This window comes from Prinia subflava, chromosome 12, assembly GCF_021018805.1.
Source record: "Prinia subflava isolate CZ2003 ecotype Zambia chromosome 12, Cam_Psub_1.2, whole genome shotgun sequence".
Taxonomy (NCBI): domain Eukaryota; kingdom Metazoa; phylum Chordata; class Aves; order Passeriformes; family Cisticolidae; genus Prinia; species Prinia subflava.
Window position 1 is genome coordinate 9042366 of NC_086258.1, and position 277797 is coordinate 9320162.

Here is a 277797-nt window from a genome sequence, read left to right on the forward strand (position 1 = left end):
TTAAGTGGTGAAAAAGTTGGGGATAAGTCATTCTGTCTTTGCATAGTTGTACAGTTGTGGTAAATATAGTTTTACTCAAAGTGTCCTTAGGAAAAAAATGCATTTTAGAAAGAAATCATCTGGGAAAAGAAAATCAACAGTCCCCATTGAAACTGATTTGTTTGAGCACTACCCAAATGTGGTTGCTAAAAATGGTTTAATGAATATAAAGATACATGGAAAGATAGAAACATCTAATTTGCTCACTAATTAGATCATGACAACACTCAAAACCCTTTCAGCACTCACCCAGCTCATCCCTGGGGTCTCCCTGCTTGGGGATGCCCATGGAATGACGAGGCATGGTGGGATGAGACTCCTGGGAAAACCTGCTGGGCTGTAAATGCTATTGACCCGTTATCCTCCTAAACATAGTCCAGGGACTTTAAAAATAAATAATCTTATGGATAAAAATATCTCACTGGCAAAACCCCCTCCTATTATTGATGCAGGCACTTAGAACCCACCAGCAGCACTTGCAGAGCTGTAATTGCTGGAGATAACTGGAGGCCTGGGGATGGAGCATCCAGGCAGGGTGAGCTGTCACCCCTCCCTCTGCCAGCTCTTCCCCGTGGCAATAACAGAGTCATTAATTAATGTTTGCACAGCACTTTGAAGATAAGTGCAGAACACAAGTATTATTTTAAATGTGATGGGGCTCATCCCTGGCTGGGGGGAAGCCCCTCTCTGTGAGGAGCAGAGCTGCCAGTGCTCCCTGCCCGCCCCATTTCTTGGGTTTGATACACATCAAACACTCCAAGCAACGGAAAAAGAAATAAATCTGAATGACTTGTTGCACTCATCAGCATAAGAGCTGAGTTGCATATACATTACCTTTGAAATAATACAAAAGCATGAATGAAATAGAGTCCTACTACCTGCACTTCATTTGTTTTCTCTATTTACATGAAAAATGCTGCTCGTTGCCTGTGGTTCCCTGATGCACAAGGCCTTGCCACTGCATATTCCTGCCGAGCCACAGAACTGGAGATAAGGAATTGCTGACAGCGGCGCTGTGCCTGAGAAACTGTTCCCATGCTGTTGGGAATGGCACTGAAGTGATGGTTCCATTACAAAGAAAAATACCCTGCTCTCTCCTCCTTGAGGCTGGCTCCCTGGTGGACTGTCACAGGAAACTGTTTTGAACAAGAGAGGAAAAGACATTTGGAGCTGTTGGAGCAGCAGGAGCATGAGGAGGCTGCCAGCCCTCCCCATTCCCCCTGTGCAGTGGGACCCAGGCTCCAGTCAGTCAGGAGATATTTCAAGGGTCTTCTTGACCACATCTCCTTTTCCTTATGGAATTTCTGGTAGAATGCAGCTTTTCTTGTGATCTCTGTAGTGTGTGCATATGTTTAGGATACCAATTGCAATGGGCACAGAGGGGACAGACCCCTCTGAGCCCAGGCAGGGCCAGCCCTGGCCCCACGCTGTGACCTCGGGGTGTGCCCAGGCTCTAAGTCAATCCTGGCTGGGGATATTAAGTGCTCAGCACCAGGGCAAACGAGGCCCTGCAGAACTAAGCACAGGGAAGCAGCTACAGCAGGGTTCAAAATTAGTGCAGGGCTGAAAATAGAGCCCTAAGGAGAGAGCTGCAAGCAGCCAGGGCTGTGAGTGTGCATGAGCTGCTCGCTGCTCTACTGGGGCCGTCTCCAGCACTCATGGCTGCCTTAGAAATTCTGCAAGGACAAGAGATAAAAATGTTCATTCATTTGAGTGTTTTCTCTCCCTGCTCCACAGAGCACAGGCAGCAGCTGTTGGGCAAGACTGAAGGCAAAAAATCTCTTCCCAGAGAGAGCCACCTGCCTTTATTGGCTGCTGAGGACAAGCTGTGGCTGCCCATCCTTGGAAATGTTCCAGGCCAGGTTGGGTGGGGCGTGGAGAAACCTGGGATAGTGGAAGGTGTCCCTCCCACTGCAGGGCTTTAGAACAAAATGATCTTTAAGGTTCTTTCCAAACCAAACCATTCCAGGAATGGAAGCTCTTCCTCTACATACCCAGGACCTATCTTCAGCCTGAAGTCCCAGGCCACAGCACATTTATATTTTTACAAAAGATCCATTTTTTTACAGCATTAATTTAGATCTGCTGTCCTTGGGGACGTCAGATATTCTAGGAGCTGATACTCTATTCTACTCGTAGTCTCCCAATACTGATAGTTGAAACAGGGTGGAAAATACCAAAATCCCAGGCTTTTATCCAGTATGGCAGCAAACAAGCACGAGGGTCCAACTTTGCTACCTGCAGTGGGTGTCATGTGTGAATATGGTGATTTCTCAAAGGAATTGCCTGCTAGTAATTAACCTCAGAGCTCTGCTGGAAGACAAGTTGTGTCAGTTCACGTGTACACCTACTCTCAGTGCGTGAGGAATCCGGGAGACTAATAGGAAAATTATTCCATGTAGGAAAGCAATGCATTACCATTTTCTAGAAGAAAAGCCTTGGAGCGTGTTTAGTAGTGGAGCACAGAAAGAAACAAGCAGCACGCAAATTACAGATGAATTTGTTGCTGCTGAATATGGGAGAGTCCTTTATTTTCTCATGGAAAAAGCAAACACACTTAGTAATCCACTGGTGACCCTCCCACTTTAAATGCAGGTTTTTTATCTCCAGGACAAGTTTGAGGACGCTGGTGTGGGATGATGCCGAGTTCTTGACAAACCACTTCATCATCACCTGCAAAGTTTCCCAAAACATCAATTTCAGCTTCCACTTAAGGACATGCAAATGCCCTTAACAGCAGAGTTTCAGGGAATTACCACAGAGGAAGAAGTGGCAGCAGATCCCACACCAGACTGGAAGAGGTGCAGAGAGGAGAAAAAGGGGCAGAGCAAGAGGTAATTCCAAGGCCAGGAATCCTTCATGCAGCAGAGGCCTGGTAAAGGAGAGAGCTCCCCTTTATGCTTTTTCCATTTCTTTATTCCAAGAGTTTCAGGAGTCGAGGTGATACCGGCTTGGTTTCATGAGGATTTTCTGCCACCTTCTTAGAGCATGTTTTTCTTCCTGATTAGTTTAACAACTGGATCCATTCCTTACCTCAAGGAAAAATATGTCAGAGGAAGAAGTAGGTCAGTTTTTTCCCGGTTACACCTTCACCCTCAACACAGGCCACCTGCTCCAGGAGTCCAAGGGCTGTTCTGTTCCTGCCGTGGGTCTAATGCCCAATCCACCATGAAAATGAAAACATTCTTCTCAAATCTAAGGAGATTTGCATTGGGCCTTAATGCTTAATCTAAAAACAAGAGCAGCTTGTTCTGATGATAACGCCACAAATCGACAGCCTGTAACCACTGGGTTGAAAACCAAACCCTTCGAACAGAGATTATAAAACAACCAGCAAGTTGTTTGCAAAGACACTTTAATTGCACACAATCCTGCAATATGGAAGAGTGATAGAGGCTGGAATGACCTTTGGACACCAGGTCGTATTTCCTGGTGACACAAACAAAGAATGCCCTCCCCTTGCCCTCTGAGAAGACACAGGGAAATAAACATTGGATCTCGAATCTTTAATGATTCTGAAACATTCATATAATCTACCAGTCACATGCAGCAGGAAAATAATTTATGAGAATCATAACAAAATTAGGTAGAATAAGGTCAGTCTGCTATCGCTGTTGTGCAGCTAAACTTATAATCATGGTTTCAGTAGATGGATATGAAGATAATTCATCTGGCCGGCACAGACATTAAAGGCTCGAAGCTCAATCATGCAGCTTCCCTTTTCAGACGAGCCCTAAAACTCACTTGTCACTGAGCTAATCTGCAGGATCTGGTTTTGATCACAAGCCTGGTACGCAGCAGTGGCCAAAACTGCGCGGAGTTTTGGGCACCACAAGATAAGCAAGATCTAAAGGTGTTAGAGAGCATCCAAAGGAGGCTGTGCAGAGGGCTGGGGTGTCTGTGCAGGGACACGGGTTGGACTCAGTGGGTTCCTTCCAGCTCAGGATATTCTGTGATTCTATTCTAGGACCCTGTGACCCCTGCTTGCCATGAGGACAGCAGGACAGTGGCCTCTAGACAGGGCTCAGAGGCAAGAGCCTGTCTAACAGCAAAAAAAACCCCACATCTTGAACCTGTCACACGTTTCTTGCTGTTGTTACAGATCATGACATAAAGCAGGGAAAGAAATTCTCTTTTTGCCAAGAAACGTAAGATGTGTAAGTCAGGCTTTGGCCTGAAAACCACCTTTGACATCCTTTGATGGTGAGCAGGGAGTAACTCAGCAAATCTTAAAGGACATTATTTGTAATACCATGAAGAAAAGTATTGCTGGCACTTTTTGATACAAAACCCAATGTTTTACTGAGCTGTGCTGACAGCAAAGAGAAATTTCAGTCCTTCCCTTTGGTTCAGAGGAATCTATCATGCACCTAAAGGTTTGTACAGCTGCTGATTTTTGTGGAGAGAGAGTTTCTTTGGCATTTCTGTGCTTCCCTACAACCAAAGGGAAGGCTAGGTGAGGATGCCAAGGGGTTGTGACCCCGTGGGGTGAGGATGAGGTCGGGATGGAGGCTCTGATTCCACCTCGTGCCCAGGAGCTGATTCCCCAAACCCCTGCAGACCCCACACTTCCCCCGGGCTGTGGGTTAGGAGGGCTGGGACCTGCCTGACAGCTCAAGTCACACTTCTTCACCCCATTTTTAACCAAAGAGGCTCTTTCTCCATCATGATTCCCACAGGCTGGACCCCAGAGGTCCCTGGCAGCCCTGGTCACCACCTGCCCCTCAAGATGGGGTAGAGGATGCAGGCAGCAAGGCTGTGAGGGCAGGAGGGCAGTGATGGCTGTGGGTCCGTGAGGAGCTGTAGGGCAGTGAGGAGCTGTGGGTCCGTGAGGAGCTGTAGGGCAGTGAGGGGCTGTGGGTCCATGAGGGGCCGGGGGTCCGTGAGGGGCTGTGGGTCCATGAGGGGCTGTGGATCCGTGAGGGGCTGTGGGTCCATCAAGGGCTGTGGATCCGTGAGGGGCTGTGGGTCCGTGAGGGGCTGAGGGTCCGTGAGGAGCTGTGGGTCCATGAGGGGCTGCAGGGCAGTGAGGAGCTGTGGGTCCGTGAGGGGCTGTGGGTCCGTGAGGAGCTGTGGGTCCATCAAGGGCTGTGGGTCCGTGAGGGTCTGTGGGTCCATGAGGGGCCGGGGGTCCGTGACGGGCTGTGGGTCCGTGAGGGGCCGTGCGGGCGGCGGGGCCGTGAGGGGCGGGGCCGCGCGCCCCGCGCGCGCGGGCCGGGCGCGGTCGCCATGGCAACGGTTGCCTGGCGCGCGCGGGCGGCGGGAGGCCGTGCCCCCCTCTCGCGCGCGCGCGCACGCGCAGGCGCTCGCGCCTCCCGTGCCCGCTCCCTCCCGCCTCTCCCTTTTTTTCCCGCCGAGCGCGCGCGCGCGCTCCCCTGGCCGGGCGAGGCGCGAGCGGCGGGAAGGGCGGGGGGGGCGGGGGGAGGCGGTCGGAGACAGGGAGAGGCCGCGGGCGCGCGCGCGGGGTGGGAGGCGGGCGCATGCGCGCGCGCGCGCGCGGCCCCGAGCGCTGTGGCAGCCGCGGCCCCTCGGCGGCGGCGGCGGCTCCGTCCGTGCCTCCCGCACCGGCACCGGCACCGGCGCCGGGCCCGCCGAGCCTCCCCACCCCCGCCCCGCCGGGGCTCCGGGCACCGCCGTGCCCCCTTCCCGCGCCGGGGATGAGGCAGCGGTAGCGCGGCAAGGTGAGGCGGCGGGGCCTGCAGGCCGCGGCGGGCGGGGGGGAGCGGCGGCGGCGGGGGCTCGGCGGGGGCCTGCGCGGAGCCGGCGCCGGGTGGGCTGCGCCCCTCGCCTCCCCCGCCCTCGCCGCCGCCGCCTCCTCCTCCGCCCGGGTGGGGCGGGGATGCGGGGAGGGGGCGCCGCCGGCCCCCGGCGCTGCTCGGCCGGGCCATGGGCGTGCGGGCGCGGAGCCTGTGCTGCTTCTCGGGGACGAGGCGGGGGAAGGAGCCGCAGGTGCTGCCCCGGCTCTGCCCCTGCCCCGGCGCGGCCCCGCGGGCGGGGAGGGGGCGGCGGTACCTGCCCGCATTGTTCGGGAGAGCCCCATCCTTCCTTTATCCCATCGGCAGGTGACGGGGCTGCGCCTTTCTCCGCCGCCTCGGCCGGGGGCTCGCCGAGCCGGGCCCTGCCCTTGACAAAAAGGGATGCTCGCCCCGGGCTCCGATGCCTTTTGATTTCCGAGCGGGTTTGGAATCGCTACATGAACCCTCCCGATGGAGATCCCGAAGGATGCGGGGCCTGCTGTGTGCAGCCTGGCCAGCCCCTCTCCTGTGTGGCTTTGGAATCGACGGCTCGTGTAAAAGTCTCTGCCTTTTGTTTTTGTTTTAGATGGTGGATGTTGATGTTTGTGCGGGTGGAGATAGTACCAGAAGAAAAATGGATGCTCTGACAGATAGTGCAGTTGAGATTGTCCCTTTGGAGCTCTATGATTCAGCCAGAGCAAAAATAGCTGCTAATCTACAATGGATCTGTGCTAAAGCCTACGGAATAGGTAAGATCACCTCGATCATGAAGTCACTCTTGATTTTGTTCTTGCTTTTTCTGTCTCCCCTGCTGTTTCAGGAGTAATTAAATTTGGCTTTGTTTTAAATATCAATAATATGGCAGCCTGTTCTCTTGTAATAATTTATCTTTGCTGGTACCTTAAACAGGAATAACGGGACCGTATGAGATGTCCTGAATCAGCAAACCTAATGGTGAATGCTCCCAGATGGTGCTTGACAAGAATTGCCTGCCTCAAAATGTTTAAATCCTTGCTTTAGCTAAGCAGACTTTGTTCCACAGAGCTTTATGTCACTGCTTGCAGGCCCCAAGTCCCTGCAGGCTTTAGGTTCTTCCTTGTCTGGTTGTCTTGTCCAACAGATGCTGGGCCTTGATACCCTTTGTATGCTCAGTTAGGACTTCTTTTTTCTGACAGATTGTGGGTTTACATCCCAAATGTTCTAAAATATAATACGTTTACGTTCAGCAACAATTTTGTTTTATGGAAAGAAACGTTGAATGAGCAGATGTAGTAGTTAGGGCGCTGTGGCAATAAAGAGCAGGTTGTAGGGGATAGAGAAGTTCTTCCTTCCCTCACATTGTCATAAACTTTTACTGTCAAACGTGGAAAAATAAATATTCTTGGAGTATATTTGTAAAGTGTTTTCCTGGCAGCTATTGAAATCTGCTTTTTTGTTTTGAACTAGATCTGTCTGGATGCACAAGATACATCTCGAGTTTAAGTAGCTTCATTATGAAGAAATAGGATGCAAAGTATTGCGTGGGTCTGGTTTATCCAGAACAAAAGATATAATAAAAACATGTATAGAGACTTGTTTTGGAAAATGAGGTGGCCCTGTTAATCTAAGTCTAATTCTCCAAACTCATAATATGCTTAATGGATTAGCACTGGCTTACTTGGTGACAAGGCTGGAGAAAAGTGGTCCATTCCTGCCATTAAATATTAATCCTTGCTGGAATATATTTTATCAATTATTTTTCTTCTAAAACATTTCCAGCCATGTCAGTGCCACCCTCATCTTGGCAATTGTGGGCAAAAAAAGATCATAGGATTTACAGTGTTTAATGTATTTTGTTACAAGCAACAAGAGGCAAAAAACCCCCCATGGATCAGCTGACGTCTGAAAATGTGGGAATTTGGGGAGGGTGTCAGTGGAACATTGATAACTTGAAAGAACAGAACAGGCACTTCCTGATGTAAATATTTCCCAGTGACTGGAATTGTTTGTAACATTTCCTGAAACTTTTTAGCGATCCGTGATAAAGCGGCGGTCCCAGAGCCGGGGATGCGCCGTTTGTGTGGTGACTTTGTTTGGGAGGAAAGCCGATCCCAAATGGGAAGGGGCTGGCACGGATCCTGCGCTGCAGAGAGCTCGGTGGCCTGTGCTGCTGGGTGGTGTCTGCTCCAGCACTCAGCCTTGTGTCTGAACCTCCTGCACCAGTTAATTGTTTAATGGCAAGGCTGTTTATGCTCCTGACAACACGGGTTGTAAAAGTATTTGGTTTTCCTGTGACTAAAAGCTAAAAAGAAACAGCTTTTCCCATGGCAGAACTGGGATCTCAGGCTGCAGCAGCTTCTGCCAGTTATTCTCCTTGCATTTAGGCTCGTTCAGATTGCAAATAACAACATTTAAATGCCACAAACAATAGGAAAAAGCAAATTTTTTTCCCCAGTGAGTGAGGATGAGTGTCTGTGTGTTTTTGCAGGATTGTGGCCCGTGGAAATGTAGTTTGATTTTTGAAATGGCTCCTGCAAGTCGCTGTCACATGTTAGCCATTACTGCTGGAATAGCATTGCACAATCCCTGGAAATTTATAAGCCTCTTTAATTCATAGAGAGATGGGTTTAAGAAGGTTTCCTGTGTGATTATAATTTTGAATAATACTTGAATTTAACACATTACTTGTCATCTGTCAGGGTTGTGTCTTAGTTTTAAGATATTGGATGTTGTTCAGTGAGTCTTGGGCAGCTACAATCAATTGTGATTTTATTATTTAAAATCTCACTATGCAGATTAAAGGGTTTGAGGATATTTTATTATTTTAGACATTTCTGGTTAATTTGGTAAAAAAAAGCTTACCTGTTTGTAATATTAAACACCTCTGTTCTGAAGTAAATCTTACCTGATAAGGTTTCCATAACTGCCTTCAAGTGAATGAATATTTTTCTGACATGTTAGATTTGGATTTGACTTGTGAATTGACATAATTTTGTGCCTTAATCCTTCAAATTCTGGTGCATTTCATTTTCATCTGGGTAAGACTGAGCTCGTGGTGAAGAGTGAAAGGGTCAAGAGCAGGGATTTGATGCTGTTACTGAAAGTCATTCATCTCTGCAGGTTCTACCTGCACCTGCATTTTCTCTTTGCTCTTAAAGGATATTTGAATTCTCAACTTCTAAGCTGGCATTTAAATAGGAAAATTCTTCATCCTTTGGTTTTTTTTCCCTCAAGGACATATCACTGGGAGCATGCATGACAAATAATTTGAACTCCTAGTTTGGGCTTTGTTGTATTTGATGATGCAAGATGATGCAGTCCTCCTTTTTTTTCACCTTCTGGCCATGAAAAGAGAATTTTGGTAGCTGAACAAGTGAGCAGCTACACAAACACTGCAAGACAACTCCTGTTCTTGGGCAGGATGGTTTGTTCCTGGAACCTGCAGCTCCTGGCTGTGGTGGATGCCTGGCTGGCACAGATGGGCTCCAGAGGGAGGTCCTACAACTGTTTGTGTGAATTCCAGAAAGCAGAGGGGAAGGATGTCATCAAGGAAGCTCTTTCTCCATTCACTGGCATCCATCTCCCCAAATAAATCTGGGAGTACTTGGATCACTCTCACTCTGAGCACATCTGGAAACCCTCTGTACCCCTGGAAAGATTCTAAGTCCCTTCAGCTGAGACAGTGGTTGAGAAAACGGAGTTTAATTAGACCAGAATTATCTTTTTTCATCCTCAAACTTTGATGAGAACCAAACGGCCGCTTCAGGGAATTGTAATTCCTAATTTTTAAAGGGTTTAGGAGCAGAGCTGCCCCTGAGTGTGGGGAGCTTCAGCTCACAGAGGGTGAGCTGGGGAGGGCTGGGGAGGCTGGGCAAGCCCTCCACGGGGAGATCATTCTCCACCCAGATTGCCAAGCAGGAACGAGGCCACGCAGAGCTGTGGGAAGTGGACCTGGCCCTTCATCCCCACTGTCCCCTCGGGCTCTGAGCAGCAGCAGCAGAAAGGACAAACTCAGGATGGTTTTATTGGGTACCACTTGGGAAAGGAGACAATGACAGGGAGAAATCCTGATTTCCCAGCAGATTTAATGTGGCACTCATTTGTGTGTAGAAATTGTTTTCCATCATCATGGCTATAGCAGTAAAATTTAGGTGTTGAAGGATATGGAGGTGTCTCAGTGTTGCAGTTTGCTGTGAGCAGAGTGGGGTCTTTGCAACCCTTTCCATAGCAAATATTGTTGGTTCTGTAAAACAAAATTTGGATTTTTCAAAAGGGACCTGATGGGTTTTACTTATTTATCAGGGCTGGGAGCTTTACATAGTTTCCAGACTTAATGCTGACAGTAGCCTGAAACCTTTGGCAAGATGCAGGCAAGAAAGCCAAGGACTAATGGAGTGCAGGGGAGGGGAAATGCAAGTTTGGGTTTTTTTGGTCTTAGAATACTTAGAACTTACTTGCTAAATAAGGTTTTACAATGCTGTAATAGCTCTCCAAGTTGGTAGAGGCAGTGTGAGGATCTTTCCTGGGCTAAATTCCCTAAATCCCTGGATTCCCTGCATGTCTTTTGTCAGCTTTCTTCTCAGGTTGGCAGTAAAAATCCTTTTAAGAAAGCTGTTGTGTTTAGCAAATATTAACAGTTAAACCTTTGTTTCTTTAATAGCACCTGTTTCATAAACACTGAATATTATTGTGTGAAGTTTACAGAGGTGAAGGATTCCATAATTATTATTTTGTCTCTTCTGCTTTATCCAGGATTGTGGCTTTATCCTTGATCAAAAGATATGATAATAAGTGCAGTCACTCTCCCAGCAGTTTGCAAAGCCTTTAGCTCGGGGTTCTCCTGCCTGTTGTATGTAAATTTTCATGTGTCCTATTACAGATCACTTACAGGCTTTAAAATTCAGTGCTGTAATGAGAACAGACACAAAATGTTTATTTTCTGGTGGTCTTTAGTGCTGAGAAGGTGGAGTTTGTGCTCAGCTTGGACATTCACCCAGTGCTGAATAATTCTGGGAACAGATACTGATACTAACGAAATCCTACTCAGAATTTGAATAAGCTTTGTGCTGTTTACCAGGCCAGCTTGGCTCCCTTTCCATGTGAAACCAGTTCTTCGTGCTTCTGGAGGTAAAATAACATCTGGGCTGGATCCACCCCCTCAGTTCAAGGGATAAGGCAAATTTGTTCAGATTGCTGTATTTTTCTTTATCAAGTCATAATCAGGTGGTTGTCTTTGAACAGGTTTTTGTAAGTGAGATGATAAAGAAATGCTCCCTCCCCTGAAGCAAGGAGAGTCTGGCAATAATTGTCCCTTTGACAGTTATGTCAAGTTAAGTCATTTTTGTAATCCTCTCAAAGATTTGGTACTTTATGATTTATACACAGAACTGACAGGTTTTGAGATATTAGAACTCATTGATACCATGGAACAGACCAAAAGAATGGCTGAATGAAAAGATTATACTGGGGGCTTCTTTGTAAGCAAAAAATAAGGACATGATTTAATTTGGTTTCCTTTAATTTGTTAAACTGCTTGAGCAGAAATTTTTGTAGCTACAGCTTAGATGTTAATTCTCAGAAGTTAATTTTTCATGTTGATTTTTTCCAAAATCCAAGACATAAATGTATAAAACCTCAAGTTTTAATGAACAGAACCTTTCTAACTTCCAAGTTCAGTCATAGGTCATGGAAAGAAAGTGTTGGAAAAGATGCTGATAGAAACTGGGGCTTGGAAAGGCTGGGACATTTTCTTCAAAAAGAGCATTGGCACATTCTGTAGTGACACCTTTGGTTTGTCTGATCCATAAAATCTGGGGACAAAAGGTGTCCATGGTGGCAGGGGCTGCCTGTGTGTCCATGGTGTGTGATTTAATTAGCATTGGGTTAATTCTGACAGGGTGTCATTGCTCTAAAATTGACAACTTTTATTCCTGATTCCTGTATTCCTGGGATTTCTGGCAATTTTGGCAATTTTGTCATTTCAAGGGAGGCTGGAGCATGAGCAGCCCTGGCTGCTGCAGGTGTATTTTGTGTCATTGTGCTACAGGATAATTGTGCTAAGGATAATTAACAGGTGTGAAAGGTAAGATCGGTGTCTTCAGTTGCACTTTCAGATGCAGATTTCAAATATTGAGGACACCTCTCAATTAAAGCCCTTTTTTGTCTGTTCTCTGTTACCCCGTTTAAGACAACTGCATTGAGTACACAACATTAATTCTATTTGGAAGTTTCCCAAATCAGATTTATACACTTATTTAGCATCCTGTTTGCAATGCTAGCTTTCCTGCCATTTATTTTTCATTTATTTGTGCCTGCCATTATATCCAGCGTGAAATAAATTTGAATGAAATAGTAAAGTTAGTATTGTCACTCTTGAGCTTTGATGTGGTTTTTATATCTGAATTTTTGGTGGATCTTTAGTCAGGACATAAATCAGCTACAGAACTGTTCCTATGTGTGACAGACAGAAGTGTTCTATTTACTAATGTAAAAAATAAACCTGGGCAAGTGTTTACAGTGAAATAAGTTGCAATTATGGGAGGATTAATGTTGATTAATAACTTCCTATGATAGTAGGAAGTCATGTTATTAATCCTGGTACTAAAAGTTATTCCCACCCAGCCCTACCCTTAATCCTGGTCAATCCAAATCCATTCAGTCTTTAAGCAGTTATATGGAGATCAGAAACAAGAAATTAGAGGATTCTTCAGTGTAAAAGAAAAAGATTTCGAGTTTCCTGACTGGACTTTCAGATTGAATGACACAATACAAGTTGGGGATGTTTCTTGTTTTGCGTTTTGTGTTGTTTGTTTGGGTTTTTTTTTAAAACATATTGATTTCTGTGACATGGAATCTCCTCACTAAGAACTAGATCCATTTAGTGCTAGAAAAGGCTTTTAAAAATCATTGACATGGAGCTGGTTTAATCAGAAATTGATGGGGGAGCTCTGCCTGCCCCTGTCACGTGCAAGGCTCAGCACACACTCCCACGGCCTCTCCTGTGTTAATAATGTGTGTAAAGACCCCAGTCCTATAGATTCACTCCCTCCTGGGCGTGTTGGTGTTGCAGAAAAACCTTTTTCCTTGCTGTGGTTACAGTCTATAAAATAATCACAGTTTCTCTCCCTTGTGGAGGAGGGAAAATCACAAAGAAAATCCGGACTGTGGGGCAGGAGGGGTCTTGGAGGGATTTCAGGGCTCTTTGTCCACCATTCCAGGCAATCACCTCAGGTCCCCAGCTGGGAGCTGGTGGAGAGCACGTGTTGGACCTAAACCCCTCATGCAGGTGCTTCAGATTTCAGAATTTGCATTTTTTGGTGTTGTTTTTAAAAAAGCCTTTAAAATTTGGAGTGGTGCTGACGCTCTGCCAGAGATGTACGACTTCATGGATATTTTATGAGCTGGTATTATTTCCTTTCACAAATAATTTTAGTACAAAACAACGTGTCTTTGGTTGTTAAAGGTGTAGCTGCTTGTAATGAACTAAAATGCTGAATTATACAAGCTACTTTGCATTTGGATTTTTGGATCTTTCCTCAGTCTTTGGAAATGGAAGCTCTATCTGGAAATGGAAATGGCCATTAACTGGAATGAGCTTTCAACAGCCTTTCATTTTAGGTCAGGTTGACTAATGTTAAGAAGATTAAAAATATCTGAATTTATTATGTGTTTCACTAAAAATGGACAGCCATGTTAACAAATACTTCTTAGGTAGTGCCAGTGAGTTTTATTGTGTCTCTTCCAACCATCTTCAGTAGAAAGTCACATTCAATGTCACAGAACGGAAAAATAATTATCTTAATTTTTAAAAAGTTCAGAAAGTTTTTTAAACTTTCTTCCCATTTTGAAAAAGAGGGCCAGCACTGTCTGACTAACAGGAGCTGTTAGCCAGCACTGGTTTGATGCGTATTTTTATCTAAGTGAGATGTGCTTGTGGCTCAAGCAATAACACTCTGTCTCCATTCCTCTTCTTTATGAACATCAAGTGCTCTGCAGTGTACAAATATCATGTGGTTTATTTTGCAGCTCAAAGATATGTGTAGGAGTTTCTTGGAGTGGGAAAATTTAATTATTCTGGAAATGAGCTGAATGAAAAGTAAATACGCTGCCAAATTAATAATTCTTTTAAGTGTAGATGTATATATTTAAAATGAACTGTTTAAGTGACTTTGGGGAAAGATATTCAGAGTGACTGGATAGCATTAGATGGAATTTTATGTTTGAAATTTAGGAAATGTTAGGCTTCTATTAAGACAATACACTTGAGGCTAGAAAATATTTTTCTTGAAGTTGCAGATTCTCATTATTCCTGCTCGGTTGTTATAAAGATCAATAACTTCCAGGCTGAGTATCCAATATGAGGATTTATTTTGGGATGTAGAGCAAGGGATGGATTTGAGATGTTTTGGACATATTTAGAGTGATTGGGATATTCATTGTTGTTATCTCCTGCCAGCTCTGAGCTGTGCTGGAGAGCAGTAAAAATGTGTTTATGGCTGGTGGTGTGCAGGGGTGAGGCCTTCTGTGTTGCTAATTTTAACTTCTTCTAAATTACTGCACTCAGGGTCTAGATTCAGTTTGATAAAATCCCAACACAACTTCTGGAAATTGGGCCAAGGCAAAAGAAGTTCAATTTTAGACTTGGTTTAAAGTTCCTGCTTAATCCAAATGGAGTGGTTTTCATTCCTTGACTTGGATTATTTAAAGGCTGAAATCTGCAGTAGTTTGATTGAATGCTTTTGACAAAAAAAAAAATAGATAATCAGCTCACTGGTTAGTTTGTAAAATATCCAAGGTTTTGGTCAGATATTTTGGTATTTTTGTTCTGGATTGCCAAAATTCATCCAAAAAATTGGTGGCTTGGTTTTGAGACTGGCCAGACCCTCTTGGTTCCAGAGCCTTGCAGTTCTCCTGTTGCTGTGCACGGAAGCTTTGGGATTTTGCTTTAAAGGTGTCACTGAACCTTGCCCATCTGACCCCCATTTCAACCCATGATCTAATAAGTGACAATCCCCAATAAAACAGGAACCCCACAAACATTCCCTTTCGGTGATGAGCAGTTCCACACATCGCTGTTCTCTCGCTGTTGCAGACAACGTCCCGGAGGAGCTGAAGGACCCCTTCTACATCGACCAGTACGAGCAGGAGCACATCAAACCCCCCGTGATCAAACTGCTGCTCTCCAGCGAGCTCTACTGCCGCGTCTGCAGCCTCATCCTCAAGGGGGACCAGGTGGCCGCGCTGCAGGGACACCACTCCGTCATCCAGGCGCTGTCTCGGAAGGGGATTTACGTCATGGAGAGCGATGATACCCCCGTGTCTGAATCTGATCTGGCCTCCGCACCAATCAAAATGGTTAGCTTAATTAAATCCACCTAATCAGCTCCTTTTTAGTTAACGCTGTTTAAAATAGGAAATGGAGTGAAGAGTTCTTAATTTCTAGGTCGTTAACCTTAGGAGTGTTTGGTTTTAAATACAGTTAGGACGTACCGATTTTTAAAAGGGATTTTGTTTTCCGATCCTCTCCGTTTTCTCCTTCCAGAGTTCTCATATGGCAATGATTGATGCTCTTATGATGGCCTACACTGTAGAAATGATCAGCATTGAGAAGGTGGTTGCCAGTGTCAAGCGTTTCTCTACGTTCAGTGCCTCAAAAGAACTGCCCTATGATTTGGAGGATGCCATGGTTTTCTGGATTAACAAGGTAAAATTCACTTTGGGAAAAGCCTGCCTGTCCATTCTTGTCACTTTTCAGATTTGTAAAATTCTGATTCTGATGCGTGTCTTCCTTTCTTACTTGTGCATTTCTATCACCTCTCTCTACTTTTGCAACTTGTTTTTCTTATGGAAGAATAAAGCTGATAGATTTAAAAATAAAGAAGATAATCAGGAAGTAACTTACAAAAACTAGAAATTGGATTCTTTCTTTTCAGACAAGTTGCTATGAGGTGTTTTTTTGATTGGTGGGGTTTTTTAGGTGAAGCATTGTTTCATGCTAAATAAGAGCATGGACTTAGCTCTGACTAGATGGAACATTTAACAGAAATGCTGAAACTTTGGCAGGGCAGCAGTTAAGTTACACTAATTCTTTTGAGTGACAAGAGTCACATTCCAAAGAGAATGTGCCTTGCAAACCCAGGATTGTGATTTCAGCTGCTCCTAGTGGAGAGTTGGTTTAGAAAACTGCTGTACCATCTTTTTCTGTGAACTTTTAATGTTTGTAGCATGAATTGACCATTAAGTAACAGCAGCAAGAAGGACACTTGTGGAAACATATCCAGCTGTATTTTCATTCATTTTCCATGCTATGCCCCTTTAGGTGAACCTTAAAATGAGAGAGATAACAGAGAAAGAGATTAAATTAAAACAACAACTGATGGAAAGTCCAGGACATCAAAAGGTAAAACAAATTTGTCTTCAGTTATGGTATTGTTTGTTGAAGATGAATGGATTTAAATATCATTATTTTCTTTGTCAGAGAAGTGTGAGGGCTGCAATCCTCACCAGTGAGATTTTCTGCATGCAGTTTGTTTTGTCTCTGTCATCAGTGCCCTTCCTTGCCTTTGAAGCCCACTGGTATCTTCTGACTTTCCTTTAAGTTTCAGTAGGATGAAAACAACTTATTTCAACTCAAATAACCTGTATCAACTGTATGTGGGTAAATATGGCTCAGTTTTCACAGCACAAAATATATGTTATATATTTTGAAAGCTCTTGGGGCATATTCTTTTTGCATGGGTTATTTGTGTAATGTGTATTTAGGGACTTATCCAGGTTCTGTCCAGGAAGGATACTCTTGGCATTCAAATGTTATATATGTGTGTTTGTAGATTTTTTCCAGCTTTTTTCCCTTGAAAATATATCACAATGCACTAATATTGCAAAATATAGCACACTTTCATTTCTGGAGAATGTCAAATAGATCTTTCTCCAGCATAATGTCTATCTGAACTCCCAATTTGTGATTTCATAAAACCTTAAGATAAATTATAAATAACATATTCTTTCCTCAAATTGGCATTGCTGGGCAAAGGGCTCAAAGTGTGACCTATGAACAAGGCACAATTGTTTAATTTTCATGTTAGTGGCAAAGGTTTTTTATGTGCCTTTAATGGAAAATAGTACCCTTCAGCAAAAAAAGAGCTGCTTAATTTACTAGCTGATCTGTGGCCTAAAGGATCTCTTGAATTACTCGACCCTATTGGCTTTTGGGTCTCATTTTAGTATCTTTAAACCTAAATTTCTAGGCTCTGAAATATGAAAGTGTTTATTGCTGAAGTGCATTTAAGTGTTACTGCTTTTAACTTGCATTGCTGATGTTCCTTTCCTGTTCCTACGTTCCTTTCCTTGCTTCCTGAGCAGTCTCCTTCCAAATGGTATTGGAAATTAGTACCTGTAAGTGAACTACTTTTACACCAGTTGTCATCCACAAAATCATGGCTTTTGAAACTTCCTCAGAGTGTTTGCTTCCATTCCAATGCTTCCCAGCTGCTCTTTGAAAAACACCCGTGTGAGCTTTTGGGTCATCAGGCTTTGTTCTCATGGCTCTTTGCATACTGTACAGCACACAGCATACTCACTCAAAATTGCTTCCACACTGCACGAGGGAGGGAGGTGGAGTAGCAATTAAAAAAAAATAAAAAACAACTAGAAAATTACCAGTTGAAATGGTTACATTTGCTGGGTTTGGTTGTCAGTGGGAGCTGATGACAGCGCTGAGGTGAGAGAAAAGCTGGGCAGCTTAAACGGCTGCCTAATCTTGGAATCCATGGTTAAGATACTCAGATGTTTGTGCTTAAATAATGCTCTTACACTGCTCCTGCACCTGCCGTGCTGCAGATCTGGGAATCTGTCAGGGCCAGAGCTCTGCTGCTCCCTGAGCTGGGGTAGGAGATGGGCCAGGCCAGTTTTGGTTGCTGGGAGGGAGGAAACACAGTTTGCACATTGAAACAAAATACTGATTTTTCTTTGTGCTGAAGGGTGAAATTGGAATATCGATTCCACTATATATTAAGAAAAACAAGACAAAATTTTACTTCTAGAAATCCTGCTTTCTTTTGTCAGAGTTTTCTGGGTTTATTTCAACTTGCAGAGGTTTTCCTTTGTTCCTTTGCTTTCCTTAGCTTTGATGCCCTTTCTCCTGCCCTTGTTACTCATTTCTCTCGGGGAAGATGAGCTGTTATCTCAGTTGTTAATTCCAAAGGGCAGAGCACTTGGAAAAGGCAGGTGTGATCAGGCAGCCTCCCCGTGATCTCTCTGCCTTCCCACAGAGAGCTCAGTCCCACTGCAGCCTCCTAATCCTTTGTTTGAACCTAAGCTGTGGGCTGGAGTAAAAACTTTAAATATCTGAAATTAAAGGACAGAGTAAACAAAGGTTGTCTCACCTCTAGTCCACTTAGATTTGAATGGTTTACAGGTTTTGCAGTCTCTCAAAGTTGTTGTCAGATTCTGTCAATTCTGTGCTTTTTTATTTTGTGATTTTTGTTTGGTTGGGGGTTTTTTAATACAGAATTATCTCTATTTCAGTAGCACCATTTCTGCAATTATTGCATACAAATGTCATTCACTGTATGCATGGGCAGGAGGGTTACAAACCACAAAACTCAGCTTAGAAAAGAAGGAACAATTCAGAGTTTTCAGTATAAAAGACTGAAGGGTTAAGAAATTAACAGCTGAGCAATAAATACGGAATTAAATTAAGTCCATAAAAACCCTCTTTGATAAATTAGTGGGGTTTTTCACCAAAACCAAAAGAAACAAGGAATCTTTACAGATTTTAGTTCTTGGTATGGACTGTCATTGATTTAAATTCCATTTAAGCCTATTGGGAAAGAAAGATTTGTATCTACTTTAACTACAAGAGGAATTAAAGTTGAAAAAGAATTTCTGAAGCTTTTTCTTAATATACTTACTTTAAGTGGATAAATGCTGACCCTTTCAAGCTAACCAGTCTACCTTGGTGTGCACACTTATTCTACCACACTTAACAACCACATTTCTGCTGCATAATGGATGTTGCTGATGCCTTTGGTTTGTTTGTTGTTTGAATAATCACCATGCTATATCTCACTGTTTCTCTCTGTGTAAGCCTGATCTGATGCATGCCCTCTCGCACTGCATGCTGGAACCAGTGGAATATGCTCGTGTGGTACAGTATGATTCCCATTCCATTCCATCTTCGTGGAGTGCTCCAGGCTGGGGAAAAACCCAATTTGCACCTGGGGAAAGGACAGGAAAAAATAGCATTAGCATGCAGAGATAGCTTGGAGTTCCTGGGGAAACTTAGCATAGCATCTGCAAAATAAAGAGCAGAACTGGTTCTCATTGCTCCAAGTGATCTTCATTGCTCTGAACAGATTTTTTCACAGCCTGTGCCATCCTAAATTGACACCTAGGAGTGTGTGTGTGTAGAGCTTTCCCAGCTGGCTTGGGAAGTGTAGGATGCCTTTGGTAAAACCCAGCTTTCCTCTGATGATTCAATGTGTGGTTGGTTTGTCTGCACAGCAGACAAGAGGTTCTGTCCAACGCCCTGAGGTGTCCGAGGGATGTTTTCTGCCAGGGGTTTCTGCCAGGCCCTGCAGTGCATTCTGCTTTTGCTTTCCCACCTGCTTTGCTGCTCAGTTTAGACACAGCCTCCCGTAGTGTGTGGATGCTCAGGAAACAGCAACCCTGGAACTTGCAGAACTTGCAAGAAGCAATGCCAAGATCTGTTCTTCAGCTGACTGGCTTTGGCAGCTCCACATTGCCTGAGGGCTGCGGGTGCTTTGCACCAGAGCTTGATTTTGATCTGTAGTAAATCAAGGAGAGTTTTGCTGGGGATGTCAAGGCCTCCTCCTCTCTGACTATTTTGGAAAAGGCCGTGGTTTTTATTTTTGCACAGCACACAGATGTGCCATGTTCTGCTTCTCTCTGAGAGAACTTGGCTGTCTGTGGACATGACAGCAAATCCATGGATGTGGGTAAGGTATGGGAGATCACCAGCCCATCAGAATTATTTTTGCTGTGTTTCATTTTTCCCAAGCTTCAGGTGTTTTCATGTAGTTCCCCACATCTCTTTCTTTGGATCTGCTGCATTTGTGCATCTTGTGGAAGGGTTTTGAGTTAAACTGATTATAATAAGTTAAAACTAAGTATAAATAATAAGTTAAAGAGTGAAGCGAGGATTGCTGCTGGGCATGAGGAGAAGGAATGGCAGATGAGCAACCTGCCCTGGTGGAAGGTTCCCTGCCCGTGGCAGGGGGTTGGGTTAGGTGAGCTTTAAGTTCCCTTCCAACCCAAACCATTCAAATATTAAAATGGAAACACCATTTCCTTCAGAATTGGCATCCATGAGGAGAACATCACAACTTTGTTAGCTGGGTCTGACTTGGGGCAGAACGGCAGAAAGGATCCAGCAAAAAGAGTTTTCAACACAGATTCCTTTGCTTTGTTTTTTTTGGGTTTCTTTTTGTCTTTTTGCCTCTCCAGCACGATGTGAGCCCTTGTTTTGTCTCTGTAGGTGCGTTACAGAAGGGACCACCTCTCCAGCAGGCAGTTACCCTATTTCCCTGTGCTGGAAGATCTGATGAAGGATGGAAGCGATGGTGCTGCTCTTTTAGCTGTGATTCACTATTATTGTCCAGAGCAAATGAAACTGGATGGTATGTAATAAAGGTTTGGAGGGAATAAAAGGAATTTATAAAAGCCTTTCAGGCTCTGAAAGCTGAACTAGAAATACGCGAAAAATTAAAAGTGCAGCACATTTAATAGGTAGTGGACTATGGCAGGTTGGAGGCAGGTTAAATGTGGAATCTGCATTTTAAAAAGAATCTCTTGGATTTTTTTTTAATTGCTGTATTTAGAAGACTGTGTTCTTTATATTATCTGAGCTACAAAAGAATCCTTTCTTTTCCAGTTTTAGATGATGTGGCTTTCTTTGCTCAAGTAACTGAGCTCGATTTCAATGCCATAAAAACGGAGTACATGTCACCACCGTTAGCTGATAATTCTCATGTTTTTCTTGGCATAATTTGGCATTTTAAAATCTAGATTTTGAAATAGTTTCTGCAATCTGCAGAAATTGTTGCTCTTGAGCATTGCAAAATTTGAATTCTCCCGAGAAAATCTTTTAATTAATAAATCAGTGTCCTTGTTGCATTAACTTCTGCAAATCAACATTTTGCATTGGTTTTTAAATTCTCAGATATGTTGTACCTTGCAGAGCTCCTGAGTGTTTTCAGAAGGAACCAGCACTATGAATCCTAGGAGTAACCCTTTATTATATGCAAATCAAGATGTCTGGTTTTAATTGCTTTTGTATTTTGTCATTATGTGTGTTCTCTATAGCTGTTTACCTTTTCTGTGCCTGTGATAGCCAGAATCCCCCGTGGATTCACAAATGAATGCAGAACTGGTACTGTTCTCTGTGCTTTTCTTCTCCTTTTCCTGTCCCTGTGGTACTGAGCAGGTAGAGAAATGTCACAGATATCCAGTGCAGTCTGTGAAGTTCCTGTATTTAATATTTCTGTGAGCTGGGGGTGGAAGGGTGATCCCTTGGGATAGTGCCAGAACTCACTCAGCCCTCTCCCCTTCCCAGATATCTGCCTGAAGGAGGTGACATCAATTGCTGACAGCCTCTACAACATTCAGCTTTTGAGGGAGTTCTCAAATGAGTACCTAAACAAATGCTTTTACCTCACCTTGGAGGACATGTTGTATGCTCCTTTGGTTTTAAAGGTAAGAAACATAACTAAATATATATTTCTCAATAAAATGTGGGTAAATCACGAGTGTTTCCTTAATGTGAGGTATAATTTTCCTTTTTTTCTGTTTCAGCCTAATCTCATGGTGTTCATTGCAGAGCTCTTCTGGTGGTTTGAGAATGTCAAACCAGACTTTGTACAACCAAGAGATATCCAGGAAATAAAAGATGGTAAGTTTGTAACCACAGATAGCTGATAGCATGTTATTTAGAAAATATTTAAATTGCAGTAAAAATGTTGCCTGGTGGTGTTTCCTTGGAAGCTTTATTTCTACCCAAGGTTTATTCTTGCTGGGGATCTTTAAAAAGCAGTGAGGTAGAAGGAAAATTAGTCCTAAATCCACTTGAGTTTTGCATGGATAATTTTTGAACAGATAATTCCCTCCCCCACCCACTAACTAATTATTAATTTGTAGCTTCCATTAAGCTCACCAGAAGGTAGATATTTTAAATAAAGACCATTACACTGTAGACAAAGTTTCCATTCCACCCTGCGCCACCTGAGAGCTTCCTGTGCTGAGCTGTGCTGACGCTGTCGCTTTGTGCCCAGTCAAGGCAGCGATGCAGCAGAAGAGCAGCCGGCCCCCTGTGCCCATCTCCAACGCCACCAAGCGCAGCTTCCTGGCCACCCCTGCCAGCCCAAGCCCTGCAGAGCTGCAGCCCCCAGCCCAGGCAGCCCCTGAGGCCTGCAGCAGGTACTACCTGCACCCCGAGGAGCCTGACTACCTGTGAGTTTATGCCTGTTTGGGTAACCTCTGGATTTGTGCTGCTCAGTGTTGTCACTTTGTCACAAAATGAGTGACCTTGGAGTACCTGAAGGGCTTCAATTGGACAGGGACTTGTTTGGAGCAAGCTGCTCCTGTGGAAGGTGTCCCTGTCCGTGGCAGGGCCTGGAACTGGATGGTCTTTAAGAGATCCCTTCCAACCCAAACCATTCTGGGATTCTGTGAAAACAAACTTCAACGTGATCTGATGTGCAGGAGGGTTGGTGAAAAGGGTTTTCACCTTTGTGGTGACCTCTAAGCTATTTCAGCATTTACTTTGTCTTGAGTTTACTATTTACATAAGTGACATCTTAAATCCACTGTGTGTAGAAACTTCATTTAATTTACTTTTAATGATATTATATTTTAAAGAGGATGAGGGTAACTTCCCAGTCTGACTTCACAATTCAGTATTTTTTCTGATCATAGAAAAAAACTTCTTTGTAGTAATGAATTTTTCCTTTTCTGAATTAGTGGCAAAGGAGGAAGCCCTGCCTTCAGCCCTTCCCATCCACTGCTGCCTTTGAGGCAAAAGCAACAAAAATCTTTACAGGGAGAAGACAGCCCTGGTAAGTCTGCTTGAGTTTGCCTTTCAACAGACAGTGACTGTAAATGTCAATAAAAGAAATAATTAAAATATAAGTTAATTATTATAAATTATTTAGAATTGAACTAAACTGCAGTAACACAAGGGGGTGAGCATGTTGAGTTTGAGTAAATCGTAAAGATCTTCTAAGAAACTTAGTGATTTTCATTTTTATCAGGCTTTGTGTCTGACTGGTGGCAGCTGCAGCAAATCTGTTTTCTGCTGCCATCTGTTGGGGAAGGAGTTGATTCTGTTTCTATATTTGCTATTAAATGAGGTAAAAGTGCTGGTTTAAAGACCATTTCTAAACTGTTACCACTTCAAAACCATTTCAGGCCATCGGCACCGTTCGAATTCTCTGACCCGCGTTGATGGGCAGCCACGAGGGGCGGTTCTGGCGTGGCCAGAGAGGAAACCCAGGTGAGGGAGGCATTTATTTATCACAGCACTGCTTGAGGAAGTGATACTGTGACAATTTGATTGTGGTGATGTGGTATCACTGCCCTAGAACAATGACAGTCACTTAATTTTGTCCTCTCTTAATGTGCACTTTCAGAGCTGACTGATTTTAGATTTGCAAATGAAAATACGTCAGACGTGATTTTCAGAAGTGCTGTTGAAAATGGAAGAGTCTGAAGCTGCTGCTTGGTATTGCTGGTCACTTGTGATACAGGATGCCTTTTTAAAATAAACAACAATTTTAAACAATTTTAGCTATCTGTATCATGGTCTTTATTTCAACAAATTGTACCTTGTCGTGCTTGAGTGTCAGTAGATTCTTCTTATCTTTTCTAGGCCTCTGTCTCAGCCAACACCATTTGCCCTTCACCACTCTGCCAGCACTGATGTGGACCCTGGCTCTGGTGACAGCATTAGCCTGGCCAGGTCCATCAGCAAGGACAGTCTTGCTTCCAACATTGTCAATGTAACCCCCAAAAATCAGCCCCACCCTCCGTCGGTGAAAGCCAACGGGAAGAGCTTGCTGAACAACGTCGAAATGGAGGATGAGGATGAGGAGCTCATTGCAATCATCAGATCTGAGGAGAGGCCACACCGTGGTGACCCCGAGGTGCAGAATGCAGCAGCCAGGGTGCCCAGCATAGCGGCCACAGCGTGGTCTCCAAAAACAAGCGGCGACCCTTCGGACAGCAAACCCGAGAGTTTCTACCTGGAGCCTTTGATGCCTGCGGTCCTGAAACCAGCCAAGGAAAAGCAGGTCATCAATAAAGAGGATGAGTGTGGGGAGGGGAAGCAGAGGAGTTTTGTAACAAAGAGGTTAAATGAAGGACACTTGTCTTTGCTCCGCAAGAAAGCAACGAGCAGTCATGGTGAGCATGACCTCAATAGGACTTTTACTCCAATTTCTAGCTCTGATTTCACTCCAGTTGCAGATGCCAGTTCAGCAGATGCAGTGGCCCTGGGGGAAGCGGGTGTAGAAGCTTCCAGACCTGTGGCTAGTAGCAGTTTAGATCCTTCCTCTCAGGAGCTATCCGCTGCAGGATTCTTTCTTCATGCTGCTAAAGCTGACGATGAGGTAACGAGTAAAGTCAGCGTGGGTTACGGGAAAGGTCTCAACCTGCACGTCCAGGACACAACCTGGACCATGGTGAGGCAGGACTCAGAGCCAGATCTCTTGGACATGGAAGACACTGAGGATTTGGTGGCCGTGGACAACCATCCTATAGTCACTAAATACATTGGTGAGGAGGAGTCTGCCAAGCTGCAGGAGGACATGAAGGTGAAGGAGCACGAGGACAAGGACGATGCCAGCGGCCGCTCCAGCCCCTGCCTGAGCACCATTTCCCAGGTGAGCAGCGTGTCCATGGCCAGCGGCAGCGTGCGCATGACCAGCTTTGCAGAGAGGAAGCTGCAGAGGCTCAACAGCTACGAGACCAAGTCCAGCACGAGCAGCTCCCAAAAAACCACCCCAGATGGGTCAGAAAGCTGCCCAGCACCTCTGACCACGTGGAAACAAAAGAGAGAGCAGAGCCCCAACAGGCAGAACAAAGACAACGTTAATCTTTTAGCTTCGGAGCTGGTGCAGCTCCACATGCAGCTGGAAGAGAAACGCAGGGCCATAGAGGCTCAGAAGAAGAAGATGGAAGCCTTATCAGCAAGGCAGAGACTAAAATTGGGCAAGGCAGCTTTCCTGCATGTTGTTAAAAAAGGGAAATCTCCTGATGGTCCACAACCTGTTAAACCAGAACATTTTGGAAAAGAATATGCTCGGCACAATGGGGAAGATTTAGATGAAGTTTCTTTGGGTTCCAAATCTGAGGAGTTTCTTGTGAAAGAGGAGGAGAGAGAAGAAATGCTTAACGATTCTCCAGAAGTGGCAAAAGTAAAAATGCAGGAAAGCCTGGCTTTTGCTGAGCAACACAAACCAAAAGACCCTGCTGCTCTGCACGATTTGGAAAAAAGTAACATTATTTCTGTTGCTCTCCTAGAGGACAACGTGACTGAAGCAGATATCAATGAATGTGATCTTTCTATCGAGAAGCTGAATGAAACAATCAGCACCCTGCAGCAGGCCATCTTAAAGATTTCCCAGCAGCAGGAGCTGCTGATGAAATCTCCAACAGTGCCATCCCCAGGAACCAGAAGCAACTCTCAGGACCAAAAGGTGAAGCCTTCGATTCATTTTGTTGAGCCCCTGTCTCCAACTGGAATGAACAGCCTGCGGAAGCCGCCGCGCTTCGGCCAGGGAAGGACTCCCCGCCCAGGAAGGCCTTCAGAGCTGAAGGTGCCTAAGGACAGGCAGCAGAACTCAGCTCGTGTTAAAACCCCAACGCCCAGCCTAGAAAACCTCCCACACCTGAGACCTTTCCCACCCAACAGCCTGGCAAAGACGCCCACGGAGGGGGGGTTGGAAGGCAGCCCTGATCATGGAAGTGGTTCCCAAGAGAAATGTTTCTTTGATACCTATAGACTTCATGATGAGAGCAATCAAAGGGCACTTGTTCTCTCCACCTCCAAAGATGCAAATATTCTGTCTGAAATGAGCAAAGAGGTGAATAACAGCTTCAAGGAAACAGGGTTGAATTCTTCTGATGGCTCAGGAAAAGAAAATGTCCCAGTGGATGAGCCCCTGAGAAGCAAAGCTAATCTCATTGAAGTAGATTTGTCTGACTTAAAAGCTCCAGATGAAGGAGAACTTGAAAACCAGGATAGCTCCACGGATATGATTAGTGAAGGTGATCAGAAGTCTGGTGTGGGTTTTTTCTTCAAGGTAAATGTGTTCCCTTTCTCTCTTTGGCTCCTGTTACACACTCACCCAGCATTAGAAGTGGCGTTTCCCAGTCTCCTGATGGAGCACAGCCCTCGTTGGTTGCAATATTTGGATATAAAAAAGCTGCACTGGAAAACAATTACTTTTGGAAAAAGAGAGATAGCTGCTCTCAAAACATTTAATGTCTTATTTTGAGCTTAGCAATGATTCTTGTCAATACCACAAATGTGCTGACATGATGATACTTTCTCTTTTAATTTCTCTTTCAAGAAAGTCAAACTAGCCTCAGTCTCAGGAAATTTAACTTTTGGGGTCTTGGTAGTGTGATTAATTTTGACTGATTGTCATTGCACTGGGATTATTTGTGGTGTCCATCCTAGCCCACATCGTAGTTGCATTGTACTGTGCAGGTCTAGAAAGTTTTGTGATGATTAAAGATATTTAAAAACAAGTCAGAGTAGGATAAAACCCTTTTTTTCTCCTCACAAACTTAAGGGAACACTAAAACTGTCTCTTAATTTTTTCTTAAGCAATAAGAAGTTTTGATTTACACTCCTCAATTCTAAAAATGCAAAGATTCCCAAAAGTAATAGTTACTCTTCAAATTTCCCTGGAATCATCAGCAGTCTTGTGACGTCCAGCTTAACATATTATCCACTCTTCCTTAAAACTCCCCTCCCTTTGGATTTTGCAGGATGAGCAGAAGGCAGAGGACGAGCTGGCCAAGAAGCGGGCGGCGTTCCTGCTGAAGCAGCAGCGCAAGGCCGAGGAGGCGCGGCTGCGGAAGCAGCAGCTGGAGGCTGAGGTGGAGCAGAAGAGGGATGAAGCTCGGTAATGGTGCTAAATAAAGAATTTCCCTTTATTTATGAGGGAGTTGTTCCGTGCTGAATGCTCTGATCTTGTGTTCGCTCGGCAGCCGCAAAGCCGAGGAGGACCGGATACGGAAAGAGGAGGAGAAGGCTCGGCGGGAACTCATCAAGCAGGAATATCTGAGGAAGAAACAGCAGCAGATTTTGGAGGAGCAAGGGCTTGGGAAGCCCAAATCCAAGCCCAAAAAACCCAGGCCAAAGTCAGTCCATCGTGAGGAATCTTACAGTGATTCAGGCACCAAGTGTTCTTCCACACGTAAGAGCCTGGATTTGTTTGCTCTCCCTGAGTTTCAAATCTGCTGTAACCAAACGTGTTTGACATTTTCTCTCCTGTTTTGTAGCTGATAATTTGAGCAGTGCTCAGTCTGGTTCCAGCCTGTCTTTGGCCTCAGCAGCAACAACTGAGCCTGAAAGTGTTCACTCTGGTGGCACTCCCTCCCAGAGGTACAGCCGGGTTTATTGGGTTTCTCTGCTCCTGGGGATGGAACAGTTTTGGGTTTGGTGCTGTTTGCTTCTCCTCACTGGCAGAGGAGCACAATCAGCACTGCTGAATTCATCTGCTTTATGTGGCTGCAGTGCTCTGTATAAACTTGCAATTTTTTTATTTTCTCCCAGGAGGGGTCAGAGTTTTGTTTTGATTTCTAGCAAGGAGAATCTGACTGTTCTGGGGGGGATAAGGGAGAATAATCTGTTCCATTCAGGGACAGCAGCATTTCTGTGAGGTTACAGGGCCAAACCCCAAATCTTGGCGTATAATGTTTTATTTATTTCCCTCCCAGAGTTGAATCAATGGAGTCCTTACCCATTCTGAGCAGAAATCCCAGCAGAAACACAGAGAGAGACTGGGAGAATGCTTCCACAGCATCTTCTATTGCTTCAGTGGCAGAATACACAGGTGCCTGCTTTGCTTTAGTTTAGTTTGTTTTATTCATTTATTATGAATACTGGGACAGGAAAACCTGTGATGTGTTTCACGTTATTTTTGAGAAGTTGTCAGGTGTATTTTGTTCTGTTTAATATCTCTGAAAGTAAGTCATTCTAGAAAAATAATGAGGGTTTTTTTTCTTTTATTTCACTTTGAATGCAAATCTTAATGTTCATAAATGTCAGGCAGATAATTTTGACTTATTTCTCTTCCTTAGGTCCAAAATTATTTAAGGAACCCAGCAGCAAATCCAACAAACCTATTATTCACAATGCTATATCTCACTGCTGTCTTGCTGGAAAAGTGAATGAACCACATAAGAACTCAATATTAGAGGTAAACATTAAAATTATTAATGCACTCACAATCACATGGGTCTGTAATGCTGATTTCATAATCCCACTGATACATTGTGTGAATTCCATTTCCTAAAATGTGGCTGTATAGAGCATTTTTTGCTTTCCACGCAGAAAACACAATCCTGTATTTAGAGTTCTGCCTTTAGGTGTATCAAAGAACTGAAAAATTCTGTTAAGAGGAATAACAATCCAGCTGAAAGCTTGGCATGATTCCCCTGTGAACAGTCCCCTGTACCTGGTTGTTTTTGCTGCAGGAGCTGGAGAAGTGTGATGCCAACCACTACATCATCCTGTTCCGCGACGCCGGCTGCCAGTTCCGAGCACTTTACTGCTACTACCCCGACACGGAGGAGATCTACAAGCTGACAGGGACAGGGCCAAAGAGCATCACCAAGAAAATGATTGACAAACTCTATAAGTACAGCTCGGACAGAAAACAGTTCAACGTGATCCCAGCCAAAACCATGTCGGTGAGCGTGGATGCCCTCACCATCCACAACCACTTGTGGCAAGCCAAGCGACCCGCGGTGCCAAAGAAGAGCCAGACTCGGAAATGACAGCTGGGGACAAGGCTGCCTCACTGGGATTGCATTGAGACAAGACATGTTTACCATTTCCCTCCGGTTTGGGATGAAATGTGCAGAACCAGAGACAATTTTTAAGAAGCTTCGGGACGGTGGATGCAAGTTCTTGAGGATGAAGGAACGTTGCCAGTGTTTTTTATGAATGATCAATCTGCTGTTACACCCAATGCTAACTACTGTGGCTTTCAGCTGATGAGGGACTGTGCATGTAGCAAGATCTTGAACGTGTGGATTTCCTTTTACTTGAAGCTTTTCATCGGTACAAATTGGGAATAATTTAATTCTCTTTCCTCTCCACCTCATTCCCTCCTTTTTCCTGGCATTCTTAAAAGTTGGCGAGCTCCAGACTTGGGTAGAAGGATTGGACAGATCTCGGGTGAAGTGCTTTGGGTTTGGTTTGGTTTTTTAAACAGTCTTTAGGGAAATCTTCCTTTCAGACCTTTTTGAGGAACTGTTGAATACATCCAGTTGTTGTACTGTATCTACTGCCAACGTAAGCCCAGCTCTCAGATTTCTGAAAAAAGCCCCAACTTGTGCTGCTCAGAACAGAGTTTACTTGCAGGATCTGTGTAGGAAAAGCATTGCAAGGATTGCAAAAAGCCAGTCTTTTTCTAAAAAAAAAAATATATAAAAAATGGTTCACAAATGTAAAGATCTCTGGAATACAATCATGAAGAGGCATAACAGGTGCTACTAGCTGGAATGTGCCTGACTGAAACTTAAGGCAAGCTGAAATGGAGCCCAGTGATTTCTGATTTCAGTTCCAGGTAGTGTCCTAAAGATTTGTTTGCTTTAATAAAGGTGGATGCTGGTAGGTATAGAACATTTCCACTCTGAGCACGCTACTCCTGTACGATGGTGCACTTAATGATCACAGATTTTAATGTTTTTATTACATCATGAAATGTAATTCTACTTTCTTTGTCCTGTCTTTATTCTGAATGAGCAGCATGCTCTACAATGAAGAGTGTGTTATGTTTTTTTTTTATTTTGGGTGATATATTAATATATATTGATTTGTTTTTCTCATTTGAAAGCAATTTTTAAACAGAGACATTTGCATTTGTTTCAAAAGCCCAAATAAGTCGAATGGCTTGGATTTCTTTTCATGTTGAAATATTAAATCTTGAGTTATGACCTTAAAAGTCTTTGTGTTTTGGCAGATTAAATTTTTGTCTGTGGTAACAGGGTATATTTGCAGTTCCTTTTTTTTAAAAATTGTTTTTTTGACCACTCCCATGTCTCATTCATGACCCCAGCTGGTTTCCAAGTAAATTTCTGTAGCTATTCCCTAATTAATTTAATCTACTAACGAGCTCCTGCTCCGTGGGTTTGACACTTCTTACCTGCAGCTCCTGTAGGTCCTGACTTGGGTTTGCACATGTTTACTTTTTGAAGTGTTACTTGAATTTGTGTCTCTGGAGTGCGGGAGGTCCTGCCCTGTCCTCCAGGGGAACTGAGCTCTAAATCCAGTGGAATTCTTGCCCTTGGAGGTGGTGGAAGGTGCAGAGAGTTTTTGTACATAGGGGGGATGAGGGGAAGGGGTGAAGTGCTGGGTAGGTAGAGCAAAGTGAAGGGCTTCCAGTGCAGTCTCCGTGGTTTTTTTCCCCTTCCAGGGCTCCCTGACTAGGCTGCTGCAACTTTGTAAATTATGTTAGATAGTTTGCTGCTTGTAAATAATTAAAGGCTTTATGGTTTCTAAAGTGCTAAGTATTAAACACCGTCATGAGTGTAACTTTTGTTACCATGCTTTTCATGCTTGTGCTTTATTTCTCACTGTTTGATATTATAAACCATATTTATTTTATGAAACACTGAAATTTAATAAAAATCATTAACTGATTTCCTTTTTATTTCATGTGTACTTTTGTTGGTGTGACACTTCATCCCCTCCAAGAACTAATCCACTTTAAAGATGTGCTGTTCTGTAAAGCTTCAGCTGCAAGGAGCTGCAATAACTTTGTGACAAGAGCTTATTTCTCCTGACTGCAGTGGGCAAGAATGGGACCAAAAAGCTCTCAGAAAATTGGGAAATAGTTTGAGGATTTATTTCATCAGACTCTTGAATCTGTCTGCTGGGGCTCCTTTGATCTGTGGAGTCACTCAGTGACAGAATTTTGGTAATTTTCTAGTCAGTGTTGAATTTTGGGTTAAATTTATGGAATTCTGAATACAGAGAGTTTCGGACTGTGGCTTCAGTGACCTCATGTTCAACCCTTCCCTCCCAAGGACAGAAAATCCTGAGCTGTAGCACTGACAAGGTGATCTGGACCCTGATAACCGTGCTGATGTGACTCCTAAAAATGAGGTTTAAAAAATGTGGTTTTGTCCTTTCAGAGCACACTGTGAATTCTGAAATCAGGGAAATGTGAGGGAATCCCCTCAGCCCCAGGGCTGGGATCCCTGCAGGTAAATGGAATTAATTTGGCAGCCTGCAGCTTAAGCTGCTTGTTTGGGTTGGATTAGTTGGAGCCAGGGTCGTTCCCTCTTAGCTCTGTCCAAAGAAGCAGAACTTAAACTAAAATAAAAAAATAAAAACAATAAAAACTCTTCCAGCTGCTCCCAGAGGTTCTGGTTGTGTTTCCTGGGAGGCAGAGGAGAAAGTGGGAGCTGTGTCTGTGCCCTCTCTCTGTTCCTTACTAACAAATCCAAGAATGTGCATCTTTAAAGTGCTTTCAAGTGCAATTCCCTTCTCTCCAGCTCTGTCCATCACTCTGTGTGTTCCATGTGCTGTTTGCATCTGTACCTGGTGTGGTTTTGTCTCATTTTCATCCTGTTCTCAGGGGGGGAAGAGTTCAAGCCAAAAATAATCTGAATTTGGAAAATATGAACTTATTTTGGAAGCCTTCAGCTACACTGGAAGGGCTGAATGTGCCCAGAAAATAAAGCTGATTTTTTGTTGTTACTGCCCTGGGGAGTTGAGTGTAGAAATTTCTGGAGTTTCTTTTCCTACAGCCAGGGCTTTGGGGCTGTAGTTGGAAATGAGAATGACAGGAATGGGTTCTCAGGACTTGAATTTTCCATTCTTTTTGCTTTCCCCCCCACAAATGCCCAGAACTGATGACCAGAGCAGTGTCAGAGCACCCCAAACCCCCTCATTTCCTATTTTATTTAATTTACTGTTAAATATAGCAATGAGGGAGGTGTCTCCTGTTCCCTCTGAGCTGTCCTGGGAATTCGGTCACTGCTCCCACCCCTGGAATGGAGCAGTCCCTGTGGATGTGGGCTAAGCTCTTATCCATGCTCTGCTTATCCAATTAAGTGGCTTGCAGTTAATTAGGGGGTTAAATGTAATTAATTTGCAGCAGTTGAGGGAGAGGCAGGTGGCTGAGGGGGGTCAGGACGTGCCAAACCTTCTTGGGATGAGGCTGTGCCAGGGTTCTCCAAGGACGTGGCTCCAAAAAGAAGATTTTGGAGAAATTTGGTACCATTTTATTGCTGTTCATGTGCAAAACTGAAGAAATCTGGGGAGTATCTGGGGGCTGGTCTTGTGTGCTTCAGATAAATAAAACTTTATATAATAAAGTTCTTCAGGCCAGGTCAAAATTGGAATATTCATGTGGTCCACTATAATTAAGTGTTTTTCCACATTACATTGAAAATTTTACGATTAATTCCAGGTTACCACTCAGACATTGGACTTCTCTTACCATGTAGTAAGTAAAAAATAATTATAGGGTTTTTTAAAAAAAATTTTGTTATTCTAAACAGAAAATATTTCCCTGAGCTTTCTGTTGCAGGTTTGTTAAGGTTTGGTTTTAGAGGGTTTGAAGATTTCAAGCTTCCTGTGGGCCTATGAAAAAGTGCATTTTTACTCTTCTGCTCCAAGTGGTAAGTCCAGCTCTTTGAAAAAACTGAATTTTTTTAGGAAAATGCCATTCCAGAACTGGAATTTTATGCCCCTTCCTCCTCCAGCCTGTGCTGAGCACGGTCACGTTCCTGTTGTAAAAATTACAGGGTGGGTTTAATTTGCTTGTCTGTGCTAAATATAAATTCACTTTTATCTTGGTGCTGAAATCCTGTCATAGTTTTCTGACATTTTTTTTCCCATCCCTCTGAACTTGTTCAGAAATAACACATTTATTGTAATGGGGGGAAAATAAAAACCTCTGGGGAAGTGTGTGCAGCAGGGATGATGAAATATTCAATATCCAGCATTTGTTAAAATTCAAATGAGGCACTTGAAAGAATGGTTTGAAGCCTATAAACCTCCCCAAATTATTGTGGCATTACCTGGGAATCTTAGCAAAGGAAAAATCTCTTTATTTTGACTCTGACTTGCAGGGATTAACCATAAAAACTGCATTTACAGCAAAATAAAAAATCCCTCCTGGGTTTGGTTTCCTTTTTGTTTCCCAGCCACACCAACCCCATTATTTTTAATATATATTTTAATGCTCTAGATTTTTTTTCTCTGCTACAAGGAATTTGTAGTGTTGAAAGCTGATTCCCCTCAACTGGGGCAAATATTTGAATGAATTTTGGTTCATTTTGCAGAGTTATTTCCTCTTCTTTTCTGTGTCTGCTGCTGTGGAAGGTGGAACAAGAGGAAAAAGTGAAGATTCCACTGCTGGGAAGTGCTGAAATCCCCTTGTGCAGAGCCTTAAATCCTGTTCTGCAGCCTTGGATGGGTTTTCATCCAGTGAAAGCTGCTCCTGGTGGTGTTAAAATTACCTCATTTTGGGTGTAATCATTGCAATTCAGATGTCCTGGAAAATCCAGAGGATTTTGTTCTCCATGTACAGATTTGTCTGGTTTAAATCCAATAATTAAAAAGTAATTTAGCAGGGACTTCACTTCCTGCTGTCCTTTTACTTACAGCTTCCTCATGTGTACATTTAACCCAGAATTATCTTCCCTATTTAAGGGATATTGCTTGTGTGATGTTAAATAAATAGATTTTTACAATATTTGCCTAAAATGCTGAATAAAAACAATCTCTGCTTACCTGCTTTGATGTCCACGCTAAAATCTTTGTGTATGAGTGTAGAAATGCTCTAGAAATGTTGGAAATCTTGGAAAATCTTGGAAACTTTGGAGCCAGTGGCAAATTTTGAAGTGTTGGGAGATAGAAGATCATGGACTGAATAGTGGATAAACATCACTTAAAAAATATATATAAAATACCAACAAAATTAAATGCATTTACGAAATCATAGAAATTAGGATTAAATAAATTAAATAATCTTTAAAAACTCCTCTGTCATGTGCCTGAATGCACAAAGAGTTTGAAAATGAAGTTAAAATATAAAGTTAGGAAGAGCTGCCTTGAGCCTCAGTTTAACCCCACATCACCTCATGGATTTTAACACAGACTCCCAGAAAAAAGAAAGAAAAACCAGACAGCGGTGTCTCCTGTTGCTGCATGCAGCTCTTTTATTTTCATTTATCTTTACAGAAATGTGAAGCATCTTCACAAGAATTGTACAAAACCCTCTCCCCTGGGCCGGCTGCATCCCAGCAGAGCAGCTCCCGGAATTCGGCCTCCGAGAGGAAAGACGGGAGTTGCTGATAAAAATCCATGCAGGAGCTGAGCTTGGAATAAAAATGTCCTGTTCTATAGAGATTAAATAAAAAGGGGGATAACAGGAAATAAATATACTCATAACGTTGGGTTGAGTAGTTGAGTTTAATGCAGGATATATGGATTTAGTCCATGTCGAGCGTATCAAACCGTGAGTGGACACGGAACATGCGCCGGAGCCGTTGCTGGAAAACCCCAAAATGTCCCAGCTGTCCTCATTTCTGCATCCCCCAGGGCCTGCCAGGTCTCTGCATTGGAACACAACCATTTCCTCCAGAAAATGGGAATTTTCCATGGTTGGAAGCAGCAGCCATTCTCCTCTTCCCATGGAAGCTCCTTGTGCCCCTCGCCCCGCGGGCCCTTGGTCGCTGCATCAACGTTTCCAGGACCATTAGAAAAATAAACTGCTTTTGTTTTTACATTAGTATTGTAACTGAGGCTAAGGGATTAGAAAAAAAGGAACCCTTGCATTGCCCACAGGTGAGTATTTACAGGGTTTTCCCCATCCCGTGGGAAGGGCAGCTGGAAATTTACACCAGAGAGGGAACGCCGAGGGTTTGTACACGGAGCTTCCGCTTCAAACACGGGGATTTTGTACACTCAGCAAACAGAAGCATCATCAAAATACAGGAATGTCGAGGGCATTTTGATCATATCACAAACCACACAGAGGTTTCAGTCCTTTTGGCATGTGCTTTCCTCCTGGGATCGTTTTCTCCTCGGATTAAGGGGCAGGAGGGAGCTGTGTGTGCCCGCTGAGGAAGGAGGGACCCAACACTGTGGAGCCTCTGGAACACAGATCTGGCCCCATGGCTGACCTGGCTGCTCAGGGCTGGGGAGTGAAACTTTAAGGAAATTAAGGGGTTTTAAAAGAAATTTAATTTTCTTGCCATGGGAGGGCGGAGCTGAGGAGCTGCGCTCGCTTCCCTGCGCGCTCACACACAGCTCACAGCCAAACAAACAAAAAACCATTAAAATTGTACGTTCTCAGTAAATATATACAAATAATCACCCATTTTGTTTTATTTTGGGTCTGAGCTTTTGTTTGTTTGCTGTTTTAAGGGGGTTTTTTTGACCTGTAATACTGCTTTGTTCCACTCTCCCTTGAAAGCAAAGTGGGGTTAGGAAAATGATCCATATTAAATGCAGACACTTAAATACACAAACACTCCATGATCTGAGCATCCTGAGGCTTCAAGTTAACCCAGAGCCCACGAGTCCCTTTGTACTTCAACCACACCCACTTTTTGACCTACAACTTCTTTTTGCCATTTGAAATGACAGATCTGGCATGTGAAGCTTCAAACAGAATTAAATAAAACATGTGCCTGCCTTAACCAAACAGATGCAAAACTAATCATTAAAAATCCATCAAAACAACCCCAAAAAGCTTTAAAGATGGTTCTGTTTGTGCCCACAGCTCAGTGGGGTTGGAGGGGTGCACTCCTTGCTTTTACCTGTGGTACCTCACCGAGCCTGGGATGTGCCACCACTCAGGGGATCCTGCTGGCACTTTAGGAAAATAATAATAATCATAATAATCATAATAATAATAATAAGATAAAAAATGGACCCCAAACCTCATCCAGGCACAGCAGGTCTCTCTCAACACCCTCTTGAGGTGATACCAGCCTTGGCACTGGTCCTACTCTGGGCATCTCTGCTCTCCCTCAGGGCCACGGGCAGGATGGGCAGCACATCCCCATGGGCTGGGGCATCCCCAGCTGTTTAAAACTCATTTTAAACAGGTTTTGGCTTGTTTTCTTTTTTGTTTTCTTTGTAAACATTGATTGGGGGTGTCTTGGGGAGCAAATGGTGAACGTTAATGGCAATAAACCATTCAGCTGGCATTCAGAGTGCGGGAAGCTGATGGGATTTCATGGCCATGTTGTGCTTTACAAAGCTCCTTGCTAAAAAAGAAAAAATCACATTGGAATTGGAAGATATGAACAGAAATGTATATAAAGTTAACAACTCAGTTATTCACATGGCAGTCAACTGAACCCTTTCCACATCAGAATGTGCAAAAGCAGGTGAAGAGCACATCTGGGGTCTGTGGCGGTGCCAGCTCCCTGCGGGTCGGGGGGACGTTCATGCACCTCTGCTGTGGGGAGGCCACGGGGACGGGGGGCACAGGGTGGAGCTGCCAGGGGGCCGTGGTGGATGGGGGGACAGGCAGAACCCGCTGCCTGAAGGGTGTGAGCGAGCTGTGACCGCGGGGAGGGGAGGACAGCAGGCCACAGCCAGGACAGAGCGGGGCTGGACCCCAGACTGCCCTGCCCGGAGGGGAAAGGGCCCAGTGGAGACACCAAACCACCACGTCCTGGCCAGCCCAGCCCATCCAGCACAGGACAAGCAGCCCCGAATCCCCCAGGCAGCCCAGCCCCAGCAGCAGCACAGGGGACACAAACCGGGCACTGCCGCAGAGCTGGCCCGGCTCTCGGTGCCCTGGGCTGGGCGTGTTTTGGTTTGTGAGATGCCACAAGGGGCTGGGGGCACAGCAGCCCCTACCAGGGCACCGTGGGGGCTGCACCACCCTGTCCCCTCCATCCCACCTGTCCCACGGCCACCAGAGTCCTTCCCCAGCGTGGCCACCCGGAACAGAAACCCAGCGGAGGATGAAGAACATGAGTTGGGTGAAAGAGCAGAAGTTTGGGGGACACCTGGCGAAGGAGGAAGAGGAGCAGGGTTTCTCTGCAGTCTTACCCTCATCTTTACCAGCCCCATAAATGCAACCAACCTGCACCATCCGGGGCGACACCAACCACAGCCCTGCTCCCCCAGGGTCACCGGCTCAGCCACGTCCCACCAGCACCAGCGAAGACTTTCTCACTAGTTGCGGTATCGGTATAAAAAGTTAAAATCCCCGGGGCACACGGCCACCGGCTGTGGATGTGTCCGGCTGCGCCGCCCCTCCCGGGGCTCCGGGCGTCCCTCCCGCGGCGCAGAGCCAGGCTGGGCATCGCCTTCCTCCGGGGCACGGCGGGCAGCAGCCGCCTGCCCCCGGGGCTGGGCCGTGCTCTCGGGCCGCGGCGCTCGGGGGCTGCTCACAGCTGGGTCTCGTCGCGCGTTTCGGGGTTCCCCGAGCCCGGCTTGTGGCTGCAGCTGCTCTTGCGGCTGTGGCCGTCGTTGGACACGTGGGCCAGAGGGTCTGAGCGGATCAGGTACCTGCGGGGCACAGCCTGGTTACACCACTGGAAACACCCCAATTCCCCCTGGAATTATGGCCAAGGAACAGCCTGGTTACACCGCTGGAAACACCCCAATTCCCCCTGGAATTATGGCCAGGCACAGCCTGGTTACACCGCTGGAAACACTCAAATTCCCCCTGGAATTATGGCCAGGCACAGCCTGGTTATGCTGCTGGAACCCCCCCAATTCCCCCTGGAATTATGGCCAGGGCACAGCCTGGTTACACCGCTGGAAACACTCAAATTCCCCCTGGAATTATGGCCAGGCACAGCCTGGTTACACTGCTGGAACCCCCCCAATTCCCCCTGGAATTATGGCCAGGCACAGCCTGGTTACACCGCTGGAACCCTCCAGAACTGGGGCCAGGCACAGCCTGGTTACACTGCTGGAAACACTCAAATTCCCCCTGGAATTATGGCCAGGGCACAGCCTGGTTACACTGCTGGAACGCCCCAATTCCCCCTCAAATTATGGGCAGGGCACAGCATGGTTACTCTACTGGAACCCCCCAGAATTGTGGCCAGGGTAGAGCCTGTTTACTCTACTGGAACCACCCCAATTCCACCTGGAATTATGGCCAAGGCACAGCCTGGTTATGCTTCTGGAACCCCCTGGAACTGAGGGTAGACACAGCCTGGTTACACTGCTGGAACCCCCCCAGTTCCCTCTCAAATTATGGCCAAGGCACAGCCTGGTTACTCTGCTGGAAACTCCCCAATTCCCCCTGAAATTATGGCCAGGGCACAGCCTGGTTACTCTGCTGGAACCCCCCAGAATTGTGGCCAGGGCACACAGGGATGCCCCACGGAGCTGTGCTGCATGCAGAGCACGGCAGTTGTTTGAATCAGGGGTGTGAAATAATAAGAGCTGTTCATGTAAATGCCATAAAATAATATAATAAATATTCAGGAGTTACACTGGTGAAAGCCAATGCAAAATTCCCCGCTGCCAACGGGAGCTAAGATGGGGCTGGGGTGGTTTGGGCACTGCTCAGGAGCACAGGGAGGGAAAATGGCCCGGGAAAGAGGCAAAAGCCGTGGGAATTAATGAGAAATCATGGGAAACAGTGGGCTGGGGGCACTGGGGACACTGGGGGGAGCCTGGGGTGAGGTAACACCTACACGATGTCGTTGAGCTCCAGCCGCGTGTCCGGGGGAGGGTTGATCAGGACGTAGGACAAGGTGTTCTGGTGGTCGTTCATCTCATCTGCAAGAGGAGGGACAGGCCTGGTGAGGGAGGGACACCCCCACAGACACCCCAAAAGGCAAAGAGACGGGGCCCATCGTGGCTCTCACTCCCACAGGCACACGGGTCCCTTCACCAGGAGAAGCCGTGGGCAATGTCACTGTCACCGGGAGGGCACCAAGAACGTCACTGCCACCTCCCTCCTCACCTCCCCAGGCTCTCCCCCACCACAGCACGGCCCGGGGGGCTGGCAGAGGAACTCTTCTAAGCCCCCACTCCCCCCCAGAATAAAGTGAGTTGTCTTACCTTGGTTCAGTGCAAAAGAGGGAACAGGTTAGTCCTGCTGTGTCAGGTACAGCACAAGTCCAACCAGTGGCTCAGGGCAGCTGAACCCCCCCGGGGCCGCCCCAACGCTCTGCCCACCTCTCCCCTTCAGTAATTTCTCAATTTAGCATCATCCAGGCACTGGATTAATCCACAGATTGCTTCCTTCCCCTGCCCAGGGGAAACGGCCTCCGTGGAGTTTCAGAGCCATCAGTGCCATTTTGGGGATGGCTCTAAACCACGGTGACCTCCCGGGGGGGCTCAGGGCCACCACGAGCAGCACCCACGGGGGCAGACAGGGGGTCTGGGTGACGGGGGGGCCCCTGTGCTTCCCGAAATAGCCAAGAACAAGATCATGGTGAAATGGATGGGGGTGCGAGGCTGCGGGCGCCGGGGAGGGGTGGAAGCTGCCACAGGGGACACCAGTTCCAGACGGGCTGATGGGGTGTGGATGGACAGGGTGGAGAGGGGACGGACAGACGGACGCCGGGGCAGCATGAGGAGCACGGCGGGACACCAGCTCGCTGCAAGGCTTGTCACTGGGACAGCTCTCCAGGCTTTTGGGAAGGCCCCTCTGAGCTGCTTTGGGGGCAGCAGGACCAGGGCCCGGCCACTGGGATGGGCATTAAGTCCAGGCTGGGGGCTGCTCCCTGTGGCCTGTCCTGCTGCCCCCACCACCCCGTCCCTGCTGTCCCCATGCCTGGATCCCCCACCAGAGGCTGCCCTGCCCCGTGGTGGGCACAGCCAGGGGTTCCTGCCACGGCAATGACAGCGGGGGCCAGATCACCCCAGCAGGGTGAAACTGCTTTTCTCCAGCCCTCGGATGCAGCTCCAGCCTCCCAGCACAGGAGTGCAGCTTCCTCCAGAGGTGCCTTTGCCAGGGCACACCCAGCTCAGTCCCTGGACCTTTGTTTTGCTGCTCACACACGTCCCTGGCACGTCTGAGACCACAGAAGGTGCTGCAGCCAGGGGGACCTGGGACCACCCTTGGGGAGATGCTGCCCAGGACCCCCAGGCTGTGCCGGGGTGCCCTGTCCTGGAGCCACCGGAGAGTTTTGGCCATCCCAGTGCCCAGAGCCTTCCAGGGAGACAGGGGTGGGGGTGGCGAGGGTGGCACACAGACCCTGGGACCCGACGGGACACACGGGGTTGGACATGACAGCGGGGCGGGGACGGGCTCTGGCTCTGGGCAGGTTTCCCTGCCCCATGGAAGGTTCCTGACCCCCAGCCCAGCCCGGCCCTGCTGAGCACACCGAGTATATTGCTGCCCCTCCTCTGCCCCGGGCAATATACTCTGCTGGCCTGGCGCTTCCATGAGCCCCAGCCGGGGCTGCCTGTCTGATGGAGGACACACTTTGTAGGGAAATGCCAACGTTTCACCTTAAGCCTGGGCTAGTGAAGCCAAAAATGAAGCTGGCATGGGCTGTTGCTAATCGTGGGGCTGCTGCAGTAAAAAGGAGCCTTTCAGGGCATGTTCCACCCTGGTGTAAAGGTGAAATAAAGATGGGGAAACCTGGCAGCTCCCACAGAGCCCCACAAAGCGCCCGGGGTGGCTGCAGCACCAGTGGCCCCTGTGGCTGCTGTTGCTGCCTCGGGCTGAGCCCAGCACCCCTGGTCAGAAAATGGGGTCTTCTAATGCTGGGGAGGGGTCCAGGAAGGCAAACCGAGGGGTGCAAAGGGATTTTTAAAGTGCTGCCTTGCCCTGGACTGTGGCTGACCCAGCAGCAGCTCCAGCATCTCGTCACAACATGCACAGGCAGCTCTGGTGCACTTGTCCCCATCCCTGTCCCCTCCTCTAGCTGCCACTGGCTGTACAGCCCAAAGCCACCTCGCGGAGCCATGGAGGGAGGGGTTTGTTAATGAGAGCCAAGGGCTGGGGTTTCCCTGCAGGAATTCAGCTAAAAAAGGGTCCCTGAGGTTTCTCTCTCCCTGATTAGGCAGAGCCCTGCATTTACACCACCACCACAGGACACCGATTGGTTTTTTGACACCACCCAACAAATTAGTGCTGAAAGCTGGTGGATCTAAGGTGAAAACTGGCAAGGGTGAGGTTTGGGCTTAGCTGGCATGATCTTGTTGTACGCTGCACGCCATGAGTCACGCGGGACTCCCAGGGAAAGGGAATTACCTTGCAAATATCCCAGGTTTACCCGATTCATCACATCACTGGCTGTTAAATTTGCTACATCCTCTACAGAACATACAGGGAAAGGCACAGACATAAACAGAGAGAGAGAGAGAGGTCAGCAAGCCATGGTTCGGCAAATATCAGAGACGAGCTCCTGCGCTGCAGCCATAACGTGAGCAAAAGAAAAAGGAAAGGGGCAGAAGGCAGAGCGACGTTTGTTCCATGGGTGTCCAGACACTGACGGTGACACACGGTGACAACACACAGTCCCAGCGCCACTGGGTGCCCAAGGAGCTGCTGGTCCCCACACGGTGCCCAGGGTCCCTGTCCTGTGCCCCCCCCGTCCCCTCTCCTGCCAGAGCTCCCCCAGTTTGCTTCAACCAAAATTTGCCAGGCGGGCCAGGACAAGGATGCCAGCCCTGGCCATACCCCAGGCTGTGTCCCAAGCCTTACTGGGGCCAGACAACCCCTCTGGAACTACAACAGAAACCTCTGGGGCCGGGAATATAGGGAAAAAAGGAAATGGGAGATGCACCACTGCAAGCCTGGCAGTCCCTGTCCTCGCTCCATCCCACCACAAGCCAGCTCTCCTGCCTCTCCCCCTGGGGATGCTGGCAGTGCCCACAGCCACCCCCAGGCCCCCACTGCAACCCGCTCCAAACCCCCCTGCACTGCACTTCTGGACATTTTCTCCTCCTCTTTCCTGTGCCTAAAGCCGAGATGGGAAAGGAGGAATCCACCCCCAAGACCAGCTCCCGTCCCAGCTGGGGCTCACTGCCAGCCTGAGTGTGGGCAGGGGCCAGCACGGGGTGGACGGACACTCTTGGAGGATGGAGCAGACAAGCAGCAGCACAGGATGGCTTCAAAGAAAGAAAGAAAATAATAATAATAAAAAAAGAAAAAAACCAAAACCAAACCAACCAAACAAAGGGAGCTGTGGGCTACAGACTTTGTCATAACCAAGGGGTGGGGGCTGTCCAGGGGGACACAGATGCCAGCACCGACGGGCAGCTCAGAAGCTTCACGAGAGATGCGGCTGCACAGAGGGGCCCTGAGCGCTGTGGCTGCCACAGCCGCACACGGGTGCCACACGCAAAGGAGCCGCTCAGCCCTGCAGCTACCGAAAGGTTCTCCACGGGTTAAAGTCTCTAACAGAAGGGGGCTGCGCCAGCTGATGGGGTTTGGCCTCTCCCTGCCACGCTACGGGGGCTTTGGACACGGGGCTCGGGCTGTCCTGAACCACCATCCCCGCATGGCTGGGGGACACACGGGGCTGTGTGGGGACACCGGGTCCTGCTGCAGGCACAGGGGCCGGAGTCACTGTGCCACTGCCAACTCCTGCCTGGAGCCATCCCAGAGCCCGGAGGAGCGGGGGCTGCCTGCGGCCGGCCGGGGGTGGCAGGGGAGGGGGCGCAGGGGAGGGACCCCAGCCGGGAGCCGCCGGTCCGCACAAGCACAAGCAAGCCGGGGAACGAGGCACCGCCCGCGGGACGGGCTCGGCAGCGCCGCTAAGCTCGGCATGGGGTTAGGCTCGGCACGGGGTTAGGCTGGCTCGGGGCCGGGGTTAGGTTAGGCTCGGCCGGGGGTTACCTGAGGAGCGGGCGGGCGGGGAGGCACCAGCGCGGCGCAGCCCGGGCGGACGGCACTTACCGTAGCCGGTGGTGGGCAAGCCCAGGTGCTTCATACGGTTTTTGACGAGCTCGGACAGCTCCTGGCGCTCGGAGCGCCGGTACAGGCTGAGGCGCTGCTGGCTGATCCACTCGGCCGTCTTGCTGGAGTGCTTGTTGCCCTTCCTGCTGAGGCGCCGTGCCCACTGCATGCTCTTGCGCCGCAGCAGAGGGTGCTCGGACTGGTCGCTGGAGCACGAGTTGCGGTGGTGGCTCGTCTTGATGCCCCAGTGCTCCTTGACGTCCTTCGTGTCCTCGCAGTCCTCAACATTGATTGAGATCTGTGACTGGAAGCCCAGCGGGTCATGCGGGATGGGGGTGGCCGGGGGGGGTCTGGCCTGGGCCGGGCAGGGTGGGATCTCTCCCACGGGGTAGGGGCTTTCCTCTGACCCAGATGGGCTCTCCCAGCACTGTAAGAACCACCTGGCCGGCAGGTTTCACAGAATTCCAGAAGGGTTTGGACTGGGAGAAGCGTTAAGCTCATTTCATTCTGCTCCTTGCCATGGGCAGGGACACTTTCCACCAAACCAGGTTGCTCCAAGTCCTGTCCAGCCTGGCCTTGAATTTCCAGGGATGGGGCAGCCACAGCTTCCCCTCGGATAAGCAGTGCCGAGGGCAGTCTCACCTGGACCCTCACGCAGGATCACCTCTGGGGTATCTGCCCGAGGAGCAGCCATGCCCTCGTCTCCCTCTCTTCCCTCTTACGGCATCTGTGCTGCCACACGTCTGACCCAGCAATCCCCACTGGTGAGCAGGAATTTATTAATAAAGCCTTTTAAAGCACCTCAAGGAGCTGGGTCGCGTTTAATTAAATGTCAGCTTTCAGCTCCCTGTTGTCCCTTCCTTCGAGGTTGAAAACTGAAAGTATTTAAACGGGATCCTGGCTGCTCCCTTGCTCCTTATCCCAGTTAATCACATCAGGGCACTGAGGACTTTTCCCAGAGCGCTGAGGCTCAGTCAGTATCTCCCTTCCATGGGGACAGGTGGGGCTGAGCTGGCACAGAGCACGGGGTGGCTCTTGGTGGCCAGAGCCAGCCCAGGATGAGCCCCAGGGCAGGGGGGGACAGGGGGACAGGGCCCGAGCACACGGGGGGACACAAGCAGCACTCACCTGCGCTCTGATGTCGTGGGGCTGCAGCAGGGGAGAAGGAAGGGAAAACCAAGAGTCAGCCCAGCAAAGGGGCGGCCCTGCCGTGCCCACCCTGCTCCCCAAGGTTCCCGGTGGAGTGGCAGAGCCGTGCCAAGGACGCCCAGCACCACCCGGAGAGACGGGCACCGACCCTGACCCGACACACCCAGCTGGGGAACCAGGACACACCACCCAGTGCAGCCACAGCAACAAACAAACACAGAAATTGCCCTCCCCTCCTTCTCCCCTCCCCACTGCTGCTGCAGCCAGGGCTGAGGTGCCCCAGGGACCAGCCCGGGCTGGCACCACCAGCAGCCCCTGTCCGGCTCCTGCCGCCCCCGTGGCCGTACCTCGGAGGTGGCGAACATGTGCGACTCCGTCCTGTAAATGCCGATGGGGATCTCGGCACTGGAGGAGCAGAGCTTCTGGAAGAGGCGGCCGTACGTCCGGATCCACAGGTCGTCCTCAGTGATCTTCATCTGGGGAGCAGAGCACAAACGTGAACCCCCCTGCGCACCTTGGGCTGCTCCTGAGCTCCACCCCAGCCCAGCCACCACAATCCCAAAAGTCAGCTGGACCCCACAAGAAAAGCAGGGGCCATTTCTGACCCCAGCCTTCAAAACAGGGAGTTTGGTCCTTGGCAGCTCTTGGGCTTTTGGTAGCACCGAGGTTCCCCAAAATGGGGGGGAACAATGACCTGGAAACACTGCTCCCCAACCAGTTCAGAAGAGAGGAGCCCCCAGCCCCGTGCACAGGGTGACAGATGCCACCAGCTCCGGGACAACCTGTCCTGATGGCCTCACCCCAAGGGGACGTGGCACGTACCGCACAGAGGTACCCCGAGCCCGGCGTGGTGTCGAGGCCCAGCAGCAGCCGCGTGATGGTGATCATGTAATCCTTCACGAACGACTGGGGAGACATTCGGGCACGAAACCAGGGCGAGGTTTGCTCAGATGCTCCCCGGGGGATGCGCAGGGGAGGCCGGGGCTGCGGGGCTGCCTCTCACCTGGTAGAGCAGCGTGTCCAGCATGCTGATGCTGAACACCCGCCCGGCCGCGAAGGGCAGCCGGAACATGAAGGCCAGGTTGGAGCCGTTCTCTCGCTCTCTCTGCAAGAAGAGAGGGAAGTCTAAGCTCAGAGTGCACGGAAACTTAGAGGACTTGTGGAAATGGGAGGGTGTAATGTTTCTGGTGGGTGTGGCAGGAGGAAACCAGGGCAGCATCTTTGCACTGTAGAAAAAGAGGATTTCTTTTATCCACGAGACGTGATTGGGTTTTCAGGACACGGGAAAAGCACAGGACTTCAAGGAGCTCAAATGCAGTCAGTCACTGTCAGTGGTGACTTCCCAGGCCAGGGAATGACCTCCTCTTACCTTTTCTAGCTTGGAAAGGGCCAGAGAGTAACTGTCCTTTGCTCTGAACTGCATGAACCTCATGTTGGAGGGGTGGGTCAGCTCCGTGATAATGCTGAGGCTGGGGAAGAGCCTGCAAAGGAAAGAGAGCTGTTGTCCTGCAGCTGTCTCAGAGGACTTAAAGCCTGAGGAAGACCACAGCCTGTCTGAGGTCAGAAAGAGCTGATTACAAGCTGCTTTCTACAGCAAACCCGGTGCCAGATGTGTCCCACTGTCCCCAGGCGCTGGCACCCTTCCTGGTCCCGTCCCCAGCAGTGGTCACCTCACCTGAACATGGTCTGGACGTTGACAATGGTCTTGGCGTCTGCCATGTAGTCCTCCTCGGCGCTCATGGTGCTCTCCTTGTCCACCACCACCAGGTTGTCAGCGTAGATGATGCCACACTGCAGCAAACTGTCCAGGCTGGGCAGTCCCCAAAGAGAAGAGCGCAGGGTCAGCCCTTGGAAAGGACACAGGGAAGCAGCACAGGGGATCCACGGCGAGCCCAGGCTGCTCCCGGCCTGCTCTTCACCTGCTCCCATCTCCCAGGGAGGGGATGACAACCCCAGAGGCCCAAGGCGGGCTCAGCTCTGTGCCACCAACCCTGGGGCTTCTCGTGGGGTGACTGAAAAGTCTGGGCTGGGGTAAAAAAAGTGTTTAAAAAAAGACTGGATGTGGCACTTGGTGCCATGGTTTAGTTGAGGTGTTAGGACATGGGTTGGACTCAGTGATCTTGAGGGTCTCTTCCAACCCAGTGATTCTGTGATTCTGTAAACGCAACAATTCGGGCACGACAGCCACACGTGGAAACACCTACTTGTCAATGGTGCCCTCCATGTAGTAAACCATGGGGAAACAGCAGATGGCCTCCAGAAAGTGGTGCTCAGGCCTGGGGGGAGAGCCACAGAGAGCAAGGAGGTTCAGCACACCCACGCAGCACAGACAGACACAAAATCCCAGGGCCAGCCAGCCAAGGTACCCAACAGCAGCACCGCCGCTCCCACCCCGCAGCACAGGATGCCCCTGGAAACCCAGGGAGGTGCTGTGAGAGGGAGGAGGCCCGTGCAGAAGTACTTGCTTGTTGTCCAGCAGCAGCACGATGGGGTTGAGCTCCTTGCGGGAGCGGTAGTAGGCCCGCAGAGGGACGATGAAGTTGTAGAGCCCGTTCCCGGCCGTCTCCGCAGAAACGATGATCAGCTTGTTCTTGAAGCCGTAGGCCTTGGCGTCCTCGAAGCTGTTGTGCTTGCAGCCCTGTGCGTGGGGCAGCGCAGGGGCTCAGTGGGTGCTTCCCGGGGGGGATCAGCCCCTGGCAGCCCCCTCAGCCCCTGCACACCTTGTCCAGCCTCAGGCAGCAGAATGGGGCTTTCTCGGGCAGGAGGTGGCACAGGGTGGGGGAGCTCCCGATGTAGGGCGAGTTTGGGGGGTAGCCCTTCACGTACCTGCGGCAGAGAGAAACCTGAGTGAGGCCACGGGGAGAGCCTTCCATTTATCCAGCGCTCAGGGGCTGGGGAAAACACTCAGCAGCAACCCTGGCAAATGCCCTGCACAACCTTCCTGCAGCGGCTGGGAATTCCCTGAATATACGTATTTAAGAGTGGGTTTTGCTATGCAAAGAGCCATGAGATTGTAAAGATGCAGGGACAGAGCACTCATGGAAAAGCCAGGAGAGGCTGAGCCTGAGCATCCCTGGCACCTCTGTCACCTGCCATGGTCCCAATGTCTCTGAAACTGGAACAAACTGGGTGCAACCACAGCACAAACGAATCAAGCTGGGTGCAGAATGAACCAGACAAAGAAGCTCTCTACCAACAGAGAGCCACTCACTCCACCACCGCCGAGCCCTCCTCGTCCGACTGCGTCATCTCGTCCTCGGACTGGTCGCTGAGGAGGTCGCAGGGCAGCAGGGACGAGGTGTCAGCCAGCTCCAGCACGGGGGCGATGCTGGGCCGGCGTGTTCCCGAGCCGTTCTCGGCCGGCAGCGCCAGCTTGCTGCTGTTGGCGGGGCGGCACTCGGTGTTCTGCAGGTCCATGGCCACTGTACCTGGACACGGCGGGGAGGGAGCACAGCAAACACGCTCTAAGGGGGGAGAAATGTCAGAGGAGCCTCCTGTCCTCGGGCCCTGCACAGGGGGGACAGCCCGGCTGGTGCTCAGGGGCACAGGGAGTGCTGTGACCTCCACCTGGGCGCTGCTGTGTGCAGCATCTCCCCAGGCTCAGCTGTCCTTGGGGTTGGTCCCTCTCTCCCTTCCCCTCACAGCTCCATGGCCAGCTGAACCCCTCGCCCGCCTGCTGCTCCCTGAGCTGCCAAACCGGGCTGTGCAGGAGTTTTTGTCATGCTGGTGTACCCCTGAGGTGACAACGCTGCAGCCTAACCCCTGCCCATGGTCACTGTGGGCTCTGGGAGACTCCAGCCAGGTGAGGAACCACACCTGCCCTGGCACTGCCCTCCTGTGGGTGTCCCTTTGCCCCAGGGAGAGGCAGGCAGGCAGCAATGCCCTCATCCTGCACCCCTCCTGATCAGCTCCAGCTCTTAGAATCTCAGAATCCTTCAGGCTGGAAAAGTCCTCTAAGATCACCGAATTCCAGCCATTCCCCCAGCATTCTGAACCTGTGGCTAAATCGCCTTCCCAAGTGCCACATCTACACTTCATTTCAATCCCTCCGGGGACGGTGACTCCACCTCTGCCCCGGGCAGCTGTGCCAAGGCTTCACAACATTCTCTGTGAAGGAATTTTTCCTAATATCCATCAAGTGACAAGAGAAATTTGTTCCTCCTGTCCTCCAGCAGCTTCCAAAAATCAAACACATTGATGGAGGGTCCCAAGAAGCAGAGCCTTGCCAGACACCACTGCCCTGGTGGCACTCACGTCATTTCTGTCCCCCTCATCACCTCTGCCCAAGGTCCCTCTGTGCCGGAGCCGTGTGACGAGGGCTGTGACAAACCCTGCTCAGCAAAGAGCTCTGCGGCTCGCAGGGGGATAATCTATGCAAATTGCTGCTCAGGAGTACAAACACATAAATTATTTGCCTGAAATATAATGTGCTCGTGTGGCTCGGCTCCTCCAAAACTTGTTCTCCCCAGATACAAGAGGGAAGTAATGACTCATGGTATTTTTCACTGGCACAAATGCACCGCTCGCTCAGAGAAAACCGAGCTCTTCCTCGGCTTGGGAATCATAAAAGTGATTTAGGATCTGCCCCACGGCGTTTCTTCTCCCAGCATTGGAAATAATTGAGGGCTAAATCCAGGCTTGGGGCATTTATGCAAATACCCTTAATGATAATGGACATTGTGAGGTTTAATGACGATATTTGAGCTTGCTGAGAGCACCCAGGGTGCAAGGAAATGTGCATTTTCCTGGGGAGATGGCGGGGAGAGAGGATGGCAAGGGGTTTTGGGGGGGTGAGCATGGCAAGCAGCGTGCAAAACACCAAATAAAACCAAATAAACAAAATAAAACACCAAATAAAACCCAGTGTGGGGGATGAAACGACCCTAAACGTGGGGCCGGTGACGGGGTGAGGTGTGCAGGCTCCCGCTGCCCCCCGACTCACCCATGCTGGCGATGATGCTGTGCACGGGCAGGCGGGAGGGGCCGTCGTAGCTGCCCGCAAAGCCCTTCTTCTTCTGCTTCTCCTCCTGCTTGAAGATGAAGGCGGAGTTCTCCTCCTTGGTGATGTTGATGTAGAAGCAGGTGTCCGACGCTGCCATGATGTGCCGCGGGCCGGGGTTCAGCAGGATGCTCTTGTTCTCCTCCCTGCGGATGCCGATCAGGCACACGCCGTACCTGCGCCGGGAGCGGGCCGTGGGCACTCCCGCCCGGGGAAAATCCCCTCCGGGGCATCGCCCCTGGCAAAGGAGCCCGCAGCGCCCTCCAGCCCCGACCCCCGGGCATGCGGACCCCCTGCCCTCACTTCTTGTGCGCGTGGAAGGCGGCGTAGGTGAAGCTCTTGCCCTCGTACTCCATGAAGAATTTGCTGTCGCCCATGCGGATGTGATAGACCTCATTGCCCGAGCAGCGCCCGTACATCCGCTGCCACTGCTCCGGAGACTCCTGGCCCTCCCTGCAACCGCGGCAGCAGCGTCAGCAGGGACCCGGCAGGGCGGGGATGGGACCCCTGGAGCCGGGATGGGACCCCAAGGGGTGGGATGGGACCCCTGGAGCTGAGCTGGGACCCCTGGAGCAGGGATGGGACCCCAAGGGGTAGAATGGGACCCCAAGGGGTAGAATGGGACCCCCTGGAGCTGGGATGGGACTCCCTGGAGCCGGGATGGGATCCCTGAAGCAGGAATGGGACCCCTGGAGCGGGGATGGGACCCCTGGAGCGGGGATGGGACCCCTGGAGCGGGGATGGGACCCCTGGAGCGGGGATGGGACCCCTGGAGCGGGGATGGGGCTCCCTGGAGCGGGGATGGGGCTCCCTGGAGCTGGGATGGGGCTCCCTGGAGCTGGGATGGGACCCCCCTGGAGCAGGGATGGGACCCCCCTGGAGCAGGGATGGGACCCCCCTGGAGCAGGGATGGGACCCCCCTGGAGCAGGGATGGGACCCCCCTGGAGCAGGGATGGGACCCCCCTGGAGCAGGGATGGGACCCTCTCATGCTGGCACTGATCCCAGAACCCCAGCCAGACCCCAGGGCAGAGCACCAATAATCTCTGGAGCTGCCCTGACAGCAGGGAGGTGACAGTGACACATGGGGGATGAGCCCGTTTTCATTTGGGGTTTTAAGTGCCTTTTTATCTAACGAGGGCTCCTGCAGAGCGCAGAGGGAGGGTTCAGAGCCCGTGTTGGCAAACAGCTCCGAGCATGGGGCGAGAGGCATCTGGCAAGGATGTTTCATAACTGTGTTGATGGCACTTTACCCAAAATTCAGACATTTCTGACTGGCCAAGGAGTGCAGGGCACACACCACTGCTCCCCCGTGCTGGCAGAGCTCCTTCCAGCCATATATTTATTAAATATCCAGCTGGATATTTACCCACCAAAAAACCCTCAGGCTCTGGGGCTGCTTGTGCTGTGAGTTCACCTTCCTGCCAGCAGGACCGTGCCAATACAAAGATATTTCAATTTCCACTCTCTGGGAAGTTAGCATTGCCCAGCCCAGCTGCACTGCTGTGGTCCCCTTACAACGTGGGCTTTTGCTCTTGACCTGGATGGGGACCTCAGATCCCACTGAGCTCCTCAGACCCACTCAGACCCCCACCCTCTCCCTCTGAGATCAGAACCTCAGTTCTGCCATCCCTCCAGGCTCTGGCAGGGGCAGGGACACGCAGGGACACGCAGGGACACGCAGGGACACGCAGGGACACGCAGGGACAGGCAGGGACAGGCAGGGACACGCAGGGACAGCACTCACTGGCCGCGGGAGGTGTGCACCAGCAGAGTGATGAGGGTGGAGGTGGCAGGGCACACGCAGTTCAGTGCCAGCATGGCATATTTGCACTCCTCTTCACACACCACGTGGTCTGAAAGGCAGAGGGGACCGTCACAGGGGAGAAGGGGACAGACGGGGTCCCTGGCTGGCAGTGCCCGGGGATGTGGTCATTTTGGGGCACTGGGTGTTTCCCCTCCTGCCAATCCAGGAGGAGCTGAACAAGAGCTGCTCCAACTCACCAGCAAACTTGACATGAAATTTATTCTCTGGCTTTAAGATCTGAACGTAGAGAGGACAGTTTGGAGCAAAGTCTTTGACAGCCCAGGCCCTTAGGATGGTCTGGTGGTCCTGGACAGGGACAAGAGCAACAAGAGCTGCTTGGTTGATGGTTTATTTTCCCCAAGGCTCCTCTACCTGGAACAAACTGCAAAGCACCCAGCCACCCTGGAGGCACAGAGCAAGGGCTCCTCCTGCCCCTGCTGCTCCCTGAAACCCAGCACTGAGGGGAAACCAGCAGAAGGAAGGTGAGCACAGAGGGGCTCAGCCACCCTGCGTGTCTCTGTGCCACCCCCAGGGCTCTCCATGGCACTCAGCCCCTTCCCAGCACCCTCCTTCACCGGGCACAGGTGAGACCAACACCACCCCAGTCCCTCCTCCCTGCACAACACCCCGTCCCCACCCTGTGGCTGGGCTCACCGCCGCTGTCCTGTCCACCTCGTTCCGGCTGCTGAGAATGAAGCAAGCTTCTCCATTGTCCATCCTGCAGAGAGAGAGAGAGAAAAAGCAGTGACCCCATGAACCGCACGGGCCCGCAGCGCTGGGCACTGCCCACCCCAGCAGAGGGGACACAGTGGGCTGGCACTCATCCCCGGGGACGTGCAGGGTGTCCCTCTGCTCACTTGGCCCTCATGAGGTCCTGGTCCTTGAGCGCGGAGCCCTGCAGGTAAATCACGCGCTGCGACCACAGCGGGATCTGCAGCACGCGCCGCACCTGGATGTCCATCTCCGTGGGGCACAGGATCACCACGTAGTAATCCTGCAAGGGAGAGCCCGCCGTGCCTGGGGGCTGTGCAGCCCCTGCAGCCCCCGACAGCACACCCAGGGTCACAGAGCCACCTGCCCAGCCTGAGACAGAGCACTCCCCAATGATGCCTTCACACAGTGGTTTGCCCTGGTGTCTCCCTCCCCAGTGGCCCTGGCCCTCTGGTTTGTCCTTTCCTCTGTCTCCACTGGTGGTAGGACCCTGGTGACTGGCCCTGTCTCCCGTGCCCTTTGTCCCACCCCCGTGTCCCCCGGCTGCTGTATCCCCGGGACACAGCACATGGGCTGCTCTTGGTTCTGGATCTCCCTTCAGCACCTGGAAATAAACACTGCTGGAACTGATCTCACACACAAGGACCCCTCTGCCTCTCCCTGCTGAGCTGGCCTGGTGCCCTGTGTGGATGTGTGAGCTTGACTGCTCTGCCTGAGTTTCCCCAAGCAGCCTTTCCACTGGAGATTCACTGGGATCTGGGCTTCAGCTCCGCTCTAAGGAACACACCGGGATCCCGGGAGGCAGCGAGGTGGGAGCCCCAGCAGGGTGGGAGCCCCAGCAGGGTGGGAGCCCCAGCAGGGTGGGAGCCCCAGCAGGGTGGGAGCCCAGCCCAGCCCTCACCTGCAGGCGAGGGTGGGCATAGAACTCGTTGAGGAAGTCCATGAGGAGGTCGATCTTGAGCGAGCTGACGCAGAGCACCACGTGCTTCTCCGTCTGGGCGCGGTGCCGGCTGTAATTCCCTCCCGACTTCTGCCGCTCCATCCACAGGTAGACGAGCTCCTCGAACTGCAGAGGGCACGGAGCTGATGTCCCCGTGGGCAGGGCTGCCCTGGGGCTGGCAGGGACCCCCTCCCCACCCTCCAGGGTCTCACCTGGAGCGGCAGCACCACCAGGGCCACGCAGATCATGATCACCACCAGGAGCTGGGAAGGCCAAATCTTTGGTGTCACATCTCCGTAGCCCACGGTGGAAAAGGTGACGATGCAGAAATAGAAGGACTTGAAGAGGGAGAGCTTCTCACCTGCTCTTTCTAAGTGCTGGATGCCGCAGGTCCTGGAAGGGAAAAGCCCCATCACAGCAGGGGCTGGCCTGTCTGGGACACGGGGCAGCAGAGCCCCACAAACCCGCAGCTCAAAGCCATCCTGCTAAACACAAGTGTCACCCAAGCCTGCCTGGGCCCAAATTGTACCCCAAATTGTACCCCAAATTAATCCAGCTGCAGGGCTGGGAGCACCACTGGGCTCTGAAATAGCATTAGTCATCTGCATCAGAACATTGTCTTTATTGCCAAAAACTCATGAGCCTAAAAGCCTCATTTCCTCTCTATTCAGCAACTTAATGGTATAATATGCCTCAAACCTAGACCAAAGGAGCTGGAGGAGAATTCAAAGCCTAATTCAGAGCTAAATAGCCAGTGATGAGCTCTGCTCCCCCTGCCCAGAGGAACACCCTTGGTGCTGGCAATGCCCAGGGTAAAGGGCCCAGTTAATTAGCAGGAGTCCTAGTGGCCAATTACACAAATGAGCTCAGGAGTTGTGACTTGTGGGGGAGGAAGAGCTCGGCTGGACCCTGGGAGTGGAGGGGGTCTGGTGAATGAGGCATCCCACACCTTTCTGGGGGAAGCTGCTGTCCCTGCCCTGACACTCACATGGCCACATCTCCCTCTGACAACGCTCTCATCCTCACTAAAATTTCCTGTTAAAACCCTGGAATAAGGGAGGATCGTTAGACTTAGAAATGGTATTCAGTGTGCAGGGGGATGAAGCAAAGCAGGGGAAGGTGGGAGCCCTGCCAGAGCCCAGCTCTGGGCACAGCTGGATTCCCGGGGTGGGCACAGCTGGATTCCCGGGGGTGGGCACAGCTGGATTCCCGGGGGTGGGCACAGCTGGATTCCCGGGGTCAGGAAGGGGGTTTAGGGAAGTGGAGAACACCACTCACCCCGTGAAAACGAGACAGAGCAGGGTGCAGATCAGGATGAGCACCTGGTTGAACATTGCTGACTGCGTCCTTTGGATGGCTCGGTGCAGATCGTTCTGGGGAGAGAGGGGAGGGCTCCCACCAGCTCACGGAGCCTCGGGGAAAGGCCCCTCCAGAAGGGGCTCCCTGCTGGCTCCAGAAATGCCCTCCCCAGTGAAGGTCAAGCCTGGATTTAGCCCTTGGGAAGGGCTAAATTCCCATCAGCAGCTCTGGGATCTGCTGTGGGGAGAGGCAGCTCCAGTGGGAGCAGGGGAATGGCTGGAACACCTCACCCGTGTCCCTGTGCTTCAGACACTGAGGGATTCCTGCTCACAGCCTGGCATTCCCTGGCACGACTGCACACACCAAGCTCCAAATCGTGCCCCAGAGCTGGGGGCAGCCAAGGGTTCCCTCCCAGCCCTGCTGCCCTCCACACCCCCGAGGAGCCAGACAGGAGGGGTCACTCACAATCATGTTCTCCAGGGCGTACTTGGCCAGCCAGCAGTTCAGAAACACAGGAATGAACAAATTCCGCAAAGGGGGCCAGAATATCTACAAAAGCAAGGGTTATTTGCAGAAAAACCCACTCTCTTTTAAAAAAAATAGAGCTATAAGCAGCCAATCCTCCCTGTGTGGAAGGATCAAAGCTGAGCAGGAGCTGCCACCAAACACGGCCCTGCCTCCCTGGCTGCAGCTGGAAAGGGAGGATGGGTTTGGGGATAACACTCCAGAGAAACTCATTATATTGTCAAATACTGAAGGAAAAATTTCCTGCCAGCCTTAAATACCACTTGGCCAGACACCCATTTTTCTTTATTTCACCACCAAAAGTACAGCACTTACTCCACTCGGAGCTGCTCTCAAATGTCACCGGGACACACTCACCGTGATGATGAACGGCACCGTGTTGATCATCTCCAGCACGAAGGAAATGCGAAAAATCTGTTCCCAGATGTTCCCCTGAGGAATGAAAACCAAAGAAGAATTAAATAAGTTTCAAAACTTGTCAGAGGACAATTAAAATGATCACACTCTGCCACAGACCCTGCTGGATGAGGGAAATGCAGTGCAGGAACCAGGAGAGGTGCAGTGGGGGTGGTTCCCACTGTGGGAGCAGGAAACATTCCCAAACCCCTCAGTCCTCTCCACGGCCACCACATCCCTCTGTCTGTCACTGCTGCCACCCAGAACTGGGGGACAACAATGCTTTTTGCAAGGATGGAGAGTGACAGTGACAGCTACAGACACCCAGAGCAGGGGTGGCACGGGGTCTGAGGCTCTGCTGCCAGCCCTCCCCTGGCCCCTGAGAAGATGCCATTTGTCAAGGTCACTTTTTCTGGCCATTTTAAGGGGTTTTGGTCCGAAGGAGTCAGGTTGTGCCTCTCCTTGTCTGGCTGGGAGCAGTGCCACTCCCTCCGGAGGCAGCAGAGCAGGATCACCCTGCCCAGCTCAGAACTGGGATGTGTCAGCCTGACACCAAAAACAGGTCTGAAACAGGTCTGAATGTCTGAGAAAGCACAAAAAGAAGAGATTCTGCTCTGCACAGAGCTCATCCAGCAGCCCGAGGAGGAGTGAGACAGGAAAACACTCAGAGCCAGCTGAGGCACCCCCAGACAAACATCCCTGCAGACAGCTCCGGGCTGGGGAAATCCATTCCTGCCCAGGGGCAGAGCCAGGCTGAGCCCCCCGGGCTGGGCTCTCACCTTGTAGCTGAGATAGATGAGCAGCATGGTCTCCAGGAAGCTGATGAGGGCGATGCTGACCTGCAGGGACACACGGGGCAGGCTCCAGGGCTCTCTCCGGGTGTTTGCAGTGGATCAGAGCTCCCCGAGGCCCCCCTACCTCAGGGAGCCCCTGGGGGGGGTTCACAGGTGGGGCAGAGCCCCAGGCCCGGCTCCTCTGGGCTCCGGCACCCCCACCAAGGGCTGCTCACCTGCACGGCCCACAGCGGGGTTTTCCTGTCCACCCAAAAGATGTGTGACCTGCCAAGGAAACCAGAGGGGTCTCAGCTCAGCTGCCAGGGCCTTTTCCCCTCCGAATGCAAACCCAAGGCCGTGGCTGGCTCAGGAGCTGCTGCTCCCTCCTGCACAGTTGGCCCAAGCAGCCCCAGCTCTGTAAATAAGCCATTCCCAAGGCTGCAGCCACCGGCACTTGCTGATGGATTTGATTCTGGGGTGCTGCTCCACATCCCTCGAGCAGCCCCACGACCAAGAAGTGGCCTTAGGCAGCTGCCAGCAGCAGCCACCTCCATCCCTCTGCTCCCACATCCCGGCAGAGCCGGCCCAAAGCCCTGGAGCAGCTCCCCACTCACCAGTTTATGTTTGTGGACTGGTTGAAGGCTGTGTAATTCTGCTTCTCGCATTCCCAGCTGGGAGAGAAAGAGCAGGGAGAAGCAGTCAGGGGGGGAACAGGGACACTGGGATTGATTCCCCAGGATCACGGGGTGCCCTCACGGCTGGGGGAGCACTGGAAAACATTTCCATGGATCCAGACACCCTCGTTCCCATAGCCAGGGCTTTGCACAGGAAAAGCCTCCTCCAGGCAGCCCTGAACATCTCCAAACTGGAGGACAAAACCCCTCAGGTGCCTCAGCCCCTCCAGGGATGCTGTGGAACTCTGGCACAGCACAGAACACAGCGCTGCAGGGAGCTGGGAGCTGGGAATTACCAGATTACAATTAGCAAAAAATTACTGAGCTGCAGCTTCTGGGACAAGGCTGGCTGGCCCCCAGGCAGCCCCGAGCCAAGCTCTCCCTGCCTCGCTGGGAGGGACGTGCTGCTGCCACACACCCTCAGGAAAATGGAATTCCCTGAGCTGCAGCTGTGCTAAACCTCCCAAGGATGAGCAGCCGTGTCCTGCTTCGCTCTGCCAGGTCTGACAGCACTTCCAGAAGGTGCAGAGGTACTTGGTAGTCTGTGGGCTTTACAAGGGGGAAATCAAATGGCAAATTCTCCAAGCTCTTGGGAAAAAAACCCTCACATTGTACCCTGAGCCAAATGAAGCAAGGACACATTGAAAATAGGCTTATACTGAAACCCAGCACAAAACTGATGTGTGGAATCATCTGTCACCTCAAGGATCCACACAGCACAACGCATTTCCCTCTCAAATGCTTAAATGGGATTTAGTGTTAACATCTTCAAGAGTGTCAGTCTCCAGAAAATATTTCTGTGGTGATGCCCTGGAGTCATCGAGCTCTGGCCTGTCTGAAGGCCACGCTGAGCCCCTGGCAGGGTCAGACAGAATTTGGAAGTGAACATCACCTGAATTTTTCTACCATCCACTGCACGGGAGCAGCAGATACCCCCACACCCACCCACGGGGTTTGAGCCTGGGGAGTTTTATTCAAGAACAAATTCAAAGAGCTGGGAGGGAGAAACCCCATCCTCCCATCTGCTGCATCCCCACTGAGGTGTGGGCTGGGGGCTCTGGGGGCTCTGGGGCACTCACCAGCCGATGCCCTCCTCGGGGTTGTCCAGCAGGACACGGACGATGTACAGGAGGCACGTGAGCAGCTTCAGGGAGAAGTTGAAGAGCCGGATCCTCAGGCCTGTGGTGGTGGAGGGGAGCAGGGATGGGGCAGCATTCCCGAGCACCCCACGCACCCCAGAGACCCCGGGCAGTCCCACGGCACAGGAGCCCTGTGAGCCCCGCGCCAGCAGCTCTGCCCACGCTCTGCCCAGGGCTCCTGCCCAGTGTCCCAGACACAGGAGAGAAATACAGGAATAAATATCCATGGCTCAGCTCCTTGCTGACCCCAGTGGATGCCAGGAGCTGCTGGAGTGTATCCACCTCGTTAGCAGGCATCCATTTAAAAGCTCCAGACCAGCACTGGCCACACCACAGCCAGCTCACAGGAGCAGGGACAGCCAGGGAAAGCTGCTGCTTTATCCACTCTGCCTCCCCAGCCAGTTCAGGGGGTTATTACTCAAATTACAAGTGAGAAATTCGTCACATTTTCATTAAAAACTTCCCCGTGGGCACCCCGTTGTGCTGCGCTCCAGCTTTTTAACGAGACAACAGGATGCAGGGAGGGAAAGAAAATGCCAATTTATAAATTAACGAGCGGGCCCCCTCCAGACAGCTAATGACATCTCAGAGGAAGAAAATAAAAACACCATTAGTCAAGTGGAGACTAATCCCGGTGGCTGCAGTGGGAGTGGGTCACTCACAGCCCGCCCTGGCTGTCCCCACAGCCTCAGGGAGGCACTGCCAGCTTCGTGACAGGGACATTCCATCCCTGACACCCACCCAGCTGGTGGCAGCTGTTTGTCACGCTGTGGCTGTCCCCAGGGAGCAGAGGTGGCGGGAGGCATCGTCTCCTCCCCACGCAAAGCATCCCCCAAGCCAAGCCGGGAAAACACCCCCGAGAGGCGGCAGCAGCGCCGGGCTGGGGACACGCGGGGACAGGGCCACCAGCAGATGGCAATGGCTCCTCATCCCGCGGGCCGAAGCGCGGCTCTGCCGGCCCGGGAGGCGCTCGGCACGGCCCGGGAGCGGGGCACTCACTCGATCGCTGGTTCTTGATGAAGAAAAGCTTCAGCCGCTCCTTGAAGGTGTTTTCATTCACGTAGAACTCCACCTGCACCCTGCGGGGAAAGTCCCCGGAGGGGCTCGTCAGGGGGGTGGCAGGGAGGGACAGGAGCCCCCCAGGAGCCCCCCTGTCCCCCCAATCCAGCTGGTGACCCGCTGACATCCCACAGCGAGCCCAGGCTGTCCCCGCAGTCCCAAAGCAGCAGCACCAGCCGGGAGCCCCGGGGACCCCCAAAGCAGCAGATGTGACCCCAGGGCCAGCCCTGCTGGGGGCCCGGGGCTCGGCTTTCCTTCCACACACCCAGCTGACAGCAGGGTCACAACTTCTCCTCTCACACTGCACAGCGTCCAAAACCTCCCAGAGGAGCAGCGGCCTCGGAGCAGCCTCCTCCCGCCTTATCCGCTCCGGCCACCCAGGGGCTGGCGAGGACAATGTCCCCAATGTCCCCAGCGTGTCCTGGCTCTCTCCATGCCCTGGCTCTGCCTGGGGAGGACAAACACTCAGCATCAAAGCTGCTAAAAAACAATTCGGCCCTAAAGGGAGAAAATTTCCCTTTGTTGCTAAGATACCACGCTTGGTCATTCCAGAAAAACCCAGGAGCTGCCAACCAGCTCCAAACATCTCCTGGCATCCGGGGACACTGCTGGTGGTGACCTGTGGCACGGGGACAGTGCCAGGGCATAGTCACCCGCCAGGGCACGGCACAGAATCCGGCAGGGGAACCTGGAAATGTCCCCTCCACGCCTCCCTTGGCTTCTCTGCCTCCCCTCCGACCCCACCCGCAGCCCCCCGCCAGCCCACGGCCGTGGGGATGGGAGGAACCTCCCCGAGGCTCCTCCACAGGGTCTGCATGAAGGACGTGCGGGAAAAAGCGGCCCCGGCTCGGCTCCTCCGCCGCCGCCCCTCGGGGCACCCCTGACCGCCCGCAGCCTTTGGGAATTCACTGCTCATCCCCCAATCCCACCGCTCCTGCCGGGCGCTGGAACTCCAGCGGCTCCTCCTGCCCCAGCTCCGGACTGAGCCGGACAAATCTGCTCCTCCCTGTCCCCTGAATTGAGTGCCGGGGATCAGCAACCGCTCCCCTGTTCGCGTTCTCAGCAAGTCCTAAGGAAGCGCTCCTGTTATTCCTCTTTTTTAACTGCTCGTGGGGTCACCGAGACCTCGTTAGTCCGGCGTGTTCCGCAGCCCGACACGGATCGGGGCGAGCCCGTTCCCGGTGACGGAATCCTCATCCCGCAGCCGCCGGCTCTGGCTCCTGATTTATTGGGAAGCAGCTGCTCCTGGCTCTGCCACGGAGGGGTAAATATTTACCGAGCACTCAGGCCCAGCTGATCAGGGAGCAGATTGGGAAAGGGTTCCAGGATACCCTCCCTGCTCAGGGCTCAGCCGGCCCGAGGGTGGGGAGGGGGCCGGAGGGTTCTGCACCACCCCTGGCTCGTGGTCACCGCGAGAAGGGAGCAGGGGAGGACAGACCCCACCGCAGGGAGGGAGCAGCAGAATTTACAAGCCCTGGTGATGCTTGAGGAGCAGAGAGCATTGATGCAGAGCCTCAAAGCCCAGCCTCTACTCGTGTTCAAATTAATCGTCTCCAGAGCCAGACTCGGCAAATCATTTTTCTGTGCCAGGGCATAAATCAGCTGTCACAACTGCTCACAACGCTGCACACGAGATAATTGCTCCTTCTCCTCATTAAGAATGCCCAGGAAGTGCTGGGAACTGGCTTTCAGCTCCAGCAGCAGCACCCCATCCGTCAGAGTCCCTGAGGATTAAGTGCCTTGAGGAGCCGGAGGCTTCAGGGAGCACGATTCCTCTCCAGACATTTGTCTCGTATCAAAGCAACAAACAGCAAAATAAATCTCTGTCACCACACAGATGGGTCACTGATCTGTGGGGCTGTGCCCAGCTCGAGACAGTGACTGCAGCTGCTGATGGATAAAAGGACTAAATTATTAGATGTGACTTTTTATGATGGAGTAGCCCACGTATTCATCCATCCTGATGGCTGCAGGGAGGGGGAACACTGGAAAAACAACAAAAAAGCAACAAAAATCCGTGTCTTGACTGGAGGGAACAGGGTGTTTAACACTGCAAAGGGATGAAGAAATAAAAGAATGTGGAAGGAGCAGGTTCCTGTGCAGACAACCAGCCAAGGTTGAGGCCCGGATTTTTGTGGGGGTCCCACTGTGCAGGTGAATCCAACACCCCAGAGCTGAGTGAGGGGTGGCTCTTCCAGGCAGCAGCACCATCCCAAAGGATCAAAGCTCCTACTCCATTTCCAGCTGAGGGAAGGAGATGACATCATGTAAAATGTACCCTTTAATTTCACTGTCAGGAAGCTAACTGGAAACAAAAATCAAGCAAAACCCTGAGTGCGTTATTACCACCCCAAAACACACCGTGACAGCTCTGCCTTCGCAGCAGCTCTGCTGGGGTGGGGTGTTCAGGGTGTCCCCTCCCTGCTGCCACGGCTGGGCACCCTTCCCACCTGGAATATCCTTCCCACCTGGAATATCCTTCCCACCTGGAATATCCTTCCCACCTGGAATATCCTTCCTACCTCGAATATCCTTCCTATCTGGAATATCCTTCCCACCTGGAATATCCTTCCCACCTGGAATATCCTTCCCACCTGGAATATCCTTCCTACTTGGAATATCCTTCCTACTTGGAATATCCTTCCCACCTGGAGCATCCCTCCCACCTGGAATATCCTTCCTACCTCGAATATCCTTCCCACCTGGAATATCCTTCCTACCTCGAATATCCTTCCTATCTGGAATATCCTTCCTATCTGGAATATCCTTCCTACTTGGAATATCCTTCTCACCTAGAATATCCTTCCCACCTGGAACATCCTTCCCACCTGGAATATCCTTCCCACCTGGAATATCCTTCCCACCTGGAGCATCCTTCCTACCTGGAATATCCTTCCCACTTGGAATATCCTTCCTACCTGGAATATCCTTTCTACCTGGAATATCCTTCCTACTTGGAATATCCTTCCTACCTGGAATATCCTTCCTACCTGGAATATCCTTCCTACCTGGAATATCCTTCCCACTTGGAATATCCTTCCTACCTGGAATATCCTTTCTACCTGGAATATCCTTCCTACTTGGAATATCCTTCCCACCTGGAATATCCTTCCCACCTGGAGCACCCTTCCCACCTGGAGCACCCTTCCCACCTGGGATATCCTGGTGCCAGCATCCTGCCCATCCCAGGCCACTCCAAGGGTCACCAGCTCCACAGGCAGCCCACAGCTCCCCCCTGATCCCCCCCAGGCCATGCAAACAATGATCCTGGTACAAGCTGAGTTACAAACCCTCTGCTTGGAAGTGTAATTACTGCTATTATGCACTTCATAATGCCTGAGCGACTTCGTTTTCTTGGCTGGGTTATTTATTGTACTTTATTAATCTAAGATTAGAGGCAATTTGTTGTAAGATGATGAGTTCCCAAAAAAAGACACAATAGTTTGTTCAGAAAAGTGCAGGATGAAAGGCCAGGACGAGCACATCACAGCCCACTGGCATTAAAATAGACACTGAGGAGCACAGCCCCTGCTCCAGACTTTCAATTTCCCAGAGAGCTGGGACAGCTCTCTTAAAAAGGAGGAAAACACATAAAAATGTGAACTTATACAGTGATGGGGAGAGGAGATATCCCCCAAATTCTGCATCCACAGGGCACTCACATGAGCAGTGGGGCACAGGCAGTTCCCTTCGACCCCCACAGGCTGTGACAGCCCCAAAATCCAGGGGAGAGAGCTGCCAGGACCTGCCCCAGGACCTGCCCAGAGCCCCCCTGCTCCTTTCTGCAGAAGGACTTGGCTTCCCAGGGTGGCTTTGCTGTGTTTTATACCAGACACTCCATGCCATGAGAAGCATGTCTTCAATAAATACAGCTCTTGATAGGGAAAAAAGCCCTCAGCCTTCCCCCACAGCTCCATTCCTTTCCCTCACGCTGCAGCTGGGTGGGAGATGCTGGTGTTGGTAGAATCCCGGGATGGGCTGGGTTGGAAGGGGCCTTAAAAGCTCATTTCATTCCAACCCCCTTCCACTCCACCAGGCTGCTCCCGTGCCCATCCATCCTGGGATAATTTCTGGTCCCAGGGAGCTTCTCAAGGAATTTCTCCCATTATGTAGCAGGATGCAAATAAGACCCTTCAGATTTTTTTTTTGGGGGGGGGGAAGGAGTGGAAATACTCAACCAACCAGCAAAACCCCAGAAATCTCTGCGATCTGGTGGGTGCCAGCACCAGCTCAAGGGAGACCCCTCTTCACCCCTCCACTGCAGCTCAGCCCGGGTGCAGCTCTGCACCCTCCAGGCGATCCCATACGGATCAAACACACAGGAACTGCGGCTGCAGCCGCGCTGGAATCACAGGAATGTGCTGCTGGCCCAGATGGGCTCCCTGGGCACCAGACACAGCTCAGAGGAAGGTGAGGAGCAGGGCTGGCAGCGCAGGGCTGCAGCGTTTCCTCCCCCAGCAGCAGAGGAGGCTGTGCAGGATGCTCCGAGGGCACCGTGCCATGGCCAGGCTGGGAGCAGCCGGTGCCAGCTGGAACCTGAGCAGAGCCAAAATCCTCCCCAAAGAAACCACAAAACCTGCCAGGCTGGGGCTCAGGTACCAGCTGCAAGAAATACCCAGGCAGCTCCAGCCCTCCTCATTCCTTTGGGATGGTTTTATCTTTTCTCACACTTTTTTCCTGATGGTTTTTGGACACTGAAGCTACAGCAGGATGGATGACACGGGGTGAGCTCTGTGTCCTGCGTTTGCCATCCTCCATCCTCCAGGGTGAGCAGGGGACGGGGACAGCTCCAGCCCTGCCCAGCCGAGCTCCCGGAGCGGGGTTTGGGAATGGGAATGGGAATGGGAATGGGAATGGGAATGGGAATGGGAATGGGAATGGGAATGGGAATGGGAATGGGGATGGGGATGGGAATGGGAATGGGGATGGGAATGGGAATGGGGATGGGGATGGAATAGCTGCACAGCTGTGTGCACACAGACAGCCTGGGCGCCTGCCAACGGCGCAGACAGAGCGAGCTGCCCCCGCGCTCAATAAGCAGTAATTGAACAATTACTCAAAGGAGGAGGGCTGTGCTTTGGGCAGGGCTGAACGGCATCAAACCGGGGCGGGGACCGGCTCCAGGGGCTGCTCCTGCCGCGCCGGGGCCCTGCTGGGCGGGTGATGCTCGGATTGGCCCCTCGGGGCAGGATTGATGCCGGCACTGCAGCCGGAGCTCCCCCGGGAATGTCTCGGCTCCTCCGGGGGAGCACCGGGAGCTCTCGCACTGCAGCAGCTGCTCCGGTAAATCTCGGGCACGTTTGTAACCCCAAAGCACAGAACAGCCGGGGGGACGGGGAGCTGGGGCTGTGTGTCCCACTCTGGGGCAGAGCCCCCCATGCCAGCACCGCTGATCCAGGAGGGAAGGGCACAGGGGGGTCTGGGGTCCTGAGGGAGGGGCAGGAGGGCACTGGGACACCACTGGCAGGGTCAGCGTGGTGGGAAAAGACCAAGTACTGCAAACAGGGCAGATCTGGCACCTTTCAGTGAATTTTCTCATCCCACAGCCCTCGAAGCTGCTCTCCCCCACCATCCCAGGTGATCCTCAGGGATCACAGCAGCACCCGGGCCCAGGGTGCTCAGCAGGTCCCACACAGCCTGTGACAGACACGGTCACATCCAGGATGGCACAGCCACCATGGCACTGTCACAGCCACCGTGGCACTGTCACAGCCACCGTGGCACTGTCAGAGTCACCGTGGCACTGTCACATCCACCATGGCACAGCCACCGTGCCACCATCACAGCCATCGTGGCACTGTCACAGTTACCATGGCACTGTCACAGCCACCGTGGCAGTGTCACAGCCACCTTGGCACTGTCACAACCCCAGGGAAAGGCAGCTGCCCCTCCTGGCTCCCGCAGCACCAGGAATGGCTTTCCCTGGCACCGCACACACCCAGGCTCATCACAGACCACGACCAGCAGAATGGGGTCCCACACCAATAAACACTGCCCAGGAGCGAGGATGCTCTCACATCCTGTCCCTCAAGCCCAGACTCATTTCTTCATGGTTTCCTGCATTTACCATGAGAATCAATCAGAAAAAAACCTCCTGTTTTATTATGGAGTGTGATTTTTTTGCCCAAAGAAAGAATTGATATTGCCAACCACTCTGCAGCATATTAAACCCAGCTGGGTGCAGGTAATGTCATCCTGGCTCCAGCAGTAATGCTGCAGTTTTATTTTGGGGGATGAAAAGCAAATTCCAAGCAGTCACTACAGGAAAAACCCTGCCCAAGAGTAGCTTTGGCCTCCAGGGTCATTTATCTCACATCATGCCCTGAACTCACCCCACAAACCCCCGTGTGGCAGTGGCACAGACTGCAGGAGGGGCTCCATGGGCCTGGAGAGATGTAGAAGAAACCTCCTGCTTGACTTTTAGCTCTTTTATATACATCTAATCTTTTATTAGGGAGGACATTGCATTGAAAATGGGATTTTTATTGATTCCTCGTTCCCTGAAGGCAGCTGCAATCCCTCCCCAACTGTGTTCAGCAGTTGCAGAGCTCATTTCCAGGCACCACACCAAGCACTGGAGGAAGCAGGGACATGCTCAGGGGTTCAAGCTGTAGAAAATAGAATACTTTGGGCTGGAAGGACTTTAAAGTTCGTCCAGTCCCACCCCCTGCCGTGGGCAGGAACACTTTCCACTATCCCAGGCTGCTCCAAGCCCTCTCCAACCTGGCCCTGGACAATTCCAGGATGGGGCAGTATCTCCCATCCAAGGTTTGGATGGTGCTGCTGGACTTGCTCCTCAATAAAATAATTATAATAAAGGTTAAACCCCAAAAGGGAAGCAGCAATGGGACAACAGGCCGTGTTTCCTTTGGCCTGTTTGTTTTGCACCATTGGAGACTGGCACTCACGAGTCTGCTCCTGTAATTGCTTGTGCTGATGAATCTGCGTTGTTTAATTAGGGCTGTGCATGGAGCTCATCGTTAATGGATAATTGCCTATTTGCTGCTATCAATTCTTCCTCCAGAAACTCGTCTGTCCCTGGGAGCAGGGACTCCTCCCCATGGTGGGAACTTTTGGAATATTTGCTGCTCCCATGCACAATTCCTTGGTGCCCAGAGCAGTAAAGGACAAATCTGCTGCTCATCAGGTCCCTTAAAAGCAGGATAACCATGGAACCACAGACTGGTTTGGGTTGGAAGGGACCTTTAGAGGTCACCTGGTTCCAGCCATGGGCAGGGACAATTCCACAAGACCAGCTTGTTCCAAACACCCTCCATTCCAGCCTGGAATTCTTCCACGGACAGCCCATCGGCTTTAACCACGGTAATTTAGAGCCAAGGCTCTCAGCAGCAGGTACTGCCCAAAAAACCCAGCTCACCCTAGCACCAGACACCCCAAATTCCGAGGGGGTTTCTTTTTTGCCCTCTGGAGAGCAGGGCTGGCTTTTCCCCAGAGCGAGCCGCGGTCCCTGCTCCCTCCCCGCGGCACCGGGAAAAGCGCAGGCGGAGAACTTGAGAACTTACTGTGAGAAGGAGGAATCCACGCTGAAATCCTCGGCGTGAGGCCTGAAGCGAGAGCAGCACAGAGGGTGAGGGAGGCACAGCCCCTGCTCCGGACCGGGGACAGGGACAGGGAACACCCGAGCTCACTCCACGCTCCCGGGCGTGCCCTGGTGGCTTTGCCAATTACAGCCCCTCTGAGGACTCAGCTCCGTGGATAAAAATTGATTTTATGCCTGTTTTATGCCTGTATTATGCCTGTTTTATGCATCCTTTTTATCCTTTTTTTGTTGTTGTTTTTGTTTTTTTTAATGAGTCTCGCAAACTGCATCGCCTCTGATCAGTGCCACACTTGGTGCGGAGAAATGAGACTTTGAAGGATTGCTGCTTTCAGGGACTCAGCACTGTGCCCCTCTCCTGGGCTGGTTTTACAGACACGAGTGATGAGCAGAGCAGGGGAAAGAAAATAGAATAAAGAATAAACCAAAAAAATCAAATAACGGAGAGGAACGATGAGGGTGATGAGGGGTTCAAGGCAAGGGGAGGGAGAACAGAGAAAAACAAGAGTGGGTGGGAGGCCTGTGCTGGTGTACTGTACATCCCACAGACAGACAGACAGACAGGGCTATCAAACACAGCAATTACAGCTGCAAAGCAAATAAACCCCCTTGGGAAAATGGTGCTGTCATCAAGACACCCCTGGGATCCCAGTCATTGACTGAGCCTGCCTGAGCCCTTCCCTGTTCCTGCACTGCCCTCTCCCCTTCTCTCATCCACTGTGAGCCAGGGACATGAGAAATATCAGCAAAGCCAAGGGGGCTGCTGCAGACCATAAAGATTTTTCTTGCATTTTGCTTTTGCTTTACGAGCCCGCAGCGCTCCAGCACAGTTCAAACTAAATAAAAGCAATAAATTCACATTTCAGCAGAAGCGCCAGCCCAAAGGAAGCCGATCCATCCCTCAGCTACGGGGAGCAGCCTCCCTGGGACAGGATTTATTTTGCTGGACTCTGGTGTGTGCAGAGGCTGGGCAGGAGCTCATTGCCCCTTCCTCTATCCCAGGGGAATATCCTTGGACATTCCCAGAGATGGGGCACCCTGGGGCACTCCCCAGCTCCCCAGGGAAGGATTCTCCCCAGTATTTAATCCAGCCCTGCTTTCTGTCAGGGTGAAGCCATTCCCCCTTGTCCTGTCACTCCAGGCCCTTATCCAAAGTCCCTCTCCAGCTCCCTTGGAGCCCTTTAGGGTTGGGAGATCTCCCCAGGATCTCCCCAGAGCTTTTCTTCTCTGGGCTCAGCTCCTGCCCTGCTCCCTCCTGCCATCTTCCCTCTCTTCCCTGCTCATTTCCAGCTTTCTCCTGGAAATGCTCTTTCTCCCAGAGCATTAAATTAATTCACCCCGGAGCAGTCTCTTGTGCCACCTCTCAGCCCCGGGGTGGCTCTCCAGCTGTGCCATGCCTGGCAGCAGCCCTGGCGTTTATTCCTGCCCAACATCCCATGGATTTTCTCCAGCTGCAGAGCAGAGCCTGGGGAAGGAGGGACGGAGCCTGCCAGCCCAGGCTCCCTCCAGCTAAATTGGATTATCCCACGTTCGCAGCAAGGGCTGCTCGGGTTCTGAGCAGAGGCCTTTTTGCCTCACAGGGATGTTTATGGGGAAAGGAGCAGCAAATGATTTGGTTTTCTCCTAATCTGGTGCCAGCTGGCAGCCGGGAAGAGCGGAGGAACAGGAGCTAATTCCAGCTGCAGAGCAGCGCTCCCCAAAGTCAAGCAGCAGAGGCACAAACCCGCAGGGATCAGTGGGGTCCTGCAGAACCTGAACGCTCTGCAGGGCTGGGATGAGCAGGGAGATTCCCGGGATTCTTCCCCCACAGCCACGGGTTCAGGAGAGGAATTAACACCTCACTCACGAACAAAAGGGATTCCAAACCATGGAGAGACATAAACCTCCCCAAGGGTGGTTTTGGCCACTCTCTGCCATGGTTAAACCACATGCTATACAATAACCCCTTTTTTCTTTCTTTTTTTTCTTTTTTTTTTTTTTTTAGTTACAGAAAGGTGCTTTTGTCTCCCAAACGAGTGACGTTTGTTGTGCTGGTCACAGAGGGAAGAAGTGATTTGAGGTATCCCACTGAAATCTCTCCCTCTTCCCACCAGGCACCCGAATTCTCACCAACACTCCAGCTGCTGAGAAAATATGGAGATTTCCCTAAGAAAACTAAAAATCACTCCAAACCTCATTTGGAAAACAGCCGTTCCCCAGATCCTAAAAACACTTTAACAGTGATTTACAACGTACAGAACTAAAGCCACTTAATGGAGTCAGAAAGGTTACGCCCGCTTTTAATGTGTTTCAGATAATCTACTTCAAATTGACCTTTTGTGTCTCATCCAGGTTTGGCTCCAAGAGAGCAGACAAACCTCGGCTCACCTCATTCCCAAGGAAAACAACCACGAGAATGGAGCTCTGCCCCCCTGCAGGACCCGGGGCTGGGAGAGCAGAGCTGTCCCCAGGCAGGGGACCCTGAGCCCCCCTGTCCTGGTGCTGCTGGCACAAATCCTGTGCCAGGCTGGCACAGGAACACCTCCCAGACAGAAAAACAGAGCAGGGAAGGAGAAAGGAGAGGAGCAGAGGGGGAAGGAACTTCTCGGCTGCCTCAGAGACAGGTCTGCCCCCACCTTTCAGCTGCAGCCCCTCACAAAAGGGGAAGGTTTTATTAGGAGGTGAGGAGACAAAGGCACGTTTATTATTAGAACAAAGCCATCATAAAGCTTGCTTATGTAAAAGAGACAGCAATCACCTGCCCACCCGTGCTGGAGGCAGCTCCTGGGCTGAGCAGCACCTTCCACCTCACCCTGCCTCCTCCAGCACCTCCCAGCAGGGGCAGCACCCCCCTGAGCTGGGCTGGGACCCCAAGAACTGGGGCAGCAGAGCCAGTTCCCTTCTCTCAGGGGGGAAAGCAGCCAGCCCCAAGCCCAGCTGTGCTCCAGCTGTGCGGGACCTGGGTGGCATTTAGCTCTTGTGCCTCGTGCAGAGAATTTGGGGCTAAATGCAGAGAATTTGGGGCTAAATGCTGATAATTTGGGGCTAAATGCTGTCCCCGTGTCCTGACTCAGAGGGAAGGAGCAGCAGAGCACAGCAGCAGCTCAGCCCGGCTCACACAGGGACCTGCTCCCTCCCAGCAAACTCCACCACTGCCTCCTGGATTTTTGGTAAATGAAGGGCATTAAAAATTCACTTCTGGTGGTGCATTTCCTATTCCATTTACAGCCATCATTTCCAAACAAACAAACAAAACCTTCATGCCTTGACTTAAAGCCTCTGGAAGTTGCAGACACGAGTAATGACCTGCCAACACCACTCTTGGCTCCAGGCTGCTTTAATAACCACTCGCAAGGCTCAGAGGCATTTCGAGACCGAGGTGGAAAGGTATTAAATCTCATGACCTTGTCTCCTGGCTCTGGGAAGGATTTAATGCCTTTTCACCCTGATCTCGAGAAGCCTTCAAGACAGGGTCAAGGCAGGGGGGTGAGGATGAGCCAGGCAAGGTAAGAGGCTCCCCAAAGCTCTGCTCATCCTCCAGGAGCTGCACCACGGCTCCTGCCATGCTGACAGTGAGAAACTCAGCCCGAAATAGCCCGATGTGAGAAGGACAGATGGGAGGAGATGAAAAAAGAAAGTAAAGAGGGGGAGAAGCAACGAGCAAGAGGAAGGGGAAGGCGAGAGGAAGAGGCACACGTCTGCTCACAGACCCGTGCGGGAGGGGAGGGAAGGGCAGCTCCCCTTCCCGGCTGTGGGGAGGAGCAGGGATGGCCCCAGGGAAGGGGTTTGAGCCTCCAGCACCGCTGGTGTGGGGGAACTCAGCCGGCTGTGCTGAGGGGCACCTGGAAAAGCCCCCAGGCACTCGCAGAGAGCTGCAGAGGTGCCACACGGAGCGGCCGCGGGGGCAGGAGGCAGCTCACCAGCTCTCCTGCCTCCCCGGAGGGCTGCTTTAATCACAGGAGTACTTTTCCTTGGCATTCCTCTGCGAAAGCCACATGGCAGCTCCAGCACAAAGTTTGGGAAGCGGCGGGCGCGGTGCCAGAGCCGCAGCAGCAGCGCCGGCTGCTCCCGGCCCGGGGTCCAGCCTGGCCTGGAGTCACCTCCCAGAAAGTTGTGCCTCTCCCAGAGTCAGCCACAGGTTCATGGAGGTTGGAAAGGAGCTCTAAGATCATCAAATCCATCATCAGACCATACCCCCAGCACTGCCAAGCCCTCCACTAAGCCGTGTCCCCAGTCACCACAACCACACATCCTTCAGATCCCTCCAGGGACGGGGACTCCACCTGTGCCAGGGCTGGACAACCCTTTTGGTAAAGAAATTTTGCCCCAAATCCAACCTAAATCTCCCCTGGCACAGCTTGAGACCATTTCCTCTTGTCCTGGTGATTGTTCCTTGGAAGAGGAGACTGATCCCACCTGGCTACAAGCTCCCTTCAGGAGATGGAGAGGGCAGAACTGCCAAGGCCGGGCAAAAAGGCCCTGCAGACGCTCAGGCTGCTCTGACACAGCTCCCTGCCTCTGCTAATGAGCTAAATGAGTCCCTGCAGTCCTGACAAGTGCCTGATCCTCGTGGGGGAAGGGCTGTGGACAAGTTTGGGGGTGGGATATGAGACCCCCATGGCCCACTCAGAGCGTGCCACTCTCACAGCAAGCAGGAAAGGCTCCCCTGGGGCAGGAACGTGCCAATCCCCGTGCCCTGATGGGACCTGATGGGAATGAGGATCCCAAAATAAACAGAGCAGAAGCCCAACTGTGAGTGCTGAGCGTGGCACCCTTGGGTGAGGATCGTGTCTGCCTGTCAGGGCTATGTAGGGCACCCTCGGGAGCCGTGGGAGGAGAGCTCAGCACCCCCAAACCTGCTCCCCTCCAGCACCCAGCTCGGGGATGGCATCGCCCCGTGCCCACAGGGCAAGCCCTTCCTGCCACAGTGGGCCTGGGGTGGGAGAGATGGGCACCGCGGACACAGGGGCAGCCACAAACCCTTCCAAAAGCTGCAGAGGGCTCGGGGCTGAGCCCTGGGTGGGACACGGTGCTGTCCCTGTGCTGGGGATGTCCCTGGCACAGCATTTCTCCCGCACAAAAGCACCTCGCCCCGAGCTGAGGCAGCAAACCAGCACATGGCATTTGCTGAGGGCAGAGAGAGGGCTCTGAAAGGTCTGTGCTGGAAAAGGCTTTTGTTAAGGAAATGTTAAAAATGTTTCCTATGGAGAGCATCACCTGGAGAGCTCCTGCAGGGACTGAGTAGCTGTAGTGGTTTCATTGGCCAGGCTGGACCTCTCCGTGGTTCATTTTTGTGCAAGTGTCAGGCAAAAAAACCCACATTTAGTACATCCTGTTTGCTAATAGCAGGCTGCCCCTGGGGGAACAAAGATCCATCGGTCAGAAATTCCATTTTCAGACACGTTTGGGTGAATTCCTCACTCTCTGGAGTGCTTTACCTCCAAAGAACCCTGCATGAATCCCGGCCTGGCAGAGTGGTGCTCCTGCCCACTGGGGAGGCTGCAGCACCTCGCTGACTGTAACAGGGCTGGAGCAGAGTCCCATTTATCCCTGCCAAAAATATCCCAAACTGAGAGACGAGGCAAGGCTGGGAGGGGTGGGGGTGAGCAGCCTGAAGGAGAAAGGAAGGGAGGGAAGGATCCAGCTGCTGCCCTGGGCAGGGAGAGGAGCAGCCAGGCCCCTCTGGGACACACAGCAAAAGGACAGGAGGGGACAGGTACAAGATACAGCAAGGGAAAAATCATTCACCCTGAGAATGATCAAACCCTGCCCCTGGCACCCAAAGAAGCTGACAAGTGTCCGGTGAGATGTTCAAAACTCAGCAGGACCGGTCCTGAGCCAGCTGGGACAGCTTTAAAGCCAGGCCAGCTTTGGAGCAGAGCCCTCCAGGTCCTCTCCAAGCCCAGCTCTCCTGCAATGCTGATCTTCCTCCCAAACCTCAGCAGCTCCCAGTTCTGTTATGGGCACCTCTGAAGGAGGTGAGGGGGGCCCACGGGGCAGGGAGGGGACACAGAGCCCTGCCAAGGTCTGGGGCAGGGTGTCCAAACCAGACACCAGAGGGGAAGGTTTGCAATCGCTCCGGAGCCCCAGCGTGCCCTGGGACAGGCAGCGACCAGAGCTTCCCCTGCCTGCAGCAGGGCTGCACAAACAGGACGTGGTTATCTTGTAAAAACCTTTGGTGGTGTTTTTAAACCCACACCTCGGGTGCTGCAGGGAGATCAGCAGCCCGTGGAACGGGATCCAAACAGAGGTTTGCATGTCCTGCGTCCTGCCAGCAGCTCCTTCCCAAGCACAGGGTGCTCCGTGGCTTCCCTCCACACCTTTCCCTTCAAACCCCCCCAGCACAAGGGACAAACCTGCCTCAGGAAAAACCTGGCATGCAGGGAAAAGACTCAGCCTCTCCCGGTTTCAGTCATTATCACCTGGTGTCAGGGGAGCTCCAGTGCTCAGGCAGCTGCCCTGCAGCTGAGCCTGCCCTCCCTGGCATGGCCAGGGGGCTCCCAGCTCCATCCCCACCTCACAGCAATCCCTGGCACACAGAAATAACCCCAAGACTCTTTGGTGGAGGATGCTTCCATATGGGCAGCCTGGGCTGGTCCCACCCCCCTGCAGGTCACCAGGCACAGGAAAATATCCCTGTCCTGGCTGCCCAGGGGCAGTCCTGAATTCCCCTTTTCACTCCCAAGCTGTGGAGTGTTTTTTCCTCAGATGAATTCAAATCCTTTCCTCCTGTTTTGACTGGGAACCCCTAAAAGCTTTGAGATGCTGCAGTGACTCAGAGGCAGAGTAAGGAGGTAAATAAAGTAGGTGAGAATAAATTTCCCTGGCTTCAATCATCAGGAGGGATCATTTGCATCCTGAGAACACCCTGTAACACACATCTCCTTCCACCACCACCTGGAAATTCACTCCCAGCTCCCGGGGACAATTGTCACTGCTAACTCGGTAACGCTGCCTGAGTCTGGCTTTGGGTGACACGAAGCACCTCAAACTCTCTGTTCATCACTTCCAAACCGATCTTCCTGCCTTGGTGCAGCAGGGGAATGAGAAGTGCAGGAATCTCAGCCTCAATCTCAGCTCGTTGTTGGGAAGCAGTGCCCAGGGAAGGAGGAGGTGCTGGCAGCTGAAATCCAGACACCGCAAGCTGCGGCGCGCAGGGCTCTGCCCGCTGCCACGGGGGTGGCAAAGGGTTCCACCAGCTGCTCTGCCTCGCAGCAGCAGCCTCTGACAACGAGATTGCAGCAAATCACTGAAAATTCCAGTGAAACCCAGGGAATTAGGTTGTTATACAGCCCTGGGGCACCTTCTCTCGAGGGTCACCAAAACACCGTGGAGATGCCATTTGTGGGATTGCTGCCCTCCAGACCCAATGGTGCCTTGCAGCTTCCCTACTTTGTGCTGTGCTCCCACAAAAGATGAGGAGGACCAGCCCTGGGATGAAGGTTTGGCCCCCTGGACTTGGGCAGGAATCCACCAAACCCCTGGGCGCCAGAGAGGAGAAGCCCCTCTGGCAGGTTTAACCACTGCTGGTCAGTGGGATGAGTTTGTAGCAGGCTCCCAGTTGTGTTTTTCTGGCTCCTACACCTCAGGTTGGACCACTGACCCTGTCCTGAGGGGACACCACCAGAGCCTGGAGGAGCACAGAGAGGAAGCAGTCTTGCCCCACAGGCTCTGCCCACGGTGGTGCTCAGGATGTGCCCTCAGAGGTTCAGGTGCCCCCAGGACAGGTCCAGCTTTGGTATCTTTTTCACAGCAATGAAAGCAAGGCACAAAACCAGCCCACAAACAGCACCAGGAGCAGACCCAGGCTGCCAAAAGGTCCTGAGACCACACCAGCTCTGGGGATTTAGTCCCACTGCACCCACACGATGCCCATTCCCAGCCCTCGCCTGGCAGAGGAGCCACCAGCTCCCGGTGTTTGCTCACCAGAGCCAGCACCGGTGCCATCTGGAGCGCTGGCACACCGTGCCAGGGACACACTCACGGCTCCCCAGTGCTCCAGGACTCTGCCTCCCACACCTGGAGACTGAAGCATGTGCCCGGCACGGCTCGGCCTCCCCAGCACACACCTCCCCCCTCGGCTTCCCCGGCGGGCACCGCAGCTGCTGGTGCTGGCTCCGTGCCACCCTGCCCCCAGAGATGCCAAGAGGCAGAAGCTGAGGCGTTAATTCATTCCAGTCTAAAGCCAAGCAGGTAAAACTCCCCCTGAGCCGCAGCTTTCCTACCCTGCTCATTTGCACCAAATCACATCCTAGAAGACGTACAGTACCCAGGCACAGGTGAGGCAGCAGGGATGGGCTGGGAGGCTGGGGAGATGGCGGGGAGGAACGAAACAGAAAATGGAACGAACAGAACGAGGGCTGAATTAGTGACATTTGCATCCTCATTGTAACCAGGGGACCTGGCTCCTCCTGAATCACTGAAATCCCAGAGCAGCGCAGAGCGCTCTCCTCCTGCTGAAAAACAGCTCCTTGCTCGCTGCACACTCAGCTGTGTGCTTGCAGGAAGGCTGCAGCATTTCCTACGGCAGCTCCTATTTTTTTTTTTTTTTAATTGCAGTCACAAATAAATTCTCGCTCAGATGGGGGACCGAGCATCTCTCCTGCCATGCAAACATGGTGCTTATGCACAGTGCGTGGCGTTAGCAGCGTAAATAAGCTGGGGGTTTATACTGCACAGGGAAGGTGCAGTGCAAGTTAACAGTGGTGTGTGGCAGCCCCACGGTCTCAGGCTGCCATTCAGACATGCTTTAGGCATAATAAATAAAATTTAAAAAAAAAATCAAGAAGCACCTATAAAAAATTTAAAGGACCTGGTTTCCCTCTGCTCCGGCTCCCTATTTCATAACACAACTTTGGAGCTGGCGTGGCTCTTTAACATAGCAACCCAGGGTTTGATCCACCACCCCTCCAGCCGTGCAGGCACTAATCCTTTCCCTCTTTAAAAGATGAAAGGTGCTGCCTCCCCCGCCCAGCCTCCCCAGCAGCACTGCAGCCCTGCAATACCTTTGTCCGACATCACTCCCCATGGATCCCATCCTCCGAGACGGTAACAAGGGGCTCACCCCGTGGACATCTTCCGTCGTGCCCGGTGGGACGGTTTTGACGCGGGAATTGCTCTCTGAAGGGGAATTCTTCAGCTTGGCTCTTGCCATCCTGCGAGCCCTGGCTGGCTCTGTGACTTCCTCCTCTTTCCCCCCTGAACTCTCTCATACATAGCAATCCTCCCCGCAATCAGTTTCGAGCTGTCGGCACGTACCATCTCCCTCCTTCTCCTGTCTCCCCAGCCACGGCTGCTCAGTGGAACAATCCTGCCCTGTACATTTATTTTGGTAGTGAGGGGAGTCAAGGCAAACTCTCTGGCCTTGCTGCTGCAACAAATTTGGTGCAAAACCTCTGGGAAAACATCCACGATGCAGAAACCTCTGAAAGGGCTTTGTTTGCTAAATAATGAAATTGCCTTGCCTGACTCTGTCAAAAGAAGGATTGCACTGCTCTTATCACCACAGGCAGGGCAGGGGCTGAAGGATTATTTTTTTCCCCCATTGCTGTTTTTCAGTAGCAACATGAGGAGGAGGAAGCTATTTTATCTCATTCCTCTGTGTACAGAGCAGCGTGCCGACTGCGTGCCAGGGAACAGACTCAGCAGGTTTGGCTCTCTCAGACACAGAGCAGCAGAGCTCCTTCCCCTCCTAAACGCACCCGCTGTGAGCTGAGCAGAGAGGAACTCACTGCTGCTCCCTCGGAGCGGCCAGCAGGGCTCAGGTGCTGCTCACCTGGCCAGGCAGGTGCACCTGAGCCAGCCCAGGGTGAGCCACGTTTCCCTCTTCAGGTGACAGCAAAAGCTGCTGCTCCTCCTGCTTCATGGTTTGGTTCAGACTCTTTAACTTATTGCTCCTCATCTCTTTACTTCAGGGTGTTGTCCTCAAACATCAAATTTAATCTGTCAGCCCTCTGGGTTGGAGCGTGCCCTGATAAATCCTCCTGGATTATCCCCACAGAACCACCGGGATGGGGCAATCAGGTGTCTCTTTTTGGATGAATTCTACATCCTGTTGTATTCTTGGCATTGATTTCTCAAGATATCCAACAGAAAAGGGAATTTATCGCTGCCAGGGGAGAGCTGAGCTGGAGATCACACCTGAGTGCACAGGTGGGATTGGAAAGGAGTGGGGGGAAAGGGTCGGGTATCCCTCCCTACTTTGGGAATGATGGCAGCCAGGGACAAAATGTGTCTTGAAGGTGCCACAGCCTGGATGGGGCACAGGGCTCAGCACCACGGACAGCGGTGTCACCATCACCCAGCTCCTGCCACGCCACCCCCAGCATGCCAGCCCCACCCCAAACCGTGCATCCCCCCCCAAACCGTGCCAACCCCTCCCAAGCTGTGCAAACCCCCCCAAACCATGCCAACCCCCCCAAACCGTGCCAGCCCCACCCCAAACCTGCCAAACCCCCCCAAACCGTGCCAGCCCCACCCCAAACCGTGCCAGCCCCACCCCAAACCGTGCCAACCCCCCCAAGCCGTGCCAACCCCTCCAAGCTGTGCCAACCCATCACACCAGTGCTGCCCCACGGCCCAGCCCCACTGTAGGGCAGGGCTGCCCCATTTCAGGCTGGAAATAAGGAATAAATTCACTAATGGTCTCCACACCATGACCTAAACCAATGCGAGTAATCAGGATCTACCACAGGATTTCTTTAAATGGTTTTTGTACAAAAAGTCAAAGTATTGACTGGCTGGTTCTTCCCAGAGCCTGGGAGCTGTGAGGAGGATGGCTGGGGGAGCAGGGCAGGAGCTGCCCTGGAATGGGAATTCTGGCATCCAAAGCACTTCCCTTTCCGAATGAAAAGCTGACAATTCCCTTTGGCACAGCTCCATGCCCTAACCACACCTCCCATCCCCCTGCCAGAACACCCAGGATCACCGTCCTGTGCCAAATTTTGGGAAGAAAAGGCCGGTCCTTCACTTCCCTCCCCTGCCAGGAGCTGTCAGGCACGCTGAGCTCTGCCCATCCCCATCAGAACCCATCCCTTACCCCATGGCACAAACGCAGTCCCCAGCTGCTCTGGGAGGAGAAGCAAAGTTCCCATTTCCTGTTAACCAAATCCTAATTTCTCTGCTCACTGCATTATTTCTTAATGGGATTTCACCACCCGACACACTTTGTTTCAGCATTTGGGAATGCAAAATGGATAAAAACCCGCAGCCCTTTTCTTAATGTGCCAGATTTCAGTGTACATTTAATTTCTTGTTTTGCCTCGAAATGATTCATTAGCTCAATACATTCATTTTCCACCCAAGTCATTCCTTTCTGCTTCACGGTTTGGTTCAGACTCTTCAGCTTATTCCTCCACATCTCTTTACTTCAGGGTGTTATTCTCAAACACCAAATTTAATCTGTCAGCCCTCTGGGTTGGAGTGTGCCCTGATAAATCCTCCTGGACCACAGAGCCACCGGGATGGGGCAATCAGGTGTCTCTTTTTGGATGAATTCTACAACCTATTGTATTCCTAATTGCAGGAGAACATTAATTTTAGGCTTGAGATTAGATGTGAAAAGGGGTTTAGGCTTAAGTTATTCATCTCAGCACTAATGCCCTCACACAGCAGCAGGAACAGAAGAGGGATTAGGGAAAGACCTGGAGAGTTTTAACAGGAAATATAAACTCTCTGTCACACTTGTGCTGTGCAGAGGGTGACGGAGAGCACATCAAAGAGCCCCTTGAGGAACTCAGTGCTGCCCACAGAAGCCTCTCCATGGAGTTTCTTTTTCTGTCAAGCACATAAACACCAACCAAGACAGGAAAACCAGAGGGAGGGGGAAGATCTGACACCAGGGCACGAGAAATCTGCAAGCAGGGCTGCGGGTCTGAGCAGCCATTCCCCTTCTGGGGGAGGAAAGAGGTCGCTCAGAGCTGAGCACATCTGCGAGCCCGGCTGCTCCCTCGCCGTGACTCAGAGCACTCAGCCCTGCCCTGAGCTGCCAGAGCAGCTCCTCTGCTGCGCTCCTGTCAGGAAAATATTCCTCTCTCAGCAGCTCAGTGTGTTCCCCACTTCACCCAAAGGCCTCTCCCAGCCCCAGACTGCTGCCGTGTCAGAAGGAGGAGAGGAGGAGGAGCGAGGCAGGAGCTCAGAGCAGATGCAGCCCAGTACATCCAGTCCACCCAGAACGCTGCCTCTGGCTGGGAAGCAGCCTGTTCCTAGAAAGAGGCTGGCTGTGTCACCTGAGCCAGCCCTGCAGGGACACGTCCCCTGCGCCTCTGCCCAGGGGACACAGCCGCCAGCTCCACACGGAGCACCTCGTCTGTACAGCACGGTGGGGAAAACCAGCAAAGCACAACCTCTGTGACATCAATGCCCAAATAAGAATTCCTCTGGTCCAGAAACACTTCCTGGGCCAGCTGAATGCCAACCATCTGACTGCCAGCCAGGAAATCGATGTTTAATTTTAGTTTGAGAGCCCGTTACAAAGTGCTGATTTCTCATTTCAGCATCCACATTATGCAGAGACCACTGCTGTGCCGGGGGCTGGAGAGATGGCTGGGAATTGCTGAGCAGCAGTTGCAGGGGTAATAATATTTCAGAAAATAAGATTAAGAAAGAAGCAGATTCCTCATTGCTCTTAATTGAATCCACAGCAACTGCATTGTTAAATATTCTCCCTTTTATCCAGGCCGCTTTCAGTCCCGACTGCCAAAACTCCCTTTACTCACATATCCAACTTATTAATAATAAAGCATCACCCTGTCCATTAGAAGTAGTTGGTGATACAGGAAGGGGCTGAGTTTTTCCCATCTTCTGGCAAACAAACCTGCCCTGTTCAGATACAGCCCAAGGGTGTTGGCTTGCAAGACCTCTTTAAGGAAACACAGGTCAATGTATTTAAAAAATCTTAAAAGGCATCAGCTCTGTGAGGATCATTCCAAACCCACAAAAAGTAACCTGGGTGGGAAAACACACTTTGGAAGAGGAGCTTGTGCTCAGAACCTCACAGGAGATGTTTTCAGAGCTGCTGCTCTGAGGAGGGGCTGTGTTCATACAAATCAAGTGTTAACTCCAGGGCCCCCGAGCTGAAAAGCCACTAATGCTCATTATTATCCCTCCAGGAACCCCTTGGCAAGCAGCTCTAGGAAAATCACCTTTCCCTGCACGGCCCCTCTGCATTTCTGTGCCTTTGCAGAGCAGCCCTGACCTCCTTTTATTCAATAACAGCACGGAAAAACAAAAGCCCACGTAATTTATTACTGCCACAAACACCTCCTGTATTTCAAGACCCCTACAAATGTCACAGCATGGCATTATCAGCTCAATAAACTTCAGAGGGCTGCTAATACTCAGATAAATGCACAAAGCTGGCTGGCACAGCCCCTTGCTGAAGTGTTTTTCACATGCACCAGCTCTGCCCCGAGCCGCCAGGGAATGCCCTACATTGTCACCAGGCACTCTGCAGAGTTGCATTTTGGAATCTGCCAGCGTTTGGAGGCTGCCAAGGCTCAGGCAGAGCCCTGCAAAAAGCACCCCCTATTCCACCCAGGGTCCTGCAGCACGAAAAACAGCAGCTGAAATATCCCTCAGCAGCAGAAGTGCCTGGAAATGTCCGTGTTTCTGAGGAAATCTAAAGAGTTGATTTCCCCCCCTCTATTTGCTAATCATTCTCTATCCCAACTGGAAGTTAAAATCACAGTAAAAGGAGCTTCTTCTTCCTCGCTAGAATGTTTTTTTTTCCTCTGGCATTTGTCTCAGTGAAAATAGTAAATCTGCCGAAAAGAAAAAAATTTTAAAAAGAAAATAAAAATGTTGGTGCTTCATCCTCTTTCTCCGTGTAGAACTTGGCCTCTCCATCCCTGTGCAGGGCCAGAGCTGCTCCCACACAGGGGGCTGTGGTGCCTGGACACCCTCAGAGCCCCCTGGGACAGCCGGGATCCCCTCACCTGCTCCCCTGACACCACACCCCGCTCAAGGGTGCTCCAAGGAAGCCTTTTCCCAACAAACCAGCTCCTTCTGCCAGGAGCTCTGACTCTGCATCAGCTCCTGGAGTTACAGTCAGAGGGAGAACTGAACCCAAAGAGCTCCAGTTCCTTTTACAGTCAAACATGCAATACCAATACATTGATTAATGCAGACTGTAGATATCAGAATATGCAGCAGATGCCCCCTGGGCAGGAAGGATGTAGGTATTTATTAATAAAAGTACTAAGGAAATACTTCTATCTATTGATCACGAGTCAATTAAAAAAAAAACTTCTCTCCATTTTCTTTCCATTAGCCTGGAGAGGAAGGTCCTGCCTGGCCCACGGCCCCTGGCAGGGGAGCAGGAGCTCAGCACTGCTGGGAGAGCCAGCAGGGCTCTGTCAAAGGTGAAATTTAAAATACACCGAGGATCCAATCCTTCCTGAGCGGCTGCAGAGAGCTCAGGGTGGAGGGTGGCTCCTACCTGCCACTCCCAGAGAGGAGCACCCAGGTGAGCCGGGGCTGTCCCGGGGCTGTCCCGGGGCTGTCCCGGGGCTGATCCCGGCGGGACAGGCGCGGATCCCGCGGGGCTGGGGCTGCTGGAGCGCCCGGGGCCAGGGGAGGCTGCACTTTGCAATTCAAAGCATTTGCAAACGAGTCCTGCCTTGAAGCTCCTGTGCCCTCTGTCCCCGCGGGTGGCGGGTCCTGCCTTCCCCGCTCCCTCAGCAGCTGAGCGCCCAAGATAACTTCTATTTTCACAGAATTACTAGGCTGGAAGAGCCCTTCAAGATCATAACGGGAGGATTTTCCAGGAATTCGGCTTCCTTTGAGGTGAATAACTCGGTAATGGGCTGTGAGCAGCAGGACAGCGCACAGAAATCCTCTCCCAGCACAGAAAGCCTCTCCCAGTGCACAGAAATCCTCTCCCAGCACACAGAAAGCCTCTCCCAGCACAGAAAGCCTCTCCCAGTGCACAGAAAGCCTCTCCCAGTGCACAGAAATCCTCTCCCAGTGCACAGAAAGCCTCTCCCAGCACAGAAATCCTCTCCCAGTGCACAGAAATCCTCTCCCAGTGCACAGAAAGCCTCTCCCAGTGCACAGAAAGCCTCTCCCAGCACAGAAAGCCTCTCCCAGCACAGAAAGCCTCTCAGTGCACAGAAAGCATCTCAGGGGCTCTCCCTCCTGCACTCACAGCCTCGGGCACGCTCTGCCCATCCCTGTCACACCAAGAGGCCCCGGTCAAAAGAAGCCTGCACCTCCCTGGGCTCAGCACAAGGACCTGTCCTGCTCCCTGCGGGCTGGAGAGGGCCAGGATGAGCCAGGGGGATGCAGAGCAGGGCAGAGAGGAGGGGGAAAAACCCCAAAACTCCGTGACTTCACAGGAAGAACTTATGGCCTCTTAGAGTCCTCCCATTAAGAAACTAATCAGTGACTGCAGTAATTATTTCAATGGAATTTCTCCATGCAGCACACGAGGAATCAGAGGACACGGGAGCTGGGAGAACATTCCCAAGCAATGGGGCTTTGGGCAGCTGGAGAGGGGAAGGGCAGAGGGAACAACACACAGCAGGGCTGGGGCAGCAGAAGCTTCCAGAAACACCCCCTGAGCAGGGCCCAGGGCAGCAGCAAAGCCTCACCGTGCCCTGCCTCACCTCCCCTTTCCCTCCCCACTCTGCCTTGGCAGGGTTAAAGCCTTTGCTCCGCAGGCTCTGAGAGTTCCCTGAGAAGCCATCAGATGGATCCACACCACTTCCAGCTCTCCTTTGTCTCTAGGACTCCTTTCTGGCATTTGTCTTTAAAAAGCAACACCATTCATATGAAAAGTTGATTAATTCCACTCGTTATAATTAGGCTGACAAATAAAAGCAGCTCTTCCCCCCTGCGAGCACGGGGGATAATGGTCCTTACCCTCCTCACGAAAGCGTTTGGGTTCCAGGGGTGAGAAGCTCTGTACCCGGCACTAAGTGTTATTATTAAGCTGTCATTAAAAGCATTTCAGGAAAAGTTCACAAACTGCAGGGGTTTCTGTCATCACAGCATCCGGCTGGGACAGCGCCGGGGCTGAGTGTGACTGCCAAAATCACAACGGGGCCCAATCCCCTCTCTCCATCCCAGAGCCCCCTTTGGAGGGAGCTCACCTCCAAGGATCTTTGTGGGATCAGCTCCCACCACGGCGGGCCTGGGGGGCTGCTCCAGCCCCACTGCACTTCTGGGGGTCCTTGGCATCCTGGCAAACCAAAAAAACCCACCAGGAGCGGGCCTGGAGCAGGGGAACACCGATATTCACCGACACCATCACACATCTGCAGGAACCTTTGGCCAAGCAGGGCCACAGCAGGAGGATTTCCATGACACAGGCAGAAATTCGCTGCCTGTGTTTTATTCCCTCCCTTTCCCTATTTAGCCTTGGCAGCTGAACCAGGCAGCACAAGCAAACAGCAGCTCCAGCGTCGCCCAGCCACTCCTCGGCAGAGTTTGGGAGAATTCTCCAACAAACTGCAGCAGTGGAGTTTTGAGGAGCACTTTGGAAAGCACGGAGGAGAGCAGATTTAGCAGCTGTAGAGAGCTGGAAACAGAAGGAAGCCTTTGAAGAGCCGGGCTGATGGAGAGAGATGGAAAAATTATGTAAAGTAAGAAAACACATCCAGAGCTTGCAGGCAGGCTGTGAGCCCGAAGGGGGACGGGCTGATGGCAGAAGAGCCTTTGATTTCTCTCCTCTTCCCAGCGCTCTCTGCATTAACATCTCAAATGTTAACAAGTGCCAAAGGTCAGGGTTTAGGAGAGAGGACCCAGGACTCCAGGAACTGCCCGGTAATAGGAGCAGTGCCCCGAAATCTCCCTCCCACCCAGAGCCAGAGCCAGCTCCCACTGCTGGGGCCTCAGCTGGCGCCAGCAGCCGTGCCCTGCTCTCTGCGATGGGCAGAGGGGATCCCCGAACAAATCCCTCTTTTGGGCTGATGAAGAGGGCAGGTCCCTTCCCCCGAGGGCTCCCCAGGAGCAGGAGCAGCCCTTATGTAACCACGGCGCAGGGGCTGGATCCCAGAGCTGTCACCGCAGCCTCGGCAGAGCCATTTTTACCTCTCTGAGAGTGGCTCATCAGCCACGAACATGAAAGCTGCAGTCCCGGTGCGGTAACTCGGGGCTGCTTAGCGGGGAGGAGAAATAGAGCACGGCCGAGCAGCTGCTGAGCAATTCTCCCTGCAAAGCCGCGGTGCTGCCACACGGTTCCCACTGCCGGGCGCGCTTGACAGGCTCACAAGCAGGGCAATGAGACCCTGCAGCTTTTCTGTGACTCCCAATCCCTTCCCGCTCCTTACCAAAGCAGACGGCAGGTTAAAATGGCCCGAGGAAAAAGGGAAGGTAAGTGTGTACCTGTCGCAGCTGCTTAAGCCAGCGAGGAAATTAAAAAACCCTCGGGTAAAATCTAAATATATATCTGCAAGGGAAGCAGGAAAAGTCTCCCGGCAGAGCACAGTAATGAGGCGCGGCCAAGTCGCTTTTCCAGGTGAGTACACAACGGGGTCGCTCTCTGCTTCCCAGGATTTGATGGGAGCGGCGCCGGGGGCTCAACCCGGGCTGGGCAGGGGAGCGGGGAGGGCGGGCGGGAGCTGAGGGGGAGCCAGGGCAGCACCCAAACCCTCCAGGAGGAGCTGAGGGGTGACAGGGCAGCACCCAAACCCTCCAGGAGGAGCTGAGGGGTGACAGGGCAGCACCCAAACCCAGCCAGGAGGAGCTGAGGGGTGACAGGGCAGCACCCAAACCCTCCAGGAGGAGCTGAGGGGTGACAGGGCAGCACCCAAACCCAGCCAGGAGGAGCTGAGGGGTGACAGGGCAGCACCCAAACCCTCCAGGGAGGAGGTGCAGAAGAAGCGCCAGGGCAGCACCCAAACCCAGACAGAAAGAAGTGGCAGGGCAGCACCCAAACCCACCAGAGAGGAGGTGAGGAGCTGGCAGGGCACCCAAACCCAGCCAGGAGGAGCTGGGGGGGCTCCGGGCTCCCCCAGGCTCAAAGCATCGCCCTCCCCTGCCAGCAGCTGCTGGTTTTGCCTCCCAGCAGGAAAGATCTTTGCACCACAAAGGTTTATGGCTTTAAGCATTTGTGCAGCGCTTTCCCCCGGGGATCTGAGGACACCCGGGCGATGCCCGCGGGAGGAGCGGGGCAGGAGAGGCCCCGTGCCCGAGCTGGGGGGCAGGAGGAGCTCTAAATCCACCTCGTGTGGCAGAGGTATCGTGCCCGGGGTGTCCCCCTTGGTGCCCTGCTCCTCCTGCGGGCTGAGCCAGCCCCTGCAGAAAGAACAGGAACGCTCTGGGCATCCTCAGCGCCCGAGGGCAGCACGGGCAGCAGCCACAGCCCCTGCGGCACCTCCCATCACAGCCAGCTCCGGGGACACCCTGCTGGATTCACCCCAGCTCCTCCCGGGGGATGCGGCAGCAGAGCTGGAGAGGCGCCCGGTGCTCCCCACGCACCTCTCACGAACCCTTCTGGGTTTGGTTTCGCGTCCAAAGCGCCTGGAGGAGCCGGCGGTGCCGGGATGGAGACGGCACCGCGGCGTGCCGGAGGCACAGGCAGCCCTGCAGACACCCCTGGGCCGCCTGGCAGAGCTCCCCGGGATGCAATTTCACAGCCACTTTCGAAATGCCGGAGTGATTCCCACTCGGCAGATTTAAAGGACTCCCAGCCTTTTTTTCTCTTTTTTTCATGATGTTCCTGCAGCAGCTTTGCTCTTTTTTTTTTAAGTATTGAAATTGTAATGTGATGCAGAGCAGTGCCTGCCTATTAAACGGTGCTAAGGGTTTCTGCTGGAAAATGTGGAGAATTTTAGCATCTAAAAACTTCCACAAAACTTCTTAAAAAAACCCCAAGAAAAGTGATTGACATTCAAAGAAGAAATTTTGGCTTTGGGGCTCTCCCTCAGCACTGCCAATTATATCTCATGGTAATAACATTTTCCTCCCTCCCCAGGGTTGCTGGATGATGCCAGGTACCATTTCCCATACATTTTTTTCATTTCTCTCAGCATTCTTTTTGCAATACATTATATAAGACAGAGAAAATGGCAAGTCCCCATAAAGAGGAATTCACAGTGTGCTGCAGAAATGAGGCATGAACTCCACAGAGTCTGTGACAGCCTCGTCAGGCTGTGTGGGAAGGACTGGAACAGGGGGTTGTACCAGACCATTGATCTCCAAGAACGTTTCTTATTTTAACCTCAGTGAGGAAAAATCTGCTTACCCATCAACATCCTGCTGTAGCTGTGGGTTCTGCTGGGAGCCAGGAGTGCCTGCAGCCAGGGGAGGTGACAGGGCCACCTGCAGCCAGGGGAGGTGACAGGGTCACCTGCAGCCAGGGGAGGTGCTCAGAGTCACCTGCAGCCAGGGGAGGTGACAGGGTCACCTGCAGCCAGGGGAGGTGTTCAGGGTCACCTGCAGCCAAGGGAGGTGACAGGGCCACCTGCAGCCAGGGGAGGTGACAGGGTCACCTGCAGCCAGGGGAGGTGTTCAGGGTCACCTGCAGCCAGGGGAGGTGACAGGGCCACCTGCAGCCAGGGGAGGTGACAGGGTCACCTGCAGCCAGGGGAGGTGTTCAGGGTCACCTGCAGCCAGAGGAGGTGACAGGGTCACCTGCAGCCAGGGGAGGTGACAGGGCCACCTGCAGCCAGGGGAGGTGACAGGGTCACCTGCAGCCAGGGGAGGTGTTCAGAGTCACCTGCAGCCAGGGGAGGTGACAGCATCACCTGCAGCCAGGATCACCTGCAGCCAGGGGAGGTGTTCAGGGTCACCTGCAGCCAGGGGAGGTGACAGCATCACCTGCAGCCAGGATCACCTGCAGCCAGGGGAGGTGACAGGGTCACCTGCAGCCAGGTGATTGCAGTGCCAGAGTCACACAGGTGCTGCCCTGGATGTGACAAAAGCTCTTTCAACATCCAGCCAAAAACTGGCAGACCCGAGGCATTAAAAGGAAAAGGCAGGGATGTGTGAAACTGTCCCTGAGGGCAGAGGCTCCAGGAGGTTTTGCACAAAAGCCCCTGGAATTCCCCCCAGAGGAGCCTCACACGTGTCAGAGCTGCCTGCTGAGCCAGGACAGGAGCCAAAGGTGAACTAAAGCCACAGAAGGATTTTAAATTATCATCCACCATTGCCCTTACCTGCTCATCAGCTTTTGGTTCAACTGCTATGACCAAATCATCTGTTGGAAAGGGAATATCTACTCCAGGAGTTGGTGTGGCAGCAAATCCTGTTTCACAGGCCTTGGCTGCCTCGAACATTTACAGTAAAAAGTACAGCAAAAAAAAAAAAAAAAAAAGTGCCTTGGCCTGTTCTCATCCCTCCCATAAAGACACAAAGAAATGAAAAAGAGAAGGCTGCAATTTTTTACACGCTGTCTCCTTAAAGACTGAGCTGCAAATATCATCCTCTCCATTTATATCCATCCTGGCCAGGCACAGGCTTTTAGGACGAAAGATGGTTTAATAAACAGACATTTATAACAAGTGCCAGATCCTGCAGCTTCATCATCTGGAAAAGAGTCGATTAAACCAAGTGAGAAACTCCCCGATCTCTGAAGGTGTCTAATGGAATTAAAACTGAATTATACCATGATTAATATCTTCAGCAGCATGTTCAGCTGTACTCCCTAAAATCTGCCTGTGGGAAACAGAGCAGAAAAAGCTTAGGGGGGGGGGAAAACCTTAAAAGTTTGGGTGATTGTTCCAGCTCTCCAAAGTTTCTCAGGAAAAGCAGCTGTGAGGCCCCAGAGGGGATCTTGGTGCTCTCCTGTGCTCACTAACCCATGCTGGGACAGCAGCACTCGCTGTGACTCCTGTGAATCATCCTCCCTTGGAAGGGAACGGGGGATTCCACCAGCGCTTCCAAACACAGCGCTGGGAAAGGGCACGGGACTCATCCAGCCTCTCATCCCAGCCTCTCATCCCAGCCTCTCATCCCAGCCTCTCATCCCAGCCTCTCATCCCAGCCTCTCATCCCAGCCTCTCATCCCAGCCTCTCATCCCAGCCTCTCATCCCAGCCTCTCACAGCTCCCTGCCCCAGAGAGGAGCTTCCCTTCTTTGCCTCCTGCTGAAATCCCGACCCTCACTCCCCTCGCTCACTCCCTGGGGTCTGAGATCCAAGCTCTGCTCTCTGCCAGACTTTTTATGTTGTTTTATTTTTAAATGCGGCCCTGGTGCACACGCAGTGAGGTCGGCCCATGTCTGCAAGCAGAAACATTTGTGCTGCTGAACCCTGCAAGGCTGAGCATTCCTGAGGCACAGAGCACAGTGTCCACCACTAAAACCATTTACAAGTTCTTAGTGCCAAAGAAATATTTCCCGTTAGAGGCCATAACAGGAGCTGCCTAGAAATTGCTTTTCCTCTCAATTTTCACACTATAGCTGCTGGCAATAAATCTCCCCATCAGCACTGGGCAGTTCTAAGTGCAGTTGCTGTGTGGGAAGAATCCAAACAAAGTGACAATGCCGAGCTTTAAAAGCATTTTGGAGGAAGATGAAAAGGAAGAAATTGTTAAACTGCAGCTCTGGAAGAGGCTGAGGAGCTGTAATGGCTTTTGTGTCACAATCTCACACTCCCAGTGACCCCACAGGGCAGGAGCTCCTGCAGCAGAGCCTCCAGCTCGTGGCAGTCCCCGAGCAGCAGCTCTGAGATGACAGCTCCAGACATCTCCACGCTGGAAAGAGACTGTAAAAATCTTTTTCCACGCTGAAAAACCTCCTGGTGCCGATTTACTGACCTGGAACTGATGGGTCTTGAGAGACTCCAGAGAAGCAGGGATGAAAGGCTGGGTAGAGAACACGAACTTCCCTTCCCTGTGTGCTGGCTCAGAGTGAGCACACTCCTGCACACGTGTGTGCGAGCACCTCAGGACAGGGATGTCCCTGTGCCAAGGGGCTGGAGCTGCTCCAGATGAGGGAAAAACCAACCCCAGCTCATCCAAAGTGGGAACTGAGGTGTCAGAAAAGGCCTTGGCTCTCAGCAGCGTGGGTGTGATTGCTTTAAACTGTAATGAAGCAAATCCATCTCTGAAATGCAGCTTCAGGAACAGTAACTGGACAGCTTTATCCAAAAAATTCCTTCCCAGAGCCCAGCCACAACTTCTTGCTGAGAAATACAGGCACAACCTAACCCTCACTTCTATCCTTGGGCAAACACCGTGACCGAGCTTCAGAAACACCAAACTAACACACGAGCCTCCACGCCAATTATTCCAATTAAACTCTCTTCTAAGAGCCAATTACCACCCATTTTATTAAATGAGAAAATTTTCAAACAATACTCCCATACGGAGCCCCGATGCAATTGTGCACTTCACGTTGGTACTGGACACTGGGCAAACGAGTTTCAGTCTCTGCAAGGCAGAGTTTGTCTGAAATGAGTTTTAGGCAATGTTTCAGCTTTGAAAAGCTGCATTGGCACCCACCTCCAGGACCTTTTTCTGTTTAAACTGCCTTGTGCTCACTTACAAGCCCACACCATGCCTCAGTGAGCAGACCACTCTCAAATGAAGCTGCTCTGGGGAGTGATGGAGACATTCAGGATTGTCCTGTGGGTAAGAGTGATGTGAGCTGGAGCAGGATGCCCTCTGCTCCGGGGAGCTCACGCTCCTCCCTGAGGCTCCGTGGTGAATAAAACGCCCACTTTTGGCAGAGCCCTGCCTTGCTCGTAAACATTTCACTGGGGGATTTTATTTTTTTTTTCTGCTTTCTGACAGGATAACACATTTCTCAGCAGTGTCACTCCTGCCCACAGCATGGCAAGGTCTCAAGTTGACATTTGCTAAACATCTCCACCACCTGCTCCCCCAAGAAATATTCCTCTCTCCTAGACAGAGGAGACCTTTTCCCTGACAGCTCCTGCCACCAGGGAGGTGGCACATACCTGCCACGGAGCCACCATGAGCTTCATGCTCCAGCTGTTCCCTGACAGCCCGGAGGAGTGCTGGAGCCACAGGGGCACTGACCCACGGCCGGGGCTCACAGGGCTGGACTTTGGAAAGTCCAGTTCCCAACCCAACCCTCCTGCGATGCTCAGGAGCCAGAAACTCCTTCCAGCAAAGCCCATGGGAAGCGATGACTTTGCCGATAGTCACCCGCAGCAGCCGGGAATGAGCCACGCACAGCGGCTCCGTGGCTGTGCCCGCAGCCGGGAAGGGAGAGCTCCCTGCCGGGAGGGAGCTGCGGGATTCGGGGAGCCGCCCTCGGCTGCTCGGGAGGCGCTGCGGAGCGTCTGATCCAAACACAGCCGGGTTCCCCCGCGGCTCCTCCCCAGCCCGGCGGTCCGGGGTGGGAACGAGCCGGGGAATTCCCGAGGGAGCCGCAGAACGGGGGGATCGCTGCTCTGAGAAATCCGCACCCAACGCAGCCCCGTGGGTCCCGCTCAGAAGGTCAGCCACAGAGGAGCTGCCTGGGGTTCACCCTAAAGTGAAGGTTTTTAAAGAATCCTGGTGTTGAGGCTGAGGGCACACACAGCACCCGCGTCCATCCCCAGCGCTGCAGGAGAGGGACAAACCCACCCTAGAGAGAGGAGCTCTGCAAACCAGCCCCGGCTCAGGGGGAACCTGCGGCTCCCCTCGCACGGGGAGGGGAGCAGGCAGCACTCGAGGAGAGGAGGATTCAGCCCGCAGAGCCACGTTTAACCCCGGGAGCTCGGGACGTGCAGGGGGGAGGATGGCAGCACCTCCCCGAGGGCTGCGGGGACCATCCCCGCCTGCAGCCCCGGCAGAGGAGACACGGACAGGAGGCACGGACAGCTCCGCTCCTGGCTCCCCTGCACCCCACAGACAGGGAAATGCCGATTTGCCTGGATTTGTGGAGGAGCCGGACGGGAGTGATGTGTGCGCCGGCCTCCAGAGGGCCCATCCCACCGAGCAGCAGCAAAAATCATCACTGGTGACAGCAGCGACACGGAATCCTGCCCGGCAAAGCAATGGCAGCAGGGCAGAGCTGTCACACAGGGGACGGAGCGGTTTGTGCCCGAGCTGGACACCCCGGGCACAGAGGAGGGGTCACTGAGCACAGGGAGCTCCTCTCCATCGCTTCCCATGACACCAGAACCCATCCAGAGACACAAACCCCTCCCTGGCTGGCAGGAGGCTCCTGAGGGAAGAGTCCCAGCCCTGCTGCTCACCCCGCAGCAGCCCCAGTGCCAGGGAGCTCCAGCTCCAGCCCACCAGAGCGTGCACACACAGAGGGACACGGTGACACGGTGGCACAGCCAGCACCTGCTCCACTGTTCCTGCACCAACACAAGCAGGCACAAACCCAACCCTCACTTATTTCTCAGCTCACATCAGGCAAGATTTCAGTTCACGCCAACAGCAGCGCCACAAGGGAAAGGCGCGGTTGGAGCTCTCAGCTTCACTGAGGGGCACTGGCAGTGTCCCCCTCACACCCCACCTCAGCCAGCCACCTCCCCCAGTTAATTCACGGCTGTTTCACTCTGAGTTACCCCGCTGCCCTCCCGAGCCGCCCACCCCCGGCAGCGTGTGCTGCTCTCCTTCCCCTCAGCCCCTCCTTCCTTCCTCCCTTCCTTCCTCCCTTCCCTCCGTCGGCGCCCACGGCCCGGCCCTGCTCTGAACCCGGCCGTGGCCACTCGTGCATCATTTTACACAACTCTGCACACCCACACAACTGCTGCGGGCAGGCAGGCAGTGAGAACAGCCGGGCTGCGGGGATGGGGACAGCGCCAGCAGGATGCGCCCCCTCCACGGCTAGAGGGACCCTGTTCCACGGGGGAAAACACCACAGGGGGAAAAACACGGGAAAAACACCAGAGAGAGGTGCAGAAAATACACCTGGCTGCATTTCATCCCTGCACTGAGGGCTGGCACCCAGCACGTCGGGACTGGCCACAGGGGTGGCCTTGGAGGTGTCCCAGCCCCGAGGCGCTGTGCCCATCCCTTCCTTCCTCTCACAGAGCACCACTTCCACGTCCTGTCTGACTGTCAGCAAACAGCTCCAGGCTGTCTCCTGGAGGAAGAGGAGCAGATGGTCTGTCTGGAGGAAGACAGAAGCAAGACCAAGCAATTGTGGCCACGGTGCAGGTCCAAGCAGGCAAAGCCAGCTCGAAGCTCCTGGAGTTCTTCCAGAGAGCCACGGAAGGCCCTCGCAGAGCGCGTCTGCCCCTGCACCACATGGCTGGTGGAGGTTTAGAACAGAAAATAACTCTTAAAAATGCTTGCAAGCATTCTTCACCCACTACTCCAGGCCTCCTGCTTTAAAGGAAAAGTTTTCTGAGTTTGGAAAATTTGGAAAATATTGACTATTGGAAAACATTCCCTTAATCTGCTGGTGGTGTGCTAATGTCTGTGACATTTCTGTCTCACCAGGGCCTTGTATTTCAACTCTATCACCACAAACTGCTTCATTATCAATTATTTATTACCTAGAATAATTAAAGGAGAAATGCTAAACTTGGCAGGGGATTTGCAACCCAAAAACCTCCTTCCAGCCCTCGGCTATGCAGGGGAGATCTTAAGACATCGCCAGTGAGGTTGTGGGGACAGGGCAGAGAGCAGAGACTGCCACCTCCCCACGGACTGTCACCACAGGGACCTGCCTGCTCCAGCAGCCTGGACTTTGATCATCTCCCTGCAGTAAAACAGCCAGCCATGGATTTGCTAAAATGCCAACAAAAAGCTTCACAAAGAGAGGAAATGAGGTCACGGAGCTGATGAAATTCAACGCTATAATTTATACAAAGTGTGATGTAGCAATGGAATCTAAACTCTGAACTCCCTGAAAGATAAATTTTTAAAAAGTGCATCAATGTAGCAAATAATTGGACTGATAAGAGAAGAAATCTCCAGATCTGGGGGCTGGGAGGCTTCACTGCCAACCCTCGGTGGGCAACCTGAGAGCGGCTGGCAGGAGCCTGGCACAGAGCCTGTGTGACCCGCTCTGAGCTGGCAGCCAGGAGCAAGATGAGGAATTTTATCTGCAAATGAGCACCTTTATCTCTGCTGTGCATCCAGACAAGTGCCAGTGGAGCAGAGGCAAATGCAGCATGGCAGGGAAATCTGCGCTCGCTGCGGGGCTTCACCGGCAACGTGTGCACGTCTCTCTGGATGAGCAGTGCTAAAAGAGCAGACAGCAAAGGATTGGTGCTGTCCATCGGTGGGGCTGCTCAGATCCAGGGGTGTTTGGATTCAGGTTCCAGCCTTTCATTCCTGTCTGAGCCCCTCTGCTGCACAGGCTGCAATAAAATGAGTGAGACACCTCGCAGGAGCGTGTACAGGAGCCCTGACTGTGCATAACTCACAGAGTTATTCAGGCTCTGCTGGTGATCTCTATTCCCACAGCCTCACAGGGGTGTGAGGGAGGGCAGTTCACACCTGGGCAGGGCTGGCTCCAGGACAGGGCTGGGTGCAGAGGGAGTGGAACCTCTGTGCCCCCCAGGCTGCCAGCGGGGCATGCCCCAGCTCCGAAGCTCCCCGCTCTCATCAGGCACTGAACAGGTTGTGCAGAGGAAAAGCAACGAGCACCACCTTCAGAACAGCAATAAATTATTTCCCTTGGGAGCAAAGATGCAACCGCGATGAGAGAAAGTGGTGGGGAAACACAGCACTAAAATTTAATGCATTCTCTGCAATTACAGCTACAGCTGCCAAGTTGTTTCTCGTGCTGTCACTACAGCAGCAGTGACAGCTTTGGTCTCAGCCCGACCTTCCAGCCTCACCTAGAGTGGCACAACGCCCCTGGGGGCTCCTGCAGGCACAGGGCTTTGCTGTGCTGACAAACACCAGCAGTGAACAGACTCACACTCGTGGTTCATCCCTGGGAGATCTCTGCTGAGGCCTGGCCTCCAGCCAGGCTTCTCCCCTGGCTCCCACCTGGGAGCTGCTCCCTGCCCTTTCCCAGCAGGTGGAAGTGGCTCCAAGGAGCCCCTGGCTGAGAGATGCACCAGGAGCAACCAGCAGTGCCCCACCAGGCTTCAGTGCCACGCCAAGGACGCCTGGAAGGAGCTTTGCCCCCGTGAACCACAGCAGGAGCCAAGATTCAGCGTTTCCCATGCCCCCTGCACTCCGTTTGCCAGGGAATTTTCTGATTAGGACTTTTAGTGTGCCCTGTATAACTGGCTGAGGGGAGTAAAACAATTCATTTTGCCTCAGTGTTTGATTTTCCATGGGTAAGATCAACCCCCAGGGGCTGCCCTGGGGACGTGCCAGCCCCACCGAGCACTGCAGACCCCTTGCCTGAGCTCTCCCCTTCACTCAGACAGGTTTCAGTGCCTTGAAATGCTGTTTTCTCCTTCAAGCCCATTCCCCCAGTAAACAGAAAAGAAACCAAAGGGAAAATAAATAAGTGGGAAAAGAAAACCACCCCAGGGAGGGATGGAAATTTGAGCCCACAGTGTTAAATTGCACTAAATAACTGAAAAATCAATGTTATTCTTCCTTTTCCTCAGGGCACAGCCGTGCATGGCAGCACTCCAGGGACACCTCTGCTCATTCCACCAGCCTGCTATGTGCACTTACTTTTATTGCAAGCAAGGGCCCACTGCTGACAGTGAAAACAATATCCCTGGAAAAAAGCAATGGCCATTTTTTAAAAATAAAATAATAGTTATAATTACAAGAGAACCGGGTTTCTTCTTTGTTCTATTACTTTCATAACTTTCCTAATACTCCTGCTAATGTCCAGGGGTACCTGCCTTAAGATGAAGGGCACACCAATAGCTGGGAGGAAACATCAATTAAAAAAGCTCCAAGCAGCACTGCAATTAAGACACAGCATTGGGAATCATCCCTGCAGCCTTTCAGAACGACTGGAAAAACAAACCTCAATTAAGGATGCTGTCATTTAAAAAAAAATCTGCAAACGCAAGAAAACCCAAATCAATTTTCTAAAGCTGCCTCAGGTTTCCAACGCTCCTCGTCCTGGTGAATCCCATCTGGAGCTGGGCTGAGGAATCCAATTTGTTGGTTTTGCCTCTGCTAAGGGTGAGGAGCTGCTGGAGAGGAGTGCCCGCAGCACGCAGGGCTGTGGAGCGTGGGTTTCATGGCTACTCCTCCGTGCCAGGGGGTAAATGGGGCTGGCAGCAGCTTTGGGAACACCGCCCCACTGCCCTGGGAGATTCCCTGCCCTGCTCTAAGCTCTGCTGCTCCGGACCTCACCACACCCCCACGGGGGTGACTGCAGGGACGGGATGCTCGTTCCCTGTGAGGCAGGACAGGGATGAGCCTCTGGAGGAGCACGGTGAGTCCAGCCCGCTGCTCCTGCTTCCCCCACGACTCTAGATGGATCTGGGGATGGAATTCAGCCTTGCCCACAGCCTTGGCTGGCACAGCAGAGCTTTGGCATCCGCTCTGGAAAGAGAAACACCGGCACGTGCCACACGCCTGCCTGGCCGTGCTGCCTGGCTCGGGAGCAGGAGCACACGGGGATCCAGAGGGAGCAGGGATGGATCCAGAGGGAGCAGGGATGGATCCAGAGGGAGCAGGGATGGATCCAGAGGGAGCAGGGATGGATCCAGAGGGAGCAGGAGCAGGGATGGCCCTAGAGGGAGCAGGGATGGTCCCAGTGGGAGCAGGGATGGCCCCAGAGGGAGCAGGGATGGATCCAGAGGGAGCAGGGATGGATCCAGAGGGAGCAGGGATGGCCCCAGAGGGAGCAGGGATGGCCCCAGAGGGAGCAGGGATGGATCCAGAGGGAGCAGGGATGGCCCCAGAGGGAGCAGGGATGGATCCAGAGGGAGCAGGGATGGCTCCAGCAGGAGCAGGGATGGATCCAGAGGGAGCAGGGATGGATCCAGTGGGAGCAGGGATGGCCCCAGAGGGAGCAGGGATGGATCCAGAGGGAGCAGGGATGGCCCCAGTGGGAGCAGGGATGGCTCCAGCGGGAGCAGGGATGGCTCCAGAGGGAGCAGGGATGGCTCCAGAGGGAGCAGGGATCCTGTTGCAGGCTGGCTGGGCTGGCAGGGGCAAACTCCTGCTTGTGCTGTCACACAGAGACTTCCTGACAAAGCTTTGACTCAGGAAAACAGCCCAATCCAATTAAGAACTGTTTGGGTTTTGCTTTGCCAGGTGGCAAAAGCAGGGGAGAAGCAATTCAATTCCTCTGGACACACAGGCACTCCCAAGCTCCTGTTTGGGACCCACCACCTGCAGAGAAATTTGTGACTCTGTTTGTTCAGGCATCACCACTGAGCTGTCCCTTGAGAAATTCTGCACCCAGGAGTGGTGGAAACGGGTCTGAACACCATCACTGAGGGAATGGATATTGTAATATCCATCCTGATTTACAAACAAGGGATCAGACTGCTGGGGATGAGGAGCTTCCCTCAGGGGAATTTCGTGGCACACAAGCACCAGAGCTAAATCTCCTAATTCCAGGTACAAACCTTCACTGGCACAGATGCTACAGCCTGAGGAGACTTCGCACCGACTTAAAATATTGGCCATTACCTCACCAGCACAGAAATAAATGTCTCTAACTTCTGGATACAAATTGGAATTTTCAAATTGGCATCTGCATCTTCCAAATAAAATGAGGAAAATTGCCCATTAAATCAAACAGCAATGAAGTGAGGATTCAGCCACAGACATATTCAAGGAAGCTGCCTCGGGAACACAAAACTACCCAGCTCCATTAATGTAATGATGCATTTTGATGAGGAAGTCACTTGGGGCATGTTAGCATGAAAACTGCAGGGAGAAGATCCTCCAAGGCTGATATTGCAGCACTTCACTTTGCTCGTGCCAAGCATAATCTGACCTAAGATTTAGAGCCACCACTCAGCGACAAATTAAAGAGACAAAGAGCAGATATCAGGTCACAGACAAAGAAGTTGTTAAGACTCTAAAAAACTGAAAGCAGAAACTTAAAAGAATTGGCCCCGGTTGTCAAAATCCCCTTTTCTTGGTTATGCAACATCCAAAATATCTTTGATTTTAAATGGGAGTAGTTAAAATTTTATAGAGAAGTTGCTGAATTCTTCTGCACAAGCAGCTTTACCAAACATTCTCATCCATCAAAATTACTTTTTGCTGATAATTAGCCTCAGAAAAATGCACTTAATCAAAGTGACATCCATTACTTCTCGCTCCTGTAAATAGGACTGTGGCTTCTGACGATGATTTTCTGGAAAGCGTTCAGACTATTTAAATTAGGCAACAAATAAGCTCCTAATGACACTTTTCTGAGATACAGTTTAATTTTATTTATGGGCTTTTTTTATACGTGCCCCAACCCAGCTGTCAGCACCGTCCAAGAAAAGAGAATGCAGGAGATCAAAAACTGCCATAGTCAGGACAGCAAACATCAAAGGGATGTCACAGCTTGGGGTGGGGAACAATATTTATTTAATATTTATTTATCCACGCAGCAGATGTGCTTTCTCAGCTGCCTTTCACCAGCACTTGCAGCATCACTCCAGGACAGGAGCCTGGCTGGGGGAGGCTGTGCCCAGCACCCCTGGCCCTGCTCCCACAGCTCCGTGGCACAGAGGATTCCCCTGCCCGTGCCAGGAATGTGAAAAGGGATCCAGGTCCCAGCAGGGTTTGTGCCCCATGCTCTTCACCTTCTCTTTGTCACACACTCAACATCCTAAACTCTGCCTTTGCTGGTGCATCCCACAGGCTCTGGCTGCTTTCATGTCCACAAAACATCAGCGAGATAAGAAACGCAGTGCTGCCATAAGCAAGCAGAACAAATCCATTTTTCTCCCAGTGCTGACACTGACAGCACCTTCCAAATGGGAAAGGAACTTCTGAACCAGGCAGGACTAATGCCAGACAGCGGAGGCGGCTGCAAGGCTCCCAAAGAGAAATCACTCCCAGCCAGATCCTTGCCCTGAGTGCAGTTTGTACCCTCTGAGAATTCAGAGCTGAGTGACACCTAATCCTGCCTCCCCAACCCAAACACCTGCCTGCTCTTTGTCAAGCCCAGAGTTTAAATGCAGCTAAGCCCAAACCCTTCCACCATCTCCCGGCAGTGAGTTCCAGAGATGAGTAAGATGATCCTGCAAGGAGCACTTGGACTTGACAACTCTAGATTTGCTTGTCATTAGGCTTTTCTCCCTCTCTTTCACAAATCCATTTTCCTCCCACATTCCCTCCCCAGTCAGCCGTTTCCTATTTGCTTCCTGGCCAATTTATTGCATCCACCACAGGAGGCTTAAAGTGTTATTTTAATTCTCCTGTCAATCACTCCACCTGCCAAAGGGCAAGCCCTGCTCGGATCAGCCGTGCTCATCATTCACATTCCAGAAACAAAAGCAAATTAGGAGCAGCCTAATTTACCCCATTCCACCTCACACTCACTGAGCAGCTCCTTCAGCTCCAGAGGTTATCTGGACCCTCTCTCTCCTCCTGCTGTACCACAGCTCTCTAATTATCCACTTGTTCCAACGAGCTCTCATCTCCTCGAGCTCCAGCATTACCTCATTCCCTTGCCTCAGCCCGGGGTTGGTGTCTCTTCAGCATCCTCTGTGATGAGGATGCACTAATTCATCTTTAACAGGAACGGTTTTAATTCTCCAGAAGCAGCAAAACCCGGGCTCCCTTTTGGCCTCCGATCCTTTTAGTCTTTGCTGACCCCAGAAACCTCCTCACCTCCAGCAGCACACTCATTCCAGGGTAATGCTCAGGAGCAGATATTCGAGGCACTAATGTTTTAAGCATTCCTTTTACAAATAAATGAGATATTCGGCGTTATGTTCTCCTTCGGTGTTACAGCTCTAAGTCCAGCGAGTTCTATTTTACCACTCCTGGCAGAGTTCACGTGGGGGAATTTTCCTCAGCACATCCCTGTCAGGGCTGTAACAGAGCCCTTCAAAGCACAGCTCTCAGCTGCTCATCACCCACAAGCACAGCAAAGCCAAAAAGTCTTTCTGCTTCTCATTTTTTCCTTCGCCAGCCTAAATCAGCTCCTGATTCAGTGAGTTTGGAGCACACTAATGAACTAGTCATAATTACCCCAGCGAGCTTGATTCAGCCACAAGGTTCCACTGTTATTAATGACTTGGACTGGAATCCAGGCCTAACATCAACATTTCCCAAAGCCCACAGCTCATCTCAGCTCCCAGCAAAGTCAAGTGGGCTGCAGCGAGCGGCAAATGTGGGCTCAGAGATCTGCATTCCCAAATGCAATGAAATTATCAGCGTTTTCCAGATGAAGGGGAAATCAAACAACTCAAGGAAACAGCACAAAGCCAGTGAAACTGAGATATCTTGAGAAACAGGGCTAATTAATTAACAAAACAACCCAGAGTATCTCCGCATTAAAATTAAAGAGATGCTGAATCAGAAAGACTCAAATCTAGAGGAAAATGAAGGTTGAGGGGTGTAACCAGAGAAATACAGAAAGAACACAGTCTGCAATTGCCATCTTCCATATTTCAGCTGCTTTCAAATACTGAAATATGAAAATTATTAAATCTTCAAACTTGACCAAATGAGCCATATCACAACTATTCTGAAACCCAGACATTTTCTGCAGCAGGAATTTCATCTTAACTTCTCACTTGGTGTCATAAAACTACATTAATGTTTAAGTGCCTGTTAAGGAAATCTGGGCTTTAAAACCTCCAGGATCACAGACTCATTTTCGAGCCAGACCAATTTTATGCAGCGATAAAAGTTGGGAACACTTATAGAGAACATTTGTAAAACCCACATTCGCAGTCTCAAAGCCAAATTCACTTTTTTTTTTTTCCATGACACTTGTACGTATAAAAAAAAAAAAAGACCTTTTAGGAGAGAGGCACAAAAGCCTCTATGCAGGTGTACCAAGCATACAGCAGCTAGTCAAGGACTAACCAGTAATTGAAAGTTTTTTTTATCAACACCTCTCTTTGTTTGCATCACGCAATTAATTGCTGGGCAGAGATAAAAATCTGACTCCCCATTGGCACTGCAGCTCCCGGGTATTTATGATGGGAACAGAGTTGAAGGGAAGGTGCTCATTCCTATCATAAATCCTGATTTAGCTGCTCTGCCCATGGAATTCTCTTGCCACTGATGGCATTCCCTCAGTGCTCGCCCAGCCTGGGGATGAATCCCAGGCAGGCAGGAGCAGCAGGCAGAGCTCAGCTCATGAAGGCCGTTCCTGTGCTCAGCACAGCGAAGGGAGAGCAGCGCCACAACCCCGGCAGCCCTTCAGAGTCACCCTGCTGCCAGCACCGCGTCCCAGCACAGCCTGGAGGGGCCGTCCCTCCTCAATCAATGCTCGTCAGCCCAGACTCCACACACGGTGCCACAGGGAGTCCCACACCTCTGCCAGACATCGCCCCCTCCTCCTGCTCGCCAGCCCCGGATGGGACCCCAGGGCGCAGCCAGCCGCCCACACGGCTCCGAGCCTCTGGCCCAGCACACCCAGCGCCCTGGAGCACCCAGGGGTGCTCCCCGAGGCTCCCGCGGCCTCCACCCGCTGCACAGCCGCACATCCCAGCGCTCCCGCACGCCACGGGGTCCTCCGGCACATCCCAGTGCCCGCGGAGAGCTCCGAGCACCCCGGGGCCCCTCACCTGAGCACCGGGGAGAGCTCCGAGCACCCCCGGGCCCCCTCACCTGAGCACCGGGGAGAGCTCCGAGCACCCCCGGGCCCCCCTCACCTGAGCACCGGGGAGAGCTCCGAGCACCCCCGGGCCCCCCTCACCTGAGCACCGGGGAGAGCTCCGAGCACCCCGGGGCCCCTCACCTGAGCACCGCAGAGAGCTCCGAGCACCCCCGGGCCCCCCTCACCCTCCTGCCCTCACACCAGCACTGTGGAGGGCTCCGAGCACCCCGGGGCCCCCCGAGCCCTCCTGCCCTCACCTCAGCACCGCGGAGAGCTCCGCGCCCGGCGGCTCCGGCTCCGCGCCCGCGGGGGCAGCACCGCGGAGAGCTCCGCGTCCCCTCCCGCCGCAGGGGGGGTCCCGGAGGGTCCCAGGCGCGTCCCTCCCCCACCCCGGGTGTTGTCCCCATCCTCGGGCAGCCTCCCAGGTCCGCTGTCCCTCCGGGCGGGTGGCTGTCCCCGCGCCTTCCGCCCCGCTGTCCCCGCCGTGCGCCCCGAACCTGTCGTCGCTCTGGAAGGACTGGTCCCCCAGCAGCAGATCGCGGAAGCGGTACCGGGGCGGCAGCGGCAGCACCTCGGACTCCAGCTCCGTCATCTTCAGGGAGGCGATGTCCAGAATGACCCCGCTCTTGCGGCTCCCGCCGCCGTCCCCGCCGCCGCAGCCGCCGGGCGACGAGAGCCTGCGGGAGGGAAGGGGACAGCGGCAATGGGGGGGCGAAGGGGGGAGCCCTGCCCTGCCCGCCCCCGCCGCCCGCCCCAGCGCCTCCTCCGGGGCCGGCCCCGCGCCACCCGCACCCCCCGGCCGCGATTACATTGCGGGGCAGGCGGCCGTGCCCCCCCGGCAGAGCGCTCCCCCCGGGGGCATGGGTGGCTCGGGGGGCTCAGGAGAGCGGCCGGTGGGCTGGGCAGGGTCCCCCGGAGCGCCCCGCGGAGCGGCGCCGGGCACAGGACATTTGCTGCTCGGCAGGAGAAGGACGGAGAGCAAGAGGAGCCAATGGAAAAGCCCGATCGCCGGGAGGAAATCAAACTGCTCGCAAGATCATCGGGAGAGCTGGCGGCCAAACCCAGATCCACCCCCAGCCTCCTCCCGCAACCAAAAGTAGGGATGGGAGGGAGGCAAGGCAGGCGATGGATCCACAACAGTGCTGGAAGCAGAAGCACAACCTCCTCTCTGGACTGCTGGCACTTAAATCATCCGAACAACCCCAGGATTAAATGAGAAACCGCGAAGGCTGATGACTCAGGCGCCTGTCCAGCTGCCAAGCGTGGTGGCCAGGAGGATACATCACCCCTCCCTCGGCACACCCGAGGCTCCCATCGGGCCTGGGGGAGAGACACAAGGTGATGGCTCAGAGGCAGCTGCCTGTGGCCACTGCACTCAGAGAGGAGACCAAACCCTACCAGCTCTCAGAGGGTGATTTTGGAGAGCTGAGGGCTTCCTTTGGTCTCTTTTCTCAGAGCACATTTCTCAGCCAGAACGTGGGCACGCCCCCGCTGTCCACGCCAGCTCCAGCCACCCGCCACAGCAGCTTGGGGTTAAACTGAGACTTCACAGAGCAGCAGAGCCTCTCACTGCAGAGAGCCCAGAGGCAGCACCCCGGGTCCTGATCCCCTCTGGTTCGGATTCATCAGTGAAGCTCACCCACACCATGACAGGAGCACCAATTTCAGACTCTCTGTGGGAAAAGGGAGGGCAGGGAGGGCTTGGAAGAGAAGTGGTGCCTCTGAGCCGATGTCCCTCACATGTAACTCTGGAGTGTGAGGCAGCAAAGAGCTGAAAGACTCCAGCTCCTGCCTCGTGTACTTCCAAGAGCCTCATCCAAAGCCTCTCCAGCTCACCCCCAGCAGCTTCCCACAGCTTCCAGCACAGCCTGCACAGGGTAAAGACAGGCAGGAGAGCTTCCAGCAGCTGGATGCTGAAGTGGCACCGAGCACACACCCCGGGATCTGCCACAGGGATGGGAACTGAGGCTCCTCAGATCATCTCCTGTCTTTAACAACTCACTGCCCTGTAAATCAGCTCCCAGCTGATTCCACAGTCCTGCTCCCGAGTTTCCAGAAGAGCAGGCGGCGTGCAGCATTTCTGCTGAACACAGCCCCAGAAGACAACGCAGCCTCAGATGGTTCTCACTGATGTTATTTGCCACTTAATTCTGTCCCCCCACAGAGCTTTTGGTTCCTTTTAGCTGCCATCTGCACAGCGCAGCCAAGGCTCTGCACTGACTAATGCGTCTGTGCAGGGCCCCGGGCACCAGGGAGGTTATTCCGTGCTACTCATTGATCCAAAACTTGGTCTTTAAGATAAATCAAGCCAAGCTCCTGTCAAAACTCAAGCACTCCCTCCGGATCAACCGATACGAGCGCTGACGTTTGCTGACCACCTCTAGCTCATGTTGCGAAGGAGGATCTGACATTAAGCACAAAAAAAAAGAAAAAAGAAAGCCACAACTAAGTCTTTCCTCTTCGAGCTTAACTGTGATAAATTAGGCCAGAGGCACGCTGTTTCTAGGCCATCAGGACAGCATTCTGGAACTCAGATTTCAGCGTGAGGAAATGCCATCTTTAAAAATCATCCACTGTCTCGTTATGACCGTGGTTTGAAGCGGGGAGCCTGGCTCCAAATGGGGGTGATGATGACTTTGTTTGAAGGGGACTGTCACACCCAGTGCTCCCCAGTGATTATGAAGAGTCTGTTCAAAGGAGCACCTGGTTTCCTCTCCTGGAGGAGAGGCCCAGGCTGCTGTGGACACACTGCCTGCCATGTGGAAAGGGCACCTCTACCCATCCTGTCCGACACTCCACGGCTCCCGTGGGTCTGGGCAGGCAGGGCCATCCTTGTCCTGCGCCCTCTGGGAGCTGTGGGTGCTCACAGCTACTCCCAGCCCTTCTCCTGGATATCAAACTCTCCTCTTTTGGGTTTTAAGTGCTGATTTTTTTTTAATTCCACATGGTTCTTTTCTAATTCAATTAATCCATCTCTCCTAGCCTCAGATTGTGTGTCAGATCATGAAACAAAGCAAATATTTACCACTGTCCTCTGTCAGCATTTAGAAATTGTAGTAAAATCCAATTTTATCAGTAGCTCTGGAAACGCAATTTGTGCTATTTGCATCTGAGTTTCTTCTCCCATTGGCAGTAGCAGCTACACTTTGAATGTATTTTCTCTTATTCCTGCATACAAAATCATTCAGAATTTTAAAATTTTGGCACATTTCTTTATTCTGGATGAAGCCTCACTACGAGAAATACTGCATTCACTTGTTTGTTAAAATGTCGTTATCACAGTGACTTTGAGATGTTGCACACCCATGTCTTAGACAAAAGTGCTCCTGATCAGATCTCCTGACACTGGCACAGAGGATTTACAACCTCTCCTCCCTACCACAGGAATCCTGAGCTATGGAAACGCCACAGCAACCTGGCTACTCCATCAAAGCTGTAGTGGTACAAAATAAAAAATTCATGAACAAGCTGATTTATTGCATAGTCTTCAAATACTACCGAAAAAAAAAAAATAATCCTGGAGTGGTTTCCAGCTAAATACAGATCTGCAGCTTTATTTTTATCATCCCTTTCCTTCCTTCCTCCAGAACCATGTACCACTAAAAAAGCCTGCTGCGATCAGCATATGGAAACCTCGACACTCTTCCACTTTCTCCTGCCTCTCCCAGGCTGGGCAGCTCCCCGCAGCCATGGGGAGGGGGCACAGCCCTGCTCATCCTCCTGGGAGCGCTGGGGCTGGGACCAGGCCAGACCCTGCTGCTCCCCTTAAAGCACAGCCAGACCCACCCGTGCCCAGCCCAGCCCAGCCTCTGCCCTGGGCTCCTTCCATCCTTTCCTGGGATGGGCTGGGCCCAGCCAGGTCCTGGTTCCACCTGGGACAGCCAGGGGAGCCCCGCTGCCGCCAGCACCACGCCCTGGGCTGGAAATGCTGCACAAAACCAGGGAGAGCCAGCAGGGCTCAGCGTGGCTCTGCAGTGCCACTGCCGTCCGGAGCTCCTCAGATCCGACAGGCAGCTCTGCCTCAGAGGAAAACCCACAGCCAGGGAGCTTCTTGTAGTGAATATTAGGATTTCCATCACTATTTTTAGCTGTGTCTGTCAAAGAAGAGGAAGGATACAACCCGGGTTCCTCCTCTGCTGCCTGGCACACTGCACACCGCAAAAACCGCAGAGCATCTTCCTGCTCCCACCACAGAGCAGTCCCAGCCCCTGTGGGTCACCACAGACCCACAGACCCACCCTGCCGTGTGCTGGAACTGCCCAGGCCTGCCAGGCACCCTCAGGAGCTCCAGAGCTCTCAGTGACCCCTCTGCTCTGCCAGCACCAAAAGTTATTGGAGGATCCCTCTGCTCTTTCTGAGGGCTGGGGTGTGCAAACAAAACAGGTGAATCCATATTTGGGGCAAGTTCTTGTATAACCTCCAGTCTAGACCTCTCCTCTCCCACTCCAAGCTGCAAAAGCAGCCAGAGGCACAAGGTCCTGCTGGCAGCCATCTGTTCTGAGTCCATCCTTCCCCCAGGAGCATGGCCAGGGAGCCTGGGTGTGCCGCCAGGAAAGCCAGCACCTCGTGTCCAACACCAGCGTCCCCTCCCCAGGCAAAGCCACTTCTCCCGACGTTTTGGGAGACCTGCAAGACCGCAGGCAGCTGCTGCTGTGACTCCTGGCACCTCTAAGGGCATGGAAAGGACAATCCCTGGCTGAAACCAGGGTCTGTTCCTGCATCCTGGCCCGTCCTCAGCAAGCCCAGCCACCACCAGGCTCCCTGAGCCTCTGCAGGGAACCAAGCCCCACAGGAAAGGCTGCCCTTTCTTTTCCTATAGCTATTTAAATATATACAATCATCTCGTGTTTGTTTCTCCTCCCACAGCTCTTCTGGTTACCAGGTTACAGTTGTTCTCCCCTCTCTTGCTGGTTTGGGTTTTTTTTTCCCCTCTGAGTGACATCCCTGCGGGGTCTCCCAATGGCCTGGGGACACAGTTTGGTCCCCAGAGCCAGGCTGGGAGGCAGCACGTCCCTCCCTCACAGCCACTGCAGCAGGGCTGGCACCGCCTTTGGCACGCAGGGGTGGCAAGGCTGGCACAGCACAGGAGGAGAGGGCAAGGACCGGGCAGGGAGGGAAGGCAGAGCTCTGCACACGTGTGTGGGTGAGCACACGTGTGTGGGTGAGCACACGTCCCACCACACGCACCAGCACAGCCTCCCCCTGCCCTGGCACTGTCCCTCCCACCCCAGCCCTGCAGGGACATCCCCATGGAAGGGTTGGGGTGCTCATTTCAGAGCTGCCAGCACCTCCTCTCTCTGTGGGCAGCAGCCAGGTCGCTGTTGATTTTCTTGGCTTGTTGAGGAGGAGCCCCTGATTCTCATCCCACTGTCCCCTGTCCCTCCCCAGAGGTCTTCCAGTGACTCAGGGTCACTCACTGAGGTACCAGCACTCCTACCATGGTTGTGGGTTTATTCTTTTCGATTCAAAGAGTTTAGGGAGCTCTGAGGGATGTGAACAGGCCCATCCCAACACCCAAGTCATTATTCCCACGTAGCCTGAGCAGCTTTGGCTCAAGTGCTGGTTGTGGTACCCCAGCTGGAGAACACGCACTCACACATCTCTGTATCCTCACACTCACAGGATACGAGGTGTTCAGTCCCTCAGATTAAATCCCTGCATCCAAATTCCCATTTCTAGGAGCAGCTGGACTGTCCACGTCAGGAGCTGCTGCTGCTCAGAGCTGCTGAGCCCTGTGACAAATCCAACCCTCGCTTCGCTTCCAACAAGCACCGGCAATTTAACACCGCAGGCTTCACGGGGAAATTAGCATTTTGTGTGTTTCACGTGGAAAATGAACAGGAAGAGTGAGTCAGTGCCAAGCTCCACGTGGAAAAAGAACAGGAAGAGTGAGTCAGTGCAAAGCTCCACAAGCCTTTCCCCTGCTGGCAAATGCTATTTTCTAGAAGATAAAAGTAGAAATTGTACCTTCCAGGTCCAGAGCCACTTTTCTTGTGAGACAGCCCTGCATCACCAGCTGAGCCCCACAGCTCCCCATCCCTTCTGGCCAGTGTTTTGTGTGGCAGGGGAGAGCTCACAGGAGGCACAGCCCCACGGAGAAGCTTTTCCCTCTCTCTTATCCCACAGCAGCGCGTGGAGTGGCAGAGGCAGCTCAGCACCCCCAGCCCCAGTGACATTTTCCATTGCTGGCCCTCCCAGGGGGGAGAGATCCAGTGGGAGTGAGGCACAGCCATCCCCTTTTTCCAGAGCATCCAGGCACAAAGGCAAACAAGCCACGCTGATGTCCCTGGTGACTGCAAAGCCCAAATAACACCGGGGAAAAGGAGGCAGGGAAAGCACACCCAGGGCTCCTGGCAGGTTGTGGGGGCAGCTCCCACTCCTCAGGCCTGGGCTGGGGTCTCCTCATCTCTGTAATATGAAAAAACCAACCTGGAACAGTGCAAGGGCTGGTGGAGCCCACCTGAGCCCCCTGGTCCTTGGGAGGATCCCCACCCGTGGCAGGGGGGTGGAACTGGGTGATTTTCCAGGTTCCTTCAGCCCAAACCCTTCTGTGATTCTGTGATTTGCAACCAGTCCGTGCTACTGTGCATATATGCAAATGAAATGCAAATGAGCCCGGCTGATGGCTGGCAGCACAAGGTACCGAGGCTGCCTCAGGACACAGCTGTGTCCCCTCCCCGTGTCCCTGGGCCCCGAGGGGTCACTGCCAGCCCCTGACCCAGCCCCTCACCCTGCAACCACCCCGGAGAGGGGCAGGACCCGAGCCACGCTCAGCCTGCAGAGCCAAGGGCACCAACCCTGCCAGAAACCCCTGACTCAGCCACCTCAGGGCTATTTCTGGACTCCTCAGGCCCCGTCCCTGCTGAGGAGGTTTCCCGCAGTGTCCAGCCTTTCCCAGCAAGGACGTCACCCCTTTTTCTGCCTGTCTCAGTGCTGGGTTTGGGGGGTGGCCTGGGAGCACACAGAAATTATTTTAAAAGCTGAATCAACCGCAGTGCTCAAGAAACGAAGCAACCAGGACTGGAGAAACAATCCCTGGGGGTGAGGCCCTGCCTGTCCCACCGGGAATTTGGAGGCTGTGCACACCAAATCCCAGGAAAATCACCCAGGCTTTAATGACAGCACACAAGATAACACCAGGCTCACGATTCACACCAACCACCACAAATCCTAAACCTAAACAGATCATTAGACCAAAAAGAGAACAATTCCTTGCCACAGCCTCCAGAGCTGTTCCTGGAGAGCCAGTGGCCAGCCCTCCACTCCTGCCTGTGTCTGTGATATCCCAAGGGACACAATCCTGGCCATGTCTCACTCCCCTGCACCCCAAGCTGTTACATCCTCTGCCACGTTTGTCACTGCCAAGAAGCTTTCAGGCTCATGTGAAAATAAAAAGGCTGCAAGATCGTGAAAGTGCTAATTCTTGCTAATAAACTGCTGGGAAAATCCTCCCTTCTGCCCAGCCCCAAGCTGCTACGAGCAGCAAGGGTTGGAGCACGGAGAAAAAAACTTCTTTATGCTCCAGACTCCTGCAGAACAGTCCCTGCTACGGCAGCAGAAGATAATAGAGGGACGTAGGAGGAGGAAGAATCTTCTCACACTGTTCAAAAATACAAAGTCTTGCCGAAATAAACCCCCAGAGGCAGGTTTGTCAACACAAAGGGATGTGATGGGATGAAGGGGAGATGTCTCCTGGGTTGGAAAGCAGGAGACAGAAGGAGAATGCTGAAGAAAACATCAGTGGGGCCCCACAGGGCTCTGCACTACTGCAGGGCTCCAGAAGGGATGGGGATGACTGCAAATTATCCAGCGCAGAAACCAAGACCAGACTGTAAACAGGAAGATCTCGTGGCACTGCCCGACCTGGTGCTAAAATGTCAGACAAAAATTAGCATCAATAAATTCCAGCTGATCCAGAGAGAGAAGGGGGCAATCATCCTGCACAGGCACGAGGGGGTTTGCAGATCAGCACTCAGAAAAGAGCCAGAGTCACAGCAGACGGTGCCACAAAGCCAGCAGCTCCCAGTGGTGGTCAAAAGCCCAGATATCAGGGAAGGAATTTATTCCAGATAAGCCCACCATGGAGTCACACACACTTCTGGCTCCCCTCCTCAGAGCTGGAACAGCACAGAGAAGGCACCAGAGATAACTGTGGGGTATAAAGGGCTTTGTGCAAGGCGAGGCCAAATAGATCAGGAGGAGTCTTTAGCCTGGAAAGAGATGCAATGAAAAGCAGATAAAATCAGAGAGGACCACCAGGGAGCAGGAACATCACAGGAGCTGCAGGAGCACAGGGAAATCACAGGGCAGCAGCTCAAAGGAGCAGCAGCATCACAGAACTCCCATCCTCCTGTGGAAGCAAAAAGTACCCAAGGATTCAGGAGGGAGCAGGGGAATCCCCAGGGAAGCATCCATCCAGGCTGGGGAAGCCCCTGGTACAAACCTCCCGCCCTGGGAAGGGCTGCTCTGTCCTGCCCTCCATCCCTGCCATGGAGACACACAACAGTTTGGGTTGGAAAGGACCCTAAATCCCACCTCACTCCCATGGGCAGGGACATTTCCCACTGTCCCAGGCTGCTCCAAGCCCTGTCCAGCCTGGTTTTGGGCACTTCCAGGGACCCAGGGGCAGCCACAGCTGCTCTGTGCACCCTGTGCCAGGGCCTGCCCACCCTCACAGGGGAGGGTTTCTCCCTAAGATCCCATCCAAACTTTCCCTCCTGCAGTTTCTGTCCCCAGGCACTTCCAAAGGGCACCTGTGCTCAGAGCTGGGCTGGCTCTGGGCCTGGCTTTATTCATGAGAAGGATGAATGAGATGTTCCACCCTCCGGCCCAGCCTGGCAGGGATGCAAGAGAAACCTTCACAGCCTCCAAAACAAATTGCGTGCAGCACTCGGGGACAGGCGTGGGGGTCAGGGAGAGGTCGCTGCAGGAGGACTGGGAGGATTCAAATAGATGCTGTAAATATTTTTGCAGAGCAGAAAGAGCCCTGAGCACAGGCAGTGACCTACTTTGCTGTTCTCCAGCCAAGGGTGATACCAGAGCCCAAGGGCAGCTCCTGAGGGGACGTTCAGCACCCTGGGGGCCTTTCATGAACAGAATAGTGGGGAAGGCTCCCAAACCTCCTCCCTCTGAGCCAGGAGTGCTGGTGGGTGCTGCCCTGCAGCAGTCCAGAGCCTCCCACTCCCCTTTCCTGACCATCTGAGGAAAACAAGAGCAGAATTCTATCTTCTCTCTGCTCCATAAACACCCTGAAAACACAGGATGTTTGGCCCTGTGGTTTTATGGCTCCCCTTTGCAGTTTCTCCAGGAACAAGGCCCGGATGCCCACGGGCAGCCAAGGCAGCAGTTGTTGCAGTCCACAAGGCTGATTTTCTGGAAGCTGATAAATGTCCAGGCTCGTGATCTTGCCTGGAGGAACCGATTACTAATCAGCTGCAGAGTCTGGTTCAGTGAGAGCTCTGCCAAAGAAGCATCTTCTCATTCATTTCCAGAAAACTGAAAACTTCAGAGACAACAACGGGCTGTCAGCTGCAGGGACCACCCTCGTGCTGAACTGAGACAGCTCCTTGGATTCATCTGAAGATCACCAGGAGAAGCCGTGGCAGAGCCATCCTGGGCTTGACTGAGTGCTCACACTTAGCAAGAATCCTGTTTAATCAATGCTTTTTTTAAATTTCTCCTGCCTTTGGACTCAGGCGGATGCTTTAACCAGAAGGTGCCAATGGGCATTTTTAACCTGGCTGCCACTGCTCCAAACCTCGCTGAGATTTCTAGTCCTGGCCTCCCAGCCAGGTGGGATTGAGCACTGCCCCTGCCAAACGCAGCCCCTGGAGCTGACATTCCACAGGAACATCCCGAGTGTGGCAGGCTGCTGCTGTCCAGCCCCCAGCCTCACCTGGGACCCACCTTCCCTCCACACCCCACTCCCAAACCTTGGCACAGCACCCAAATCCCCGCTCCCACGGGCTTCAAACAGCAGCAGCCACCCGGATCCCCCAAAAAGAGCCGTTCAGAGCCGACCTGAGAAAAGCCACGTGCGTCTAACACAGAGCCGTGACCCTCCTAAGCAGCCGCTCCAGGTATCCCTGTGCACGCCGCCTTCCTCCAGCCTTCCCTTCTCGGGCGAGCCATGGGAGCGGGAGGCAGGGATGGGAAATCCGAGCCTCCTCCCGCCCGTCCCTGCCTCTGCCGCTGGCTCGGGCAGGATATTTTTGTGTGAGTGCTTCCATCTGGCCGCTCATCCATCACCGTGCCCGCGGTGCCCTTACATGGGCAAGGCGGGGGACGAGGGAACCCTGAGCTCCCCGAAGCTGCAGCCCTGTGCAAACATTTGCCCAGATTTCCCACGAGGTAGGAGAGTGAAATTTAGGCTCTTTTGTACCCTCTGGGTGCCAGAAATGTGTATTTACTCTCCAAATAAACTCTCAAGTGCTTTTACAGTTAACCCTTTGCTTCCCACCTGGGAGGGACTTTCGAGACCGTCCCCTTATAAAGAGGGCCAGGAGGAAGCTCACATGAATTTCCTCACACATCTCCACATTCAGGAAACAGAGAAGATGGAATTTCTCTTTAACAGCCTTTAAGCCAGCTCTAGATTTGCTAAGCGAAGGGATAATTGAGTTTCCCATTTATTTCAGTGAGGTCAGCCCAGCTGAAGGTTCAGTGGATGTGTTCTACAGCTTCGCTGTTCTGCCCTGGGTCCCACGCCCCTCACACACCTCTGGTGACAGCTCTGCCATCACACCCACCCTGGAAGCACAGAGGGGGACAAGGAGGTGGCGTTGGACTGCTGAGCACAAACCCCACAGCAGCCTGGAGAGAGGGGAAACCCAGGGAGGAGAGGGGGAACTGCTCCAGGCAGAGGCCAGGAGACAGCGGTGGTTAAAGGTGGTGATCGTCCCCTGGCAGGATTTGCACCCCAGCCCAAGCTGCAGAGGAGGAAAGCAAACAGCAAATCAGCCAGGGGCCCCCTGGGACCCTCTAATGGGGCTCACTGCCTGCTCCTGCCCTTTCTCTTTAGCCTGTCTGTAACAATCCCTTTCTGCTCCCTCAGAGGATCAGTCTGGAAAAGTGCATTAGACACCGGTCTGCTCCGAGCTGGGGAATGTGCGCAGCCCCGAGGCTCCAGGCAGCTTGTTTAATATCTCCAGAAGGGCAGCAAAGGGCTGAGCACAAGGGCAGGCAAGACAAGCCAGGAAAGCAATGGCATTTCAACCTCTCCGCAGCCTGAGGGGGTTAGAAACACAGCCAGCTGCAGAACAATAATTAGGAAACAAAGTTCCTCTGTCCAGATTGAAAGAGACAGGCAGGAGGATCTTCGGGCGAGGATTTTGTACTGTGTGAGATGAGGATAAATGACCTCGGGCAGGGCTGGCAGGGACAGTAATGAGAGCAGCTCCTCATCTTCCCTCAGGGTTGGAGTTTGAAACCTCTGGGACCCCGATCCCTGATCTTCACAGACACAAGCACCTCCTCAAGGTGTCATTTCTGCACACACACCAAGCACAGCTGCAAAATGAGGCAGTCTGGGGTTTGGGGAAGGCTCTGTGCCCTGCAGCCACCCTGCCAAAGTAACCTCTGGTGTTATCCAGAGCTGGGGGTCCTGAGGCACCACGGAGCCTTGGATGCATCAGACACTGTCAGTGACAGAGAGAAGGGAATAATGAGGATCTTAACCCTAAAAAACAATATTCAGGGGTTTTATTAATCACCCACTCAGTGGCAATGTACTGAGAGTTGAAGAACAGACCGTTTCTTCTCTTTTCATTTAGGTTTTTAGGAATAAAAGGTCATTTTCCTAAATCATGGCAAGCAAATGAAGGCATAGAAAATCCCAGCTGGGCAGCCCAGGGCACAAACCTAGCTAAGGTCTGCCAAGCACGGGTTGATACACACAACCCATCTGCACACTTCAGCTGGCATTTAGTGAGTGTGGCAGTCAGCAGAGCCACACCAGTAAATTTAACCAGAACAATAATAGTACACAGCATTTTTCAGGAAAATCTGGGATACTTCAGCAAGGGCCACTTGTGAGAAACAGGTGCTGCTGCCAGGCACAAGAGGATGGTGGCACTGGGTCCTCCTCATCTCAAGCAGCTCTTCCCCTCCACACAGCAGCCCCTCCCTCGCACTGGACATTGTAACTTGGCCATAAAACCAGCCAAAAACGGAGCAGGGGCTGGGCAGCACCTACGGGAATGCAGCTTTTTCCTGGGGTGTGTTTTAGCCCCTTGGCTTTGGGGTGGCTCCCAGCTCAGCCCAGCGCTGCCTCACCCTCACAGCCCGGAGCACAGCCCCGCTCCGTGCTGGGCTCACAGAGGGGTCCCACGACCCCTCCCCATGCGGGCTGTGACTGCTCGGGGGACCCCAAGCGCCCCCTCCCCGTACACAGACAGCTCCGACTGCCATTCCCGAGCTGCTGAGCCCACGGGGGCATCCGCAGGGACCCGGCCAGACCTGGAGGCGCCGCAGAAACTTTCCTCCAGGCTCGGGGCACGGAGAGAGCGGTGGGGAGGTGGGACGGGGGTCCTACCCCGAGAGGGGAAGGGGCTCCTCCGGCTGCACCGGCAGCTCCGCGCTCCAGCAGCCCCGCGGTTCCCCGCGACGGCAGCCCCGGGGCCCCTGCCCAGCCCCGCAGCCCCGGTACCTGTGCGCGCTGCCATCGTCGTAGACGAAGGAGCTGTTGGTGTAGCACTCGGAGCACACCGGCCGCCCCTCCGCCGGCCCCGCCGGTTTGTAGATCCCCTGCAGGCTCCGCTCCTCGCCCGAGAACGGCATCGGCGCGGCGGCGCGGGGGCCCGGAGCGGCGAGGCGGGGCCGAGCATGGGCGCCCCGCGCTGCCGGGGGCGCGGGCCGGGGGCTGCCGGCCGCGGGCAGAGCCAGCGCCGCCGTCCCGCTGCCGGGGCCGCTGCCGGGGCCGCTGCCCGCCGCCCATCACGGCGCGCCCCGCGGCCGCCGCCGCGGCAGCCCGCGGGCCGCTCGGGAGCTCCGCATGGCGGGGCCGGGCGGCACCGCGGGGAGCGGGCGGCAACAGGTGCGGGATGCGCGGGATGCGCGGGATGCGCGGGGCGGCACCGGGCGGGGCCGGGCTCCGCCCAGCGCGCACCGGCGGCCGCGCTCCCTCCTCCCCGGAGCTGCCCCCGCCGGCCTCGCCCCGGCCCCCGCGGCCCCCGGGCTGGGGCAGCAGCCGGTGACCCCCCCGCGGTCCGCGCCCCTTCGCCTCTGGCCTCTGTCAGCGACACCTTTGGGTGGCTTGTTTTCTTTATTCCTTTTTCCTTTCCTTTTTTCTCTCCTTTTCCCCTATATTTCCCCTATGATTTCCCCTTTCCCTTTCCTTTCTCCTCTCTTTCCCTTTTTCCTTTCCTTTCCTTTCCTTTCCTTTCCTTTCCTTTCCTTTCCTTTCCTTTCCTTTCCTTTCCTTTCCTTTCCTTTCCTTTCCTTTCCTTTCCTTTCCTTTCCTTTCCTTTCCTTTCCTTTCCTTTCCTTTCCTTTCCTTTCCTTTCCTATTTTTTTTTCCTTTTCTTTTTTATTTCCTTTTTTTTTTTGGTTGGATTTTTTTCCCCCTACTACCCTCACAAATATTTGTGTTAAGCGCCGCTGCGCCTCGGGGTTGTGCCGAAAGCAAACAGCGCGGCCAAGCCCCGGGAATTCCTGTGCCGTGCTGCGCGGCCGGGCCGGGAGCGTTGATCTTCCCGGGGGAGCCCTGCTGCAATAACAAATCCCCGCTGGGGAATGGCCCCGAGCCCGGGGACAGCCTGGAAACGAGCCGGCTGCCTCCAGGAAAGGGTTAACGGGATGGGCTCCAAGGTGCCTTCCCTCCCCTGCAAGCTCAGCGCCAGGTGCCAGCAGGTGCCACCAGTAGTGATATGAAGTGTCCCAAAACTGTGTCCCCTCGCAGGGGGCCAGGTGTGAGCGGCTGCAAAGGGAGCGGGGCCCCACCGAGCACCCCCGTGGGGCAGCAGGGCCGGGGGTGGCTCTGCCCCGGCTCGGGCACACTCCTCTCCTTTTTGCATCTTTTCTCGTCTCTCTTTCCGAGCCCAGGCCGCTGAGTGGGCGCCGGGAGCTCGCTGTGGTGCCATTCTGTGGCACCCGGAGCTGCACGGGTGAGAGGACACCCCAACAAAAAGGAACTGCTCCCTGCCGTGGCCACGCAGCCCCTGCGCTCCCTGTCACCGACACCAGTCACACCGCGGGGAGGTGACACCATCCACGCCGGGGTCGCGCTGCGCCCACAGCTTTGGTTTCTCTGGTTTCTCTGGTTTCTCTCTCCGAGCTCCCGGTCCCGGGGTGCCCCACCCCGGCACCCCGCACCCGCCGCTCCCGTGCCATCCACCGGCGCACGGATCCACCGCGGCCCCCGCCGCGCCGCAGCCTCCGGATCCAGAGGGAAGTGCCCCCGCTCGGATGCGCCGGGCTCTGCGCTCCTCTCCAGCACGGGAGAGTTTGTTTCTCCCGCAGCATCTCTTCCTCCTCCTCTCTCTCCATATGGACTCTCCTACACCAGGAGTCACTGGAGAGAAAAGCAATTAATGCTCCCCGTGTGACGCTTCCCGACCCATCCTGCTTTTAAGTGGGGAGGTTATTCTCCATTCACTAATTGCCTGCCATTATCTGGCGCAGCTCCGGGAGGAGAGGGTGGGTGGCACAGCAGCGTGTTGACATGCTGGGTGATAACACGGGCGCGGGGGAGGAATTATTTAAAACGGTTACAGTCAGATGCTACAGAGAGAAGTGAAAAATGAAAGAGAAAGAGCCAGAAGAAGAGAACATCCCCACCCAAACGCTGCAGTTTGAACGGCAGAGTGGGACTGGTTCCACCTGCTCCTGGCACTGGTGCCACCCCAGCTGCTCAGGCCACCACAGGGACAAGCTCAGCAACCTGGTGGCATCTCACCTGAGGGAAGAGCTCTTGTCCTGGAAACTGCTCCCAGCTCCAGCACAGAGCAATTCCCTGCACCCCCAAAGCCAAGGGGGGAAGGCAGGGGAAGGCAGGGCAGTGCCCTCAGCAAAGGAATCCTTCAGAATTTTGAGGCCATGGGGCTGAGCAGAACCTTCCTGCCTCCATCTGCAGCACTCCCCAAATGCCATTGATGTTACGAGTCCTCATTTCCCAGCAGACATTGACACAAAGTACAATCAGTAAGGATTTCATGTACCTCCTACTACAGGACAGTTCTCTGGATTCCCTCAGCTGTGCTGGGGAGCCCCTTCAGCGCCCCGACATTCCTGCTGCACCCCAGAGCAGGAGAGCACCCGCTCCGAGGGGCTGCTCCATGCCCGGGCAGGGAATGAGCAGCACCCCGAGGTGCTGGTGCTGTTTGCAGGGCTGGTGCTGTGTGTGAGCAGCCCCCCAGAGCAGAGCCAGGCTGGGGGGCAGCTCGGGGGGTCCTGCACGGCCCCGGGGAAGGCAAAGCCCCAGGGATGAGTGCAGGGGAAGGCCCTGCTGTTCCACAGATCCCAAGGAGGGGCCTGGCACAGGGCACGGGGACTCAGCTCCGCTGTTTCTGCCTCTGGGAGGAGAACAATAAATAAATCTGTGGGAAGCAACAGTGGGATGAGTCAGAGGCGAGAGAAAGTCATCTTCTGCAGAGCACACCGGCGAGTCCAGCAATCCGCAGGGCTCCAGGATTGGTGTCACAGGGGTCCCTGCCCTGCTCCAGCTCCCCATAACCCAGGAGGGCAATGGGGCCAGCCCCACCGGCGGGAGCTCGGCCATGCCTGGGGGGCTGCAGCCCCTCCCCAGCCCTGGGGCACCTGCGGGAGCACAGCTGGATCCACCCAGCACCTGGAGAGGATGGGCTGGAGCTTCACTCAAGCCCCAGGAGCAGCACCCAGCTCCTGTCTCCCTCCACGACCTTGGGCAAGCTTTGCCTTTTCGGGTGCATCACGCAGGGACCCCCATCACCCCGGGGCAAGGAGGTGCCCAGGAGAAACACTCCAGCTGAAAATTCCTGCTCCAGCTGAAAATTCCTCCCAGGAGAAATGCCCAGTGCAGGGCAAAGCAGCCACAGAGCCGGGAACAGCGACTCCAGATCTGCTCCCAGCTGGAAATGTTGTCGGAGCATGGACTGAATTTAATCAAAGCAGAGCCTGAGCCGAGACTCCGACGCTGCGGATGTTGTGCGTGTCCAATGAATTTTATGTGGATCTCCATTTGCCAGGCACAAATGCAGCCTGCAGGGAATGGAAGAGCGAGGCAAAAAGCACCAAAAAAGCATTGAAAAAGCAACTCACATGGCACTATCTGAGAATTAACAACAAAAGGAAACTTCTGGCCCACTGCAAAATAAGCAACTTTTCTGTCAAATTGACATCTTGGAAGGGAGAGCACTTGGGGAACCCTCTTGGCCCTGTGGCCTCACAGCTCAGCATTTCACACAGGTTTATGCTCTTTCCACTCAGCTCATGTTTAACCCAGCGTTCCCAAGGCTGAGTGCAGAACTGCAGAACACACAGGGGGTTGAGGCTGTCGTTATCCAGGAACACAGAGGAAGGGAATTGTCAAAGCTGTCATTAATCTCAAGAAGGAATAATCAAACCTACCGTAAAAAAGGAGAGGGCTCTGCAACTCCTAGACTGATGTATGCAAACCACAAAGAAGAATGCAGGAAACTTGGCTATAAAACCATGGTTTTAGTCTCATCGAGTGAGCCATTAAATCAGAAGCAAAGACACCTTCATCTGCACGTCGGGAGCCACAGTTCGTCTGCTGTGTCAGTGCTCAGGTTTGTTGGCTTGGTTTTCAGTTTTCTACTTTTATTTAACACCCAAAGGGACATTAAATATCAAATAACAAGTGAAACACACACTGTAGGAACTCTCACAAAGCCTCTTCTTCCATCATTTCCCAAACCCCACGGAGAACGTGAGGTGAAGAACTGCCTGCAAGAGCTGAATCATGTCTTCAAGCCCAAACATTGCCATTAGGTGACTAAGACCTAAACAACCATCTCTATTTATTGCAACTGATGCTGTTATTAAAAACCAGACTCGTCCCTTCTCAGCCCCTCATGCTCTCAGGGCTGTGTGTGCTGGTGAAACAGCAAAAGGCAGGTTGGAATAAAGGGGATCCTTTGTGTAGCATCCAAAACACTTTTGAAAGCTGGGAGCGCTTCGTGTTGCCAGAGCATCCTGGCTGGGGACAGCTGGGGACAGACAGGAGTGACAAAGGGGCACCTCTGGTGAGAATCAGACAAGAGGATCCATGAGAGCACAGGGGATGCCCTGTGGAAAGGGATGCTGTGCCAGGAGGGTTCCACAGAGGGGCTCTGAGCTGTCCCAGGAGGCAGAAAATTTGCAAACCTGTCTGTGGGAACCAGCCTGGATTTGGGGAAGAGCCCGAGAGCAGGGGCACCACGGTGGGCACAGAGAGGGGTGCCCACCCTGCCCAGAAGGACAGCCAGGGCAAGCTGAGCTCAAGCTCTCACATTTGAAGGAATTCATACTGGAAAACCCAATTTTCACTGGATTTTCCCCGTCACTGCCATCCATCCTCCCTCTCCTGCTCCATCTCCTGAGCACGGTGCATCATCCAAAGCCTTCGCACTTTCACAAAGTGAAGTCAAGCAGAACCGAGGGAAGCCAGGCTCTGCTCCCCCATCCAAATGTTCCCAGCACTGGGAGGGAAGCCAGGAGACTTTTTAGGAGACATTTTAAGGAGCTGCAGGTTCGGCTGCTCTCCTGCAGCAGCTACTGCCTGCCCCGGGCTCCTCCTGCTCCACAGCATCTCCCACCACCCTCCTGGCAGCCCTGCTTTCATCTTTGGGTGTGACAAAACATGTGCTCCCCAAAAAATCAAACCCAAGCATCCTTCAGTCTGAACACTCACAGCTTTAGGACAGCTCAAGTCGCTCACAGCATTACATCCCTGTGCCTGTGGTGAGGTCAGCTCGGACATAAAATTTAATGAAAATGTGAAAACATCTCACAGAAAGTAAATTCTAGCCCTGTGGCTCAGGAAAATCTGCTCCCCTGCTTGACTGCCCAATTTACAGCCCCAGGATTGTGCAGGGTGTCAGTGCAGCTGTGGGGACAATGTTCTCACCCTCAGTGACCTGACTTCAGCCATTCCAGGGTCCTGAATTCACTCTGGCCAGGAAACTCTTGGATCTCCCTGGGAGTGAAGATTTCCCCAAAAATCTTCACTTTACTCTTCTGAAAAGTGAGGTAACGTCACACATGGGAGAGCCTGAAGCAGAAATCCACACTGGGACTTGCACACTGCCAGTGTTTTGGGGGTTTTCAGTGGGGTAAGATGCACTTCCAAGCTGTGAGCAGGTTTTGGGAATCTGGTTTCTTCTGAAATTCCTCTGTTCCCTCTATCAACACAGCTGGGAGAGCTGAGCAGCTCAGCCAGAGCTGGGGATTAACCCTGGACCCCTCAAGGCAGAAATCAAAGCTCTTCCCCATGGCCCTGGGACATTGGGCTAATCCAGGCTGCCCTAAGGATGCTGCAGGGAGCCTCGCAATGGTCCAGCCAAGACAAACCAGAGCAGCGCTGCGCTCTCCTTTCACCCAAGAAATGCACCCTGACCTCTGAGAAATCTTCTCAAAATTAAAAAGAAATCATCATCTCCCTGCTCTCCCATGGAGGCTGGAGCTCCCACCTCAATGTACCCCTCAAACAGCAGCGCTGCCATCCCCCAACCCTCCCCTGGTGCTGCTGGGGTCCCCCCAGCCCCTCTCCCCTCGGTGCTCCCCAGCCCCACTGCCAAAGCCAACTGTCCCCTGCTGACAGCTCCATCCTGTTTGTGGTGTCTTTGGCACTTCCCCCTGCAGCACTTCCAGGCCCCCGTGGCTCCCCAGCCCCCGTGGCTCCGGCACAGCCGCGGCTGAGCCAACAGCAACACGCGGGGGCTGCGGAGCAGCGCGAGGCACGGCCTGCCCGGGACACTGCCCTGAGCTGGGACACTGAGCTGGGACACTGCCCCGGGACACTGAGCTGGGACACTGCCCCGTGTGCTGGGACACTGAACTGGGACACGGCCCCGTGTGCTGGGACACTGAGCTGGGACACTGCCCCGGGACACTGAGCTGGGACACTGCCCCGTGTGCTGGGACACTGAACTGGGACACGGCCCCGTGTGCTGGGACACTGAGCTGGGACACTGAGCTGGGACATGGCCCTGAGAGCTGAGACACTGAGCTGGGACACTGCCCCGAGAGCTGGGACACTGAGCTGGGACACGGCCCGTGTGCTGGGACACAGCCCCGTGTGCTGGGACACTGAGCTGGGACACTGCCCCAAGAGCTGGGACAGTGAGCTGGGACACTGAGCTGGGACACTGCCCCGAGAGCTGGGACATGGCTCCAAGGGCTGGGACACTGAGCTGGGACACTGAGCTGGGACACGGCCCCATGAGCTGGGACACTAAGCTGGGACACTGAGCTGGGACATGGCCCCACACACTGGGACACGGCCCCATGTGCTGCAGCCAGCCTGGCCCAGCAGCACCCACAGCCTCCGGGTGCCCTCCACCACCCCTCACAAGGCAAACCCACAAGTTCACGCCCCAAAGCTGCAGCTCAGGAGATGCAGAGTGCTCACAACTGCTCCACACTGGGGAGCGACACCAGAATGGCACAGCTGTGAAAAACACAGCCCCAGGGCCAGCAGCAAACTGGCAGAGCAAGGACAGACTCAACAGCACCAGGGATGCCTTTTGACCAAATGAGCCCCAGCATTTGCTTCACTTATTTCTCAGAGTGCCAGAAATTAATGAAGGGAAAAGCTGGGGTTTTGTTTGCTTCATGCTTTATGTGGCTGCAACACGATCAGCCCCGGGGATCGTCTTTCCTCCGCCCAGGCAGGTGAGGTGGAAGCCACAGGCTGCAGGAGCTGGGCAGTAACTGGATCCTGCAGACCCACATCGAGCCACAGCCGGGAGAAGCTGCCCAGAGAGCCCCTGCTGCAGGGACAGCTCCCAGCACCATGCAGGTAAGTGCTGCAGCCTCTTACAGCTGCCACAGCATTGGGGGTGGAAGGGGCCTTAAAGATCATCTCATTCTATCCCCTTCCACTTCCTCATGTTGCTCCAGGACCCATCCAACCCAGCCTTTCCCTCTGGATTCTAACCTGACAGCTTTTATAGGGCAGTACCAAGTACCAAAAGTTCCCCTTCAAGGACATATTGAGGGGCACCTCAGGCCTACAGTAACAGGTTAAAAATAATCAAAAATTACTCATAGCACAGAAAGCAGCTTTCAATATGGTAATACCCTTCTCAGTTTGAGATCTCACCATGCCACAAGCAGATCCCTTAAGTTTCTGGGAGAATAAGAGCCTCACTAATAACACAAAGACCACGGTGCAGAAGTCGTGATTGCTTTGCATGGATATGTTGTAAAATGAGGGAAAGCTGTTGTGAGAGGGAATTCAGTGTGCACGTTCCTGTTCCCCAGCTGACGCTCTGCAGGCTCCGCACACACCAGTGGTGCTTCATCCTCTTCAACGTCCTGCTTTTCCACGTGCTGCTCTTCGGGGCAGATTTACTGGAGCAGTACTTCCTGCGCTCCCTGCCGCTCTCCTACACCGACGCCAGGGCTCTGGAGATCAGGGAGAGGGCCAGGAGGCTGGAGCTGGACCCTCTGAGGGCCAACCTCTCCTCCAGCAGCAGCAGCGTGGCAGCTTGCTCCGATGGAGAGGTGTTTCTGCTCATTGTTGTCTGCAGCAGCCCGGAGAGCAGGACACGGCGCGACGCCATCCGGCAGAGCTGGGGCAACGCGACAGGCTCCGGGGGCTACACTGTGCTCACTCTGTTTGCTGTGGGAAAGGCAGCCTCGGCAAGCACCCAGCTGCAGCTCAGTGAGGAGGCTCAAAAGCACCGGGACATCATTGAAGGTGAATTCATCGACTCCCCCCAGACGCAGACACAGAAGATGCTGATGAGCGTGGAGTGGACGGTGGCGTTCTGTCCCCATGCTAGATACATCCTCCACACGGCCCAGGATGTGTTTGTGGGGGTTCCCAGCCTGGCTGGGTACCTGCTGAGCCTGACCCAGCTGGAGGACGTCTACCTCGGGCACGTGGTTCACCACGGCGTGCCCGACAGGGACCCCCGCAGCCCCGGCTTCGTCCCCGTCCATCGCTACCCCGAGCGCTTCTACCCCGATTTCTGCCACGGCAGCGCCTTCCTCCTGTCCCAGGACGTGGCACGGAAGGTTCTGGTGGCCGCCAGGGAGGTGCCCCTGGCGGTGCCCCCTGCTGCCTTCGTGGGGATCTGTGCCCACAGAGCCGGCGTCACCGCCAGGCACAGCTCCCGCTTCGCCGGGGACAAGCGCGTCAGCTACAACCGCTGCTGCTATAAATTCATTTTCACCTCTGCCCACGTGGGAGAGGACGAGCTGCTCAGAGACTGGAAGGAAACGAGCCAGGGGGAAGATTGCTCCTTACTGGAAACCTACTACAGCCTGGTGTCCTGCAAGGTTCTGACCTACATTGATAAGTTCAAGGAGTTCAGCTTGGATAGGATAAAAAATGAGCTCCTGCATTTTGTCAATTAATGCTTAACTTCTGCAAAACGAGGCTGGATTTCTTTTCATCGGCTGTGTTATCCTGTTAATGTTCAGTATAAAGGATGCCCTCCCAAAGTTTGCTCTTTTCCCTTCAGCAGCAAATGAATTCTCACTGTTACAGAGAGAACTGGATGTGCTCTGCCTCTCCAAGTACCTGCAAGTGCATGCATGGAAGGAAAAATGAGTATTCCAACAGACTTTGTCTATATCCAGGGTTTTTCAGACTTCTGAAACTCCTTTTTTCTGTAAGTGAGGCATCACCTACTTCCAAAGAATGCTGTAACAAAGGGGAGGCTTTCCATGCACAAAAGGAGCTGCCTCTGAGCAGGCTGGCTCACGGAGACACAGTGCAGCTCCAGCAGGAACAGACACGGAGCCACCCTGGAAACTCCTCAGGAAATGCTGTTTGTTAACAGCCACCAAATGACAAGGTTTGCTCTGGTGTTTTTTGGTTCAGCACGTTACCTCTGTTCTCCAGCATTCCATTTTGTGTTTTTGCTCAATTACCTCTGCCTGTTACTTTAAGGGGGGATGACAAAACCAACACACTTCAATTTTGTCATTTATATCAGATACAGCAGCAGCATGTCATCCATATGGCACTGTACAGCATGGGCAGGGAGCTGCGTCTGAGTAATCAGGGGAAAGTGATCAATTAATCAATCAACGCTGAGCTCAAAACTCAACAAAATAAAGCATATGTGTATACATTAAAAAAATTCCCCTTGCTTGGCATCTCTGCACGTTGTAAAATATTGTCTTTGGCAAATGTACCATGCAAAGCAGATGCTAAATACTCAGCACACAGAGTAGCCTTCAGAAGCAGCAGCTGAAAACACACATGGAAGAGGCTCATGAATTGCAGAACAGGTTTATATATTGATTTCTTCCACTGACATTTCAGCATATGGCTTGTACAGAGCCACCAGCACACAAAGCCACCTAAAACAACAGAACTGCCCAGAACAAGAGCAAGCTAAGGACTTCCACACTCTTAATTTCCTTTTTGGTGCTTTGATGTGTTTGCTGGATTCATGAAGCTCCTGTGCTCTCTCCAGTCATGAGACACTGCAGCACATTTCTCACTGGCAGACGTTTATTGGGCACATTTAGGATGAAAGCAGCAGCACTGGGATGTAGGATGACAGCTCGGGGACACCTTGGGTTGTGAAAAACAAGGCACCTCACCTGCACTTAGCAAGCATGAAGGGATCTCCCCCAGCTCCTCTGAGCCCTCCTGGGCAGCGTTTTTTGGGAGCTGCACCTCCACAGCAAAAGCAGAGATCCTGCAGGGCTGAATCCTCCTGCTCCCCTGGCAGCACTGCCCAGAGCCACCCCTGGCTGACACACCACTGAAATAAGCCCCAAAGCAGTGATTTCATGTTTTATTCTGCTCCCTCTCAATAAAAGGAGTGCAATCTTTGATGTGAAGTGCCCTGTGGTCTCTGTTTATGGACAAAGACAGGTCACATGTCACTAAGTGCCCAGCCTCTCCTGATTCTCTCCAACAGTCCTGACATCTTCAAAAGAAGATTCCAGCTTCCTAAAATGCCACATTTCCTGTTCGTTCACTCCCTTCAACACAAGAGCTCCATGTTCTTACCCCTTTTAGTCTAACTCAGGTAACTAAAATAACACCTTTCTTTAAATAACACTTAAAAATTTGTATCTCTGATTAAAAAAATAGTGTAAACAATTCAAGATTTGGTTCTGAAGTAGCCTTGTAGTGCTCCAGCCACTAAACTGAGCCCCCACCCCACAGCACAGCCAACAAGGGAGACAAAGCTCCCAGGTGGGTTTGATCCCTACAGAGTGATCTGTTTTTAAAAGGGCTAAAAACTCTTTTTCTTTTTTTTTTTTACATCCTCAGCAGAAAATGTAAACAATATTTAGGATTATTTATTCCAGCAAGACTCACATCCAGCAGGTTGAAAAGAAGAGAACCCAGTCCATACTCCCTCACGTGGACAGTGCCACTGGCTTATCCAGCTACAGGATTCTGACAGAACAAAGAGTGTTCCATGCAAGTGCCAACTCTGGCAGGTAAAAAATGAATTAAAAAAGAATAGAAATTATGGCAGCATCTGAGGTTATAAACCTTGAGGTGTTTTGGTGCAGGTTTTTTTTTAACTGAACTGTAACCTACTGAGAAAACACAACAGAAACTCCAAACCCAAGAACAATTTAAACAAACACTGATAAATTCTGCCAAATAAAACACAGCCAGCAGCTGCTAAGTGCTCACCTGGGTCACCTCATGAAGCTCACAGGGAACTTCTCCCATGACATTTTAGGAGGAAATATCAAACACCCTTCAATTTGCTCTCCTGACTCATTTCAAATAGAGTCAAAATATCTTCACATTCCTTTAAAGAGAAAACCTCCACTGTGGAGAGTTTTTACCCCTTGTACCTCAACACCTGTGGCAGGAGTGTGCTCTGCAGGAAGGGAACCAAGGATGTTACTCTGCTCCTTCCACAGCTGTGGTAGACACTGCCTTCACGTAGTAGGGGCCCTCGTGCAGGTAAGCCCTGAGCCTCAGGTAGTACTGATTGCCAAAGATCTCTGCAATGGTTTTGGAGTTCACCAGGGCCTTCACCAGCTCGTATTTAGCATCCTTTGAAGCTTTGTCAGGCTCCACAGATCTGTCCACAATGTACTCCACGAACCCTGGGCTGCTCAGCATCAGCTTCTGGGCCCACGGCTGGTTTGCAATGGCCTGAGCAGGGAGACAAAAGATGGGAGAGGTGGGGGAACATTTTAAAACCCATTTTAAAACCCATTTTAAACCCCCCCAGAAAGGCAGTTACGCAGTAGGGTTCTTGGTATGTGCACGAGGAACAGGAAAAATTAAATGAGATATGAAACCACCACTCAAATCAAGCAGCAGGGTTTAACACTGGAGGACAAGCAGAGCTCAGTGCTTATCTTCAAAGTTTTGAGGGAATTATCACAGCAGTGCCTCTGGTATGGGAGCAGCACCTCAGAGCACAGCTCTTGCCTTTTTTCCCCCTCTCCAATTAATTAGAAAATTAGCATTATAGACATGATGTGTCTGCTGCATTATTTAAACAGGGAAGCCAAGTGGGGCACGAGGAAAAGGCCTTTTCCTGACCCTTTCTGGGCTTGAACAAGAACTTTGTGATATTCACTTCGAGGCAATAAATAAATCTGAGAGTGAGTGGCCACACAAGTCACTCCCTGATGTTTAAAACCAAAAGCACTCACAGTAAACACTCGCAAAGCCCCGCAGTGCAGATCAGGGAATGGCTGAGTGCTGATGCTCCTGAACAGCTCCAGGGGCTGGCTGGACAAGGACATGAACCAGGATTCAGTCATCCTTAAAAGGTCTTCTGTCTGCTGCTCTGGCTACATGAATCACAAAATATTAAAGAGTTTGGTTAGGATTATGGAAAGCTTTCAGGTTTTCAGGATGTGTTCAAATGGTTTAATCACTTATTTAGAGCTACACTGTTAACCCAGATTAGAGCAGTTTGCCCCTGTCCCTCTGAGCACAAGGACATGAGCCTGTTTACTCTCACCCCCTCAATAATGAAGTCTTGACTTTATCTTTTATTAACATTTCAGAACACCTGGCTCCTTACCAACAACCCCAAACTTTGAAGCAAACCAATCAGGGAATTTCAAAACAGTAAATCAATGATTCAGAACACTGAAAGCACCACTGCTACCCAACCCAGAGGCTGCAAAATGTCTCCTCACAATCCCTCAGGTGTGTGCTGATCTCATTCTTGGAGATTTAAAGAAAAAACAAAGACAAAGCCCCCAACTTACAGGCAAGTAGAGCAGAGATGAAATCGCATCCAAGCACCGAAGCCGTAACTCGGTGGGGGCATTCTTGGCCTGGTGCCCTATTTTGCTCAAGAGATTTTGAAATCTACTTCCTTTCAAAACAAAAACAAAGTGCTTTTAATGAATTCAGCCAGATCTCTACAGGAATACAGTTCCCCATTAGCTACATTATAAATGTTTTCATTAGGTAAGTGTAAAACCAATTCACTCTTACGTTATAATGAGGAAGTTTTATTAAAGAAAAAAAAGATACTAACTGGTTTTCTGTAAAACCTGTTTGCCTTCTACATTGGATCCCAGGATTCCCAGTGTGTCCACAGCCACCCCAATCATGGTTGGATCCTGACTTTCTGCCATTTCAAAGACTTTTTCCATAAAGACAGGGTAACGCTCACAGATCTGCTGGGGACTGTCCACAACAGCCAGATTGCCAAAAAATTTAACAAATCCTGAGAAAACAAGACCAAAAAAAGCACTGAGGGGAAGAACAGCAACTTCAGCAACAGCAAAATTAAATGTACATTAATGTGAGACTGATTTGTTCCTAAACATGTGTTATTAAGTCTGAATAGTGTTGGTAAAAAACTCAAAATAAACTCAGAACCAAGCAACAAGCCAAATATTTTGACTGTTGCTTAATTCATGATGTTTGTACTCCTAAAAAAAGGCTACAACAACACAAACTTTAAAGCTACAGCACAGCCTGGCCAGCTCTCCCCACTCTTGCTGAGGAACATTCCTCATGTGCCAGACTGTCCCCCAGCATTTTTTAAACATCCAATACTTTACATATCCGATCTAATACTCAAAATTCTCCCGGAGCTTTCAGCAGAGAGGCTCCACAGCGCTGTTAATTCAACTCACAGCAAGCAGGAAGGGGTTTGTGGTGTCACCTGGCAGGTAGAAGCTGGAGAAGGGGTCTGAGTCTGCCCCCAGGATGATGTTGGAGATCCTGTCGATGACGCCGCGCTGCGCCAGGTGCTGCCGCCCGTGCGCCGTGTGGGCCAGCGAGGTCACCATCTCTATGCACGTGGCTCTGCAACACACAGGGGGGTTCAGCTCCTTTCTGGGGGGTTTGAGGCACTCAGAGATTAAGAAAAAAAGAGAGCACGCCCATAAGAGAAAATCCGAGCAAAAAAACCCAATATCCCGACAGTCCAAGTTTCTCCGAGCTCAATCAGCTCTTCAGAGTTCTAAAAGAATTTAAAGTGTTTCTATTGCAGCCAAACTGATAATTATCACTCCAGTGGGTCCTCACATCAAGGTATAAAGCATTTGGCACTCCAGCCAGTTTAAGAAGAGGCAGATAAAGCGTTTTTCTGAGAAGGAATTAAAAGAAACACACACAAATAGGTTTATCAGAGTTTAAACAATGGGGGAAATCTCCTTGGCAAACTCACCAACATACCTGACCAGCACGTCCTCTCCAGTCAGCTCCCCAATTAACTCAGGGATTAATCCACTGTTTGCACAGTAATTCAGAGACTCCGCTGACACCGAGGAAATCTCCACAATTAACTAAATAAAAGCAAAAAGAACAGTTTATAAAAATATTATAATAATTCACAGCAATAGCCAAATACATCTTACAGTGCTCACTAACCCTACATGGATTAAATATGGAATTAATCACGTTTTTATCATTAACCCAAATGTTTGCCTGAAGGAACTTCCTAAGGAGTTACAGCATTTGATCTCTAGTCACAATCATCTCTTTCTGTGCTATCCCCATTAAGCTCTAGAATGGCTAAAATTTTTTTTATTTCTTCTTTGCCAAACACCTCCAGACTGACAGCTGGCATCTCTCCAAAACTTTTAGCAGCACTTCACATCCAAAAGTTAACAGCCTACAGTTAACTATTTAATTTTCAGAGGAACAAACACTTCCTGGTGTATTCAGTGATTCTGTGTAGCCCTTCCAATGCTTTAGGCATTGCAAGTCAGAAAATAAATTCTAGAAAAGTAATTCACACTTTTACACCAAAAAATGGGAAAGAGAAGTGATGACATCACGAGAGCCCCCACTGCTGGAACCTTCCCACGTGAAGGAAAATGTGTCAAGCAGTGAGAAACAATAATTTAAACAATAATTTAAAGAATAAACCCAGGCTGAGGGCCAGGAGCACCTCGTAGACCCGGTACCGAACGACGTCGCTGGTGGCCATGACGTCCCTCAGGTCGCCCAGCAGGCTGCTCCCAAACAGAGCCTCCAGACCCTCCTGGCTCCGGGCTATCCTCGACAGGGATCTGATGGCCTGCAAGAAAAACCAGGAGTTTGTCACTGAAAATGAGCAAAACCACGCGGAGGAGAAAATCTGAGATTATCAGGTTCAGCTGCAATGTTCTTCACTGACTTATTAACACTTAATTTTAATTATAATCCAATTTTTGCTGATGAGAGCTCGTTATCACTGTGTGCTTGCAGAGGAAAGGGACAATAAAGCCACGTTTACCTCTTTGGCCACTGCTATTTTCTCCCCACCGATGCAGTTGATGATTTGCCGTAAGAGCTCCGGGCTGTGCAGGATCTCTGTGACAGCAGCTGAGTCTTCAACAATCCTCCCAACCTGAGTTACAGAAAATAACATTAAAACTGTTATTTTTTGCACTGTAGGGATACTCAAGCACTGGAACAGCTGCACAGAAAGCCAGAATCACAAATTTTTCAGGTTTTTGGATCAAAACTCGACTCTTAGCTGAATTCCTGGAAATCCATCCCAAACCACAGCATCCCACAGCCCTGTTCTTTTACACTGGGTCAAGCTCCCACAGCCTGTTTGGTGTTTCCACAACAGTTTAAAGTGCCTGAATACCAAAATGTTGCTGCTTTTAACTCTTCCATCACCTGCTGTCAGTGCTGGCCTGGAAAGCTGAAAGCTTTAACCAGGACACGTGGCAGAATTTTATTCCCAAGTTGCTTTTGTCAGGGCACAGTTTTGGACGTTACTATTATCATAAGGCATTATATACACACTGTACAGTAATTATCCCAAACAGCACGAGTGTAGAAGACACAATTCCTGTTTTTATCACAAACTGAGGCAGGAAAGAGCAGAGGGGACTAACCCGGAGCTCACCAGAGCTCCGTCCCCTCCTCCTGGAGGAAACTCTACCTGGGCCATGGTGAGGATCTTGACAGAGTCATCGGGGTGCACAAGGCCCTTCTGCAGCTCCTCCCGGAGGTTCTGGATCACGTACAGGGGCTCCAGGGCCTGCAGGAGCCGCTCCAGGATGGAAACACACGTGGACACCTGTTCCCTGGCGGGACGGAGAGAAAACCGAGCCCTTCAGGGGAGGGACAACCTCCCGCCCGAAAGAGAGCAGGGAATGAGCCGGGGACGCGGCAGGAACCCCCCGCTCCGGGAGAACAGCAGCGGGGCCGGCCAGGCCCGCGGCACCGCGCCGGAGCTCACCGGTCATTGACGGCCAGGAGACCGAAGAGCGCCCCGAGGTGGTGCTCGCCGAGGCGGGCGCGGAGGGCGGCGGGCGGAACGGCCTGCAGGGCGACCCGCAGGGCGCGCAGCTCCTCCAGCGCCGCGTCCCGCCGCGCCACCCGCTCCAGCAGCTCCGCCGCCGCCTCCGCCATCTTCGCCGCCTCCGCCATCTCCCGGGAGTCTCGCGAGAACTCCCGTGGGCCCCAGCAACTGCCGGGTGGGATTATCGCGAGAACTGGGACTGCCTTAGCAACGGCAGCGCCGTTGCTAAGGGCGCCCTTTGGGTCTGGCTCTACGTAACCAAAATGTCCGCTGGCCACGCCCCCTTCGGGTACGTCACATCTGGCATCGCGTGGGGGGCGTGGTCTCGCTGATGGGGGCGTGGTTCCTGCAAAAGGGGCGTGGTCCCGGTAACGATGGGGCGTGGTCCCGGTAACGATGGGGCGTGGTCCCGGTAACGATGGGGCGTGGTCCCGGTAACGATGGGGCGTGGTCCCGGTAATAGGGGCGTGGTCCCGGTAATGGGGGCGTGGTGTCTCTAATGGGGCGTGGTCTCGGCCATGGAGGCGTGGTCTCAGTGATGAAGGGGCGTGGTCTCGTTGGCGTGGCGGGTCCCGATCCCCTGAGCGGCGGGCGGAGGTCAACGCGCGGCGTCGCCTTTTTTTTTGGACAAACTGGGATAAATGGCGTTTATCTGGGTTCGGGAAAGGAAAGTGCTGATCCCGGGAGAGCAGGAACAGCCCGCCCCATCCCGGTGTTCGCCCGGAGCGGCTCCCTGGGCTGCGGAGAACGTGTCACCCCCTCGTGTCTCCAAGCTGAATTTTCTCACCTTTGGCTCACAGGTTGATGCCGTCAGGCAACTTCCACAACTTTGTGCTTCCAGCTCTGCCAAAGATTACATCCCTCAAATAAACATGTAATAAATCGGCGGGTTGGGCTGCTCCGCAGGCTGGCAAGGAATGAATTCTGGCAGATTACGGGGACAGGGGGACAGTGCAAAGTTACACGGGGACAGTGAAGTGACAGCGTGAGACACAAACAGGAGCGTTTGTGTCCCTTACAGGAGATTCTGGCCACAAACACCACGCCAGGACTCCGCACCTGCCCGCTGCTTTCTATCCAAAGAGCCCAACCAGATGAAACCTGAGAAAATAACAATTTTATAGGCAGAGAAATCAAATCAAAGGTGACAAATGGAGTCAGCACGTCTCAGAGCAGCGGGACGGCCCCGGGAGCGCTCCGGGGCTGGAACCGAGGGAGAGCCCGGGAACCCCGCAGACGCTGCCGCGGGCGGTTTGGTACCGGCCCTCGGCGGCTGAGCCAATTTTTGGCTGCCAATCGCCGGGGTCTGAGCCGGCTTTGGGGTGCCAATCTCCGGTATTTGTGCCCCCGGCTCTGCAGGTCAGGTCCGCGCTGTCCGCGGTCCCCCGCCCCGCAGCGGGCGGGCACCGGCGGGGAGGAATGAGGAGGAGGAGGAGAGGAGGAGGAGGAGAGGAGGAGGAGGAGGAGAGGAGGAGGAGGAGGAGGAGTCAGTGCCGCCGTCCAGGCAGCGCTGCCCGCTCGGGCAGAGCAGGTGGAGCGGCCATGGAGGGGCTGAGCCAGCGCTGCCCGCTGCCCGCCGCCGCCCAGGGCTGCCCCCGGCCCGGCCGCGGCACCGCGCTGCTGGTGAGCGAGAGCGGGGAACGGGGCACCGGGACGAGCACCGGGATGGGCACCGGGATGGGCACCGGGATGGGCATGGGATGGACACGGGGATGGGATGGACACAATGGACACAGGGCTGGGTGGGGATGGGCACCGGGATGGGGTGGGCACAGGGATGGGATGGGATGGACATAGGGATGGGATGGACACAGGGCTGGATGGACACAGCTGGGATGGACACACGGCTGGATGGACACAGCTGGGATGGAAACACGGCTGGGATGGACACAGGGCTGGGATGGACACAGGGATGGGATGGACACAGGGCTGGGATGGACACAGCTGGGATGGACACAGCTGGGATGGAAACACGGCTGGGATGGACACAGGGCTGGGATGGACACAGGGCTGGGATGGACACAGGGATGGGATGGACACAGGGCTGGATGGGCACAGCTGGGATGGACACACGGCTGGGATGGACACACAGCTGGGATGAGGATTCAGGACAGGGGACACTCCCTGGGGAGCACAGCAGACACCAACCCACGCCCAGCAACCATGGAAATGTCTGTACCTCTGTCAGCAAACCTCTCCCCAAAAGCTCCGTGCAGCAGGGGTGGGCTCCCTGTATCTGCTGGGACAGAAGGAAATTTTCAAGGTTTTTTTACACTCAGCATCGCCACAGGTTGTGTTCAGGTTTGTTCAATTGGGGTTTTGACAGAATCTCATCCAAACTAGGGAAAAGTTTAGAATCACCTAGCGTGGGGATTCCAAACCTAAAGCTGGTTTTAGTTCGCCAAAGCAAATAGAAGCGTTGCAGAAATCTGAGTCTCTGCACTAAACTGGCATTTCACTGCTCGCTGCTTTTCAGTGAAGTTCTTAAATCCTCACAGGAGTGTTTCCAGTTTTGTTGACTTCAGTATTTTGGCAATCATGAGTTTAATTGGTTTTTCAGATGGGAATCCTGACATTTCACTCCTTTTTTGCACCATCCCTTGGCAAATACAATTATTCTGGAAAAAAAAGGGGGTGGTAAACCTTCCTTTTCATTAAAAATGGGTTTTTTCATAAAAAATAAAAAAAGAAAACTAGATAGTGTTCATGTTTATACTAATATTCAATCAGAAGTGATCCTGGGGATTTCCTCCTCACACGCATCCTACAAGATTAATGATCAGCAGGCTGAACAGGTTGGATGTTTGTTTTTTTTCCTGAGCAAGGAGCATGATTACATTTTAATCTGGAAAAATAGGTACACCAGCACATCTCTGTTTGGCTTGTAGCTCACTGAGCAGCTTCTGGGGTTTGTTGTATAATATTTGTTAAATGGCTTAGTGGGAAAAAAGAGCGCAGAAGGAGCTCTGAAAATTGTGATGAGAAGTCTTGTGGTAAGAAAGAGTATTTCCTCAAATGGATTTGGAAAGAGGAGACAAGCAATACAGCACATCAGTCATTTTCCAAATGAGAAGGAGCTCCTGGCTTTGTGGTGACAAGAGAGATTTTTAATTCAATTTAAAAAAAAAAAAAAAAGAATAAGAAATTTAAAAAGAGATTTCTACATTAGTGCTGTAATGGCAGGTTTTTCAGAGGACAAACGAGGGTGGAAATTAAGGAAGAAAAGGAATATATTGTTAGTCTTCTAAGCATTTTTTTAATCACTGTAGCTGAATCAGGGCCAGATGCTGTTTGTGTCAAAAACAAAACAAAAGACAAAGGGAAGGCGCTGAGCCCGGAGTGGCACCGTCCTTCAGCTGCTCCTCAGCACTCCAGATTACCCTCTCCACTCCCCCAGCATCCCGCTGGGATAATGAGATATTTTTGGGAGGCTGCTGGTGGCACAGCCAGCAGTGAGGGGCAGCTCCTGCACAGCAAACCCCACTTGTTGCTGCTGCCCTGGGTGTCTGTGCAGCCCTGCAGACCCGGGCTGTGCACAGAGAGATTTCTGTGCCCCCCAGGATCTTGATCCACTGTGCTTTTATAGCAGATAATTGGGATGAGATGGATTTAAAAGCTGCCTTGGAGTCGGGCTGGAGCGTGGTGTGGGTGGGCTGCACAGAGCTGCACAGAGGAGAAGAACAGGGCAGGAATCCCCCAGCTCCTGGCAGCAAATCTGTTCCTGGAAAAGTCACTGACATCCTGCCCTGCCCACATCCCCAGGGAGGCAGGGGAGTCCTGTCCCCATTTCCCAGAGGGAAGGACACCCCTCACCCCTGACCCTCTGCTAAAGGATGGACAGAGGTGTCCTGAGCAGGAGAGACCTGCTGAGTGTGGCAGCCGTGCCCTTCCTGCTCTTTTTTGCTCTAGAAACCAACACATTCCACCTCTTACCTCCTTATTCTTCTAAAGAAAGCCAGTCCTGGCTGCTGTGGTGGGGTGGGGGGTCTGTAACCCCCCCTTAGTCTGGGGTGACCTCCCACAGTCCAGGCCTGGGCACCCCTGGGCTGATACAGCTCCAAACTGCCCCTGAGCATGAGATTGGCCCTCTGGGAGGGGGAGGAACCCCCCTAGGAGCAGCTTCTCACCTTAATTTAATTTAACTGCTTCCTGCAGTGTTGAGAGGAGCCTGGGATTGTCCCCCAAGTCCCAGACAGTGGCTGGAATCTGTTAAATGCTGTTTTTAAAGCGTGGTGTCTCACCTGCCGTCACCCCTGGTGTTCTCCCCGAGGTGCTGGCGCTGCTGCTGCTCACGTTCCCACTGCTGCAGGGCCTGGCTGTGCACCTGCACTCCTTCCTCACGGGCAGCTACATCCCTGGGACACACTCCATCGCCCTCGTGGGCTGCCTCAACGAGCACATCGCCAGGGACATCGCCAGGTACGGCATCCCTCCCTGCTGGGGCAGCTCCAAAAGCTGAATATTCCCTCTCCCTTTGTGTTTCTAGGGGGGTGAGGCCCTGGCAGAGCAGCTGTGGCTGCCCCTGGATCCCTGGCAGTGCCCAAGGCGGGGTTGGACAGGGCTTGGAGTACCCAGGGACAGTGGAAGTTGTCCCTACTCGTGACAGGAGCTGGAGTGACACAAGATTTAAGGTCCCAACCACCCCAAACCATTCTGTGATGCCCAAGCAATGCTCCTTTCCACTGGCCCTGTATCACAGCCCTGGCCAAGAGCTGCTCTGTCCCAAGGAGAGCTGACACTGCCTCTGAAGCCAACGCCATAACAGCAAGCAATTCTAATTTATTTCACTGCCTCGCGTTTTCAAGGCCCATTTTCATGACCCTGCATTTCTGGGTTCTCCAGACCATCTCCAACCTGATGCTCTCTGATCTGCCACGGTCTTTACTCCTCTCTAGAGCAGCACAGACAGCAAAATGCCAGGAGGGATATTCACAGAGAGGGACAGAGCACAGTGCTCTGCCAGGAAAATAAAGGCAGTGTGAAAGGGGTGCACAACAAACACTTGTGAGGGCTTCTCCTCGATTTTTCCCTTCTTCTATTTAAATATATGAGACACTTTGCATGATATTTTGCATGCAGAGGGTTTTTTTTTCACACATCTCTCAGTCCCTGACTCAATGGATGGTCTGTTCAAAGAGCTGGACCCGTGTGGACTGGGGAAATGTTTATGATGGACCGTGACGTTTCCTGCAACACCTCCTGCGCTGTTTTCCTGCTGCCAAAACCCCTCCACCTCCAGCAAAGCGCTCCCAAACATGTTCAGGAACTGACAGGCCACTGAAAGGAGAGCTTGTGTCATCCTAAATACTGCAACTGTATTAAGGAGTTCAAATAGAATTATGTCTCCTAAAGAAAAAAAAAAGGAGCGACTGTACCTGGTGAAAAGAGCCTCAGTTCCTGAAAATGCCTCATCCTAACAGCCTTGCAAATGCCTTCCACACTTTGTTCCTCCTCTTGCAGGGAAGGGAGAAGGGATAAATCACCCCCTCTCGCTGAGATATGTGTGCTTTGGTTGTGGTTTTACTGGTGGAGCAATCATTCCTTCGTTCTGGAACTGGGAGCTCTGGTGGCAGGGGGTGACACAGGACTTGTACACTCATTTTCCCCCACTCCTTTTTCCTGTGCTGCCGTGTTTATTCCTCCTGTGCACTGCTCAGGGGAGCACTCACTCGGATCAGGCTGCAAGGACATTTTCCACTGGTTTTGGAGAAGGGGTTCAAGTTTGGGAAAGCAGAGCTGCAGGCAGAATTCAGCATCTCAGGCCCTTCTTGCCTGTCCTGGGAGGAGCTGAGCCCCTGGCCTGGGCGGTGTCACCCAACTTGCCAGCCCCCACTGCTGCCTCAGATCTGTGCTTATCATTTTCTTTGCTTTTCTGCTTATTAATATTTAATCTGTCTCACTTCAGGGCCTGTTGTGAGGCAGAGACAAAGCAACACACGACTGAGTGCCCAGCCCAAAGCTGTCATGTATTATGCAGACATTTTCCACAGATCACTTTCAGCTCCTTACAACCTTCTCTGTTCCTCTGGTGGCCTCTTGCTGCTGCTCAGCAGGGCCTCGGTTGGGATCTCAATTTATTGGGACAGAGCACCAAAACCAAGAGGTTCCTGTGCTAAAGGGAATTGCAAGTTGCAGGAGGCAAATCCAGGCTGATTTGTGCCATGTGTGACACGACAGGCGCAGCAGGGGTGGCTCTGCTCGTGCTGCTGCACTTTGTTGGTCTGAAGATTAACTCAAGATGCTCCCCGAGCGTGGAATGCCTGGAACTGCCTGCACATGGTGGGAGAAAACAACCCTGAGCCTCCCGGGGTGCTTTTCCTCCCCAGCCATGGAGTTACAGCAAGCCAGAGTTAAAGAAAACCAAAGGTGGAGCCACTGGTGCCCTGCCTGAGGGGACAGCTGCCACCTCTGTGACAAGGGCCAGTCACTGCCCCAGTCACAAAACATTTTATTTTCCCTTTTCTTCCAAAACTCCTCCCTGAGATCGCTTCAGTGCTCTGTAACCCCTGCAGCAGCCCCGAGCAGCTCTGCAATAACAAACCAGAGCCAACGGAGGCAGCCGGAGGGAAGGAATTGATTTGGGCTGCAGATTTCTAGGACATTTTGGGTTGGAAAACCTTGATGTTGTTAATTTAACCAGATGCACATTTGGGCTGCTCTGGCAGGAAGGGGCACAGCTGGACAGTGGCAGACAAACCCCTTCCTGCCCATCCCAGGCTGGGTTTGTGTTGTCCCCAAGTCCCCGGTGACCCCAGAGCCAGAGGGGCACGGGGCTGGCACTGGGCAGGGTCCTCCAGGCCAGGAGCAACACCCAAACTCCCCCCCGAGCACAGGGAGGGTCCCAGAGCCCTGCCAGGAGCACCCCCAGCCAAAGTTCACCTTTGCCTCTGTTTTCTCAGGGTAATAAGTAACCCAAAATCCCACGTCTCCAGTGTCAAAGCTGCTGCTGCCAGTGCTGGGGGTGAGCTCTGAGCTGGGCTGGCACTGACACTCCCCTCCTGTCTCCCCCAGGGCCATCATGGATAAGAAGCTGGCTGCCTGTGTGAACATCCTGCCCAAGAGCTCGGCCTTGTGAGTTGGGCTGGGAGAGGAGGCAAAGCCGGGCTCTGCAGGGAGGGAAGGAGGGGATGGACACAGGCCTGGCTTTCCAGGAAGCTGCTGGGTGTGTTTGTTGTTGCAGGAGGTGGGGATGAGCCTCACCATGCTCTGGCTGCCCCTGGGGATCATTTATTGGTTATTTGGTTACACAGACAAACAGCAATTTAGGGTTTGTGGCCCTGAGGATGTGGTGCCTGTTATCAGAGGCTCTAAAAAGCAGCCGAGGTAGGGACCAGAAAAGGCCTTTGCAAAATTAAGCTGCTTTTCCAGGCGGGAGGAGCAGTGGGTTTGACCCTGGGACAGGCCCAGCGCTGCTCTGGAGGTCTCCTCAGCTGTCCATGCACAGGGACTGCAATTGTTAGAGGGGCTCAAGAGCAAAACCCCCAAAGCCTCTCCTCTCAGAACCCCCCTGGCAGGAGGGAGGAGCAGATCCCAGCACAGCTCCCCTTGGGAGGGGATCCCCCAGTGCACCCCCACATCCCACCTGAGGGCAAAGCCCGGAACGCCCCTGTTCCCCTCATCCATCCCCTCCTGCACAGCCAGAGGAGGAGCAGGGCTGCTCCTGCAGCTCCAGATCCTGCTCCCCTCATCCATCCCCTCCTGCACAGCCAGAGGAGGAGCAGGGCTGCTCCTGCAGCTCCAGATCCTGTTCCCTTCATCCATCCCCTCCTGCACAGCCAGAGGAGGAGCAGGGCTGCTCCTGCAGCTCCAGATCCTGCTCCCCTCATCCATCCCCTCCTGCACAGCCAGAGGAGGAGCAGGGCTGCTCCTGCAGCTCCAGATCCTGCTCCTGCCCCGCTCAGGAGCCCCGCAGGCAGAGCAGAGCAGAGCAGGACGCGCTCCTGGCAGGGGAAATGTTTTGAAAGGTCATCTCTGACTCATGAGAGCTGCAGCTCCTCTCCTGCAGGGACAGAGAGGAGGAAGGCTCAGCCTGCCAGCCACAATCCCTGCAGGCACTGTCCCCCACTCTGCTCAGAGCGGGGGCCACAGGACACCCCAGCCCCAGCAAATCTGCCAGGCCACCCGGGAAAACTCCCTGGAGGAGGCTCTGGTCCATAAATCCGGGGTGCTCACTCATATGCAAGGCAGTTTTGGGGCCAGTTTTGTAAAGAAATGGCCCCATGCAAAAAGCACCGAGCAGGGGAAGCGACCCGAGGGCTGGCACTGCTGCAGCCAGAGCTGGATTTGCTGATGCTGCTTTTCTTTTACATCCAGGTACTTCTGGAAAGGGGAGCTGGAAGAATCCACTGAAATACTGCTGGTAAGTGATCGTTCCCTGCACCACAAAAATCCCTGCTGCGAAGGGCCCCAGCTGAGAGGGGCTGCAGGGAAGTGACACCGACCTGCCGGGTTTGGGAGTGTCCCCCAGGGAAGAGCCTGGCACGGCTCCTGTCACACCCCGGCCGTGCTGGGCGGGGCAGTGCACATCAGGGTCCCTCCATCCTTCACTTCTCCCTCGGGGCTTGTTTTGGTTTTTCGCTCTCCACAGCTGGTGAAAACAAGGACGTCCAAAATTGGGGAATTGTCCAGCTATGTCAGGTGAGGCTCCAGTCCGAGGTAGGCTGGCACCTTCTGCTCCGGCTTTGGGAGTTCTTGAGCCCATTCCCACCCGGGAGGGATTTAAATGCTCCTGCTGTACCTCATGAGCCACAAAAGCCATCAGCAAAAAGGAGAAAGAGGCAGAAATATCAACTGCTGGGCTTCCCCCAGCCCTGCGTGCTGCGTTCCAGGAGGATTCTCCTCCTCCTCACACAGCTCATTCATTCCCTGACAGCTCCTGGCAGGATTTCCTGCCTTTCCCGAGTGGGGAGCACACTCAGCTTCAGGCCAGGCCCCCGCAGTCTGTGGCAAACCCCAAACCGGAGCAGAATTCCCGCGTGGCAGGAGGGCTGGGGGCACGGGGCTCCCTGCGGGGCTGCGCTGACTCCGCGCCTGTTCCCGCTGCAGATCCATCCACCCCTTTGAAATCCCCGAAATCATCAGCCTGCCGATCGAGCAAGGAAACCCTCTGTACCTCAGGTGGATGGAGGAGAGCGTCCCGCGGGACTGAGGAGCGCAAAGGCAGCTTTTATCTCCTGGGCTTTGGTGTGGCACAGGGATTTGGGATTGGGAAACCTCCCTGGCCTGCCCCGGGAGCTCCGAGCAGCGCTGAGCTGGGGAAAGGCCAAAAGCTGTGGATGAGGATAGAGATGCTCCTGTCAGGACACCGGGGCTGCCTCAGGCTGTCCACAACCAATTCCAGCCGGGAGCCGCGGCCTGGCAGCCCCTGCAGTGCCCTGTGTCCCCACGGGCAGCCCTGAACCCCCCTGGCCCCCGCCCTGCCCCGCTCTGCTTGCCCAGCCCGGGGGCTGCAGGATGTGGCCAGGCGGGCCCCCGGCTCCCCTGCGCTGCTGGAGCCCCAGAGGATCCCAGCAAACAGCAAACACGTAGAGCTGGGAGGAGCTGGGATGAGCTGGGATGAGCTGGGATGCACTGGGATGCGCTGGGATGTGCTGGGATGAGCTGGGATGAGCTGGGATGAGCTGGGATGCGCTGGGATGCGCTGGGATGAGCTGGGATGCACTGGGATGCGCTGGGATGCGCTGGAATGAGCTGGGATGCACTGGGATACACTGGGATGTGCTGGGATGCACTGGGATGTGCTGGGATGTGCTGGGATGTGCTGGGATGCACTGGGATGCGCTGGGATGAGCTGGGATGCGCTGGGATGAGCTGGGATCAGCTGGGATCAGCTGGGATGTGCTGGGATGCGCTGGGATGCGCTGGGATGCGCTGGGATCAGCTGGGATCAGCTGGGATCAGCTGGGATGAGCTCGGATGCTCTGGGATGAGCTGGGCAGCACCCACGGCCAGCTCAGGGGTCCCAAGTTCCAGCAGCACCCCGACACTGTCCTGGCCCTGCGTGCCTACCCCCACCTGGGCAGTGCCTTTCTGCCAAGTGGAATTTGGAAGATGATCCTGATGTTAATGGTTTATGGGATAGAACTTAGGGAATATTTTGGAGCTCTTTACGTGGCTGGGAAGGGAATAAACAGGAACATTTCTTACTCTCATGGTCACAGCTGGGCAGGAGGAAAGGCCTGGGCTTGCACAGCTCACCTGGCACAGGGCACAGCCCAGCAGCACCAGCTGCCATGCTGGGCACTCAATGATCCTCACACTGCAAAAAAAACCAGTGACATTGGAAAAAAACCCACTTTTTAATTGTACATCAGACACATTAATTACAACTTGGGTATAACAAGAGTCGCTCACGAGCAGCAACCCGAACTCAGAATTCAGAAGGTGCACAGAGTTGTTATAATCTCTATTACAGCGAATGCAAAATATACTCTGCAACAAAAATACTTTTCAAGGCTCCACATTCAATTCTCTGCAAGAAGCCAGGAGAGGGAACAGAGAGGGAGCAGAGAGGAGCCAGGGCCGCATCCTGTGGGTGCTTCCATGGGGGTGATGTCCACTGGCACAGCCCACAGGAATAACCCAGCCCAGCCCTGGCACGGCTCTTGGCAGCCCCTCAGAAGGGCTCCAAAGGCACTAAGAAAGGGAAATATTTGAAGTGACCCTTCAAGGACAAAGCTAAGGCAAGGACAGGGAGTTCTCCAGCTGCTGGATGCCTCCCTGCCAGGGATGAAGGGGGGCTGGTAGCACATCTCCCAAAAGGACAGGGACACTCTGCTCAGGTGAGCTGCGATCCCACAGGCACAGGCAGGACAGGACCCCAGAGCCCAGCAGCCCAGAGGACATCCACCATGGCGTGGGGGAGAGATGAGGACATTAAAAATCTCTCTCTCTCTAAAGGAAAAAAAATCTAACACATCTATCTGACACTGGAATCTTTTGGAAAAAGCCAGCTGCTCTGCCCCTGCCCAAGCTGGCGGTATTGCTTTGTTGGAGAAGGAGCTGCTCCTTCCCTCCTGCAGACAAATCAAACCCAGTGCTCACAAACATCACCACTGGGAGAGAGGCACAGCCAGGAGGCCACGGGGATGGCCACGGGGATGGCCACGGGGATGGCCACGTGGACCCCTTCCCCCTGCCCCGCTGCCCTCTTCAGCTCTTTTTTGGTTTGTCTGCTGGTTTGGCACATTTGGGATGAAGATTCCTGCAGAAGCAAAGGCCTTGGGCTCCAGTCTGTGACGTGCCCACGGTGGTTTTAAGGCAAAGAAGGATTTTTTGGATGATCTCTTCCAAGGCTGTGATTGTCAGAACAGGGAAGTGAGGCTGGTGCAGCACCACGCACAGTCCAGGCCGTGGGGTGAGAGCACGGCTGCCCCACGTGTGGGCTGGTCTGGGGGCAATTTCCTCTCATACAAAACAAACCACATTCCTTTAGTGAATGGATTCAGGATGAGGTGGGAAACCCCAGGAGCTGGCCCCATGGGCACAGGGATGGGCTGTGAGAGCCCAGGGATGAGGAGAGGGTTGTGTTTTGGCAGCAGGAGCCCCTGGGGGCTGCTCGGCCAGGCTGGGACCTGTGCCAGGCCCAGGCTGAGGCCCCTCTGTGCCAGCAGGGTGTGGGGTGCCCCCCAAGCTGCTCCAGCTGTGCCAGGGGGACCCTTCTGGAAGGGCCGGACCCCCTCACTGCTCTGAGCACCGCGGGCTCCGTCAGGAGGGCACGGCTGGGCCACGCTCTGCATAAGCACAGCCAAAGAACTAAAAACTGTTAACATTTTAAAAAGAGAAAGTCAAAGGCTTCAGGTTTCACTCCTGGGCAGCACCGCCGGCCTGGGCGCTGCCTCTACCCGCCGACACTGCCGAGGGGAGGGACCAGCACCTCTCCTGTGCCCCACGGGCTTCCCCAGCAGCCCGACCTCCTCCGCTTTGGCTCCGGGAGAGGTTTCGGGGCTGGCGGGGTCAGTAGGGGGTCGTGCCTTCCCACTCCACCAGGTACTGCACCTTCCCCTCCAGCGTCACCCGCCGCGCCAGCACCTGGAACTTCTCCCCGCACACCAGGCGGCCCGCGGCCCCGAAGTAGCTGCTGATGGAGGACTTGAGGTGGGACAGCGAGGAATCGTCCTCGCTGATGCTCTCGAAGGTGTGGCTGTCGATGCCGTCCTCGGGCCGGTCGGCGCCGGCCGCTGCCTCGCTGCCCTCGGGGGTGGCCCTGGCCGGGCGCCCGCCCAGCCCTGTCCCTCTCCTCTTGGCCCCCGAGGCGTAGCCTGGCACCGCCAGCTTGCGCTTGCGGCTGCCCACGGTCCTGCGGCTGCCGGGGGGACACGGGCAGGAGTAAGGGCAGCACCCAAAATGTGCCCCCCTGGCCGCGAGCTGGCTTCTGGAGGGAGCACGCTGGGAATTTGGGGGGCTCAGCAAGGACCGACAGCTCCGATGAGCCCAGCAAGAGGCACTCTGCCACCCCCAGCCCGTTTGGGGACACAGGGAGGAAAAGGTGCCCGGGGTGGGACACGAAAAGGGGAGACGCCTCGCCCCCCTGGCCGTGCCACCCTCCAGAAGGGGGCAAGGGGCACAGGGCTCACCTGGACTCGTAGGAGACGCTGGTGGTGGCCGAGCCTGAGGTGCTGGTGGCATCTGTGGAGTCCAGGTCCGACAGGAAGGTCTGTCCTGAGCTGGCACTGCGGAGGGGACGGGTGGGATGGGACAGGCTGGGGTGCAGCACCGCCCCCAGCCCGGCACAGGCAGCACCCCTGGCCCTCCGCACCCCCGCTCCGGCTGCACGGACCTTTTCAGGCTCTGGATCTCATCCAGAGTGAAGTCGAAGATGCTGGCCAGGTGGTGGTTGGTGCTCCAGGCCGAGGTGAAGTCGCTCTGCCACAAGAACAAGCTCACTCCTCACTGCCTGGCACAGGGGCGCTGCCCGCACCCCAACACCGGCACCCGGTGCCCGGGGCCACCGCGCTGGGCATGCGACAGTCCCCAAAGAGAGGGACAGGAGCTCTCCCTGCCCGCAGGAGTGGGGAGAACTCGCGGGCAGTCCCGGCGATCGGCTGTCCCCGGGGCTGGGCTGTCCCCCGGGGATGGTCTGGGCAGTCCCTCGGGGCTGGCCTGGGATGTCTCCCGGGACTGGGCTGTCCCCCGGGGATGGTCTGGGCGGTCCCCTGGGGATGGTCTGGGCTCTCCCCCGGGGATGGGCTCTCCCCCGGGGATGGGCTCTCCCCCGGGGCTGGGCCGTCCCCCGGGGATGGCCTGGGCTGTCCCCCGGGGATGGGATGGGCTGCCCCGGGGATGGCCTGGGCTGTCCCCCGGGGCTGCCATCTCACAGCCTGGCTGCAGAGAGGAGGGGGCGCAGGACTCACGCTGGGAATGGCATCCTCCAGCAGGAACTTGGCCCTCTTGCGCCGCGCTCGCCGCTTCTGCTGCTGGAGCTGCCGCGGCAGGAGGCTGCAAACAGGGCGTGAGAGGGGCGCGGGCAGGGCGCGGCTGCTGCTGCCGGAGTGTCCGGGGCATCGCTCACCTCTCCTTGTGGGAGAATTTGCTTTTCCCCCTCTTCTTCAGCTCGCAGGAGCCGCTGTCGCCCTCTCCGGGGGCTTTCTCCGGCAGCACCTTGCTGGGGGGGTTCGGGGGGACGCGGATCCGCAGGCGGAAGATGCATTTCTTCTTTTTGATCTCCTTCCCACACAGAAACCTGGGCGGCAGAGGGGAGGGGGCAGCCCTCGGCCAGGCTGGCACCGGAGCATCCCGCATCCCACCCTGTGGCCCTCCCCGGGCCGGGGCTCACCTGCTCTTGTAGCTGTTGAGGGCGTTGAGGAGGTGGGGGCCGCGCTCGGAGATGGGGGTGCCCGTGAGCTGCGGGACAGGGGCGGGCAGGGCTCAGCGCCCGCTGTGGTTATGCAAAATCCAAACAGGCGGGGGAACCCGAACCGCGGCTTTCGGCTGCTGCCCGGGGTCGGGGAGGGAGGGAGGGAGCCGAGGCCTGGCCAGAGCCAGCCGGGTGTGGCAGTGCTGCCCTCGGGGAGCCGGGACAGCAGCCCTGCCGCTGGGAAAGGTGGCAGCTCTGACACTCCAAGGAAAATCCCAGGGCAGGGGAAGGGGATTAAGCTCCTGAGCAGCAGGAGCTGCCACGCTGGGGTCACATCTCTCAATGCACTCCAGCCCCAGCCCGGGGGGTGTTTGTACCTTCCCGAGCTGCAGAGGGTCCCAGTGGTGGTTCACAAAGGCCAGGATCTCCTCGAAGTCAAAGTACTTCTTCTTGCTCTGCACACCCAGGTTGTAGAGGGCGAGATGGACGATGTCCACCCTGCAGCAAAGAGGGGCACAGGGTCCAGCCCTGGCCGGACGGTGCCACCACCGTGCCAGTGCCACCACAGCTCCCAGGTCCTCCCAAACCCAGCGCTGGAACCTTCCCACCCCTCACAGGGGAAGCAGCCCAGCCCAGAGGTGCATCCCAGCGGATGCCGGAGCAGGACAGCATCCCCTGAGCTTTGGGAAGGGCTGGGACACTGCCTGCAGCTGGGGGAAAACCCAAACACACAATCCTAGAACACTTTGTGTTGGAAGGGGGCTAAAAAATCATCCAGTCCTGACCCCTGCCATGGGCAGGGGCACCTTCCACTAGGCCAGGTTGCTCCAAGCCCTGTCCTTGGACACTTCCAGAGCCACCTGGGCACATTCCAAAGGAGGCAGAGCCCGTTCCTCACCATCTCAAGGGCAGGCGCTTGATGTATTCTGGTCCCTGGTTGCATACGGAGCAGAAGAACACATAGAACCTGGAAAACATCGGGGGCAGTGCTGGGATTGAGGATCAGCCGTGCAGGGCCCAGGGATGGGTGGGGTGGGACAGTGACAAAGGTGACAGCAAGGCCAGGAGGAGAGGGGCTCGGGGGGACAGGGACACCTGATCCACGCCGGAGTGGGATGGATCAGGGACACACAGCTGGGATGTGCCCATGGGCCCCCCGGAGCCACCTCAGGCTCGTACCTGTCTCCGAACATCATGGGGTCGCTGAGGCACTGCGTGCAGGCTTCGTGGAACCACTGCCGGCAGCGGTAGCACTGCAGCATCTTCAGGTACCACCTGGGCAGGGACAGGCGACACTGAGGGCAGCGTGGGGCAGCCCCAGACCCCTCCCAGGCACGGAGCCCCCAGCCAGGGAGGGAAAGGCTGTCCCTGACTGGTATTTCTGGAGTCCCAGAGGGCAGAGGCAGCGCGGGGAGCAGAGCCGCCGGCCCCAGGGCGGTGCCCTGCAAACCTGGGGTGGAACATCCCCGCCCCGATCCCGCCCTCCTTTCCCCGCCAAGCCCACGGTGACACGGCCCGGCCCTTACTCTCCGGGGCCCCCGCAGTAGCAGTAGCACTGCTGCTGGTTGGTGCGGTGCGGGGAGTCCCACTCCAGCAGCTCGGGGTTGTAGGACAGCACCATCTTCACGGCTTGCAGCGTCCTGGCAATGGCTCCTTTCTTCAGGGCACCCCCTTTCTGTGGCAGGGACAGGCACGGGGTCAGCGCGGCCGCCCGGGGACCGCGTCCTGCCCCGCTGTACCGGGCAGCGCACGGAGCCGGGGACGCGGGGCGGCCTCACCCGCACGGCCAGGGCGAAAATGCAGCGGCGGCAGAACCACGGCGTCCCCAGCGGGCCCTCGCCGCCGCTCGCCACCGGGATGTGGCACTGCTGGTGGTAACCTGCGGGAGCGCCGGGAGTCAGCGCTGCGGGCCGGGGTGGGCACGGCCTGGCCCGGGGTGGGCACGGCCTGGCCCGGGATGGGCACGGCCTGGCCCGGGATGGGCACGGCCTGGCCCGGGATGGGCACGGCCTCGCCCGGCGCGGGACACCGGCACTCACCCAGCCCGCACTTCCCGCAGATGAGGATCTCGTTCCTGGGGCCAGACTTCTCCCCCAGGCAGATGCTGCACTTGGGCTCCTCCCCCGGGACGCCGGCTGCGGGACGAGGGTGACAGAGGTGACAGAGGTGACAGAGGTGACAGAGGTGGCACTGCCATGTGCCCGTGCTGCAGGGAAGGGTCCCGCAGCGCAGCAGCGGGGAAGGGAGGCCGGGCAGCACTCACCATGCTGGATGTCCTTCCAGAGGACCCAGTACTTGGAGTTGTCCTCGAACGTGACGAGGCAGCTCTGCTTGGAGCCGCTCACCTGCCAGGAGAGAGCAGCGCTGGTGGGTCAGCTCCCATCCCCAGCACCTCCCCGCTTTCCTTGGGGCATCTCCTCTCTCCCGGGGCAGCTTTGGGGCAGGATGTCAGCCCCAAACGCCCTGCTGACCACAGACACCTGGCAGCCCCGAGCCACGAGCTGAGCTGGGGAACGGCACCGGGTCCCCCCGCAGCCCCCGTTACCCTCTTGATCTTGCCGAGGTAGTAGAGCCCGTCCGTCCAGCGGCACAGCACGTACTGCCCCTCGCTCAGCCGCACCATCAGCTCCCGGCCGCCGCCGCCCCTCCGCGCCGCGCCCGCCGCCTGCTGGACACGGCCCGCGGCCGCGTACACGTCCCGGCTCCGCGGGGTCAGCTCGGTGCCCTCCATCGGCGGAGCCTGCGGGACACACGCGGCATCCCTGAGCGTTTTCCCTGGGAGGTGCTCCAGCCCCGCCAGCAGGGGCTCAGGACACTGCAGAACAGAGCTGATGAGAAAGTTCCTTTCCACGAAATCCAGGGAGCGGCCAAAATTTGTGCGACTGGCGAACGAGAGGGAGTTAACCCCCGACAGGCTCCCACAGCACCGGGACACGCCACAGGTCCGCGTGGTTCACTTTTGGGAAGGGGCACACGAGGAATAAAAGCTTTAAATTCACTGTGGTTTTTAAAATCACCATTTCCGCGCAGTTTTGCGGGCTCCCAAACCAGCGGGACTGCTGCAGGAGCAGGGATTTGCCAGCACCACCCACAGCGAGCCAGCCCAGGCGGCCAAATGTCACCGCCACGAGGTTTGGGGTGCAGGGGGCGAAGAAACCACCCCCAGCAGAGCTGCGATCCCAAAGGACACCACGGAAACGACCCGAAGGGGACTTTTCTCCCCCTGGCGCTCCCGTCACGGCCGCACGTGTGGCCTCACGGCACCACGCGTGTCCCGGCGCCGCGGGTCGCGACACGAGTCCCCTCTGCCACCCACGGGGACTCTCCGCTCCCCGAGAGCCCCGGGACGGGCAGAGCGATCCCGCTCACGGCCAAGCCCGGCGCTCACGAACCGCGGCACGTCCCGGCAGCGGCACACGCCGGGTTCCCGCGTGGGAGCGCGGCGGCAGCTCCGCCCCGCGCCCCGGGGCTCCCGCAGACCCCCGCGCTTCCCTCCGCTCCCCCGGGGCCCCCGCCGCTCCCTTCCCGGGGACTCTCGCCGCCCTCCCGCCCGGCCCCGCGGACACGTGTGGGAGCGCCCACGCCGCTCCGATGCCGGGCAGCGGCACCGCGGGCAGCGGGAGCGCCCGGCCGGGCCCCGGTGGCACCTGCCGGGGGTGGCCGCGGGCTGCCCCGAGCGGCGGCGGCGGCCCCGCCGCCATTGGCTCATTCAAAGGCGGCCGCGGCGCCGGCTGTCTGTCTGTCTGCCTGTCCGTCCCCCTCCCGCCCGTCCCGCCCGGTGCCCGTGCCCGGGGCAGGGCCGCCCTTACCGCGGTGCCCCCGGCGCGCTCAGCGGGCGCTGGGGGTGCGGGCCCGGGGGGCTGCGGGGCGCGGCGGGGGCCGGGCGCGGAGCGCCATCTTCCCGCGCTTCCCCCGCGCTCCCGCCGGCATTGACGTCCCGGTTATGCAATTAGCGGGGCCGCCCCCGCCGCCTCCCACGGGTCCGGTCCCACCGCAGCGCAGCGCATCCCCGCGGCGCCCACCGGCACCGCACGGGCCGAACCGGCACGGCACGGACCAAACCGGACCGCTGGCGTGACACGGGCCGGCAGCGACCGGGCTGGCACCGACCCACCGGCAGCGACCGACCGGCATGGACTGGCATCGATCGGAACCGAGCGGAAGCACATCCCGGCTCGGCACGTCCCGGCTCGGCCCTGCCCGGTGCTCCGGAGAGCGCAGGCGGCATCCCCGGGGCCAGGACGGGGCGCCCAGGGTGGGCCACGCACCCACCGCCGGTGGAGAGGCACCGTCACCCTGTGCCACACGCGGGACGTCCCCGCCTGTCCCCTGCGAGCCGCGGCTGCCGCCAGGAAAGGGCTTCCCCCGGCGCCCCGGGGTGGGGCGGGCAGGGCTGGGGGGCGGGCAGTGCCTGCCCAGCGCTGTCCCGGGAGGGAACGACCTGTGCTCGCCGGGATTCCTGGAAGCGGGAGCAGCCTTTCAGCCTTTCCCTGAATCTCACACAGAAAACCAGTCGCTGTAAAAATGCCTCGGTGGGTGCCAAGAAGAAATCTGTAGGATTTGCTGTTTGTTGGAAAGCGATCCTGAAAAAGCAACGTTTTCCAGGCTGCTCGGGCCGTAGGAGAGCTGGTTCCCAGTGCCGGGGCCGGGCCAAGCTCGAACCGCAGGGATTTTCCTGCCCGTGCTGGGTGAGCTCCTGCAGCGCCAGGAGCTGGGGTGCAGCAAAGCCTGAGCAGCTCCCGGGCGCAGGGGTGAGCGGCACGGCACGGGCCGAGCCTCCCTTTCCGCACCCGGCACTTGGGAATCATTTATTTAATCAAAATAAATGTCGGAGCGCTCCTTGCGATGCTGCACCTGCGGCGGGGACGGGCAGGGCGATTCCCGGAGCCGCGGGCCCGGCACGGCCGCTCTGCTGCTCCCGGGGCAGGGCTGCGTGAGCAGAGCCGTGTGTGCCGTGCCGTGCCGGGCCACATCCCCGAGCGGCCCCGGGCCCCCGTGAGTCACACCGGGAGAAGCGTGAGTCACCTCAGGACTAAAATAACCCTGCAACCCTGCCCACGGAGCTGCTCGGGGGAGCCTCGGGGCTGCGGCGTTTGCCCCAAATCCCAGGGATTGCTGCGCTCCCGGGACAGCGCTCCCGTCCCCGCCCGGCCCCGGGGAGCGGCGCCCTCCTCCCGGCCCCCGGGCCGGGGTTCCCGGTGTTCGCAGCGCGCTCCTTGCTCGCCGCAGGAATGCGGATGGTGCCACACGGAAATCAAGCGCTGGATCGAGTTCGCCGGGGGGGTACGCAGGGAGAACCTGAACGAAACCCTTCCGCAAGGAGAGGGAGAGCTGGGACAAAAGTCTCAAACAAAAACTAAAAATAACTAAAAAAAAAAAAAAAAACACCAAAAAAAACCAACAAACAAACCACAGAGTTTGAGATGTGTCCTATATTTTCTAACCAGAATGAGGCAACATAATTACAGCAACATAAACCAGATTCTGGTTTTTTTGCAGGTGCTTCTGTCACAGCATCCAGCAAGCCTGGTGTCAGATCGCACTGCAGTGGGACACGGGGTGCTGCCCCTCTCCTCCTCTTCCTCCTCACCTTCCTTTCTCCTTCTCTTTTTCCTTCTCCTCCTCCTCCTCTGCACACCCCCCTGTCCCCCTGGCTGTCCCATTTCCTTGGGTTGGTGGCCCCTGGCAGGTGCTGGAGCGGGGCTGTGACCCTGGTTTGGCATCCCGGGCTGCCCTGCCCTCCGTGCCGGAACGGGGCAGGGGTGTCCGGCCTTAAAATCAGATTATTCTGTAAGCAAAGGAAGAGAAACGAGCGAGAACCCCAAAAGCGGTGCCAGGCCGAGGGCGGGGACCCCACACCCCGCTGAGCCAGCTCCAGGGCAGAGCTCCCGGCCCCTTCCCCGCTGTGGAACTCCCAAACAAACCCAGGTTTTGCAGAAGGATTTCAATGAAACCCCGTGTAATTAACTACTCCAAACTCCCGTTTTTTTTCCTTTAGGACTTTTAATTGCCCCCACGCCCCGCAGCAGCCGGGGAGGCGCTTTGGTGCTTTCCTGCCCGCACGGGGATGGAGCAGCCCGGGAGCCTCGGCCCGGAGCGGAGCGTGCGGGGACAGCCGCTCCCAGCGCCGCCTCTCCGCTTTGAAAAGTGCCCAGAAATCGTTGCAGCCTCTTTTCACAGTGTTTTTCTTTCTTTGAAAACAGGAGTGGGAGGAGGGGTTGGATGTTGGCGTGTAGCCTTGGAGACCGAAGCCGGGGAATATTGAATGGAAAGCCAAACACGGAGCTGCCCGGGAGCTGCGGGCCTGGCGAGGACATCGCACGGCAGGAGCGGCTCCCGCTGGCCCCGGAGCGATCGGACACAGCCCCGAGAGCAGCAGCGGCTCCCAGGAGCTGCTCGTTCCCCCTCTGTGCCCTCTGCTCCGAGCTCCACTGGAGCCACCTGCCTGACCAACACAACCAGTTCGAGCCACCCTGGGCAAGGTTTGAGCTCTTGCCCTGTGCTGAGCAAGGGCTTAGAAGCCAAAAATCTGTCCGGCTTTTTTCAGCTTTATTAGTCCATTAAAAACAAATAAATAATAATAAAAAAATCCCTCTGAATCTTGTCCTTGATTACTTCAGTCCACCCTGGCTGCAGGAGCATTTTGGCTCTTAGCCAACCTGGCCATTAAACAGAGAGCAAATCCTGCTGATTTTATTCCCTAAAACTCTCCGTGGTTTTTCTGCATCCTTTGATTTGATCCAGATTAAAAAAAACAAACAAACAAAAAAATCACACAGAAATTATTTTCTGGATCAAAGATCTCTTGCTATCTCTCCGATCTCAGCTCCTTTAAATGCCAGCCTCTTCCTTATCGAGACGCTCTTGCGGCTGAAGGTCTGGGAGATGGAGATCCAGCCCGCTCCAGGAGGATCCCCCGGGCCCGGCCGAGGCTCGCAGGGGCAGCCCGAGCTCCTGGAGCCCTTCCCGGGGATGGAAACACCCTTGGAAAAGAACCTCGGCTCCGAGGGGAGGCTGCAAGCACCACCAGAGCAGAGCAGCCCGAGACTGGGCTGCTTTCTGGAAAGGAGGAGCACTGGGCACTGGGTTTTGTGTCTGTGGATTTGATCCACTTTTTTTTTTCTTTTTTTCTTTTTTTTTCTTTTTTTTTTTCTTTTTTTTTTTCTTTTTTTTTTCTTTTTTTCCTTTTTTTTCTTTTTTTTCTTTTTTTTTTGTGGTCTTTTTTTGGTTGCTTTTTTTGGTGGGTTTTTTTTGTGTGTGTGTGTGTTTGTTTGTTTTTTAACTGAGCTCTCTCTGTGGCTCTACTGCAGAGCCCCAGCCAGGCAGGTTGGAGGGAGATGGACACAGAGATGTTCTGGGTGTTTCTGCAGCTCCTGAGCACTCCAAAGGGACCTTCCTTTGCCCAGAAAGAGGGAAAGAAAAAAGCAAGAAGGGAAGAGGAGCACACCCCTGTAACCACCCCCCATCATCACATCTCCAAGGCACTCAGTTCCCTACCTGACAGCAAAAATGACACCAAGCCCTCCTTAAGTTAGTGAGCTTTATTTAGGAAATAAATAAAATCATATGAAAATATGAATGATTGTAATAAATACAGCTTGTCAAAGTGGTGCAGACAGGAAAAGCAAAATAAATTTTAAGGTAAATTATTCCAGTGTGGTGACAGGGGTTGGCACATTGTTGGAAAAATCCCTCTCTGTCCCTGAAAGAACATTTCAAAGATGGAATGGAGGAAAAGACACACAGAATATCCAGTTCCTTCCCAAACAAGCTCTGATAAATATTTGTTTATGGGGTGGGTGTTTTTGAAATGTGATGCTTTATCACAACCAATTATTTTAAAGGCTGTTGCCAAGAGAGAAGTGGGAGATTTTGCACACATCCAGACAGTCCCAAGCTTGTTTTGCTTATAATAAAAATTATCCATTCCTTTCCTCTATTAGAAAACCCCAAAAAAGAATAAAACCATTTCTAGCAGTTACTTGTATTTTAGCATGCAAAAAACCTTAAACATCAGAGCACATTAAGCAAAAAAAAATCAATATTTTTTAAGAAGTCAAGTGCCTTGAAGGTCCAGGAAGTGACTGGACACTAACCCAGACACTGAGGGGGCTTTAACCCCTCTGGCCTTCCCAGATCTCTGGATCCTCAATGGGAAATCCCAAGGGCTCCTGTGGAAATCCTGGAGGTAATTCCCCCGAGGCACAGCGTAACCTGGTCCCTGTCTGCTGAGGCAGCACAGCATCTCCTTAAACAGCACTTAAATAGAGAATAAATAGCAAGAAATAAACCCTGGGGTGAGGGGCTGCAGTGCTGGGCTCCCAGGGTAAAGCACAGAGACCCCCGACCCTGCCTCAGGGGAAGGGGCTGCCCCTGCTCCTGCTGGGGCAGCCAAAATTCCCTGCTGGGAACAGCCAAAATTCCCTTCTGGGAACAGCCAGAATTCCCTGCTGGGAGCAGCCAGAATTCCCTGCTGGGGCAGCCGAAATTCCCTGCTGGGAACAGCCGAAATTCCCTGCTGGGAGCAGCCAAAATTCCCTGCTGGGGCAGCCGAAATTCCCTGCTGGGGCAGCCAGAATTCCCTGTTGGGAACAGCCAGAATTCCCTGTTGGGAACAGCCAGAATTCCCTGCTGGGGCAGCCAGAATTCCCTGTTGGGAACAGCCAGAATTCCCTGTTGGGAACAGCCAGAATTCCCTGCTGGGAGCAGCCAGAATTCCCTGTTGGGAACAGCCAGAATTCCCTGCTGGGGCAGCCAAAATTCCCTGCTGGGGCAGCCAGAATTCCCTGTTGGGAACAGCCAGAATTCCCTGCTGGAGCAGCCAGAATTCCCTGCTGGGAGCAGCCGGGCAGTGCAGCCTGACAGGAGCTCACCCAAAGCTGCCCCTGCCGGGCACTGCCCGAGGATGGGGCAGCTCAGCCCCCCCAGCACCCACCGAGCTGGGAGGAGGAGCAGCCCCTTCTCCAGAGCAGGCTGGGGGTGACAGTGACACCAAACCGTCAGAATTGGCTGCTTTGGGGACACAACCCTGTCCCAGCCGCCCTGGGACACCCCAGGGGATGGCAGCGGGGTCAGGGAGCACAGGCTCAGCTCTGGGGACTTTGTGTGCACACAAATTAACACGAGGGCTCAAAGGGAGGGGATTCTTCTCAAAATCCATTCACATCCACGGTGACGTCCCCAGCCATAATTCAGGGTTTGCTAATTAGTTTCGATGATGCATTTCAGGAAGAGCGTGTCCTCCTTGACGTAGGCGTGCTTGGGGGACTGCAGCTTGGCCAGGGGCAGGAAGGTGGGGCAGCCACTGGCCACGTTCATGTCACCCACCGGCCTCTGGAACGAGGCAGAGCTCAGGTCTGGGCGGAAGGCATCGATCACGTGTTCCCTGTTGTTTTGGTCAAGCAACATAAATGTCACCTGAAAAACAGAACGTGGCAGCGAGGAGTTAGCAGAGTGAAAAATAAATCAGGCAGGGCAGAGGTGGGTGCTCCATTGATAATTAAATGCAAACCCTAATGAATATTTCCAACCTGCAAGGTCAGCTCATGGGAACTCCCAATTAAGTTTTTAAAGCCTTGCTGCCCATAAAACAAAATTAAATTGAATCAAGTAAAGGTTTATTCCTTGGTAAAGAACAGCACAGTCCAAAGTTTTCTCCTCTCTGTCTCTCCTGACAACTTAAGCAGGGTTTGGTTAGAGTCATTACATTTGTTCTGTATTTGTGGTTTGGAATCAGAACAGACAGCTCCGCTGCCTGTGCGCAAATATGTAAAAGACACAACCTAAATATCAGTATAGAATCTCCCCACCTCATTACCCTTTTATTAACTCACTGTTCCATAGCTTGAAATATGAAGTATCTGTAATAATCTTTTAATACAGTGAGGATTAGGAACTTTGATTTCTATTTTTTTGGCTGCTAACCAGCAGTAAAACTATTCCTAGGAAAGGCTTTTGGAATTATTACCCCACAAAGACAAGTGCCAAAGCAGAGATCAGGCCCTGCCATGGTTTCACTGCCTTTAACCATTGTTGCTTCATTATCAGACCACAATTAGAGGAAAAAAATTAGACCAGGATGACATCAGACACGTGTGGCAGCTCTGTAAATGGAACTCTCACCTCACCCTTCTGATGCCTTCAGGCAGCAAATCATAACTCCCTCCTAACAGAAAACTGAGATTATCCGTGTTTAGCAAGAGCCAGGAGAAGATGTGTGTCTGCCTTTATAGCCCAGGTGGGCTAAATTTGGAATACTGGTTGGATATTTGGAATTTGGAATATTGGTTGGAATATTTGGAATATTCCAAATAATTCCCTGCCTGGCAGAGTTTGGAATGTCAGCAGGAGCAGCTCTCCCTGCAAGGGACTCTGCTCAGGGACAAATCATTACCCAGGGCTGCAGGACAGCTCCTCACCTTTGGAAAGGGAGAAGCACTCAAACTCCACAAAACTCAGAAGAAAGAGTCCCCTGGTGCTGACTTTTGTCTGGGATCAGAGGAGGGGAGGTTTCCTCTCACCTTGTGCCTGAAGGGCCACGGGAGCAGAGCGTCGTAGTCTCCTTTCATGACAACGAAGAACAGGGACAGGTGGGTTCCCTTCCCTGTCCCATCCCCGTTCAGGTACACCCTCAGACACACCTTGTAGCCGTATTTTGCAGTGTAGAAAGCTGAAAATCAGAATTCTTCATCAGTAAAGATGGTTTTTTTTGGGGAGAAAAGGCCTAATGTGTGTTCTGGCGTGCAGGGAAGGTAACGTGTGACGTGGTTTGCTCTCACGGAAAGGAGAACAGACAGATCAGCACTGCCTGGAGATCACAGCAATGAAAACCCAGTGGCTGGAATCCTTTCAGTGCCTCAAACCTTGGTGGAAATTATCTGTTGTTAGGTACACAGGTGTGTTTTACCTGATCCAGTACCTTCCCACACGGGGAGGAGCTGCAGCCGGAGCCACGCGGTGCCAGCGGGCACCGAGGGAGGGCTGGCAGGGATGGATCCACTGCAAGCAGCTGTGGTGGGGGGCAGAGAGCAGGATGAGAGCCCAAACTCTCTGGAAAAGCACATCCCAGTGCCCTGGATTACAGATCTCTGCACAAACAGCACCCTGGCTTAAGGAGCTGTTTTAAAGAAGCAGAGTTCTGGAGAAACGGGGCAGGGGGATTCTGAAGGGTGGTGTTTGTGAACACACATCTCCATCCTGTGCCTTACCTGGGGAGTACAGACTGACTGTCCTGCCAGTCACGGAGTCCTGGAGCTTCCTGCCAACCTCTGTGATTTTCCAGAGGAAGATCCCATCGTAGGAGGCTTGCTCAGAGAACAGCAGGCTCTTGTGCAGGCTGCTCAGCCCCGCGTCCTTCTGCGTCAGGCACCGGTGCAGCTCTGCAATCTGGGGAAAAAAGCAGTCCTCAGCCACCCCCCTGCTGCAGGCTGTGCTGCAGGGGTGGCTGAACCCTTCTGGAGTCCTCGTGTTCTGGGAGTTGTGCTTTGATTCCTTTCTAAGTGACAGCGATTTGTCAAAACACACACGGAGATGTTGTTTGGGCCTCCAGGCAAAACGCTGCAACTGCACAGCTCTCCTGCCTGCTCACAGCCTGATCGTGGCAAACTCCAACACTCCAAACCCTCAGGAATATCTCACTGCCTAAATGTGGGTTGAGAGAGCAAATATTAGAGATCCACGTCTGAAAATGCATCAGACAACAGAAGGATCCTGAACTGAACCTTCACAGCTCAAGCTCCTGCCGTGGTCCCCACCCAGCTCCCCTGACCTGTGTCAGGATTTGCTGTCTGCAGAACAAGCACCCAGACAATCCTTGCTGTCGTTTTTTACCTTCAGCTCCAGGCCCCGTATTACGTTCTGGTCCAGTTCACTCTGCCTCCTGAAGGCCAGGATTTCCAGGTTAGAGCTCTCCACCTCCTTATTGAGCACGGCCACGATGTTCTCAAACACGTGCAGCTTGTTTTCCAGCTCAGAAATCACCTTCTCCCTCAGCAGCTGCCGCAGCACAGACCCGTCCCCAGCAACAGCGGAGCCAGGGAAGGAGTCCACGTCTGGATCCCTGCTGAACTCCAGCCCTGCAGGCGCCTGCAGGTCAGGGATGCTTTTTCCTGCACTCTTTGTGCAGCCCTGTGCAGCTCTGGCAGCAGAGCGCAGGGCTCCCTGCAGCTGCCGCATGTGCTGCAGCAGGAGCAGCATGTGTGCCCCCACGGAGGATTTCTCGTGCTCCTTGATCTTCTCTTTGCTCCCCTGGAAGAGACAACGCTGTCAGTGCACCCTCCACGACCTGGGACACACCCAGCAGCTCCCTAGGGGTGGAAAAACTGCAGGGTGCAGCTTTAAATGGCATCAGAAGGGCTGGCTCTGCTGTAAGGGACATTTCCCTGAGGGGAATGTCCCAGCCAGGGTGGAACATTCCTGGAGGGACCAGCTTCACTCACCCTAAATGCACAGCCAACTTCAGAAAAACAGCACCCATCCCTGTGGGCCGAGGATGCAGAGTGGCTCTGTTGAAAGGAAAAAAAAAAAAGATATGCAGAGGAAATAATCAAAATTGAAGGGAAGTCTTTTATTTCCCTGCAAACACCTAAGCCACAGACCCAGCAGATGTAAATAAGGTTCATTCGAGTCAAGGTAAGCTTCCAGTGCCCAGGCAGCTTTGAAAGGGATGGTAAATCAGTGAGGAGTGTGAAGAGTTATTAACTGAAATAAAGCTGCATTGCACTCATCTCTCACCCACCTTTTCCTCTGATGCTGTTTCTGTTTGCACAGGTTTTAAGAGCAGCCTTGCTCTTAAATAACAAGAAAAACACTGAAAAAAAATATCAAGCTGATGTAAATTTGTGCAATGTGAATTTCATTCAGGGTGTTCTGGATTTGGCCAAAGCCCTACTAAAGTTAATCACAGAATTCTTTTTGTTGGAAGGCACCTTAAAGACCATCCAGTCCCAATTAGGCAGGTTTAATCAGTCCCAATTAGGCAGGTTTAATGCACACTGAGGTGTCCCCATCCCAGAGCCCAGAATGACAGGGCACAGCTGTGACAATTCCTCAGAAGATGCTGTAAATAAACAGCACAGCAAAATAAATGAATAATAAATCTGTACAGCACACCCCTGGAAGTGTGGCTCTCACTCCAGGTATGAGAGGAGACAAATGTTTGCCATCTTACAAGGTTAATTGAGAAGATAATTTAGTGAGGGTGATTGTGGGAGCAGGGAAGAGAGGGCTTTGCTGGGATGTAAAGGGCAGCCAGATACCCCTGCTGGATCTGAAGTTGTTGGTTTAACCTTAATGAACAAGTGTTAATTTATTAACTGAAATAAAACTGATTTACACTCATCTTTCACCCACCTTTTCCTCTGATGCTGTTTCTGTTTGCACAGGTTTTTGCTCCTTGCATAAACTGCCTTCACACGAGTGCTCCTGTCATTAAAACAAGAAGGAGAAAGTTCAGTACCTTGTTTAATTATTGAATTAAATGCCACTCCTGGGATATTGGAGACTGTGTACAACATGCAGGTGTTGCCAGGTTCCAACCAAAGTTCTGTGCACACACAAAAATGTGCACTCACATACATGCAGGGACAAGCAGGGGGTTACAGAACAGGAAGCAACAATGGCCAGCAGAACAGGAAATTCAAATATATACAGATAATATATATGAACACCAACAGGTTACAGCACAGGAAACTCCAATATAAATCCAAATTCAAATATAATTCAAATATAAACTCTTCTTGCATTGACCCCAGACACTTAGCTCAATGTGCAGACCCTTCTTGCATCCTGCTCATGAACATTTTGGAGGCTGGAATCCAAATTCTCCACCACGATGTGCTGACACCAAATGCATCACCACTCACAGGAGGCTTCCTGCCCTTTCTGCTTCTAGGATGGGTGAAGTGATCCCTTTGCTATCTGTAATTAACATCTGTAATATCTGTAATAATATCTGTAATATCTGTAATATCTGTAATTAACATCTGTAATATCTGTAATATCTGTAATATTTGTAATATCTGTAATATCTGTATTTAACACTGTCAGCTTTCCCTGCACTCTCTTCAGAGGGGGTGGATTTCATCTCCACAAACTCCTTTGCATACCGGCTCTGAGGTTTCCCTTTCAGTTCTCAGAAATGCAGCCACGGGGTTTTCTCACTCTCTAGCTCATTTTTTAGCACTCTCTTTCTTGCCAATGATCTTATTCATTTCTGCTCTTTTACTCCTTCAGATCAGCAATTCCTTGAGGGGGAGGAGGCACTCTGCTTCAGAGGAGAGTTTATTTAAAAATAGAGAAACACAGAAAAATCACAAGACCTAAAACGGGATGGATAAGGTGAAGAGAGCAAGAGCAGTGCCCAGGATTTTCTGTTTTCCCCCAGAGGGTTGTGGACATGTGGAATAATCAAAATAATCAAAATTCTGAACTCAGTGAGAATTTTTTAAAGCAGATCATGTAAATAAATATTTGCAGCCCTCCTGTCCTGTGGGTCTTTAATCTCCGTGCCCAACTGCAAGGCTGGCAATGATTCTCTTGGAGTCACTTGGACGGAATAATATTCATTGTTTTGAGCAAATAACATAAAAAAACCATAAAGCGAATACGTTTGAATGGGCACTGAGGTATTTGTGGCAGATTCAGAGTGAGATCCTCCTGCTCTGTGGACACTGCTGATAATTTGGAGGTTTATGATCAGATGTAATAGAAATAATTTCTGACAGAATCCTGCCCTACACATCTGTGGGTAGTTCTAGTTTGAATAAACATCAGACACTTTCAAGATCCCTTCTGGGCTTCCCTGCTTTTCCCTTCCCTCACCCAGGGACACATTTTGGGGCAGGAGCTGAACCTGGGCTGCCCAGGGGAGCACTCGGGGGCTTTGTCACCTCTCCAGCAGATCATCACACCCATTAATCCTCCAACACTTGTGTGGAAAAACGATCAAACTCAGGGAAATTCAATATTCCAACGAAATCAGGATGGAAAAACAGCATCACAGATTATTGATAGCATCAATAAAATAATATAATTTATTTATTTGAGAGATAAATGGCCTTACCTGGTGCTGCGAGCTGGGCAGGCTGCGCTGGCACTGCTGGCACACTGTGACATTTTTGACACATCCATTTTCCAGGTGATCTGCCAGCTTCCTCCTCATCACCACCAGCCCACAGCCGGTGTGGCAGGGGATCAGAGCGTATTCACACAGGCTCTGGTGCTCCTGGGGGTACAAAATTATAACAAAATTATAAATCAACCTGTGAAGAGCTGATTCACCTTTATCCATGAACAGTTTTTGTTGTGGCAGCCCAGGGCTCTGATCTGCAATTCTTCTGAGCTTGGGTAAAGTCCCACTGCACCAAGTGACTGAGATCACTGGTGGAAAATTCACCAGCTTTACTGGGTATTTTTGGTGGTTTTTTGTTTGTTTGTTTGTGTTGTGGGGGTTTTCTATGGGTTTTTTGATTTTTTTGGGGGTTTTTTTTGGGGGGGGGGGGTTTGTTGTTGTTTTTTTTTTTGTTGTTTGTTTGTTTGTTTGTTTGTTTGGGGTTTTTTGGGGGGGGTTGGGGTGAGGGTTTTTTTGGTTTTTTGGTGTGTGGTTTGTGTTTGGGGGTGGTTTTGGTTTTTTTTTTGTTTGTTTGTTTTTTGGGGTTTTTTTTGTTAATTATTAATTTAAAAGCAAAACCAAATCCAAACAACTTTTGGTAAATTCAAACACGAGCTTTCCCTTAAACAGTCTCTCTCAAGGCTTTTTGTAAAAACCCAACACAATCCTGGTCCCAGCTCTCTCCCTTGTGTCCATTGCTCGAATTTTCATGGCAGATTGACAAAAATGTTGGTATAAATCACAATACTGACACTGATTCTAATGAATTGCATTAATTTGTGTTTGCTGATATCCTGCTTTCGTTGCCTCTCTGTCCCCATTCCACATTAATCTGAATAAACTCTCTTTAAACATACTTCAAAATCTTTCATGATGCCAGACCAGCTGCATCCAAGGGTCACACAGTGGACTCTGAGTTCAGAAATCTCTTTATTGATGGCAGCATCACCAAAAGCCTGCAAAGAAAACAAAGTAAGGAAAAAAAAAACATTGGTGAGAAAGAACTTTGGGATGCATCCTCGGAATAGGAATGTGGTGGCAAAAATCTACGCCTTGACAAATCTTTAATTTTTTAAAAAATTACTGTATTGCATAAGACCCTGTGACTTGGCTAGTTAATCTTAGTGCAGTAGAAGCCCAAATAATTATTAAATCATTTATTTCTTAGCACTCAAAAATAATCTATTTGACACGATAATAATTTACTGAAAATAAGCCCTGCCAACTTCAGCCCTTACTTTATTTTTATTTTTTTTTTTCCATGGGAGCCTGAAATATTTCACATGCAGGGAATGTGCTGACAGGACCCTGACTGTGGGGTCCCTTAATGAAGGCACTTAATTATCAGGGTCATTAACAGCTCCTAAATGTGCTGCAGAGGAGATTTGAGGGTCTGCACTGCTCAGATCTGGGCTGTTCCCATTTAGCAGACACTAAAAAAAACCCACGAACCAGATGGGAGAGAGGTTTGTGCTTTGCACGCCGTAGATTTTGGTGTTATTTAAACGTGAGGAGTTGTACCGTTGTTATGTAATTATGAAATGCTGCACACTTCAATATTTCATCTGAAATAGGTGTCCTGGCACAAGAGGAAGCCCTGCCACAGTCAAAGGCATTTTTGGAGGTCTGGAGGTGAGTCCAGTGCAGAGAAATTCAGATTTCACATGGAATAACACAGAGCAAGGCCTGGGAGGGAAAAGCTTTACAAAGAGAGTTGGGAAAGGATCTCCAAACAACGCCCACGTTCCAAAGCTCCTGAAAATCTACCCAGAGTTTGTCGGGAGGGATTTACACAGGCAGATCCTGCTCCCTCCCTGCAGCCTGCACACAGCAGGAAAAAGGAATTTCCTGCAGCCCCGAGTGGGGTCTGCTCACAACAGCCCACCCAGAAATCCCAGAGCAGAGAAACCCCAAAGCACAGCGAGCTCACAAGGGCTCAGCTGCACCCATCCGTGCAGGAAATCTGTTATTGGGAAATTATTGCAGAATTGAGGATTATTATTTATTTTCCTGGGATATTACCAAATTCAGCATCAGAAGCAGATTCATTATTTTGCTGCTTCCCAAGCTTTGGCTTTTATGCCACTGTCAGCTGCCTGTTTGTTTTCACTTCTCCCTAAAAAAATCTAGACAAATGATGTGTCTGGTGATATCCCTCTAATCAGAGAGGAGGGGGAAAGGCAGGCTGGGATTTTTGTGTGTTTGGGATACAGAACAGCAATTTGCCTGGAAAATCACACAAGAAGAGATCAGGGCCATTAAATTACAGATGGAACGTTTGCCAGGGCGCAGTTTGTATCAATTATTGTGTTCAGCTTCATGCTTGAAGGGTACAAGAAACCATGAGGTTGGAAAATCCATCTAAATACTTCCTGAGGTTAATAAGTAACAGCTAAGACGTATTATTACAAGTAGGAAAGCACCAGTTACTTTGAGACAATAAAAAGATAATCATAAGGAAGAGTTCGGGGTTTTACATTGCAGAACCTGGATTTGGAAAGTCCTGGGGCTGCCATTACACTTTTTAAAATCTGGGAAATCCAGATTAAAGCCCAAGTTAAAATGTGTAACTATCAGCTGCTATTGCATTTTATATTATTCCCTTCAGAACTCCAGTCCAATGAGGACTACAGAGAATGGTTAGTGATAAATTAATGATCTGTGAACTACAACTTACCCTTTCCTCTGCCAACAGGCTTTCCTCACCTAAAGTGTTGGGATCCTCCTCTTTACATTTCTGGCAAATTGCGTTTTTATTGTTTCTGGTAAAGAGAAAGAAGAATTCAATAACAATCCATTGGTGCACTGCAGTTTAGGAGGTCTTTGTGTAGGCACTGACACAAATATAACCAGGAAAATTGTGATTTCCACTCAGAATCCATAGTCCTTGTTCACAGAGGGCCAATTCTTGAACACACTGATGTCAAAAAAGTTTTGCTCTTCTGTTCTCCAAGACCAGGACTGTGCCCATTAATTTTATCTGTATTTCAGTAAAATAAGGGCAGCCTGAACCATAAATAGGAATAAAGATGGAAAGCTATTTATCCCATGAATGATTAAAAATTCCAAGTAGGAAAGAGAATGTGAAAACTAAAGTATTTTAAAGCACAGAAAATGCCCATTTTGCCCAGACAGATACAGACATAGATGACATTATATTTACCAAAACCCCATAACATCCCTTCTCAAAGGGCTGTGAAGTGCCATGGAAGGGTTAAGCCAGCCTCGGACCAGTTCTCCAAGGTTAAATCAGAATTATTACACCTCAGACAGAAAAACCCTGCCAGGCCCGAGGCTTCCATGGTGGAAACAAGGAGGAGGCAGGGAACATCCTGCAATCCAGCATGGAAAATCCTTGCAGGCAGGAAAATTTCAGCCACAGAGCTGTCCCTGAGCCGCTGGCAGTGCCCAGCACGTACCGAAGGATCCAGGCGAGGCAGGCAGAGCAGTACCTGTGCCCACACAGCGTCTGCAGGGCTTTCTTCAGGACGTTGTTGCAGTTGCTGCACAGGAATTTCTGGCCCGGCGCGTCCTCGCAGATGCTGGGGGGGTACCCGAAGGGAAACTCGTTCTCGTCAGGGAAGGAGCCAGGGGTGTCCCGCAGGCTCCTGGGGGTGTTCTCAGCCATCTGCAGCGAGCACTGCCCGGAGAGGATAAAATCCAGGTGTTCAAAGAGGGCACAGGGTGTGAGAGAGGCAGCAGAGCCCTCCAGCAGCCCCTGGGTTCGCCTGGGTCTGCAGTGACCAAATGTCACCGCGGGGTTTGACCTGGCACCAGCAGGAAATTACTGTGCACCTTTAAAATTTCCCTCAAACACAACACGAAAATAGGCAGTGTCCTGGAAAGGGGGAGTTGGGGTTTTCTCTCAAGGGTTTTTAGCTTGCAGAAGGATGAGCTACAGCCCCGTCAGCCCTCATCACACAGAGCTGCTTCTGCAGAGTAAATCCCCAACCACATTCAATTCTCTGCAGCCAAAATCTCTGATTTCATTTCATAGACACAGAAACTGAGCAGCTGGTGTGTTTGTGACTTTCCCAAAGTCATAAAACTGGTGGTGAAGTGACAAAGGGAATCCCAGGTCCCCAGGCCCTCCTGGAGCCACAACACATTCAGTGTGGTCTGCTCAATAAGAGCTGTGCAGTGGGATACCTTTGGAAATACATCCAAAACAGATCCTGGTGTCTCTTGGAAAGCCCAAGGAAGGTTTTCACGCAGGGAACTGGTGCGGTTTGATTATAATAATCCCTTCACAAAGACTTTTTTTTTTTTCCAGTAACAGTACTGACACAGCATAACCTGTCTCGGTATTACCAGTATTACCAGCAGTCACGCTGACTAAGAAATGTGCAAATGAATGAACGCGGGCTGCCGTGGGCAGGCCGGGCTGGCGGTGTGGATGTGGGCAGGGCACACCCCGGGCTGGAGACTCCGCTCTGGGAACCGCCAGCGTTTTCCATGGCCTGGCTTGGGCAGCTCCCATGGCAGCCCAGCAGTGACCGCAGGGGCCGCCCGGCCTCCAGAGCCCCAAATTGACCCGGTAACACAAACGGAATGGACGCGAAGGTGTCGCGGGTGGGTGCGGGGGCAGCCGAGCCTCCCCCCGGCCCGGCCCGGCCCCAGGGCACCGCCCGCGGAGCGCAGCCCCGGCCCGGAGCGCTCCCACCCCGGCTCGGGGGTCTCTCCACCCATCCCGGCTCGGGGGTCGGAGAGCGGCCAGAACCCTCCGGGGCTGCCGGGGCGCGGTTCGGGGACCGGGCCCGTGTGCCCGGGGGCGGCGGGCGGTTCTCCGCAGCGGGGCCCGCTCCCCTCCATCCCTCCGTTCCTCTCCGTCCCTCCCTCTCCCCTCCGTGCATCCCCGCCTCTCCCGTACCTGAGCGCGGGTACCGGATCCCCGCGGGTACCGGAGCTGCTGCCGCCCGCTCGCCCGGGTTTGGGCGATGCTGCCTCGCTCCGGCCGGGAGGAGCGGGGAGCCCGAGCCCGCCCCGGGGCTGGCGGCAGCGGGGCTTCCCCTGCTCGGGGCACCGGCGCCGTGCCGGGCCGCAGGCACGGGGAATCGACCGAGGAAAAGCCCCGCGCAGCAAATTCCCCCTGAAACGGAGAATCTGGCGGCCGGTTCCCGAAAGCGGAGCGCTGCTGGGCCTGCCATGCTCACCGGGGACTCAGACAGAAACTCCGGGCGGCCACAGCGCCAACACCGCCCGCACATCCCGGGGTGGGGGACAGCCCCTGCCCCGGCCCGGGAGCCTCGCCCCGCTCTGCAGCCTCCGGGAAAGCTCGGCGGGGCAGCCCGGCCCTGCCTCAGCCCGGGGAGCACCGCAGGAGCTCAGCGATGCCTGCAAAGCCTTCCTGGAGAGCAGCAAAGATTCCACAGAGCCGGGTGTCATTATGGGCACAAGGTCCTGTTCACCCCTGCCACGGCTCACGGTGCTGCCCCCCTCTCCGGTTGTGACAGGGATTCAGTGAAAAAAGGAGCTGCACATGCAAATCTGCCCGCTCTTCCTCGGGGGGAATGTCCCTGGGGCGAGGCCCTGCTCGGAATTAAAAATCCAGAGCAGAGGGGTTTCTCTGGTGCCTCAGTGGGGTGAATCTCTGCCCTGAGAGCAGCCGCGGGTACCTGAGGTAGCTGCTGAGGGATTTGTTGTGTTTTGTGCAGGGTTTGCCTCACGTCTGGCACCTTCCCGTGCTGGGTGTGCACAGACAGACAGACAGACAGACAGGACAGACACCCCGGCTCCCTTCCCTCCCCTCCGAGCTGAGCTCCTGCTCTCCCGTGGGTGCTGATCTGCCCTGGATCTGCAGTTCAGAACCCCCAGCCATGAGGAAGGTGTGACACAGCCCAGGGAGGCCTTGGCCTGAGCCATTTGCTCTCATCTGGGTCATTAAAATCCATCCTAAATTAATCCAGCCCAGGCAGCTTTTGCCAGGATGCGAGTTAAAATCTCTTCCAGAAACTAAAAGAATTATGGATGTGCTTTTTGAAAAAAACCTAAAAGAATTCTGGATGTGTTTTTTTAAATTTTGGAGTATAAAGAGGTGAAATATGTTAATTTTAGAATGACCAATGTTACAACACAGGGTCAAGTTCAGGGATGAAGTGGCAGCTCCACCTCTTCCCCGTGCCCTTAACTCACTCCTTGTCTCTTGCTTTGAGACTTGTTGAAAGTTTCTGTGATTCTGTTACACCTCTGTCTCCAAAGGTGCCAAATTACAAAAAGAAACTAAAGATAAGGTTTTGGTACTTTCCAAACTAGAGAGATTTCCTGTGGTGAATTTCCCCCATATGAGATCAGTTAACTGAAAACAGGATGTGGCTCAGAGAGAGATTAAAATTTGAAGTTTAACTTTGCTGTAGAGCCATTCCAGCAGTGCTCAGCATTGCAGGGCACTGTGTTACTATGTAAGGGGAGTGACTATTTTATATCCCAATATAAAAGGAAAAAGTGTGTAAGGGAATATATTCATATATTTAATATCACCCTTTTAAAATGAGCCAAGGTCTTGAGACTTTTAATGCTACAAATTTCATAGGACGTGGAAAATGGAATTTAGGCTCAGATGCTCTGGGTTTTAAAGACTGTAGTCAAAAGGAGAATTGCATTTCAGAGAGATGTTTAAGACAGGAATGTCTCCTTCTATGAAAACGTGATTTTCAATTAGTATAAATTAGCTGGAAATGTGCACTTGTTCTAGGAAAACCTGAAGAATGGGTAAAACACAGGAAGGAAACTTTGCTAGCAAAAGCAAATGCAGTGCCCATGAGATTCAGTACTTCCAGGAACTGGAGCTCAGAGCTTCAAGTCAGGATGAAGGAGTTCTGTAACTTCCACACTATTGCTGATTTTCTGAATGGGACAGAGAGTCTGTGAGGTTCCATCAATTCAAGATTGGAAAAAGAAGAATCATCAAATGTGATTATTGTTATCCTCAGCAAACTCAACAGCTTTGCCACAATTCAATCTCATCTCTAACAAAACCTTTTTACGTGTTTCAGTTTTATCTGTCTGTGCCTACTACCAGTTGTAGCTCTGCTTTGTTGTGATACCCAAGGGACCCAAACTCTTATTACAAGAGCAGGAAAGTTTCCCACCAAGTTTCCTAAGAGCTGGACTGTAACCCTCAGAGAGACATCAGGAATCAATTTTCTTTTCCTCACCCCTGCTCTGCCTCAGGATTTTTCCCAGATCGTGTTCTCTGTAAGGCAGTGTCATCCTAGGAATTTTTTCCTCCGAGGAATAGATATTCTGGAGCACCTCTTCAGCATTTGACAGGAGAAAAGCACCCCAAAATAGACACTTTTGAAATAAATCTATCTATCTGTCTGTCTGTCTGTGTGGTTTACTTCAGTCACTCACAGCAGTTTCCACAAGCCAAGCCATAGAACCACCCTGAAGAGCAGAGAGAAAAATGAAAGTGTTTCTATCACAGTGGCCTTGATGGTTTCCTACCAAACAAGAATATTTCAGAGCAACTCATTGAGAGATTTCTGAGGCTGCCCCCGAGTTCAGGCCACCAGGCAGATCCTCCTCACACCAGGAGCCTGCTGGTGGTCCCGTGCCTCAGGCAGTGCCCCCAGAGCAGAACAGACGTGGGCTGCAATGTGTGAGCCCAGCACGGACCAGTCCGTGCCAGTTCTCCCAGTCAGAGCTCAGCTCCCCGGCCACATGAAGGGGTTTTGCTGTGCTTGTGGTTGTGCTTCTGTTTCTCTTAACGTGAGCTAAGCTGGAAAATTCTGAGCTGCTTCTTTCCATTCTTAATGCTTTGGAGAGGACTCTGGGAACGGGAGCTGTGCCCACAGGGACGCCTGCCAAGACACTCTTCCAAAGCTCTGGATATGACATGAAAAAACAAGTTCACATTCAGTATCTTTTGACTCTAAACCAGCTGGGGAAATGTGGGTATTCTATTGATTGACTGGGGCTAATTAGTGGAAACAGAAAAAGGAAACATCAGATTTATTTAATATCTTCATTAATTCTCATAAACGACAAGAACTAAGGGGAAAGGGAAGGTTATGGCAAATCTCCTTTAACCCTTTCAGAAGTCGCTCATTTTGCTAATAACAGTGAAATAAAAAAGATGTTTAGAAGATGTTTTCCACATGTTAGAAGCAGAAAGAGGCTGACTCTGCACCAACTTGCATCTCTCTTCCACTGAGCCCATAATTCCCTTTGCTACTGCAGAGTGACTAACAGCATCAGCTTTCCAAGAGGAATTTTCAGTGTGATTCACAACCCTGAGTAATTTCCACACCACCAGTGACATGTCTATTTGTACCTGTATTTTATGGGCTACACACCCAGGGAACACAGAGACTCTAAGTCTTATCTGAGGTTTCACAAAGGGAAAACAAAATTCTTTTTATAGGTGTTGTAAAGGAAAAACAAAGCCCTCAGCAAAACACTGCTACAGTAAGAAGGAAAACTCCTGAGTGTTCACAAAGCGAGATGTTTTGAAGGAGGATTCTCAAGGAGAAAGGAAAATAAATTTTAAGCATAGGAGGAGCCTGAATTGAAAATTACAGTTGGAAGTGTGCAAAGCAGGTAAAAGAATAACAGGCCTACATTCTGAATAGGGGAAACAGGGAAGTGTTTAAAGTTCTGAATAAAAAGAGCTCAAACCTCTTGGCAGCTGTGGAAATGATGGGACTCCAAAAACCCAAAATCCCAGAGATGTTCCCAGAGATGTTCCCAGAGATGTTCCCAGAGATGTTCCCAGCAGTGCCCTTGGAATCCAGCCACGGAAACAAAACTTGCAGCTCCACGTGAATCACAAATTTGGTGTAGGAACCCCAAAGGCAGCGAGGGAGGCACTGGGAATGCTCCCACCTGCCCAGGGTCAGGACCAGTGGAAGGAGCCAAACCCAGCCTGGCTTTGGAGGGCAGCAGAGCTCGGGGTTCCTCAGGGCAAGACATGGACTGGAAGGAAACACAGAATTTCCCAAATCTGGTTCTCCAAAGTCACATCCAGCTGTTTTTCTTATCAAGAATATCTTGTTTCAAAGCCCAGGGACTCTCCTGGGAAGTGTTTCTGGGCTGGGACTAATCCCAGTTCAGGACTGGGCACAGGATCAGGGCACAGGGCAGGGGATACACAGGAGCTCGTGCAGGTTTAGATACACCCCCCAATTTCTGGTATAAATCCATGAAATCCTGCTAAATCATGCCACAGATTAATTTAATCCTTCATGGTTCCATAGGAACCTTTTGATTCCACCTTGTCTTTGAGATTCCTGACCAAAACAGAAGCTTAGGAAAAAAGCCCACCCTTTAATATTACATAGATTGGTGACTCCAAACTGCTGGAATTCACTGCTGCAGGAAATGAATGCCCATTTCTACCTCCCTGTCAGAGCCTGGGGATGAATATTCTCTAGGACCTTACAGCAGAAGGTTTTAATGGAAATTTTTATGATTTAGGCAGTGAAAATGACATTTTTATGGCACGCTGCTTTTTATAAATAATGAAGGAAACCTGGCTAATTAGACCCTGGCAGAGAGACACAACCCAGCCATGCAGTAAAGGAGTGACTTCAGCCACAGCTCTGTCACCAACACCTCAGGTCATGTCTAAATATTGCAAATCACCTTTCAGCAGGCACAAACTGGCACCAGTTTGTGCCATCTCCTCCAGTGGGGACGGGTGAGGAGTTCCTGATGTATTTCCCCTTTGAAAAGTAATTTTCCCATTGGTTCTTTTGTGCTGCAGTTGAAGAAATCTCGTTATCTGCAGATGCAGGTATGAACTGCAGGTTCTCCAAAATAATTTAATGACACTGATTTGTTTTAGTTGAGGATGGTACAAACTGCAGGGAGCACAGAACTGGAAGGAATCTGCTGCTGGGGCTCCCCTTGTAAACCAAATTAGACAATTCAGGGCTGTATCAGGGCTCCTTGGAAGCAGCCTCAGAGCACTGAACCCAGCTCAGAACCTCTGTGTGCTCTGGAGTCCTTTAAACTGGCACCAGTGGGGCTGCTGCCCTCAAGGGAAAATAGATTTTTCCACTGTAAATCCCAATTTTGGGGGTTTAATATCTCAGCCGATTTAAAGTGCGTCAAATATAACTTTTTGTTTACTTTGCTTGTAAAAGGAATCGCCCCTTTTAGCTGTCAAGTAGCAAATAAACAAAGGAACTATAGTCTGAGCCACAGCACCTCAGGAATAATCTGCATTTCGTGACTCCTAGCTCCAAATGTGGGTAAATATAACCATTTTATAAATAACCCCCTGTGTGCAACAAATATTTCCTGGGATAGAAAAGAAAGGGTTGAATGGAGCAAGCTTTACTCAGGATTTCTCTGCTATTGTTTTCTCCACTTGAATGTTCTTTTTATGAGAGTTGTGGTGCTTAATCCAGTTTAGTATTTTCCAGGAAATCAGTTGCTGCTTAAACATGTATCCAAATTCCAAGTTCATTCAGAACTCGAAAAGCAAAATTTAACACAAGGGCTGGAATTCTGTAATGATCCAGCAACTGGCAAAACCAAACTCCTGGTTCCCAGGAGAACGAAAGAGCCAAACACAAATATTTCCCCTAATAAGAGATGAAAACATTATTAAATATCCCCAAAATTGAAAGTATATGTAACTCCTCTAAGGTGGGTGTTTTACTGGAAAATGACTGACAGCCATGCTAAACTTCTGTGTGTTCTGATGTAAGAATTCAGAGGAGATTAAGAACACATTTTGCTGGGAGACACGTCTCAACATTAACATTTGCACAAACTCAAAATGGGCCTCTCTGGGCAGGGTCGAGTGAGACAACCCACCATGGATGCACACCAAATAATTTTAACCATTAAAAGAGTTCTGAACTTGAAAGGAATCTTAGAAAGGATTTTATTCAAGGGTTTTGTATTGCTCCACCTGTTTACTCAGAAGAGAGACTGTCCCCACACTGCTGTGCAAACAGGGAACAGAATTTGGGTGTGATATTCTGGCTTTGCATTGCCCTGATGCACTGAACAAACTCACTGTGATGAGGTGAACATTTCTCCCACTCCAAATCATTTCAGATGAGAGTGGAGCATGGTAACAAAATCAAAATTATGTGGTAACTTGGACTTGCACCCTCCCAGCCCATGGGAGCATTCTTCTCTTCCACCTAGAATTTAATATATGTCTTGTGGTCAGAGGGAATTATGGCAGTCACTATGGAGGAATTCAGAAAGATTTACCAGTCCTCTTCTAAATTTGTGGGGTATTCCTAATTCCACACCATTTTTGACAGAGCACTCCCCTCAGTAAAACCACCTAGGGCTTGTGGCACGTCCTGAAAGATTCTGCACACAGAATCCCTCATTCCTTGCCTGGGGAACAATGGCCAGAGAAAGGCACCCTTTGGCTCTCTCCCTGAATTAGTCACAGCTCTCTGGCACAGCCCAGCAGCTTTCAAAGTGTGAGTTCCACGTGTCACTGTGCACAACAGGCTGGAATTTGGGCTATTCAAGCCACTCACCAGCCTGGGTCACTGAGAATAATTTCTGGTTGCAATGAGAAGAGAAATTAGGTCATTTTGTGATGCTTAGCTGTCTAAAAACCAGTAAAATACAAATGGGAATGTACAGAAATAGATATTTTTAAAAGAGCTAAAGGGTAACACGGTATCAACCCTCAGATTTGTTATAATCTCTGGAATTCAACCAAACTCAACTGTGCCAAGAGCATCCAGGGAGAATCACATTTGAATGGCATCTGCTGAGTTTCCTTATTCAAAGGGAAATACAAGAAAAAGGAATAAAAATACGATGCCCAAACATATTTAATTGCCTTTAGAGGGTGCTGCACTCAGAGATTATCTGTGCAGGCAAGGTCAGTCACCCATTTTCTGGGAGAGGTGGGGACAAACGTGGAGCCCTCATCTCTGGGGCCACCTCTAGCAGAAAACCTGGGAACCCTGCAGCAGTGGGACAGAGAAATGCAAGTTTTTCTGGCAGAGCTGCAGCTGCTGGCCGGAGATTCAAAGGCTGGAACATTTGGAGCCCTGCACATCACAGACATAAACAAGCAAGGAACAGAAAAAACACTGTGTACGATTGCGAGGGAAAAGCGCCGCTCCGGTGTCCAGAATCCACAGCAAGCTTGGAAGGACAGAGTGTGCTTTGAAATAATTTCCATTTCATAACGCAGATGAGTCACCTAAGCAGAGATTATTCCAAGAATTTCCATGTTTGCTGGGATTAATCCTGTTTGGTGCCTCAGGACCCTCTGACCACGAGGCACTGAGTTCTAAATTCCCTGTTGTGTCACTCCCACCTTCTCCTGTCCTGGGGAAATCTGCCAGCAGAATTTGCAGGTGAAGACACAGATCCACCTTTCCCTTTCCACCTTTCCTTTTCCACCTTTCTGCTGTGAAAATCGAGCCCTGCCACGTGGGGAAGGTGAATCTCCCTGACACTGGTATGTGCACACACCTCCACCCTGCACGTGGTTAAATACCTGGACAAATGTTCCCGTTTAAATACACGTATTTGAAGTATTTTACTGATCTCAGTAATTAGCTGATTCTGAATAGAAACAGAGACAATAAATAAGATTGAAGATTTTTTCAGACTAGTGACTGCAATTTGGTATTTAAGAGCAGCGTTTTTAGGTTTTATTTTTAAATATCTGGTCTGCAGGAGCCTTTTTTGCAGTCTGGCTCACCAAAAATCAATGGAACTCAAATGTCATCTCCACCCTGCACGTGGTTAAATACCTGTACAAATGTTCCCGTTTAAATACACGTATTTGAAGTATTTTACTGATCTCAGTAATTAGCTAATTCTGAATAGAAACAGAGACAAAAAGATTGAAGATTTTTTTTTCAAACTAGCGACTACAATTTGATATTTAAGAGCAGCATTTTTATGTGTTATTTTTAAATATCTGGTCTGCAGGAGCCTTTTTTGCAGTCTGGCTCACCAAAAATCAATGGAACTCAAATGTCACAAGTCACCTGTTAAAACAAGACGTGTTCCTTGTCATTTAAAGAGCTAATTAGGTCTCACAACACACAGCCACCAGTTCAGAAGCAGAAATATTTAGAGGTGGCCTGTCTAGACAGCCCCACAGGGCATTTGCATGTACTTCTCCCTGCAGTTTGAATTGATATCCAGTTATTACTGGACACAGCGTGAGCTTCTTGTGCTTCTTAGAAAGTTTGGAGGATAAAAAAAGAGGTCAAGTACTCACAGAGCCAAAATTAAAAGTTGCATCATCTCTGACTATCTTCTTTCCACATCTCAAATGTTCTGGATCGAGATATTCCTAAGAGAGAGGGAAAACAGTAATTTTAAAGTTCTTGGATGTGCTGCTTTCGGGCAATTTTTCAATATAAATAAAAATGTGTGCAACTGTACTTTGTATCAAACTCTGAGTTTTACTGGGAACCAAGGTGATCTGTGCCAGGAGCTGTGAGCAGGAAAATTGGCCTTTCATCTGCCACTTTCCTGGAGGCAAGGCAAGACTTTTAACTGTCAGAATCAGGCATCAAATGCAAAGAAACATTTGTTTTAATCCAAATCCTAAGTTACAGGAGATGTTGATTCAGTTGACTGTGTCTTAAAACACAAATAATGGAAGGCACACATATGATTGAAGAATTTTCTTTTTTTCTTTTTTTTCTTTTTTTTTTTTTTAACAAGAAAGCAGAGCATAAAACCAGCATCAGTTACTGTCAGGAATGGAAATGCAGGAATTCAAAAAAAAAAAGAGTACAAAAAGAAAAGCTAAGGAATAAAGTTTCTTTCACAGCAAGCTTACAAAGTGGCTGCATGTATTTGTGTTCTGGTAAGAGTTTAATGAAAATACAGTGCTTTTCATGTTTGTTTTTACAGCCAATCCACTTCTTTGGCTTCAAATACCTTTGCACCATTCTGTGTTATTCTCTCATCCAAGCTTAAAATCAGATTTGAACACGACTCTGCTGCAATTACATTGCTATAAAACACATGCCAAGACAACTTTTCACCATAACTATTAACGAGTGTCCAGCTCAAAAGGAATTAATAAATAGGATTTTTCTTCTTTTCAATGAGATTTGATCTGGATCTTTAATTTAAAAACCGTCCAAGTGAATTAGCAGCCACTGATGAGGAGATCCTCAGCAAAGTCATCCATGGTGTTCAGAAACTCCTGGCAGGATGCACAGGCTGCATTTGAAGGCCACCACTCAATCCAAGTGCTGGAGTCCAAAGGGTACTGGAATCTAAGAAAACAACAGAAAATCATCATTTGCTGCTAAGATTTGGGAAGGAAAATGTCAAACAATAAAAAATTACAGTATTAAATTAAATTAAGTGCTTGCTCTGTGTTCACAATCCCGCTTTACGTGATAACACAGTGTGACTGTTGGTTGAGGACTTCCAAAATTAAATCAATTCTGTACCTCACAGGAATTATTTTAAACACTTTAAGATTAAATCTCAGCATGTCCTGGTGGTGAATGACTTACTTGAAACTGTAACCAATGCTTATCTTTAGGGCTTCTTTTCCCATGATCAAGTACTGCTCTCCTGGGCTCAGTTCAACATCTGTGCAGGTCTTCTTTTTAACAAAGGTTATTTCGTTGTTTTTTTGAGCAAAAGCTTGCCCTGAAGTTAAAAAAAAAAAAAGAAAATAAAGAAAACTCAAGAATTGGACAATTACACACAAAAATTTTCATATATTCATAATATATTCCATATATTCATAATATATTTCCTAATTCATATATTAGCTGAAAACACTAAGATGTTCTACAGTACTGCACAGCCAGGGGATCTCTTTGCCACTTTTCTAGAACTGGAAAATTTGATGACACAAAACACATCTCTTGTAAAAGATTTTTCAGTTAAATCTGAATGCCAAAGAAGCCTTGTGCACTTTAAATAATTTGATATTATAGTAATTTTAAGGGAATATGGGATGCCTAAACTCAAGAGGAAAAAGGAGTGATCAGCTTCAGTTCCACAGGCCCTTTGAGCAACAGGTGAGTGCCCAAGAAAGAACATTGCAGCTCCTTTTTCCCAGGAGCAGAAGCGTGGAGCAGTCTATAAAACTCACCCCTTTTATAGAGGTCCAGAAGATTTGCAGAGTACTTCACAAAAAACCCCTCCTCACTGCGGGACAGGATGCTCACTTTGTAAACTGCAAAATGACACAAAGCAAAACCTGGTCACTCCTTGCTGCTGACACACACCCTGAACTCTCAGGGGTGCTCAGAAGGAGAATTTTGTGTCCTTTTCCAACAGTGATTTCTGGGAATGCAATGGTTACAGGGGCAGAAGGGATTGGGAAGTCTGACCCACACCTGATGTGAGGGAAGCTGTGGGTAAAACTCAATTTCTCCACATTACTCTCTGCCAGTGGCAGCCACAGTGAAATTCTAACCCATTTGAACAGGACAGGCAGAGAAAAACAACATTTCAGAGCAGGGGAAGGGAAAGGGAAAGGGAAAGGGAAAGGGAAAGGGAAAGGGAAAGGGAAAGGGAAAGGGAAAGGGAAAGGGAAAGGGAAAGGGAAAGGGAAAGGGAAAGGGAAAGGGAAAGGGAAAGGGAAAGGGAAAGGGAAAGGGAAAGGGAAAAGGAAAAGGGAAAGGGAAAGGGAAAGGGAAAGGGAAAGGGAAAGGGAAAAGGGAAAGGGAAAAGGGAAAGGGAAAGGGAAAGGGAAAGGGAAAGGGAAAGGGAAAGGGAAAGGGAAAGGGAAAGGGAAAGGGAAAGGGAAAGGGAAAGGGAAAGGGAAAGGGGAAGGGGAAGGGGAAGGGGAAGGGGAAGGGGAAGGGGAAGGGGAAGGGGAAGGGGAAGGGGAAGGGAAAAGGGAAAGGGAAAGGGAAAGGGAAAGGGAAAGGGAAAGGGAAAAGGGAAAAGGGAAAGGGAAAGGGAAAGGGAAAGGGAAAGGGAAAGGGAAAGGGAAAGGGAAAGGGAAAGGGAAAGGGAAAGGGAAAGGGAAAGGGAAAGGGAAAGGGAAAGGGAAAGGGAAAGGGAAAGGGAAAGGGAAAGGGAAAGGGAAAGGGAAAGGGAAAGGGAAAGGGAAAGGGAAAGGGAAAGGGAAAGGGGCAGGCAGGCCCCATTACCATAGGCAGTGTCCCTGTGGCAGGCAGCCTCTCTCCTGCTCTCAGCGCTGACAGAACGGCCGAGCCTCTCCTGGACCTGCCCACACTCAGCTCCAAAGGGAAAGGAAAAGGAAAAGAGGGGAGAGAATGTCAGCACATGGCCCCAGGGAAAACAGGGATTTCCATCATCCTGACTGGGATAATAAACTGAGCAACACCAGGAAGTATGGGAGAACATGCTGGAACAGTGAAAATTTAAAATACAAAACAACGCCCTCAAACTCCAGGCTTAATCCAGTCAGACCTCCATGATCACAATGCAGATGTCTTTAAATTTCTTTTTTAATACAAAATTTCTTTTTTAATACAAAATTTGGAAGGGAAGCAGCTCTTATGAGGACTTTTTCCTTATGCTCAGTGTGGTTTTGTTCAAAGCACTACACTGCATTTTCCCACCAGGTAAAATGGAAAAAACATCTTCAAATAAAGCTTACCTTCCATGCATTTGCATTCATCTCCTTCACACAACCTCACGAGTTTTTCATTTCCATAGGGGTTATAAAGTATGGTGCATCTTTTATCTAGAAAGGAATAACAAATACATGTAGAAAATCAAACTCCGAGATGTCAACATTGAAACTTGTTGGTCAAAATTCACCTGAGCTTCAAATAAAACGGAGTAAAAAAATCTGTTCAAGATGGAAAAATGTAATTTTTTGGGAGGAGCACAGAGCTAAAAGGCAAATGAGGATGTGGAGAGCTGGAACACACACCTGGAGCGTGATATTCATACACAGTGAAGGTGGCAGGGTTCAGCATTCCAACCCGGAATAGCTCACTGATCCTGAAGCCAACACACAGGAACTTGTGAGCTGGCACCTGTGGGAGAAACACACGAATTAAAGAGCTCTAAAGGGGGCAAAATGATTCCAAAGAGCAAAAGCAGTGCTGACAGCCAGGGAAGGGGTAACATACAGAGTCTATCTGCAGGAGCACGTGCCCATCTTTTATCTCATAATCTGCTATCAGCTGGTCAACTCCACTGGCAAGCTGCAGGGCACAGGAAAAGAGGGAGAACTGTAAAAACCACAGCTCTGTCACACAAAATCAGTGAGAAAAAACCCATTCTGGAATACTTGCAGTGGATAAATCCTCTGGGTTGGCTTCCACTCCACTGACCAGCCCTATGTCCATCACAGCATGAGCAGACCCCGACCGCGGCTCCCTCGCACTGGGCCTGTACCTGAATGAGATTAAACCAAATATTAGTTAATTATAACTGAAATCAAAGAGATCTACTTGAATGTGATCCCAGAAAAACCTGAGGAAAATTCTGTCAGCATTTAGGCCACAGTTAAACTCGGAATGAAGCAAAATATTCCAGATGAATCAATTCAGATTTATGCCAACACGAAGAATTTTTTAATTCTGACGTTCCAGGAGAACCCAAATATGACTTGAAGACTCCTTCCCACAGAGATCACTGGCTCTGATTCTGTTTACACATGTACAGAACAGTGAAGAAACAGAAAGAAAAGATCAGGAGAGCTGAGGAATTATGAAAAGCAACCCCTCAGCTGCACTTACTTTGCACAAGCCTCGAGGCGCCCCAGGGGTTCCCCATCTCCTTTTATGCGACCTGTTCGTACCAAGCAGAGCCAAAGAACTTCAGAACCCTCCAAAATTGCAGTTTGCAGCCCAAAACTCTCACATCTGCACACTTGGAAGGTAATTCTTTGCATTGTTCTGGTGGTTATTTTGATGGGAATTCACAAGGAAGTAGCATTTACCTCTTGGGTAATTCAGGTGAAATGACAGCGTTAAGGTTGGATGTAATTTATTGTGTGTTTGTATTATTTGAACTCAGAATTTGGTTCTGCCCCCTGTTGTAACTGGACTAGAACTCTCAGGACTTTGTAGAACTCACTGTAACCCCTCCCACTCCCCATCCTTTCTTCTCAGTCCCCCACCTGTAAAAACTCTTCCATAAATGACTAAAAATCAACCTAAAATAAATATATTAAATATTAATTCTAATCACAGAAAGGCAGCCATTTCAAACAGGGCTAAAAAAGCTTTTAGCAATTTGTCTTCCAGTTTTACATTTAGAAAGTGGCAGAATTTCTTTCTTTCTTCATAAAAAACACTGATTAAAAACCCAGGATTTTTTCTCCTCCCTCCCTTGCACTGACCCGAGTAGCAACATTTAAAATTCTATTAACCCTTTACCATCATCTCTCTTTGGAACAATCTTCAGTTCAAAGTTACAGGAGTCTTCAGAAGTACCAATGGTGTTATACACTGTCCTCACCTGCACACACACAGATAAATCAAACAAAACAGAAACAGCATTAAACAACCCTCAAAACTGGCATAAAACTGTAAAAACTCACACTGGGAAGAACAGAAACAAGCCTGGTTTATTGGTAATATAAAAATACCAGCAAAGCAGAGCCAATAAATTATCAGCACGGAAAGAAATGGGGAGTTCTTGAGCAAAACCACATTATATTAAGAAAAATTCTATTTAGAAAACCTGGTTTTCTAGAACTTACTTACATTCACTGTAGCTATGCCAGTGCTGCTGCCAGTGCTTACATACAGATCATCTTGCAAAGGTGCCTAAAGAAATGGTGAGAAATGAGAAGTTACACATTAATAACAAAGATTTGCAACAATTCAGGTCAGCTGATCTGCCTGCCTTGCTCACATTTCAAATACATAACAGATTCTGCAGAAATATTGAATTTAAATGAATATTGAAATATATTAAATACAACAGACAAACAAAGTCATTAAACATTTTCCATACCAAGTTATTACTAGCTTGTTATATGAAAAAACAGCTATTTTAGTTGCTATTTCAAAGCCCAAATAATCATTTACAAAGAAGCTGAGAATTCTGGTTTCCTTTTTTAAAGCAACATTATTCACTCACTGTCACAGTTCCTCCCACAAAATTGTCTTCTGTCAGCTTAAACAGGTTTAGGGGGCCACCGTTTTTGTAGACTACTTTAACATCCATGTCCAAATTCAGCCGTTTGACAAGAAGGGAATATTCAGTCAAGGCCTCGAGGGCATTGATAGTGTCCTGTCAGAAATCAATACCACAGAATTAACTCCAGAGATCCTACTTGTAAAATTTCAGTTTATATTAATGAAGAGAAGCCAGCTTTCCCAAAAATATCATGGCAATGGAGTCATTTGATACTAATCCCATACACAGGACTCTGATGCTGGCAGTGTGGTCATTTAATTGTATTATTAAAATGTTGATATACAGAATTCATGGAATGCTTTGGGCTGGAAGGGTCCTTGAAGCCCCTCTCATCCCAGGGACACCTTCCACTGCCCCAGGCTGCTCAGCTCCATCCTCCCTGGCCTTGAATTTCCCAGGGATGGGGAAAAACATTTCAGATTTGGGTACTTGAAGAATGAAGACAAAATACATAAAAGCACACCTGAGTTGAATAAAATCCTCCCCCGTGTCTCTGTTCCTCAGAGAGCCATTTGATGATGGGCTTGGCATAGTTCTGATCCCCTCTCAGCAGAGCAGTGAGCAAGGCATAGGCTGTGGTTTCCACCATCTGTGCAGTGACAGGGCTGGGGCTTGGCTGCTCCTGTGTTTTGAAGGAATCTTTCCAAAACCTGTAGATGGGAGGGTCACCTGCAGGAGGAGAGGAGGCTTCAGCAGCAGCTCTGCACACTCAGGGCCAGGACATGGGCAGGAACCCACTCTGCCCCCAGCAGGGAGGGAAATCCATTTCTCCAGGCTGGAAATCTGCTGTTTGTAAGGTGGTGAGCACAGGTGGGACACAGAGCAGGCACTGGGGACAGGGCCGGTGTCCTGGGGTGACTTTATGATGTTTGTATCCCCAGTTGTCTGCTCTGTTTGTGTTTGTCTGCACCTTTCAGACTGGTTCTGAGAGCAAAGGGGGAGAAGGAAGCAGAGTGGGGTTTGTTTTGAGGAACTGCACAGACAGACAGCGGGACAGAGATCTCCTGTGCTTTTAGTCAGCTCAGCTAGCTGAGGCAGAGAAGTTCCCTGGACAGTTTTCCTTTTTAAACCTTTTTTTTTTAACCTATTCTGGACTGAAAAATCCAGAGGGGCACGGTGAGCTCACACCTGTGGCCCACTGGGGGGATTTTTCAGCACCAGAGGAGCTGATAAGAGACTGAGCGAGCTGAGACACACCCACAGCAAGGACCCTCTCAATTTTGCCATCTCTCTTCAGAGCAGAGATTTTGAGAGCAGGGTTTTATTGTTTCATATTACTCATTCTTTATGTCTGTGGACACTTTGTTAAATAAATAGTTTTTGCACTTTTCTCTAAGGAGATTTTTGTCCTGGACCAACTGGGGCGGTTTGGGTTTGCTTCCCAGAGGGTCCCATTTGGGGGTTTCCTCCTAAATCTGCCCCGAGCCAGGAGAGCTGGAGAGGAGCAGTGGGAGAGGAGCAGCACCTGTGACAAAGGGACAGTGCCTGTGACAAAGGGACAGTGCCTGTGACAAAGGGGGAAAGGAGCAGTGCCTGTGACAAAGGGACCGTACCTGTGACAAAGGGGGATGTGGCAGTACCTGTGACAAAGGGACAGTACCTGTGAGAAAGGGACAGTACCTGTGACAAAGGGGGAGAGGAGCAGTGCCTGTGACAAAGGGACAGTGCCTGTGACAAAGGGACAGTACCTGTGACAAAGGGGAATGTGGCAGTACCTGTGACAAAGGGACAGTGCCTGTGACAAAGGGACAGTACCTGTGACAAAGGGACAGTGCCTGTGATAAAGGGGAATGTGGCAGTACCTGTGACAAAGGGACAGTGCCTGTGACAAAGGGACAGTGCCTGTGACAAAGGGACAGTACCTGTGACAAAGGGGGAGAGGAGCAGTGCCTGTGACAAAGGGACAGTGCCTGTGACAAAGGGACAGTACCTGTGACAAAGGGACAGTGCCTGTGACAAAGGGACAGTGCCTGTGACAAAGGGGAATGTGGCAGTACCTGTGACAAAGGGACAGTACCTGTGACAAAGGGGGAAAGGAGCAGTACCTGTGACAAAGGGACAGTGCCTGTGACAAAGGCACAGTACCTGTGACAAAGGGAGAGGAGCTGTGCCTGTGACAAAGGGACAGTACCTGTGACAAAGGGGAATGTGGCAGTACCTGTGACAAAGGGACAGTACCTGTGACAAAGGCCTCTCTCTGGAGCGCAGCGAACGCCGCCCGCGCCGCGCGCTGGTCGGGGTCCAGCAGGGCCAGGGCGTAGGCGGTGATGGCCACGGTGAAGGGGCTCTGGGCCCGCTCCACGTTCTGGCCCAAATAATCCCCAGCCCTGCTCCTGGCGTCGTGGATTTTCTGAGAAATTCAGAAATTCAGCAGGATTCAGCAATCAAAACTCAAAAAGCAGAAATGTTCCCGAACGCGCGGGCAAACAGCGTCAAGCTTTGGAAAGGAGCAGGTGCAAACTCCTCTTTTGGTACCAAAATTAATCTGATCTTTACCTAAACTTTGTGTTTTCTTTGGTTAAATGAGAACATATTCTATTCCCACTAATTAAGCTTACAACCATATCACAGTAAAAGATACATCCAAAGATTCCTTTAGATGTCTCTTTACACCCAGAGCCTAAAGAAAAACACCTTTTCTGTCAAGATATACAGATATAGAATGTCTTCTACATCTTCTAATAAATCCAGAAATTCTGAGTTGTTCTTTTGCTGACTTTGAAAGACAAAGACTAACAAAGCAAATAAATCTGTGAAACTGAAAAAAAATCTTGATTTTTTTACACAAATGTTAAAGAAAAGGGGAGAAATTAGAAGCCCAGAACGTGCCTGCTGGCAGAAATAAAAATAATCTTTACCTGAGTGGGACATATTTTCATTGACTTGTGAATTCCAATAATAGAAAATGCTGTGAGATACAAAGATTTTTCTTTAGCTTCTCGAGGTAATGTACCCTACAAAAACCAAATAATAAAAATAATGAAATGGAAATTAAAGTTCATTTAAATAAATAGAACTTCTCACTGTTTAGGTGTGGAAATAAGTAGAAATTCCTGTAAAAACTATCAGTTTAGTTAAACCTGAAAATACATTGACTCTTTGGAAGGTAATGGCTCATTTGTAAAAAAGAAAACAAAATATATGAAGTTATTCACAAGGCAGGAATATTACATTGTGAAATGAACCTAAGCATTTTATTTCTGAATATTAAGAAGTGGCAAGCAGCTACTTTTTGTGGGAAAACAGAAAGGTTTGCAAGATTGTGCTGGGCCTTAAATGAATTTAAAATAAAGAGAAAAGTTGTCTTGAATGGGTGTTTTGCTAAAATACAGTCTAAAATATCTTGTATTGCTAAATCTCCTGGTGCCTTCAGGTTTTACTGCCTAGGCACAGAAAATATTTGGATTTCATACCTGCAGTTTCACTGGCTGGTAGTTTGAAAATTCATTGAATGACCCATCTGGCATCTGGCAGTTGTCAATCAGCCACAGAAGGGAATCACAAACAGACATTTGATCAAGATCAATGTATTGGCTCACTTGTCCAAGGATCCTTAAAGCAAACGCTGTCAGCCTGCCAAGGGAAGCAAACAGGTCCTGTTTGGGTTGGCAGGGGCTCCCACACTGCAGAGGGCACACGAATTTACCCTGTTTGGGATTCTGTATCCTTCACACTCCCACGGTTCAAAGGGATAATGAAGATTAATTTTGAATTTAACTCAACAAATGGGCAGTAATTACCGAATTAATTTTAAACCAGGATCAATTCCTGTGTTTCAGGGTAGGAACTCATTACATCCCATCTTCGTGTCAAGGTGTGAATTATGGACACAAAGAAAAGGCTTGGCAGGTGAGAGCAAGGAGTAAAAGATATTATTCAGAGCTGTAAGCACTGCTTCAATCTACCATCACACACTTTGGTGATGAAAATAGGAAAGCTTACTGAAAATATGAAAGCAAAGGAGTGAAATAAGGCTTTTTCCAAACCCCTTTAAACTCACCATGTGCTAGCTTGGCCGTTCTTCCACATGCTGTAGGAGCAGTCAGCATTCCTGAAGGACGAGATGCTCACGATTCCTGCGGGATAAATCAAGCACAAGGACAGTCAGGGGATCACATTCACTCCCTCGGGTGTATCACCCCTCTCACTCTCAGCAGAACTCATCTCTCAGCGTTGCTGTTCCCTGGGGTTCTCCTCGGGGTTGCTGTTCCCTGAGGCAATGAGGTTTTTGGGACTCTCCCTCTCAGGATTGCTGTTCCCTGAGGCAATGAGGTTTTTGGGACTCTCTCTCCCTCTCAGAGTTGCTGTTCTCTGGGAGTCTCCTCGGGGTTGCTGTTCTCCAAGGTAAGAAGGTTTTTGGGACTCTCCCTCCTTCTCAGGGTTGCTGTTCCCTGAGACTTTCCTCAGGATTGCTGTTCCCTGAGGTAAAAGGGTTTTTCTCTCAGGGTTGCTGCTCCCTGAGATTCTCCTCGGGGTTGGTGTTCCCTGAGGTAATCAGGTTTTCAAGCTTCTCTTGCCCAAAATGTCTCACACCAGAGCCAGAGCAGCCAGGCTGAGTCCCCAGTCCGTGTTTCCAAGGTTGTTTATTCTCCATCATCTCTCAGTTCTGTCTCAGCTCTCCCAGGTGTCCCCAGCAGAGCAGGACACGCTGTGGACTGCCCAGATCAGAGGGTCCGGACCCTTTGTACCATTCCCTGACCCAACCACCATCCAAAATGAACTTTTTATTTACAGAATCTTACCAATACTTACTATCCATGTTAACATGTCATTTCTACTCTAAACCAATCCTTGTGATCCAACTCAGCAGAAAATGGGGGATGAGAATAAGAACAAGAAGACAGGACCACTCCCCAATTCCTTCATCTTGCCTTTTCAACCCCATATACTAAAAATCCTAAATTCTACATTTACACTGGGATAAACTAACTACTGCTTATTTTGAATTCTCTCAGCTTGTGATTCTTCACACACTGTGGGCATTCACTGCCATGGCCAGGGATCAGAGGCAGTGCCCTCCTGGGCTCTGTGTGAGGCTGCCTGAGCCCCTTGGACAGACCCCAGACCCCCTGTGCGGGCTCCAAACCCTCCAGGGTGGCCACAGGGATGTTCTAGACTCTGACACATGGCAGGGATCAGAGGCAGTGCCCTCCTGGGCTCTGTGTGAGGCTCTGACCCCCTTGGACAGACCCCAGACCCCCTGTCCAGTCCCTAAACCCTCCAGGGTGGCCAGAGGGATGTCCTGGACTCTGACACATGGCAGGGATCAGAGGCAGTGTCCTCCTGGGCTCTGTGTGAGGCTCTGACCCCCCTGTACAGACCCCAGACCCCCTGTCCGCTCTCCAAACCCTCCAGGGTGGCCACAGGGATGTCCTGGACTCTGACACATGACAGGGATCAGAGGGAGTGTCCTCCTGGGCTCTGTGTGAGGCTGCCTGAGCCCCTTGGACAGACCCCAGACCCCCTGTCCGCTCTCCAAACCCTCCAGGGTGGCCACAGGGATGTCCTGGACTCTGACACTGATGCAGCTCTACAACCCCAAAGCAAAAGAAGCAGCAGATTTCCCCACCTTCCTTCATCCTCCTCCTCATCTGAGTCCTGGCCCGCAGGGTCTGGGGGCCCAGCAGGTGCCAATTCTCCGACTCCTCCAGGTAGCGGAACACGTAGAACACGGGGGCCACGCTCACCAGCTCGGCCTCTGCGCTGCCCCTGGGCAGCCTGGCCAGCACCTGCAGCCCCTGCGGGCTCAGCACCGTGCCCAGCACCTCGCCCATCAGGTGTCCTGTGCCAGGAAAAAACCCAAAATGGGTTTAAACAACAGAGCGTGGAGGCAAATCCAAGCCAAAGGCAGGATCTGACTGCTGTGAGCAACCGTTATTCACAAAATGTTTAGATTTCTGCACTAAAAGGGGCTTGCAAAGGCTTCTCTCAAAAGAAGAGGAATAAATCAGGTGAATTTAATACAAAATAGGAAGGAAAAGGGATATGCAGCGCAGTAGAAGCTCCTATTTACCTTTTACACTGACACTCCTGTCAATTTGTGTTTTAGGGACCAGATTTAGTGGGACTTTGTATCGAAATTCTTGTCGTCTCTTGATGGAACCTGAAATTGAAGATGTATATAAATATATATATATTAAAAAAAATACTGCACAATCTAAATCAACAGGCGTAATTGGCAGATTGAAGGTTACAACTGAGAATTCAGCAAGCAAAATTCGAAAAGCAGAAATGTTCCCAAATGCACAGGCAAACAGCATCAAGCCTTGGAAAGGAGCAGGTGCAAACTCTTCATCTTTCTTTTGTTACAAAAAAAAAAAAAAAATCTGATCTGGACCTAAACTTTGTGGTTTCTTTGGTTAAATGAGAACATATTCTATTCCCATTAGCTGAGGAAATCTTACAATCATATCACACTAAAAGATACATCTAAAGATTGCTTTAAAAAATTAATCCAAGTTTCCTTAAGCCAAGGCAGGAAATCCTTGGGAAAGGAGATATTTACAATATCTCAGGAAGGAGAAACTCCAAGTTTTTCACATTATGAAAAGCTTCATTATCAAGATCAGGAAAAAATAACACAAAGACACATCATCAATTCTCTTACCATAAACACCCTGTGGATCCAAAGTGAAACCTGCATGGAGCTCTTTCTTAACACCTTCTGGCTGGGATCATTATGAGGAAAGAGATAGAAAATGGAAATATTTTTGTTTAATCAACATATCAGCTAAAACAACAGGTTAAACCCACAGTATTTTTGCCTCCTTTTTCTGCAGTTGAGTTTGACTTAATGTTGCACAGATGTTCCACATCAATTTTAGTGTTCTAGCTCACACAGCTCTTGAGAAAATTTAAGAAAAGATTTAAATTAAACCTTGGGATAGGAAAATAATGTGTTTCAGTGAAAATCCAAACCAAACAACAGAATAAAGTACTCTCCTTTGCTTACAAATCCCTAATTTATTTTTTTATACATATGATCTTTGTAATCAAGGTTTAAAAATGAGTGTGCACAAACACTCAGCCATTCATTTTTCCACAGCACACACCTCAGTGAATACCAGGACATCGTGCAATAATATTAAAATAAAACAAAATTTCCACAGACTCAATTGAACCCAATTCGAAATTCAAACGTGCTTTAAAAATCCAGATTTTTTTTTTTTTTCCTTACCATGACACGTAAAGTTTTAACCACAATTTCACTGTTCCTGGGGGTGAGCAAGGTAAAATTGACAGTGTGAAGTCCCAGCTCCAGCGGGAGTATCCGGAACGTCACTGCTGAGGAAGAGCCACCACCAAGAGTCCTGAATTTACAGCTCTGCGTCCTCGAGGCAGCACTCCCAGACTCCCCAAAGGTGCAGACCCCATCTCCAGCTGCTATTTTAACACAGAACTGAAAGGTGGAGAGATTTTAGTGTTTAATTTCTGCGGCAGGCAGGACACCAGGGGAATATCAAAGCACTGATGTCTGCAGAACATCACCCTGGCTTAAGGACTGAAGAAATCACCCAAGGATCTGTTTGGATACTCACAGGGAAAAGGCTTTTTTTGGTTTATGATGTCAGTGTTTCCACATTAACGCTAATTACCTTAATTGCAGAGGCTTTGTGGTTATAAACAGATCCTTTCAGCTCGATCTGCTCCCCCCGCACCACGGAATAAGGAACATAAATGCTCAGGAAAATATCCTTCACAACCTGGATTTCCAAAGGTGCAGCCACACAAATACCTGAGAGAATTAAAAACACAAAAGCAGAGTGGCTTATCCACGCTTCGGATAAAAAAGGTTTGAAAAGGTCTTGATGTACTTTAGTGATGATTTAGGATTTTTCAGTGTGGACTTTGAAAGGTCCAAGCTTTTTAAAAGTTTCCAGGTTTTTGCTTCCTGATCCAAGCTGCTCTCACCACTCTGACACACCAGGTTCTTTGGGTAGAACCAAAGAAATTCTCTGCTTGGATTACCAAATCCCTCAGAAAATCTCAATCCCTGAGCTACAGGGAACAGGACAAGGTAAAGTTGTCCAGGGAAGGGTTACTCAACATTTTTTCTTCTTTTTACTCTCTATGAGCCACTGTCACACACAACAGGCTTTGTTTTCCCAGCCACTGACACTCACAACATGACACGAAGTGATTTACTTTCCCTAAAAGACATATTTTTATTTTCTTTTCCTGTCTATCAACCAGAAGGTGAACATTTTAAAACACGAGTATCAAACTCAACGAGAGGGCCTACAAAGCTCTCTGATTCTTTAGCTCCAAACCAGCTGGGTTGCAGTACCCACCTTTATCTGAAATGCCAACACCCTGCACCTCCCAGGTGGTCAGTGAATCAGGCAAGGTGACAGACAGAGTCTTGGACCTGTGATAAAAGTGTTTTTTACATTTACCCATTCCCAATCACCATCTGTTAACAGCACAGCAACACTCTGAGAGAGACTCAGGAAAGCTCTGAGCCTGAAAACAGGAATTCTGGATTTTCATTTGGATAAACTTGGTTTTTAGCTGTTTTCACAGAAGCTGGTATTTAGTAAGGCCTGAAGTGAAAGGAAAAGGGGCTCAACAATCTGGAGCATGGCAGGAATAGTTTGGGTAAGGCTGCATTCCAGCACAACTGAGGTTGCCCAGTTTATCTCAGTTTTACCACTTCCTTTCTATAAAGTTGATTTGAGAAAAGCAGTACCTTGAAGAGACTTGGTGAACTTCCCATAGCCAGCTCTCAGGGAAGTAGCTCCGAACTTGTGCCTCATCCAGTTCCAAGAGAGCCTCGAAATCTGAGGAACACAAATACAGCAAGTAAAAAACACCCTGGTACAAGAGAAAAAAACACCCTGGTACAAGAGAAAAAAACACCCTGGTACAAGAGAAAAAAACACCCTGGTACAAGAAAAAAAACCACCCTGGTACAAGGAAAAAAACCCACCCTGGTACAAGAAAAAAGGGTATCTGAATATCCTCAGTCAAAAATCTGTGTTAATCCCACGCCATCCATTTACACATGTGAATACCTGTCCAGTATCCTGACAGAACATCTTGTTAACAAGCAATTGTAGGGAGGTAATGGAAAACATGGATTTTGACACTCCCACAGAGCTTTCCCAAGGTGTTTCCCACTGGCTGCCTTGGGCCTGGGCAAAGGATTCAAGTTCAGCATTCCAGTTTTCTCTTAATACTCTCTGATTGCTGCTCTGCTTGTTCTAAACAGAATGGAGAGCTGAACACAACAAAGAACTGCTCTCCTACCCCTCTTCAGGGATATACAATTGGGAGATTGGTAAAATTCTGTCTGGAACAGCCCTGCCAGGCCCCAGGGAGGGGTCAGGAGATTCCATCCCCTCTCTCACACCCAGAGCTCTCATACTCACGCATTCTGGCCAGTATCAGCAGCTTGTTTGGCTCCTCCAGCCTGAGCTTGTTGGCAAATTCACAGCAGTCTGTGAAAGCAGAAATGCACGTCTGGCTCCTGCGGATCCTCTGAGCCCTCTCCCTGCAGCTCTGAGACACTGGGTAAGCCTTCACTCCAGCCATGCAGCACTGCCGCAACGCTGCGTCGCGGTACTTGGCCACTGAATTAAAAATAAAATCATTCACTTCCTTGACATGAAGTTTTTATTTCCAAATGGGTGGGATTTATTTTTTTTTTTCATAATGATATACATAAAAATGTTTTTAACACCTTCTTTGTGTATCGCTTCCTGGAAGTCAGACCGTTTGGTTCTCAACACCTCATTGCAAGGTTCACCTGCCCAAAAAAATAAAGAAGTACACACAACATGAACTTTTCTTGTAATAGCATTGCCCTCTTAAAAATAACTCCACAAAATCACATTCCAAATGTGTGTAACTTTCTGTGTTTGCTGTTTCAATTACATAGAAATATTTTAATTTTGATTACAGTAAGTGCTCCACAAGATGTCTCCCCCCTGTCAAAAATCACCAGTATATGCATCCCCTTGAGCTCCTGGATAAAAACTGAGAATGACAATGGAACATTTCAGAAGATCCACAGTCCTGTGGTACCTGTTTCCCCCGAGTCATCGGCGTTGGCGTTGGTGAGGAAGGTGAGCCCGGCCATCCTGAACACGGCGACGTTGTCCCGTCCTCCCCCAGCCCCACAGCCAAGGTCACTCTTCTCCAGCTGCAGCAGGACCTGGGGACAAACACCCGTGCTGTGCTGCCAGAATGTCTCCAGAGCACAGCCTGGAGAGGTTCTTGGTGGAACAGGAGATGGCAGTGTCCATGGCTCCTGCAGCAAGGAGCTCTCCAACACCGCAGCCCGTTTATGGCCGGGTCGGTGGAGTTCTGAGGAGAGAGCTCAGATCTGCCTTTAAAACCACAATCTGCTTCTGTGGGAATTCAAAATATTGTAAACTATTTATTTTAATGATTTTGAAGTGTAGATTTAAACAAATAACTTTGGCTCTTCTGCCCATTTTCAGTGCATGACATGAACATGAAACAAAGAGTAACTTGATTTTCTTTTATGGCTGCTGCCTCACCTTTTCCATCGCTCTCTTCCTTCTTCCTGTGACTCCATAAATTGCCTTGTCAATAGAAGACAAAGCCACAAAGGAATTGGACTGGGTTTTCATGGTGAGTGACACAACCTCTGCTGGTTTCAGTGTCTCTTTGCTGGACTGAAGCCTTACCTATCAATTGAGAACAAATATTGGTAATTTTGAGAGCACATTGTTCTGAAATCAATCCAGCCGATGGCAGACACTTACTACAATAATTAAAGTGATAAAGAACTTGTCCAAGATAAAATCTGGCCATAAAATGAATGCATGCCCACAAATTTCAGTGCTTATTTTGCTACTCACATCAAGGTTATTCCCACATTTCTGCTCCACGTTCAGCCAAACTGAGTCAGCCACCAACTCTGCAGCTCCTTCTCCCATGACTGTGTAGTAAACAATGAGACGTGCTGAGGGAACCATTTCCTGGGTTATCTGAAAAGTCAGGTGGTCATATTCCAAATCCTTCATTCTCTCCTGAGTTCCAAAGCTCACCGTCTTCCCTTTGGATGTGATCTGTAGTTTAAAAAAAAATGGTGGAGAATAAAAAAGTCAAATTTTATATTCAGTCCATTTTTCACAGGTAATAATTATTTGATTTGATATCTTCCACTCAAAAGAAGTGCTGTCTCTGCACTTCTTTTCCTTCATCTACATTTCACCTCCTGAAGTGGCTCTTGAGACCAACACTACTTGTCCTCAATCCCAGTCAATGTCAGATAGGAATTTTAAAAAAATAGACTACATAAATATAAAATTTAAACACGAGATTGTTATTTTTTTCTCCTATAAAGCTGACAGATTGTATCTGAAATGAAGTAGCTGTCTCAGCTGCACACATCCTGTGCTGAGGACAGTTCTTGATTGTTGAGGTTTTTCATCCATGACCATCCATATTAAATTCAATATTTTATGCAGAAACATCTGTTACTCACCAAATAGCTGTAGTGATGTATTTTATCAATGTAGTGACTCTGTGGATATACATTAATATTTATTACATCCCCCACTTCCAGGGTTTTGTGGTTTGAAGCCCAGTCAATATAGAGATAACTCTGACTCAGGGATGAATAAGCTTTTGCTTCGTAGGTTTTACTTGCTTGGTTTTCCTCTGAAAGGCGAGGATCTGCAGTTTTTACCTGGGAAGAAAATGAAGTGTCTGAATAGCCTGAGTACAGAATTATACCTAAGCAAACAAGCAATGACAACACTAAAATCATTCTGCAATACGTTGTTCAGAGGGATGAATAAAAGAGAAGCCAGCTCAAGGCCTTATTCTCAAAGAAATAATTACACCCTTGAAGATTTAATGGAGCAATTTAACTCACTTGAAACTCCAACATTTTGCTGTTTGATGGGATATTAACCACAAACAAAGCAGTTCCATCACTGGTGCTTGTTTCCCTTCTCCCGGATTCGGAACCCTCTGATATCAGCTGAGTCTCGTCCATTTGCTCACTGAAGGATTTTGCAGTGACAGTCACGGGGACATTTCCAACAAAGTCATCCATGGTGTCCTTCACCTGCACCTGCTCACCAGGACAAAGAAATGGTGACATTTCTCAGCAAGAACCTTCCAAGATTCTACAACAGGGAGTCAAAAATTGCACAAATCAATGGGAATTAAAGTGTGTTCAGACACAGAGCGATACAGAGAGAAAATAACAAATCTTGTGCGTTTTGGGGTTTATGCTCCATGTGCAACCACCCTGCTGCCAGGAACTGACCTTGATGAAGAAGGGGAGTCCAGGCTTCACAAAAAGAGGAGTGGCAATCAAACTCAGCTTGTAAGGAGAGACAGCAAACCTGACTCCAGTGGACTCGACCTCTCCACTGAGGCCACCTAACAAAACACAGCACCCGTGGAACAAACAGCCAAAAGTGAGTTTAACCCCTAACTTTTTACAGAGAGAATGGGCTGTTCTTCCTCACAAGTTTTTGGAAGAAGAACTGAATATTAAAAGAATCTGATATTATGAAAGTTAGCCATATAATTTTCTGTTCTAGTTCTGTTCACATTTGCAGAAGTGTTAAGAAAAATTTCAATTAAAGAGCAACTTACCCATAGACTCCAACACTGATGCCACAATATATAAATACGACCCATCCAGTGCTTCCAGACTGTCAAACCCTACAGAACTTGCAGCTTTCTTACTGTTAAAGCTGATCTCAGCAACTCCATTTTCAATCTGGAAACAAAACAGAAATCATCACTTTATAGTCAATAATTTAGAAATAATACACAGACCACATGCAGATTCAGTATGTTTCTGTTCATTGTCTATTTTCCAGAGGAAATTGAAGGTGGAGATGTGTTTTAAAAGAATTATTTTTTCCTTTAAATTATTTTAAATTAATCAATCAGTGGCACATATTGCAAAGTTTGTGTGCAGGCTCAGCAAAAGGTGGGGAGAGCACAGAGATATCTTCAGTAAAGGGGATAATTAGTGTAGAACAGACTCCCCTGAATAAATCTATATCATGGTGATTTGCTTGTCTCCATTTGATTTCAGTTATTCTGTAATAGATAGCATTAAAGCTATTTCATAGAAATTTTAATCACACAGCTTGGCCAAGAGAGTAATTGAAATGCCATTGTCTCAGATGCTGCCTCTGAATTTCATTTCCAAGTGCATTTCTCTGCCCCCGATGGCAGCGTTACCCAGGAAAAGTCCACACTGGGGAGCTGTGGATGCAAATTGTGACTTGAGGCCCATTCACACCAAGTTTAATGGAAAAACTGCACTGGGACTGGAGCAGTCCTGAATGGTGCACTTGAATTCTACACAGACCTGACCTGCTGCTTCTCACCCTCCTTACCGAGGGCATTGAGCCCAGAGTACGGAATGGAGTCACCCAGCTGGACTCTGTACTCCAGGAGCAACCGGGCTAAAAACCGGGAGACTCCATTCCGTGCTCCGGGAGAAATCCAGTCCGGGTTTTGGCTCCAACCGGGAGACTCCATTCAGTACTCCGGAAGAAATCCAGTCCGGGTTTTCACTCCAACCGGGTAGCTCCATTCCGTGCCCCGGGAGAAATCAAGTCCGGGTTTTCACTCCAACCGGGAGACTCCATTCCGTGCCCCGGGAGAAATCAAGTCCGGGTTTTCACTCCAACCGGGCGACTCCATTCCGTACTCCGGGAGAAATCCAGTCCGGGTTTTCGCTCCAACCTGGAGACTCCATTCCGTACTCCGAGAGAAATCCAGTCCGGGTTTTCGCCCCAACCGGGTGGCTCCATTCCGTGTCCCGGGAGAAATCCGGTCCGGGTTTTCGCTCCAACCGCGTGCCGCCATTACGCGCATGCTCGGGTTTTTCCCGCAATAAAGTGTCTTTTAAAAGTCTTTTCCATACAACTTTATCAATAAACAGATGCCCACTGTGTAGCAAAGGAGCAGGGAGCACAAACTACTAAAATGTTTTTGTCTTCATCAGTGAGAAGCCTCTTCAAAGAAAGTGAATGTCCGATAGAAATCAATGTACTAAATACTAAATATTCAGTGTAACCTGTGACTAAAAACGGGAGCCTCGACAGTCTTCTTTGCAGGAATACAAAGAAATTCCTTCTCTTTTTTCTTTTTTTCTTTTCTTTTTTTTTTCTTTTTTTTTTTTTTTTTTTTTAGGGAGGTGGTGGCAGGAGTTGTTGTTTTTAAGGGCAGCAACATGAATACCACTAACTGTCAAATGCTTATCATTTTAGAAAGAAGCGATGCATTTAAAATTATTATTAAGGTATTTGTTACCCACTTATACCACATGCCAAAATACATCACTGTACAACAGCCTCGGTGAGGAAGATTAAAAATGCATTTTACACATTTTACACAGACTTTCTGCCTCTTACCCTCGTTACATGCATTGCCTGAGGCATCATTCTTTTCTCACTTCCTTCAATTATCCCAAAACGAAGAAAAACGTCCGCACTGGGAAGCTTTTTGTTAGAAAAATAGCTGGGAATAAAACAAAATAAGTGCTTTTAAGATTACTTCAATGGCTGCAAGAAAGCATTTGTTGTAATTGTAATTGAGTAATTGCCTAGGCAAGAGATGGAAAACAAATGTCTATTTTAAACACTTCTGTTGAAAAATAACCACTTTGAGAGAATTTTAAGAAGGGTGACTTAGATCTCTTACACAGCAGAAATTATTTTGATGAAAGAGCTTCTGAGGACAGCAAAAAGGAAAATTCTGGACTCAGGAGAATCATTCCTCAGGTAAAAAAAAAGAAGAAATACAAAATATTCAGAATCCCAAGCCACATTTCCTCACCTAGCTTTCACGACAATCCTGAAGTTCTCGAATTTGTCAGAACTAATGAAGTTACTCTCTGGTTCGATGACGATGGAGAAGCTTGGCATTGCTGTAAATTGAGTAAAAGAAATGTCACTTTGGGGGTGTTTTATCCAGGGGCTCAGCCACTGAGGAATCATGGCCATTTCAAGGGGTTTGGGTTCTTTACAACACTAAAAATGCAGGTTCACAGCATGGCCACATCTTACCATATTCCTTAACTTCAAATTTTGCCACAGCTGAGGTCACAAAATCCTTCTTGTACTTGGCTTTAATCTTCCAAATTCCATACCTATGAAATATCAACAAACAGTTTTTAAAATGAAAATTAATGACCAAGGCAAAAATTATTATTATTGCTTAATAACATTTCATGGTAATAATCTCTTAGAGAGGAAAATCTTGCACTAAATTTTGCAGGTGTTCAATGCCTACTTTGAGCAGATTCTCTTTGATACCTCACTAATTATTTGACACTTGTTTTAAAGCATTGAAATCAAACAGAAAATAAAATCAGTTATAAGTTATAATCCAGTTTTTCAAGCCCCTGTTATCATCCTGCTGCCATCTCAGCAATGCTTCAGCACCCTCTCAAGACTAAAAGGAGAATTGAAAAGATATTTTTTTATGTTGCTGTTCCTGCAAAAATGCTGTTTATTTGTATGAAACATCTGAAATATGAAATCCCCACATCTTTGTCACTGGTTATATCTCTACAGTCGAAAGGTTTAATTGTCATTAATGTTCTTCTTTAATTGAGCATGAAAAACCTACCACTCACTGCTCTTTAAGGAGCATACTCTGTTTATATCATGATCCCACAGTCTGAGAAATATTAGAAATCTCCAAGCTGCAAGTCATGCCCACCATGCAAAAACACTCTGTGACAGCCACTATCAAAAGGCATTATGATTAATAATTCAACAACAAAAAAATCCATTAAATAAATCTACTTAGGATTAGGAGGAATCTTGAAGTCGGGAAAAGAAACTATTCCAGTAAAATCTTTTTCTTCCAAAATATCCACTTCTACTCCTTCAGGATCCTTGAAATGATAAGAGGAAAAAATGAGCAGTTACAGATTGTTCTTATCAAAAGGGGAATTTTCATCTGGGATTTCAGAGGCAGCCTGGTCATAACGTATTTTTCTTAAAAGTTTCAAAGAATAAAACCACAAACATTTGTTAAAACAACTCAGACTGAAATTCTGATAACAGATTTTACTCTGGTTCCACCAAGTATAAGCTATGCTTAAAAAAGCTAAAAAATTACTGTAATAACAAGCCTATTGTTAAAGGCTAAAAAATATGGTAGATACTGATTATTTTTATATCTTAAATGAAAAAAAAAACCCAGTATAAAACCCATATATTATTAAAGTTCTCTCAAAAATCCTTTTCTCAGATATTGAAGATAATTTTGGTTTTGATTCTGGAACGACTTCAGATCTGAAAACCTCTATCCAACTTTGCAAAGTCAATTTTAAATCTTTTAAAAGATGTCTGGCTACCTGCAAAAACCACGAGTTTTATTAAACATTGATTGCAATACTGATTTCCTATCTACCTACCTACCTTTATTTGCTATGAGAGCTACAAAATATTAACATTAAATTCAATTCCAACTCACCACAAAGGTTAGGACAGTGTCTCTCCGAGCTGGCTGCAGTTCTTCATTCAGAGAGTAAACTCTGACTTTCACTGTAAGAATTACAGCAAGAAATCTCCAAATTTAAACAACAAAAAAATTCACTGATATTTTTAACAAATTCCCAGGAATAGCTTTCACTCTTTGTGCCATAAAATTTGTCACTTAGGGTGAGGAGGGCAGGGAGAAGTGATTAAGTTTTACAGTATGATCAAATAATTCAAAGTATTACTCTGCAGATAGAAAAATTAAATATGATCTGATGGCAATGCAACACAACCAAGAGCTTAAAGAACATTTAAATCCTAATTCCTCAGCACAGTCAGCAGACTTTAAAAATTAATTAGCAGCCAAGAGAAATAAGCATTATTTACCTGACTGATCAGGAGTATAAACAGGTTTGTCTGTTTGAATAAAAAGAAACCCATTCTCATAGGAAACAGGAATTTTTTTAAATCTTGTAAAATGTGGAGAAACAGCTTCCAAATATAAATACTTGTCTGAATTATCTGTTCTTGGTAAATCTGTTGGCTGAACCTGGGGGAGATGAAATAAAGGTTTTTGAAGATTAATAAAATATTTTTGTGTAGTTTTTCCTACAGTATTTCTTGATGCAAAGAGTATCTGAAAAGAATTACCACCCTGTGGTTGAGTATCATTAAATAAATGTATCAACACTCACAAGGATTTATTCTTGCTTACATGATAGAGGAAGGTCTGGAGTATTAAGCTATAGATATTCTGAAATTCTGCATTTTATTTATGCCCAAAACTAAACCAGCAAAGTTCAAAGCCCAGTAGTGAGGTTAGAACAGCACAAATTATCAGATTTCCATTTATGCACATAATAAATCCTGGCCACAACAAAGCTGCTGCTGTGGTTGGTACTTTGATTTGATTCTCTCTATTTTTAAAGTTATGCAGGTAAGGTAATGTTTATAAAACAGTTTGATTCTGTGTTTAACCTCAGTGTTGTTCCTTCAAACTGATTTTATTCAGCATCATTTTAATTTCACACCAAAAATCGTGGCATTAGGCTTCCCTCCCTAGGGTTTAAACAACTGAAAACTCACAATAATCTTTTTTAAACACTTATCACTAAATGTGATAATAAAAAGGCTGCAAGAAAAGTCTGAATTCCTTACTGTTAAAGTTACAGCATCTTGGAATTTGTTGGCAGGAGTTAAGGAAATCCGACCAGACGAATACACAGCGAGCTTATCTGGGAAGCTTTTTAGGGCAATATTGACTGGAAATTCCTTCTCATAACCAAAAGCTTGAATTACAACTTTCTCAGAGGCCCCAGCTCGGAAGATCTTTGGTGCTGTAAGGACATACCTGTACATGGGATATAAAAAAATAACAGCACAATGGAAATTTATTTCTTTCCAATTTCTTCCTTCCCTTTGTAATCCAGTTACGTGCACAGCGTTAAAGCAAACAGGATAATCAGGTTAATGTAAGACACTAATTAAAATCCTATTTGGGCAGTGCCCTTTGTATTGGCTCTACTTAAATTCTGGATTTATTTATCCAAAAGAGAGGACAACAATCAAGCAGCGTTTCCAGAGAATTCCGTATTTGCTTTTACTTACGTTTTCTCTTGGCTAAAAGTCGTTCCAGAAAATAGCAAAACAATAAAATATATTAAAATAGCCATTGTGTCTGGGACAACAGCAAAGCATCGATGTCAATGGGGGTGGGTGAGCAGAAATGCCACCAACACATGTCACTCACAGTTAATAATTAATGGCAGATCATTCTTTACTAAAACCTTATTGCCACCTCCTGAGGAAGCCAGAAAAGCTAAACTTAGTAATTTTTTAAATTTAGGATTTCAATTTTTAATACATCCACAGCAATTCTGTGCCCATCCTCACTTTCCTTCTGACAAGTGCATGATAAAATCATTTTCAGAGGTAGGAAAAACCCCAACAAACAAACAAAAAAAGATTCAGTTTGTCCTTAGTAATATGTTTTTTTTAAATCAAAGTGACTTTAAATTTGTGTCTGAAGCAAAAAAGCATTTGAGTTATATCAAACAAAGTGTGGATGTTTTTAGACCAGCATTATTTTGTTGTTGTTTTGAAATAACTTTTCCCTTACAAATTTATTTTAGTCATTTGTATTCCAGATTATGCCAACTTTATGACCACTTCCATTACAAATAAAAAATGCAATATGGAAACACCAGGGCACAATATATCAACACGCACTATTTTAAACAGCATTTTCCAAAAAAGAAATTGAAAAAATTTGCAAAAAATTTCTCATCATTGTGACAAAACCTTTGCAGGCCTGCTATCTAGGATAGCACCTCAACAAACAGGTTTATGTAAAGTTAAACAAAGTTGTGCAAGAATGCTGAAGTTTAAACAAATATCGCGGTCAACCTTTACGGGAAAAGCGTTTACAAAACTGTTTCTGATCGATATAAAATGAAATTACAGTAAGGTCAGCTTCTCACCAAATATAATGAACTAGAAGGGAAGCAATAACAGAATAAAAGCTAAGATGCATAACATTTTTAAAGTGAGTGGCTAACATAGTTATTATTAAATACCAATAGGGGTGATATGCAAATAAAAAGGTGGAAATAGTGAAGAACACTAGGAAGTGCTTTAAAAGTCCAACAGTACTCTGAAATAGTGTTTTTAAAATCTAATTATGCTCCTTCCCTGCATTTTTCAGAGACAAAGCCTACTGGTTTTTCAACCTTGCATTTCACCCTTAGTTACACAGATGCTGAACTAACACAGTCCAAGTGTTAAAAAGAGATTTATTTACAGCCCTATATGGAAATGACAGTGATTTAGACCAGACATGCAGAGTTTATTACTGCAAATGAACCGCGTATTTCCAATAAAGCCCATTTATACGCAATTTTGCAGCGAGATACTAACGTGACACACTCATGGAGTACAGATAGGGAAAGAAAACCTATCAGCAGAGCAGGTTTTATTGTTTATATAGCCATTCTGGCTTGAAATAAACCAGTATCCCTCAAGGTTTTATTGTTTATAGAGTGATTTGGGCTTTATTTACCACAAACCCCCGGGGACTCGCCCTGAGGCGCCCCGGCGGGAAATGGCGGGGCGGGGGCGGGGCCTCGGGGGCGGGAAAAGCGGGGGGCGTGGCCTCGCTCAAGCCCCGCCCCTCAGCCTCACCCGCCGCGGCCCCCGACCGGACAAAATGGCGGCGGGGCGGCCCCTCAGGGAGCGCCCTTAAAGGAGCCGCAGCGCCCGTGGCTCGGCGGTGCGGGGGGAGATCGCTCGGGGAGGGGAAGGAGGAGGCGGAGAGGTGCGTTGAGAACCGGTGGCATCCTCCGGGAGCGCTCCGTGGCCGCCCTGCCCGCCCGTGCCGCGGCGGCGAGCGGTGAGACGGCGTTACCATGTCAACGCAGGTAATCAAAGCGGAGGCCTGAGGGATCGCCCTGCGGCGGTAACCGGGAGGGGATGGGGGGACTGGGGGCACACGGGGCCCCGATCCCCGGGCAGCCCCCCGGGTGTGTCACTGCGAAACCACTGCCTGTCCTCAGGAAACAGCGTTAAAACCGCGATCTGCGCTCCTTGAAACAGGAAGGAACGCCCCAATGTGGCTTTTCGTTAGCGCGCCAGCATCTTTCTCCCTCTCCTGCGCCTTCCAGTCTCACTGTCCTGATCTTGCATGAATTGTGTTTCCAAGTAATGGTTAGAAAACAGTGGCCCTTATTCTTGCCCCCCTTCCCTTTTCCTTATTTCCTTTCCAGTTTCGGAGAAAAAAAAAAAAGTCCATCTCAATGAAGAACCTATTCTCAAGGCACAACGTCGTCACTCACAAAGCTCCAAGTGCTTCTAACAGAAGACTTTTCTATCTTAAAGAATGCTTTAAAATGCGCTCCTGGTTCAGTGGGTGGAGGTGTTAGTAAAGCTCTGTCCCTTGGAGATGGTTGCTGCAAGGGCTTTGTCACACAGAGTGCATGACTTTTCCCACACTTATCCCTAGGGAAATATGTTCATCTCTGAGGGAAGTTTCTGTTAACATTCTCTAGAATTTCCCAGGCAGTCACAGGACAATTTGTTTGCAGAAAGGAAAACTCTGGGAATGCCAGCGCTAGGCTGATCCTGATTTTTTTTTTTTTTTTTCTTGGTTGCCTTTTTCTGCTTGCGTTTGTTCTTACTGCAGAGTGGGGTGATTTCAAGCTTTGGGGACATTTGGGATCCAATCCTCTGCTTGTGTCCCTGCCAGCTCTGTTAGCCTGAGCTGAGAGTATCTCCAGACCTGGCAGGTTTTGTGTAAACCACAGCAGGACAGGAGGAGGATGAGCTGCCAACACAAAGCTGCTCCATCAGTCCCTGGGGTTGTGCTGTAGAAGGGTGGGAGTATAAAGGTAAAATTCCTCCCAGTGCCAGGAAAACTGGAAGCTGGCACCCGTTGGAGATGTGGGTTTTGGCAGCTTCTCTAGCACCTTTGTTGTCATGCAAACCTTTTGAGATTTAGCTTTCTACACTGACTGATAATTGTTTCTGTTCTTCCAGGTATTGTCATGTGATACACCGAATTTCTGGCAATGATGAAAGGCTCTGTAAGGAAACCTGCAGTTAGAAAACCACAGGCATCGGCGTCCAAGATACCTCAGCCAATGTCACCTGTCAGTTCAGGTGCCACATCTCCATTTCTTGGCCAGCAGACACCTCCAGCTGCTCCCAAAAGCATGGAGCAGAGGCCCCAACAACTGGATATTCCAGCAGAAAATATTGGAGCTGCTTTTAAATTTCAGAAAGGTATTGTATAGTAAATAATACTGGTATCCAAGTACATACCACAAGCATTAAAAGCCTGTGTTCTGTGAATTATGTGATTAAAGATGTATGATCTGTTGGAAAGAAGCCCAAAAAATTTGCTTTAACCTTTTTTTTTTTTTAACACAAATGTGGAAATGGGAGTAATGAAAGCTGGGGAGAATAATGAGGCTTTTACTCCTTCCTGTAAAGGCTTCTAGGAGGATGATTTTTCAATGTTTTTCCAGTATTCAGTGTAAAGAACATAACAAATATAAAAATCATCAATCCTTTCTGTTTAATTTCAGGAGAAAATCGTGTTAGCCCGGGGGTTAAGTACATAACTGAATCCCTTATAAGGACTCTGTCAAAACAGCAAAACCTGGCATGTATAAGCTCACTGAATCTTTCTTCCCCAAAGGACGGGGACAAGAAATTTAAGGTAAGTTATTGGAAATAACTGGAAATTAAAACTAAGTTTAAAATAATTACAATTTATTGTTTAATACAGCCTTATTTTTAAGAGGATGTAACCAGCACAGTCTAATTCTGTTAGCCTAGTTCTGCAACCAGCTTCTGTTAAAGAAAAAAGGCAGTGGGGACTTGAACAAAAGGAAAAGAATTGATTCATTAAAATTATGTTTAAAACAGATTCGTTCATGTAGTGTTTTAGGTTTTGGATTGTGCTGGTTTTGGTCGGTTTGGGGGTGTTTTTTTGTTTGTTTTTTTAAAAATAATGTTCCTTTTTATGTAAATGAAGACTCGCCCACTGTAAATTTAAAATCCAGCTTTCCAATACTGTAGAAGACTGTACCTGAAGTGAGGTTTTGGAATACTACAATGAACTGGGATTAATAAAATACTAGAATATTTGTATTTTTAATTAATAGAAAGCTGCTTTTCTCTTTAAAGAAACCCAAACCCTATGCTAAGAGATTTTCTTTTCTTTAGTACATAGAAAATTTGGAAAAGTGCTCTAAACTAGAGGAGCTAAACCTTAGTAACAACCAAATAGAGAAGATTGAGAAGTTGGATAAACTGCTGAAGCTGCGTGAACTCAACTTGTCCCGCAACAGAATCAGGTGAGAGGAAACAGCTCAGGGTTTGGAGAGCCCTGGGTCAATAAAGCTGATTTTCCTTTCCTGTTTGAGTGAGTTCTCTCACAGGAGTGAATATGGGATGAGTTTCCCAATTGGATGTCAAGATTAACAGGCTTTGAGGTCTTTTTTAAAAGCACAAGCTCTGAGGTGTTAGGAGCATAAATAATTCTGGGAAGTGCTGTCAGTGTAATGTGGATGTGGTTTAATTTGTTTTCCTTGGAAACCAAGCTAGAAGTGCAAGTTTCCAGATACCACACAGAGTGGGCAGGAACCCAATTAAGTGCATTAAAAATTAATTGAACTTTTACTGTTTGTTATTACAGGTAATAAGTTTTTCTTTTAGGAAAGGAAGCTGAATGGGCTTGATCAGGCAAGCCATAAACTCCCTAAATTGCTTTTGAGCTCTTTTGAGAGCCTGGTGTCTTGTTTAAAGCGTTGAAGGGTAATGGTTCATGCAGTAGCAAAACTCTTAATTGCTTTCAATTTTTCTGTCAATGAATTATAATCTTTACAATTATAAAACTGCAGCAGCAAAGCTGCCATTCCAGTAGAGACATTTACAATGGGAAGTGAGTAAAACCCCAGAGTTTGTTTCTACACATTGCATTCACACAACTTCCTCTCTCAAAAGGAATTGAAAAGGGCAAAGTAGCTTTTAGCTTCCAGCTGTTTTTACATTTTGGTTATGTACAGCTAATATATATCAAAAAATAGCTCATGTATACCAAAAAATAGCAGTCACAGGAGCACATCCTGCTCTACTTTGTTGTAATACTCATGGTTTATTTAATGTTCACACATACTCATTAGAAATGCTCAAGCAAACTACAACCTAGCATGGTTCCTCAATAGTTTTAATGAAAACACTAAAAATGTAGCTCTTCGTGCTGTCAGTTTACAGTTGATCCTTCCTTTTTATGGGGAGGGGGAAAACCCCACAAAACAATTTTTATTTTGATTCATCTTCATCCCATTACGTTCTTGGGAGAGAAAGAGCAAATTTTGCCTATTAAAATGGAGCTACCACACATTAAAATAGTGTTAATATTGAAATGAAGGCATGCAAAAGTAATGAGTTTATGGCAATGACAGAAAATCATGCTGTGATTTTTGGTCTTAATTTAGTACTTGTAGGTAAGCTGGTGTCATTTAATTTGATTTGTCCATGGCAGTAAATAAATAATGGTTTTGCTGATCTCTTGGTTAATTAATTGTGACAGATTTTGTTGTAGTTTATCCATAATGCCTCAGTTTCACTTTAAATTTGCTGTGGTTCATGACAAATTCCATTTTTCTTCTCCTTTTCAGCAAAATTGAAGGCATTGAACACTTGCAGAACCTTCAGAAGCTGAACCTGGCGGGGAATGAGATTGAGCACATTCCTGTGTGGGTGGGGAAGAAACTGAGATCCCTTCGAAGCCTGAATTTGAAACACAATAAAGTGTCCTCAGTAAGTGATTGTGGTTAGGGACAGGCATTGTTCAGTCTTTTCACGAAGTGAGCTGGGGTATTTACACTGACTGACTTACTCTGAGTGTCTTTCCACAAAGTCTGCTGTGAAATGCAGCAGCTGGGAGTTTAATAAAGTTATTTATCAGAGAAACTCCTGGCGGGCAGGGATTGAAAATACAAACCTGTATTCTGATGTTTGGGAAAACATAACTTTTTGGGAGGTTATGCATGCACAGGCCTTGGTATCTTGAATTTCCAAGATAAAGCTTGATTGCATTTACACTCTTTGCGATGGCATTTTTTATAGAGGAAATAATTTGATTTTAAGAAGTGATTTTAATCATAGTACTGTGTATTTTGGTAGATTTTTAGAGCTTATTCTTCAGCATAAAGGTTAAAATAAATCCTTTGCTAGAGACCTAACACAGAATCAGAAGTTCACTCCTGGGGGTTTAATTCTTCTCAGAAGGATGTCTAATCACTGTTGTGTTTCTCTTGGATTTAGCTCCATGATATAGCTAAGCTAAAGCCTCTGCAAGATCTGACCTCTCTGTTCCTTGCTGAAAATCCAGTTGCAAGTCTGCCTCACTACTGCTTGTACACCATATTCCACCTGAGGGCACTGGAAAACCTGGATGGGCAGCCAGTGACAGACCATGACAGGCAGGAAGCTCTGGAGAGGTTTAATTTAGGTAATAATCTATTAAATCTAAAGTGAATAACACAAAATTTAAGTTTAGGAGAGAAATGATTTTTCTATCTGAATGTTTCTCTGATTTTGTTTTTCAGAAGAGGTAGAAAAATTAGAAAGAGAGTTGGAGAACACAAAAAAAGACATGGAGAACCTGAAACTTAACCAGTCCAAAGTGCTTGAGCAGCTTCAGCTTCAAGATAAGCTCAACAAGTCACTAAAGGAAAAAGCTGTGCAACAGAGACAAAGCTTTGAGGAGCTACAGAGGGACCTGGGCACCAAAAATGAGCTGGTAAGACAATCCCTGGCACTAATGACATCTTTGGACACAGAGTTGTCAGTGTGAGAGTGCAGATGACTGAAGATTTATTTTTAAAACTGAGACCTGCAACTGTTTAAAGAGTGATTAGTGACCTTCAATATTCTTTCTGTGGAAAAAGTAAGTATATGGAAGCAGCACTGAGTATCACTCCTGTGATTTGTAGTAACTTCTTTGATTCTAGTAATTATTTACATATTTCTGTTTAGAACTTTGTCAGTTGATGAAAGGTTAAGAGCTGAATTGCTGATGTTCTGGATGTGCTGCACTGGTCTGACTCTAAAGTGCTGCTGCAGTAAGGGAGAAGATTGCTGCTTTTACAAAAACAAGATGTGCACACCAGTTGTATGTCAGTAACAGCCCTTGATTATCATTTTGGGTAGTGCTCACCAGTTTAATTGTATTTTATTCACATCATCCTAAAGATTTATGTTTGAGTCTCTTTCCATAAAATGCAAGCAAAACCCTACTGACTTGAGAGTGCTGGGTTGTGAGTGACCTGATGGGAACTTAATATTCAGATTTTCTCCTGTTAGACTTGTCCTCTAAAGTCTTGTCCTTCAGACTCTCACACCTGGTACTTCTATAGCTTTTTCTCTGAACACACACACACACTAACCAGCAGTCTGCCTCTAAAATGAAGGTGTTTGGATAATGAGATTTAGCAACAAATACTTTGCAGCCTGAACCCACTCTTCTCCTTTGGATGACGAACTTGGCTCACTTCTGTCTCCCTTTAGCTGGTGTCTGGGTTTGTCACAGTCCCCTTCCTGCAGAGCCTTTGTTCCTCACTCAAGGTAGCCCCACTGTGCCCGGGGTTGCATGGTTGGTTTGATTTCTAGGATGTATTTGCACGTTCCCTCAAGTAGCAACATTATTATGAAGTGTCCCAGTGAGATTTGATATTCACTGTGGTTTGGAATACAATTTTCTTGATATTTTTTCACCTTTTCTCTGAAACAGAGTTAATTTTTGCATGACGTTTATCAGGTTTTAAAATCTTCCTTTAAGCCTTTCCTGTTCTGTTTCTTTTCCTCCATTAGTCCTGCTTTCCACTCTCTATTGGAATTGTGCTGCATGTTCTCCCTCAGGTATTCAGTGTGAAAAGTTGATTTAAAAAGAAATCACATGATGGAGCTTTACTTAAAGATAACCTCAAAACCAATCTAGCACATGGTTAAGCTAAAATAAAATACACAGACTTTGCACTCTTGACAATTGAGATATTTTGAGTTTTTCACAGACCATGAGTGTTAACAGTCCTCATGATGACTAGTAGCAATATATTTCTTATTTTGGCCTAGATTTTGCTAAAGGATCATACCCAAATTATTATCTTATCCTAAATTAGGTCTAAAAATAAACTTCTCACTTTGATGTACATTAACTTAAAAGGCCTTTCATGTGATCATTTGTATTCTGTTAATTGTGGGGCTTTCCTCTCCTCTAAATCACCACTGTAAAATTGCCCTTTGTGATGTTCTTGATCCAGAGCTGTGCTGTGAGCTTTGTTCCCTCACTGAGGCTGTGCCCTGCTCTCTGTGGAGCTGCCCTGTGTGTGACAGTGACAGTGACAGTGACAGAGTTCCAGGGAATGACACTGCCTGGCTTTTGTGCTTTCTTAGCTGAAGCAGAAGACAGTGGAGCTCACCCGGGCTTGCCAGAAGCAGTATGAGCTGGAGCAGGAGCTGGCCTTCTACAAGATCGATGCAAAATTTGAGCCCTTAAATTATTTTCCCTCAGAGGTAATAATTTTAAAATCATGGGTCTTTTTATTGCTGTTTTCTTTGATTTTTCAAAAAATCTTTTTATTGCTGTTTCCCTTGATTTTTTCAACTTGGAAAATAAAGACCTTATTACAGTATAATAGAGTATAAAACTGATAAGTTTTTATCAGCATTTCCTATAATCTAATAGATACTGCTTTATTAAAGGCCTAACCTCTGTCATACTTGCAAACAAAAATGCCAGAATGAAATCCATGAGAAAAGTAAAGATCAGTAATCCTTGACTACAATTATGTCTGAGGAAAACTTAAGTGCAGCAATGTAATGGACTAAATATAATCTAAGTAAATTCAATAAAGTAAGAGAAAATTCCTCCAGACATCTACAACAAACTGGTCACCCCCCAGGTGTGTTTGTTTGGTTTTAATTCCATTATAAAATAACAATGCTTAAGGCAAAAAATGTTAAGTGTAATCCGTTTTCTTCTTATTTCAAAATGATTTTCCTTTTTATGCTTGGTAAGAGAACTAAATGTATGTTAGGAGTTGACTGCAGCCATAGTTCTGAGATAAAGACTCTGCGTCTTACATTTCAGGAGGTTGAACTTGATAATGTGCCTGGTGAAAGTCCCTACATTGGCAAGGCCAGGTACAAAAGAAATATGTTTATAAAGGAAGGATACATCCCTGACAAAGCTCAGCAGCTGCAGCTTGGGAAAGTGCAACAGGAGGAAGATGACTCCTGTAGGAAACCCTATCTGGAATCACATCTCCAGAGTCTAGATAAAATACTGCAGGATAAGGAGGAAAAGATTCATTCAGGTAAAACCTTATTTTTTATCAAATAAAGATAAAAACATATATCAGTGTGGTTTATTCCAGTGATTATTTGCTTGACATAGGAATAGAAACAGTGTGTCAAGGGCTGGAAGTGCTGTGATTGTTAAACTTAATGCAATTTTTGTGTCAAACTGCTACAGTTTCTTACTGCTGTTATTTTAAGATAAATCAGGGTGATATCATTACACCTTATTGAAAACACAGTTCTAGGGAGGTTTCACATTTGATGTACAAATTTAATTGTGTAAATACTTGTTAAACAAGCTTTGGACATACTTTCTGAGAAACCTGAATGTGTTAGCTGTGACTATCACTGTGCTGATTAATGTGTTCATGCACTGCTGTGTATCAGTGTTACACACAATATTATAATGTATTTATACATTATGTGGGGTTTGTGTTGGGTTTCTTTTGTCTGCAGCACAAAGAAGATTAGAAGAACTGGGAAGTGAAATTGCAGATGCAGAGCAACAAGTGCTGAAAGTAACAGGGGAACTGCAACAACTGGAGGATGCTCTGGCTCAGAAAAAAGTAAGTGTACCACAAAGAGCAAGGGAAGGTGTTCAAAGCAATGTTGATGTGAGAAAATACAACTTTTTCTCCCCATTCTTATAAAGAGTCCACTGTACAGGCATAAATCCATGTGTCAGGCATCAGAAAAATCTTCCAGGTTTTAGAGAGCTTGTTCATAAATCAGCTGTCAGAGCTGTAGTGCAGTTAATGGCATCTGTTCCATGTGGTGCTGCTGATTTATTGCTGACTTTCCCCAGAACCCTTTGGAAGGACCTGCTGGGTGGGTTGAGTTGTGCAGCTGATAACCAATGTGGCTACAGAATTGGCAGCTATAATTAATTTATCAGCATTAAACTAAATCAGCATCTTCCACTTCTTCAACTCTCATCAGTTATTGCTATTTTTAATTTTTAAACTTGCCTGAAAATCAGTGACCAGGATCTTCTGTGTTTAAATGTTAAATATTCTTGATCATCTGTGTATTTCCAACCACTCAACCTCCTAATGCTGTCTGCAGCTCTCCCAGGCCAGCAAGGAAGCAATCGAACAGCAACTGAGTGAAAAGTTACAAATCCTGCAGGAGCTGCGCAAGGAAACCTTGGAACTGGAAAAACAAATAGAGAAACAGAAAAGAGAAATAGGGAAAAATCAGAAAGAGCTTGAAGACTTGCAGAGTTCTCTTGGTTCTATAAATCCTGAGGATCCAAGGCATGTAAGTAAAACCAGAATCTGGATGCTCTTAAGTAAGAAATGAAAGTATTTTATACTTCGCGCCGTTTTCAGCAGAGGCACGCAAACACTTGTTTAAAAAGCTCCTTTTGTGTTTTTAAACCGAATTTCCTCGGCTGTTGGGTGGCAGAAGGGCCGAAAGAGTTTCGGGAAGGCTCCCAGGGGATGACCGGGCCCGGGGCAGGAACGGGACCCGAGCCCGGGGCAGGAACGGGACCCGAGCCCGGGGCAGGAACGGGACCCGAGCCCGGGGCAGGAACGGGACCCGAGCCCGGGGCAGGAACGGGACCCGAGCCCGGGCCAGGAACGGGACCCGAGCCCGGGCCAGGAACGGGACCCGAGCCCGGGCCAGGAACGGGACCCGAGCCCGGGCCAGGGACGGGACCCGAGCCCGGGCCAGGGACGGGACCCGAGCCCGGGCCAGGAACGGGACCCGAGCCCGGGCCAGGAACGGGAGCGGGCCCGGGGCAGGAGCGAGCCCGGGGCAGGAACGGGAGCGGGCCCGGCCCTTCCCGCGGCCGCCCCTCGCTTCGAATCACAACACAGGAAACGCCAACAGCCAACGGCCAGGAACGGGGCAGGGAACGGGGCTGGGACCGGGAACGGGGCAGGGAACGGGGCTGGGAACGGCAGCGGAGCCAGGGCAGCGGCTCCTGCCCCCGCCCCGGACCCCACGGAGACTCCGCTCAATCCCTGCCCGCGCCGAAGCTGCCGGTGCTTTTATTCAAATGAATTCTCGCTCAGGGGTGGGGCGTTCTGCAAGTGCTGCCTCAGGAAGAAAAGACAAAGGCAAAGCTGTAAGTGGCCGGGGACTTGTGGCTTTTTGTTTCTTTTTCAAACTGCATTTTTGGTGCCGTTCGGCAGCTGCAGCAAGATGGCTCGGTGGCAGCGGCGCGGGTTTTGCTTGTTGAAATTGCGATTTGGAAAGCTGCGGGGCAGTTTGTGTTTAGCAAGGTGACAAGTTGAACTGTGCTGATAGGGATGTTTAAGTTAACTTCCGGTTTAATCCGTTAAAAATACAAAAAGCTTTGGGTTTCCCATTTGCTTTTGTTATGGAAGCAACTTTGTAAGTGTTCTTCTTTTCTGAGAACTCATATTTAAATTTTCTACTGCTAGCTCGATTTATTTTTTTGAGTAGTAAGAAAAACATGCAGTTAATCACGACAGTATAATTCACGACAGTATATATTATTTTCCCAACTTTCTGGCGTTTGGGTTGTTTCTGAGCAATTTCACACTGGTAAGAAATAACACTTTATTCTGTTGATAACCAAGTTTTTGTAAACAGCTGAAACAATCAGTTAATTCATACTAAATGCACGAAGTCCTTGCCGAAGTCTGTGTGAGCTGTGTGGTGTATCTCCCAGAAATATTTTAATAAAGTAAGATTTACTTAGGAATATTTACTTAGTAACTGTAAAGTTGGCCCCACTTGCTGTTTGCTCAGAGTATTTTCCTTCAAGTGCTGACCTGACAAGTTCTAAAGCATCATCTGCTGTGAGGGCAATGCAGGATGACAGGATTAAGGATTCCAGGAGAAATCGTGTTTGTTCTTGACTGAGAGAGGAAGTGGTAGAACAAAACGTAAAGGCAGGAAGAAAGATAGTAGCCATGAGTGCTAATTTATAAATGCAGGCTTTATTCAGCCGGGGCAGGGGGGAGCCTGCAGACAATGCTGGCACTCACAGATTGCTGCTTATCTGGGGTTCTTTGTGGGGCAGGGAAAATATCAACAAATAACAAACCCCAAAGCACCAGAGTGTGTGCTGAGCTTGTGGCTTTCCTTGCTGATAGTGAGACGCTGCAGAACTGAGACAAAATCCCAAACTGGTTTTTCGAATCTGTGTTGATGCCTTGTTTTACCTTTCTGTTACTTGACAGGCTCACATGAAAGCTCAAAAAGCAAGTAAAGAACAGCACCTTGATATAATGAACAAACACTGCCAGCAGCTGGAGACTCGGCTGGATGAGATGCTCTCCAGGATTGCAAAGGAAACTGAGGAAATCAAGGATTTGGAGCAGCAGCTCACTGATGGTAAACTTCAATTTTTGTCTTAAAAGTGTTTCTTGTACTTAGGGCAACGTGACAATTGAATTGAGGATCGTTTTGTTTATCTTTGCTCAAATGAAATACAGAATGGGTACAAAAGTCTTAATAAACCGTTCTTAACTGATGTAAAAGGAAACTATGTGACCTCACCTCACTTCTGCCTTGTTGGGAAAGGGGGGCAGGAGTGCACAGAGCTGCATTTTCTTTTAACTCTTCCAGTGGCCAGATTATCACAGTAATATTGGGAATCCTAACCTTAAAACCAATATTTTCTGACTGAGTTCTGGGTGCTTGTTTTTACTTACTCCAATGGCAAACATTTGAAATTACGAAGGAAGGCAATTTGGTTTGTTTGGTAAATAAATGTGGTCTCTTAACTACCTTGAATTAATTTTGCTTTCCTGCAGGTCAAATAGCAACAAATGAAGCACTGAAAAGGGATTTGGAAAGTATTATCATTGGCTTACAGGAATACCTGCAAGGTGTGAAGCGTCAGGCCAGACAGGCCAATGAGGAGTGCAAGAAGTTGCAGAAGGAAAAAGAATCTTTGCTGGGAAGATTGGCAGGTCTGGAGGAGGAAAAGAGCAACCTGGAAGTGGTTGTCATGGATGCAGAGAATATGAGAAAAGTAAGGCTTAATACCTCTTTTCCCAAGGTCAGATATCTAAGGATAAACTTGAAAAAATAAGCTGGTGATCAGATTGGGACTAGGGAAGCACAGTTCCTTGGACAAAATAATTCCTGATAAGGTAACGTGATGAGATGTGCCCACAAGAGGAGAATCTGGCCTTTCATAGCAGAGACATGCAGTAGATCTGTGCTTTGTGAGAGATCAGAAATGCAGGTTTCACCTTGCAGACATCACTGCCCGTGGATCTGCAGGTGTCACCGTGGGGAATGGCCTCAGTGGAGTCTCTGATGGTGACCAGGGCTGTGTGGCAGCAGCTTGGATGTGACAGTGACACAGAACTGTCTGGGCATCCTGATGAGTGTTGGATAAACCTGAACTCCTGGGACAATTCTGCTTTACTTCCAGCTCCACCTTTCTACTCTGAGTGTAGATTTTGGACAGTCAGTGGCACCACTGACCTGTCCTTGCCGGTGGAAGTGCCACAAACCTTCAAATTTTAGTGGAGTTCCTGAGTTAAGGGGAAGGGAGGCAATGTACTCTTAAATTCTGGCTCTCCCATGTACGTCCTTCTAAACTGGGTGTTAAATTCCAGGAAATTGCAATGCTGGAGAGTTCACTCCAGGAGCAGAGAGAGATAAACCAGTCCCTTCAAGGAGCTCAGGGAAAGGTCTGTGCCTGCAAGGCTGAGCTGGAAGCTCAGTTAAGAGAGAGAGATGCTGAAGCCAAGCAGCAAAAAGAAGAATTTGAAAGACTGAAACAACTTAACCAGGTAAGAACAGAACTTTAGTGCTGCCAGAGGTGTCAGCTACCCAGGACACCTCATCCCCAAGGTTAAATCACAAAGAGCTGCTGGTTTTGGTGTGTCCCACAGTGTCAGATTGCTGGGATTTAAAACTTTGCTTTGAAGCAAGGCCCAGATGGTTTGCTTGGGGTTGTTTTGTTGGATCTTTTTTAGGTGCTGTCATATTGTTGCTGTTTTAAGAAATACATCTGCCGTGTGTTTGGGTGACAGGTTGGGAGTGGGGATGTTAATGTGGAGGTTTTGTGGTTTTGTAGATGGAATTGTCAGCCCTGCAGGATGAGCTTGAAAAGGAAAGAAAACTGTTAGAGAATGCTCAGATCAAAGCACAGCTGGCAGAAGAGAAGGAACAACAAAATTACAAGCTGCTTTTACAGTTCAAGCAATTGCAGGTGAAGTATTTGTTGTATTAAAAGTTCTAGCTTTTATCACTTGTGGATTTGCTTGCTCACATTTGTGTGGATTTCTTTTTTTGTCTATTTTTAGGGAGACAATAATTTCCTAAAACAGCAGCTTAAAGATCTTCAGAATCAACTAAACCATGCTGTTGGTAACTTAATTCATCCTGAAGATGTCATGGCTTGTATAAATGAACTCAGGCAAAAGCTTCAGACAGGAGCAGGAGAGATAAAGTGAGTAAAATAAAAGTGCAAGCAGTGGGAGATTTGAGGCTGTGAAAGGGGCAGGACAAAAGGAAATGGCCCCAAGTTGTGCCAGGGAAGGTTCAGGTTGGATATCTGGGAAATTTTCCTCACTGCAAGTCTTGTCAGGCACTGGAAAAGGCTGCCCAGGACAGTGGTGGAGTCACCAGCACTGGAGGGATTTAAAAAAAATTTGGATGTGGCACTTGGGGACACCTTGGCAGTCCTGGGGGAATGGTTGGATCTGATGAACCCAGAGGGCTTTTCCAGCCCAACCTGCATGAATTATACAGCACATTGTCATCTGCACTATTTGTCATTCATGATTTCAGTATGTGGTATCACAACTTAAATCACTGTTTTCTGTCTTGGAACGTGGATTGTTTCTCTTCCAGGTGTCCAAATTCAGCTGATGTTTTAGGGAAAAACCTTGCAAGTCTGCAGAAAGAATTCAATGACATCCTTGCTGAGGCACAGAAGGAAAAAGAGAAAGCATGGGCTGGACAGAAGCAGTTGCAGGAAGAAATGGTGTCCCAGCAGGAAAAACTGGAAGAAATACAGGAGAAATACAAACAGGCACGTATCAAACCACAAAAGCAAGAGTGAGACAATTTCAGATTAGTCTGAAAAATGGAACCTGCAGCTGAAGGATCAAGTTTCACACCGTGAAGCTTTGCTGTGCTCTGTCCTTTGTGTAACAGTGGAGTCTGATTTGATTTTTCATTAATAGTCTTCCTGATTTTTACCTGATTGTTTGGTAAATTGAAATTTGTCTTAGAGGCAACAAAGACTTTAATGACCACTAGAAAAATACAGCTCTGAACATTCTTGAAAGATCATTATGCATACTTCTAATAAAAAAACTGAGGCACTCTTAAAATATTACAGTGGCACAGTAGTTACCTTTCTTTTCTGTTTGATGCAAAATATGCTGGTAACTGCATTTCCCAGAAATTTAATTAAATAATTAAAACGGGGTGGCTTTTGACTGGAAAAAGAAAATCTGGCAACTTATTCTGATGTATTTTACCTACAGGTTAAAGCCGAAAACAGGCAAAATAAGAACAAGATCCATCAGTTAGAGAATGAAATTCAACGTTTACATGGAAAAATAAAGAGCATGGAAGAGATTCAGGGCCTGGCTGATCAGCAGCTCCAGGAGGCAGATGAAGAAAAAGAGGCTATTCTTGCTCAGCTGGAGAATTTAGAGAAAAGGGTAAGAATGGGGGAGAATTTAGAGAAAAGGGTAAGAATGGGTGAGGGCAGGTCCACGCACTGTTTGATTGCTCAGGAAAAAAGAAACAAAAACTTGTGAATTTTGCTTTGTAAGATAAAACAACACACGTAAGAACACAAATGTTAAATATAACATCTTTCTTTTCCTTAAATTTTACAGCTTGTCCTGGCTTTAGATTTTTTTTCTGTGTAATACAAAATGGAGTGGGGATGAAAGGAGGTACGTTGTAAAAGTCTATTTTCCTGCTTTCAGAAAGAGGTGGAAGATGCCAGGGCACAAATGCGGGTGAGGAGCCTGGATAAGGAGCTGAAGGAGCTGCAGAGAGCAGTGGTCACCTCAGACAAGCTGGCAGCCACCGAGCTCTCCATCGCCGTCAGCCAGCTCAGGGCTCTGCAGGACACTGTGCTCAGGATTGACCAGGACAGAGCCGAGGTGAATCAGCAGGGGGAGTTAATTAATTGCTTGTTAATGGTGCTGCAATGGGAGCAGGGCTGGTGTCCTTCAGATGAGCTGAGAGCTGTCTTCTGCATTCTTCTGAGCTGCACTGGAGCTCTTGCTTTGGGCAGAGTTTTAAATTCAGTAGATGAGTGAGGAAATTTGAGTTCCTGCTGTGGGAGGGAAAGGAAGGGGAAGATCTTCAACCTCTTATTAACTGAAAGGCAAACAATAGATAATACATTGTTCTGTAAGACAGAAAAACAAGAGAAAGGACTGGAAACTCTTTTTCAAACTGGGAAGCACTTTTGGCTACATAATAACATCTCCTCTGCACCAATACTGTAAAGTTAAAGGAGAGACAGTATTTTACATATATCTAGAGTTCCAGAACACTCAGGTGCTGATGCTTCTCAAGGGTTAGCTTTTCACAATGACACATTTCAAGCCTGAGAAATGCTCCTGACAGCTACAGCTCAGATGAAAATCTCAATTTCAGAAGCTTGAGGAAGCCCAGGAGTCCTGTGCTGAGGCAGCTCGTGCTTCCCAGGCTCTTGCCAGAGCAGAAGCAGAAATAGAATTGCTACAACAACTCCTGAAGGAGAAGGAAGAGCAAGTAGGTTGTTTGCTCTGTGTTATATGATCAAATACCAGTGAGTTTCTGGAAATGCCATGTTCAGAGTTCTTGCCCTGCTCTTTTTCCCTCAAGTTTTCCCAAATCACAGCCTTCTTCCCTCCCCTGACACCTGCCCAAGAACAAACTGAAAACCTCACTGCCTGGAGCAGCTGAGTCTTAAAAATCACCTATTCACTCAAACATCTCTCATATGAGGGGATAGGAAGAATGAGTGGGAGCTTTTTGTGATTTGAGCTTCTGTTTCAAATAGGTTCTGCAGGAAATGGAGAGAGCTGGTGAGAAAACTGTTGCATCAAACACTCATAAGTTTGAAATGAATAAGTTAAGGGAAGCCGTGGAGCAGCAAAAAGCAGAGATTGAACGTTTGAAATGGTTGTTGCATAATATTGGGACAGGTAATTTCTCTTTTCTCTCCACTTCATGCAGATAAACAGGGGTGCAGAAGATTATTATTCCCTATTTCTTACTGTTTGAACTGAGAATGTGGAGAATAATGTTGAGAATATAAACCACCAAACCTCCTGTGTATGTCTGTCATTATAGATAACATTCAGTTTGTCTCCCTCAGCGATTAATTTTTTTAATATAGTTCCAATTTAACTGGATAACATTGAGGGAAAAGTTGAATGCAGTATCTATTTACCTATTTGCCTTAGATGACTCTAAAACTGTGCTTAATTTGCAGGTAACAAAGATGAAATGGAGACCTTACAGGGTGAAATTGCAGCCCTCAGAACTGTGCTCTCCCAGCAGAATGATCACAGCACAGCAGAGCCCCTGAAGAGAGGGGGGTACTGGTGCCACATGCCATCATCACAGGTCAGGAATGAAACCCTGTCATGGATTGTTCTTCCTGTGGAAAGCCCTTTGATGGGGAAAAGTGCATTATAAATTCAGTAGGTTTGGGAGAAATTTGAGCACAAATATTGGCTGGCATGTAGGAGAAATACTGAAATAAAACACACACACAGATGTTCCTGGTAAAGCCCTTTGATAGGAGTCCAGGGTACATAACTTTGGGAGAGAACTGTTCAGTGGGCAGCACTGAAAATCCATTTAGGTAAGGGTTAAAAGGGGATGTTACTGACAAACATTTCTTCCAAAAGATTATCTGTCTGAATTTAAAGCAAATACTGTTAAAATAGATTTAGTGCTCTTAAAGCAGCATCATGCTTAGAACTGAGAGACAGCAGAGTATGTGTATCCTGTTCTGAAAAATCATTAGAATGTCAACAATAACTCCTTTATTTGCCATGATCTGTCATTTCTAGATTAAAACATGCTGTGTTTTTTCTTTAGGCTTCAACTCCTGCTTCCCACAGCACCAAAGACTCTGGAGTGTGTTTGGGCTGCTCTGGCACATCCCCAGCCACGAGAGGGGATGCTCCCTGTGGGAGGGAGGACTTGCCCAGCCAAGGATGTTGGGTTTATTCACCAGTCAGAAATAGGGTGTACAAAGCAAATTCTGCCAAAGGTAAGTCAGTGTCTGTCTCAGAATGTTTAGGAGCAGACTAAAGATAGGCTTGAAAAAACAAAGAGAGTTTTTTTTGATGGGCATGAGTGAATATAAATATTTATTACTGTTTAATAACTTTGTTTTAGCAACATTTATTATATAGAATTTAAAATTTGAAGGCTATTTCTACTGAAAAATTATTAAAAATAACATGTTTGGTTTTGTCTCTTTTAAAGATAGAAGAACAAAAGAAGATGGTGAAGGAGGTGCAGGATCTCCTGTCCCTGGAGGCTCCCCATTTGTCCCAGCCCCGGGCACAGTTATTTACACAGCCCTTCCAGATGGGGCCCCTGCACCTCAGGGCGTGGGGGTTTGTGCCCCTCCTCCTGCAGCAGCCCCTGGAGCTCCAGTGACTCCTGGATCCACCATCCATGGCCCACCTCCCATGGGAGCCCAGGTGCTTTATGGCCCTCTGCCTCCAACCTTCCCAGTGCCACTGCTTCCCCTGGGAGCGCTCCACTGCAACATCCCTGAGCATCAGGAGCTGGTAAGAACCAGGGCTGCAGCTGCAACCCTTGGGAACTGCCTGATGAGTTAGGAACAGCTCCCTGCTAGGAAGGGTCTGGATCTGGGTGCAGTCTTTGCCATCTGGAGCTGCCCCTGGGTGTCAGGAGGCCTCGGCTGGGAAATAAATCCTGATCGTGTTGTTCTGTTCCCTGTGTGCAGGAGAGTGAAGTCTCAAGGCTGGAAGACACTGTGTGCTATTTAAAGTCTCAGAAATACAAAGAGAAATGCTCAGAGGCAGCTGAGCGTAAATACAGAAAGGAGGTGGAAAGATTGCATGGAAATGTTGAAGAGCTTGAGCAGGAAAGAGAAGAGCTGGAGTGTGAAGTGGCAGAGCTGCACCGAGCGGCTCAAAAACGGAGCACACGCAGGTGGGACATGTGCAAATACCCAAACCTTTTCCCAGCAAATGGCCATTTTTTGACTCATTTACAATTCCAGAAATTCAAGGGGCTCCCAGATCTTTGGCATCTTCGTGTTTTAATTCCGTGTTTTTCATCCTGACCTTTCAGGGATTTCATTGACGGCAGCACCGACAGCCTCGTTGCAGAGCTGCAGCTGCAGAAATCCCTTCAGCAGCAGGAAGATGTTGCAGAGGAGATTGAATGTGCAGAGAAGACTCTGCTGAAGCGCCGGGCTGAGCTCAGAGAGGCTGACAGGCTCCTCACAGAGGCTCAGGTGGAGCTCGAGAGCACCCGGGGCAAGGTGAGGGAAGGCAAAACCCTGAGGGCAGGATTGGAGTGCTGTTTTGTTGGTCTAGGCAGTTCATTTTCACATGGGTAACCTGGAACCTCTTAAAATGCTTCAATATGAAAATAAATTGGGAAATAAACTGTGCTAGAAGAACTCGGTTTGGTCCTTGTTGAGGAGGAGGAAGGTTTTCTGCTCTGGACAAGAGAGGAGAAAAAGTTGTTCATGGTAGACAGAGGGAGAAGGCTGAGGTGGAATATTCAAGCCAGGAGCTCTCTTTTAAACAGCAAATGCAGCATAAGGTGGAATGTATTGTCTCAATCTTCAATTTTTGCTTTAGACTAAAGAGACTCTGCAGAAGTACAATCGTGCCAAACACCGTTTGTCCTGCACTGAGCTGGAGGCAGAGGAGCTGGAGCAGAGGGCTCAGGAAACAGCCACCAAACTTGTGAAAGCAGCTCAGCAGCTCAGGTACCCTGAGTGCTCCTGGGGGTTTGTGAAACACGGGGTGAGCACAGGGGCTGGGCTCTTCCCAGTGTCAGGACACTGCTTTTGGAGAGGGAGAGAGCTGTTAAATGTTGATATGAAAAGGCACAAATGCTCTTCTAGGTTATTACAGACAGACACGAGGGGTTTGGAACAGCTGAAGAGGGAACAAGAAGGTATTTTGAAGGAAATCAACAAAATGGTGGCTGCAAAAGACTCTGAGCTGCAGTCATTAAACCAGAAGATAGAAATGCTCACTGAGAGGTGAGTACTTTTCATTTACCATGAACTGCATGAAGTTAAACATGTCCTCCTCCAGTGAGCCTAAGATATTCTCACTTCTTCTGAGCTCTGTTTTTATCCTCACTCTCAGCCTTCAGAAGCTCCAAGGAGATATTCGCCTTGCAGAAGGTAACGAGGGCCAGCATCTCCAGATCATCAGAGAAGCAGAAAACCTTGTTCAGGGCAAGAAAAACGAACTGGAAACATTGAAAGATCAGGTGAGGCTAGCCCTGGGCTATCCATTTTGCTGGAATTGATCTTTGTCTCCCAGTTACGATCCCAGTCTCTCCCATGCATTTTTTCATGTGGGTTTTTTTATGTTTAGCTATAAAACAAAAGCTTGCACTGACTCTTGTGTTCACTTCCCCACTGTAGATTTCTGCTCAGCAGCAAGAGCTCTTGTTCCTGGAGCAGCAGGTGACTCAAAGAACAGAAGAGCTCTGTGGCCTTCAGGACTGCATTTCCCAGAGGAAAGGTGACCTCAAAGAAGCTCTTCGAGAGGGAGAGACAGAAGCACATGAAAAACTTCGCCAGATAAGGGTAAGTTTTCAAATTATTATAGCAAAACAAACAATCCAGGAGGTTTCCACAAAATCAGTTTTGCTTTTTGTGCCCTCCCCAAACCCACTGAGAAAGAGAACATGGAATTTTATGGTTTTGTGTGACCAAAAGCTTAGTCCAGATGCACAAAGAAGAACTCCCCAATTCCAGTAATTCTTACAGAATTGGTCCCTTGAGAGCTAAATTACATGAAATATAAGTCTGTGAATGACTTCCTGTTGCTGAGGAGCAGCTGCTGAAGGGAATCAGTGTGATCAGTGTGTGTAAAACACAACACAGCTGCCCCACTCTGTCCCCATCCCCATTTGCACTGAGAGGATTCTGTACTTCCCTGCTGAAATCAAAACCAAGTATCAGGGCTAATTGTATTTTGTGATTTATTTTCTTCTGTGAGGTCTTCTTGTCTGGTTTTGTTTTAAGGCCTATTATTCACTTGAATGACAATGTTGTGGTAAGATTTGGAGATCAAATTCCTTGCAGAATTATTACTCTGAATTGCCAACAAACAAGACCTTAACTTAAATATTCTGTATTTTTTGTTTGTTAAACCAGAATACTGATGACAGACTGTTAAACTTCAGTTTAAAGGAAAAATTCATTTAAAATTGCAAAGAATGGTATTCCTTATAACACTGAATTATTCTCACAGGAAATGAAAGTACTTCTGGGAGAGCTTAGTGTTGAGAGGAATGAACTGGATGTCCAGATGAATGAGAGAAGATCTCAGCTTTCAGTCCTAAAGAAGGATATTAGAAAGGAGGAGGAAAATCTTCAAGGAATACTTGGTCAAATCACCAAACATAAGATGGGTAAGTCCTGGGATTTACTGGGTTTTGTGCAGATTGGGAACGAGCACACAGAGCTCGAGTTCTCCTCATCCTAATCCAATAACTGCTCCTTATTTCCCCTCACTAGAATTGAAACATGTACTGGAAATGCTGGAGCTTGAGAAGAATGAACTGGAAGGTTTGAAACTACAGCATGAACAGAAGGTCAATGAGCTGGAAAAGATCCAGGTGGCTGTTCTAGAGGTAGGAAATGCTTCTGTGGCTGAGGCAGAGACTGGGAGATCTGTGCTTCTCTTAAGCCTTGGATAACAGAATCCTGATGCTTTTAAATCAATCAGATTCTAATCTCATTTCAGCTTATCACAGGAAAGCCCTAAAGTCCACTTAGGCCCTTTAAAATAATGGGATTTTTGGTGTACGTTGGAGGGAGGGAGCACAGAAGCTCTTCTGTGGCTGTAGAATGATGGATGCTGGTTTTTAGGAGCTTCCAGAGTCTTTTTATCTGGATCCTGTTCCCTCACTTCCAAACAATGAGTCTGGAAGGGAGTTTAACTCAGCTGGGTGATCTCCAGCATTACAAAGGTCCCCAAGGTCCTTGGAACCATTCTGTTGTCACCTTCCTCCTTTAAATGCCCTCAGACTCCTCTGGCTGCAGCTCAGGCTGTCAATACCTGTTCTGCTTCTGGACCATTCCAATGCTCACCATGCCTGTTTTTCCTAGGAGAAGCTAAAACTGGAGAAAACTCAGAGATTATTTCAGTGCCAGCAAGGGGAGGTGGATTGGCAGGAGCAGCTCCTCAGGAAGGACCGTGAGCAGAACGAGCACCTGAGCTCCCAAATGAGAGCTCTGCAAAGCAGCATCGAGGCTCTGGCCAGGGAGAAGGAGAGGCTGCAGGAGGACTGCAGGAGCTTGGAGAAGAAACTGGCACAAACCAAAAGGTGGGGGAATGTCTTCTGCAGAAATCAGAAGTGTTTGAATGTCTGTTTGTTGTAGTTAAAAATACAGCTCTAGCTCTGAGGTGCCCAATAATACAGAACAGGCATTTTCTTATGTTCTGTGGAGTTTTTGCTTTAAGCCTGTCTACAGCAGATGTAAAAAATACTCAGCAATGGAGCTGATCAATCAGCAGCATTTGTTATATCCTGGCAATGCTACAAATGCCACAAATGTGAGAAATGTGAGAAATGTTACAAAAAGCAAAGTGTTGCCTCTTGGAACAGGACATTTGTCTTGCTCTGACTGCTGGTGCCCTCCCCTTGGGCTTAGAGGGTTTTGCTGCCATTTTTAAAGTCCTCACCAAGCATTTCCAACTAACCAGGATTGTGATTCACATTTTACAGAGATTTAACTGCTGCTGAAGACAGCAGCAGAGCTGCACTGTCCAACGTGGAAAAAGTGGAATTGGATATGAAGAACCTGCAGCAGGAGGTGGAGCTACTGAACAAGCAGAAGAAATCACTGAATGCAGAGATTGTTGCTGTCCAGGAGGATCTTCAAGGTAAAATTTTTGGGTTTAAGCATTTTAAGAGAAATTCTGTTAAAAGACACACTTTAACTGAACTGTATGATATTAAACATTCAGCATGCTCAGATGTCCACAGGCAGAAGGAATTTAACATGTTGAAAAGATGGAAATTTCATAAACTGTGTTTGTGTTATTCATGCTTTGCTCATGAAAAGAGAGAATTTCTGTGTATTGGTATTTCAAACAAATTGATGTCTTGTCACCAAATACTTTCCTAGGGAAAAAGGAAGAGCTGGAAACTCTGAAGGGAGAACTGAATGACTCGAGGCAGCAGCTTCACCTCGTGGAACAGGTTTGTTTTAGTGAAATTTGTCCTTATGGTCACTCTGGGAGTCTGGTGCTGCTCCCAACCCGTTTGTGAGGGCACAGCTCAACATCAGAGCCCTGCAGAGCTGAGAGCAGGGATTGCTTTATTGCCTTCTTGTTGAGTGTGGAGTGGGTTTATTGTTTCTTAGGAGGAAGATAATTTAAAAACAACCAACCAAGCAGCACCTTCTGCCTTCTTACCTGGTGGCTCCTTCGGTGTTAATTCCCTCTGTGGCTGGTTTGGGTGGAAGGGGCCCTGAGTGTGCCAGGGATCAGCTCTGTTCTCTCAAACCCAAACCTCTGGGGCTGGTTCCTCTTCCCAGCTCCTCCTGCCACTTTTGTTTTCCACTGCAGGATCTGGAAAACAACTCCAGGCAGCAGGAGGAGCTGCTCAGAGAGCAGGCAGCTCTCAAGGAGGAGATCCGAGAGTATTTAAGGAAACGGAAGGAGTGCCAGGAGAGGTGCAAGAGGAGGGAGAAGCAACTGCAGCAGCTCCAGAAGAAGATTGAAGAGAAGGAAACAGAACTGGCCCAGCAGGAAGTGGTAATGAGCCCCCTGACTTGCCTCACTTCCTCCTGACCTTAAAAATAATTCAGGCCAAAAAGTTTGAGGTGTGAGTTTACAAATAATCACAAAAGCAATACAATAATCACAATAATCACAGACTGGTTTGGCCAAATTAGCTCGGGTTGGGTGAGGAGTTTCAGCAAAGCGTTACCCAAAAGGAAAACTGAGGGAGCTGTTCTGAAAATGAGAGAGGCAAGAAAAAGTGACAAACATTTTTTGTCAGTAGGGACTGTTAGACTGCAGTTCTTTCCAATTTATGCTGGTTTTACTTCTCTGATGTCTCGTAGTGATGGTTTTTGTTCTCCCTGAGTTGGTGCTGGTTCAAGCTCAGATTGGGGGGGGTTTCTGGCAGGTTCTTCACCGCCTCAAGCAAAACTCAGAGCGTGAAGGGAAGAAACTGGAAGAATGTGCAGCTAAAGTGAAGGATCAGAAAATGCTGTTGGAAAAGGAGCTAACAGATCAACACAAGAAACTGGAGCAGGCAATAGCTAAAGTCAGGCTGGCAGAAGAGAACCTTGGGAAGCTGGAAAAGGAGGAGTCCCTGTGTGCAGCTCTTGAGGAAACCATCAGGAAAAGCAGTAAGAGTCATGGCACAAATGAACTGCCACCATCTCTGGGGGCTGAGGATAATGGCACAATAAATATTTTTGTTCATCTTGCTCGGGTTCTTGGTGTTTGGAAAATCTCTGCTGTGTAGGAAGTGGGCCAAGATAAGCTTTTGCTAATCAGGATTTTTTTTAATGTTTATTGCAGAACATCAGCTCTCAGAAAAAGAATTACAGTTACAACAAAAAGACAGAGAAATACAGTGTCTTCAGAAAGAACTGGAGGTTTCAAAGTCTGAGCTGAAGCAACTTCAAGGTCAGATGGTGTCAGAGAGGAGAGAAGCAGAAAAACAAATCTTGCGTCTGAGAGAAGCACAGAAAATGCAAAGGATAGAGCTTGACAGCAAACTGCAAGTAAGTCCTCCCTGAGGGGAGAAAGTTTGGGGGTTTGGGTTATTTTAAACAGCAGAATGAGGGAATACCCATATTTGTCACTGGAGGAACAAAGCAATGGAACAACTTCCTGACCAGGCAGCCAAACTCTGACATCCCCAGTGCTGCACAAGCCCTGAGCTGCTCCTGTTTCTGGCTTGGAGGAGTCGTGGGCTCTCTGAGCTCCTGTTCTGTGTGGATGCTGCCAGTGAAGGCCTCTCCCTGCACTCCCCTAGGAGCAGAGGCACAGGAGTGGCAGCTCGCAGGGTGCTGAGCTTGTCACCCACGGTCACAGCGCCTGGGGGGACCTGGAGTGCAGCCACCCCCAGGGTGGCACAGCTGGGTGTAAATCCTGGGGGGATGAGGGTTCATGGCCTCAGACAAACTCATTTTGTATTGGTTTTCAATCTTCCTCCTGCGGTACCATAATTGAAAATACACCCAGAGTTGTAATTTATGCAAATCACTGAATGTTAGCAATGTTCAGAGCAGGCATTTAACAACTTGCCAGTGCCAGCTTGGGCCAGCTTTTTCTTCTTTAGATACTCATTTTAAATTAAAAAATGATTCACCTTGTCTGACTCATTCTAGTCCTTCAATAAACCCTTCATAAATTGTTTTGAAGCCCTTTAAAAACAGAGAATGTTGTTGGCATTTGAGAAGGCCCTGCAAGGTCAGAGTGTGGCAGGTTTAGGTTAACAGCCCCTGGTAGCTGGGGTTGCCTGTTCCCATCTGAGGGGCTTCCCTGGCAGAGTGAACGTTGGAACCAGGGCTGCAGCAGGTCAGGGGTTTGGATTTGTGACTGCAGCACTCCTTGGAGCCCTGTTCAGTTACACTGGAGGACCCTCAGGACTGGTGTTTGTAACCGAGCTGTTCTGTGCTGCAGGTGAAAACACAACACCTGGAAGAGAGACAAAGGGAAATGGAGAGTGCAGCAACCTTGCTTAACCTGGAGGTTGAAAATGAAATCAGGACGGGGTTTAAATCTTCAAGCTCGTCTTCTCCAGACCCGTTGGAAGACTTGGAAGCATCATTTGAAGGGAAGAGGAGTCTGCAGTGTGAGTGTGATAACCCAGAGACTGCTCCCTTCACTGCTGACAGACAGCTCCTCTCCTTGGAAGAAAAGTTCAATATTTCCAGAGTCTTCTTACTGGTAAAATGCTTTGGACAAGCAGCTGCTCCTGGTGCTGTGTTGGTCCCTGTGGCTGAGTGTGCTTTTCTTTTTCCCCGAGGATGAGCAGTGGCGGGGAGAGGCGCTCCGGGAGAAGCTGCAGCAGCACGAGGACAGGCTCAAGGTGCCACATCTGTGTCCCTCACACCCCTGGGCCCCCTCAAATCATGATCCAAACAGCCTGGGGGAGTGGGGATCCTCCTCCAGCTGGGGCACATCCACTCTGTAATGAACAGAGACAGGAGCTTTGGGTGGGAACAGTAGAAGCCTGGCTGTAGCAGGATGAGTAATTTTAATTGGCAGTTAATTAGATATTGGAGTATTTCAAGATTCTCTCATTTATATCATCCTGTGGTATATCAGCAGCATGACAGAGGAGTTCAGCACCACCCACAATCACCTTAAGGTCCAGGCTCAGTTAGAACATGGCCATCAAAACACAACTTATTTCAAAATGACTCCCAAACCCACTGCCCGCTGCTTGTGGTGTGAGACTCACCCTTCCAGCCTTTAGGGCTGACGTTACAGTGTTGGCAATGCCTGGTGTGACCCACCCTGGTGTGTCCAGCCCAGTGTGCCCACTCCATGTGACCCTTCCCAGTGTGCCCAGCTCCGGTGTGGCCCTCCCTCATGTGCCCAGCCTGGTGTGCCCACTCTGTGTGACCCTCCCCGGTGTGCCCACACTGACCCTCCCCAGTGTCCCCAGCCCTAGTGTGCCCAGTCCCGATGTCCCCAGTCCCGGTCTGCCCTCCCCGGTGTCCCCAGTCCTGCTGTCCCCAGTCCCTCTGTGCCCTCCCCAGTGTCCCCAGCCCCGCTGTCCCCAGTCCCGGTGTGACGCTCCCCCGTGTGCCCCTCCCTGGTGTCCCCAGTCCCACTGTCCCCAGCCCTGCTGTGACACTCCCCGCTGTCCCCAGCCCCGCTGTGACACTCCCTGCTATCCCCAGCCCCTCTGTCCCCAGCCCCGCTGTGACACTCCCCGCTGTCCCCAGCCCTGCTGTCCCCAGCCCCGCTGTGACCCTCCCCACTGTCCCCAGCCCCGCTGTCCCCAGCCCTGCTGTGACGCTCCCCGTGCGTTGCAGGCGCAGCTGCGGCGCTGCCTGGCCAAGCAGGCGGAGGTGCTGCTGCGGGGGAAGCAGCAGACGGCCGGGAGCCTGCAGAGCCTGCAGCGCCAGCTCCAGGTGCTGGATGAGCTGGTCAGCAGCACTGCCACAGACCCGCTCCTGCCCCGCAGCCCCAGCCTGCGCTCCCTGCACCCTGCTCTGCACGTGACAAAAGCTCAGGTAAGGCTCTGCTGGGACAGGAATTCCCATCGGGGGGTTCTGATGGTTCTTCTCTCTCTGGGAGTTGTTACAGCCTCGTGCTGCCTCTCTCCGAGGCTGGGCAGGGGGTGATCACACCCTGCCCTGCTCTGGTGTCCTTGGAAAGGCTGAGCTTTCCTCACGGGGGTTTGGGGTTTTTGCAGGTCCCCAGCAGCCCGGGAAGCGCGCTGGGATCGCCAGTGCTGCGCTCCAGCGCGGAAGGAATCTCCTGGTGAAGGCAGAGGTGAGATGTGGCTTCAGGCCAGTTCCAGCCTCCCAGAGACACGAGTGGTTGGAAGGCTGAGGGAGCACGGGGCAGCTGTGGCTCCACAGCCCACAGTCCCCTCCCAGGGACAGCATTCCCGCGGCTGGTGTCCCTTCTGCTTCAGCTTCGTGTGTTGGGCACAAGTGAGAGCTCCTGGAGCTCTCCTGGGACATTTATGCTGCATAATGTATGCAGCAATTTATGCTGCATAAATTGTTGCCGTCCCTGATCTTTCAGGAACTTTCCTGGTTCAACAGTTCAGCCCCATGGTTGAGCCTCTGGGACCACTGGTTCCACCCCAGCCTGGTACAAAAGTGCTCTTTTGTAACGATTTAAGGTACAAATGTTACTTGAACAGCGGCTTCACTTTAAAGCAAAGCCCAAAGCACATCCACACTTGGACAGGGGCGCTCAGGTGCCACCTCTGAAGAGTTCTCCTACCTCACTGGGCGAGCCGTGTCTGCAAAGGCCTTTGCCACCACTCACAAACAGCTGCTGCAAGGCCTGTACTGTGAAGGTTTTGTACAATTGACAACAGCTTTTTATATACAAGTTGGTTTTTTTAAAAAAAAATATTTTAAATGTGTATTTAAACGTGTCCAAACCAACCTATTTAAGTGTGCAGCCAGTGGCCAGTTTCCACTCTAAAGAGACCTTGTTACAAGGCCTGATCTGTTGCCAAATGCACGGAGGTTTAAAATACAATTATTTTGGATACTTCCTTAAAATAAACTTTTGTGATTGATGCTTTTCTCTGGGGGTGGTTGTGGATTTTTTTCCTTAAAGCTGTTCTCCAGGACAGTGACAATGCTGAGTGCTGGGGCTCCTCCTCGGAGGGATGTGTCCAGCACTGGCATTCCTGTCCTTGTCCCTCTTCCTCTCCCAAGGCTTGGCTGCATTGTCTGAACCAGGTGGATACAGACAACGGCTTCTTAACAAAATTACAATCAACTTAGTAGAGGAAAAGCCACTTTGTAAATCCTTCAGGCAGCAGGACAAGGCAGGGGCCAGGGGATTGTCCCAGCCCTCCCCACCCTTTCCCAGGGATGGGCTCTGGCGTCAGGCTCAGTCTGGCTCTTTCTCATCCTCATTAAAGATAACATTTTTCTGTGAGTTCACTGGGAACAAACACACCCAGCCCTGCTTCCTTAGAGAGCAGCTCTGGAAAGCACTGGCAGATTCCTCTGGGAAACCCTGGCACGTTTGGACCGAGCAAGGCCCAGGGTGAAGGTTAAGCACAACTCCCAGCGCCCCAAGGAGCTCTCCCCCTCAGCACAGTAACACACAGCAGGGAGGTTTATCTAGATACAGGTACTTTATTTACAAATATTTAGATTAATAGCATTGTTACATCAAATGAGGAGTACAGCAGTCCAAACAGATCCTTTCTGTGACAGAAACAATAAGACCTACTGTAACTTACTCTGGGAGTACAGGTATTGCACCTCAACAAGCTGTAGTCATTACAACACTGACTTCACATCAGCAGCAGGTCGTGGTCCCTGGGCAAACCCTGGTGCAGCCTTGGGTTAAGCAGGATGCAGGAGCTGGAGATCTTGAACATACCCATCTACTGAGGAACAGGAGTTAAAAAAGGACTAACCAGACAAAACAAAGGGACAGCACAAGAGTTACCCAAATCCTATTGTCTGCACATTCCAGTTTTGGCTTTTATTTAACATTGACTGTACAATACTCTGGTACCACTGGTTACTTACAAGTCTGAACATTGTAGAGTTTTAGTGTCTAGAGAGGGATTTTCAGACTACTTTGTATTTGAAACGTTGCAGTAAGCCTGAAGTGGGACATTGGATCGTGGTTAAGCACTTACACCCTTCCATTTTTAAACCCTGTGACGTTTCCCAAGTGAAGCTGCACAGGGAGCCACAGTAAAACCCCAGGTTAGTGCAGCACAGCCCCACAGGCAGGGTCACCACGTGACACCCCAGGAAGGATGGACTCAAAGAAACAAAACCCTTAAAAAAACCCCTCACGCAGCTCTGTTAAAAAATACAAGAGTAGTTAAAAATCCCTAGAGCACACGTTGTTCCAACTGTCCCGTTCAGCCTCTGCCCAGTCCCAAAGTTCCAGGTACAAAAGCGGGAGGTGTGCGAGAGCCCGGCCACGGCTGAAGCCCGAGAACGCCAAAGAGAAGCAGGCAGAGAGCACTGCTGAGTGCAGAGGGAGCATTGCACAGTGCACAACGACAGCCACACCCCACTAGTGTTAACCTCTGTGTCCCCAGCACCCTGGGGACCCCGCAAGTGACACCCAGCAGCCGCAGCCCCGGCTGGGCTGTGCTGCCACGGGGGCACACAGAGCTCAGACTGTACAAACGGGGGGTTCTGACACACTGCTCTAATGCCAGGCATCGTTTTCTTCATTAAAATCATATACACAGGATGTATTTAACTGTTAGCTCAGTTCCTTCAAATTTTATACATATTTACGTTCTGTTAACAAAGGTAAAGGATAAAAGTGGCAAAAAAAATGACGTAAAGCTATTGAGCACAAGAATGAACAGGTCGCTTCCCTGCGCCACCCTGACCCCAGCACATCCTGCAGGGAATTCCTCCAACAAAAGCACATTATTACAGAGCCCCTCGCTACCATTGGAAGTCATTTCACAGCAAAAACTTATCCTTTACTACCGACAGCTCGAACAGTTAGAGGTGGGGAAGAAAGGCCAAAGAACCATAAAATAAACCATACAAGACAAAGCCCTGCGAAAGTGTAAAATCAGGAGTCCAGCATCAGTGCTCAGTTTAAATTATGTATCCGTGACACTATCACAAGGACAATCAAGGAAAAAAAAAACTTCTAGATTTACCATGCAGGAGAGGTTTTATTACTCTACTTGCCTTTGATAACCTGATTACATCTAAAGTTGTTTAGCAGTTTAGTACTGTGTTAAACTTGTCTCAGAGTTTTAATTAAACCCAGTAAGATGTACAGAAGATGGGGAAGCGGTCAAAAGCACCGCTCCCTAGAGCCAGAGGTGAGGGGTCAGGAGGAGCCTTGGAGGGTCACTAGCAGCCACAGCCTTCTCTCTGGGGCTGGGGTTCGCTCGTTAGCCGCCCGCCCTGCGGGGCTGACGGTTTGTGCTGTACGCCCGACTCGGCCGCGTTCAGGTCCAGGCTCCCGTCTTGGATGTTCTGGTAGATTTTCTTGGCGGCCTCCAGGAACGCGTCCTCCACGTTCTCTCCACTGCAAGAGAGCAGCAGCGGTTACTGGGGCTGCAGGGCTGCTGCTGCAGGGAGCAGGGCAGGCGCTGCCCCATCCTCCTCAGCCCAGCCCCAGACAGGGCAGTTCCCTCCCTGGACACTACACCCGTATCAGGAGCAGCCAGGAATACGGAATATTCCCAGTGCCAAAGCACTGAGGAGCAAAAATCAGCCAAGGCATCGAGCCACATGCACGGCACAGTTCTGACAGAGGCCTGAAGAGCAGGGAGCCACTACGGATCAAAACCTGTTTCTGTTACCAGTTCTGTTCTGACAGGTGCCACCACGTGTGCTGGTGGCCCTGGGATCTGCTCCCAGTGACACAGCCAGCCCCAAGCGTGGCACAGCAGCTCCTCAGTCACTCACTGCCCACAGACCAAACCTGCAGCTCTGAACACCCGGGGAAGGAACCCTTTACACACTGAACACATTCCGCACTCAAACGAGGCCTGAAATCCAAATCAGTTCATTTGAATTCAACCAGGCTTTGCCTGAAATGCAGCCAGAGCTCTCAGTTCCAAGGTACTTTCAAGGCACAGCAAACAGACCAATCTGGACATTACCACAGCCAGTCACTTACGTTTTTGCACTTGCTTCAAGGAACAATAAACCTGTTCAGAGACAGAGGTTTAACAGTCAGTGCACAGCACACCTCAAGGAGCCCAAAGTCAGACACATCATGACCTTCCCATTACATGCAAGACATTATTTTAGTACTGAACAAGCTTTTGTGACTATGTTAAGGCATCAACACAAGCTGATTTCTAGAACTAGGCACAGTTATCAGACTGCCTGAGGCACAGCAGGAGTTTGTACATACAATTCCATGACTCTGGAAGTGTAAGCTTGCAGCTATCAATGCTGACTATTCACTTTAACATCACTATCTTGTAGGAAATGTACCAGCTCAAGAGAAAAAAACACACCATTTTCTTCAGCAAATTGTTTGGCTTCTTCATATGTAACATCCCTCTGTGCTTCCAGGTCTGCTTTGTTTCCTATGAGGATTATCACCTGGGTCAGGAGAGACAAAGTTAGTCTGGGAAAAAGCCTTTTCACTGCCACCTTCATTATTAATGAGACTTTTTAAAAAACCAATGGGAAATATGCAGGGCAGGTTATCTACAGAAGCCAGGCTCCTTCAGCAGAACTGTGCTCTGGCATTCCCTCTCTGGGAAAGCAGGAACAGCATCTCCAGCTGTCACTTTCCAAGGCTTTAGGGTGTTCTCCTGAGATGAGCTCCTAAAAAGCAACGGTGCTGCTCTTTACTCAGGAGAGCTGTACTCCAACCACCTCTTGTCTTTGGTTAACCAGCTGCTAATCCAGACAATCTTTGGAGCTTTCTCATCAGTTTGGTGCTAAAGTGTTCCAGAGGCATTCAGGAACAGGTTGAAGAACAGCAGCTCTGTGGTATGAGCAGAGACCCAGGAGGATCCTCCTCCACCAAACCTGCTCAGCTTTTGCTGGAGATCCAATTCACATTCCAGCCTAAGGACAGCATTCACCTCGTTACTGACACAAAGCAACAAGTGACACAAGATTTCAGATTTCAGCCCAATTTTATCTCCAACCATTCAAACAAACCCTGAAGGGTGAGTGGCACAAGAGGACTTGTGGAGGAAGCCCTTCTGCTGCAGCTGCAGTAGGGAAGTGCATCCCTGCACTCTGCAAGGGGGACAGGAGCAGTGCAGAGAACACAGGCAGCTCTGGCACCGAGCACTGCAGTGCTTTGGCCTCAGCCTCCCACTGCCTGCTCAGGGAGAAGCAATCTTGCTTTTAACCTAAATGAACTCCAACTTACAGTATTTGGATTGGTGAGATTCCTTGCATCTGTCAGCCAGCTGCTTAAGTGATTATATGTACTTCTTCTGCAAAGAATCAAGAGAGGAGGACACTTTTAGCCTTTTATAAAATATTTAGGTGGCAACAGCAGAGACAGCATCCAAATACAGCAGCATCCATCATCCCTGTTGTTCTCCCCACCTCAAGACAGACAAAGCAGCAGCAGTGTGGACTCAGACCACAAATTCCAGTCACCTTTAAACCCTTGGAGCAGCTCTTGCACTGCCAGTGGAAAGGCAGAGCAATTCCCACTGCACACAGACAACGCCGGTGCTGTTTTGTACAGAGCACATGAAAAGGTTTCCTGTCAAACACTCTTACAGAACACAGTGCAGCAGAACAGCACTTCAGAAACAAACTGCACAAGGTCATGTTTTACTCCAGATTTACACAAACAGGAAATACACCTACATATGCAGGGAAAAACAAAGAGGTGCCCGAAGAATATCAACAACAGCCCCAGAGGAAGATGAGAGACGTGTGAAAGCAGAAGTATTCCATGTCACATCTGCTGCATTATTGTTTGAGCAGCATCTTTGGTTGCCACTCTAGAGGAAGGCAGGGTGGCTGCTGGGCAGAGCCCGGGGTCAGGCTGAGGCTGGGCCCTGAGGACTCCCTGCCAGGGGAGCAGCACTGCCCTGCCTCTGCAGCAGCAACACCCACCTGCTCGAGAGCAGACCCTAAGGACAACGCCAGTTCTTTAAAACAGCTTCAACAAGGCACTCACAGCCTGAAATGCCAATCCTCAGGCTCAGCAGCAGCGAGATTTGCCAAGAAAAGCCACTCACATCATTCCCTGTGTCTCACCTGCAGCTCTGTAACCCTGGGGTGTTCAGGTAAGGTGTGGCAGCATCCCACAGCAGGATGCTGCTGGTGCAGACACACACAGAGCCCGTGAGCCGAGGGCACAGACCACACTGTACCTGCAGGGCTGTGCTAACCTCACCAGGCACACCCCAGCTCTGCTGCCCTTACCTGGTGATGTCGTAGACCATGAGAGCTCCTGCTGCTCCTCTGTAGTAGCTCCGTGTGACAGCCCTGAATCTCTCTTGTCCTGCTGTATCCCATATCTGTAGTTTGATTTTTTGGCCACTAACTTCAATTATTCTCGTGCCAAATTCAACACCAATTGTGTGGGGACAGTCTGCCATAACTGTCATGAAAAATAAGAGCAAAGATCAGATCTTCCTAGGACAAGGTTTCCTTGCTGCAAAAATATGATTACAAGTTTTCAGTTATCTTTACTAGATTTGTAGTCTCTAGAAAAGCATTTTTACAGCTACAGTTCCCAAACTGCATCACTTAGCCAGAAATAAATGCTGTATGTCCTGAGCTGCTGTTAGTTTTAAAAACAGTTATAAAATTCCTTGCCTTCTCTTGCTGCTCTCTGGCCATACATATCAGAAGGTACCAAGTCAGCTGATTCCCAGTCTATCCTTGCAGAAGGTTAACTATTTTAATGCAGTAGGAAAAGATCATTTTCAGGGGATTACCAAGAAAGACACAGTTTAAGTCTGTCACATCTTCAGAAACAAATACCCAAGTTGGTTCAGACAGGGCACCAGCATGAATGTCTGAGAAATACCCGTTTCATAAGTAGCTACAAACATACCAAATCAAACCCAAAAAGGCATCTAATTATGATAAACTCGTGTTAATAAGCTTATCTTTGGGGAAGATCAAGAAAATACAGACAGGATAAGGACCTGCTGAGTTGGGGACAGTGTCACAGCAGAGGTGTTGGGCGCATTGGTTTGGTTGTACCACTTTGGCTTGGTGCTGCCAGAACATTCTCCTCATGGACAATCTGACCACGTGCAAAATGGCATTTAAACAACTGGCTGATACTGCTTTTCATTAAAAACAACAGCCAGAGGTTCCTATTTCTACTGGAAAACAAATCTTTTAACTGCAGCTTCTGCCCCCTTGTTACCACATCTCCAGTGCACAGGGTGATGCCTGCACTGAGAAATACCTCTAGATTTACTCACTGAGTGAGGTAACAGCTGCTGCTAACACACCAGCAAGAACTGAGGCTGATTCTTAATTAGTGATGATACCATACATGAGAAAACGTTTCAGCTCAGAGAGACTGCAGCAAGCCCTAACCACCATCACCCAGGGCAGGCCAAGTGTCCTGCAGGGCTGCACACAAGGACTCAAAGAAAAATCACTCTTTTTCCTTTTGAACTCCTTAACAGCACTAGAAACTCCAACTGCTGGTGATCAGGCTACACCAATATTGAAAACATGCAAAGTTCAGACAAGAAATTTCTCTCTGTCCATATTAAAATCCACAGAAAAGATGTAAAATCAGATGCAGTCCTCCCCCTCCTCACAGGCAGGATTGGCTGGAGCAGGTTTTGCCATAACTACATCAATTATTTGTTTCTGCATCTGCTGAAGTCAAACCAAAAATGTGACCCAGTCCAATCCAAACTCATTGTAAGTAAGACAGACACCAAACTGAGCTCATGCATGATGCAAACAGGCAGGGAAAAGGGATGAAAATGCCAGTTAGAACAAGTATCAAGAACTGAAATACTCACACTTCTTTTCTGTGAATTGATGAAGCAAACAGGACTTTCCTACACCCATGTCCCCTGTTACAGAGAGAATAGTTAAATCATTGTTGCTACAGGCACATTTTCTTCCTCCCACACAACAAATGGTACAGAGACATTCATTTCTCAGGTCAGATGGGCAGTGTTCTATCCCTGGCTATACCCTCCAATTTACCAACTTTGCCACTAAAGCTTTGCTTACAGGTACAGCTTGCAAGCAGGAGCAGAACACTCAAGAAGTAAGTTAATTTGTATTACTGATTTTATAACTGTATTTCACAAGGTTATAAAAAGTACTGCTGAAGAAACTGAAATGTAAAATATACTTGGTGTTTGCTCCTGTCTTTCTGTGGTAAGAACATCAAAAATACTGAAAACCATCCAGAACAGCTCAAGGAATTGCTTCATTTCCACTGATCCACTTGCACAATGCCAAATGTGAGACACAGCAAGATCTTTTCAGAACCAACTTTTCCTGAGGCTGTCACAGCAGCCTGACTTACAAACCTGCACAATAACACTGCAGATCTTTACACCTACACAAGGTCATTAACAATTAAACAATTAACAGCAAGACCAGTTCTTCCAGGACAGCAATGAATGCAATCCTTTAGAGTCCCTGACTAAGCAGCCAAGGAAGCTACAGCTAAAAGCAACATTTAAACACAAAAATACAGCCTGACAGAGGTTTATGAGCCTCATGCGATGGTTTCCAATCAGCACTTGTACCTTTGATATAAATTCTAAAACCTTTGAGATTAATGATGCAAAGTGCTCCAGCAGATGCTGAAGATGTAGAGAACTGGTGACCTGTGGGGACTGAGGAGGGACAAGCACTGAGAGCAGCGTGGCACAGCCACAGGCCTCCCGTGTACCCACACAGAACAGGCACAGGCGTGAGCCCACGGGTACTCACCAATGATGATGTACTTAAAGATGTAGGAATAGTTGTAAGGTGCAGTTGCCATCGTGGCACTAAAACGAAAAACAGAACACGTCAGAACTGATACTTGTTCCCTCAAGGGGACCCAATTTATCCAGTTTAGTTCATATTAACAAAAAACCCCTTCCTCTGTCCCCCAGCACCCTTTCATTCTCAGTTCAGATTTGTGTAGTTCCCCACAGTCCCCAAATCAGTGGCACAGCCAGGCAGCAAAGTTCCCGTGTTGTTTGCTCTGAGCCTGAATAAGGCCTCCAAGCACAAACACACTCCTGGGGAGTACTGGTAATCAATTTTATCCAGAGAGACTTAAAGCTTTTGAACAGCTCAGTCCCTCCTTGCTCTGCAGTCGCTGCCACACCAGCACTCACCCGCCAAAGAGCTGATGTATGAACCCAAAATAAATCTCACTCCAGCACAAAATCTGAAGAGATTTAACAAAACCAGCAAGTTGGAACTATTACATCACACTTCTGAGACTTGCAACAGCAACAAAGGAAGCAGTGCAGCTTGCAGCAAACAGCTGAGATTTAAAAGAATGCTGTAGCAGCTTTAACTGGGGCCTGGGGTGCTGCTTGTCCATGTTGGAAAAGCCCAGCAAGCCACAAATCAGATGTTCAGGAAGTTGGTTAACATCTCTGTGGCTTTGTCAGCATGGCAGAGTTACAGCAAGGCTGCTGAGCAGTTTCTCTTTTTTAAAAGGCACTCAAAGTACTTCTAACATTCCAGAGTTTTCCTAAATGTAGAGGGAATTGGAACTGGCTTTGGATGTTTAAATCTGTAAGGAGTAAAAGCTGACTTACTAACTAGCACATCAGTTAGCCAAGATTACATATCTGTAAGAGGCAGAAGTTGCCAGGTAACATTAAAGATGGAAACTGCCTGCTTTTGTCCCAGGCTTTAAGTTAAACTGGATCCACTGATCAGTTCAGCAAGTGGAAGATTTCCAGCAGGAACTGAGCACTTCCCTTGCTGCTCCTGCAGGGCAGAGTGCCAGCCATTACAAACACACTGCGCTCCTTACAAGGAGCACTGCTGGAGCCTAGGAAGGTTTTCATGAGGTCATGTGTCACTCACATGACAAACGACACTGGAGAGAAACACAGAGGAGAGCTTACAGGCCTGGGACTTTCTCAAAAGCCAAGTGCTGTTCCTTGAGCCACGATTAATCCCCTCAGTGAACTGCAGTCTGAACAAATCTCGTTCCCAGCACAGAGCAGCAGCCTCTGCTTGGCAGCGCTGAGATTGGAGGCAAACACGCTTATCTAGACCTTGGAGGGAACAACTCCCAGCAGTTAAGAAGGGTTCAGTGAGTGCCAGGCACCTCGTCCTCCCTCAGGAGAGGGAAACACTCAGTCCTTCCACCCCCAGCAGCACACACAGCACCTCTGCTGATTCCTAGAAACACACTCTTCTACTAAGCCAAGTTTATTCCAAGATAGGAAAGAAAGTGACAATTTTGGACACGAATTCACCAAGCAAGCCAGCAGCTTTATTGCCTGATTTCCTGGACAATTCCAGAGTTACAGTACCAGCTTCAACAGGTTATTTTCAACAGCAATAAAGATGAGTCGCTGCTCCATGTTGAGTTCCAAATGAATGTGTCACTGTGGAAACATCCAGTCCTTCAAGTTTCCTGAACACCTTCACACATTGTGTTCTTTTTCTTCTGCAGCATGTCCCAGCACAGTGACCTGGGCATACAAAGCAGGACACTCACTGCCACCCCTGTCTGGGCTCACAGCTCAGCTCCACTGACGGCACACAGGGCTGAACTGGGGCTCTAGGAGGGAACTGAAGTGGAGAAGAAAGCTTGGAAAAACTGATTTATTCATGCAAGGACTTCAGGAGGAGAGCAGAAACACCCACAGAAAACAGCTGGGTGTTACAGCCACAAGACACCAATAAGCACCAAAGATCTCCTGTGCATTCTGAGGATGGAAATATGCAGTAATTATTGGTGTTAAAAACCCCAACCAAACCAACCAGCACCACGAACTCCATACAGGGAACCAAGCCCTTGTGTGGCTCTGGAATCTGCAGGAGCTTTCGTGCCCTCCAAGACCAGCAGGCCAAGGAAGGCCAAGCACTCCCAAACACAGGGAAGTGTCACATTTCTGAGCACATGACTTCAGGATATCCCGGTGTGGTAAACAATGTTGTACTGCTCTGCTGTTGCAACCAGGAGGGAAATGCATCCTGCTGTCCACCCCTGGAAAGTGAGGAGGGCTTTTTTTAAAGCAGGGACAAACTGGGAACTCAGTGCAGGCTCTGTCACAAACTGAAACTGAAGTGAGTCTCAACTAGATCTTCATTGCTAAATACACAGCTCTGTTTATCTGTCAGACTGTTTCTGCTTGCTGAGATATGTCCATTTTCATTATGCCCTCGAAGTAGAAAAGTCCTAACTATGTTATTTCAATACAAAAAAATACTGGTGTCACATTTATTCCAAGGGTCACATTGCAGGAAAGAGTCTGAAATACTCCGAACTCTTAGTAAAGGTCAGGAATCTTTTCTGGAGAACAGACGACTCTTTAAAATAAAAAAATCAAATAAAAACCCAATCAATACTAAAACAGCCAAATAAACTTTTAAACACTCAAATTCCAATAAGGATTAGCAGGGATTCAAACTGTACTCAGATCTTGGAATAAAAGTGATATTCCACAAGGACTCTGCGCTGAAGGAGAAAACAAAAATGCAACCAACTAAACACAGAAACCCTGCTGAGAATTCAGCCTTGGAAAACTGACACCTCAGCATTTCGTGCAGAGGAAAGAAGGAAGTCCAGACAAGAGCAGGGCACAACAGGGGTCAGTAAATTCTAAACCATCAGCTACATGTCAGTGCAAGGGGGTGATGTGTTGATGCCATCATCCCTCTGTAGGAACTCCAGTTCTGCCTGCACCCTCTCTGTTCCAGACATGTGAATCTCAATCCCTCCAATACAGAGGGATGGGGCTTTCCCCTTGGGAGAGCTGCACAGAAATATCCACAGCTGAGCCCCGGCACTGCTGGCACTGTGGCATCCAAGTTAATCAGGCAGGAGTTTACTGTTAACAGAAAGCACAAGTTCAGTCTGGGAGCTTGGCCTTCCTTTCTTTCTTCCGGGAATGTCTGCCAGCTCAGTTTGGCTCCCTTCTCCCAGGTACGGCTGCCCTGGGGCCCAGAGCTTTATTGCAGGGTGGCCACTGGCCAGAGGAGCTCACTGAGCACAGATTTATGCTCATTTCAAAGCCTATACAATTCATTTCTGTGTTACATTAAGACTGGAAATTTTACAGTGAGCAGTGTCCACAAATCCATTTCCCATATATCAACTTCTTCCTTAGAGGCTTTTTTTAATATAAAGTTAAAGATGACCTTACTGAGATAGCAGTACATCTACATCTCCTCCTCTAATCAACAAACACTACACAGATATTTAGAAACCTCACTGAAGCCTTATTTCAAGTATCAGCTACATCTGTACTCCCTGAGATAAGATTGTTCTGGGCACACTGCTGTAACATTATCACAGTAACACAACTGTAAATATCAGATTCATACCAGCCTCTGTGAGACCTGTGCAGTTCCTTCCAGCTCAAGGACACAGCTTTACATTTGCATTGAGAAATTTAAATCTTTATGCTCAACAAGAAGCAGGTGTGTTAAGAAAGCAGACCAGAACCTGCACACTTTATTAGACACTGCTGTGGTTCACACCATCAGCTGATGGATGCTCCATGTGCAGGGATGAGAGCTGGGGAAAAAACACCCCCTTCAAACTCAGCACTGCCCAGTTGTTACTGGTTCCTGTAAACCACTCTAGTCAGAGAGCCACCAGTCAGTCACTCTGAAGCAAAAGGTATTTTGAAGTCCATCTGGGCAGCCAGGTGTTCTGTGCATCATTCTCCAAGGATGTGCAGCAGGAAAAGCTCTCACAGTTGAAGCTGTAGATTCATTGGCATGTTAATTAACAGACAATGCTGAGATTGATAAAGGGGGAGGAGCTGCAGAGAGGTAGAACAGTTTCATTTCATAATTGCACTTTTCCTCTGGTAAGGACTTTTGTCAGGCACACAGAACAATGTGGTTCAACTGGTACCTTACTTCAGCAGGCTGCTAGAACAGTGTGAGTGCTGCAGTTATGGTCACCTGTAAGCTCACAGCACACTGAAGGCAATAACAGTTATTATCAATTCATTTACCCAAGCACTGAATCCCCATAGGTGTGCTGTCCACAGCAAGCTATGAGGTCTGCTACAATTAAATTCCACTGTGCTTCTCTGGCTTTCACACACCAAGGGCATTCAGGTCTTCCTAAACCACATCAACATCTCAGCCCTCTTTAAGATGATGCTCTGCAGCCACCCTGCTCTGCTTATTTCTTAATTTCTGCAGGTTTGGCTTTACAAAGCCCTGCTGAGCCTGATCCCTGGGCAGTCTGAGCCTGCTGCAGCCCTCACACCTGTCTGACAATATCATTTGTTGCTGCCCAGTTCCTTACTCATCCCTCAGCTCTCCCAGTCATCCTGCCCAGCTTCCCCTCTTGGATTTCACCAAAGCACCCAGCCAGCACAAGACAGGAAATCTGGCTGAGCTCATCCCTGATTGCCCAGCAGCCTCTGGAGCTGCTCTCCAGGATCACTTTGCATTTCCTTGCTATTCCCACCTCCAGTTCATCTTTCCCTGACAGCACACGAGGCCCTGCAGAGCCCTGTCCAGGCTGCTCCTGAAGAAATGCATTTCATATATTCCCTAATCATATAAAACACCTTAACCCAGCCTGAGGCCTAGGAGCGTCTTCTAAAGGCTTCACTCCTCCTTCCTCCAGAATTTCATTTTTCTTTTCAAATCTAAGCTATGTATCCCACTACCTTCACTTTCTGACTTTCCTCACCAGCTCTCCAGTCACACCCACGTTGCCCTGGTTATCCTTCTACTGGTTTCACATCCTGCTCCATTAACTTACTCCATTTTGCTTCCTGAACTTCCTGCATTTATATGTGCACACCTCAATCCTCCCTAACCACACCCCAGCAGCAGAGCTCAGCTAATCCCTGCCTACCTGTCCTCACCAGCTCCAGCACCTTCTGCCTCCTCTTGTGTTTCCTCACTTATCCCACTCTCCTCTCGTGTCTGTTCACAGTTTGGGACACACAACCAGAGGAGTTCTCTGTCATTCCAACAAATCAGAGCACTCTGGACTCATCACCTTGGAAAACAAAGTCACAGACATTTTAGGTAAATATTAACTAAGGTCTACGTCCTGTTTCAGGAAAATACAGCAAAATGAGAACCAATCTGAAGCAGGTTTCATTAGATGCACCTGAGGGGGCAGGTGATTTTAAAATCGTATTTACATTTTACATCCCGGTACCTCCAGTAGAACAGGTTTGTTTCCAAACTGCTGTCCTTCATAAGAGCTCCTTTTTTTGTTGTTGTTGTTATTCATAGAATGGAAAAGGAAAAGAGGAACTTCTTCCTTCCACTCAGACTGATGACATTTTCAAATCCCTACAGGAAGCTAGCAAATTCCTTTCTAAACCATATTAAATTGTGACATTTAGTAATAAATTCCCCAAGGTTGGTATTTTCTTCCCATTCCCAAGAAATGCCCAAGCACAAGGGCCCCTCATCCAGACCACGACAGGAATCAGCCCCAGCCAATGCATTCCACAGGGTTTGATATGATTTAAGGTACAGCCAACCTGAGCGAATCCTGTCCACCAAAGGGCTCTGTGGGCTCTGGAAAACATCCCAAGAGCACAGATCCACCGTGTTTCACAGCAGAGGCCACACCGAGACCCCTCCAGAGCCACTGCCAGTGCAGACACCCACCTCTGCCTGGCCCTAGTGCAAGGATAATTCAGCACAACTCCAAGAGAAAGCCACCAGGAGATACTTAGTGTGCTGCAAACGGGCAATAAACAATTACGAGAAAGAAAAGAATTTCACTCTGTTTAGCTTAAATAAGCGTTGACAAACAAAACCAGCCTAGAATACTTTCGCTGCTTTCTCAAATAGGAAGTGGCTTTTCCCTCAACCCTCAAAGTCATTTTTCTGTCAAAGTTCACCACGGCGCAAGTCAATGCAGCAATTAAAAGCAGAGATAACGCTGCACATCGGCCACATATACGGTACAATATACACATACACACCCTGCGTGCGACTGCAACAGCTCGTAAGGGGGAGATATAGAAACGCATAGATGAAAATATCGCCTGTGGCCGGGTGTTTGCTGGCGGCGTTGCCGACTGTGCAGTGCAGAGGAGCAGTGGGAGGCGGCGGTGACACACAGCAAAGCGGCCTAGTCCTGCCCGCAGCCTCACCCCGCTGGGCCCGGCCGCCCCTTCCCCTTCCCTCCGACCCCGGGGCCCGCCCGCAGCGCCCTCGGGGCCGCACGGCTCCCTGCGGGCCCGCCGGGCCGCGGCTCGGGGCGGCACCGGGCCGGGGCGCCGCCGAACCGGGACCCGCCCCGCTCCGCCCGGCCCGGCGGAGCCCCGGCGCGGGGCCTGGCGCGGCAGGCCGGGCCGGGCGGGCGCCCCTGCCGGCCCCCCGTACCTGTGCTCGGGGCTCAGGGAGCTGTGCAGCGCGGCTGTGCGGGCGGTGCCCGGTGCCCCGCGGGCTCTGTGGCTCGGCTCGGTCCGGGCTCGCTCCGCTGCCTCAGACGCGGCTCCGCTGCGCCCCCATCACCCCCGCAGCCAAGATGGCGGCGCCCCTCGCACGGGGTTTCCCCTCCCACTCTCGACGGGCGCCGGGGCCGCACAAAGAGTGGGCGCGAGGGCGCCGCGTCGCAGCCAATCACGGCGGCCGCTGCCCTGCGCGGCCCCGCCCACCCCGCCGGCGCGAGGGGCGGGGCCTAGCGGGGCGTGGCTGCGGCGCGCGCGCGGCAAGGCGGGGCCGGGGCGGGGCCGGGGCGGGGCCGCGCGCGGGGCGGGGCGGGAGCGCGCGCGCCCTCAGGCGGGGGAGCGGCGGCGCCTCAGGGCGGAGCGGGGCCTCCGGCAGCGCCCAAAATCCGGATTTGCCGAAAATCCGCGCTTTTCCTCGTCTAAAAAGCGGCAGTGACCCGCACGGAAGCGCCAGCTCGGCAGGAAATGGTGCGAACAGGAACAGCCCGGCTCGGTGCTGGTACGGGGCTGTAGCACGGTGTCCGGCACCTCTGAGGGGCCCCAGGGCCCCCGTCTGTCTCCACTAACATCATCCGGTGCTTTGGCACGTCCCGTGAAATGCTCTGAGTTGTTCATTTGGGCCTTGATTATTTTCAACCGGCTTTTTAAACACTTGTGGCATGCGACCCTAAAGACCTAGAACCACAAGGTGCTGCCCGATCTCACAACTCACAGGATTCAAAAAAAATAAATGGGTGATTCAGGAGGTGTAAAACTCTATCAATAAATTTCCCCAATAAGGATTTTATTTCAGTCCCACACGTTATGGAAAGCATCAAATTCTGTTGTGTGTCAGTGTCCAAGATTCAGACTGCAGCTTCCCCACTGCCACAACATTTCCATGGAAGTATTTTTCCAGAGTGGGCATTTTCCATCCCCGTTACTGTGACATTACTAATTCCATTCCCTTAGTGCAGCAACATGCAGGGAATCCTCTGCTCTCCATGAATCAGCCACCCCCTGATTATTACTCAACTTCTCCCAGGGAGAAACTGCATGTTATCCATGTTATCCGGGCAGAATCCTCATAGAGTGAAAAGCACTGATGAAAAACAATTAGAATTTTTTTCCCTTTATCTACATACTAAATAAGTAAATCTCTGAGTGATAAAAAGCAAAGATTCAATAGAAAAATACAAAATCTGCTGGCAATGTAGTACAGGTGTAGGACTGCTGTCAGTTATTGTCAGGGTTCTAACTTCAACACAGGTAACACCGTGCAGCAGAACCTTTTCAAGTCTCACAAGACCTTATTTGGAGTGACTTTTACTAGAAAAATAGGTCAAAACAAGCCAGTGAGAATGATTTCCACGAGAGGGAGTCTTTAAACGCAAAATGACCTGACTGTTGTGACACAGTTGCAGTCTGGTTTACTGACTCGAAAAAACCACACTTCCCTGGTATTGCCCCAAATATCATTCTGTTAACACAGACACTGGAATGAGAGGTTTTAAAATTCAGAATTGTTCAAATGTCACACACGAAAATACATCGAGGAGTTTTCTATCAGTGGTGCAGTGTTGGTAGGGTCAGGCAGGTGGGGGTGAGAGTCCCTGTTTTTACAAGCTGGAATTTGTGACAGGTGATTGTTGCTGTTATCCATGGAAAGGGCGAGGGGGGCACAGCCTGCCGAGGGTGGGAGCAGCTGATTTCCTTTCCAGGGGAAATTCCAAGCAGCCCTTTCCCCGCGGCGGGCACAGGGGCTTGCTCACCCCGCTGCCCCTCCCCAGTCACACTCACAGGGTGACACTTCCCCTCCTGGGCCCATGGAGACATCTCCAGGATTGCCCAACAGCTCTGAAAATCACTTTAATCTGGAGTCTGCCTTGTGTGAAATTTGAATTGTGAACAGAATTGAGAAGCAGTTTTGGGATGGAATTGCTTTTGTTTCTTACCTGCAATAAAATTAAAAGCCATTACCTAAGTGTGAGTAAGATTCAGCTTTTGAGCTGAAATTCTCTAATATATTTTCTGTAAAACTGCCTTCCTTGCTGAGATGATGTGAAAGGCATCCTCCCAAAACTCCTGGTTTTGAATCACTTTATATTCTCTGCTCAGATATTCCTACAAAGTTTAAAGTTCACAAAAGACGTGAGCGAGAAGGGTCGAGTAACAGCATCTGCATTTCTTTGGTTCTGTATTCTTGGGAGTGCTTGAAAGCCTGCAGCAGTCGTTCAACAACAGTTATTGAGAAAAGGCTGACTTCAGCCCATTCCCTAGGAACATCTGGGCAGAACCTAACAACAGTAATTAAACCCCCTAAATTGGTAACAATACCAAACTGCCGGGGATGGAATCCTCCTCTCTGGCCCCACCCTTCCCTGTGGATTTCTGCTGGATTTCCACTCTGGAAAAGCCTTTTCATGTGTCTCTTTCTGAGGTCTCTGTCAAGAAAGAATCCAAATTTTCTGGTCACGTGAGCCTTGCTCTTGGGTTTATTTCTGTACCACAGACCCCAGGAAAAGTAAAGACTCTGAGTTAATGCTGTTGATAGAAGGTTTGGGGATTTTCTGCTGTGCAAATAAATTACATAGAGGAATTTCTAGTATCTGCTTCCTCCTGTAGAATGCATCCTTGTAAGAAAATAAATGCAAATATGATGAAATTACACATCAGCATTCATGAAGAGCACGGGATTGAATGGAATTTTTTATCTGCAGCCCTATGGACAGCAGTGAGCAGGCCAGACTGTCAGAATTTAACTGTCAGGCCACAAAAAGTCAACAAAAGGTAGCTAAAGTCAGGTTTGTCTGTCTGTCTGCTCCCCCTGAACCCAAACTTCATCATCTGGCTGTGCTCAGGTTTCTCTAGACAGAGACAGAAGGAGAAACACGGAATTTTTCAGGAACTAGTTTGAAATACACTTCTGTGGGAGTTGATCACGTAACACTGGATTGGTCACAGATGACTAACTGGTCTTCACTTGTATTTTATTTTTGAGTTGCCCAGTTCTCCTTTCATCTCTAACCATTTCAATTTTTTGGTGTCTGTAGAAATGTTCCTGTGGTCAAGGTTTTTTTTTAGTTCCTTTTTTATCTTTTTTAGTTCCTTCATCTCATGTAAAATAAGCAGTCCAAGCCCACTGGCACTTCTGCAGCCTCAAAGCTTCAAATTAAACTGGTTTATGATAGAAGAACGTTTGGGCCAATGGTAATTCTGGTGTCAGTAGATGTTGCTCAGCTGGATTCTTTCTGTCAATATTTTGTGGGAATGGCAGTATGGAATGGAAGTGAACCCCTTTCCACAGGAATTTCAACATTAATATTGAGGAATACTTCCAAATACATCCAGCAGTGAGCCCACTTGATGGGGTCAGTGCTGACCACGACTCCTTTTATCCTGATAAAGATAAATCTGAGCTTTACTGACTTTATCTGACTCATTTTGGAGATCACCTTTCAGCTCTGATGCCTTGATCGTAATCCTCAAGCACTCACCCCTCGATGTGTCCTTAGCAAGTGGCTTATATTTCAGCACAAACCCAAACTGTAGCAGCAGAAATGCCTGCAAAACAGCAGCACCTGCTTTCCTGGGACATGCCAGTGCTGTGGTTTCCTGGCTGGTGTGACACATGCCCGGTGATCCTGCAGTGGTGAAAGGCTTTGTGAGTCAATCGTCTTGCACAAGGCAAGCTCTGATCACACAGAGCTGCTTCTGGACAGAAGGGAACCTCTGGGGCTGACAGCACAAACCGTGGGGGTTTGTGCCCCACCTCAGGCTGTTCCTTGCTGAAGGACTTTGCAGGGCCCAGCACGAGGCTCCCTGAGCCCCTCCTGGCTTTCTCATCAATCGCAGCAAGTTCTGAGCTCCTCCTGACATCAGGAGACTCTGCTGGGTCTGCTCTGAGCGTGTTCCACATCTCACTCCCTGCACTGAGGGGCTGCTTCTTGAAAAGAAACTCCCTCAAGTGGTTCAGCATGCCCAGGTCACTCTTCTACCTTAACAACACAACTGGAGCTGCATTTCCAGCTGAACAGTGCAAACAGGGACCTAAAATTTCCATGGCAACATTACAATTTACTTAAAGTAATTAAACACTGTGTTTTTTAAAGGCTAAGTCATTTAGCGTTAATCATATTTGATGGACAGGTGAACTTTTTGTTTAGCTGTGTAATGATGTTACAAATGCATGATAGGATACGAACATGATGCAGAACATCAAGCAGATGAGTTATGGAAACAGAATCTGTGATTGTGCAGTGTTGGTGCCTCTTTGTAAAGGATCTTCCTGATTTAATGAAAGCTTTGCTCCTGCCCTGATGATGCACAGTTCTCCCAGACTCCAGTATCGAAATGGCAGATGGTTTTTAGCCCACCTAAAATATTCTGGTTAATAATGTTCTCATACACAAAAGCATGACAAAATACTTCTTCAGTTACAGCCGTGACAGAGGAGAAATACCCACCATGGCTTTATCAATAACCACGTCATTGTTCCACACAATTCCAGCAGTGAGGGGAGGCATTGTTGGTGGCATAGAAACCGTTTTTGTGAGAACCCATTGCAGGGTGGCCCTGTCTCGGTACAGTGCTCCTCTCAGGAACACAAGACAGTTCTCTGATTACACGACGGAGAGAGCAGAAGGAAAACAACAGCTGTCTGTGGCCGGCCTGCCTGTCTTAGATTTGCCACAACTCACTGGGAGCGTCGAGGAAAAACTCCATAAAAAATGCAAGGAGTTAGAAATTTCTATTGTTTGGAGATGTCTGAGTCGCTCTCAGATGTGTTAGTACATATGATGTTTCACAGAAAATGCTTCCTGGTGAACTGCTCTTAAAGATCATGTTCCTTTCTCAAACTTCAAACACAAATACTGCAGGAGGGGTGAGTGTGCTCATGTTGTTCCCAAGCACGTGAGCCATGAGGTCCATGACTTTGAACAACAGTCAAGTAATTTATTGTTACACCAAACTTCTTAGGAATTAAATGGATTATCAAACCAACAACTGTAACTTGTTAGCCCTGCCAGCCCAATTTGTTCCCCAGATCTCCACTCAGGCACGCCCAGGGGTGCTCACTGTTGCAAGGAAGATGTCCTGAGGTCCATTGTAGCTGCTGAGCCTCAGACCCGGGCCAAGGAGACATCCGTACACATTTATCTGTGCATCCACACGGCCTGCAGCACTGGCTGGAAATAGGGCACAGGAAGGAAGAGGTCTCTGGGCTGCAGGGCTGTGCCGCAGTGCTGCCCGTGCTGCATCCCCCGGGATCAGGGTGTGCACGGACACGGACAGCTCCCAGCCCACGGGGTGGGTTACTGGGACTGCATCCTGCAGTGACCTTTGATTAATGACCGCCCTCCAGGCCTCCTGTACGTGTGCTTTGGTGTGGACACACCAATAACTGCGTGAGAATTACAAAAACGAGCAATGAAAGTCATGTAACGAGACGTTCAGTCTGGAATTGAAGAGGTGGGAAGGCGTGGCAGGAGAGGCCTGGCCCTGCAGGGACTCGAGGGGCCGGGCGGGCATGGGCGGTACCAGCATCGTGTCTGCGGGATGCCTGTGCCAGGTGAGCTGTGCCCGGGTACCTGTGAGGGGGGACCGTGCCCAGGTGAGCTGAGCCCGGGTACCTGTGCCGGGGAACCGTGTCCAGGTGAGCTGTGCCCGGGTACCTGTGCCGGGGTCCCGGTGCCCGTGCCCCCCGGTGCCCCGGTCCCCGCGGTCCCGCAGCCGCGCCCAGGGAGGCGGGCGCGGGGCGGAGGCGGGCGAGCTCCGGATCCCGCCCCCGGGGCTGCCCGGCCCTGCCCTGCCCGGCTCTGCCCGGCCCTGTCCTGCCCGGCCCCGCAGCTGCCTGTGCCCGCGAGTGCCAGCACCAGGTAGGGCCGGGCGCGGCTGCCGGGGCTCTCCCGGCTCCTCGCCGCACGGCCGGGCGGAGGGAGCGGGGCTCGGGGGGACGGAGGGAGGGGGCCGCGGTGCCGGGTCCTGCCCCCGGTCCTGTCCCGGGGCGTTTCCTGCGGCATCTGCGGGGCTGTGCCCGGCTGTGCCCGGGAGCAGCTCCCGTCCCGCCGGGCCGGAGGAGCCCCCGCAAGCTCGGCGCCTGTGAACGCCGCTGAAAGCAGTGCGAGTGGCGATGGGAACCGCGGGGGCTTGTTTGTTCGGTTCTTTGCCTGGGGGAAGAATGTTTGAGGGCTCTGACGAGAAATTCAAACAATGTAGACACTGAAAACATATTTAAAATGTTTCCTAGGAAGAGTGTTAAAAAAAAAGTTATGGGGATGACTTGTTTCAAGGAGGCCTCATTAGTAAGTAGATCCGTCTTGGAATAAAACTGCTTTGAATGTTATTTTCTCTTGGATGTAAAAAGTCCGACTTTGCTAACAAGGATGATACTAGCATTGTTTCCCCTTAAGTCTCTTATTTTTCTTACTGATCGTTACAATTTCCATTTTCCACTACCAACTCTGCATGATGCAAGTTTATCGGCAAAAAAAAAAATTCCTTTATTTCCTTTGTGGGAGTAGAGCATGGCTGAGCTCAGAGTGTCCTGCTCTGGAGTCAGAGGGGGTGGGGGTTCCCTAAATACCTCTCCTCCTTTGGGTTTCTCAAACTGTTCTACAGAATACCTCACAACATCCATCTGGAAAAATGAGGTGAAACCTGAGTACTGAGGAATGAGTCTCTCACAGGCTATTCCAGCTGGTTCCTCTTGGCCAGGAGACAGTTTATTCCACAGTTTGTACCACAGAGAGGTGGGAGACGGGAGCTCAGCCTGTGCAGGGGCACAGAGCAGCAGAATCAGGGTTTCACATCTGGGTGCTGCTGGCATCGCCGCCGCCTCCCTGCCCACCCCAGTGCCCGGGCCTGCCGTGGTTTCAGGCTCTGGCTGGGCTCCATCCATCTCCAGAGCAGGCAGTGGGAGCTCAGGCACCAGCCCAGTGCTCACCTGCACCATCCCCAGGCTCGCTGGCAAGTCCAGCTCCGTGGCTTTCACGGGAATTCTGTGTGAAGGCAGGGTGGGAATTGTCGCTACACCTCATTAGTGAGTGTCTGAAATGTGACAGGTTTAAAGACAGGGAGAGATTTCCCAGTGGTTGTTTGAGAGTTTAGCTGAGTTTTAGTGAGAGCTGAGTACCTGCAGTGTCCCCAGAGGAATGACTCTGGCTCTTGGCAGAGTGGAGGCTTTCTCTGGCTGGATGGAATGAAATTCCAGTGCCATGGGGAAAACAGCGGGGAAATTGAACCACCATCAATCTTTGGCTGCTCCTGAATGTCAGAAGGGTGACAAAGCAGAAATGCTACTGCTGCTGCTCGTTTAACTTGGATTTTACAGGCACAAATCCAACACGTTGAGAGTTTGTTCCTTTCATCACCAAGGCAGGGGTGGGAGCACTCTGCACTCCGGGTTCATGTTCTGATGATGTTACCAGGGGGGATTGCTGCCAGCTCTGGCTAACAGGCTGCCTGATGTGTTCCAGTGCAGGGCTGTTTTTGTAATGATTTCTGTAATTTTGGGAGTGCTGCAGCCACGTCCAGCCTGGTGGTGTGGGCAGCAGTGGCACTGAGCCTCTGTGCCAGGGCAGGGGTCGGGACCTTCCTGTGGGACAAGCAGCAGCAGGTTCAGCTGCTGACCCAGACTGAGCCAGCGCTTTCCCCCGTCCCATATTCAGATAAAACAACTTCTTGTGTAGCTTGGGTGTTTTACAGAATTCTGGTGGGAACCAAACCGTTTTTAAAATAGCCCTGTGACGTATTTAGTGCTCAGGATTTATATCTACTTTCAGCTCACTTACAAATACAAGCTTTCCATTTTAATCCAGTCCCAGACATTAGTGTTGCTGCTGAGTGGCTGTATGGGAAAGAGGATTTTGGACAGAAATGTGCAGCTTCACAAAACAACTATTACTTAGTTTTGCTTTGGAACCTGGAGACCTAAAGAAACTTTTTTTTTGTTCTTTAAGCTGAGGTGACCAAGTGTTGCAGGTTGGTTGCAGTAAAGCAGAACATGGTTAAACACAGATATGAAGTAGCCTGGGTACAATAACTCCTTCCTAGAGAGAAGCAGCTGCTCTTGTTTTCTGTTCCCTTCCATGGCACTCAGGAATTATCATGTGAACAATCAAGTTCTGAGTGTGTCTCTGCCTCTGCTCGATTATTGTCAAATGTTTTTCCTGAAAAGGCAAAAGATTCTGATATGGACAATTTGCCTGTGACAAGCTGTGTATTATTTCTGTTGGTTTGTCTGGTTCTCTGGAGCAGGTATTTGATATCCCTTCGAACAATTTCAGCTGAAAAGAAAATTGTTTATATTGATATTTCATATGTTTGCTTCTAATCTCTTTTGGATCTTTCTAAACTCAAGAATCAAAGGATGTCTTGTGCAGTGGCTTTCAGAGGTCACTGAGGTTTTGCATTAGGAAGAAAACCTCAAGTTATCTTTTTTTGTGAAGCTTTTGTGCAGCTCTTTGTGCACCTCTGTCTCTTCATTTGTTCTGCTTCTCACAGCATTAGTTCAAGTGTGTCTTTTCAGTCTCCTAATCATTAATTAATCACTTCAGACACTAAGAAGCCTAAGGGAATCGGAAAGAAACGCTGTGGATGATTAATTCTTTTCCCATAAAAGCACTAAACTTGCTGAGCTCTCAGCTCTGAGCCACGCTGGAGCTATTTTTCCTGTCAGACACAAGCTCCCTAGGTGGGGACAGAGCACAGCTCTGGAGCTGGAGCAGTTTGGGGAGCGTTTTACTGCAGGAGGCTCCACAGAGCAGAGGGAGAAGGGAATGCAGGCGCAGACAGCCCCGGGGCACGGCAGAGCTGGCTCAGCACTGCTCACAGCAGATGTTTGCACAGACATGAGAAGGGAAAAGCGCTCAGGCAGTTTCCCTCAGGTCTGTCCTTGTGACTCTGGCAGTCGGGACGTGTCTTGATCGGGGATCTCTGACTTTGCTCGGATATTTCAGTGAGGAGGAGGAAGGTAAATGAGCCAGTGGTGGGGGTGTCTGAGCACCGTGTGTGCACCAGGCCTGGCTTTCAGAGATTTTGCCTCTGCCTCATCTCTGCTCCCCACGAGGCGTTGGCAGATTTTCAGTGTTTACACTGTGTCCTACACCCTGATAGCAAATTACACCAATGGCCAGATTCATCAGGGCTCTTATCAGTGTCAGACACTGCCGGGTGCCTCTGTTTGCCCTGCAGCAGGCAGTGCCTGGCCCCGGCTCCAGCCGCCCTGCTGTGTGTAGGGAACAGGGAAGCGCCGGGAATGCCTCCCCTGCCTCCATCAGTGCGCCCTGCCCAGCCAGGGGCGTTCCAGAGCTGCCTCTGAACGTGGCACTGATAAATCCCATCAGAGATGAAATCAGGTCCGACAGTGCCCATGAAATGTCAGCCCAGTGCTTCACACCTGCCCCGGGAACGAAAGTGTGCTCAGAGAAGCCAGGAGAGGCGGTAGCAGCCTGTCTCAGCAGGACGGCCGGGTGTTTATCTCTGATTATCCGCTGCTGATGCGTTTGCAAGGTTAAACAGTGCTCCGACATGAGTTAAGCAGAGCTCTGGGCGCTGTGCAGCGCTGGGCTGGAAATGCCAGCCTGGAGTGGCCGTGCTGGATCCCGGCCCCTCGGGAGCCTGCTGGTGCCGCTGGCACGGGAGGGGCTGTTCTGGTTGTTGTTCTGGGATCCCACACTGCCCTCTGGAGAACGGCCTTTGTTTTACTTCGTTCAGTTTCCCCAACTGCCTTCTCAGTCAGGATATTCCAGGTTGTCAGGGTTTTGTGATCCGAATTTGGGGTGTGATGGTGTCTGTTGGATGTGATGCATGGAAGGGTTAGATGGCATGAGCTCTGAAGATTTATGTCTTTTTTCCTTTTGCCTGTTTTAAAGTGCTCTTTTCTGGCTATAGCCTGAGGGTTTGGTCTTTTCTCTTTTTTTGTTCCTCATTTGCCTCCCACTGAGAACCTGGAGAGCTGGAACCGATCTCAGCTGAGGTCCCAGCACAACTTGGAGTGGGAGAAACAACAGTTTGTCTGTACTGGGGCAGCCAGGCGGTGGGACACTGTCCAAACCCAAAGTTTAGACATATGTTATTTACTCAGTGTTTCCACACGCAGTAAAAGTACAGCTACAATTCAAAATAGCATCTTTAAAACACTGGAGGAAATGAATCATCCCAGGATCTCTCAGGATGGACGGGGGCTGCTGCAGTGAGCGCTGACACCGTGAGGACTTTCCCTTCTCTAGGGCTCTCTGCTCTGACAATCCTTGTGGTTCCTCCACAGCAAGGCCCGAATCCTGCTTGGAATTAAATAAAATAAAGCCCTCTCCTGTTAATCCCATAGCTCCGAGGAAGAAGGGATGTGTTTGGCATGTGTGTTTCCAGCATTGCCCTCTTGTGGCTGTGCGCGGTGGGATGGGAGCTCCGGGCATTCCTGCTGCCAGTTTTTGTTAATCCTGAGTTGCTTCGTGTCTTGAGGAGGTTTTTGATGTGGAAAGCTGAATTCTGTGTGGAGCTGATGTGGGAGGCAGGAGCTGATGGAGTCCCACTGGCCCCGTGCTGATACCAGCCCGGCTGTGCCCTGTGTGGCATCAGCAAAATTCATTAATGTGCTTTGTACTCACTTATACTCACCCTGACATCTGCCTGTGCCTCTCCTGCCCCTGTCCCTCGAGTAACAAAGACTCCTGAGTCATTTCAGGCCGTTTCCTGGGCCTGATGCTTCACGAGGAGTGCAAGGCCACGCTCTTCCCTTTTTCTTCCCTTTTGGACCTGTTCTAGGCCATCTCTCCTGCTTCCCAGCCTTTCCCTGGCAATAATGTGGTGCTCTCTTTGTGTCATGGATCACAGATTGAACTTCTGTTCTGCAGAGGAATGTATCAGCTTGTTCTCTGGGGAAGAAGGGTTTGCATAAAGTTGCAGATGATTTCCCCTGAACAGGCAGGACCTGGGGACTGGAGGAAGAACATCTGTGTCATTTCCCTGCAGCTGACCACAGGCATGTCTTCACTGCCTCCCTCAATGTGTCCTGCCTGCCACCAGCAGCTCTCTCTCTGGGACATAATTTCAGGAGGTAGTCATATTTTAATGTGCTGGTTTATGTCTTATGTGTTACATAAGCACTCCTTAAATATTTTTTCAGCACTGGACAATGATTTGTGTTGGAGTGTAATTCAGAATTTACTTTTGCTCCCCAGTGAGTGGATGTGGTCGGTGATTTCCACCGATCCAGCCTTCCCTGTGTGTGTTTGAGTGCATGATTCAGCTCTCACTTATGCTCAAGGCAGGGCTCTGAACCAGCTGATTGTATCAGCAGCTTTTCTCTGGGTGTGTTTCAGATGGCAGACCTGTCTAATCTCCAAAGCTTTCTCCTGTAGAAGTAATACTCTCCCCAGTTTACATCACTGCAACTGAGAGGAAACTCAGGTTTCTGTGTTGAGGTTTTCTGCCCGGGGTGCATCAGGCTGGAAGCTCTGTGTTTGCTAAGTGGGTTGTATTCAAAAGGTGCAGAACCCAGAATAGAGCTGATGTGACTCATAGTGCAAACAAACAGCTGGAAAAAGTGAACAATGCTCAAATCTTCTGGGCCTTCTAACTTGCTCAAGTGGTTTAGTAGGAATTTTAACAAATGCAAAAACCCTACTTGCCAGTTGCACAGCTAATGCTGGACTTCGTGTCCTGGACTCTTGATCTGAGTTAAGCAACTCAGTTTGAATTTTTTTAGATTTGTGGCTTTTCTGTTAAGATGTAGCTGCAGGGAATGCCTTTAACTGCGCTGCTCCTCATACAGGGAGCTGAAATAGTTTATGGAGTCACCATGGCTGGGAAGGGGGAGGCTCTCCCATGCCAGTTTTTTTCTTAATCCCAAATAACCTTTGTTTACTGGCTTCTTCAAGGGATGGAAGGAAAGGGGTTGGGTTTAGTTCTGTGTATATATGAATTTAGGGCTGTCTGGAGACTGAAAACTGAGCTAATCCATCACTTTAGATATTTTTCAATGCCTGTCCCCTTGGTAACAAAGCTGAAGTCCTGCCAGAGTTATTTCCAATGGTTTACCGAAGAATTATTGATATTCTATACTGGTTTGGCAGGGGAGTTGAAGGAATAAACAGATATTTCCACTTTCAGGGTGTGCTGTCATCGCTGTGGATCCTGTGCTGAACTTTCTCCGTGTTCAGAGCACCACTCCAAATCCTGAGTTTTGGATGGTCAGAACCCAAGTGATCCCGTGCTGTTCACTCTCACAGGCTTTGTAAATTCATCAGAGTTTTTATGGGGCAGCAACAGACCAGAGAATAAAGAAATGGCTATGTGGGCAGTCAGACAGTGTAGGCTGTGCTCAAAGTGCACAAAGAGCTGAACCTGAAGCAAGCAAATAACTTTATTGGGGTTTTTGTTTGAGTGATCTCTTCAGTGTCGCTGTTTCAGACCTGGGGAATGCCGCCCTCGCTCTGGGCTGTGTCTGTGGCAAGCACAACCTGTAGATTTCCTCGGATTGATCATGCCAGGAGGATTATACCCCCTTGCCTCTTGCAAAACAAGGATTTAAAGTTTTCCTGTTGTTGCAGCAGAAATACAGCGGTGATTTACCTCTTCTGGCACTTGGTATAGGAATGCTGTGACATAAGGGAGGCTTTCTTTTTTGACGATGTATATTGTTGTTTATTTGGAGCAGTTCATATTCTCCAGGCAATGTTTGACAAATAAACAAAAAGCAGGAGAGGGTTAGCTGGGTGGAAATGCAAATGTTTGCACCCTGAGGTACAATAAAGATTGGTGCACAAGGGGCATTTTTGCAGCATGACTGTAGTGGATACAGACTCTACTCAGATTTACTGTTCTCCTCAATATTTAAGCAACTCAGTCTGTGTTTGCAGGTTATTTTGATGTTCTGCAAGTGTCACCCATGCAAATCAAAAATACAGCCTTTGCCATGTAGAAAGGCAGGCACTGGTCCAGCAGAGAGCAGCAGGTTGTTGGGATGCTCTGTGGTGAAATGTTGTGTTGGCTGCAGCCCTTCCTGTGTGGGTTTTGTTTACGCAGCAGATTTAGACAAATTATCTGAACCCATCAGACGCCGGAGCTGCAAATGAGCACAACCACACGGGGATGTGGGCTGCCCTTGTTTCTGTCTCATTTAATTCAGCCAGGCTCTCCTGAGCAGCCCTGTGCAGGTAACCCCTGACTGTATTTGTGGGTATATTCCGGTGTGAATTGCCACAAATTATTACAAATTAACCGGGCCTCACAAAAAATGTTGTACTCATTTTTCTCTTGTTAGCGGGCAGTTACTGAATGAAATAAAGATTTTCTTTCTTTCCCTGCTGTGAGTATTGGATGATACTATCTTTAAAAGTCACTTTAGCTCCATCATTAAGCTTTAGCTGGTAGTAGGTGTGAAGATGGGAGAGTGTATTTGATGTGGAGGAACCGCACATTAATTATTCCCTGTAATGCATTTTGCAGTGTGATGAGGCAGAGCGAGAGATTCCAGCCTCAGTGTGCACAGGTTTTTCCTGAAGGGAACAGGACTTTCCTCTCAGTGTGGTTGTGCTGGGCGGTGCAGAACTGGGCAGAAACTCAGAGGAGAGTGAGGACAAACGGCCTCAGTGCTGCTGGTGTCAACCTGTGAGGGCAGAGGGGACTGTGGCTGATGAGGGGGAGGCGAGTGAGCAGAGCAGAAATGAGGAATTTAGGGAGGGAGGCAATGAGAGCTGTTAGCTACAAGCTGCAGGGTGGAATAGGAATAGGAATAGGAATAGGAATAGGAATAGGAATAGGAATAGGAATAGGAATAGGAATAGGAATAGGAATAGGAATAGGAATAGGAATAGGAATAGGAATAGGAATAGGAATAGGAATAGGAATAGGAATAGGAATAGGAATAGGAATAGGAAAGGTGGTTTGGGTTGGAAACCGGGAGAGGCAGGAGCTGAGTCCTGGTGGGAGCTGCAGGAGCAGTCGGGGCTCACACAGCACGGCCCCGAGGATGCTCAGCAGGGCTGGGATTGCTGAGCACAGGGACTGGGGGCCTCGCTGCCTTTTCTGGCCCTTACCCTAAAACAAACAGCTCCCCCAGCCTCGGGGAGATCGTTCCACACTTCCCCGGGGCAGCAGCTCCAGGCTGCCATTGCTCTGTGGGGCAGACACAGGCTTGGATCAGCCGTGGCAGGAGCAAATCCCTGGGGTGTTCCTGCAGGCCAGACTCCATCCCAGAGCCTGGGCTGGCCTGTCCTGCTGGTCTGGCTGCACATCTGGAGACCATCATCAACTTGTTGTCTTCCAATGGTTGCTCAAATCATTGGATTAACTTTGCTAGGTTCTTGTTTTCATCACTCTGCAGCCAAGTGTCATTTAGCTGATCCATCTGCACCGAAATCCTGCAGTTTAAGCCCTTTCCTTGTTTTCCTTAAACAACTTTCCTTTGCATAAGACATTGGCTGTGCACAGCGCCCTTTCTGGGACCAAGCTGGACACTTTTACTGACAGCAGCTTGCAAAGTGCCTGTTTTCCATGTCTCCATCAGGACACCCTTTCCAGCAGGGCCCTGGCGATCTCAGCTGGCAAATGCCCTCAGAACAACATCCAGAGCAAACATTTCTGGGGCTTGTTTTAACAATGCAGCACTTGCTGCCAGCAGTAATAACCCAAACCAGCTGTTGGGGTAGATTTACACCTATTCCCTCCAGGAATGGCTCAGATTAATTAATTTTGTGAAAGAAGACTATAATACACAATTTATGCACTGTAGCACTCTTTCCATTTTTGCCTGTATTTACATATTGCAGCTCATTGGCAATGCAAGCTTGGATGTACAAAATGCCAAATTAATTAGGAGACTAAATAAATGGTTTTTCAAAACTATTGTATCTGCATATATCTGTAGATTACAATATCCTACAGTGGGATGTTAATGAAGAAGATTATCCTGGGTCTTTGTGCCTTCAGTCTGTGAGGTTTGCTCAGTTATGGCACTATGCAGGTATTTATTTTAGTAATAAAAACTCCAGAGTATTTTTCCATTTGGAAAGGACCCATCTCTTTCTAGTGTTATGCAACCAAGTCATTTTGGTTTGGGTTTTCTGGAGCTGCCAAAGCCTTTCACAGCTGCCTTCCTTGGAGTCAGGGTTCCAACATGTTTTTCACTGGGACTTAGACCTCTGACACTCTGAACTTCCTTCACAGAGATCAGAAATACCAGCAGGACTAGCACATTGTTTTTATTGTCTGGTTCAGTTTGAGACTTCCCAGAGAAATTTTCAAAGGTACCTTGCCAAGGTGACATTTCAAATTAAAATGCATCAGCCTGGACAAGACAGCAGCGGAGTGTTCTTGGGACAGAGGGAAAGAAAATATCCTCATGGAGAGTGGAGAAAGCACAAAGTGGGGTCTGCTCTTTCCTTTGTGGCAGTTTGGTTGTGGAGTTTTATGGGTGGAGGGTTTGGCCCCTTATTTAAGAATCTTTTGGGAGATTCTGAGCGTGGGAGGCTCAGCCTGTCAGGAATTCTCCCCTGGGTGTGTTGAGAAGTGCCCAGGAGCACAACCCCACATTGTGTGGCTGCTCCGTTCCTGAGGGCCACAGGGAAAGGTTCCTGCACATTTCACTCCTGCAAACACTTGGAAAATGAGATAGATGAACTTGCTGCAGTGTGAGAGGGTTGGGAGAATAATCTCTTTATCGGTGGCAGATTGCTGGGGTGCTACAATCAGCCCTGTTGTGATTCCTTTGGGCTGAGTAGGTTTGGTGCCTGTTGTGTTCCTGTCACAGGGTGTTGCTACACCCTCACAAATACTTGGTTGTGAAATTGCTGGATTACTGAATGAGCTTTTGTTCTGCCACCTACCAGACTCTGAATGCTGTGTTGTGAACCCGGGATCTGAAACCCATCAAGCCCTCCCGAGCTGTTGCTGGCAGTGGTGTGTGGAGGCTCATCCGTGCCAAGCAGGGCTGAGCTGCGCTCCTCTGACACCTCCAGGGAGCTGAGGGTGCATCCCCCATCCTCAGCTTGCTCAGCTGAGTCCTTGTCCTCCCCAAAGCCTCTTTCCCTGCCTCCCCTGCCAGCTGGAGCTGCTCCTCTGCGTCTCCCCCACCCCGCAGCTCGCTGACAAGCCCTGCCTGCCTTGCTGCTGTCTGAGTTCCCCCTGCGAGGGGCGCTTGGCCCGTGTGCTCCTGGCCGGGAATGGATCCTGCCGGGGAGAGGCTGGGGGAGCTCTGGGATTCCAGCGGGGCTGTTCCGCCCCTGTGCTGCCCGGGGGTGGGTGTGTTTGTCCCCATAAAAGATTGGCTCCTGCCCTTCGCCTTCCCCAGCAGCCGCAGGAGCTGGGACTCCCCACAGCTCTGCGGGAGAAGGGAGAAGCCCGTTCGCTCCTAGAAATGGGCAGAAGGGATTTCAGTGCTCTTTTCCTCGCCATTCTCTGCACAATGGCTCTGAGGCTGAGCTGTGTCAGCTCCGTGTCTGTGGCAGGGCTGGGCTATGTTGTGACAGCAGCTGTTGTGCTCTCAGCTGTGGTAAGTGACAAATCACAATTAAACACTGATAAACTGCCGGTTCCAGCTGCTGACAGGAGTCCCTCTCCTTTAGCTCTTTTGTCCAGTTTTTAGTGGGATTTTGGGAGGATTCAGGCTGACTGGGATTATGATGATAAAGTTCATTCTTTTCCATCTTTGATACCTAACTTGCTATTTTGCTTTCTGGTTTGTAACATTCTTTATTTCTGCCTTGAAAACTGAGCGTATTTTACTTTTGTCCATCAGCTGCTGTGAACATCTTCTTTGTCAAAGTACTGAATGATTCTAATGTAATATTGTAATGTTTTCTTCCCTGTTACCTGACAGCACTCAAAGGCATGATGTGATCAATGGACTGACTTCATTGCCAGTGCGCCAGGAATGTTTTATTTCCTTTCAAAATTATCAAAGTGAATTCTTTCATAAGAGAGGAAAGCGTTCATTATGTTTGTTAAAAAAAAGGATATTGCACAGTGTTGATATATTGCATAAGTATGGCAATAAACATATTAAACCAAAATTGCAATGTCCTTAGGACAGGATGTTGTGTAAATTAATGTAATTCCTGCAAGGGAGCATTAAAGTAACAGGTCAGAACAGAAGAGCTTTAAGAAACCTGTTAATTACCTAAATATTCAATCATATTCACAGCATTTTCCATTTGGTTTTAGAAAACCTGTAAATCGTGTTTGTGCAGGATGTGCAACATGTGGAGTTAAAAGGGGTTTCTTTCCAACAGCCTGGGATGTCAAGCTTCACCTATGTGCCATACTGAAAAGTTATAAATTATTAAGGAAAATACGGAGATTAAAATCCAGAGAGAGAGACAATAGAGTCTAGAAGAGGATAAGCCAGGAATAAACCTGGAAGTAGAGGAGATTGGAAGTGAAAATTAACAGTGATCAATGGAGAGGGATTCTTTCCACACACATCCTTATTTCCCCCCCCCCCCGTTCAAAACTCAGTGCATGAGAAAAAAGGAAACTTTCCACCTTTTGCCTGGCGCAACAAGTTAAGAGATGAGAAGCAATTTAATTTAAATATTTCTTTGTGTCCTGCACGCTGAGCAGCATCCTCTGTCTCACCCCCAGCCTGTCAGCATGGTGGAACACGCGGAGTTTCTGAAGGCCGGGAAGGAACCCGGCCTCCAGATCTGGAGGGTGGAGAAATTCGATTTGGTCCCAGTGCCAAAAAACCTGTACGGAGACTTCTTCACGGGGGATTCCTACCTGGTGCTGAACACCATCAAGCAGCGCAGCGGGAACCTCCAGTACGACCTGCACTTCTGGCTGGGTGAGTGCTGGGAGTGGCCCTGCAGGGCTGCCAGAGCCCAGAGCGACCCCTGAGCCTCTCTGCTCCAGCCGTGGCCAGGAAATGTTACCCAAGGAAGTAAAAACAGCACAGTGAGAACGCAGTTCTGGGTGTAAATAGCCCTGCTCAGGTCAAATATTTGTGTGGTCTCTGTGATAGAGAGTACAGCCACCTGTGATCCTAAACCCAGCTTTTCTGGGCAATAGGACAGGTAAGTCCCTGTTCTGCAGAGGGTCACTGGGAAGACAGGATCTCAGGTGAATTCCTGGCTGAAATCCTTTCTGCTGGAAGGAGGGAGGTCGGTGTGTTCCTCCTGATGAGGGAGGGGGATTTTCCCCTCTCCCAGCTGCCCTCTGCAGTCCGTGTCACAGAGTGCAGTGCCCAGGCTTTCCCCACAACCTGCAAACCCCAGGCTCTTTGACAATACCCCAGTCCAATCTGCCTTCTCCCCGTGTGCTTGCACAGCTGGGAGCAGAGGCAGACCCTGCACTCCCTGCCAGTGTCTCTCTCCGTGTTGCAGGTGATGAAAGCTCTCAGGATGAGCGTGGCGCTGCTGCCATCTTCACTGTGCAGATGGATGAGCACCTGCAGGGGAAGGCCGTGCAGCACCGCGAGGTGCAGGGCCACGAGTCCCCCACCTTCCTGGGCTACTTCAAATCCGGCATCAAATACAAGGTGGGTGACAGCTGGCCCGAGCCTGCAGGAAATGGCATCCTGCCCAACGCCCAGGAGAGTGAGAACTGCCCTTTTTCCAGTTGCTGAAAACCCCTTCTCAGCCAGATGTTTTCAATGAGTTGGAACTGCACAGGGTGGAGAACAGCAGATCCCAGGGGCAGAGATTTGGCTGAGTTAATAATACACAAGGAAAGCCCCAGAAAATTTTAGGAATCGAGGTTTTGTTTTTCTTCGAGAGGCAGAGGAAAGAGCAGTCCCAAGGCACCTGGAATGAATTTAAGAAGCAGCAAAGTTAATGGGAAACGCCTACCCAGGAGATTTGATTTCTCCCCACTTGCATAACAGTTTGACCTTGCAGTCTCAGTGCTGAGCCCACCCTCCCAGCATGTGCAATGTTTTGGTAAAGCAGATGAACAGTAGTGGGAGTTACTCCTCCCTGCCATCACAATAAAGTGGGATAGGAGTGAAAACACGCAGTCAAGCAGTTGTGTCTGTCAGGAATCCAAAGGCACAAGGAAAGTGATATCAGGTCACATGCTCGCAAAGTGCTCACATTTCCTCATGTCTGAGACTTTCCTGATCTTTCTGATTTGTTTATTTCCCACTCACTTGTTGTTGCTTTCATTCATTTAAACTTGGTTGTGCTTTTTTTGAGGGTTTCTGACATGAGTCCTGTTGCCTGCATTGATAAATAATTCCCAGTGTCTGTCAGCAGAGAAAGTGAATCCTTTCCCAAGTGAGCTTGGGATAATTTCTGGTGGACAGGACATGTTATACATATGGAATAGACAGTTCTGGTGTGAATCCTGGCTCCTGTGTTCCCCCCAGGCTGGTGGTGTGGCCTCTGGCTTCAGGCATGTGGTTCCCAACGAGGTCACTGTGCAGAGGCTGCTGCAGGTCAAGGGCAGGCGAACAGTGCGGGCCACGGAGGTGCCTGTGAGCTGGGACAGCTTCAACACCGGGGACTGCTTCATCCTGGACCTGGGCAGTGTGAGTATCACACAGAGGCACAGGGCAGGACACGTCTGACACTCCACTGAGGCCAGCTCAGTGCTGAGCGTGCTGAGACGCTGCCATTGCTCACTCCCAGCTGAGTCCTGGCTCATCTAGAGAGGGATTGTGCACTGACACAGCTTTTTCCTTTCCCCCAGAACATCTACCAGTGGTGTGGCTCCAAGAGCAACCGGCAGGAGCGGCTGAAGGCCACGGTGCTGGCCAAGGGCATCCGCGACAACGAGCGCAACGGGCGCGCCAAGGTCTTCGTGTCAGAGGAGGGAGCCGAGCGCGAGGAGATGCTCCAGGTGCTTCCCTCTGACCGTGCCGGGCTGGGAATGTGGTGTGTGGGAGAAAGGTGGGGTGGGAATGTGGAGAGTGTGGTGTAAACACAGCTCAGTGCAGGCCTGAGCTCTGCCCCGCTGGGACATCTGAGGGAATCTGCATGATCAATCTGGAATTCTCTTCTGCTCGTTCTCTTGAGTGGAGCAGCTGCGAAGGAAGATCCTCTTGGGCTGGCTGGTAGTGATTTTTCTCTCCCTCACAGGTCCTGGGACCAAAGCCCAGTTTGCCAGAAGGAGCTTCTGATGAGACCAAAACAGACACAGCCAACAGGAAGCTGGCTAAGCTCTACAAGGTAATGAGGAGCCCTGACACAACTCTGGGGAGAATGGGGTGATCTTTGTGAAATTAGAGGGAGGTGCAATAGCAGAGAGGAGCTGAACTGCTCTGAGTCCTGCTCCTGCCTCACTCTGCTTCCTAACAAGTTTTGTGTAAGAACCTTGGTTGCTTACACTGCATGTCCATGTACTCTCTGCTGCATTTGTCAGCACATGTGACTGTAGTGAGACAGGATAGGATTTTCGGGAATTTTTGAGAGAACAGTGGAGTGTGAAACAATGAGGGCAAAGGGGAGCTTTCCTCTGTGCTGTCAGGCATTGTGTTAGGAAGGTGAGAGGACAGAACTAGAAGCAGAGAGCCTGAGAAGCAGGACCTGCCCCTTTCTGACAACCAGATGAAGCCATGACTTGGAAGGTGCCATTTGCCATCAGCTGTGTGAGTGGAGAAGGGTGTCCAAGGCTTTTGGGAAGGAATCTTCTCTAGGCATCTTCTGGTATCCATGGGGTGAATTTCTGCTAAGATGGTTTGTTATGTGGCACTTTATACATTTGTCAGTAGAGGAACTCAGATTTTTAACCCCACGATACAGGGAGGCTGTTCCCCGTTACCCTGCAGTCCCTGTGTGCAGTTGGTTTGCTTTAGAAGATATTTCTTTTGCACTGAGGATATTTCCCATTTTGGACCAGTCTCTCTTTGGTCCCAGCAGTATCTGCTTTGCTAGAAATACTTGAAATCTTCAGAGCAAGTGTTCTGTTTTTGCCATACTGTTGCTGTGTCAGAGGTATCCTGTTTGAAAACAATAGTGCCTGCAGCAGCCAGTGCATTCAAATGCATTTCCCTTCCCCTCCCTGAGTTCTGAGCGGAGCAGGAGGGAGCAGAGGGTGCTTTTTGTGACCTCTGTGCTGGTTTGTCACAGGTCTCCAACGGGGCTGGGAACATGGCAGTGTCCCTGGTGGCAGATGAGAACCCCTTCTCCCAGGCAGCCCTGAGCACCGACGACTGCTTCATCCTGGACCATGGCACAGATGGAAAGATCTTTGTTTGGAAAGGTACCTGAGAGAGAAAAGAGTTAATATCATAAATAGCAAGGCCGTTGTTCTCTCTCAGCCACCAAAACAGGCACAAACAGTGGTCATTTGTTATTTGGTATCATTTATCTGGAAGGTTGGGCCCTTCCACTTTTGCAGAAGGTACCTGGGACAGTTTCCTCTGTGGGTAAAACCCCTGACCCCCTTTCTCTCTATTTTCATTAAAGGCAAAGGTGCCAACTCCGAGGAGAAGAAGGCAGCACTGAAAACAGCCTCAGAGTTCATTGACAAGATGGGTTATCCCAAACACACCCAGGTAAGGGCTGTGGCAGCCCCGGGCACTGGGGGCCCTTTTCTGCCACGTGTGCCAGGGGCTGCGGAGCACGGGTGGCTCCGGAGACCTGTCCCTGTTGCTCTTCTCAAGTAGCTCCTGTTGTGGGAGATCTGCTCTGTTTTGGGAGGTTCTGCAGTGCTGCTCCTGGGCTAAAGCAGCATTTACCCCAGCACAGCTGGCAGTTAAAGTTTCTTCCTCTCAGATACTCCTTTATCTTTTCCGTGACCTCTTCTAAGAGTAAAAAAGAGCAGCAGATAAACCTGCTGTTCTTAGGGAGACGGTTCTGAAGGCTCCTTCCTTTCAGATCCAAGTCCTCCCCGAGAGTGGTGAGACACCTTTGTTCAAGCAATTCTTCAAGAACTGGCGGGACAAGGACCAGACAGACGGGCTGGGGCAGCCGCACGTCTCTGGCCACGTTGCCAAGATCGAGCAGGTCCCGTTCGACGCCGCCACCCTGCACAGCTCCAAGGCCATGGCAGCCCAGCACGGCATGGAGGATGATGGCTCTGGCAAGAAACAGGTCAGTGGTGCCACAGCCCGTCCGGGAAGGTTTCCAGACTTTTCTTTGCTGCTTGGTGACGTTGCTGCAAGAGCAGCAAGAGAAACGGAGGCCGGAGAGCCATCGACACAGGTCTTGTAGCTACGGGGGGAATTTCTGACAGCAGAAATAGCAGGAAGGTCTTGAAAGCCCTGCAGAAAAGTGGGGTTGGTTCTGACTCCCGATTTCCCAGCATTGTGGACATGGCTTTATTCCTCCTCCTGGTTATTCTGTTGCCATCGCATGTGTGAATGTCTTGGAGCGCTTGGGTTCATGGCTTCGGGCATAGAAGCAAGGGCGGAGTTGGGCTTGAACGGGCTGCGGGCTGTCCAGTCCCGGCCGAGGTTTGGCTGTTTAAAAACGCTCCGAAAAGCCCCAAAGCTCCGTTGGGGACCAGCGCTGGAGCGGACGGGAATTGTCCCGGCAGAGGGCGCGGCAGCACCGCCAGCTCCGGGCTGCGGGATTGGGAATGCCGCGGGCCGGGAACGGGCGCGTCCTGCAGCGCAGAATTTATTCTGTATATTCTCCCGCCAGATCTGGAGAATTGAGGGCTCCGAGAAGGTGCCGGTGGACCCCGCCACGTACGGGCAGTTCTACGGCGGGGACAGCTACATCATCCTGTACGATTACCAGCACGACGGGAAGCGGGGACAGATCATTTACACCTGGTACGGGACTGGGGGCAAGGAAACGCTGGGGCTGCCTGGGGCTGCGGGCCACTCGATAGAAAATCGATTACTGCTGGCTCCCGATTTCAGAGGATCTTTGGGGGATAAAGTTTCACCCTGGGTAAATTTCTGTTGCAAACAAAACAATACCAGAGGTCTGGGATGTTTCATTTGAAGTGGAACAATGGAGGGAATTACTGTGTGAGCTTTTATTTTTTCCCAGTTTCCCCCCCACCCCTGGTTATTACTCCCTTCTTTGGATCAAGCTCTGCTTATCTAGGAACATGCTGCTTATCTAGGAAATGTTCTTATCTCCCCCTGTGCTTGCTGTGCTACAATAGAGGATAAGGAATTTCTCCTTTGTGTTGAATGAAGTGCTGCAGAGATTCGGTATCACAGGGTTTCCTTAGCTCCTCTTGATCTCTGTAAGGTGTATGTGTGTGGGAAAAGGCTGAGAATAAAGCTGGGATTTGGCCTTGTTCTCCAGGCAGGGCGCCGACTCCACACAGGATGAGATTGCAACCTCTGCATTCCTCACAGTGCAGCTGGATGAGGAGCTGGGAGGCAGCCCCGTGCAGGTAAAGAGAGCCAGCAGAAACCAACCCCAGCACTGGGGGAATAAAGAAAAAAAAAATATATATACTAAATACCTGGCCCAGCTGGGTGCTCTGTGAATATTCCAGCTCGACAGAGAGCTGTAAAAGCCATTTCTGGTTAGTCTTGTCTCCAAACTGACAGCAAGTTTCTTTCCCTTCAGAAACGAGTAGTGCAAGGGAAGGAGCCCCCTCACCTGATGAGCATGTTTGGAGGGAAGCCCCTGGTTGTTTACAAGGGCGGAACCTCGAGGGAAGGGGGCCAGACCTCACCTGCGGCCACGCGGCTGTTCCAGGTGCGCTCCAGCACCTCGGGAGCCACCAGAGCAGTGGAGGTACGTGCAGGGCAGGCAGCCTTGGGGTGTGTGTGCAGCCTGTGATGGGAACACGACCCACTGAGGAGTTCAGTTCCCTCCGTGGAAAAGGGAAAAACACATACACACAAAAAAAAAATACAAAATATGTTTAGGAGCTCTCTTTTGCACATCTGGTTTAGGCTGTAGTGCTTTCTATTTTTTTTTTTTCAGGACCACATGGATTTTTATGTTGTACTGTACGTTCAACATCTATTTTTATAAACAGAATTCAGGGCTTTAAAGAAACTTATTTTTAATCGTGTGGCTTTAAACTGCAATCTCTCTGGCACCATTAAAAACAGTTTGGACTTTTCTTAACTCACTCATTAGTAAACAGAGCCCCACTGCTTTGAGAGAAAACGCACACACAACAACAAAGGGGAGATATAATCCTTCTGAGGAGAGTGCAGGAGGTTTATGGCTGCAGGAACTCCCCAAGTTTCCAGCTTCAAGAGGTTTCTTGTTGACACAGAGGAGTTGTTAATGATTGATCAGTGTTGGTAGCAGGGACTGCTCTCCCATGGGCTCCCTGGTGAGCTCCTCAATCTCCTGCCATAAGCACCAGGACTGGCTCAGTGGCAGCCAGGCATTCCTGCTTTAGGGCATGTGTACCTGTAATCACACGCTGAAACAGTTATTTACTCTTCCCATGTGGAAAATCTAAATCATCACTTGGATACAGGGAGTATACAACACATCTGACAGCCTTACATGCTCACATGGAAAATCTTGTTTGCAGTTTATTCAACTGTAAGTTCTGGTTTGATTTTGAAGTGACAGGCTCTGTGTACAGGTTACATCTGACGCCTGTAGTGTTCCTTCCTTTCAGCTGGATCCTACAGCCAGTCAGCTTAACTCCAACGATGCCTTTGTCCTGAAAACTCCCTCTGCTGCCTACCTGTGGGTCGGCCAAGGAGCCAGCAACGCTGAGAAATCAGGAGCACAGGAGCTGCTGAAGATCCTGGGAGCTCGCCCAGTGCAGGTTGCTGAGGGCAAAGAGCCAGGTGAGGGGGTCACAGGGGAGTCTGGGATCATTTCTGTGTAGCTGCACATCCTCAGCAATGATTTCATGGATATTTTGTCTCCCATAACAAGAGGATGTGGACATGGGCAAGAGGGGCTTCTCTGGGGTATTTTCCCTGTTTAACAATGCTCCCATGTATGTCTGCAGGCCAGTGGGACTTTCTGACCCACAGGAATGCTTCAAGTCCTGCCCAAACCACACCCCTGGTGTGGGTTCCACACACAGGAGAAGCATCAGCCTCTCTTTCTGTTTTCCAGACAATTTCTGGGCAGCGCTGGGCGGCAGAGCTCCGTACCGCACCTCGCCCCGCCTCAAGGACAAGAAGATGGACGCGCACCCGCCGCGTCTCTTTGCCTGCTCCAACAAGAGCGGGCGCTTCACCGTGAGTGTCCGGGCTTCAGCAGCATCCTCCTGGCAGGGCTGCCACAGGCTCAGGCCCACCAGCAGCTACACCTCATCCTTCTTGGTGTGTTTGTCCTGTACAGATAAAGCGATGCTTGGAGCCTGTGCTCATCTTAACCCTCTGTTTTGCAGATTGAAGAAGTTCCTGGAGATCTGACTCAGGATGACCTGGCCACAGATGATGTGATGCTCCTGGACACGTGGGATCAGGTAGGTCACGTTTACAGGGGGACAGGGGGAGCAAAGAGCAGGCACAGATTGGCTCTGGATCAAGACCTGAACCACAGTAGCCAGGGGTGCTGGTGTATTGCAGATTCAGCACACATCAGCCACAAGGCAATCTTGTGAGAGATTCTTCAGAGATGAAGTTTTATGGAAAAATGTTCAAACATCTGCTACTTTCCCCTGATATTTTAAGCTAGTGTGGAATTTGTTCAAGGGTCTACAATTCATGTGGATAAAATGCAGGCAAAAAACTTCACATTACTGACCAATAGAAGTTTGGTCATGTTGGTCAATAACCCAGGCACACTAGCACGAGGATTTTCTGGTCACACTCTGTTCACTGAGGCTTTATCTAAATTATCCCTTCATAAAGCGAATGATTGTTGCTGAAGTAATTCATATTTTTATCTTTAGGTCTTTGTATGGATTGGGAAAGATGCCCAAGAAGAAGAAAAGACTGAGGCACTGAAGTCTGGTAATGTCACATTTTCCTCTCTGAACTATCCCTTTCTCATTTTCCCACTTTGTGATCATGACTCATGCAATTTACATTGTGACCAGCAGAGATGAAACCACAGGGTACAAACCTTCAGCGGGTAGTTTTGTTCAGATGGCCGAGGTGGAGCTGCCTCTGTGGCAGCCATCCAGGCCCAGCTGAGGGGCTGCTGCTGTGCTGGTGCTCAGCCCTGCCCTCCCTGTGTCCCCAGCCAAGCGCTACATTGACACAGACCCGTCCACGCGTGACAAGAGGACCCCGGTGACCATTGTCAAGCAGGGCTTCGAGCCCCCCACCTTCTCCGGCTGGTTCCTGGGCTGGGACGACGACTACTGGGCTGTGGATCCCCTGCAGAGAGCAATGGCTGACGTGGATGTGTGAGGAGTGTTGGAACAGAGTAAGTTCAGTGCCTTCGACGCCTTCGAGAGCTCCTTCCTCCTGCAGGATGGATGCTAACGAGGGAATGATGTTAATAGCCAATTAGCTGTGCAATAATTTCCGAAAACAATCACGACCAGTCATTGACCCCACTCCTTGCTTTGATTATATTTAATACAATAAAGCTTGTATGAAATACGGGAAGAACGGAAATGGTGGGGTTTGTTACAAAAAAGAAAACATTAAAGAGCAGCTGTGGATGCCATGTTTGAACACACCTTAGAAACCAAAACCTTCTTTGTGCCATCTTTTGCACATGGACTTTTTACTAAAAGGTTACAGAGATCATTTTGAGGAGTTTAGGACTGCTTTGCTTTCCCCTCTTCAGAATTACATGCATTTGAGACCCCGATATAGAGTATTTTACTCTTTCAGAAACTCACTCATTAGTAAACAGCATGTTTTTATTCAAGATGAGAGCAAAAGGCATCTTGTGGTGTCAACAAGAATTCACAGAGGTGGCACCTGCAGCGGGAGTTACAGTGACTCATCTTCCCCAAGGATTAACTTGGAGCTGTGCAGTTGCTCTGGTTCCCACTCCAAGTGCCTGAGCACAGCAATGCTAAGTATTCCTGCTTTGTTAACTGATTCTCCTGCTCTCAGCCAGAAGAAAAGCTCAGCTTACATGAGCTGCCACCGTGACAAACACAGAGTGTATTCCTTTGGTGATGCAGAGGAAAACCTGCCCAACAGACGGGCACAAAAGCAACAGCACTTGGGAATGTCCTGCCAGTGACAAAGGCACAGCTTGTCGAGGCACAGGTACCCAGGCCTAGAACACCTGTAAACACAGAGCTGATTGGAGCAGAAAGGGCACAGGAAACAGCACGGAGTTACACTGGCCAGTGGGAGAAGGGCACTTACATCACTCATCTTGGGGTTCCACTTCCACTGCCATGTCCCACAATTTAAAGATGTCAGACTCAGTGCTGGTGGCAGCCTGACGAGCCTTCTTCCCCACACTGCCTCCAAATCTTCTCTTATTTTTCTGTACTACAGAGGTACAAAACAAGAAGTTTAACAGCTTGGGTGATGTGAGCTGAGGCTCAGCTGCTTTGGGGATGAAGTGTAAGCCCTTATTGACACCTGAACCCCTCCAGGTCTGCACAGAGCAGCACCAGCAGGTAAAGCACCAGTGCAGCACCTTCTTTTAAACACCACTCCTCCCTTCTAGTTACAGACATGTCATTTCCTAGAGAAATAAAGTTGAGGTCTAGATAAAATGCAGCACTTCGGTTTTTAAAAATATTTTTAGGAGAAACAGATACAGGCAGAGCTTTTTCAGTGCTTTCAAGCAGTGTAACTCAGTGCAGACACAGCCCCATAACAACAGCAGCTCATCAGTGACCACAAGCACGTTGTATCCATAACTACGGCATGTTTGTGCCATTCCTGGGTGGCAGAAAGACAGAAAGTTCCACCAGCAACTGTTTCTCATCAATGGGGACTGGTTTAGAGAGCACCAGCCTGATTTTCAGGAGTCCCCAGCACATTATTCCACTTCCTTTGCAAGGCTACAGAGCCATTTAGTGGAAGGAACAATTCCAAATGCTGGATCACCTCTACCACAACTGGTTTTCTATTGTATTTTAAAAAGAGGTTTTGGATTAGAGGTGTCCCATCCAGGACAATATGGATAAAGCTTATTTAAGATCACAACCTACTTGTACTCCTGAGAGGCTTTCAAATTCAAATATTGCGATTTCCCACATTCACAAACGTTACATACAAGTTCCATAACACGCTCAGTAAAACAAAAAGGTTCCTCAGCAGACCCATTTTGCTAACACTGCCACAAGCTACACTAGACAGGGAATTCAGTGCTGCAAACATGGGCTGACCCCGAGCTCGCCCCTCCCGAGCCTCTCTACTCCTTCAGACCTAGCAGGCCCTGCAGGATGTTTATGGGCAGGGGGAAGACGATGGTGGAGTTCTTCTCGGCAGCGATGGTGGTCAGGGTCTGCAGGTAGCGCAGCTGGAGGGCAGCAGGAGACTCTGTGATCACCATGGACGCCTCCTTCAGCGCCCTGGACGCGTTCATCTCCCCCTCGGCCGCGATCACCTGCGGGGCAAGACCAGAGACCCTGAAATCATCCTGCACAGGGGGAATGGGGAACCCACAGGCTGATTCCAGCCCCAGGAGGTACCAAAGCCACTGGGGAGTGACCTGCCCTGGGCACCTGCCCTCACCAGGCACAAGCCACTCCTGTGCCTGGTGTCCTCCCCTCCAGAATGCAGCATCACAATCGCTGGCATTGAGTCTTGAGAATGCAGTGCAAGCATTTATGCTGTCTCCAAAAGCTTTTGTGCTTCTTCCAGCACTGCCTCTCCAAACCAGAGGCACTCCCCACAGATAGCTGACAATACTTTCTCCCTCAAGCTGTACTTTTTTGTATCTACAAGGGCTTGAGAGGGAATGGTGTATGTCTTACTTGGGAAAAACCAAATGCAGCCCCGGGGCTGATGCATTACCTTGGCTCTGGCCTCCCGGGCAGCCTCTGCTTCTGCAGCCATGGCCCTCTGCAGCTGGACAGGCAACTTCACATCCTTGATCTCCACACGTTCCACCTTAATGCCCCAATTGTCTGTGGCGTCATCAAGTGTGACCTGCAGGAGGCAGCACAGGTAAGGGAAGCCACACACCTGGCTCAAGCTAATGCCCAGATTTGAAGAATGATCCATAAGCCAAATGAATTCTCTTCAAATGTTCAGACTTTCAGGGCTTTAGTATTTGCAGTATGATTTGACAGCTTTAAGAACACAACTGTTTTGAACTAACAACCCCCCAGAGCTTGATTAATGTATTGAAGGAATTCTGTGGCAGTTTCCTTCAACAGTGAAGGACTGACACAAGGATCCAGGGAAGCTCTCCTCTCCTGTAACCCTGGTTCCCACTGGCCCTTAGTGCTTTAGGCTTTTTTACAGAGTGCCCTCCCAAGAGATCCTGTCAGGGCTTTGCCAACAGCTCCAAAGCACAACTTATCACTCAGAGATAAAATAACTCCACACCTTTAAGCTATCCATGCTTAACCTGCTGTTTGATGGGCTGCTCGCAGCTGCTCATACCTGCATGCTGTGTGCGATTTCCTCGCGGTCAGAGAGGATCTCAGAGAGGCTCTTGGTGCCCAGGACATTCCTCAGGGTGGTCTGTGCCAGGAGCTGGGTGGCCGAGTGGGCGTTGGTGATGTTTGCCACGACCAGGGTGGCGTTCTGCACCCTGTAATAAACCACTCCATCCACGTTAATTGTCACCGAGTCCTTGGTCAGGATCTGAAAAGTGGGGAAAGCACAGAGTGTTCCATAAATACAAAGTTAATTATTATGACAATCACGTATTTGTTTTACTACACCAAGTTCTTGTTCCCACTGTCCTGAAAACAGAAGTCCTTATACACATATGCTGCATGTGAATGTGTCACAGTGTTCACAAAGCTCTCAGTACAGCTCTGCAAAGCTGAGACTAAATATGGGATTAGAAACTTCCCAGTGAAAAGTACATTCCACTAGCTTGGCCCTTATGTTATTTTTAACCCACTTCCTCGAATTCACAGAGGGATCTGCAAGACATACCAGTGACAGGAAAAAGAGGAAAAGGCAGAAATGATTTACTCTGAAATTCACCTTCACTTGGGAAGGTTTAAGCAGTGAATCTGGCAAGGAATCACAGCCAGGCAGGTGCCCGTGGTGCCTTTCAGTGAGGTTACACCAGGGCTGTGTGGAGACTGCTGCAGAACTGGGACAGGAGGGTGCCACTGCCCAGGGGAGCTCAGAGAACCAGGGCCGTGCCCAGAGCTGCCCTTGTTCCATGGTACACAATTACCTTCAAGACTGACCTGCCCTGTCCCTTCCCAAACCGCCTCTTTTAGCAGGCTTTTCATAACACAAAAGCTAAAGAATGATCAGCATGCACAGAAATCATGTTGAACAAACAAAAATGGATTTCTGCCTCTGTGTAAGGAACATAAACAAACCTAAATCCATAAGCGTAATTCAATCAAGTCAAAAGAAAAACCGGATTACTGCTGCCCTCACTGATGGTACATCAGCAGCTGCGAGCACATTCTGCCTGCCAGTGATTAGGTTTCTCCCAATTACCCTTTAGATGCACCAGGACAGCTGCCATTTGTCTCAATCCACAACTCACCGTGAGCAACAGACCCACGAGCAGATGTGACAGGAAACAGATGCACACACAGGTTGCATGGAGCATCTCTGTCTCGCAGAATGCACGTGATACATGAGTGATATGATACCATTATAATCATCAGGACACAATTGTTCACTAACTTATTTTTGGAGGGATGGTTGGGTTTTATTCTTTTGTATCCATCGAGTTGGCAGCACTGAGTTCAGCTGGCTTAATGCTCTGGAGACATTCTGCTACAAAGTCAGGATGTCCAAGGAAATCAGACTAGTAATCAAAGTAATTTTTTTGTTCTTTAGGGTGGCAGAACCCTCATCATGTTCCTGGGCAGGGCACAGGAGCCACGTGCACACAAACCCAGCAAAGGGAGCTGACCCCTCATTCCCCCAGTTGCTATAAATAGCCTTGGATGTACACACCAATTTCATTCCCTTTATACATGTAGATAAATTGGCACAGGACAGATCCCTGCTGTGCCTGGAAATCTTCCACATTTCACAGAAGCAATTAGGGAATGTTGTATGGAGCCCAGCAGCTTCGTTCCAAACCCCTCCCATCCCAGCTCTCGGGCAATATTCAATTATCTCATTTGGTCCTCGGAGCATCATCTGTTTTCTTTCAGTGCTCTTCCCTTACTGCATGACTTTTCTAAGGGATAAATGCATTCTTCACAATACATTGCACCTGCACAGGGATCTGTATTCAAACTGCACATTACCCACTCTTGAGAGGGGAGAAGGAACTGCAAAGCACACAAAATTCTGCAAGTACTGTACTGTAGTAGATGCAAAGATGAAAGCAAACTCACCTCCTGAGGAGGGATATCAAAAGAGATGGTTCTCATATCAACTTTGATAAAGCTGTCTGTGCAAGGCAGGACAAAAAACAAACCTGTGCCAAAAACAAGAAGATGTGAAAATGGGTCATTAGAGCAGATAAAACTGTTATTTGAATAAGCTGAAATCCAACTGTTATGGCTGTGCACCTCTTTGTGAGGAGCTCAGCAGCACAACATTTGTTAGTGGCTTCCAAACCTAGGTAAGATTTGCAAAAATGCATGCTGAGAAACTTCAATTTATCTGGGTATCACTTACTTGGAGAATTTTAACATGTGGAAATAAAACAGTCCCAGAACTATTAACAGCTATTTTTAAAAATGTCCCTACATAGTTACTTGTGAGGACATCAACCTCGTGCCTTCTGTTCTGGTGGCTCACTGAGACTCTGCAGCTTTACAGCAATGTGGAACATTGCAAAGCCTGGTGAAAAGGAAGGAAGAAGCCACTGCCCCTTTCTGTCGCTTTGAGCAGCAGGAGCAACAGCTGAAAGCAACATTCTTGCAGATCTCAGAGTTTCTAATATACACAGGCAACTTGTCAAAATTATCAAACACTGCTGGCTCCTGTTACTTCTGAAGGACTTCAAGGATTTCAGACTCATTGGGTTTAACTGATACATCAACTTCTTTTTCCAAATAACCCATTTGAAAACTCCCTTTACATTTAGTGCTTTTGATTCTGCCTGCACATCATAGGTTAACAAAGGAGATCTGGGTAAAATTAAGTTTGCTGGCTTCTCAATCCAGAGTATGAATCAGAACTTGATGAGCTGGTAGAGACCCACGAGGCTCATAAAGCCCAATTTGTGTTGTAATGCCTCCTCTTACTGGAAGTAACAGAATTCTTGAGAAATCCATTTGCCACTTTCCTGTGCTGTCTCTACACCATTATTGTTTTGCTGATGACTAACTGGAACGAATTGCTGTCCAGGACATACCTGGTCCCTTTGCTCCCCCCTTCAGGATGCGTCCCAGTCTGAAGATGATGGCTCGCTCGTATTCCTTGATGATCTGGAACACATTGTTGGATATCACACACGGCTCTCCACAAGTCACATGCTGGATTCCAAATTATGCACACACCAGGCTACGACACTCCCGAGTCTCAAATTTAATACACATTTCTCTACTGGCTGCTTTTGAGAATTTTAGCCTAAACTTTATTGTCAAAAAGCAAAGAGCAAGAGGAAAAAATCAGGACAATAGTCCACAGGAAATACTCTCAACGGGATGGCACCTGGGCAGGTCCAGGCACCAGCAGCAGCCATCAGGAGTTTCCTGGCAACACCACAACAAAGTGCAGCATTTGTGACCCAGCAGGAATTTTTCCAGCTCCAATTCTGATGCCATATCAGCCAAGCCAGGAGGAAATAACTCCTTCTGCCTGGAAACTGCAAACATCAACTTCAGAGGGGTCACAGACAACCCTGTGTCTTCAGATGTGTCACACGCAGCCATGTCCATGTACATCAGTACAGATTTCTATTTACAGACCTCATATTTAGGTGTGTGATATACAGGGAGAGATCTCCTTAAATAATAAAATATCAGTTCTCTAAGAGTAGTTATGGGCTCTTGCAATTATTCTGATCATTCAAATGAGCTTATTTACTAATGACAACTGGGCAGATGTAGTAAAAACATCAATGCAGGAATTATTTTGACCAAATTTTGTAATACTACCTTCAATTTTGGTTTGAAGATGAATGCCCTGAAGTGCTGGGGTCTGCTATCTACTGTCTGCTACAGCTCAAGAAAGAAGAGTTGGATTAATTTGTGTTTAGAAAAGGTAAATCCAATTGAGAACAGTAACAGCCACTCTGCATTGCTTAAAGTTTTAACCCAACTTAGCAGTGAACGATTTTACCTTTATGCACATCCATATTGATACAGGAAATGTAAGAACAGTGAAAACAAGTGAGGTGATCACCAGGATCCATCCACATACACCGAGGCCAGTATCGGTATCATCTACAAAAGAGCAGAAATTTTCACTTTTTTAAACCCAAGAGTGCCTATTAAAGTGCCTAAATTGGATATTTATGTTGAATGTTCTTTGAAATAAGTCACTGTTAGCACTACTCCTCTGGCCAAGTGCATTAGACCAGAAATCAAATTAAAAGCCAAATTCTGCTTTGATTTCCAGCGGTCTCTAAGTTGTGCGAGATAGCTGAGGGCAGAATGCTGTCAAAGTAGCATTTATGCAGAGGCGTGCCAACATTTAAGCTTCAGTTCTCCAATGCCTTTCTCTCCCCAGCTTTTTCTAGCAGAGTAACTCAGGAAAGTGGAAATCACGTTCCTTTGTTTTGTGAAAAGTCAGAGGAATCTCGTGTAAGGAGTAAAACACAAATACCCCCCAGCCTGCCAGCTCTGGGACAGCACTGTTAGAACTTGGGTTCTGTTCCAGCTGTCGTGGGTACAGAGCTAAGGAAACCACAATTCTCAGACCTGTTGGGTCTGGGAAGCTGGATCAGGTACAAGATTAGCTGGATGTGAAATAAAACCTCCATAAAGAATTTCTTGGCCACAAACTCCTCATGCCTTATTTCTCTACCAGGAAAAGAGACCAGCTGAAGGTAACTCTGGGATCAAATAACGAGCTGGTGGTTTCAGAAGCTACCCAGCCACAGCAGTGACAAAATGTGGGCTGGGAGGCATTCACAGAGCTACAGGAAGTTTCTTATCCTGCCACCTGAGACTCCCAAGGGGCTGCCAGGAGCCCGCTGCCAAGCAGGGATGTCCCAGGGTGGCATCCAGCACTCACAAACATCACCTGCCTACCGCGGAGATTCGCAAGTTCATGTAGATGTCACACCTCAAATGATGTCAAATTTCAAGATTGAGCAAAGAGGTTGCTTTATTTAACACCAATGTGTTGTTTTTCACAATACAAGAAAAGAGAGAGATGCTGTCTTGTGGAAAACCCTATGAGACACAAGAAACATGCCTGGCATTTGTGGGATGAGCCAGTTCAGAACCATCTCATCACAGCACTGGGATAACTTCATCAAGAAGCAGCTCTTGCCTGATTTCTCTGTGAGGTTCATTGAGCTCTTGCCTGATTTCTCCGTGAGGCTCACTGACACTGCATCCTGAGAGCAGCCAGCTCACAGCACCCAACCTGGCAGAGCTGGGGCAGAGGTGATGCTGCAGCTCCTGCAGGTGATCCCAGCCCTGCCCACCCCACAGGCTGAAAACAAAGGCCTGACCTCGCACTGAGTGATGCCTGACAGAATCCCTAAACCTGCCACTGCAGTTTTCTCCTGAGCTAAAAGGCAGGCAAGCCCACACCTTGGATTTATAGCCTGCTGTGGTGGGCAAATCTAAGTGGGCAATAAAAAAATGCAAATATTCTAGAGCAACCTCTTCAAGAAATAAACCACAAGGAGAAAGACTATTAAAAAAATAAAAAATCTTAATTGAATCAGCTTTCAATGCCTTTAAGGCTCACTGGAACAGTTATTGTTACTTCAGCAAGAAATTATCACTTGGACCATCAAACTGTATTAAGAATTTATAATACACACTTAGTGCTGGAGGCTAAGATGGAAGGGAAAGTTCTTGTTACAGCTTGAGGTGTGGCACATGTTTCATTTGTGATTTATTCCCTTTTGCAAAAACTCCACAATCCAAACAAGCACACCACTGTCAAGCAGCAAAAATGTGCCCTGACTGTAAACAAAATGCCAATTTCAAAGTGAACTAGATGTCTTCACAGATGCTTCTCAGAGCATTTCACTTGGGAAATACCCCAAATTACAACATACAATAACCAAAACTACGTCTAATGCCACTTAGTCCACATTTTATTGCGATCACATGAGAGCTGCAGGAGAATCCACCTCAGCAGTGCGTTCAGGAAAGGCTTGCAGAGACAAGATTGCCACCGACGTGACCACGGTGAGGTATTAATAACTGACATAGTTACACATGAAATGGAGATCCTCTCCAAGGATACCACAACCAGCATGTGCCACTGGGCATCAGGCCCAAAGAGATCCACAGTTATTTATACAACAACTCAAATTACCCTGCCAAAGGCTTCATATACAAAGTCACCTTATAAATGCACTTCCTTCTCTGGTTGCAAACAAAAAAATCATACAATAAATCAGGGCTTTTCCATTGCCTGCTTCTGAACAATGGAGGTAACAAGAAAACATTCCAGTTTCCAGTGAGTGAAACTGTCAGTTCTGCTATCTCAATGCATCTCCAAAACATCCTGAGCCGTGTCACACACCAACACCACCTAACTAGAAGGCAAAACTCACATCAGTACTGATACCAAGAAGTAAAAATTCAGTATAAGTCATTGCCCCACCTGAGGATTTCTACCACTTCCTCCAGTCACACCTAGACAGGATTTGGCTGCAGCGAAAAGCCACAATAGTGTCAAAAGACAACCCCCAAATTCTCCTTGTTCTCATTTACTGGTGCAGCGCCCCAGGGATTGCTTCTGTTGACTCTGCTTGTCATTATTTGCGTACTTTTCCTCTTAGTGATCCGATTTACTGCACAGGAAACGAAACCACGCACCACAGAAACAGACCCGAGTTACGCCACCGGGCGATGCTCCGGCAGTTCCCGAGGGCGCTGCGAGGACCTGCCGGGAACCGCCACCCGCGGCCACGGTGCCCGGAGAGCCAGCGGGGTCAGCCCCGCCTCACCCGGGGCTGGGAGCTCAGCATCGCTCGTCACCCGCGGATGGGGGCTCAGCATCCTCCGTTACCCGGGGATGGGGGCTCAGCATCCCCCGTTAGCCGGGGCTGGCACTCAGCATCCCCCGTTAGCCGGGGCTGGCACTCAGCATCGCTCGTCACCCGCGGATGGGGGCTCAGCATCCTCCGTTAGCCGGGGCTGGAGGCTCAGCATCCTCCGTTAGCCGGTACTGAGGGCTCAGCATCCCCCGTTAGCCGGGGCTGGGGGCTCAGCATCCCCCGTTAGCCGAGGGCTCCGCATCCTCCGTTAGCCGGGGCTGGCACTCAGCATCCCCGTTAGCCGGGGCTGGAGGCTCAGCATCCCCCGTTAGCCGGGGATGGCACTCAGCATCCCCCGTTAGCCGGGGCTGGAGGCTCAGCATCCCCCGTTAGCCGGGGCTCAGCATCCCCCGTTAGCCGGGTCTCAGCATCCCCCGTTAGCCGGGGCTCAGCATCCCCCGTTAGCCGGGGCTGGGGGCTCCGCATCCCCCGTTAGCCGGGGCTCAGCATCCCCCGTTAGCCGGGGTCTCAGCATCCCCCGTTAGCCGGGGCTGGGGTCGCTCCGGTGCCGCCGGTGACCCCTCGGCAGCCGGGGCTGAGGGAAGCAGAGGCTGCCCGGGAAGCGAAGCACGACCGCTCCTCGCTCCTCCCGCGGGCTCAACTTTGGTGAAACATCTTCAAACTTTCCTCTACGGCTAAATAAAGCAATAATTAAAACCGAAACGAAAAAGCGGAGAGAGAGAGACACGAAGGCGCCCCGATGGCGCGAGGAGCGGCCGCTGCGGGGCCGTTTGGGGACAGCCCCCTGCCCGCTCCCCCTGCGGCCGTTACCTGGCGGCCGCCGGGACTTGTGCGGTAACCCCGCTTCGTGATCTGCCATGGTCGCCGCGTCCCCTCAGAGCCGCCTCAGAGCCCGTCCCGCGTCCCCTCAGAGCCGCCTCGGAGTCCGTGCCCCGTCCCGCTGCCCCTCGGAGCCGCCCGAGCGCCGTCACGGTCAGCGCCGCCCCCTCGGAGCTCCCTCAGCGCCGCCTCAGCGCCGCCCGCGCGCCCGCCCCGCGCGCTCCGGGCGTGGCCGCGCGCGCCCGCCCCCGCCGCGAGGCGGCGCCACTGCGGCAGAGCGCGCGAGGGCGCGAGGGCATGAGGGCGTGAGGGCGTGAGGGAGAGCCCTGAGGGAGCGCCCCTGAGGGAGAGCCCCTGAGGGAGAGCCCTGAGGGAGCGCCCCTGAGGGAGAGCCCTGAGGGGGAGCCCCTGCGGGAGAGCCCTGAGGGAGCGGCCCTGAGGGAGCGGCCCTGAGGGAGCGCCCCTGAGGGAGCGCCCCTGAGGGAGAGCCCTGAGGGAGCCCTGAGGGAGCGCCCCTGAGGGAGAGCCCCTGAGGGAGAGCCCCGAGGGAGCGGCCCTGAGGGAGCCCCGGCAGCGCCGCCCCGCCCGGGGAACGGCGGAGGAAAAGCGGCCCGAGGGCGGCCCAGGGCAGCAGGGAAGGCAGGAAAGACACAAGGGGAAGGCACGGAGTGAGCGACCGGCCCGGCACGCAGCCATCGCCAAACGTGAGTGAGCCCCGGGCATCCCCGCCTGAGGGGAGCAGCGAGGAAAGTTCCAGCTGCCCCGGCCTCGTGTGTGGTTTAATCGTGTGAGGATGGAACAACTGTTCCGTGAGGTTTTATTGCTTCTCTTCCCCACGCTCTCTTCCCCTCACGTGGAGAGTTGGGATCCTTCATCCCTTTGGAAGAGACCACAGTAATGATTTCTCCTGCTTTCGTACAAAGTCCATGCACAAAGTCTGTGCAGAAGCACATCATACACACATAGGCATTGCATACCAGATTGTAAAGATGGTCAAATTTGATAAGAGTTCCAAAGCTGAATTCTATATTAGTGTGCGCTAAGAGGTCCATAAATAATTCTGGCTATTCTTTAACCTTTATTTCTCTGCGGGATATTGATAATTAATGGGCACGTGCAAACACACATCTATCACGTTACACTGCGTGCAATTGCTTCTTCATAAAACGCATCATAGCCTATGAACAAAAATTGTATGAGGCTACTAAAATAGAGAGATTTCTTTCCAGTATTGATGTTATTCTGCGTTAAACTCTTCCTTGGAAGAGCCTAAATGGACAGCCTGAATCTCACTGTCCATTACTTACCAGAGGAGCAAAGATTTTGGTTTGGTAGCACAAGTGGCTGAGGTGTGAGGTAGGAGTGGAGTGAATGCCAAATGTAGTCGTGGTTCTTGATGTCTCCAAGTGACAAGAACAGCACTGGAGAGCAGCCAATGCTTTCTGCAGTGAGGGTAAGACCCCTCATGAACACTCTTCCTTACTGCTGCTGTCAACTCCTGCCACACTTGTGCCAGTTGATTTAAACTAAAGACTAAATCTGTCTCAAGATCCCCGCGTGACCTTTTAAAATTCCTTCTGTCCACTATCTTTACTCACGTTTGCTATTTATACATTTACGAGTGCTGACACCTGCTGTTCTCATATTAGTAGTTCCTCAATCTTTTTGTCCTATTGTCTACAATTCTGTGAGTTTACCTGTGCTCTGTATGTAACACATGGAGCTAATTTGTCACACAGATGAAAGGAAGGGAGAACCTGTGAGCTGTACAAATGAGAACTGATAAATAATAATTCTGTGCTCAAGTTGTCACCTGCCCGCAGCTCACAAATGCCACGAAGAAATTTACAGTGCAATGTGATATTTGACCATGGGTTGTAAATATCACGATGCTGTAATTGAATGAGAATCCGTGAGATTCCATGGGCTGGTTGACCTTAGGATCTTCTGGCAAATAGGCTGGTTTGGAGCACATCAGCATCGATAAGGAAGGAAGGATGTGCTGGAAATGGGAGGGACAGGCTCTGTGGAAAGAGTAGATAAGCTGTGAGGAACCCCTGTCATCCACAGCAAATTTGGCACTAGAAAAATCCGAGCTGGTGCCCATAATAAGATAATGGTTCTACGATTCTATAGGTGCTTTGAAAATTTATACAACTTGCTCATTAAAAGATGTACAGCGTGAGTTTACCTTGTTTCAGCAGGGAAGAGGAAGCACCTCTTCATTTCCCCTCTCTAAAGTGAAAAATAAGCAGTTAAGACCTTTCTCCTCCACAAGCTGGGAACCCTAGTTCAGCAATATCTCAGCAGCACGCTGTGTACTGATGTACAAATTTATGTTGGCTTTTGCTTAAAGAGGAGGAAGCTTCTCTCTAATTTTAGATGGGCCTGCATTCCATTAATTTTATTCTTTGGCTCTTTGCCAGGGAAGTTGGACAAGCCCCTGGATGGGGTGGGCAAGGACACCTCTGTCCTGTGGGGCATTGCTGCCATCTGCTGCCATCGGGATGATTTCTGTAGGGCATTTCTAGGACACTGACCAGCAGCAGAGCCTCCCTTCCCCTTCCCCTTCCCCTTCCCCTTCCCCTTCCCCTTCCCCTTCCCCTTCCCCTTCCCCTTCCCCTTCCCCTTCCCCTTCCCCTTCCCCTTCCCCTTCCCCTTCCCCTTCCCCTTCCCCTTCCCCTTCCCCTTCCCCTTCCCCTTCCCCTTCCCCTCTCCTTCTTTGCTAAATATTAACATCAGAATATCTTCTCTCCTAATTTTTGGTTCAATAACTAAAGGAAATGAAAAACCTGATTTCTGTCTGCCTAGAAGAAAACAGTGGACTTACAGATTGATTTATTAATCTCAAGTTCTTATGAAGAGGAACATTTCATTGGGTTTTGACTTTATTATTTTCCTAAGTCAGTATCATTTCAAATATGAGAGTTCTGGCAGCAGGAACTCCTTGGTACTGCTGTGCAGTGAAGCCTGGTTTATTTAACCTTTCCTTGGATTCCAGTGTGTCTGGTGGGCAGTTAATTAGAAGGAGGATTTGTGCAAGGTTTATTAGCAGGTACAGAAGGCAATACTCGACGCTCAGGATCTTTATTCAGCAGATGTGCTTTATCAATGGGGTTTTTCTGCAGTGAACCAAGCTGCCATTAGATGTCAGCAGGATATCGAGCACAGCCTCTGCTGACAGACCTGTTTGAAGCTTGTATTGAGTGCACGGATTTTTGTCACCTCAGTGTTTTTTTTAAACACAGTATAGTAAATTGTAGTCCCCAACGATTATGGATTAATAGCAAAAGCTATTCCTGAAACTGGTGTTGATTCTTACCTTAAAAAGTTGCTGGATGTGGAATATTCAGTTTCAGAATTGTGTTTGGAGCTGGTTTATTACACTAAATTTTCTGTGAAACCTCAGTTTTACTCGTGCTTTTCTAAACACGTGAAGTGCTGTGTGCTGTGAGGTTCCCACAGGGATTAGCCATGGCAGTAGTGAGCTGTGGTGCTGTGCCTTATTTTAGCAGTGCTTTTCCAGTTTACAGGACATTTTAGCAACCCTTACAATTGTTTTCCATTGCTGTTTGCCATTCCAGTTTTGAAGGGTGCACTTAAGTATGTCAGGACATCTACTTGGTTCTTGCTACATATGTGTTTGAATATTTTGTTGAATTTTTAATCCTTTGGAGAACTTTCTTCACTTTCCTTATACATTTGCAGTAGGTCTGTCTCTATCTATTTTGACTTTAATCTTAAAAGTGCTGCTTTGAATCAGTTTCCCCTAAAACATCTAAAAGTAATCAAACCCAGAACACAAGTTCCACAAACATTTCCCACACTACAACAGCCTGCATTTCATTTAGTGCCTATTTTTATATCATGGGACTATTTGTTTTCAGTGGAAATAGGGTATGTATATGTTGGATAATAATCCCAAAATAGGAATGTCCTAAAATCAGATTTCTTTAAACAAAGTCG

The 277797-nt window shown here is 50.1% G+C and overlaps 12 protein-coding genes across 29 annotated transcripts; 5 read left to right on the forward strand and 7 right to left on the reverse strand.

The window, feature by feature from the left end:
- Positions 1-5507: 5507 nt before the first annotated feature.
- CAMSAP1 (calmodulin regulated spectrin associated protein 1) lies at positions 5508-30650 on the forward strand. The gene is made up of 18 exons (XM_063409171.1): positions 5508-5720; positions 6361-6523; positions 14845-15107; positions 15295-15456; positions 16072-16152; positions 20251-20392; positions 21328-21467; positions 21567-21663; positions 22043-22220; positions 22731-22825; positions 23178-23262; positions 23638-26071; positions 26766-26902; positions 26988-27196; positions 27282-27384; positions 27720-27835; positions 28083-28201; positions 28479-30650. Exons 2-18 carry the CDS (start codon positions 6361-6363, stop codon positions 28779-28781), a joined length of 4827 nt encoding a protein of 1608 aa, XP_063265241.1. The 5' UTR covers positions 5508-5720; the 3' UTR covers positions 28782-30650.
- A 3515-nt stretch (positions 30651-34165) lies between these two features.
- On the reverse strand, positions 34166-114120 carry KCNT1 (potassium sodium-activated channel subfamily T member 1). 7 transcript variants are annotated; one of them, XM_063409270.1, is made up of 31 exons: positions 111927-114120; positions 99778-99957; positions 58222-58301; positions 57163-57262; positions 56024-56080; positions 55646-55694; positions 55416-55475; positions 54598-54672; positions 54181-54264; positions 53695-53789; positions 52629-52809; positions 52378-52542; positions 51623-51759; positions 51420-51483; positions 50963-51071; positions 50706-50814; positions 49263-49412; positions 48903-49135; positions 47172-47382; positions 46681-46786; positions 46426-46598; positions 46165-46236; positions 45636-45770; positions 45330-45441; positions 44964-45065; positions 44783-44866; positions 44308-44436; positions 43940-43960; positions 42812-43115; positions 38646-38730; positions 34166-37500 (listed from the first exon to the last, which is right to left on the reverse strand). In XM_063409270.1, exons 1-31 carry the CDS (start codon positions 112055-112057, stop codon positions 37380-37382), a joined length of 3714 nt encoding a protein of 1237 aa, XP_063265340.1. In that variant the 5' UTR covers positions 112058-114120; the 3' UTR covers positions 34166-37379. The 7 variants fall into 7 exon arrangements, with proteins under 7 accessions (XP_063265340.1, XP_063265338.1, XP_063265341.1 ...); XM_063409268.1 differs by having other exon boundaries at positions 42812-43109; positions 47172-47388; positions 111927-114119; XM_063409271.1 differs by having other exon boundaries at positions 42812-43091; positions 47172-47388; positions 111927-114118.
- A 4539-nt stretch (positions 114121-118659) lies between these two features.
- On the forward strand, positions 118660-122528 carry B3GALT9 (beta-1,3-galactosyltransferase 9). Its single transcript, XM_063409499.1, has one exon. The coding sequence runs from the start codon at positions 119627-119629 to the stop codon at positions 120779-120781; it is 1155 nt and encodes a 384-aa protein (XP_063265569.1). The 5' UTR covers positions 118660-119626; the 3' UTR covers positions 120782-122528.
- A 142-nt stretch (positions 122529-122670) lies between these two features.
- PSMD5 (proteasome 26S subunit, non-ATPase 5) lies at positions 122671-128233 on the reverse strand. Its single transcript, XM_063409498.1, has 10 exons — positions 128020-128233; positions 127720-127864; positions 127060-127173; positions 126733-126861; positions 126015-126124; positions 125500-125642; positions 124864-125055; positions 124589-124698; positions 124022-124162; positions 122671-123512 (listed from the first exon to the last, which is right to left on the reverse strand). Exons 1-10 carry the CDS (start codon positions 128208-128210, stop codon positions 123255-123257), a joined length of 1533 nt encoding a protein of 510 aa, XP_063265568.1. The 5' UTR covers positions 128211-128233; the 3' UTR covers positions 122671-123254.
- Positions 128234-129568: 1335 nt separating this feature from the next.
- CUTA (cutA divalent cation tolerance homolog) lies at positions 129569-138527 on the forward strand. Of its 3 annotated transcripts, none has more exons than XM_063409178.1 (6): positions 129569-129705; positions 132238-132501; positions 135094-135153; positions 136396-136441; positions 136670-136719; positions 137128-138527. In XM_063409178.1, exons 2-6 carry the CDS (start codon positions 132296-132298, stop codon positions 137228-137230), a joined length of 465 nt encoding a protein of 154 aa, XP_063265248.1. In that variant the 5' UTR covers positions 129569-129705; positions 132238-132295; the 3' UTR covers positions 137231-138527. The 3 variants fall into 3 exon arrangements, with proteins under 3 accessions (XP_063265248.1, XP_063265246.1, XP_063265247.1); XM_063409176.1 differs by having other exon boundaries at positions 132311-132501; XM_063409177.1 differs by having other exon boundaries at positions 132353-132501.
- PHF19 (PHD finger protein 19) lies at positions 138362-147362 on the reverse strand. Of its 4 annotated transcripts, none has more exons than XM_063409172.1 (15): positions 146146-147362; positions 144423-144617; positions 144141-144222; positions 143917-144012; positions 143656-143756; positions 143404-143552; positions 143057-143152; positions 142776-142844; positions 142255-142375; positions 141857-141924; positions 141593-141763; positions 141435-141519; positions 140861-140946; positions 140658-140753; positions 138362-140386 (listed from the first exon to the last, which is right to left on the reverse strand). In XM_063409172.1, the coding sequence occupies exons 1-15, from the start codon at positions 146683-146685 to the stop codon at positions 140038-140040; spliced, it is 2304 nt and encodes a 767-aa protein (XP_063265242.1). In that variant the 5' UTR covers positions 146686-147362; the 3' UTR covers positions 138362-140037. The 4 variants fall into 4 exon arrangements, with proteins under 4 accessions (XP_063265242.1, XP_063265245.1, XP_063265243.1 ...); XM_063409175.1 differs by having other exon boundaries at positions 146150-146266; XM_063409173.1 differs by having other exon boundaries at positions 145992-146242.
- A 2041-nt stretch (positions 147363-149403) lies between these two features.
- On the reverse strand, positions 149404-163297 carry TRAF1 (TNF receptor associated factor 1). The gene is made up of 11 exons (XM_063409716.1): positions 161857-163297; positions 160406-160626; positions 159664-159748; positions 157844-157942; positions 156939-157100; positions 155228-155299; positions 154315-154380; positions 153707-154123; positions 153085-153262; positions 152398-152546; positions 149404-151294 (listed from the first exon to the last, which is right to left on the reverse strand). Exons 2-11 carry the CDS (start codon positions 160612-160614, stop codon positions 151079-151081), a joined length of 1653 nt encoding a protein of 550 aa, XP_063265786.1. The 5' UTR covers positions 160615-160626; positions 161857-163297; the 3' UTR covers positions 149404-151078.
- A 6869-nt stretch (positions 163298-170166) lies between these two features.
- C5 (complement C5) lies at positions 170167-194112 on the reverse strand. The gene is made up of 41 exons (XM_063409159.1): positions 194048-194112; positions 193598-193790; positions 192827-192989; positions 192435-192505; positions 191759-191850; positions 191015-191097; positions 190785-190875; positions 190361-190466; positions 188580-188706; positions 188245-188360; positions 187846-188046; positions 187453-187656; positions 186824-187033; positions 186500-186649; positions 186021-186150; positions 185677-185742; positions 185366-185566; positions 184684-184774; positions 184286-184362; positions 183590-183729; positions 183172-183393; positions 182602-182662; positions 182008-182097; positions 181564-181776; positions 179995-180070; positions 179408-179567; positions 178853-178948; positions 178173-178344; positions 176458-176663; positions 175935-176087; positions 175556-175618; positions 175226-175307; positions 174584-174635; positions 174137-174239; positions 173972-174046; positions 173770-173875; positions 173491-173577; positions 173018-173107; positions 172009-172092; positions 171419-171557; positions 170167-171172 (listed from the first exon to the last, which is right to left on the reverse strand). Exons 1-41 carry the CDS (start codon positions 194110-194112, stop codon positions 171043-171045), a joined length of 5037 nt encoding a protein of 1678 aa, XP_063265229.1. The 3' UTR covers positions 170167-171042.
- Positions 194113-195610: 1498 nt separating this feature from the next.
- CNTRL (centriolin) lies at positions 195611-222700 on the forward strand. Of its 4 annotated transcripts, none has more exons than XM_063409356.1 (42): positions 195611-195855; positions 196970-197215; positions 197521-197654; positions 198164-198294; positions 199621-199762; positions 200270-200456; positions 200554-200747; positions 202400-202519; positions 203097-203322; positions 203762-203871; positions 204371-204565; positions 206464-206617; positions 207040-207260; positions 207856-208032; positions 208320-208454; positions 208549-208694; positions 209099-209279; positions 209740-209919; positions 210193-210372; positions 210875-210991; positions 211263-211407; positions 211698-211831; positions 212312-212486; positions 212705-213015; positions 213195-213403; positions 213545-213737; positions 214063-214193; positions 214332-214472; positions 214582-214708; positions 214866-215030; positions 215701-215860; positions 215967-216082; positions 216561-216778; positions 217181-217338; positions 217584-217657; positions 218026-218214; positions 218591-218816; positions 218992-219197; positions 220102-220368; positions 220448-220510; positions 221466-221666; positions 221849-222700. In XM_063409356.1, exons 2-42 carry the CDS (start codon positions 197002-197004, stop codon positions 221918-221920), a joined length of 6825 nt encoding a protein of 2274 aa, XP_063265426.1. In that variant the 5' UTR covers positions 195611-195855; positions 196970-197001; the 3' UTR covers positions 221921-222700. The 4 variants fall into 4 exon arrangements, with proteins under 4 accessions (XP_063265426.1, XP_063265428.1, XP_063265427.1 ...); XM_063409357.1 differs by having other exon boundaries at positions 195849-195893; XM_063409358.1 differs by lacking the exon at positions 210875-210991.
- A 545-nt stretch (positions 222701-223245) lies between these two features.
- RAB14 (RAB14, member RAS oncogene family) lies at positions 223246-237253 on the reverse strand. The gene is made up of 8 exons (XM_063408954.1): positions 237069-237253; positions 230496-230554; positions 229565-229618; positions 227991-228168; positions 226975-227041; positions 226100-226187; positions 225754-225784; positions 223246-225156 (listed from the first exon to the last, which is right to left on the reverse strand). The coding sequence occupies exons 2-8, from the start codon at positions 230545-230547 to the stop codon at positions 224979-224981; spliced, it is 648 nt and encodes a 215-aa protein (XP_063265024.1). The 5' UTR covers positions 230548-230554; positions 237069-237253; the 3' UTR covers positions 223246-224978.
- A 5616-nt stretch (positions 237254-242869) lies between these two features.
- GSN (gelsolin) lies at positions 242870-263459 on the forward strand. 3 transcript variants are annotated; one of them, XM_063410320.1, is made up of 17 exons: positions 242870-242994; positions 254702-254903; positions 255442-255596; positions 256425-256586; positions 256748-256897; positions 257137-257226; positions 258127-258259; positions 258466-258554; positions 258877-259092; positions 259645-259778; positions 260266-260356; positions 260536-260706; positions 261557-261731; positions 262009-262133; positions 262286-262363; positions 262793-262853; positions 263086-263459. In XM_063410320.1, exons 2-17 carry the CDS (start codon positions 254711-254713, stop codon positions 263253-263255), a joined length of 2193 nt encoding a protein of 730 aa, XP_063266390.1. In that variant the 5' UTR covers positions 242870-242994; positions 254702-254710; the 3' UTR covers positions 263256-263459. The 3 variants fall into 3 exon arrangements, with proteins under 3 accessions (XP_063266390.1, XP_063266389.1, XP_063266388.1); XM_063410319.1 differs by lacking the exon at positions 242870-242994 and adding an exon at positions 243379-243420; XM_063410318.1 differs by lacking the exon at positions 242870-242994 and adding an exon at positions 253389-253610.
- Positions 263396-274008, reverse strand: STOM (stomatin). Of its 2 annotated transcripts, XR_010082028.1 has the most exons (8): positions 273823-274008; positions 270162-270265; positions 269233-269305; positions 268265-268347; positions 266379-266582; positions 265785-265919; positions 264177-265374; positions 263396-264093 (listed from the first exon to the last, which is right to left on the reverse strand). XR_010082028.1 is itself a non-coding variant. In XM_063410321.1 (7 exons), the coding sequence occupies exons 1-7, from the start codon at positions 273869-273871 to the stop codon at positions 265180-265182; spliced, it is 843 nt and encodes a 280-aa protein (XP_063266391.1). In that variant the 5' UTR covers positions 273872-274008; the 3' UTR covers positions 263396-265179. The 2 variants fall into 2 exon arrangements, 1 of the variants encoding a protein (XP_063266391.1); XM_063410321.1 differs by having other exon boundaries at positions 263396-265374.
- Positions 274009-277797: the final 3789 nt, after the last annotated feature.

What these genes read in the sequence shown, in the direction of transcription:
- CUTA (XM_063409176.1), top strand. Translation starts at nt 129,625, where the DNA reads ATGGAGGGGCTGAGCCAGCGCTGCCCGCTGCCCGCCGCCGCCCAGGGC. An exon ending in AATCCACTGAAATACTGCTG is followed by an intron (nt 136,442 to 136,669) that starts GTAAGTGATCGT and finishes CGCTCTCCACAG; the next exon opens with CTGGTGAAAACAAGGACGTC. An exon ending in GAATTGTCCAGCTATGTCAG is followed by an intron (nt 136,720 to 137,127) that starts GTGAGGCTCCAG and finishes TTCCCGCTGCAG; the next exon opens with ATCCATCCACCCCTTTGAAA.
- CAMSAP1 (XM_063409171.1), top strand. Translation starts at nt 6,361, where the DNA reads ATGGTGGATGTTGATGTTTGTGCGGGTGGAGATAGTACCAGAAGAAAA. An exon ending in TATCCAGGAAATAAAAGATG is followed by an intron (nt 21,664 to 22,042) that starts GTAAGTTTGTAA and finishes CTTTGTGCCCAG; the next exon opens with TCAAGGCAGCGATGCAGCAG. An exon ending in ACAGGGAGAAGACAGCCCTG is followed by an intron (nt 22,826 to 23,177) that starts GTAAGTCTGCTT and finishes AAACCATTTCAG; the next exon opens with GCCATCGGCACCGTTCGAAT.
- STOM (XM_063410321.1), bottom strand. Translation starts at nt 273,871, where the DNA reads ATGGCAGATCACGAAGCGGGGTTACCGCACAAGTCCCGGCGGCCGCCA. An exon ending in CAAGTCCCGGCGGCCGCCAG is followed by an intron (nt 270,266 to 273,822) that starts GTAACGGCCGCA and finishes GCTCTTTTGTAG; the next exon opens with ATGATACCGATACTGGCCTC. An exon ending in CAATATGGATGTGCATAAAG is followed by an intron (nt 269,306 to 270,161) that starts GTAAAATCGTTC and finishes AATGTGTTCCAG; the next exon opens with ATCATCAAGGAATACGAGCG.
- B3GALT9 (XM_063409499.1), top strand. Translation starts at nt 119,627, where the DNA reads ATGAGGGAAAGCTGTTGTGAGAGGGAATTCAGTGTGCACGTTCCTGTT.
- TRAF1 (XM_063409716.1), bottom strand. Translation starts at nt 160,614, where the DNA reads ATGGCTGAGAACACCCCCAGGAGCCTGCGGGACACCCCTGGCTCCTTC. An exon ending in TGCCCAGCTCGCAGCACCAG is followed by an intron (nt 155,300 to 156,938) that starts GTAAGGCCATTT and finishes TTTTAATGACAG; the next exon opens with GAGCACTCGTGTGAAGGCAG. An exon ending in TACGGGGCCTGGAGCTGAAG is followed by an intron (nt 153,263 to 153,706) that starts GTAAAAAACGAC and finishes TTTTTTCCCCAG; the next exon opens with ATTGCAGAGCTGCACCGGTG.
- GSN (XM_063410318.1), top strand. Translation starts at nt 253,476, where the DNA reads ATGGGCAGAAGGGATTTCAGTGCTCTTTTCCTCGCCATTCTCTGCACA. An exon ending in CGACCTGCACTTCTGGCTGG is followed by an intron (nt 254,904 to 255,441) that starts GTGAGTGCTGGG and finishes TCCGTGTTGCAG; the next exon opens with GTGATGAAAGCTCTCAGGAT. An exon ending in TCATCCTGGACCTGGGCAGT is followed by an intron (nt 256,587 to 256,747) that starts GTGAGTATCACA and finishes CCTTTCCCCCAG; the next exon opens with AACATCTACCAGTGGTGTGG.
- C5 (XM_063409159.1), bottom strand. Translation starts at nt 194,112, where the DNA reads ATGGCTATTTTAATATATTTTATTGTTTTGCTATTTTCTGGAACGACT. An exon ending in ATCAGTGTTGGAGTCTATGG is followed by an intron (nt 188,361 to 188,579) that starts GTAAGTTGCTCT and finishes GTGTTTTGTTAG; the next exon opens with GTGGCCTCAGTGGAGAGGTC. An exon ending in AGCATTGGTTACAGTTTCAA is followed by an intron (nt 171,173 to 171,418) that starts GTAAGTCATTCA and finishes TTGTTTTCTTAG; the next exon opens with ATTCCAGTACCCTTTGGACT.
- PSMD5 (XM_063409498.1), bottom strand. Translation starts at nt 128,210, where the DNA reads ATGGCGGAGGCGGCGAAGATGGCGGAGGCGGCGGCGGAGCTGCTGGAG. An exon ending in TTCGGTACCGGGTCTACGAG is followed by an intron (nt 126,125 to 126,732) that starts GTGCTCCTGGCC and finishes GCTTTTATTTAG; the next exon opens with TTAATTGTGGAGATTTCCTC. An exon ending in CATCTCTGCTCTACTTGCCT is followed by an intron (nt 124,163 to 124,588) that starts GTAAGTTGGGGG and finishes TGATTCATGTAG; the next exon opens with CCAGAGCAGCAGACAGAAGA.
- RAB14 (XM_063408954.1), bottom strand. Translation starts at nt 230,547, where the DNA reads ATGGCAACTGCACCTTACAACTATTCCTACATCTTTAAGTACATCATC. An exon ending in CTTTAAGTACATCATCATTG is followed by an intron (nt 229,619 to 230,495) that starts GTGAGTACCCGT and finishes TCTCTGTAACAG; the next exon opens with GGGACATGGGTGTAGGAAAG. An exon ending in ATGGTCTACGACATCACCAG is followed by an intron (nt 227,042 to 227,990) that starts GTAAGGGCAGCA and finishes GATTCTTTGCAG; the next exon opens with AAGAAGTACATATAATCACT.
- CNTRL (XM_063409356.1), top strand. Translation starts at nt 197,002, where the DNA reads ATGATGAAAGGCTCTGTAAGGAAACCTGCAGTTAGAAAACCACAGGCA. An exon ending in TGTCCAGGAGGATCTTCAAG is followed by an intron (nt 217,339 to 217,583) that starts GTAAAATTTTTG and finishes ATACTTTCCTAG; the next exon opens with GGAAAAAGGAAGAGCTGGAA. An exon ending in TTTCCAGAGTCTTCTTACTG is followed by an intron (nt 220,369 to 220,447) that starts GTAAAATGCTTT and finishes TTTTTCCCCGAG; the next exon opens with GATGAGCAGTGGCGGGGAGA.
- KCNT1 (XM_063409267.1), bottom strand. Translation starts at nt 112,057, where the DNA reads ATGCCGTTCTCGGGCGAGGAGCGGAGCCTGCAGGGGATCTACAAACCG. An exon ending in TCATCTATCTCAGCTACAAG is followed by an intron (nt 54,673 to 55,415) that starts GTGAGAGCCCAG and finishes TTCATTCCTCAG; the next exon opens with GGGAACATCTGGGAACAGAT. An exon ending in TGGTGGTGCTGCCGCTCCAG is followed by an intron (nt 52,543 to 52,628) that starts GTGAGACCCTGG and finishes TGCCCTCTGCAG; the next exon opens with TTCGAGGAGCTCGTCTACCT.
- PHF19 (XM_063409172.1), bottom strand. Translation starts at nt 146,685, where the DNA reads ATGATTCCCAAGTGCCGGGTGCGGAAAGGGAGGCTCGGCCCGTGCCGT. An exon ending in AAGCGCCTGCCCTTGAGATG is followed by an intron (nt 142,376 to 142,775) that starts GTGAGGAACGGG and finishes TCTTTGCTGCAG; the next exon opens with GGTGGACATCGTCCATCTCG. An exon ending in GAGATCCAGAGCCTGAAAAG is followed by an intron (nt 140,754 to 140,860) that starts GTCCGTGCAGCC and finishes TCCCCTCCGCAG; the next exon opens with TGCCAGCTCAGGACAGACCT.